The sequence below is a fragment of the Musa acuminata genome, chromosome BXJ1-11, assembly GCF_036884655.1.
Source record: "Musa acuminata AAA Group cultivar baxijiao chromosome BXJ1-11, Cavendish_Baxijiao_AAA, whole genome shotgun sequence".
NCBI classification, from domain to species: Eukaryota; Viridiplantae; Streptophyta; class Magnoliopsida; order Zingiberales; family Musaceae; genus Musa; species Musa acuminata.
Genome location: NC_088337.1, coordinates 2602409 through 2860909, shown reverse-complemented (window position 1 = coordinate 2860909; position 258501 = coordinate 2602409). Strand labels below are relative to the sequence as shown.

General features: G+C 39.7%; 25 protein-coding genes, 5 long non-coding RNA genes and 2 pseudogenes across 50 annotated transcripts; 15 read left to right on the top strand and 17 right to left on the bottom strand.

Moving 5' to 3' along the window:
- The first annotated feature begins 9998 nt into the window (after nucleotides 1-9998).
- LOC135596380 (endoglucanase 8-like) lies at nucleotides 9999-20939 on the top strand. Its single transcript, XM_065088438.1, has 8 exons — nucleotides 9999-10026; nucleotides 18123-18265; nucleotides 18551-18958; nucleotides 19047-19139; nucleotides 19223-19408; nucleotides 19883-19970; nucleotides 20289-20452; nucleotides 20613-20939. The coding sequence occupies exons 3-8, from the start codon at nucleotides 18608-18610 to the stop codon at nucleotides 20937-20939; spliced, it is 1209 nt and encodes a 402-aa protein (XP_064944510.1). The 5' UTR covers nucleotides 9999-10026; nucleotides 18123-18265; nucleotides 18551-18607.
- Nucleotides 20940-30315: 9376 nt separating this feature from the next.
- LOC135596379 (endoglucanase 8-like) lies at nucleotides 30316-33028 on the top strand. The gene is made up of 7 exons (XM_065088437.1): nucleotides 30316-30534; nucleotides 30663-31070; nucleotides 31167-31256; nucleotides 31336-31512; nucleotides 32038-32125; nucleotides 32410-32573; nucleotides 32705-33028. The coding sequence occupies exons 1-7, from the start codon at nucleotides 30316-30318 to the stop codon at nucleotides 33026-33028; spliced, it is 1470 nt and encodes a 489-aa protein (XP_064944509.1).
- A 1756-nt stretch (nucleotides 33029-34784) lies between these two features.
- On the top strand, nucleotides 34785-37985 carry LOC135596378 (endoglucanase 8-like). Its single transcript, XM_065088436.1, has 7 exons — nucleotides 34785-35100; nucleotides 35207-35614; nucleotides 35681-35773; nucleotides 35853-36041; nucleotides 36443-36530; nucleotides 36761-36924; nucleotides 37659-37985. The coding sequence occupies exons 1-7, from the start codon at nucleotides 34870-34872 to the stop codon at nucleotides 37983-37985; spliced, it is 1500 nt and encodes a 499-aa protein (XP_064944508.1). The 5' UTR covers nucleotides 34785-34869.
- A 4154-nt stretch (nucleotides 37986-42139) lies between these two features.
- On the bottom strand, nucleotides 42140-44818 carry LOC135596870 (uncharacterized). The gene is made up of 4 exons (XR_010481066.1): nucleotides 44421-44818; nucleotides 43732-43934; nucleotides 43440-43577; nucleotides 42140-42615 (listed from the first exon to the last, which is right to left on the bottom strand). It is a non-coding gene; the product is annotated as an uncharacterized LOC135596870 (long non-coding RNA).
- A 1984-nt stretch (nucleotides 44819-46802) lies between these two features.
- Nucleotides 46803-47989, top strand: LOC135596377 (endoglucanase 4-like). The gene is made up of 4 exons (XM_065088435.1): nucleotides 46803-46979; nucleotides 47086-47493; nucleotides 47560-47652; nucleotides 47732-47989. The coding sequence occupies exons 1-4, from the start codon at nucleotides 46803-46805 to the stop codon at nucleotides 47987-47989; spliced, it is 936 nt and encodes a 311-aa protein (XP_064944507.1).
- A 244-nt stretch (nucleotides 47990-48233) lies between these two features.
- On the bottom strand, nucleotides 48234-56729 carry LOC135596869 (uncharacterized). 5 transcript variants are annotated; one of them, XR_010481064.1, is made up of 5 exons: nucleotides 55612-56729; nucleotides 55320-55457; nucleotides 49432-49614; nucleotides 48567-48781; nucleotides 48234-48416 (listed from the first exon to the last, which is right to left on the bottom strand). It is a non-coding gene; the product is annotated as an uncharacterized LOC135596869 (long non-coding RNA). The 5 variants fall into 5 exon arrangements; XR_010481063.1 differs by lacking the exon at nucleotides 49432-49614 and having other exon boundaries at nucleotides 55612-55814; nucleotides 56317-56729; XR_010481062.1 differs by lacking the exon at nucleotides 49432-49614 and having other exon boundaries at nucleotides 55612-55807; nucleotides 56317-56729.
- An 880-nt stretch (nucleotides 56730-57609) lies between these two features.
- LOC135596867 (uncharacterized) lies at nucleotides 57610-60224 on the top strand. Of its 4 annotated transcripts, none has more exons than XM_065089093.1 (4): nucleotides 57610-57768; nucleotides 58394-59380; nucleotides 59470-59529; nucleotides 59720-60224. In XM_065089093.1, the coding sequence occupies exon 2, from the start codon at nucleotides 58446-58448 to the stop codon at nucleotides 58875-58877; it is 432 nt and encodes a 143-aa protein (XP_064945165.1). In that variant the 5' UTR covers nucleotides 57610-57768; nucleotides 58394-58445; the 3' UTR covers nucleotides 58878-59380; nucleotides 59470-59529; nucleotides 59720-60224. The 4 variants fall into 4 exon arrangements, with proteins under 4 accessions (XP_064945165.1, XP_064945164.1, XP_064945163.1 ...); XM_065089092.1 differs by having other exon boundaries at nucleotides 59610-60224; XM_065089091.1 differs by having other exon boundaries at nucleotides 58394-59529.
- A 10580-nt stretch (nucleotides 60225-70804) lies between these two features.
- On the bottom strand, nucleotides 70805-71477 carry LOC103970864 (vacuolar iron transporter homolog 2-like). The gene has a single exon (XM_009384786.3). The coding sequence runs from the start codon at nucleotides 71414-71416 to the stop codon at nucleotides 70805-70807; it is 612 nt and encodes a 203-aa protein (XP_009383061.2). The 5' UTR covers nucleotides 71417-71477.
- Nucleotides 71478-75390: 3913 nt separating this feature from the next.
- On the bottom strand, nucleotides 75391-76220 carry LOC135596544 (vacuolar iron transporter homolog 2-like). Its single transcript, XM_065088597.1, has one exon. It carries the CDS (start codon nucleotides 76133-76135, stop codon nucleotides 75437-75439), a length of 699 nt encoding a protein of 232 aa, XP_064944669.1. The 5' UTR covers nucleotides 76136-76220; the 3' UTR covers nucleotides 75391-75436.
- Nucleotides 76221-80284: 4064 nt separating this feature from the next.
- On the bottom strand, nucleotides 80285-82870 carry LOC135596866 (uncharacterized). Of its 2 annotated transcripts, none has more exons than XR_010481059.1 (2): nucleotides 82635-82870; nucleotides 80285-80802 (listed from the first exon to the last, which is right to left on the bottom strand). It is a non-coding gene; the product is annotated as an uncharacterized LOC135596866 (long non-coding RNA). The 2 variants fall into 2 exon arrangements; XR_010481060.1 differs by having other exon boundaries at nucleotides 82639-82870.
- A 434-nt stretch (nucleotides 82871-83304) lies between these two features.
- Nucleotides 83305-86660, top strand: LOC135596376 (protein mago nashi homolog; annotated as a pseudogene).
- Nucleotides 86661-89732: 3072 nt separating this feature from the next.
- Nucleotides 89733-90421, bottom strand: LOC135596865 (uncharacterized). The gene is made up of 2 exons (XR_010481058.1): nucleotides 90065-90421; nucleotides 89733-89999 (listed from the first exon to the last, which is right to left on the bottom strand). It is a non-coding gene; the product is annotated as an uncharacterized LOC135596865 (long non-coding RNA).
- A 304-nt stretch (nucleotides 90422-90725) lies between these two features.
- Nucleotides 90726-92175, top strand: LOC103970325 (B-box zinc finger protein 20). Its single transcript, XM_009384058.3, has 3 exons — nucleotides 90726-91070; nucleotides 91159-91515; nucleotides 91605-92175. The coding sequence occupies exons 1-3, from the start codon at nucleotides 90879-90881 to the stop codon at nucleotides 91779-91781; spliced, it is 726 nt and encodes a 241-aa protein (XP_009382333.2). The 5' UTR covers nucleotides 90726-90878; the 3' UTR covers nucleotides 91782-92175.
- Nucleotides 92039-121218, bottom strand: LOC135596864 (kinesin-like protein KIN-7K, chloroplastic). 3 transcript variants are annotated; one of them, XM_065089088.1, is made up of 25 exons: nucleotides 120658-121218; nucleotides 120354-120451; nucleotides 117921-118010; nucleotides 116367-116419; nucleotides 114093-114158; nucleotides 112593-112646; nucleotides 112221-112280; nucleotides 110936-111014; nucleotides 108868-108935; nucleotides 107900-107956; nucleotides 107712-107816; nucleotides 106737-106841; nucleotides 106412-106519; nucleotides 106193-106324; nucleotides 105848-106030; nucleotides 103284-103466; nucleotides 102345-102485; nucleotides 99889-100008; nucleotides 99757-99807; nucleotides 99550-99597; nucleotides 99098-99232; nucleotides 97036-97794; nucleotides 93644-93773; nucleotides 93444-93551; nucleotides 92039-92342 (listed from the first exon to the last, which is right to left on the bottom strand). In XM_065089088.1, exons 1-24 carry the CDS (start codon nucleotides 121002-121004, stop codon nucleotides 93466-93468), a joined length of 3258 nt encoding a protein of 1085 aa, XP_064945160.1. In that variant the 5' UTR covers nucleotides 121005-121218; the 3' UTR covers nucleotides 92039-92342; nucleotides 93444-93465. The 3 variants fall into 3 exon arrangements, with proteins under 3 accessions (XP_064945160.1, XP_064945158.1, XP_064945161.1); XM_065089086.1 differs by lacking the exon at nucleotides 92039-92342 and adding an exon at nucleotides 92913-93338; XM_065089089.1 differs by lacking the exon at nucleotides 92039-92342 and adding an exon at nucleotides 92913-93338 and having other exon boundaries at nucleotides 117921-118006; nucleotides 120658-120691.
- A 3621-nt stretch (nucleotides 121219-124839) lies between these two features.
- Nucleotides 124840-127488, top strand: LOC135596863 (monothiol glutaredoxin-S6-like). The gene is made up of 4 exons (XM_065089085.1): nucleotides 124840-125086; nucleotides 126743-126816; nucleotides 126947-127045; nucleotides 127143-127488. Exons 1-4 carry the CDS (start codon nucleotides 124920-124922, stop codon nucleotides 127202-127204), a joined length of 402 nt encoding a protein of 133 aa, XP_064945157.1. The 5' UTR covers nucleotides 124840-124919; the 3' UTR covers nucleotides 127205-127488.
- A 2407-nt stretch (nucleotides 127489-129895) lies between these two features.
- LOC135596862 (UPF0496 protein 4-like) lies at nucleotides 129896-134967 on the top strand. Of its 2 annotated transcripts, XR_010481057.1 has the most exons (4): nucleotides 129896-130329; nucleotides 131942-133065; nucleotides 133922-133966; nucleotides 134433-134967. XR_010481057.1 is itself a non-coding variant. In XM_065089084.1 (2 exons), the coding sequence occupies exon 2, from the start codon at nucleotides 131958-131960 to the stop codon at nucleotides 133053-133055; it is 1098 nt and encodes a 365-aa protein (XP_064945156.1). In that variant the 5' UTR covers nucleotides 129896-130329; nucleotides 131942-131957; the 3' UTR covers nucleotides 133056-133248. The 2 variants fall into 2 exon arrangements, 1 of the variants encoding a protein (XP_064945156.1); XM_065089084.1 differs by lacking the exons at nucleotides 133922-133966; nucleotides 134433-134967 and having other exon boundaries at nucleotides 131942-133248.
- Nucleotides 134968-136627: 1660 nt separating this feature from the next.
- On the top strand, nucleotides 136628-138356 carry LOC103970318 (cytochrome P450 89A2). Its single transcript, XM_009384050.3, has one exon. The coding sequence runs from the start codon at nucleotides 136691-136693 to the stop codon at nucleotides 138224-138226; it is 1536 nt and encodes a 511-aa protein (XP_009382325.3). The 5' UTR covers nucleotides 136628-136690; the 3' UTR covers nucleotides 138227-138356.
- Nucleotides 138357-144520: 6164 nt separating this feature from the next.
- Nucleotides 144521-146186, bottom strand: LOC135596543 (salt tolerance receptor-like cytoplasmic kinase 1). Its single transcript, XM_065088596.1, has 2 exons — nucleotides 145617-146186; nucleotides 144521-145519 (listed from the first exon to the last, which is right to left on the bottom strand). The coding sequence occupies exons 1-2, from the start codon at nucleotides 146047-146049 to the stop codon at nucleotides 144840-144842; spliced, it is 1113 nt and encodes a 370-aa protein (XP_064944668.1). The 5' UTR covers nucleotides 146050-146186; the 3' UTR covers nucleotides 144521-144839.
- Nucleotides 146187-148563: 2377 nt separating this feature from the next.
- Nucleotides 148564-150324, top strand: LOC103970321 (cytochrome P450 CYP94D108-like). Its single transcript, XM_009384052.3, has one exon. It carries the CDS (start codon nucleotides 148680-148682, stop codon nucleotides 150192-150194), a length of 1515 nt encoding a protein of 504 aa, XP_009382327.2. The 5' UTR covers nucleotides 148564-148679; the 3' UTR covers nucleotides 150195-150324.
- A 7432-nt stretch (nucleotides 150325-157756) lies between these two features.
- On the top strand, nucleotides 157757-164257 carry LOC135596861 (uncharacterized). Its single transcript, XR_010481056.1, has 3 exons — nucleotides 157757-157894; nucleotides 157990-161415; nucleotides 164026-164257. It is a non-coding gene; the product is annotated as an uncharacterized LOC135596861 (long non-coding RNA).
- On the bottom strand, nucleotides 158465-161623 carry LOC135596860 (trihelix transcription factor GTL1-like). 3 transcript variants are annotated; one of them, XM_065089080.1, is made up of 3 exons: nucleotides 161012-161621; nucleotides 158814-160308; nucleotides 158465-158731 (listed from the first exon to the last, which is right to left on the bottom strand). In XM_065089080.1, exons 1-3 carry the CDS (start codon nucleotides 161353-161355, stop codon nucleotides 158465-158467), a joined length of 2106 nt encoding a protein of 701 aa, XP_064945152.1. In that variant the 5' UTR covers nucleotides 161356-161621. The 3 variants fall into 3 exon arrangements, with proteins under 3 accessions (XP_064945152.1, XP_064945153.1, XP_064945155.1); XM_065089081.1 differs by having other exon boundaries at nucleotides 158591-158727; nucleotides 161012-161622; XM_065089083.1 differs by having other exon boundaries at nucleotides 158593-158724; nucleotides 161012-161623.
- A 2187-nt stretch (nucleotides 164258-166444) lies between the features above and the next one.
- LOC103970861 (uncharacterized) lies at nucleotides 166445-171453 on the bottom strand. 2 transcript variants are annotated; one of them, XM_009384784.3, is made up of 4 exons: nucleotides 170238-171453; nucleotides 169128-169679; nucleotides 168767-169035; nucleotides 166445-166883 (listed from the first exon to the last, which is right to left on the bottom strand). In XM_009384784.3, the coding sequence occupies exons 1-3, from the start codon at nucleotides 171171-171173 to the stop codon at nucleotides 168925-168927; spliced, it is 1599 nt and encodes a 532-aa protein (XP_009383059.2). In that variant the 5' UTR covers nucleotides 171174-171453; the 3' UTR covers nucleotides 166445-166883; nucleotides 168767-168924. The 2 variants fall into 2 exon arrangements, with proteins under 2 accessions (XP_009383059.2, XP_064945149.1); XM_065089077.1 differs by having other exon boundaries at nucleotides 169157-169679.
- Nucleotides 171454-171556: 103 nt separating this feature from the next.
- On the bottom strand, nucleotides 171557-173277 carry LOC135596857 (methionine gamma-lyase-like). Its single transcript, XM_065089078.1, has 2 exons — nucleotides 172485-173277; nucleotides 171557-172365 (listed from the first exon to the last, which is right to left on the bottom strand). Exons 1-2 carry the CDS (start codon nucleotides 173260-173262, stop codon nucleotides 171710-171712), a joined length of 1434 nt encoding a protein of 477 aa, XP_064945150.1. The 5' UTR covers nucleotides 173263-173277; the 3' UTR covers nucleotides 171557-171709.
- Nucleotides 173278-173630: 353 nt separating this feature from the next.
- Nucleotides 173631-175003, bottom strand: LOC135596859 (heat shock 70 kDa protein, mitochondrial-like; annotated as a pseudogene).
- A 4618-nt stretch (nucleotides 175004-179621) lies between these two features.
- LOC135596858 (rab GTPase-activating protein 22-like) lies at nucleotides 179622-181672 on the top strand. The gene is made up of 5 exons (XM_065089079.1): nucleotides 179622-179847; nucleotides 180065-180197; nucleotides 180270-180319; nucleotides 180469-180522; nucleotides 180590-181672. Exons 1-5 carry the CDS (start codon nucleotides 179690-179692, stop codon nucleotides 181506-181508), a joined length of 1314 nt encoding a protein of 437 aa, XP_064945151.1. The 5' UTR covers nucleotides 179622-179689; the 3' UTR covers nucleotides 181509-181672.
- Nucleotides 181673-181704: 32 nt separating this feature from the next.
- Nucleotides 181705-182496, bottom strand: LOC135596542 (cytochrome b5-like). The gene is made up of 3 exons (XM_065088594.1): nucleotides 182413-182496; nucleotides 182138-182204; nucleotides 181705-182059 (listed from the first exon to the last, which is right to left on the bottom strand). The coding sequence occupies exons 1-3, from the start codon at nucleotides 182494-182496 to the stop codon at nucleotides 181812-181814; spliced, it is 399 nt and encodes a 132-aa protein (XP_064944666.1). The 3' UTR covers nucleotides 181705-181811.
- A 7438-nt stretch (nucleotides 182497-189934) lies between these two features.
- LOC103970313 (serine/threonine-protein kinase BLUS1) lies at nucleotides 189935-213450 on the top strand. 2 transcript variants are annotated; one of them, XM_009384044.3, is made up of 22 exons: nucleotides 189935-190386; nucleotides 191592-191846; nucleotides 191932-192056; nucleotides 192181-192225; nucleotides 195570-195651; nucleotides 198294-198362; nucleotides 198487-198657; nucleotides 198753-198818; nucleotides 200850-200918; nucleotides 201052-201117; nucleotides 201438-201499; nucleotides 202582-202863; nucleotides 205023-205159; nucleotides 205353-205447; nucleotides 205522-205560; nucleotides 205661-205720; nucleotides 207030-207179; nucleotides 207310-207361; nucleotides 207455-207507; nucleotides 209880-209944; nucleotides 210879-210930; nucleotides 212881-213450. In XM_009384044.3, exons 1-22 carry the CDS (start codon nucleotides 190213-190215, stop codon nucleotides 212959-212961), a joined length of 2250 nt encoding a protein of 749 aa, XP_009382319.2. In that variant the 5' UTR covers nucleotides 189935-190212; the 3' UTR covers nucleotides 212962-213450. The 2 variants fall into 2 exon arrangements, with proteins under 2 accessions (XP_009382319.2, XP_064945147.1); XM_065089075.1 differs by lacking the exon at nucleotides 207310-207361 and having other exon boundaries at nucleotides 212881-212967.
- Nucleotides 213451-215884: 2434 nt separating this feature from the next.
- LOC103970312 (AAA-ATPase At2g46620) lies at nucleotides 215885-218044 on the bottom strand. Its single transcript, XM_009384042.3, has one exon. The coding sequence runs from the start codon at nucleotides 217647-217649 to the stop codon at nucleotides 216102-216104; it is 1548 nt and encodes a 515-aa protein (XP_009382317.2). The 5' UTR covers nucleotides 217650-218044; the 3' UTR covers nucleotides 215885-216101.
- A 2671-nt stretch (nucleotides 218045-220715) lies between these two features.
- LOC135596856 (F-box/LRR-repeat protein At3g48880-like) lies at nucleotides 220716-222020 on the bottom strand. Of its 2 annotated transcripts, none has more exons than XM_065089073.1 (2): nucleotides 221523-222020; nucleotides 220716-221449 (listed from the first exon to the last, which is right to left on the bottom strand). In XM_065089073.1, exons 1-2 carry the CDS (start codon nucleotides 221867-221869, stop codon nucleotides 220963-220965), a joined length of 834 nt encoding a protein of 277 aa, XP_064945145.1. In that variant the 5' UTR covers nucleotides 221870-222020; the 3' UTR covers nucleotides 220716-220962. The 2 variants fall into 2 exon arrangements, with proteins under 2 accessions (XP_064945145.1, XP_064945146.1); XM_065089074.1 differs by having other exon boundaries at nucleotides 220716-221446.
- A 77-nt stretch (nucleotides 222021-222097) lies between these two features.
- On the bottom strand, nucleotides 222098-229618 carry LOC135596855 (probable N6-adenosine-methyltransferase MT-A70-like). Of its 3 annotated transcripts, XM_065089072.1 has the most exons (10): nucleotides 228357-229618; nucleotides 227588-227686; nucleotides 225880-225963; nucleotides 225452-225798; nucleotides 223905-224121; nucleotides 223550-223629; nucleotides 222898-223048; nucleotides 222585-222711; nucleotides 222420-222512; nucleotides 222098-222235 (listed from the first exon to the last, which is right to left on the bottom strand). In XM_065089072.1, the coding sequence occupies exons 1-8, from the start codon at nucleotides 229509-229511 to the stop codon at nucleotides 222700-222702; spliced, it is 2145 nt and encodes a 714-aa protein (XP_064945144.1). In that variant the 5' UTR covers nucleotides 229512-229618; the 3' UTR covers nucleotides 222098-222235; nucleotides 222420-222512; nucleotides 222585-222699. The 3 variants fall into 3 exon arrangements, with proteins under 3 accessions (XP_064945144.1, XP_064945142.1, XP_064945143.1); XM_065089070.1 differs by lacking the exon at nucleotides 222098-222235 and having other exon boundaries at nucleotides 222242-222512; nucleotides 222798-223048; XM_065089071.1 differs by lacking the exon at nucleotides 222098-222235 and having other exon boundaries at nucleotides 222242-222512.
- Nucleotides 229619-236673: 7055 nt separating this feature from the next.
- LOC135581390 (bifunctional fucokinase/fucose pyrophosphorylase-like) lies at nucleotides 236674-245477 on the top strand. Of its 2 annotated transcripts, none has more exons than XM_065089066.1 (7): nucleotides 236674-237213; nucleotides 238407-238686; nucleotides 239684-240051; nucleotides 241489-241615; nucleotides 242509-243525; nucleotides 244117-244841; nucleotides 244918-245477. In XM_065089066.1, exons 1-7 carry the CDS (start codon nucleotides 236860-236862, stop codon nucleotides 245311-245313), a joined length of 3267 nt encoding a protein of 1088 aa, XP_064945138.1. In that variant the 5' UTR covers nucleotides 236674-236859; the 3' UTR covers nucleotides 245314-245477. The 2 variants fall into 2 exon arrangements, with proteins under 2 accessions (XP_064945138.1, XP_064945139.1); XM_065089067.1 differs by having other exon boundaries at nucleotides 244937-245092.
- Nucleotides 245478-245643: 166 nt separating this feature from the next.
- On the bottom strand, nucleotides 245644-252665 carry LOC135596854 (transcription factor LHW-like). Of its 2 annotated transcripts, none has more exons than XM_065089068.1 (10): nucleotides 252261-252665; nucleotides 251625-251717; nucleotides 251083-251191; nucleotides 249870-249911; nucleotides 249665-249724; nucleotides 246952-248766; nucleotides 246759-246860; nucleotides 246485-246637; nucleotides 246287-246412; nucleotides 245644-246204 (listed from the first exon to the last, which is right to left on the bottom strand). In XM_065089068.1, the coding sequence occupies exons 1-10, from the start codon at nucleotides 252353-252355 to the stop codon at nucleotides 246034-246036; spliced, it is 2766 nt and encodes a 921-aa protein (XP_064945140.1). In that variant the 5' UTR covers nucleotides 252356-252665; the 3' UTR covers nucleotides 245644-246033. The 2 variants fall into 2 exon arrangements, with proteins under 2 accessions (XP_064945140.1, XP_064945141.1); XM_065089069.1 differs by having other exon boundaries at nucleotides 251625-251714.
- Between the last annotated feature and the right edge of the window lie 5836 nt (nucleotides 252666-258501).

The following is a 258501-nucleotide window of genomic DNA, read 5'->3' as shown; positions in this document are numbered from 1 at the left end:
TTGTACAGCTCAAAAAGTAATATGCAGAAAGCAGATTTACGTCTAAACGCAGATTTACGTCTAAACGCAGATTTACGTCTGAACGCAGATTTACGTCTGAACTTTGAAACTCGTTTGTATACTCGCAGAAGGCAGTATGCAGTTGAAATCAAGACGTAAACGTAAACTGAAATCTGATGATTGTGCGAGGAAAGCCGATTTACGTCTAAGTGCAGTTTTACGTCTAAATGTTGAAACTCGTTCGTAAAATTACAGAAGACAGTTTGCAGTTGAAAATAGAATCAAAATGTAAATGTAAACTGCAAGGAAACTCGTTCGTAAAAGCGCAGAAGACAGTTCGCAATTATAAACAGATTCAAGACGTAAATGTAAGCTGCAATGTAAAGATCGTACGGAAACACCTATTGACGTCTGAATCCAGATTCGGAAAGATTAGAGCTTAGAAACTTGTTCGTAAAAGCACAGAGAGCAGTAGCTATGTAGGAGGTTTGCAGTAATGATAAAGTGCTCAAAATAAACGCAAACCAGAGATTTAGAGTGGTTCGGTCGGTCTTGACCTACTCCACTTTTGGCTTCCTCCACCGGCGAGGTCACCGACGTCAACTAGGGGCCTTCCTTCAATAGGCGAAGGCCAACTGCCCTTTTACAGTTTCACTCCTTTTGATGGGCTCAGGAGACAACCCTTACAGAACCTTTCTCTCCTCACTTTACAATTCAAAAGCTTAAAGAACAGAAGGAGGAGACTTAAAGGCTTTACAATAATTTTGAGCTCTTAGAATCACAGAAAGAATCAAGATTTCGGTGTAGGTCTCTTGCTCTTTCTGTGCTAAATGGGTGGGGTATTTATAGGCCCCAACCCAGTTCAAATTTGGAGCTCAAAACCATCAAATCCCGGAATTCCGGGATCAGGCGGTTGCACCTCTGACTGGAGAGGTTGCACCGCCTGGCAGAGCTCGAAGACTGAGCCTCTGGGCGGTGCCACCTCTGTCAGAGGCGGTTGCACGGTTGCACCGCCTGACTGGAGAGGTTGCACCGCCTGGCAGGGCTCGAAACTTGAGCTCTGGGCGGTTGCACCTCTTGGCTGGGGCGGTTGCACCGCCCAGTCTCGCTGGGAGACATAGCCTGGGCGGTGCTACCTCCCTGCCTGGGCGGTTGCACCTCTTTCACTATTTCAGCTCACTTGGTTTGGCTCCAAACTTGGTCCAAACCAGTCCGAACTTGGGCCTAATTGGCCCCTACTTGGGTTATAGGATTAACACTTAATCCTAACCCTAATTAACGTGCTAACTATGAATTTAAAGACATTTTCTAAGCTATTACAAAGTCCGCAAGTCAAGACTTCTTCTGGCGAGCTTCCGGCAAACTTCCGACGGTCTTCCGATGAACTCTCGGAAACCATTCTGCGGACTCCCGGCAAGCTCATAGACTTCACGATTTGATCTTAGCGAGTTCCAACGAGCTTCTTCGGCAAGCTCCGATCTTTCTCGGCGAGCTCCGCGAACTTCCAACTAACCTTCCGGCGAGCTTCCGAAAAACCCTTCGGCAAGCTCCCAACTCATTCTCGGCTAGTTCCGGTAGCATTCCCGACGAACCTTCGGACTTCCGTCGAACTCTCGAACTCGCAACAAATCCTTCGCGCTTGACTCCAACACTTTGTTTCGCTTTATGTCTTCATCGTTATCATAGTTAATCCTGCACAACAAAACAAAACTTCGATCGAGACAATTAATCCTAAGCAATTTACCCAAGTTGTCCGGCATGTCATTGGTCTCTCGACGCTTCGTCCGATTCTTCGGCGCATCGTCCTCTCCTGCAGCCTATTGCCCAATCGGCCAATTGACTCCGCAACTCCGATATCCTTGGCACAATACCCGCTCTTCTTGGTCCGATGCCCGAGTCCACGGCCCGAAGCCTTCTGTCGATACATCGACCGATCCACCGGCCCGACGTCCAATCTTCTGACATGTTCCTTCGGCACAACATGATTTTCCTGCTTTAATTGTCTCATCCTGATCGAAGCATCCTGCGTCACTCAAAACGCAGATTAAATCATAAACATATATCAAGTAGTTTTATCCTCAAAATACGAGATTTCAACAATCTCCCCCTTTTTGATGATGACAACCACTTGATGACGGAGTTAAACTTAACTCCCGGAGTTTAAACAAACTCCCCCTATCAATATGCCATATTGATAGAACCTTGAATTCAAACTGAATTCAAGTCATTGCAATATTCATCATGAATACTTGCAACACGTCAACATGAACATATGCATAAACTTATGCATCACATGTCATGTCATCGACATACTTTCATCAACATACTTCTCCCCCTTTGTCATCAACAAAAAGGAGAAGTATCACAATCAATCGTTTGTGTGTGATATTGGTTCAACTCATTGTATGAAAATCATAATATCAAGTTTTATCATCATGCAATCTTGGAGCTAGAAGATTTAGCAAGTGTTACATCATGCTTAGAACATTCATGCTATCAAGTTTTAGATATGCAAGTTTTATAGCATATAAGATAGCACTTTTGGTAATGTTCAAGATAGCAAGTTCTACATCATGCAAGCTAGCAAATTAGAGATGTTCAAGAAGGCAACTCTTGCTTCTTGAAAATTTTGCTCACTTTGCTAGATGCACAAGTTAGCATTTTTGCCTCTTGAGATAGGCAAGATAGCACATTTGCTTCTTTTGAGATAGCAACTTTTTGCTTCTCTTTAGACCAACAAGCTAGCAATTTTTACGATATACAAGTTTCACAATATATAAGCTAGCAAACATTTCGAAAGCAAATGCAAGATAGCTTTCTTGTGTAAGCTCATGATTCTTGCTTCCTATTGCAATGTGCAAATTGCAAGTTTTGCTTCTTGAGATATTCAAGATAGTGATGTTCAAGAAGACAATTTTTCTTCTTGAAATAAGCAAGTTAGTAATCTTTGCTTCTTAAAATAGGCAAGCTAGCAATCAAGTTTTTGCATCTTCTTGACTTGTACAAGCTAGCTATCTCCCCCTTTGTCACTGTAAAAAAGAAAGAGAGAATACAGTTTTGTAGTTCTCTTTTCCTTTTACAACGATTTCAAAATCATGACAAATGATGAATAATCAAGTTATGAATGTCGAAGACAATTTTTCATCATGAATATTTTATCATTGCATGCATCATTATCATAAATTGAAGTATTACATGCATGATATCATATCACCATTCATAATTACATTAATGTTTCAATATAACAATTTCTTCTCAAAATGTGTAACTCGGCACTCATAGCATTTTAAATCATGATTTACATCATATGCAATACATCACATCATAATTAGAAAGCACAAGTATTGCATGCATAATTGTACATCATAAATGTTTCATATCATGATGGTATCAATTTTGTCAAATTATATCCTACCATGCATTATCAAAACTTCTCCCCATTTTATCATTGAAAACAAGCATAAAAGTGTTAAATATTTTAATCATTTCAAGGCATTTACATCATAGATCAAGTCATGATTCGTGATTCATCATAAAGCAAGTTAGTTTTTATTCATCACATAAGGCTTTTAAGGAATTTTTTGAAACATAGGAGAATGATTAATTTAAGCATACAATGTTTCAATCCATGAATACCACAAGATATTATTTGTGACTTCAATTTTGCAAGATCAAGATTATGATTTAGATCAAACTTATTCAAATCAAATCATTAACTTGAAATTCATAGTCAAGTCATTAAAATTAATTTCGAGATTCACAAAATATCATGAAATCATTAATCTCGATCAGATGGGAAAAGCATTTTTTTTAAGAGATTCTTTTTCATCTAAGCATGCCTTAGTCTTTATATGCCAAATTAAGATAAGCAGGAAAGTTCAAGACATAAGGCAAAGAAATCTTGTATTATGAAATATATGATATCAAGGCTCATGATTCATTCGAAAAGATATAGTACAAAGAGCAACTTGAAACATTCTTATCAAGATCACATTTTAAAATATTCCAAGTTTCAAGATATCAATATGACACTTCATTGAATTGCATTTCATTTGAAGAACTCCTTTTTGATAAATGTAGGGAGCATAATGAACGATCTTGATTTATAAAGAGCTTCATGTTATAATTATCAAGATCATGATTATGATTATTTTCTTTAGCAAAGAGTCACAAAAGCACTTTATTTTTGCATAAGAAATCTCATTGTATTATGATTTATAAATTCTTTTTCTGCACATGAATCATAGGAGATATGAATGTGAAACAAATCTTTGCAAGCAAAAACACTATCATTCATATTTCAAGATGGAATTTATAAGCAGGAATCATTTCATCAAATCCATTTTAGAAAAATATTTTTCATAAGTGTATGAGAAAATATGATTGTTAGGATACCAATTGTTAAGTGAATCCGAAAATGAAATTAACACTTTCATGATTTTCGCTATAGATCTTGAAATTAAATCAAGAAGATCAAACAAGCTCATGATCATGGATAACTTAAAATCTCATGCATAAAATTGTTTATAACCATTTAATATTACATCTTTATGCATTACTTTAAATCAAACGTGATTTCATTCAACAATGTTAATCAAACATGATACACATTATTACTTCTTAACCATGATCAAAATCATTTTGTTTGTTTATTATGCAATATTATCATTTTCGAAATTATCGGCATGATCATAATTTTTGTATTTTTATTTTTAAACATGTAATTTTCAAGAAAATTAATTCTAAACTAAAAAAGAAAGTATATCATGAAAGCATCAAGTAATTTTAAAATAAACCAAAGGCATTTTAATTACCTCAATGTCGTAGGCTGGTAAGGCGTAGTTTGCCGCCTCGCTTTTGTTGACTTTCTCGTCTTCAGATGAGCTCGATTCATCCCAATTTTTGTTCTTCTTCTTGCGTTTAAAGCAAGTAGTTCCATTCTTTTTGCTTTTTAATTTTCGTTTCATTTGTAGTTTAAGTTCACCATCACTTGAGCTTATGCTCGAGTGGTCTTCAAATGTTCTATGTCCCAAATCCTTCCTGTTCTTTGGAAGGTTGGTTTGTTCATCATTGTCCTCATCACTTGAGTCATCGCTCAAGTGACATTCATTTGTCCAGAGTTCCAAATCCTTCCTGTTCTTTGGAAGGTGATTGTGTTCAACATGTTCATCATGTGCATTGTGCACCATTTCATATGTCATCAATGAACCAATTAGTTCTTCAAGTGGTAAGTTGTTTAGGTTTTTCGATTCTTGAATAGCAGTTACTTTTGAATCCCAAGTTTTAGAAAGTGAGCGCAAAACTTTGTTAACGAGTTCAAAATCCGAAAAGCTTTTACCAAGTGATTTTAAACCATTGACGACATCCGTAAAACGGGTGTACATGTCAACAATGGATTCGCTTGGTTTCATATGAAAAAGCTCGAAATCATGCAGTAAAATATTAACTTTCGAGTCTTTGACTCTACTAGTTCCCTCGTGCATGATTTCAAGAGTGCGCCAAATATCGAAAGCCGTTTCGCACAAAGAAACCCGATTGAACTCATTTTTGTCCAAAGCGCAAAATAAGGCATTCATAGCCTTTGCGTTTAAAGAAAAATACTTCTTCTCCAAGTCTGACCATTCGTTCATCGGTTTAGAGGGAAGTTGAAAACCGTTTTCAACGATATTCCATAAATCCAGATTTAGAGAAATCAAGAAAACTCTCATTCGAGTTTTCCAATAAGTGTAGTCCAATCCGTTAAAGAACGGTGGACGAAAGACCGAAAAGCCCTCTTGAAGAGCCATTTCTCTCGGGTGTAAATCCGAAATGAGAAATACCCCACTCTGATACCAATTGTGAGGATCGAGAGCACTAAGAGGGGGGGTGAATTAGTGCAGCGGAAATCTTTCAGCGATTAAAAACGAAAGCTGCGTTCGTTCGATAAACACTATGCAAAAGCCGATTCTAAGTTTACTTATTATTAAGTGCAGTTTACGTTTAAACACAGTTAGCGTCTAAACGTAGTTTGCGTCTAAATGCAGATTGCGTCTAAACTCAGATTGCGTCTAAGCGCAGTTTGCGTCTAAGCGCAGATTGTGTCTATGTGCAGTTTGCGTCTAAGCGTAGTTTGCGTCTAAGCGCAGATTGCGTCTAAGTGCAGTTTGCGTCTAAGCGCAGATTGTGTCTATGCGCAGTTTGCGTCTAAGCGCAGTTTGCGTCTAAGCGCAGATTGCGTCTAAGCGCAGTTTGCGTCTAAACACAGTTTGCGTCTAAGCGCAGTTTAAGTAGAAGTATAAAGACAATGTGCTGCTATTGTACAGCTCAAAAAGTAATATGCAGAAAGCAGATTTACGTCTAAACGCAGATTTACGTCTAAACGCAGATTTACGTCTGAACGCAGATTTACGTCTGAACTTTGAAACTCGTTTGTATACTCGCAGAAGGCAGTATACAGTTGAAATCAAGACGTAAACATAAACTGAAATCTGATGATTGTGCAAGGAAAGCCGATTTACGTCTAAATGCAGTTTTACGTCTAAATGTTGAAACTCGTTCGTAAAATTGCAGAAGACAGTTTGCAGTTGAAAATAGAATCAAAATGTAAATGTAAACTGCAAGGAAACTCGTTCGTAAAAGCGCAGAAGATAGTTCGCAGTTATAAACAGATTCAAGACGTAAATGTAAGCTGCAATGTAAAGATCATACGGAAACACCTATTGACGTCTGAATCCAGATTCGGAAAGATTAGAGCTTAGAAACTTGTTCGTAAAAGCGCAGAGAGCAGTAGCTATGTAGGAGGTTTGCAGTAATGATAAAGTGCTCAAAATAAACGCAAACCAGAGATTTAGAGTGGTTCGGTCGGTCTTGACCTACTCCACTTTTGGCTTCCTCCACCGGCGAGGTCACCGACGTCAACTAGGGGCCTTCCTTCAATAGGCGAAGGCCAACTGCCCTTTTACAGTTTCACTCCTTTTGATGGGCTCAGGAGACAACCCTTACAGAACCTTTCTCTCCTCACTTTACAATTCAAAAGCTTAAAGAACAGAAGGAGGAGACTTAAAGGCTTTACAACAATTTTGAGATCTTAGAATCACAGAAAGAATCAAGATTTCGGTGTAGGTCTCTTGCTCTTTCTGTGCTAAATGGGTGGGGTATTTATAGGCCCCAACCCAGTTCAAATTTGGAGCTCAAAACCATCAAATCCCGGAATTCCGGGATCAGGCGGTTGCACCTCTGACTGGAGAGGTTGCACCGCCTGGCAGAGCTCGAAGACTGAGCCTCTAGGCGGTGCCACCTCTGTCAGAGGCGGTTGCACCTCTCTGCCAGAGCTCGAAGACCGAGCTCAAGCGGTTGCACCGCCTGACTGGAGAGGTTGCACCGCCTGGCAGGGCTCGAAACTTGAGCTCTGGGCGGTTGCACCTCTTGGCTGGGGCTGTTGCACCACCCAGTCTCGCTGGGAGACATAGCCTGGGCGGTGCTACCTCCCTGCTTGGGCGGTTGCACCTCTTTCACTATTTCAGCTCACTTGGTTTGGCTCCAAACTTGGTCCAAACCAGTCCGAACTTGGGCCTAATTGGCCCCTACTTGGGTTATAGGATTAACACTTAATCCTAACCCTAATTAACGTGCTAACTATGAATTTAAAGACATTTTCTAAGCTATTACAAAGTCCGCAAGTCAAGACTTCTTCTGGCGAGCTTCCGGCAAACTTCCGACGGTCTTCCGATGAACTCTCGGAAACCATTCTGCGGACTCCCGGCAAGCTCCTAGACTTCACGATTTGTTCTTAGCGAGTTCCAACGAGCTTCTTCGGCAAGCTCCGATCTTTCTCGGCGAGCTCCGCGAACTTCCAACGAACCTTCCGGCGAGCTTCCGAAAAACCCTTCGGCAAGCTCCCAACTCATTCTCGGCTAGTTCCGGTAGCATTCCCGACGAACCTTCGGACTTCCGTCGAACTCTCGAACTCGCAACAAATCCTTCGCGCTTGACTCCAACACTTTGTTTCGCTTTATGTCTTCATCGTTATCATAGTTAATCCTGCACAACAAAATAAAACTTCGATCGAGACAATTAATCCTAAGCAATTTACCCAAGTTGTCCGGCATGTCATTGGTCCCTCGACGCTTCGTCCGATTCTTCGGCGCATCGTCCTCTCCTGCAGCCTATTGCCCAATCGGCTAGTTGACTCCGCAACTCCGATATCCTTGGCACAATACCCGCTCTTCTTGGCCCGATGCCCGAGTCCACGGCCCGAAGCCTTCTGTCGATACGTCGACCGATCCACCGGCCCGACGTCCAATCTTCTGACATGTTCCTTCGGCACAACATGATTTTCCTGCTTTAATTGTCTCATCCTGATCAAAGCATCCTGCGTCACTCAAAACGCAGATTAAATCATAAACATATATCAAGTAGTTTCATCATCAAAATACGAGATTTCAACACATTTGGCCCCAATTACGACTTAGACACGAGTATTGGTTTGACTAGAAAAATACATTCATTCATTACGTCAGTAGAAACCATAATAGAAAATATTCTTTGAATCATGAAATATTTGAAAAATATTTTTCCTAATTGACCCTTTAACTATAACAAGTAATCTACCCATGTTAATACTTACTAGATTCTTCCTCTCCTTACTCCTTAAAAACAAGGGAGGGCTCTCCTCAATCTTCTATTGCAAGGGCATGAAAACTTAGTTTGGCTTCTATCATCTTCACCACTAACCTAAGGCTTAACGTAGGAGTGAATCTTAAGTTATGCTAAGTTTTGGGATTTTGACTAATCTGATCGTCTTATTAATTTGACATAAACTATCGGGTCTCTAAGTAACATTCTCATTAATATGATATTTTATTTAACGAAATCATAAATTTTGTCGTGTGGTATATCCAACTCACTCGAGCAATCTTGTTAGAATCTCACTTAAGGTTGCATCACCTTGCTTGGGTGGCCTAATAAAAATTTTATCTTAATTCTAACATATAACGAAAATAAATACTAAAGTATTAAATGAGAATAAACTAACTTATCACGGAAAATTTTACTATGGTAATTGTGTAACTCAATTTCTCAATTTAATAACCTAGTTTGTGTTGATAATTTGGAGAAATATGTAAAAGAGAACAATAATTATTATTAAGATTTTAGATGGGGCCACATGTGAGAAAAATATGTAGTTGAATGTATATATAGTTCAAATTATGCAATTTCTTCTTATTAGTTGTTTGAGCTAGAATCAATTTTAGAGCCAATCAATTTTATGCGCTAAATTTGCATAACTAAATCGGAACATTCCTAACCCAAGCTGATTAAGTCAGTATTAAGATTGAAACACACCTAAGAAAACATATCTAGGGAGCCCTTTTTATAGTGGGTTTAGAGAGTTATTAATTTTGAGATCGTCAATAATTTTGAAGAATAGTTATGCATTATTTTCAGATCAAATCGAGATAGTAGTATCATTGTATGCTGAGATGTCCCTTGATTGGGGTATATCAAATTCAAGATGTGTCTTAATTAACTTAACTTAGTCTTAGTGCTATGGTGTCGATTGATAGTAGATAAGATTTTTTTAAAATAGTTGAGAAAACCTTAAAAAAATATTTGAGCAATTGAAAAAAATCCACTATTACATTACCATTGAAGAAAATCTACGATATCAAGAGCTTGCTAACTATCTAAATGAACTGTATAATTACATTTCATACATTTTATATTTTTTCTATGATTTTTATTTTTTTATCTTCTTTGTTTAATTCTTTATATTGACGTATAATTCATGTGATCTCAAACTAATCAACATGTCGACCATTTGTTGTTCATATGGTGTTACATTCCACGTAACCTCAACTATCGATGTGTCGGCCATATGCCTCAAGATGTCTAAGTAGGACATTAGCCCCCTTTCTCTCTCTCCTTCTTCTTTATTCTTCTCTTCTCTCACAGCCACAATCTTTTCTTCTCCTCTCTTCTCCTCCTCCCCTTTCTGCCTTCTCTTCCTGTCTTTCCTTATTCTATATTCTTCTCTTCTCCCCCACAGCCGCAGCCCACTTCTCTTCTCTTCTCCTCCTCCCTTTTCTCTCTTCTCTTCCTCTCATTCTTCTCTTCTCCTCCATAGCCACAGCCTTCTCTTCTTTTCTCTTCTCTTCCTCTCTTTCCTTCTTCTCTATTATCTTCCATAACCCCTTCTCTTCTCTTCTCCTCTTCCCCTTTCTCCCTCCGCTTCCTCTTCTTCTCTTCTCCTCCTCCACTTTCTCCTTTCTCATCCTCTCTTTCCTTCTCCACCACAGCCAAAGTGCCATTCTCTTCTCCTCCTCGCCTTTCTCCCTTCTCTTCCTCTCTTTCCTTCTCTATTCTTCTCTTCTCCCCGTAGCCGTTGCCTCCTTCTCTTCTATTCTCCTCCACTTTTTCCCTTCTCATCCACTTTTTCTTCTTATCTATTCTTCCCCTTTCCCCTATAGTTGCAATATTCTCTTCTCCTTCTCCCCTTTCTCCCTTCTCTTCCTCTCTTTCCTTCTTTAATCTTCTCTTCTCCTCCACAGCCGCAACCCCGTTCTCTTCTCTGCTCTTCTCTTCTCCTCCTCCCCTTTCTCCCTTCTCCTCTCTTTTCTTCTCTATTCTCCCATGCTTCCCCATAGCCGTGGCCTTCTCTTCTCTTCTCCTTCCTCTCCTTTCTTCCTTATCTTCTTTCTCTTTCATTCTTCCCTCTTCTAGCCTTCTCTCCCACAACAGTAGCCTCCTTTTCTTTTCTTCTTCTCCTTTCTCCCTTCTCTTCCACCGATGCAGCCTTCTTCCTTTCTCTCCTTCCTCTCTTCTCTTATTTTCTTTCCTTCTTCTCCTTTCTCCCTCCTCTTCTACCGATGCAGCCTCCCTTCTCTTCTCCTCCTCCCCTTTCCACAATCATAGCCTCTGTTTCTCTTTTCCTCCTCCCCTTTCAACCGTCGTAGCATCTTTCTTCTCTTCTTTTCCTCCCCGTTCCACTGTCATAGCCTCTCTTCTCTTCTCCTCTCCTTTCCACCATCGTAGCCTCTCCCTTCTCTTCTCCTCTCCTTTCCACCATTGTAGCCTCCTCTATTTTCCTCGTGTGGAAGGCAAAGGCTGTAAGAGGTGCGTGGGAGGTGAAACCCCTCCACCCCTCCCTTTTTTTTTTTATCATTTTATAATTTAATCTTTTTAATATCTATATTTATAAATAGATCTTCAAAAAGATAAAAATATTAAATGAAAAGTTTACTCCCATAAGCTTCACCTATCTAATCCGAAAAATAATTTAAATTGATATATCTTCGTGACATCAATCATATCATCACATTAAAAACTTAAGATATTATCTATCTCAAATCTTCCAACATAAATATTTCTATTCTATACTAAATATTAAGGTAACTTAACCTCGTATTGAAGCCCGCTAGTATACTCTCATTTGTTGTACTATACTTAATATAAATATTAATGTTTATGTATGTTTAACTAATATTTCATAAAATATTGAACATGGTATATTTTGAAAATCATGTATTTAAATCTTAAGAATTGAAAACCTAAATATATCATTTATCATATTTATGAAGCGTAAACATCATAAATCATATGAAATGAGGATAACATAAACATATTATTTATATTTATATTATCATACTAGTTGTAATTCAATGTGTGTGAGACTTAGATACTATACCAGGCAGTCGTGTGGGAACAAAAACAATAATCAACCTCCCTTGGAGAGTTGAGAAGTTACTCTTGCATCAACTAGTGGTCAAAAGTCAACATTACCCATTGAGATTCAACTTGGTAAGCATCATGTAGGGCCTCCACCCCCTCCCCCACTGTTGAGCCAACACTCAAGAGGTAGTAAAGCTTCTTCCTCCTCTAGATAAACAAAGATCGCTTGAGAAAGTGGGAGTCACGAGGGATATTATTGTTCACCAACGATGATCACGAATCAGCCTACCCCATCCTCCTTTCCATGCCCTGAAGGGTCGATCCTGATTAATACCTTTAATATCTACCCCATTGATTAACCGACCTTCTGCTACGAGATAGCAACCACCTAACCAAAATCGATTAGGCTACCAATTGAGCTTAGGAGTTTTAGACAGGCCATTAAATAGAATGAGGAGATCCTCCTCTCCGGAATAGCCAAGGGCTACTACATTAGGCCCACTAAGGACTTCATAACTAATGCCCAAAAGCACATTATTGTGGTGAATTCTGATCTCACCACTTAGTCAATTTTTTGACTTTTTGTTAGATATAACTTATTTCTTTTATGCTACAGAGCCATTACCTCATAATAATGGTGATTGATCAAGTCTAAGACTCCTTGACTGCCCAAACCTAAACCTTGTAGGAACAAGATGAGTTAGTAGGAAAGGCAACCATGAGAGACTATTTCTTTGACGAAGTGACTCAACTTCAAGACTAGAAGGAGTACATGGAGCAAGAGTTAGTGGCAGAGCAAAAGCAATTGGTTGATTTGAGGGCTCGACTTGAAATCATGTAGCAATCGACCGTTGAAGCCTAGGCTAACCGACATCATTTTAGTGATATGTCATTAATGGCCCAACCCAAGATCACTGACCTATACACCAAGAACACAAGTTTGTAGAAGGCAATGAAGGAGCTTATAAAATAACTTTAGATGGAAGAAGCTTAACAACCAAAGTGTAAGACTAGGCGGGTGGCGCAGTATAAGGCGTCATGAGGGTTAGAAGGGTTTAACCTATCTCTCCTTTAAGAATTGATGCTTTAGTTATAATCTTGCAATATCCTAAATATGCTTCGACCACTCCAATCTCATCTTCCCCAAAGGCCTAAATGACAAGTAGTTGATCGACGATAAAGTTAAGTTCATTGGAGCTAATGACATCGATGATCACAATGAGTCAACACCTCTTAAGGAAGAAAGTGAAGTTGAGTTCGGTAATAAGGTCGAAGGTGATCCGGTTAGAGAACTCGGGGAGCCTAAGGAGCAAATGCCCGAGGGCTATAGAGCCCTGCTATGCCACCTAAAGTTAAGCCTCCAACTGAAGCCCTTACCCCTATTGAGCCTAAGGCAAAAGTTGAGCCCGAGCACATGGCCAACTCTAAGTCACTTTTGATTCATCCTCTTACCCTCGTGCTTCTTTCTCCTGAGGCCATGGATGCCCAAATGTTAAATGTAGCATAAGGTCTGATGAGTGTACTACTATCAACTTTAGCTTAAGCATTTTAGCCAATGGTTTGGGCCAAGTGAAGTTGATAGGTCAATAGCTCATTAGACCTAGGTCGTGACATTTGATATCAGAGCCGACCTAATATTTGAGAATAATGAGGTGGCTCGAGTAGGAAAAGATCATCCGTAAATAGAGTTAGAGGACTCATCACAATCTGGAACTACCATTGGGTTATACTTCACATGCACTATGCTAATAAGGACGTCAAGCCCTTAAGTGGAAAAAATTATAATACCCCAATTAGTCTCACAACGGAAGTGGGAAAGATTAAGATTGATTTATAAGGGTCTAAAGTGTATTATTATTAATTTTAGCTTTAATATTTTGATCAATGATTTAAGCCAAATGAAGTTGATAAGCTAGTTAGTCCATCAAACTTGGATCATGACAATAGTGACGAAATCCCTAGTGAGGGTGGTAAGGTGGAGGAGACTGGTTTGTAGATCTTTTGTGATCAAGTTAATCTTCTAAAAGGTGCCATAGTATATGATATTGACAAAACTTCTTGTGTCAATTTGGATCTTTTTTACTAATGTATTGATGATCTTAAGGGAGAAGACATATGCGTTGTTATGTTCAATATTCAAGTGTCTTACTAATGTATTGGCTTGAGGCTCCCATATATAGGTTTTGTGGGTAGAAGTTCTAGTTCCTCCTAACATTGGTCCCCCAACTATCACATCAACATGTCACTCTGGATCCCCGAGGTCTTAGGGATGCTTCTCAAACATTATTGAGATAGTGATATAGGTGCCCTCTCTAAAAGAGCTCTTCAATCTATTACTTTATATTATACTAGTCCTCCATATCATGTCCATGGTACCGATAGAACTTTGATTGATTTCTTTTGGTTGGTGGGGCTCACAAAGGACAAGGTGTGTAAAGGAGGTCCTTCTCCCTTATCTGCATGAAAACTTTAGTGTGGAAGATATTTAATGATTGTAAACCCTTAACAAGGGAGGATCTAATCTCCCCTCGATCTTTCATCTCATGCTTGCTGGCTCACAAAGGACAAGGTGTGTAAAGGAGGAATCTCCCCTCGATCTTTCATCTCATGCTTGCTGGCTCACAAAGGACAAGGTGTGTAAAGGAGGTCCTTCTCCCTTATCTGCATAAAAACTTTAGTGTGGAAGATATTTAATGATTGTAAACCCTTAACAAGGGAAGATCCAATCTCCCCTCGATCTTTGATCTCATGCTTGTTGTCACGACCCGGGTCTGATGAGCTAACTGACCAATAACTCCATTCATATCCCAAATCGAACCCTAGCATAGTGCATGTGACTCCATCCACGGGTAGCCCTTTCCTACTGGGTCTGATGAGCTAACTGGCCAATAACTCCATTCTGATGAGCTAAACCCTTTAGTGTGGAAGATATTTAATGATTGTAAACCCTTAACAAGGGAAGATCCAATCTCCCCTCGATCTTTGATCTCATGCTTGTTGTCACGACCGATGAGCTAACTGACCAATAACTCCATTCATATCCCAAATCGAACCCTAGCATAGTGCATGTGACTCCATCCACGGGTAGCCCTTTCCTACTCGAGCCTTCTCACCCTGCCCAAATGCTAGGTCGGCTCTAATACCAAATATCACGACCCGGGTTTGATGAGCTAACTGGCCAATAACTCCATTTTGGTCCTCCATTCTGATTTCTTTTGGTTGGTGGGGCTCACAAAGGACAAGGTGTGTAAAGGAGGTCCTTCTCCCTTATCTGCATGAAAACTTTAGTGTGGAAGATATTTAATGATTGTAAACCCTTAACAAGGGAGGATCTAATCTCCCCTCGATCTTTCATCTCATGCTTGCTGGCTCACAAAGGACAAGGTGTGTAAAGGAGGAATCTCCCCTCGATCTTTCATCTCATGCTTGCTGGCTCACAAAGGACAAGGTGTGTAAAGGAGGTCCTTCTCCCTTATCTGCATAAAAACTTTAGTGTGGAAGATATTTAATGATTGTAAACCCTTAACAAGGGAAGATCCAATCTCCCCTCGATCTTTGATCTCATGCTTGTTGTCACGACCCGGGTCTGATGAGCTAACTGACCAATAACTCCATTCATATCCCAAATCGAACCCTAGCATAGTGCATGTGACTCCATCCACGGGTAGCCCTTTCCTACTGGGTCTGATGAGCTAACTGGCCAATAACTCCATTCTGATGAGCTAAACCCTTTAGTGTGGAAGATATTTAATGATTGTAAACCCTTAACAAGGGAAGATCCAATCTCCCCTCGATCTTTGATCTCATGCTTGTTGTCACGACCCGGGTATGATGAGCTAACTGACCAATAACTCCATTCATATCCCAAATCGAACCCTAGCATAGTGCATGTGACTCCATCCCTTTCCTACTGGGTCTGATGAGCTAACTGGCCAATAACTCCATTCTGATGAGCTAAACCCTTTAGTGTGGAAGATATTTAATGATTGTAAACCCTTAACAAGGGAAGATCCAATCTCCCCTCGATCTTTGATCTCATGCTTGTTGTCACGACCCGGGTATGATGAGCTAACTGACCAATAACTCCATTCATATCCCAAATCGAACCCTAGCATAGTGCATGTGACTCCATCCACGGGTAGCCCTTTCCTACTCGAGCCTTCTCACCCTGCCCAAATGCTAGGTCGGCTCTAATACCAAATATCACGACCCGGGTTTGATGAGCTAACTGGCCAATAACTCCATTTTGGTCCTCAACGACGGACCAAAATGCTTAAGCGGGAGGTAACGTAGTACACTCATCAGACTCTTATAAGCTAATCATACACATTCCTCATTTCCGATGTGGGACTAATGGGATGTTACACTTGCTCTAGTGAGTTGAATTGTGGAGCTCTTTCCTCCTTTCATGATTTTTGGGTTTTGAGCTCCTTTTCCTTGACAAGCTAGATTCGTGATTAGTTTCTTGCAATAGCTTTGAGAATATAGTTAGAAGTCAAGTGATAACTGAATAGAAAAACTTAGACCACCGAAGACCATCGATATATTTATTAATATGGACATATAGGCTCAGATTTACCACTAATCTCACTTTGTCATTGAACTATTTCATATAGCCGGTCATTGATTCCTTGTCTTGCTAGCGCACTACTAAGAGAGAAGTTATAGGCTTCCTTGACAGTTTATAACTAATGAAGCTTAGCTCAAATTGCTTGGTAAGTTATCAGAAAGAGGAAATTGACTCTGGGGATAATTTGAAGAATCACTCTCTCATCAAACCCCCAAAGTCATCGAGAAGGTACAACACATGAGAGAGTCTACCATTCCAAACAATGTTATTTGAGAGGTGAATGCAGTCACTAAGTTTTATGGAATTAGAATTTTCTTCGTATAACTCCAATGTTGGCATTTTGACTTCCCTGCTTGATTTTATTCTTTATGTTTTCCAACTATTAGTCCATTTCATAAAGTTAGACATAAACGTCTGGTGGGAGTTTGACAGATTGAGTGATCGACTCCCTTTGTCCCTCACATTCCTCAGAAAGGTTTTGGGAGCTGGTGGAGGCACTAGAGTAGGAAAAAGAAGAGTTAGTGGTGGTGAAATCAGAATAGTGGTGTTATGGTGCATTGTATCTCGGACGTGCCTTGATTGGCCTAACTTAGCATGGGTGCTGAGGTGTCGGCAATGTGTTGTCATGTAACCGCGGGCTATTCGTGTCGCCCATGTGGTGTTGTACTCACTATCAATCACAAGGTGTCAATCATGTGTCATCCACGTAACCACTCGATCATATGTTGTCCACATGGTCCAGAGGTATCGGTTGAGTCATTATCCACCTATCACTTTCCTTTTATTCTTATAATCATGACTATTGATGTGTCGACTATTTGTTGTCCAAGTGGCCCAGAGGTATCGGTCGGGTCATTATCCACCTATCACTTTCCTTTTATTCTCATAACCTATTTATTTTATTTTTATTTTGATATGTCTTAATAATATGATTATTATATGTTAATTAATTATTTATAGAAATATAAAAATACAAGAACCAATGTCAAGAGATGCCAGACTTTTTGTCAAAACACTAAAGCTTTATATTTTTCTTTTCGTATTCAATTTTTTTATTCTATTTGAAAAACACATTAATTTTTAGACGTTCAAATATGATCGTATTCACATATTGCACATTAGTAGCTGCAAATGATTGTATAGAGAAAGTAAATTGAGATCAAACAATAAAATGCTTTTGTCTGATTAGAAGTTGGAGCAACTCGATTCCTAGAACAGCTCTCCCACGCGGAGATTGTGCAATACCTACCAACAAAAGACGAAGTGACGAATGTATCTCGTGCAAATGTTATATAGTATGGTGTTTGTATCTGCGACTCTTCGGTACCGAAGACCATGATTCATTTTCTGAAGACCGATCCTCTCTCATCAAAAGGCAATTATATTCGGTGAGATATATCTAGAAGGCAAGTTCTAAAAGAAGAGTTGGTCGACTATGTAAATGCTATACCCTCCTTGACTTTGACAGAGAGTTTTACGTAATCACCACTTCCAAATTGGACCAAGAAAAATACATGCATCCACTGTAGATCAAAAAATGCATTGAAGAGACAGGTTCAAAGAACCAAAATTTAGCATGCCACTCTTGTATGGCATACGTTGAGTAATGAACCCACTGAATCTACTATTAAAACATTACGATTATAGTAATTTTACTGTGTTTTCCATTGCAAATCTATAAATGTGATCACCTGATTTCCAAGAATGCGCCATTGTTTCCCCCCCTCTTTGGCTGTGTTCTGTGTTTCCTCTCTCTCTCTCTTTATATAGAACAAGGTGCAGGAGAAACTCGTTGGAAACCTCGACTCGATCGTGATGGCAGCAAATAGGGTTATGTTTTCCTGTGTGTTCTCGATGTTGGTGGCACTGATGGCGGCGGCGACGATGCCATCTGCCGTTGCAGACGGAGAACCACCCCCGAACTACGCAGATGCTCTGAGCAAGTGCTTGCTGTTCTATGATGGTCAGAGATCCGGAAAGCTTCCACCCACGCAAAGGCTCACCTGGAGGAAGGATTCGGCCTTGAAAGATGGTCAAGATGCCGGTGTATGGATTCTCTCAGTCCTCTTGTTGCTCGTCTTTTGTTCCTAGCTAGTTTCGATGACCAAGTAGTGTTGAGATTAAATAGTGTTTGATTGGTGCATGGCCATATTTATCTGAGCCGATGGCCTAAGACAAGGTGGCCATTGCTGCCACTCCACTCTATGACAGCAAGCAACCATCAGAACGAGTTGCAGCCTTGCATAACACCACCAAATTTCTCGTGTTTGTTTCCTTCTCTTAGACTCCTCCTCCTTCGCAACGTAAAGAATGAATTTGCCTTGAAGACAGGTTGATCTGGTGGGCGGGTACTATGACGCTGGCGACAATGTGAAGTTTGGCTTCCCCATGGCCTACACCGGCACCGTGTTGGCGTGGAGCATCATCGAATTCTCGGAGGAGTTGGGTCCAGAGCTGGCACACGCTCATGAGGCCTTGCGATGGCTTACGGACTACTTGCTGAAAGCCACCGCCCAACCCAACAGGATCTTCGTCCAAGTCGGCGACCCCTACAGCGATCACAACTGCTGGGAGAGGCCCGAAGACATGGACACTCTTCGGACAACCTACCAAGTGAACGACACCCACCCCGGCTCGGAGGTCGCCGGCGAGACCGCCGCTGCACTGGCGGCTGCTTCCATAGCTTTCAGATCATCCGATCCTGCCTATGCCGACGAGCTGCTGTCAAGAGCAAAGACGGTGACACATCAATCTTGGTTTCAGAGCCGACACTGAAACAGGTGGATGGATGTTTAACTGCAGCTTTATATGATTGTTCTCGGTGCAGGTCTACAATTTCGGTCACACATACCAGGGTTCGTACGGCACCAGTCTTGGCAAATGGGTGTGCCCGTTCTACTGTGATTACAGCGGCTATCAGGTTCGCTATCTCCAAAATACTTGGTGGTAAATGCAGTAGGGTTTGGAGATCTGATACTGTCAACTCTACTACTGGGTTCTCAGGATGAACTGTTATGGGGAGCAGCATGGCTAAACAGAGCTACCAATAGCTCACAGTACGAGAACCATATCATCCATGGCATTCAGCAGGTGCAGATGAAGACGCAGCTTAATGAAACTGCCCGCGAGTGGTTCTTCGGATGGGATAATAAGGAAGCCGGAATCTACATCCTCCTACAGACGCAAAAGGTTTTCACAGTCTTTGAATCATTGCGTGTTTGGCATTTAGGAACCCAAGCATTCATTAAAAACAAAGAGAATATAATGCATGATCATGAAAGTCGAGAAACAATATCATCTGAAAACCCTTAAGAAGCTTTTGACAATTGTTTACTCTATTTGAGGTAACTGCAAGCATGAAAAATGGTCATAAACACTGATTAAGAAGGATAAGAGTTCAACTTGCAACTAATGCCTATTCATAATCACAAATAATGTGACATGGCTAACTATTTAGTTAGTTTACAGACCCATTGTAATGACTTGGACAATGGATCCAAGTGATGGGGTGATAGGAAAATAGCATGCACCCAAAAACAATTATGTAGATAAGATGAAATGGTTAAATTAGTGGTGAAGATGGATAATAATAAAACAAAGGATTAATTTTCTTGTTGGGACATTACGGTGAGTAAAATAGACTGATCGATTCTTTTGTTGCAGAATGATAGTGAGAACAATAGACTGGCGCAGGCGTTTGCATGTTCACTGCTGCCACAATCTAAATTCAAGTCTGTCAAATACACTCCAGGTTTGCACATCTCCTCTGGACAAAACGTTCATGATTTCATTGATTCATTAGCACCGAGAACGACCAGTTCAAATGATAAACATCCAAAATGCGAGTTCTTTTTGTTTGTCTATAACAAGATGAATCTTAACTTATAGAAAATTACTGATTTTATATTTGAAGAAGGAAATTAGATGATCTAAGACAAATAAATAAGCTAATATTTATAACAGGAGACCTCTGATTGATGTTTAAAGGAATACACGTACATAGGTAGTACTATAGCACGCTTGGTGTTTAGTGTATAGTAAGCAACACATGCAAGTATCATCGTGGCAGGCGGTCTCCTGTACAATACGCCAGGATGCAACATGCAAGACGTGACAGGTTTCTCTTTCCTTCTCCTCGTTTACGCTCGGCATCTCATCAATGTCGGGGAAACTATCACCTGTGACAACTCTCAGGTTCCCCCCTCAGCACTTATCGACGTCGCCAGAAGTCAGGTACCCAGTCATTCATGCTCTCTCTCTCTCTCTCTCTCTCTCTCTCTCTCTCTCTCTCTCTCTAGATATATAAAATAATAATAATAATAATAATAATCAAACTATCCATATGCTAAATTTCATCCTATTTATTCGTGAATAATTTATTATGTTGGTGCAGATGAAGTACCTCCTCGGACATAACCCAAATAAGATGTCGTACATGGTGGGGTACGGCACAAAGTTTCCTCAGATGATACACCACAGAGGATCTACGCTTCCGTCGATGGATGAGCACCCACAGCGCATGTATTGCAGGGACGGGGAGCCCTACTTCAATACCACAGCCCCCAACCTCAACTTGCTTATCGGAGCCGTCGTAGGAGGACCAAATGATGGAACCGATAACTTCCTGGACTCGAGATATTCTCCGAACCAAACCGAACCCACCACTTACGTCAATGCACCCTTGGTGGGTCTCTTGGCTTACTTCAACAAAAATGGATGATTCCTTCCTATGTAGACTTTATGTTCCAAGATAAACAATAATGTAATCCTCTTTCAATAATAAGCTGTCAATGTTAAATCCAATCAGAACATTTGTGTTGCGTTCAAATATCCCATTCAACGCTGTTGCTTGTTGAAAGAGTTACTGTGTCGCAGTGCATGCAACTGAAGCATGCATGCAAACACACGTATCTTGAACTCAGGATCGATATATTGCAAGTATATTAACAAGCTCAATAAGGTGTGACAAAATGGACAGCTAAAGAATGAGTGGAGTTGGGAAAACTGTAGTGAGGTGTGATAACACGTATCTTCAAGGATCTTCGTGCGCTCTCTCAATTGATTATAGACTACTTGATGTGTTTATATGTTTATAAGCATAAAAATTATAATTATATTACTATTATATGAAAACATTTAATATTAGAATCAAAATCATATAACGATAAATTAAGATCAATATTACATATTGTTAGGAGAATTTGTTGTCAACGTCTGAGTCGACCTAACGTTGTTTGAGCCTCAGAGCCTAGGAGCATTTGACATGACTCCAAGGTGGTTTTTGAGATGACTCCGAAGTAGTTCTTGAGTAGCTCCGAGGTGGGAAGCCAAGTTTCCGGAGCACTTCCTGCACTAAGACTGATATTGAGAGATACTTCCCAACCTAGTCCCTCTAACGTTCAAGTTAGTCCGAGATCCTTTTGGGATATCCATCCTTTTTTTTTTTGAAAAGAGAGCCCTTTGGTATGACGCTAGGCTTAGCTTTTATACTTGGATAAGGGAGGAGACAAGCCAGCAATTGCCCCAACTTTCTCCTTTCGCGTTTTGCCCATATGGGTGACAAAGATGAGCTAAGCCTAAACGGCTACCCAAATGACCTCTCTTGGATTGTTGTCCACGAGGACAAGTATGTGGAAGATGACGAGGACCCTTTCCATTCCTTCCATGCCAATCTCCATGTGGCGGCAGATGTTGGATGGTGATTGGCCACCGAGATATTCCCTATTATTTGTGTCCCCTCTCCCCAAAAGGCATGCTTCGAGGCTCATATCAAAGGGGTGCAGATCGCGACGCTCAATTCTCCTTATTAGCCTGTAATCAAATTGTTCCTCTATAGCGCAAAAGAGACACTCATTGGGTTTTCCAACTCACATGTCTTAGGCATGTTCGGTCTTATGTCTCCGTAATAGCAAATTTATCTTGGTGTGGGTGGGATTTCTCGACTCATATGCCTCGGACACATTGAGCCATACATCTCCGTCATAGCAAATTTATCTTGATGGCCTCGGACACGTTTGGCCCTGCACCTCCGTTGTAGTAGATTTATCTTGATGCAAGTTAGTTTTCCGACTCACACGCCTCAGGCACGTTTGGCCCTGCACCTCCATTATAGCGGAGTTATCTTGGTGCAGGTTGGGTTTCTAGACTCATACGCCATGGGCACACTGCACCTCTATTATAGCATATTTATCTTGGCATTGGTCAAATTTCTTGACTCACATGACTTATGCACATTTGGCCCTATGTCTTTGCTGTAGTAGATTTATCTTGGTACAGGTCGAGTTTCCTAACTCAGACTCCTTGAGCACATTTGGGCCTACGCCTTCGCCATAATGGATTTATCTTGATGTGCATCAAGTTTCCTAACTCACACATTGGGCACGTTTGGCTCGACGCTTCTACCGTAGCGAATTTATCTTAGTGCAAGTTGGGTTTCTCGACTCACATACTCGGACATGTTTGGCCTTGCACCTCCACTATAGTGGATTTATCTTGATGATGGTCGAGTTTTTTGATTCACATGCCTTGAGCATGTTCGAGTTTCCCGATTGACATGCCTCGAGTACGTTTGGCCTTATACCTCTACCATAGTAGATAATCTTGGCACAAGTTGGGATTCTCAACTCACATGCTTTGAGTACATTTGGCCCTGTGCCTTCACCGTAGTAGATTTATCTTGATGTAGAGCGAGTTTCGTAACTCACACACCTCGAGCACGTTTGGCCTTGTACCAACACCGTAACAGATTTATCTTTGCATGAGTTCAATTTCTCGACTCATATGTCGTGAGCACATTTGGTCCTATGCCTTTTTTGTTGTAATGAATTTATCTTGACATAGTTCAGATTTCTTAACTCACAGGCCTCTAGCACGTTTGGCCTTATGCCTCCGTTGTAGCATATTAATCTTAGCATGGTTCGAGTTTCTAGACTCATATGTCTCGGGCACGTTTAGCTCTACACCTATGCTATAGCATATTTATCTTGATACTGGTCAGGTTTTCAGACTCACACGCCTCGGGCATGTTTGGCCTTATACCTTTGTCATAATGGATTTATCTTAACGCAGGTCAGATTTCCCGACTCATGCCTAGAGCACGTTTGGCCTTGCACCTCTATACTGATTTTATCTTCTCTCCGTCATGGTGGATTTTTAGATCTTTCCACCGTAGTGAGCCTTGAGTTCTCGATCTGCCATGGTGAGTTTTGAGTTCTCGCTATGTCATTGTGGGTTTTGAGTATTCTCTCTATCGTGGCAGACTTTGGATTTGCCTCTAAAGAGACATTTGTCTTGATCGCATGAGGAAAGAGATCAACTTCCTCCTTATAAATCCTCTCCCCTCATAGGGTGATATTCATTTCTCCATCTAAGCCTCCAAAACTAAGAGTCTTCAAAGCCTTAAGAGTTCTCAGCCTCGCCCCAACTCCTAGCAAGAGGGGGTCTTGAAGTCCTTCATCTCGACGTCAGATCTACTCTTTTGTTTTTAGGTCAGGATGTCTCTCCCTTCTCATACAAGTTCTTCTCGATCCTCTAGTTATTAATCAGTCAAGATTTGTGCTTCACATTCGGGCAGTCCAAGGGCACAGGAAGTTGGGTCCTCCTCATCATAAAAACCCATGAACCTGAGGGTTCTTTGTGTAATCATCGAATGAGGATGAGGGAGAAGGGAATGATGACTTTGACCTTGACTCTAGCTTTGACTCGAACTCTAACTCCGTCTTGACCAACTCCGAGTCCAGATTAGGATTCCGAGCCTTTAGATGACTTTTGATCCGTCCGAACATGGAAGGATCGACAACTTGGGAAGACAAGCAATCTACTAAACTAGCAAAAGAAAGACACGACTCCACTTATTAAATGAACCTATCCACCCAAAGCATTAAACAAAAAAAAAAGAGGATTATAAATGAACCAAGAGATTCATTTTGAACGTTTAAATTTAAATGAGAAACAATAATCACTTTTAGACATTGATATGATCAATTTTGTTCATCAATTTGACATAGCAAAATCAACTTGACTCTTTTTCTCAAGTATTGTCATATGTGGAAGACTAAAAGATATTGAAGATTGCGAAGTCGCCTAAGGGATTTTTTTTCTTAGCAAAAATACTAGTATTTCATATCCCTTTTCTCCGAAATATTCATATCTTATATCTATTTTTTTAATAATAAAATAAATACTATATTGGGGTTTGTTTGGCAAAGCCCTTTAACAATAGTTAGTGCTCATTTGTTGTGGGCAAAACATACCCATAAACAGCTTAAGAGTTTCACATAACATTGCAAGTTCAGAATGCTAAAAGACGAAACATAGACATAGAGGCTACTTTATAGTGTTGAGCTTATAAATGTCATTTAATGAGAATATTCCATTTAGCTACCCTATTGATGTGGTCTATCCAATTAGCGTGTTGTCATTGTTGGGTTAATTGAACTCCATATTGTGGCCGAAGTGACAAAAAATTAATGATCATATTATTTATCCCTCCAGTATATTTCAAGGTATGAGCTTGTCCATCCCAAAGCATAATATCTATCTCGAGACTTTGATACTTGTTGTCTACACTAAAAGATGATTAAGTAGCACCTCATTGATTTTTTATATGGGGTGGTAGATGCATTGTACACAAAGGGATGTTAGGCACGTTGATGCATTGCATGCAAAGACACTTTGGTCAAGTTGTGTGGAAATACTTTAATTGCATTAGGTGTATGCTTTCTTAAGCAAATATATCATGAACAAAGAGAACACTTCGATCATGTTGTATTTTGTGTTTACCTTCTTGTCCTAAATGGAAGCATCACACACAAAAGTGATGCTTTGATTAGGTCAGTTGTTTCAAATACTATGTCATGGACAGACACAGCATACAAAGGAAATATTATGATCATGTTAAGTGTTTTGAATGTTTTTCTTTATCTCGGATGGATACATCACATCCTAAGAGGATACTTTTTTCTTACTAAACACGTAAAATGTTTATTGTGTTGGGTGAACACATCAAGCGTAGAGGAGACGCTGACCACATTGAACGCTTCTTTTCCTTGATGAATACATCACGTCTAAAGGAAACACTTTAGTCATATTGATTGTATTTCAAAGAGACACTAGCTTCTATTTTTTGAGTGGGAAAGGAGCACTGGGTTGGTTATGTTGAGACAACACTTCAATTTGGGGTTCTTGTTCAGGCATAATTAAAGGGAAGTCGGTAGTCGGGCATCATCTATTGTGGATCGAGTGCACCTGGCTGAGGTGTGGGTTGCACCAGATCTAGTACTTAGTCTTCTCCAAAGAGTTGGAAGCACCGTATTAATCGAAGCAAACATCTAATAATATAAGAGGTTTGTTTATGCATATGGTGTAAGTATAAAAATATAATCAAGAATTAAAATCTAATAACTATAGATCGAAGATTTTATATATATATATATATATATATATATATATATATATATATATATATATATATATATATATATATATATACCTTTGGATATTGATAAGACCATTTAGTCCCACATTAGTTGAGGGGTATAAAAACCAAGGGCTCGCCAAGTCTCCTTTATCCTGAAAGATGTTTTTTGGAGCTCATATATTTCGAAAAAGATAAAATCGTACAGGTATACCCATCGCCCAAAGCATATAATTCCTCGTGAGCCTATAGCAAATTCATCATATTGAGTCCTTTTTGTTAATTAATGTTCATAATCAAAATTTAATTATATTTATAATATATCATAGCTAATTAAATAGGACCATGCTTGACTGAGTAATTATCTTGATGATACAACCAACTAAAGAAGCAATCATCTTACCAAAAATACAGCCTTGATGGACACGACCAAACAACCAACTTAAGAAACGATCACAGTGAGGAAATGACCATCATGAAGGATGTAGCCAACTTGAGAAAGTTATGATTTTAATAGAGAAATGGAATCGGAGTGAGATCCATCCTTAGGTAGATATTTGACCCCTATTGAGATGACTCGGCTTCATGAGACGATGAAGATTGAAGTTAAAAAGGTTTCACCATTGCACCACTTCTTACTTCTTTCTTCTCAATATGAGTGTTTCCATATTATGTATTGGTTCATCTATTGGAGTAGGTTGGGAAACATTGTTGAGGAATTCTTTATTATCGACTAAAGGAATCAGGATAACCTTAACTGTCACATATAGTTCGAGGCACCAACGAGAAGCACTAACAACCTACAAGTCTCTCAGGATGAGGATAAGGCACTAATTGGATGGATGACATTTTATGATACAAAATAGATGGCACACTTCTGACCGATTGAGCTTCAGCAAGGCAAATTAGGTACCACCAAGTGTGGTACTACATAATAACTAATCGGCTATATGTAGATCCTTTAGTCAACCACTTTTCATATGCGTATCCCCTTAGGAAGATGAATGTGTCCTTCCCAATTTGCATAAAGGATGATCGGTGAACACAATAGAGGTCGAACACTTGCCTTTAAAGGCTTACAGCATGGATTCTATTAGTCAATGCTAAGGAGGGACATGGTTGCATATACTTAGAAATTTAAGAGGTGCTAAAGGTATGCGCGGATCTAACACCAACCATGGTACCCCATAGTTTGATCGACTATGGATGGCCTATCGCCCAATGAGGAATGGACCTTCTCGGGCCCTTCACATTAGCCTCAGGACAATACCAATTTATGATAGTTAGGGTAGACTATTTCACAAAGTGGATCAAGGTTAAACCCCTTGTGTCCATCACCAAGAGGTAATTCGAAAGGTTCGTGTGGAGAAATATCATCAGCCTATTCGATATCTCGAGAGCCATTATCACTAATAAGGACCTAGTTCAACAATAGCAAGTTCGAGGAATCTTGTCAATCTTTTGACATTCAGTTGAGGTTTAGCTCAGTGCCCACCTATTGTCATTCAACCTAGTGTTTGGCACGAAGGTCGTCTTGCCCCCCTGAGATGTTATTCCTGACCCCTCAAGTCAAAACATTGTTTGGGCCTTTGTGCGAGGTTGTACCTTATTAACATTGTTTGGGCCGAGGTGCATTTGAAGGTGCTCAATTATAGAAAGGTCATTGCCCAACCCTACGACTAGACTGTTCGGCTTTGAGGGATTGGTTTTGATGATATTATCCTTCAAAAGGTTGAGATCGGCTACCTAATGCACCTCTGAGGAAAGTTAGCTCCCAATTGGGAAAAACCCTATCGACTTTTTAAGGTAGTCCAAGATGGGACCTATTGGCTTAGGACGATGGAAGGAGTTGCTCCCACGAACATAATTTGATTTAGTTGGTACCACCCAACCGAATACGATTCAATCGTTTACTCATTCAATTACTCATTCAATGAGTCAATTTTCAAGTTCAGCCAATCCTTCTTTTTTTCAAAAGAAATATTAAGTACATGAAATCACGAGTAAGTCTCTTTCATTTCTCTATCATTATAGAAAAACCATCCGTATTAGATTCTATTATCTATAGAATTCGAACCCGAACTCCATTTATGATTCATTATTTCGATCTAATTGGCCATTGTTCTTTTTTTTTTTTTTGAATAGATATTGGATTTCCGCCTATCTATTCTTTATACCCTTTTAGGATGAATTATGCCTATTTTCACATCTAGGATTTACATATACAACATATATCACTGTCAAGAGTGAATTTTTCTTAGTATTTGGATTCAAAATAAGAAGGAGATCCATTTGATTTTATCGTAAACTTGCAAAACAAACATTGGGTTTGGGTTGCGCCATATATATCAAAGAGTATACAATAATGATGTATTTGATGAATCAAATACATGGTCTAATAATGAACCATTTCATTTTGTATCGTTAACTTATGAAATTTTTATTCTATATTTCTACAAACTTGTAAAAGGAAGTTTATTTCATGAAATAGAATTACATTATATGAGTCAAGTATTGCATTTGTATCAAAAATTACCCGACTCTATCAAAAAAAGTAAAAAAGTATATATTACTCAACCAGGTGCAAGACATTGTTCGAGGGGAAGCATTAGCTAAGAGGTGAATATCGATCAAGGAGGGATTGGGAGTAGGCACCTTGAGGATCTCACACTTAGAGGAGACTCTAGGTCATTGTTGAAGGGAACCTCTAATAGCATCGACACATCCTTATCCTTCAAGTGGTCTATAAAGGGGTTCTCCTTGGCCTTAGCCTTGAATGTCTCACCTTGAATCAGGCTAAGGCAAGGAGTCACTCATACTTGAAGGTTGCCTCTCGCAATCGAAGCATGCTCTCAACTATTTTAGCCTCTCTCTTTAGTAGTAGAGCTACCTCGAACACGAGTTGCTCGACCAACTTGATGACCGGAATATCTCGCTCCCAAACCTATCGATCCCAGTCCTTAAGCTACTCCTTTAGCTCCTTTATTACCACTTGGTGTTGGAGCAACTTGTCCTCCGTAGCATGGTACTGCCCCACACCATCTTCAGATCCATCGCCCATGAAGGGTCGGTTCAGTAGAGTTGCTTGACCTGTTCCTCTTTGGTGAGATTGCCGTCGAGCTCGACCACATACCTCTCTAATTAAGAGATGACCTATAGGTTGGTCATCTCCTTTTAACTTAGTATTCTCACTTAGAAGTCCATCAATCTCCTCGTTCTAATTGAAGATGTGGACATGGTCTACTAATCCTATAAAGTAATGACTATGATTTAATAGAGGATAGAAAATCATTTAAGATAGTATAGACATATGCTGAGGAGATCTCCAAATGCGGTAGTAGAAGATGTGAAATAATTAACATTAGTAGTAGGAGGAAAGATAGAAACAAATATAAAAGGACATTAATAAAAACTATACATAAATATATAAGTATTTTGAACATATGATTTTTTACATATTTCAATGGTAATAAAAAATCTATATAGCTAATCACAAATAGTTAAGACTTATGGCTTTATTATTACTATTATTATTATAAAATTAAAAGAAATTAGTATTATTATTATTATTAAAAAGATTGAGCAATATATATATATATATATATATATATATATATATATATATAGTTCCAAGAAAGCAATTCCTTCACTTTTATTCCCTATAACATAATATTTTGTATTTGCTTTGAAATTTCTTGATAATATGCCTATTGCATGTTAATCGAGCATTACTAGGAATATAAAAGTAAAAAAATATAAGAAGGAAAAAATAAAATAAAAAAGAGGAATAAAAAAAAGAATAAATGTACTGAGATGCCAAACTTTTTGGCAAACACACTAAAAAGCTTCGTATTTTTCTTTTTGACAATTGTTTCCCTTGGGCAAATTTATCATCAAACCTTAACTGTACTTTGAAGACACATTAATTTTTAGACATTCAAATATGATTATATTCACATTTTAGAAATTACACAAAATATCAGATCATATTCTTGCTGGAATTCTCAAAAATGAAAAAAAAAAAATGTATAGTTAGTAACTGTAAATGATTGCATAGACAAATAAAATGACATCAGATAATAAAATGCTTTATGAGGCATGCATTTGTCTGATTAAAAATTGGAACGATTAGATTCTTGGAACAACTCTTCTGCATGGAGATCTAAAGTAGCAGGTAGTCGTGCAGTCCCAATGTAACTTGTAGAAATGTTCCAGTAATGTGTTTGATATCTGCAATGGTACCGGTGATCATGACTCATTTTTCTACGAGACCGATCCTGTCTCATAAAGGGAATTATAGTTAGTGAGGTTTATGATGGGCAAGTTCTCTAATTGAGTTCGCTGGCCGCCATATTTAGATCCTCCTTGCCTCTGATAGTTCACCGCAGTCAACACTTCCAAATTGGACCAAGAAACATGCACGTATCCAGTATAAACGGAAAAATCTCACCGCAGTCAATACAAGAATCTTGCATTCTTGTCATGAATGGTAAAACGTGAATGTTGGAGAATCTACGAAACACATTCCAAATGTCGCAATGATACCGTTGTAATAATGTGTCTGTTTCTATATGTGATCACCTGATGCCCAATAATGTGTCATTTATCTGATTCCTCTCAATAAATATGCTAATTAAGTGGGAAGCCTACACAGTCGAGGAGGAATACGATCGCTCGTGAGATGGCAACGATGAGAGTAGGGTTTTGTTGTGTGTTCTTGATGTTGGTGGCGGTGAGGATGCCATCTGCCACCGCAGGCGGATGGCCACCCCCCAACTACGCAGACGCACTCACCAAGTGCTTGCTGTTCTACGAAGGGCAGCGATCCGGAAAGCTTCCACCCACGCAAAGGCTCACCTGGAGAAAGGACTCAGCTTTAACCGATGGTCACGAGGCTGGTGTATGGATTCATTGTCTCCTATGGTGTTTGTCTTCTGCGTTCTTTGTGGAAGAAGATCGTTGTTCGCAGCATTGAAGCGAGTCTTCGTTATGATCTGAACTCCATGAATGCATTTCCCTTGATGACAGGTTGATCTGGTGGGCGGGTACTACGACGCCGGCGACAACGTGAAGTTTGGCTTACCCATGGCGTTTACAGGCACCATGTTGGCGTGGAGCATCATCGAGTTCTCGGCGGAGTTGGGACCGGAGTTGGTACACGCTCATGAGGCCTTGCGATGGCTTACGGACTACTTGCTTAAAGCCACCGCCCAACCCAACAGGATCTTCGTCCAAGTAGGCGACCCTGACAGCGACCACAACTGCTGGGAGAGGCCCGATGACATGGACACCCCTCGGCCAGTCTACCAAGTTAACCAAACCCACCCGGGCTCCGAGGTCGCCGGCGAGACCGCCGCTGCACTGGCGGCCGCCTCCATCGTTTTCAGATCATCCGATCCTGCCTATGCCGCCACCCTTCTGTCAAGAGCACAGGCGGTAACACATCAATCTTGGTTCCTCCATCACAGAGATGATACTGAACCAGGTGGATGGATGCTTAACTGCAGATTTACGTGATCGTTCTTGGTGCAGGTCTACGATTTCGGTAACACATACCAGGGTTCGTACAATAGCCTTGGCAATGCGGTGTGTCCCTTCTACTGCGATTACAATGGCTATCAGGTTAGCTACTCCAAAAGACTCGGTGGTAAATGCATTAGGGTTTGGAGATCTGACAGTGTCAACTCTACTGGGTTCTCAGGATGAGCTGGTGTGGGGAGCAGCATGGCTGAACAGAGCTACCATTAGCACACTGTATCAGAGCCATATCATCCATGGCATTAAGCAGATGGAGCTCGAGGAAAATGTCTCCGACTTGGAATTCGGATGGGATGCTAAGAATGCCGGAAACTACCTGCTTCTCTTCCTTCAGCATAAGGTTTTCACTATCACGATCCTTGAACAATGAGAATACAATGCATGCTCATGCAAGTTGAGAAGCAATAGGATTATGTAGAAAATAACATTTAAAATGGAAATAAACACGGCGATTAAGGACAAGTGGTAGCTTAAATAGTAACTAATGTATCTTTCATAATCACAAATGATATGTGGCATTTTTAACCATGTGCGTTAGAGATATAAGTCTATGAGAATGTTCTCGGTGAGTGAATATTGGGTTATATTAGGCAGTCAAACTTAGCATATAAATGGATGATCTATATATCGCTATTTCCAATTTTGACTAACATGAACGCATAGATGCGGAGACTTGTAATCTATGTTCTGTGTCCTAAAATAACATGCGCAAAAGAAGATTATTCAGATAAGATGAAAAGGTTATGTGATTTTTAACATGAACGATTAGATATAACTCTCATAAATAAAAAGGAAGGAGGAAGAAGTGCATCTAAGAGTAGATTTATTGTTGATACATTACAGTGATTGATTCTTTTTGTTGCAGACTGATAGTGAGTACGGTAGACCGGTCGAGGAGTTTGCATGTGCAATGATGCCACAATCTCACTCCAACTACATCAAATACACTCCGGGTTTGCAATTCTCCTCTGGACAACTGTTCATGATCTCACTAATTCATTAGCACTGAGAAGGACCATTTCGTAGCATATACTTCCGGAGCTTTGAAGTGGAAATGCATCGTCCTTTCAGCATATATAACGAGAATTCTTTTTCTTTCTAGATAGCAAGATCAATCTTAATATTTGTAACAGGAGACTCCTCTACTCGATGTTTGAAGGAATACATACATGTACATGGTATTATTGCACACAAGTTTCGTGCGTAGTAAGTAACCCATGCAGTATGATCATGGCAGGGGGTCTCATCTACGCGACGCCAGGGTGCAACATGCAAGACGTGACGGGTTTCTCTTTTCTTCTCCTCCTGTATGCTCGGTATCTCACGAACGTCTCGCGAACTCTCACCTGTGGCGGCTCTCAGTATCCGCCCTCAGCTCTCATAGACGTCGCCAGAAGTCAGGTAGTCATTCGTATCCAAATCCCATCATATCTATTCTTGGATTTGTTTTATTGTTTGGGTTTTCATCGTGATCTATGGTTATTAATTATGGATCTAAGTTTGTGAAGTAATAATAGATTTTGTTGGTACAGGTGAACTATCTCCTCGGACAAAACCCATTCAACATGTCGTATATGGTGGGGTACGGCACAAAGTTTCCTCAAAAGATACACCACAGAGGATCGACTCTTCCCTCGATGGATCAGCACCCGCAGCATCTGTTGTGTGGAGACGGAACGCCCTACTTCGACAGCAACGAATCCAACCCCAACTTGCTTATCGGAGCGGTCGTCGGCGGGCCGAACGATGGAACCGATAACTTCGTGGACTCGAGATATTGGCCGAACCAAACCGAACCCACCACTTACGTCAATGCACCCTTGGTGGGTCTCTTGGCTTACTTCAGCAAAAATTGACGAGTATTCCTTCGTACATATACTTTATGTACCAAGTTAAACGATAATGTAAGCATCAGTCGATGATTAGATGCATGAAATAACAATGTAGCTTTGTTCCCTTACTATAGGTACTTGTTTATGATCATCAAAGTGGCCCGAAAACCTAATTCTTGGTTGATCGACACAAGTATGATGTTATCAAAGTAGCTTTGTTCCCTTGTGGGGACAACCCTGTCAGCTCTCTCATGAGGGTTCATTCCTTTAACTAAGCAATTGTAGATACTATTCATCGAAGTGCTTCTATATGGGCTGAATGTCCAAACTCAAGTGTCACCATTAAACTGCTGAGGAAGATGACTAACTCGCATTATGTCAACCAGAGAACAACAATGAAATAACAAATACAGAAAAGAGTCGCACCGAGAGCCGTTAAATATGATGTCGACCACCCGAGAGTGTTGTTGCATGATGTCAACGTTGATGATGGAGTGTCATTTGGAGAAGAAGACGTTGTCAAGCCAAGAGTCCTCTTAACAAGCAATTGATCAGTCGTCTAAAATTCCCTTTGAAGCAATGAGAAAGGTTGAAAATTGCACAAGCAATTTTAGATATTTTAGCAATGAGAAAGGTTGAAAATTGCACAATCAATAAAAATTTTGATCCAAAGTTTATACTCATTATTGATGATCGAAATTAGTCTTTGAGCACATATATCATATTTTTAATTATGACAAATTCTTTAATATCAAGCTCTCCATGATCTTTGGGTCTTGGTGGTGTGCCAATTAATAATAAGATGTTTGTTAGGAAATTTGTCATTCCAAACAAAGTTTCTGGTCAAATTAGATATTCTACTAAGGATTTTATTTTAGATTCGAGTTGGGTGGCCAACATTGATCATATTCAGATGAGATAAAAAGAGAAATTTTGTATATAAACAAATACAAGTAGGTCGTAAGGTATCGTGGAATTAAACAAAAATCATAATAAAATAGGACACCAAAATTTACATGGAAAACTCCTCTAACAAGAAGGGTAAAAATCATGGGGCAAACTAGAGAAAATCCACTATAAAAATAATAAATATATAAATCTCATAATCTCTTATCTAAAATCCAAGCAACAGTCACAGAAGAATAATTGGAATATAAGAATTATGTCACTATGCATAATATTCAAAATCTTTGCAAATGATCACAGTAAAAGTCCACTATAAATCTGATCTAAGAATATTGTCTGGATGATTGAGAACAATCTCTGTGTTGTCTTGTCTTTTTTCCTTTTCTTCTTTTATTTTTTAATCTTTTCCTCCTTTTTTGAACCATATTGCTGTAGTTTTTTCAACACTTTTCGTGGCCACCACACACCTCTGGGTTTAGGTTAAAAAGGAAAAAAAATTGCATGAGGTCCAAATGTTATAATAAGGAGTTTGATATCTACGATGATACCAGTGATCATGAATCGATTTTCTAAGAGACCGATCCCATCTCATCGAGAGGCAATTATATTTTTGTCAGGTTTACGGTGGGCAAGTGTGTTCAATGGCCGCCATATTATGTGCAATTACCGTAATCACCACTTGATTCCAAATTGGACCGACAAATATGCACGTATCCAATGAGAAGTCAAGAACCAAAATCTAGTATGCCTCTCTTTTTTGGCACACGTGGAGTATTGGTGAATCTAGTGAAGACTTTCCAAATGTAGTAATCTTACCGTTGCAGTAATGCGTCGGTTTGTATATTTGATGATCCGATGCCGAAGATTGCGCCATTATCTATCTCCCCTGGTTGTGTTCTTCGCTTCCTAATTAAGTCGGAAGCCTGCATAGTGCAGTAGAAACTCGATCGGTCGGTGAGATGGCGGGGACGAGAGTTAGGTTTTGTCTTGCGTTGTTGATGTTGGTGGCATCGATGGCGGCGTGGATGATGCCATCTGCGGTTGCAGGAAGCAGGCCGCCCCCGAACTACGCAGATGCACTGAGAAAGTGTTTGCTGTTCTATGAAGGTCAGAGATCCGGGAAGCTCCCACCCACGCAAAGAGTCACCTGGAGGAAGGACTCCGGCCTAAAAGATGGGCAAGATGCCGGTGTATGGATGCAGCGTTGCATGAACCACCACATCTCTTGTGCTTACGTCCTTTCTCTTCGACTCGTTCTCCTTCACAGTGTAAGGGATGCATTTGCCTTGATGACAGGTTGATCTGGTGGGCGGGTACTATGATGCCGGCGATAATGTGAAGTTTGGCTTCCCCTTGGCGTTCACCGGCACCGTGTTGGCGTGGAGCATCGTCGAGTTCTCGGCCGAGTTGGGTCCGGAGCTGTTCCACGCTCATGAGGCTTTGCGGTGGCTTACGGACTACTTGCTGAAAGCCACCACCAAACCCAACAGGATCTTCGTCCAATCAGGCGAACCCTACAGTGATCACAGCTGCTGGCAGAGGCCCGAGGACATGGACACTCCTCGCCCATCCTTCCAAGTGAACGATACCCACCCAGGCTCCGAGGTCGCCGGCGAGACCGCCGCTGCACTGGCGGCTGCCTCCATCGCTTTCAGATCCTCCGATCCTGCCTATGCCAACACGCTGCTGTCGAGAGCAAAACAGGTGACACAATCAATCTTGGTTTTAGAGATGTTTGACTGCAGATTTATACGAGTGTTCTTGGTGCAGGTCTACGATTTCGCTTACAGATACCAGGGTTCATATGCCAATAGCATAGGCCAATGGGTGTGCCCGTTCTACTGTGATTTCAGTGGCTATGAGGTTTGCTATCTCCAAAAGGCTTGGTAGTAATTGCGTTAGGGTTTGGAGATCTGACACTGTCAACTCTACTGGTTCTCAGGATGAGCTGGTGTGGGGAGCTGCATGGTTAAACAGAGCTACCAACAGCTCAGATTACACGAAGCATATCATCCATGGCATTCGCAAGATCCAGACGCAGGCGAAGCCTCGTGTTAATGGCTACGACTCGCAGTTCTCATGGGACAATAAGGATGCGGGAAACTACATCCTCCTCCTACTGATGCAGAAGGTTTAGCATTTAGGAATCCAACCAATTATTAGGAACACACAGAATATAATGCATGATCATGGAAGTTGAGAAGCAATAGGATCAGTAAAAATTTAGAGAGCTTTCGACGATTGTTTTACTCGATTTGAGATAATTGCAAGCGTGTAGTGATCGAGAATGACAAACACTCAACTGGTAATTATGACTATTTCATAATAAGAGAAAGGGTTTTGTGAGTATTGGGTTAAATTAGGGGTTATTTGATAGACAACTCCGAGAAAGTTTTTGGTGAATATTGGGGTTGCATTAGGACGTTTAACTTAACATAATGCATAGCTATGAAATGGTTAAATTAGTAATGAAGAGAGAATAATTATTTTATTTTTTTTGGGACACTACAATAATTAAATCTTTTGTTGCAGACTGATGATGACTACAGTAAATACGCCCAGAACTTTGCATGTTCACTGCTGCCACAGTCTCCCTACAAGTCCACCGAATATACTCCAGGTCTGCATCTCTCCCGCAAACCAAATCTTCATGATTCCATTTAATTCAACAGCATAAAGATGCACTTCTCGAGAAGATTATATATATATAAACACATTATAGTTAATAATTAAAGAAATCAAACAATCTAATATTAGTACAGGAGACGTCTAATTGATGAAGAAAATGCACATGTATTAGTGCAAAATCCCTGTTTAGAGCAGAAGTAATAACCCAAGCAAAGTGTGCAGGCGGTCTCATACACAGGGCGTCGATGGCCAACACGCAGGCCGTCACAGCTGTCTCATTTCTTCTCCTCGTTTATGGTCGGCATCTCAGTAATGTCAAAGGAACTGTTACGTGTGGTAACTCCCAATTTCCCCCCTCAGCGCTTATAGATCTCGCCAGAAGTCAGGTATATGCGTATCTCTGTTCTTTGTTCTTTGTTCTCTACAGGCAATGCATGCTAAATATCAATCCAGATTGTGTTGTTCTTCAATCTGGCTATCAATATCAATCCCAAATTTGATCAACAAATATCATAATGAATTAGAAAAAACTCATCAAGTGCCATCTAACGACGACAACAGACAGTCTATCTATATATTTCAACTGAACTCATTTAACCTTCTGGATTATATATCCATTCAAAACTAATTTTGAGTATCTATTTTTTTACTAAGATCTTGTTGGAAAGATTCAAGCGTGTGGCATTGCTATATCAATCCCAGATTTGATTACCAAATATCTTAATATAATATAAGTGTGTTGATTAAACAAAAGTACTAATTCATTGGTGTCATCTAAGAGGGACAACACATTAGACGATTTTTCTAAAAGAACTCTCTTTATGAGCTTTGTTCTGAAAACTATCCTTAGTTCTTAGTTTTTGAGTTCGGTTACTTTTTTTCCTTAGTATCCTAAATACCCCTTCCACCACCCGTCGTCTATTGCATCTGTCACCTTTGCCATGAGGTCACTTATAAACTGATATATACCTCGTTCTCCGATCGCAAAATAAGCAGTGGTCAAAACCAAGCACTCATATGCGTGGTCAGCTTTGGCATCACCAAAAGGCAACCTTTTTCTTAGATCTATAGCTGTTAACTATCGATCTAAATTAGTGGGCTAATGTATTTGTCATTGCAGGTGGACTACATCCTCGGAGATAACCCACTACATATGTCGTACATGGTGGGCTACGGCAACAAGTTTCCTCAGAGAATCCACCACAGAGCTGCCTCTGTTCCCTCTGTTGACCAACACCCACAGCACCTCTATTGCAAGGACGGGACACCGTACTACGTCACCAACGCCCCCAACCCCAACTTGCTTGTCGGAGCCATCGCCGGTGGACCAAATGATGGAACAGATAACTATTTGGACTACAGACCATGGTCGAACCAATCCGAACCTGCCACGTACGTCAATGCGCCCTTCGTGGGTCTATTGGCTTACTTCAGCAGATATAGATGATTCCTTTGTACATAACTTCCTTTGTCGAAAGCCACTATCATACGTTCCAAGTTAAAGAGAATATATTATAAGATGCATGTAAAGATCGAATGCATGACATAATAATGATGCCTTGTCCCCTTTATACATCTGTTTGTTGATAAAACATCCTTGTTTGATTGATATAAACCTAATCTAAGCATGCCTAAATATAATTGAGTCAAGATTTGATAACCTTGCACGAGATTAAGGTCTAGATTAACCCTTACGAACATGTATTGTTTGGGTGCTACACATATTAACCAATCCTAGCTAAGAATGTGATAAAATGGTATCAAAGCGGGTAATGTAAACATTGAATTATCATGTCACAATAGTGTGGCAAAACTAGCATTACTGTATAGTATGGGCAACAATAACGTGTGGTCATTCTAGAGAAATAAACAACTACTCTGCACAAAAACTAGCAAAGACGTTCAGGAGGTGCATGACATTTGCAACGGTGTTTCCACGGTGCAAAAGTTCTCTCATGCAGAAGTGGCAAAAGTTGGCAACGTGAATTACATAGAGGCACTAAAGAAAGAGTGGTCGGGTTGGAGCTGTGGCTCAACCTTGTCAATTGAAGTTGTTGGATCTCTACAAAAGTAGGGAGCTTCTTGAGATGATAGAATCCATGCAAACAGGATTGGAACCTTGATTAGATCAGTTGGAGATCAGAGTCGAAAGGTTGACAAACGACATAAGAGAGTCTATGCAATACATACAAGGGCAAATAAGGGACTTCACAGCTCAAGTGTTGGTACTCATGCGAGTTACGCATGCGAGTGGAGTTTCTCGCAACCATCTCTCATCGAGATTAAGGGCTCCTGAACTGCAAAGCTACAAGGGTGCTCGAGATAACAAGGAGTTAGAAAACTCTCTTCGAATTGGAATAATACTTCAAAGAGACCCAACCCAAATCAAAAACTTCCAAGGTGTCGTTAGTAATGATGTATCTCATCCGTCATGCAAAACTATGGTGGTGCACATGGTGGGAAGAAATATTGGGAAGCCTTGAAGAGGGAATTATAAACTCAATTCATGTTAGAGAATGCAATGTTCCTTGCATGGCGAAACTTGTGACAATTTCACCAAATCTTGACTCTTCGAAAACATGTGAAATAATTTTGTATATTGATACTAGACATCCAAGGTATGTCCAAGAAAGACAATTTTTTTTGCTTCCTCAATGGTATGAAACCATAGGCTCAACAGGAGTTGTATTGTTAAAATGTTCGTGAGCTAGCACATGCAATCACCAAGGCAAAATGATTCGCAGATTTGTCTGCAAAGATGATAGAGAAAAAACACTCATCGGAGAAGGGATCTTTGATAGCTTATAAATAGGAAGGATTTGAAGAATAAAGGTGCTCCGACTGCACATGGATCCAGAGGGACCATCGTAAAACAAATATTTTTTGTGTGGTGGAAAGCTTCTAAGAAGGTTCACTATAAGGATCTCACATTAGAGTGATGCAATTGTCGAATGCATTGTGAGGTCAAGTGGAGAAGCAGTCCAAGGCAACGTCGAAAGAGGCAAAGGCACATAACAACATACTAGTGTTCATAGACATCAAAGTGAACGGGAAGGCAACTCATGCATTGATGGACACGAGCCACGCATAACTTCAAACAGATCGAGATGCAAAGCAACTTGGATTGAAGTTGGTGCTCATCATAGGTGTCCTGCTAAACAATCACGTGAGTCATGACACGTGTGACACGACAGACACTTTTTACTTATTATTATTTATTGATATTTTATTATTTTATCTTGCATATTGCATATATTATAATGTTCATGGATCTATGAAATGAAAATCGAATCATGATGAGATTATGATAATAAAACTGATTCATCTTTAAACACAAACCATAAATAAACCCGATCATAAGTTACTCGAAAGAGACATCGAGATAACTAGATAGATTAGTATGTTGTATACTAGTTCATACGATGGAAACGACTGATCTCATAATTGCTTATGTGGGGACACTAGCGATACAGTGCAAGTGCTCATTGAAGAATGAGTTCACTGATTGATTCACTTACGGAATACTAGATGATTGATGATACCTCATTGTCAGATAAAAAATACTCATCAAGTGTCATCTAACAAATTCAACAGATAGTCTAACTACATATTTCACTAAACTCATTGAACCATCTGAATTATATATCCATTCAAATCTAATTTGAGTATATATTTTTTTACTAAGATCTTGTTGGAAAGATTCAAATGTGTCGTATTGCTGTATCAATCCCAAATTTAATCAACAAATATCTTAATATAATATAAGTGTGTTGATTAAACACAAGTACTACAAAAATTCATTTGGTGTCATCTAAGATCGACAACACATGGTATATCTATATATTTCACTCTGCTAATTTTCTACGTCCAATTAACCATTCAGAATATTGTAATCATATAAATCTAACTTGAGTATCTATTTTTTATGAAAATCTTAATATGGATTATAAGAATCCATAATATATAATGAGTTTTACCAAGACCTCATTGGCCTAAGCTTTTTGAATTGTGTTGTTTAGTCTTGAGTGATTCCCTAAAAACAAACTCTTCTTGAGCTTTCCCCGGAAGATACCCCAGGTTTTTAGATTTTCCATTTGGTGTCTTTTTTCCCTCTAATACCCTCAATATCTCTCTCAACACCCGTCACCTCTATCGTAAGGCCACATCGCCTCTACGTGATCACTTTCATCCCATTGTAAGGGCCTATTTCTCTTTCGTGAGCCCCTACCACTTTCACCTCTTCATGAGATCTCATCGTCTCTATATGACCAAGCACAAAGAGAAGAGACTTGAAGAATAGACAGAGTTTGAAGAAAAAAGAAGAGAAGAGAAAGCAGGGCAAAGATGGCCATATGGAGGTGATAGAGCCTCACGACAAGATAGAGGCGATCACGAAGGGCATTTAAGATATTAGAGAAAAAAATCAAAACTAAAAATAAAATATGGGAGGTATCTTAAGAGAAAAGCACACAAAGAGGGATTTGTAAGGAAAATCGTCCTTCAATCTTTATATTTTTTAGAACCTTTGTAACTTTTCTTATAAGCTACTATACACTTTATTCTCCTATCGCAAAGAAGCATTGGTCAAAACCAAAAACTCATGCTTGGTTAGCATAGACATCAAGAAAGGAAATCTTTTTCTTAGATCGATAGCTATTTTGGTCTAAATTGGAGTAATTTATTTGGTGCTATAGTTGGCCTACATCCTCGGAAATAACCCACTCAAAATGTCGGACATGGTGGGCTACGGCAAAAAGTTACCTCAGAGAATCCACCACAGAGGTGCCTCTCTTCTCTCTATGGACCAACACCCACAGCGCATCTTTGCAAGGACGGGACGCTGCACTACGTCACCATCGCTTACAACCCCAACTTGCTTGTCGGAGCCCTCGTCGGTGGGCCAAACGGTGGATCCGATTTTTTGGACTACAGACCTTGGTCGAACCAATCTAAACCCGCCACGTACGTCAATGCACCCTTGACAGGTCTATTGGCTTACTTAAGGAAAAAAGGATGATTCCTTTGTACATAGACTTCCTTTGTGAAAAGCCAGTATCAAACATTCTCAGTTCAATAGAATACTGTAAGATGCATGTAATGATGGAACGCATGATATAATAAATATGTTTTTTTTTTCCCCTTTAGACATTTGTTTGTCAATAAAACATCACATCTAGTTTGATCGATATAAATCATATAAGCATGCCGTCAGATTTGAAGTTCATTCATGCTTTGGAATGCGTACAATCGGACGATTAGTGCCATTAAGATATGTGCCTTAATCGTGCTGCAGCCCGACACCGAGGCTGTAGTTATAATGAAACAACAAGAGTCCAACTCAAGTTGGACTTAACTGACTTGACCCACTAGGACAAGAAAGTTCCTTCTCAACTAAGCCTTCGGCGCAGCCCCTTGTATCGATGATACAGCTACTGGTAATTGGTCCAAAAGAGATGTAATTATGACATGTGTCCACTAATTGTGCTCCCTATAGCATGATGATTACAAGCATAGACATCAATTTTTCATTGAATGACGAGATATGCCGATTGATGTGTTTTATGAAGTCAATGCTACATAAAAGACCTGCTACTGATGATGTTTCAAGAAACCTCAAGCAACTGCTGAAAATTGCATAAATACTTACTATCATTTTGCTATCAATTTCAGCATAAATGGCTAAAGATAGGTCTTGATGAGCCAGTTAAAGCTACACAGTGATAATTTCTAACTCCATTTTGTAGTCCCTCGGATGGAGAATTATGAAAGAAAATAATATAGACCCAAGTATGCTACACAAAAATCAGAAGAAAAAGGGAAGAAAATTTGACAGATGGGAAGGGCTCAGTTATATCTGAATATATTGCCTTGACTATCGAACACAGTGAAGGGAGAACTAGATAGGAAGGATCTGCAGCTGACCTTTTGTTAGCTCTCCAAGGCATTGATTTTGTCTATGCTTTCCTTCATAATATCAGTGATATCCTGTGGACAGTGATCTCCAGCAGCCACTATGTATTGTTCAAACTTCATTTCCTCACACTTCAAGGCTGCTGTTTTACAGGTTCTGATGCTTCCTAACAAGAAAAACAACTAACTAAAAATATTTTGAAGACTCTAAACCTATTACAGAATTGCACAAAATTATTACATCTGGTATATGCGTAAAACAACATGTTTCTTAGTAATTGGTCTTCAACTTTAAATAAATAAATAAAAATAAGAGTGGAAAAAAAAACAATACAGTAACGACCAGCTAAAAGGAAACTTCAAAAGACCAATTGGCCAATCCAAGTAATTAAGTTAACAAATACAATGTCATTATGTTTTCTTAGAAATGGAATGGTCACTTGTTACAAATTACAGAACACAGCTGACATATCACGTTGCAAAAAAGTACAGTGATCGTTCCACATATCTAAGTTTAGGTAATCTACAGCTTCTTGAAACGATAAAAGCATGTATTATAAAAAATATCCTTTAGCATACAGCCTTTGGTTGACTGTACAACCAGTCTTATTAAACAAAATCCTCTGATCTTTACAGGTATATTATGGGCATACACAACTAAGAAGTTCTACATATAATTCAATCAACATGAGTTACACAGAATAGATGACAGTAAGCTTAAAAAGTATTATGCTTCTTCCTAAATAGCCTCCTAAATTTATGGTAAAAAAAAAATCAAGGAAAGTCCAAAACAAAACCTTTCAGTTAAAGACACATGTAAACTTTAATTAATAAATAAGCACTTTTCATTTTTTTCAGTCAGAAATTTGGAAAAAGAAACTAAAGGCTACTATATGTGCCAATAAAAAAGGGAAAGAAGCAAAATGTACTTAGTTAAAGAAATAAATTTGAACCAAAAGCTGTAGATTCTGTTTAGGAAAACATCACTCACCGCTCAAATCAAGTAAATTAAACATAGCTGAGCAATTCCCAATGCTCCTTATCATTGTTATAGCAGACCAAACTTTTCGGTGATCCACATGAGATGTTCGGATGATGCATATCTTTGTCAAGGCATTAAGATATTTCACTATAAAATTTGGCAGATGCGTTAGGATTCAAGGAGAGCTTTAGAGAACGGGATGAAAGCAACTAACAACAATCAACATTGAAAAAGAATCTTCATTTCTATAATATGTGATATGATTCTATCTACTGGAGTAGATAGCAGATCCAATAGTTACCTTGAAATGATCCAAGTGATAGGGCAAGACCACATTCCCCAAAATTCAACTGAATGCTATCCTTAATTGCTCTGGAGACATTGTTTGAGCTAAGAATCTTTTTTGGGTCACCACCAACCAATTCTTTTTCTCCATCAATAAAAATTTCCATCACCATATATCTATTTTTAAATTGCACCATACTGCTTTACTTCGTCTACAACCTGCAGGTTCAGATACGTACAGTCAAAACATTTTCTCATTTAAGACGGAAAGCAGTGCAATTAATCAATTATCTAAATAAGTAATAAACATTCTGGAGACAATATGTTCAGAAGCACCGAAACCAATCCAATTGCACGAAACGAAAAAAATATGGCCTTCTAGTACATTTATCAAAATCCATATGCATCAAATTCATTGCTTTCTGCCAACATGGCAATGAACAAAGAAATAGAGAATTAAGATCAAAGTTTATTTAACATCAATTTCTGAGGCTAATATTAGTGACTATAGAACACAATTGATATCAATCAAGGAACATTAACAACAAAAAACTAACAACCATTTAACAATCGTGAAAAATCAAAAGAAGAAAACATACATTAACAAAAACAAGAATTAAAAGATGATTTTATGAGGGTGCCGTGGAAATAGGAATAGAGGAACATAAACGAAGCTCAACCATAGAGAGAGAGAGAGAGTAATACCACCCCTTCGCAGTTCTTTGACGGCTACGGTGTGCAACGAGGAAGAGGGAAGGCGGAGGCAGCAGTGGGCGACCGAGGGAAGAGAGTGGGAGCAGTGCAAACAAAACCCCTAATGCATATCCCAACGAAGAAAACGGATGGCGGAGGCAGCAGCGTGTGACCGAGGAAAGAGTTAGGGCATAGCAAGATCCCAAGCGAGTCCCTCAGCGTGTAATAGGAGAAACGAAGAGAGAAGATCACGAGAAAGGAGGGGAGACGAGAGGAGAAGAAAGGGGAGGAGGGCGACGAAACAGGAGAGGCAGGAGATGGAGGAGACCAGAGAGTTAGAGTCGTTGGAGACTCGGCGAATTCAGGGCCTCTCCAGCAACAGCACAGAGAGACGGCAATCCCGCCGTCCATATGTTATAAAGCGGATCTCAAAGACGGCAATCGACAACACGGATGGATCGCATATAGAGGGTAATCATCAAATACCCAGACCGGAACGGTAACACACTCGACCTGACCATGACGTAGACGAGGCTCTGCCTCTCGCGAGCACGTGACTTTCGAGTGATAACAAGTAAAGCGCGTGCAGTTCACGTGTCACGGAGGTAATACACACATCTTCCAACCTTCGGATTTCGATCCAACGGCTGCTCTCACTTCACGGAAGCATCGCGCTCGCCCACCATATAACGACAAAGCAAGTTGCGTCCCCCACCCCACTTAACACGCCACGTTGCTCTAATCATGACTCACCGTGCCCCATAGCCTTTCTCGGTCAAACACCATTCGCTTCACGACACGTGGTCCGCGCAACCACTCTCACCCTCCCCTGAAGCCAGAGGAGCGGCTCGGCTATAACGAACCACAAGAAAACCCGGCTCCGTAATCGTGAGTTGGTAATGTAAGCATTAGTTCAGTGGCATCCTCCGAAGCATATCATCGAAGAGCCTCTTCACAGAATCTACATCACAAAAACTGACGTGTTCAGAGATCATTCTGTTCACGGTCTTACGGTCTTTATAGTCATGCCATCAAAATCTATTGTGTGTCGATGATGAGGCAACACGATTTCATCTCAAGGAAAAGGTCGACAACGAGCTGGCGACTGAGGCGACGGCATCATGTCGGACCTTGATAACGTGGAGGTGAGATTTCTTACCGTAGCCGGAATTTGAAGGTGCGTGCAAGAATCTAAGACGTATAGGTAAAGTGAAAATATTAGGCTTCAGACCTATTTGAAGCATGTCTTCGAACAAGTGAAGGGAGCTCTCTTGGAAGGTCATTATGGTCGTAGCCGGACAATGCTACTGTAGAGAACGATGTGAGGAGAGGCGACGGAGGAGGGAGGAGAGTGTCAAAGATCGGAAGAGATAAAAGGCGATGACTTGGCCATGGATTTGGTCGAGATGACGGATGAAGAAGCATGGAGGAAACGCAAGCTACAAATCCATTAGGCGACGGGGGAAGAAAGAAGAATGCGAGAAGAAGGAAAGGATAAAAGGGGTTTAGTTTAAGAGGGAGAAGACTGGACCTCATAATAAGGAAGACCGAAAGATAGAAAGGATGAGAGCATATTTGTCCTTTCAAGTTCTCTGAATGCCCCAAGTAAATACCCAAAAAAACAAAAAAATAGTGATACCATGAATAATGATAGAAAGCTATGAGAAAGTATGGGGACAACCCAAAGCACTTTCAAATGAAAATGTTGACTTTGGGAGCCACTTTTAATTGTCAAACAACCTTCCAACCTTGTCAGCTCTCTCATGAGGGTTCATTCCTTTACCTAAGCAATTGTAGATACTATTCATCGAAGTGCCTCTAAATGGGCTGAATGTCCAAACTCAAGTGTCATCATTAAACTGCTGAGAAAGATGGATAACTCGCGTTATGTCAACCAGAGAACAATGAAATAACAAATACAGAAAAGAGTCTCAGCAAACCGCTTTTAATTATTTTTTGTCAGGTTTACGGTGGCAAGTTTTTGAAGTGTGTTCAAAGGCCGCCATATTATGTGCAATTATCGTAATCACCACTTTATTCCAAATTGGACCAACAAATATGCACTTATCCAATATAAACCAAAATAATAATAATAATAATGAAAAGTCAAGAACCAAAATCTAGTATGCTGCTCTTGTTTGGCACACGTGGAGTATTGGCGAATCTAGGTAAGACATTCCAAATGTAGTAATCTTACCGTTACAGTAATGCGTCGGTGTGTATATATGATGATCCGATGCGCAAGAATGCGCGATTATCTATCTCCCCTGGTTGTGTTCTTCGCTTCCTAATTAAGTCGGAAGCCTGCATAGTGCAGTAGAAACTCGATCGGTCGGTGAGATGGCGGCGACGAGAGTTAGGTTTTGTCTTGCTTTGTTGATGTTGGTGGCATCGATGGCGGCGTGGATGATGCCATCTGCAGTTGCAGGAAGCAGGCCGCCCCCGAACTACGCAGATGCACTGAGCAAGTGTTTGCTGTTCTATGAAGGTCAGAGATCCGGGAAGCTCCCACCCACGCAAAGAGTCACCTGGAGGAAGGACTCCGGCCTACAAGATGGGCAAGATGCCGGTGTATGGATGCAGCGTTGCATGAACCACCACATTTCTTGTGCTTACGTCCTTTCTCTTCGACTCGTTCTCCTTCACAGTGTAAGGGATGCATTTGCCTTGATGATAGGTTGATCTGGTGGGCGGGTACTATGATGCCGGCGATAATGTGAAGTTTGGCTTCCCCTTGGCGTTCACCGGCACCGTGTTGGCGTGGAGCATCGTCGAGTTCTCGGCGGAGATGGGTCCGGAGCTGGTCCACGCTCATGAGGCTTTGCGGTGGCTTACGGACTACTTGCTGAAAGCCACCACCCAACCCAACAGGGTCTTCGTCCAATCAGGCGAACCCTTCAGTGATCACAACTGCTGGCAGAGGCCCGAGGACATGGACACTCCTCGCCCATCCTTCCAAGTGAACGATACCCACCCAGGCTCCGAGGTCGCCGGCGAGACAGCCGCTGCACTGGCGGCTGCCTCCATCGCTTTCAGATCATCCGATCCTGCCTATGCCGACACACTGCTGTCGAGAGCAAAACAGGTGACACAATCAATCTTGGTTTTAGAGATGTTTGACTGCAGATTTATACGAGTGTTCTTGGTGCAGGTCTACGATTTCGCTTACAGATACCAGGGTTCATATTCCGACAGTTTAGGCCAATGGGTGTGCCCGTTCTACTGTGATATCAGTGGCTATGAGGTTTGCTATCTCCGAAAGACTTGGTAGTAATTGCGTTAGGGTTTGGAGATCTGACACTGTCAACTCTACTGGTTCTCAGGATGAGCTGGTGTGGGGAGCTGCATGGTTAAACAGAGCTACCAACAGCTCAGATTACACGAAGCATATCGTCCATGGCATTCAGCAGATCCAGACGCAGACGAAGCTTCGTGTTAATGGCTACGACTGGCAGTTCTCATGGGACGATAAGGGTGCGGGATGCTACATCCTCCTCCTACTGATGCAGAAGGTTTGGCATTTAGGAATCCAACCATTTATTAGGAACACACAAAATATCATGGAAGTTGAGAAACAATGAGATCAGCAAAAATTTAGAAAGCTTTTGACGATTGTTTGAATCGATTTGAGATAATTGCAATTTCAAAAAACACTCAACTGGTGATTTTGGCGATTTCATAATATGAGAAAGGGTTTTGTGACCATTGGGTTAAATTAGGGGTTATTTGACAGACAACTCCGAGAAAGTTTTTGGTGAATATTGGGGTTGCATTAGGACGTTTAACTTAACATAATGTATAGCTATGAAATGGTTAAATTAGTGATGAAGAGAGAATAATTATTTTATATTTTTTTGGGGACACTACAACAATTAAATCTTTTGTTGCAGACTGATGACGACTACAGTAGATACGCCCAGAACTTTGCATGTTCACTGCTGCCACAGTCTCCCTACATCTCCACCGAATACACTCCAGGTCTGCATGTCTCCCCCAAACCAAATGTTCCTGATTTCATTAATTCATTAGCATAAAGATGCACTTCTCGATAAAATTATATATATATATATATATATATATATATATATATATATATATATATATATATATATATATATAATTGCAAAATCCCTGTTTAGAGCAGATGTAATAACTAACCCATGCAAGTGTGTAGGCGGTCTCATACACAAGGCGTCGATGGCCAACTTGCAGGCCGTCACAGCTCTCTCTTTTCTTCTAGTCGTTTATGGTCGGCATCTCAGTAATGTCAATGGAATTGTTACGTGTGGCAACACCCAATTTCCCCCCTCAGCGCTTATAGATCTCGCCAAAAGTCAGGTATATGCGTATCTCTGTTCTTTGTTCTTTGTTCTCTACAGGCAATGCATGCTAAATATCAATCCAGATTGTGTTGTTCTTAAATCCGGCTATCAATATCAATCCCAAATTTGATCAACAAATATCATAATAAAATTAGAAAAAACTCATCAAGTGTCATTTAAAAAAGACAACAAATAGTCTATCTACATATTTCGCTGAACTCACTTAACCATCCGAAGTATATATCCTGTCAAATCTAATTTGAGTATCCATTTTTTTACTAAGATCTTGTTGGAAAGATTCAAGTGTGTCGTATTGCTATATCAATCCCAAATTTGATCAACAAATATCTTAATATAATATAAGTGTGTTGATTAAACATAAGTACTACAAAAATCCATTTGGTATAATCTAAGAACAACAACATGGTATATCTATATATTTTACTCTGCTAATTTTCTACATCCAATTAACCATTCAGAATATTATAACCATATAAATCTAACTTGAGTATCTTTTTTTTTTTTAATGAAAATCTTGATATGGATTACAAGAATCATAGATATATAATGAGTTTTGCCAAAACCTCATGGCCAAGTCTTTTGAATTGTTTTGATGTTGAATCTTGGACATTTTTCTAGAAAGGCTCTTTATGAGCTTTTTTCCAAAAACTATCCTTTTCTTCATTTTTTAATTTGGTTACCTTTTTTCCTTAGTATCCTAAATACGCCTTCCACCACCAATTGTCTGTTGCATCGGTCGCTTTTGCCATGAGGCTCCCATCATCTCTATCTTGTAGTCATTCATCCTATCACGAGGGCCTCATTCCTATTTATAAGGTCTCATCATTTTCATCCCATCGTCGGATCCTGTTATCTTTGTGTTCCTAAGTTTGAAGAGAAAAGAAAAAAATTTTGAGTATAAAGAGAGAAGAGAAGAAGACAACCACACAATGAAAATGATGAGACCTCAAGATAGGTGAAGGTGACGATGAGAGACATTTAAGATATTAAAAAAAATCAAATAAAAAAACTAAAAACTTTACATCTTTTAGGAAAATCTAAAGAAACACCAAATGATAATACTAAAAACTTGCAAGGCAACCTTTTTCTTAGATCTATAGCTGTTAACTATCGATCTAAATCAGTGGGCTAATATATTTGTCATTGCAGGTGGACTACATCCTTGGAGATAACCCACTGAATATGTCGTACATGGTGGGCTACGGCAACAAGTTTCCTCAGAGAATCCACCACAGAGCTGCCTCTGTTCCCTCTATTGACCAACACCCACAGCACCTCTGGTGCAAGGACGGGACACCGTATTACGAAACCGACGCCCCCAACCCCAACTTGCTTGTCGGAGCCCTCTCCGGTGGACCAAATGATGGATCCGATGACTATTTGGACTACCGACCATGGGCGAACCAATCCGAACCTGCCACGTACATGAACGCGCCCTTCGTGGGTCTATTGGCTTACTTCAGCAGATATGGATGATTCCTTTGTACATAAACTTCCTTTGTGGAAAGCCAGTATCATACATTCCAAGTTAAAGAGAATATTATAAGATGCATGCAATGATCGAATGCATGACATAATAATGATGCTTTTGCCCCTTTATACATTTGTTTATTGATAAAACATCACATCTCGGTTGATTAATATAAATCTAATCTAAGCATGCCTAAATATGATTTGAGTCAAGATTTGATAGAGGTTAAGGTGTAGATTAACCCTTATGAACATTTATCATTTGGGTGGTACACATATTAACCAATCCCAACTAAAGATATGATAGAATGGTATCAAAGCAAGTAAACATTGAATTATCATGTCAGGATAGTGTGGCAAAACTAGCACTACTATATAGTACGGGCAACAATAATATGTGGTCATTCTAGAGAAATAAGTACTCAGCACAAAAACTAGTAAAGACGCTCAAGTGGTGTATGGCATTTGCAATGATGTTTCCACAATGCAAAAGTTCTCTCATGCAGAAGAGGCAAAAGTTGGCAACATAGAGGCACTAAAAAAAGAGTGGCCGAGTTGGAGTTGTGGCTCGACCTTGTCAACTGAAAGTTGTTGAATCTCTACAAAAGTGGGGAGCTTCTTGAGATGGTATAGTCCATGCAAACAGGATTGGAACCCTAATTAGATTGCTAGACATTAGAGTCGAAAGGTTGACAAATGACATAAGAGAGTCTGTGCAATACATACAAGGCCAAATAAGGAACTTCACAGCTCAAGTGTTAGGTACTCATGCGAGTGGAGTGTCACGCAACCATCTCTCATTGAGATTAAGGGCTCCTAAAATGCAATGCTACAAGGGTGCTTAGGATAACAAGGAAACTTTCTCTTCGAATTGGAATAATACTTAAGAGAGACCCAACCTAAATCAAAAGCTTGCAAGGTGTTGTTAGCAATGATGTATCTCAACTGTCATGCAAAACTATGGTGGCGTACATGGTGGGAAGAAATGTTGGGAAGCCATGAAGAGGGAATTGTAAACTCAATTCATGCTAGAGAACGCAACGTCCATTGCATGGTGAAACTTGCAACAACTTCGCTAAATCTTGACTCTTCGAGATCATGTGAAATAATTTTATATATTGATACTAGACATCCAAGGTATGTCCAAGAAAGACATTTTTTTGCTTCCTCAATGGTCTAAAACTGTGGGCTTAGCAGGAGTTGTATTGTCGAAATGTTCGTGAGCTAGCACATGCAATCACTAAGGCGAAATGACTCATAGATTCATCCGCAAAGATGATAGAGAAATAACACTCATCGGAGAAGGGATCTTTGAAAGCTTATAAATAGGAAGAATTTGAAGAAGAAAGGTGCTCCAACTACACATGGATCCAGAGGGAACGTCCTAAAGTCTACCAAATATTTTTTGTGTGGTGGAAAGCTTCTAAGAAGGTTCACTATAAGGATCTCACATTACGGTGATGTAATTGTCGAATATATTACGAGGTCACTATAAGGATCTCACATCAGGGAGAACACTTTGTTTGTGAAAAGGGAGAAGTGCTACTTTGTTCAAATAGAGATTTTATTCTTGGGGCATCGAATCGATGATGACTCCATTCGGATGGATAAATCGAAGGCGCAAGCGGTTGCAGAATGGCGAACTCCAAAGAAGGTGTCAGAGTTGAGATCCTTCCTTGGTTTCATCAACTACTATCGACGCTTCATAACGGGGTATTTGAAGCGTGCAACTCCACTGACGGAGTTGTTGGAGAAGGAACAGCCTTGGAGGTGGTCGGATAAATGCAAAGTTGCATTCCAAGATCCGAATGGTGCTGTGTTGGAAGAACCGGTACTCAAATTTCCGAACTATGGAGAGCCCTTCGAAGTCTATACAGATGCTTCAGACTTCGCTATTGGGGGAGTACTCATGCAGGAGGGTCATCCGGTGGCTTACGAGAGCCGCAAACTCAACGAGACCGAGCGACGGTATCCGGTGCACGAGAATGAGATGACAGCGGTGGTCCACTGTCTACGAGTTTAGCGACACTACCTTCTTGGATCGTAATTTGTGCCGAGGATAGACAACATTGCTTTGAGCTATTTCCAAACTCAGAAGAAACTCTCCCCAAAGCAAGCACGATGGCAGGACTTCCTAGTTGAATTTGATATGACAATGGAGCACAAGCCCGGAAAGGCAAACATCGTGACCGATGCATTGAGTCGGAAAGTGGAGCGTGTGAATATCATACAATTAGAGGGTAAAGGCCAAGCAAGTCATTTGCACTCCAACTTCCTTTCCAGGATTAGGGATGGACTGTATAGTGATCCCCAGGTATTAACCCTGATGCAGCTCATTCAAGAAGACAAGGCACGACGATTTTAGGCCCAGGAGGGACTCGTTTACACAAAAGGGAATATGGTTTATGTCCCTCGAGTGGACAATTTGAGTCGTGAGCTCTTAAGAGCGTGTCACGATTCCTTTTGGATTAGACATCCGGGCATTCACAGAACCTTGGCTCTCGTGGAGAGGGCCTTCTACTGGCCGAAGATGGGGACTGATGTGGAGGAATATGTTTGAATGTGCCTCACTTTCCAATAAGACAAGGTGGAACAACAGAAGCCGATAGGACTTTTGGAGTCGTTGCCCATACCAGAAATGTCGTGGGAGAGCATTATCTTGTATTTCATATCAAGCTTGCCAACAATAGGGAGACTCGGATCGATACTCGTGGTGGTCGATCGGTTTTCAAAATATGCAACTTTCATTGTTGTTTCCCTACCTGTTCAGCAGATGAAGCGACCAAGCTGATAATGAAGGATGTGGTGAAGTATTGGGGAGTCCCACACAATATCATCAGTGATCGAGACGCTCAGTTTCTGGGACGATTCTGGACCGAGCTATTCAAATTGTTGGGGTCGAAGTTATACTTCTCCACAAGCCTCCACCCCCAAACGGATGGCCAGACCGAAAGGATAAACTCGCTCCTGGAGCAATATCTTCGACACTATATGAGTGCCAGCCAACGACATTGGGTGAAGTTGTTAGGCATTGCCCAATTCTCCTACAACTTGCAGCAGAACTCTATGTCCAACAAGAGCCCCTTCGAGATCATTACAGGGCAACAACCGTCAACTCCTCACACCATGGTAATCAGGTATATACTGGGAGTAGTCCGTTAGCCTACCACTTCATAAAGGAGTGGCATCGAAATGCAAATATTGCGCGGGCTTACTTGGAGAAGGTGGCAAAAAGAATGAAGTGGGCAGATTTGAGAAGGCAACCACAAGAGTTCAAGATCGGCGATTTGATATTGGTCAAGCTCTAACCAGCATCACTCTAATTTTTTAGGAACAAAGTACACAAAGGATTGGTGCGCAAGTATAAAGGGCCCTTCCCAATTATAAGTAGGGTGGGCAACGTCTCCTACAAGTTATAGCTGCCGACGTGGTTCAAAATTCACAATGTTCTTCATGCCAGCAACTTGAAAGCCTACCACTCGGATCCGCAAGATGCTTCTCAAAGTGTTCCAACTCAACTACCCCCCACTAGAGCCTCCTATGAGAAGCGAGTTGAAACAATCCTAGCGGATCGCAAGGTAAAGTTACCCACTATAGTTGAGCAGACCGAGTACTTGGTGAAGTGGCAAAAGCTTCCTCGAACTGAAGCCAGTTGGGAGCCCGAAGACGCCTTACGACATGAAGAGGCAATCATCAACAACTACTAGCAAGCGTCGACGAGGGCGTCTACAGTTTAAGTGGGAGAGAATGCCATTAACGATCGTCGCTCATCCGCAACAACTTCGTTCAACAAACCGTTCGTCGCTTTTGCTTACATGTACAGCTGCTTGGCAACATGTTTTGGCTTGGTTTTATGTTCGTTTGCTTGTAAAAATGTAAGTTCGAACAAGTTGCAGCACTACAATACAATCGCTCATCGAACCGAGCAAAACAACCAAAATGGCTCCGTTTACGCGTGCCACGGGCTGTTTTCTACAGCCCGTAGCAGCACGTGAAACGTCAGTCATCTCAGCCCTATGGAACCACCTAGGTGGCACCATGAGGGATGGGGCTTCGGTATAGTGTCGAGCATTGAACAATCTTTCACAAGTTCGCACGTTAGCTTGACGAGAATTTGTTGTCACACTCGACACTCGGTGAGCAGCTGTTTGTGGACTTGCAACTGTTCGTTCAACCTTCTAAAGTCCTTGTTTTCCTCCTCTCTCTCTTTTCTCTTGTGCATGCAAGGTGCTCGCTGAATTGCTTGTAAAGCTTCCCCTTTTCGCGAGACTTCGAGACTTATCCGTTGTTCGTTCTTCGAACTAATCAACTTTCTCTTTTACAGGTCCTTCGGGACCTACGAGAGGTTGTAAGTGGGTTGATCTTTGCGGACGCATATCCCAAGTGCGTAGCGCGACTTAGGCAACGTAAGTTAAGTTCGCGTCTTGACCACAAGGGTACATCACGACTTAGGCAATTCCAGCTAAGTCAGTGACAAATTGGTCAATCCAAGTAATTAAGTTAACAAATACAATGTTATTATGTTTTCTTAAAAATGGAAAGATCACTTGTTACAAATTACAGAACACAGCTGACATATCACATTGCAAACAAGTACGGTGACCGTTCCATATATCTAAGTTTAGGTAATCTACAGCTTCTTGAAACGATAAAAACATGTATTATAAAAAATATCCTTAAGCAGACAGCCTTTGGTTGACTGTAGAACCAGTATAATTAAACAAAATCCTCTGATCTTTACAGGTATCTTATGGGCATACACAACTAAGAAGTTCTACATATAATTCAATCAAGTAACACGAGTTACACAGAATAGATGACAGTAAGCTTAAAAAGTATTATGCTTCTTCCTAAATAGCCTCCTAAATTTATGGTAAAAAAATCAAGAAAAGTCCAAAATAAAACCTTTCAGTTAAAGATACATGTAAATTTTAATTAATAAATAAGCATTTTCATTTTTTTCAGTCAGAAATTTGGAAAAAGAAACAAAAGGCTTCTATATGTACCAATAAAAAAGGGAAACATGCAAAATGTACTTAGTTAAAGAAATAAATTTGAACTAAAAGCTGTAGATTCTGTTTAGGAAAACTTCACTCACCGCTCAAGTCAAGTAAATTAAACATAGCTGGGCAATTCCCAATGCTCCTTATCATTGTTATAGCAGACCAAACTTTTTGGTGATCCACATGAGATGTTCGGATGATGCATATCTTTGTCATGGCATTGAGATGTTTCACTACAAAATTTGGCAGATGCGTTAGGATTCAAGTGACAGCTTTAGAGAATGGGAAGAAAGCAACTAACAACAATCAACATTGAAAAAGAATCTTCATTTCTATAATATGTGATATGATTCTATCTACTGAGTAGATAGCAGATCCAATAGTTACCTTGAAATGATCCAAGTGATAGGGCGAGACCACACTCCCCAAAATTCAACCGAATGCTATCCTGAATTGCTCTGGAGACATTGTTTGAGCTAAGAATCTTTTTTGGGTCACCACCAACCAATTCTCTTTCTCCATCAATAAAAATTTCCATCACCATATATCTATTTTTAAATTGCACCATGCTGCTTTACTTCGTCTACAACCTCCAGGTTCAGATACAGTCAAAGCATTGTCTCATTTAAGACGGAAAGTAGTGCAATTAATCAATTATAAACATTCTGGAGACAATATGTTCAGAAGCACTGAAACCAATCCAATTGCAGGAAACGAAAAAAAATATGGCTTTCTAGTACATTCATCAAAATCCATATGCATCAAATTCATTGATTTCTCCCAACATGGCACTGAACAGAGAAATAGAGAATTAAGATCAAAGTTTCTTTAACATCAATTTATTAGTGACTATTGAACACAATTGATATCAATCAAGGATCATCAACAACAAAAAACTAACAACCATTTGACAATCGTGAAAAATCAAAAGTAGAAAACATACATTAACAAAAAAAAAGAATTAAAAGATGATTTTATGAGGGTGCCGTGGAAATAGGAATAGAGAAACAGAAACGAAGCTCGATCATGGAGAGAGAGAGAGAGAGAGAGAGAGAGAGAGAGAGAGAGAGAGAGAGAGAGAGAGAGTAATACCACCCCTTCGCAGTTCTTTGACGGCTACGGTGTACAACGAGGAAGAGGGAAGGCGGAGGCAGCAGCGGGCGACCGAGGGAAGAGAGTGGGAGTAGTGCAAGCAAAACCCCTAATGCATATCCCAACGAAGAAAAGGGAGGGCGGAGGCAGCAGCGTGTGACCGAGGAAAGAGTTAGGGCATAGCAAGATCCCAAGCGAGTCCCTCAGCGTGTAATAGGAGAAACGAAGAGAGAAGATTACGAGAAAGGAGGGGAGACGAGAGGAGAAGAAAGGGGAGGAGGGCGACGAAACAGGAGAGGCAGGAGATGGAGGAGACCAGAGAGTTAGAGTCGTTGGAGACTCGGCGAATTCAGGGCCTCTCCAGCACGGCACAGAGAGACGGCAATCACGCCGTCCATATGTAATAAAGCGGATCTCAAAGACGGCAATCGACAACACGGATGGATCGCAAATAGAGGGTAATCATCAAATACCCAGACTGGAACGGTAACAGACTCGACCTGACCATGACGTAGACGAGGCTCTGCCTCTTGCGAGCACGTGACTTTCGAGTGATCGCAAGTAAAGCGTCTGCAGTGCACGTGACAGAGAGGTAATACACATCTCCAACCTTCGGATTTCGATCCAACGGTAGCTTAAGCTTCACGGAAGCATCGCGCTCGCCCACCATATAACGACAAAGCAAATTGCGAGTGGGACGCGGTCCCCCACCGCACTTAACACGCCACGTTGCTCTAATCATGACTCACGTGCCCCTTAGCCTTTCTCGGTCAAACACCATTCGCTTCACGACACGTGGTCCGCGCAACTACTCTCAACTCCCCCCCCCCCCCTGAAGCCAGAGGAGCGGCTCGGCTACAACGAACCGCAAGAAAACCCGGCTCCGCTGCGCTATCTCGTACACGAAACACAGGTTTTGCAGCTCGCATAAGTAGTCAAAGAAATCAAATTAAATTAATAAAAACATATTAATTTACTAAATTTTTTGTTCTTGTTGATAGTTAGTCCTGCAATTATGGTTGAAGCAAGTTAAACTATGGAACCAAATCATTATAGTCGAAAATATTAATTAGTCCAATTAATACAATTTATGCACTAAAAAAAGAAAATAAATTTGTTGGTGTTGATGAGAATATTTATTAATTTAATTAAATTCCTTTAGCATGGGACTGTCACTACTCTTTCGTTAGTTGGGAAGCCGTTGGCTCACCCGCACGGCGTCGTTGGCCGAGCCGCCGTTACAGAGAATATAGCTGGCTTTGATTTGGGGGTCTCTATAAATTGATCCCCTGCGTTCTCCCATTCCGCGAAGCGCAGGGGAATCGCACGCGGTGAGGAGGGTTGACGAAGGCGGCGAGGCAATCCGCGAAGATATTCCTCTGTTCCTTGTGTTCCACACCTGGGGTTTCTCTTCTTTTCGTGATCGCTTCCCGGATTTCGGTTTCCGTTACTGTGAGTCATTTCGATCTTTACGTTCTTGGCTATTAGCTCAAAAAATTAGGGCTAGGATTTTGTTGGTAGTTTAGGACGCTGAGATGCTAATCTTGAGCGCTTTGCTGCTCCAGATCTAAGATGTTTGCAGATGAATTGGTCGTAGAACATGATTAATTTTTATTTATTTTGTCTTTTTGTCTTTTGTTCAGATTCGAGATGTTTCGATTTATTTTACCTTTTGTTTGCCAAAAAAGTACTTTTGTCTATTTTGTTTTCTTCAAAGACCAAATTTTATCATCTCGAGCGAGTGGATGCCGCGCTTAATTTGCTATGGACGTACGTCGAGTGTATTCTATCAAGAAAAATCGTAATTTTTTAGAGGAAAATTACCACGTATCTTGAACATAGATTTACTTTTACGATTTTTAGATTTTGATTTGTGTTTATTAGATTTGACGTAAAAACATGATGTGTTTAGAAATGTCTAGGCATTGATTAGATTACTATTTCTGTTATTTTCTGTTATTCATTCGTTCATCAATGGTTAAAGTAAAGGGTAAATCTGTTGACCTTCAGTGGAGATGCACACGAATTTGTGAAAATTGACAACGTTGGTAAAATCATTGTCATTTCTGGGTTGCAGTGACCTTGATCCAAGGAAGCAGACGTGAACCGAAGCATCAATTAGCTGAGCAATGGAGGTATATGGCAAATCCATGATTGCCGAGACGAGCAATGTGATTTATTTGTCCAGTATTCTTAACAAGGAAGGGTTGATTCCTAGTCACAAATGTGACAAGAGGTGCCAAAACGAACAAGTGTTTGGAAATATGTACCGCTGCAAACTAACAGGACTGACACACATCTGTGATAAAAATTGTGACCAGAGAATTTTGTATGATAACCATAGTTCTCTTTGCAGAGTGAGTGGACAGGTTTTTCCTCTTTCGCTAGCAGAAGAGCAGGCGGTGAGAGGTTTGCGGAGGAAGCTTGAAGTGACCAACACTGATGGCTGTGCTTTTAAGCGCAGGCGAGATGCCCAGCTGCATCCTTCTCCTTTTGAGAGGGCTTTTTCTGCAGTCTCTCCAATATGCAATCCAATTGGAGATGGCATGGATATGAGTTAGAGCTTATTAGTTCCGACCATTTCGTTTCTCCCTTTGTTTCTTCTCTTGCCAACTTTCATTTGGATAGAGTCCAGAACTTCTGTTCTATTATGGGACCTGGAGAAATTCTGTTTATGTTATGGGTATGTAGGGAGTCTGTAGTAACTTCTAATTGGTACTGTTCTGCTGTAACTGTTTAATTTGAACTTTGTCTTGGAAACCAACTATGGAGGTCTACTTCTGAGAGGGATATCATATTTGCTAATTCCAGACTTCTTCATAGATGCATCACAGACCAAGTCCTTTTAGATTCACTGCACTCTTAATTTTTTTAACTAATCCTCTCCTATTAATTGGTTTAGAATGTCATTTGTGGTTTATTTAAATGCTTTCTCACTTGCTAATTAAGGTATTATTATATGATGAGTTTAACATTTCTATATTGTTTTATGAAATCTGATCGATTAATTCTGTTTTGCTTGTAGGTCAGTATGACAACTTAAAGAGGGCCATGTTAATTTCTTGTAATAATTAATAGTACATTTATCTTTGATTTGTTGGTACTTGTACTTTTCTTATTCATTAACTTAATTCTTTGTTAACTTGACTGCAGGTTTTGTGCTATTATTGCTTTATCTGTTAATAAATTGACTTATCTTCTAACCATTTGCAGGTGGCAGTTTAGTTCTATACTTTTGAATTGTTATTTTGATTTTCATGTATGCATGTCTGAACATCTATGTTGTTTTGCAGGTCATTCAGGCACTGAGAGATCAGTATATGAAAATTGTTTTTCGCTGAATTGATTTTGATTTTAGTGCATGAAGATTCTTGAACCCTAATCTTGTATCTCCAATTTGCAGGTGCAAAATGATGGCTGCAGTCCAACAGTTTTAATCATAAGATGTGAGAAGTTGATGATTACTTATCAAAGGCTGGCAGTGAGGTGCACTGGCTCCTGATATCCTGTCAGTAGTGAGGGGATGTCCTTTGAAGATACTGCTGATCTAGCCAGTTAACCTTGCAGCTACTGTATTTGATATCCTATCAGTAGTGAGGAGATGCCGTTTAAAGGTATCTTGCTATTTCAACATCAACCTGGCTCTCCAATTCATCTGGATACCCAAATGTCTTAAATCATGGGGCATTGATATTGAAACTTTCTTGAAAGAATTGAAAAGCATAAAGCTTGTTTCTACAAGCTAAGTCGGTCATTTTCATGATCTCAAGGCGCAGTCTGCCATATGATAGAATATAGTTTGTATATTCCTTTTGTATACGTCAGTGATATTCCTCATTTTTGTAGGCAAACATATCCAACGTTTTTTTCATGATATTATTTTATAATTGATTGGAGCAGTTTGTTTCTGCTTTTCTGTTTTTGTGGTATGTTTCTTCAATGAATTTTCTCTTTTGTTTAGTAACTGCATTAAGTTGGTATTTGTTGTTCCTAGCATCTAATGACTCTTTTAAGTTGTTCGGTCATGCAAAATACTTGAGTTTGTGAATGCGTTAAGCCCTCGGCGTGTGAACAAGGTATTTAGGTGCTTCTACTCTCTAGACAATAAGAATAATTTTTGGTTCATTGCTTGCTATCATTTATATTACAAGAATTTATCAGAATATTGTTGAGATTATTAAATATTTCAAGAAAGAATGGTCACTCACAGATCTAGCAAAGAGTGCGTGCATATCATCAAGAAAATCAAATATATGTATCTTCAAATGGTACACTTCACATGACTAGAGCTTGCTAAGCACCACCAAATCTTTTCTCGTAGTCTCAATTTTACTGGTTTGTTCATGTCCTCATGTTTTTGTTTCCTAAAATCTGTTTGGGAGAGCATTCACGTCTTGTTGTTTCTTATGATGATGTTTGATTCAAGGACTTGCTCTATAATTTCTAGAATTCTGTCCATGTGATTACTGTCAACTTCATAGTCACAAATATCAGCTGCATTTCTGACCTGCTCATCTGCATGTTCAAGTTGTGGCCTGAATTTGTTTTATGTTGCGGAAGATCTTACATTGTTTTATTCCCAATTAATGTTTGTCACATGAGCCTAAATCTCTAGTGAGTTGGTGTATGTTGAACATGTATCTTAGAGTTCATGCCTGTCAGAAAGCCAGTCATTGATTTTTCTGTTTCCCCTAAAATTGGGGTATTTCTTGGGATACTGATGCATGATGATCCAAAGGATTCCAAACAGCTTGAAGAGATCTCCCAGACACTCCTCTTGGTGCAGTAATCAGGTAATCGTCAGCTTTCAACCAAACATGGAAATAGGAAACCAGTGTCCAGTGAAGTGAGAAATATGGATTGCATTCACCTTAACATTATTATATTGTTAGATCTTTCTTAGTGTATTTCTGAGATATTTGCTAGATTATCTGATAAAGATCTTCGTCCTAATAGTGTGATCATGAGTATTGGCTTATACCAAAACCACTGATCATAAATGTGATCATGCCCAAATCCCAACTCTACAAGAGCATAAACGGCTCAATTGCGTTAAGGAAATCAAGAAAAGAAAGCATGACTTCATATTAAGAGCACATAAAATCCAAACAAAGCAAGTGGTAAGAAAGCCCGAGAAACATTTCAGTGCTGAACTCGTGCCATTACACAGCAATATCTCGCCCGTTTGCAAGGGGAACAAAGAACTTGGACTGCATCGACTCCAGGTCGGCGTCTACTCGGCTGTAGTTGGCGGAGGCAGCGGCGGCGGAGGTGGCGGTGGGAATGGGCGAGGTCGGAATGGTGGCAACGAGGGTGAGACGTGGTAGTGACCCGTAGGTGGTGGAGGTGCTAATGGCTTACGCTTTGTACTCGCAGCTACCGGCAGATCTGGCGGTGCGAGCAGCTGACGGTGGTAGTCCTTCACCGGAAGAAAAGTGCCTGCTCGAGCACAATAAACAGGGCTTGCACACGCTCCCAAGATGCAGATTACACAGAGGAGCAGCAAACCAACAGATTCCGCCATCCGAGCCTCAACCCTTGGCATGCTCATGTTGTTGTGGCCTCTGCGAGATCTGTGGACACTGGTTATAATCAAGCAAAGGTCTCTTGGAGTCAAGAGCAGGAGACGCCCAAGTAGTCAAAAACCGTCGGCTGGTTTTGGTCTCATATCTGCCACGCAATTCTTGTATGCCTGAGATCCAATTGTTATATCAATGCTTCATACTTCCACGAATCGCATGTAAAGCTGTTGAGGTGTTTTGTTCGTTTCCTTACGTCTTCTCATGTTTTACTCTGCCTTCATTTGCAGGGTAGCGTATTTAACCCTTTTCTCTTTTTTTTTTGTAAGCATTCGGGATGGTAAAGCCCACAAAGTAATAATCTTTGTTGGCTTTGAACAAAGGGAAAAAGGTAATACAGGGAATAAAAAGTAAGTATTTATATTAATCAATATTTTTTTTTAAAAAAAAAAATCTAATCATCCTATCAATCAATCACTCATCTGTTAATCTTAATCTAAATCATTATCCTTTATAATATCTAATCATTACTATTTGATTAATTTTATCATGCCTCCTTAATTCAAAATAGTTATAAATTTAAGTTTTTTAGAAAAATAAAATTATTCTTTTGTCAAATCTTTTTATAAAGATGTCGATAAGATGATCTTTGGTACTACAGTCATCCATTTGATTTTTTCTTTTATCAAATAGTTCATAAATAAAATGATATCAAATTTTAATATATTTTGTGTGTTTATTCTTTGTCATTACAATAGTAAATTTGTTATCGTAATAGATTTTAGTTAGTCTATCTTATTTTTCTTGAAAATTTATTAAAATTTATCGAAGTCAAATTGTTTGACATGTTATAGCTTGTGGTCGTAACATACCTCGTCTTAAAGCTCGATAGAGCAACACATTATTATTTTTTTGTTATATATGAAATCACTCCTAAACTAAAGCCAAGCACAAATCCTGAAATGTTTAATCTATCATCTATACAATCAGTCAAATCACTATCAGTATAAGAATATAACTTAAATTCTTTTGCCTATTAATAACGGTTATCATAATTGAGAGTTTGTTTGATGTATCAAAGAATTCTTTTAGCTACTATAAAGTGATGTTTGCTAGTACTGAATTTGGATAATAAATTAATAGCAAACATAATATGATAAATGAATCCTTCAATTAAACTTTTATATTATTTTTTATTTATTTTTTCAACTTCATCATCTAGCATAAGCTGTTTTCATTGGAGTATTCACTAGTTTATAAGTTGTCATATAAAACCTTTTTAACAATACCTCCTTCGGCTTGCCAATATAAAACCTTTTTAACAATGCTTCATTAGAACATTAAATAATAATAAATTAAAGTGATAATATATATTTTTTATGTCATTTAGAAAGAATTTTATCAAATCTATAAGAGCATCATCATCTTGAGTGTGAAAAACAACAGTGATTTCGATCTATAAGGAGAAATAGATTCTCATCCTTCTTTTTTTTCTTAAGACCGCTTAGATTGATGAATTAGAGACAAAGAATGATAAAAGAGGATATATTAGAGATAAGGATGAGATAAGAACCCTAATCTCTCAATGACTATCACGTATTTACATCTTGTTTCTATCGTCTCGTGATATCATCACACAGTTTAGTCCATAATAGATTATGTCTATATATAGATGAGAGTAGAATATTTATGATAAATAAGTATGAGAGTTTCTCTTATTAAGATCATCTTCATAGGAATTCTATCATAATTTAACTTTTTATTCTATTGACTATAACTTTTAACAGAATTAAATTAAATCTATAACATATTTTATCAATTAAATAAGATCATATAATTTACTCAGAAGGTGAAAGCAGTCATGCTCTTTGATCTGCATGTTAGCAGGCAGTCATGCATGCACTGAAGGAATCCGAAAGAAACCAAGTTATATTTCTGCCGTGTTTGAAAGCAGAAGTTTATGATCCATGCCAATGAGAATCATGTTCTGAGCTGTGATTCATCGACTCTTTATCTCCACGAACATCCACTATTGGAAGAACCTTTAATCAAGAGGGGAATTGAGAGGGTGGGAGAGGGGATACTTTTCATTTTGATCATTGCAGTTCTCGTAGCAAGTTTATAGTGTTACCACTAATGAATGTACCATAATGCGAAATGGATACAGTGTTACTACAACAGAATCACAAAGCTTATTTCTCAACGTTCTAAAATGGTCTCCAAGAAAAGGAAAATGAAAACTCTAATCGATCTTCACAAAAGTTCATCACTCAATGCCATTAGATATCTTACGTACTCATCGACATAATCGAGCTCCACAAGCATCCTCAGTGTTTCTCTCAGATGTTCTCCTCTCTGCTTCACATGAACCATCTCCTCCTTCACCTTCATCCATTCTTTTCTCACCTTGACAAGGTTCTGATAAGTAGATGAGATTTCCCTAACTGTTGAGGAAATCTCTCTACTCTGTTGAGGGAAATCCTCTAACCCGTTGAGGAAACTTCTCCTTCTAACCTGTATATAAAGACGGAGGATATGTCAATAAAATTCAACTTCTTCTTCTACAACTCATTTATCTCTTTATTTTAACATGGTATCAGAGCAGCTCCTCTTGGCGACAGCAACATCGCCATGTGTTAGCCAAGCGGCCACAGTAGCACGCTGCCTCAAGCGGAGTCATTGAAGAAACACGCTGCCTCAAGCGGAGTCATTGAAGAAGCACCAAGACACGGATTCAGAGCCAGTGCTAACCGGTCTTGCCTTTCTTCGCCGGCCTTGCTCCCTCTCCTATTTGCTGCACCTTCCTCTTCCTTCTTCTTCGCCAGAAGGACAACGTGGTCCTTCAGCCCCACGTTGAGCAGCACCAGAGAAGACATCAGCCGCCTCCTGCACTTCTCCGGCCAGTAGCAGTCGCAACTGCTGCATCTTCCTCTATCGCAGCAGCCGCCTCCTGCACTTCTCCGGCCAGTAGCTGTCGCAACTGCTGCATCTTCCTCTACCACAGCAGCTTTCGTTGCCGTTTCCCTCTACACAACGGCGCCTCCTCAACGGCGGTGTCTTCCTCCTCCATAGCGACAACGGCGAACGACGGTGTCTTTCTCGCGTCTTCCTCCTTGCCGCAACCGCTGCATCTTCCTTCCTCTATCGCAGCAGCTTTCATTGCCGCTTTTCTCTATACACCTAATTGCTACAGATTTCTCTCACTGCAGTTTCTTTGAGTACTGCTGCAGATTTTTGCGGTCATTTTCCGGCGAACTGCAGCCTCTACAATCTGCTGCAGCAAGCAGCAATCCACAGCAAGCAATCTATAGCAGCAGCCCCCTCCCTCATTCTCCACCTTGTGTGACCTGAGTATCACACAAGGTTCGCTGCCTTCTTCTACAAAAAAAAAAAAAAAAAAAAGAAGGAAAATGTCTTCGTTCACTTCTTCTGATGTTTCAGTTCCTGTAGGGACTCCCACTTCTTGTTCTTCTACAGGGCTTATCTCCATCAATGCCGCCACGCTAATCCCCTTTAAGTTATCAAAGGGTGGCAACTATGCGTCCTGGCGAGCTCAATTCTCTAATCTTTTATTTGGATATGATTTGTTAGGTTACGTTGATGGTTCTTTCAGTTGTCCTCCGGCCATGCTCAACATCTCCGGTGATCCTAATCCAGTACCCAATCCAGCTCACAAACTATGGCTACGTCAAGATCGTCTCATTCTCCAAGCCATTCAAGCTTCAGTTGCTGGATCCGTTGCTCCCTTGATATCTTCATGTGTGACAGCTGCCGATGCATGGTCTAAACTGCAAACCACCCTGGCAAATCATTCGCGTACTCGCAAGCTCAGTCTTCTATCCAAGCTTATGGAGACAAAACAAGAGGGAAGTACTATCTCTGATTATTTACAACTTATCAAGGTTATCATCGATGACTTGGCCTTGATAGGTCATTCCCTATGTGATGAAGAGGTTGTCATTCATACCCTCAATGGTCTCGACACCGACTACAAAGAATTGGCTGCTGCAATTCGGGCACGCGACTCGCCAATCTCTTTTGAAGATCTCTATGATAAGTTGACTGACTACGAGATGTCTTTGAAGCGTGCGGACAAACTGCCTGGATCAACTGTCACAGCTCAAGTCAGTCACAAGTCTAAACGGAAGAACGCTCGGTACTCACCGAACATCACCCAAGGTTTGGCTACTACGCCTCTTGATTCTGTGAGTTCCATGCAACACCCCTCCTATCCTCCTAGTCATCCCTTCTCGCAAAGTGGCGACTCCAGCCATCATCCGTCTTGGCGTCCTGCCCTACCGAGCCATCAGAGACGGGTCGTTTGCCAACTGTGTGACAAAGTCGGCCATTCCGCTAAAGTTTGCCGGTCTCGTCTCCGCCTCCCTACTCCGTCACACTGGCCACAGGCAAATCTCCTAACTACTCCGACACCTAGCCATTCCAATTGGATTGTCGACTCTGGTGCCTCTCATCACATCACCGCTGATCTTCAGAATTTGTCTCTTCACAATCCCTATGGCGGCAATGAAGATATCATCATCGGTGATGGTAAAGGACTTTCTATAACTCATACTGGTTCCACAACGCTTAATTCTGACTCTAATACATTTACTCTCGATGATGTTTTATGCGCCCCTCATATTACACGCAACCTCATTTCTGTTTATCAATTTTGCAAACATAACAATACTTCCATTGAATTCTTTCCTGATTCATTTCTTGTTAAGGATTTGAGCACGGGGGCATCATTGGTCCAAGGCCCGAATAAAGACAACATTTATGAATGGCCGTCAGCCTCTCGAATGACCCAGCCCACTGTTCATTCTTCTGTTGCGGCTCCAGTTGATGTGTGGCATCGTCGGCTTGGCCATCCCTCACCCTTTATTCAGCAGAAATTATTATCTTGTCACTCTCTTCCTTTTTTTAAGTCCCCTAATTCTATGATGCATTGTGATGCTTGTCTTAGTAATAAGAGTCATCGGCAGCCTTTTGGTTCATCTTCAATTTCCTCCTCTAAACCTTTTGAAATTATATATACTGATGTTTGGGGTCCTGCTCCAATCTTATCTTTTGATAAGTTTCGATTTTATGTTATTTTTGTAGATCACTTCTCCAAGTACACATGGATATATCCTCTTTCTCATAAATCTGATGTTTCTCGCGTTTTTTCCACTTTCCAGAAGTTGGTCGAAAACTATTTTCAGTCTACCATTAAAACAGTCTACTCTGATGGTGGCGGTGAATATCAAGCCCTGGCGTCTCATCTCTCAGCTTGTGGCATTCAACACCTCAAGTCTCCTCCACATACTCCTCAACTAGTTGGTTCTGCCGAACGCAAACATCGGCATATAGTAGAAACTGGACTCACACTTTTACATCAGGCTTCCATGCCTTCAACTTTCTGGACAGCAGCCTTTCAAACTGCTGTCTACCTAATTAATCGGATGCCTACACCAGTTCTACAACACCAGTCCCCCTTTGACACACTGTTCCACAAACCCCCTAACCTTCGTAAACTCCGCGTGTTCGGTTGTTTATGTTATCCTTGGTTACGTCCCTATGCCTCTCATAAGTTAACATCCCGATCTTCTCCTTGCGTCTTTATTGGTTACTCACTTGACCATAATGCTTTCCGCTGCTATAATCTCCACACTCACAAAATCTTTGTATCACGTCACGTTATCTTTGTTGAGTCTAACTTTCCTTTCCAAACCCTTCCATATCCTGCCATACGGACCACTTCACTATCTCACTGGAGTATACCTTCGGATCAATCGGACGAGCCTCCCATGTCTTCGTCTACTTCCTCCCCTCCTGATCCGCACTATATCACTCCAGTTCAACACTTGCCCGTTTCCTCTGTTCCTACTCCACTCCACTCTTCTCCAATTGATGGGGCAATATGTTCCGAAACACAACCATCCTCTTTACCTCCTTCTCGCCCAAGTGCCCCTGACGTGTCTCCACTTGACCCGGCTTGTGCCACTGATCCTCACCCAACATTACCTCCTAATCCTGTCATCTCCAATCATCCTATGACCACTCGCTCTAAGCATGGTATTTTTAAACCTCGTCAAGTACTTAACCTACAAGCTGTCATGAATTCCTCATCCCCCAACATTGAACCCACCACCTTCACTCAAGCCCAAAAATCTCTGCATTGGCGTATTGCCATGAGCGAGGAATATAATGCCCTCCTCCATAATTCAACATGGGATCTAATTCCTTTTCATCCTTCACAAAACATCATCGGGTGTAAGTGGGTCTTTAGAATTAAGCGGAACCCAGATGGCTCAGTTGCTCGATATAAGGCACGCCTGGTCGCCAAAGGGTTCCATCAACGACCTGGAGTTGATTTCACTGAGACGTTTAGTCCTGTTGTTAAACCCACTACAATCCGGCTTATCTTGAGTCTGGCTACCACTAAAGGCTGGCAATTACGACAATTGGATGTTAATAATGTCTTTCTACATGGATCTCTATCTAAAGATGTTTTTATGCAACAACCCCCCGGTTTTACTCATCCTCAGTATCCACAGCATGTTTGCAAACTTCGAAAAGCCATTTATGGACTTCGTCAGGCTCCGAGAGCTTGGTACACTCAACTTAGCTCATTTTTGACTTCTGTCGGCTTTCTTAACTCCAAATCTGACACTTCGTTGTTTCTGCGACATCATCATGGAAACACAGTGTATATTCTGGTATATGTGGATGATATTATTGTCACAGGCAACAATCCCGCCAGCATCCAAGCGTTCGTCAAACAGCTGGCAGCTCGATTCTCGCTTAAGGATCTCGGACCCTTGAGCTACTTTTTGGGCGTCGAAGCTACCTTCACATCTTCCGGTCTCCTTTTATCACAACGCAAGTACATTCAAGATTTGTTATTAAAGACAAACATGCAGGATGCAAATGCAGTTACAACCCCCATCTCTACTAGCGGTTCTCTCAAATTATCAGATGGAAGTCCTGCTACGGAACCCACTCAATACCGCCAAGTTGTTGGCTCTTTACAATACTTAGCTCTCACGCGTCCAGACATCTCATTTGCTGTGAACAAATTATCACAGTTTATGCAGCAACCATCTACTCTACACTGGTCTGCGGTTAAGAGACTTCTACGATATCTTAAAGGGACTCTAAATCATGGACTCTTTTTTCGTAAACACTCTCCACTTCGTCTTCATGCATTTGCCGATGCTGATTGGGCGGGCAACCTTGATGATAGAACATCCACATCGGGGTATATTATCTTCCTTGGTGCTCATCCAATCAGTTGGAGTTCTAAGAAGCAAAAGACAGTCGCCCGGTCTACAACTGAAGCTGAATACCGTGCCATTGCCGCTACCACTGCAGAACTCAATTGGATCACGAATCTTCTCCAGGAACTCAACATCGATTCCACTCCTACAATATATTGTGATAATATTGGAGCTACCTATCTATGCGCTAATCCGGTATTCCACTCCCGCATGAAACATATTGCTATTGACTTCCACTTTGTACGTGATCAAGTTGTCCGCCGTCAACTCCGTGTTTCTCATGTTCATACAGCTGATCAATTGGCCGACTCACTTACGAAGCCTATAGCTCGTAAGCTGTTTGCATTACATCAGTCCAAGATTGGCCTCACCATCTTGCGGGGGCATGATAAGTAGATGAGATTTCCCTAACTGTTGAGGAAATCTCTCTACTCTGTTGAGAGAAATCCTCTAACCCGTTGAGGAAACTTCTCCTTCTAACCTGTATATAAAGACGGAGGATATGTCAATAAAATTCAACTTCTTCTTCTACAACTCATTTATCTCTTTATTTTAACAGGTTCCTCTCCAGCACCCTCTTCTCTTCCATCATGTTCTTCCTCTCTACTCTCATTTGGTTGGAGGACCTCCCCGTGTCTCCTTTTGACGAACTGCCCCGTATGCTTCAAACTATGCTCCTTCACGTTGAACATGCATGCTCTTATGACTCATCTAACTATATCACAAAAGCTTCGACTGAGACAAACCTAACCATTGAATACATGAAACCAAAGTGTCTGATTACTTACCTCGGATTAGCATTGGTCTCCAATGCACTTCACCAAACTAAGAAGAAGGGAGTGAGCGTCTACATCTCTCCATCTGTTTAGGTAGAGGATTTAGCTTGGAGATGAAAACTAGAGGACAAATGGTAAGCACAGCAAATGGGTTAGAAAATGAGGACATAAGCCGCCCACAGATACGAATACAAAGATTGACGCGTTGCGTAGGAGTATCGTTGACTTTCCCTAAAAGTATGTTGATGTCTATTATACATAAACTGGATTATAACTTGTGCATTAGGTGGCACTTAATGAAACATTTGAGGCAGTACTTATCTTAGCTTGTTAATTCATAATCTAGCATGCATGAAATCTTCTTGTTTAAATGGTTTGATGATACTGCTAAGCTTTCTTGTCTTCCTGGCTGACTGGGTTAGCTGTTGACCAAAAGTTGGATCTTGGAGATGGGTGGGCAATGCCTCCTTCCACTTGCCAATATAATATTTAAGATCAGAAAAGAATACAGTCATTATTGCAAGAAGAACACTTAACTTGAAGCAATCTAATTAAAATATTTCTATGTTAAATAAAAATGTAACACAAATCAAAGTCTGCTTTATTGACATAATAATATATAGTTCTTTTACTTTGTAGATAGTTGCAGAGGTTTTGTTGTTGGCACAACAATGTGGTACAGTACAAATTAGCTTTGACAAAAGAAATGCGACAAATCTTATTACTAAAAGGGATTTAGATACACATTCATCAGATTAATTGATTGGGTATTATGACTCATATATTACTTCCATTAAAGAAGGTTTTACTTGAATTTAGGATGCCAAAAAAACCCTGTCATACAATTATGGATTTAGAGCAAAGCAATCACAAACATTAATAGCATATATAGAAAAGAATCATGTCTTTTACTCCTTGTTTTCTTGCCACCCTAAGCTGAGGAGACGTGCATGCCAAATACAAGCCCAGAGACTCTCAGCACACCATAAGTGACCAACATGGCCAACCAGCCTCCGATCAACAGTCTGAGTACAGAATTGGGCACATTAGCACCACCCAACACAGCTCCTGCCGCACCAAATCCAGCCAAGCCCAGGCTGCTCACCGCACACACCACCCCAACTCTGACCTCCCCTGACATGATGAACGCTCCTGCCAACAGAGGCAGCACCGCCCCCAGCGAGAACGCCAGCGCCGAGGCAGCCGCCGCCAGCAGTGGGTTTGGCAGGCTCCCCTCCTCCTCCTCCTCCTCCTCCTCCTTGACGCCCTCCTTCTCGCTCCCGCAGTCTCGGCGTCGCCTCTCCCGCTCCGCCACCTCGATGTCGTACTGCGCGTAGACGGAGACGAACTCGCCGATGGCCATGCTGCAGGCGCCCGCTACGAGGCCGGCCAGGCCGGACACCAGCATGGCCTTGGAGCTTTGGCCCACCGCGCCCACCCCCACCATCAAGGAGGCGACGGAAACGAGGCCGTCGTTGGCGCCGAGCACCACGGCCCGGAGCCACTGCGCTCGTGCCATGTAATCCACCGGATCGGCTTGCATCGATTCTAGCTCTTGAGGTCGGGGCGGGATGGCGATCTGGACGCACCCATCTCGCTTTAGATCTTTGGTAAGATCCCGCGGCTGGTTTTCATGAACGTGACAGCTGAGACGGGACGACATTAGTAGTGTCTGGGAAGGGACAGTGGAGATTGGAGGCGTGTGTTGGCCACGTTAGGAAGAGAACAGTGGAGATTGGAATGGATTGGGGGAGTGTGTTGGCCACGTTAGGAAGAGAACAGTGGCGATTTGAATGAGATTGGGGGAGTGTGTTGGCCATGTTAGGAAGAGAATAGCGGAAATTGGAATGGGATTGGGGGAGTGTGTTTGGCTATGTTAGGATAGTAATGATAATAAGAGGGGAGACGAATTAGCGTTATAGTAATTTTATATAATTTTAAGATTAGATCGATAAATTCATATCGAAAATATGTTTAATGAAAAGTGTGAGTAATGGTAGCGAGTGAAATAAATCAATAAGTAATAATAAAATAAAAACAAAAGAAGAGATGCAAATCGGTTTATAGTGATTCCGTCTTTCTGATCTATGTCTACTCTCAATTCCTCTTCCCTCGAGGTCATCGGTTTTTACTATCGATCTTCTTTCCAACGAACAAAGATCAACTATTCTTATTATAGCTTTTCTCCTTGAAAGAATCTTAACTCTTTTTTTTTTTTTTTAAGATCTCTCATCTCTTACAACTTAGTATTACTTCTAAACTCAAGAGAGAGGAAGAGACTCAAACACTTCTTAAAAAGAGAGTTTATAACATTTTTGTATTCAAGAATTCATGCTTCATCAAGCAAGCATGAGTAAGATATTTATAGACCCAAAAAGGCTTCAAGAATAGAATCAAAATTTTAAATCCCTAAATTTTAGGGTACTGACAATTCTATCGCCAGCAACGGACGGTACTACTATCGTAATGGACCATGAATCAAGGCTCTAGTAGTACTATCGTCGGCCTAGGCGATACTACTACCGAAATCATTGAAAAAGCATAAATAGTATTTTTTTTTTGTTGACTCAAGTGATACTACTGCTTAGGCCTAACGGTACTACCACCCAAGCCCACTTTAGGCCATCGATTTGACCTTCTAATAGGCCTAATTCGATTATGGTTCTAGCCCAATGGGTTCCTTATTAAGTTGATATAGTTTCGATCTAATACTAACTCAATTTGACCTAAAAAGATCTCAATCAAGACTTTAACAATCCAACCATAAATCTAGCACAATTATGAAGCTTTCACTATATTGTACGTCATTCCGGCATGTCATCCGATCTTTTGGTACTTCGTCCAAACCTTTGGCACATTATCCGATCTATCGGTATGTCGACTTTCTAACATCATCCAATCTTTTGACGCAATACTCAATCCTTCTAGTACGATACCCGAACTTATAGCACGTCGTCCAATCTTTAGCACGTCAACTAATCCTCTAACTCAACATCTAATTTCTGACATAATATTTTTCCCGACATAATGTTTGATTCTCTTGCTTCGACAATTTACCCTTTTGATGGTTCGAATCCGTGATTGAAGTATTTCCTATGTCACTTATCTCAAAATATATTAGTCCATAAATATATCAATCAAAGTATTTCCTTATAGCATGATGCCCGAACTTATAGCATGAAGTCCAATCTTCGGCACATCAACTAATCATCTGACTCAACGTCCAATTTTCGACATAATACTTTTCCCGGCATAATGTTTGATTCTCTTACTTCTACAATTTATCATTTTGATGGTTCGAATCCGTGATCGAAGTATTTCCTATGTCACTTATCTCAAAATATATTAGTCCATAAACGTATCAATTGATTTCATCATCATAATTTGGGATTCAATAATCTTTCCCTTTTTTATGATGACAACTAATTGATGATGAAGTTTTAACCAAGCTCTACCTGTTTATATGTCATTTTGAAAGATTATGATAAACTTAAATTTAAATAATTATATGTCATTTTAAACTCATATTCTGAATTCAAGTCGAAAGAAATTTGATCTTATTGATATTATGAATTAATCATTCAAATCCAAAAATTAATATTTAATCAAATTTTAAATTTCATAATCATAATCATTTCAAGTTAAATTTTAACAATTATCAATATGTAATATCAATCAAAATATAACTTTAAGTTAACAATTATATAATAAAAGAAAATTATAAGACATCATGATTCTTCCTTTCATGCATGGGTCATCACTTCTCCCCTTGGTTGACAATAAAAATATCTTCTCTCCCTTTATTAATAAAAAGAAGAGAGTGGTATCATGTTATTATAGTACTATTTCTCCTCCTTTATATCAATATTTTAATTATATAAAAATAAAAATTACTTTGATATTATAACATGAAGGATCTTAATATTTAATATAAGTTTAAGTTATGGACTCAAAGGTCAATTGATGATGGGTCTTAACAAGACTTCCCCTATCTATATATCATTTTAAAAATGTGAAGAACTTGAATTCAAAATAAAACTTTTTCAATGTTACCGTTGAGTTTAAATTGAGACAAATTCAATCTTGATATGCCTAAATATTCAATCAAAGTTTTAAATTTTAAAAAATAATTAATAAAATTTAGGCATAAGTTGCATAAGTCTCCTTGTTCAATACATAAGTATCATTGTTTAACACATAAGTTATTCACGGTTTCACGATAGATTTAATAATCCTTGGTTGATAATAATAGAATCCAATAGTTTTTATTTTTTAGAAAAAGCTCTATTTTATTATAATTTTCTTATGTTGAATTTATTTTTTCAGATTAGTCTAATTATTTATTCTCATTTTAAGATCATATTAAAATATCCAGATTGGTTAATGCACTGCACGAGTGATATGTCTCGTATTCGAATCAATGTATAAACATCATGTACTTTATTTGATATAATAAATTTTTAAAAGAAAAATTTCTCATTATAGGATCAAACTAAATAACTAAATTTAATAATAATATATTTTCTTTTTTTTTTAAATGAACACTTTTTTAGACTAAAAGTTATCTTTGGAATCTTAAAATTAATCTAGCTAAATCCAATGTTGAATGGTTTTCGTTTGATATATAAAAAAAAGGCACTTACCTTTTTTTTTAAGGTCGACTTCACGATAAGTTTCAATAATGGTTTTCATTTGAAAAACAAAAAAGCTCTATTTTATTAAAATTTTCACATGTTGATTTTATTTTGTGTGGATTAGTTAATGCATCGATGCACAAGTCTTTCATATTCCAATCAATGTGTAAACATCATACAATTTATTTGATATAATAAATTTTTAAAGGAAAAATTCCCATTATAAGATCGAACTAAAATTTAATAATAATGATATATATATATATATATATATATATATATATATATATGAAAGCAAAAAAATAATTTTTTTTCTAATCATAAACTGAAGGTATAATCATGAATATCATTGCACAAATTTTGATTTGCTTCTTTAAAAGAAAACAATTGGAATCTTGATGTGACTTCGATGCATCGTATTTCGACTGAAATGGTAGATGACATAAAGTACAAATGGATGACAATAACACTTATAAGATATTCCCAAATGTATACACTCTCTATATAACTCTTTAAAAACAAGATATTGACAAAGCAAAAGGATTGACAAAAACACTTACAAGATATTCCCAAGTGCATACACTCTTTATATACCATACTTCATAAAGTCCTATTTATAGAACTAACTACCTTGCTCCTCGTGTCGCCCATGATTAAGGTAGTTATTGAAACTACCTTGTAACTACTAGATTATGAGATAGTTATTGAAACTCGCCCATGATTAAGGTAGTTATTGAAACTACCTTGTAACTACTAGATTATGAGATAGTTATTGAAACTATCTTATAACTGTTAGATCATGATAACTACGTAGATAATTATGAATCAAATCTTAAAATAACATTATAGATTTCGAGCAAAACAATCACAAACATCCATAGCCTACAAAGAAAAGAACCATGTTTTTTCCTCCTTGTTTTCTTGCCACCCTAAGCTGAGGAGACATGCATGCCAAATATAATCCCAAAGACTCTCAACACACCATAAGTGACCAACATAGCCATCCAGCCTCCGAACAACAGCCTGAGTACAGAATTGGGCACATTAGCACCACCCAACACAGCTCCGGCTGCACCAAATCCAGCCAAGCCCAAGCTGCTCACCGCACACACCGCCCCAACTCTGACCCCCCATGACCTGATGAACCCTCCTGCCAACAGAGGCAGCACTGCCCCCAGTGAGAACGCCAGCGCCGAGGCCACCGCCGCGAGCAGTGGGTTTGGCAGGCTCCCCTCCTCCTCGCTCCCGCAGTCTTGGCGTCGCCTCTCCCGCTCCGCCACCTCGATGTCGTACTGCGCGTAGACGGAGACGAACTCGCCGATGGCCATGCTGCAGGCGCCCGCTACGAGGCCGGCCAGGCCGGACACCAGCATGGCCTTGGCGCTTTGGCCCACCGCGCCCACCCCCACCATCAAGGAGGCGACGGAGACGAGGCCGTCGTTGGCGCCGAGCACCACGGCGCGGAGCCACTGCGCTCGTGCCATGTAATCCACCGGATCGGCTTGCATCGATTCTGGCTCATTAGGTCGGGGCGGGATGGCGATCTGGACGCACCCATCTTGCTTTAGATCTTTGGTAAGATCCGGCGATTGGTTTTCATGAACGTGAGAGCTGAGACGAGACGACATTAGTGGTGTCTGGGAAGGGCCTGAAGCCGAGAAATGGTGGGAGAAGAGCAGAAGAGAACAGTGGAGATTGGAATGGGATTGGGGGAGTGTGTTGGCCACACGCCCCTCTTGTCTCAATTTATAAAGGAGAGAGAGAGAGAGAAAGTGAAAGGGAATCGCCGAAAACATTCGTTAGTTTTGAGAAAAAGGATGGTAATGTAGATGGCATTCGAAGATTTCATAAGAATTTTATAGGATTTTGATTAGTTATCATATCATATATATTATTTTTATTTTCATCTAATAATAATATATATAATATCAAGGTTTAGGTTTTGTGGATCAAATTTGTTTAATATTAGTTTTTTTAATATTTAAAAAAAATATTACAAGGATCCATCATATTTTGATAGAAATAAAAAATTAAAAATATAAAAAAAAAACACATATATATATATATATTTTCTATTTTAGATATTTTTATTTTTTTTGGGGTCATTCAACAACTATAATACATTTATATTTTTTGGGACATTTATAATACATTTATATTTAAAATAATATTTTGATTTTTTTGGGTTATTTACTGTATGAACAATCTATCTTTTTTTTTATTTTCTCAATTAAAAGGTGGAGACAGAAGATACAACTTTTAAGGAAAAAAGATTAAAATTGTTATAAGGCTATTTTTATCATTTTAAAAAAATTAGGACTTTTCGATAATCTTTTAAAGTTGGTATACTTTATGAAAATTTCTTTAAATTATGAGTTGAGAATTTGCTCGACGCTAATTATAATTTCTTTTGACTCATTAGCTCTAAGTTTGTTCCAAATCTTATCTAATCACTTAAAAGGGCGGAATTGTAGGATGCAAGTAGTTGGATAAACAATATCTGATATCTCATAGGTAAAAAGAAAATCTAATATTTAAATACAGTCAACAACAAGATCAAATTTACAATGACTGGAATAGTTTTAAGAATCTATACGAAACTTCTAGATGTCATTATTCTAGTTTTTCTTATGCTTTCGCATGCTGTACACCCATTAATAGGCACGAACTACGAAGAACTCGTATCACTGATCGATATATTTTTTTGTCTGGATCGGTGTGAAGTAGCAGAGATGCTGAGGATTAAAGAGGTGACAACCGAGCACTAGAGAAATGGCGCGTGCATTTGCGTGTGGCAGCCACGCGAAGGGGTGACTTTTTGGGACTGGAAAATGACAGATACGGTGAAGTGGGCACCGCAATTTGCAGATATCTCATTCTTTTTGTATTGCAATGGATCTGTTCTGAGGCATCGTTGTTTAATATATCAGAAGAGAGAGAGAGAGAGAGAGAGAGAGAGAGAGATTCTTAGCTTCATACGTGAAGATAACTCCTCAAATTTCTTCCTTGAGGTTGCGACATCCATGAATCACATTCCAACATCTCACATCAGACCTTAAGATGCCTCATCATGACGAGAAGGCCTTTATTCCCATCCAACTTAGCCAAAGAAAGTTCCTTTCTTGGTCTGCAAGGTAAGGATGAAAGAAGAAGGTGTGAGCCAACTACAATGGCCATTCCTCAAACCTGTATCAGGAGCTATTCAATTGCTAAAAGGTTAGCAGGTGAAGGATTAACATATTGCATTGCTACAAGAATCTTAAGAGAAGAAAGAACAGTCATAGGCATGGGGCAGCACTCCACAAAGAGACATACTACAACTTAATTTTGTGTAATGTCACATTGTACTTCTTTCTTGTTTTTCGCATATTTATCTTTAGAAAACACAAATTGACTTTTTTGAAGGATGTGTCAGTTCTGTCTTCTCTGTGAAGTTCTACACTCCAAGGATCTGAGTGAACTAAAATGAACCATGATCTGATTGATGACCATGGGATTTTTAAGTGTTTTTGCTGTTCTCCCTCTTAACATCCTAAGCTTTGCTTTCAGCTTAGCCTCATTCTCGGTTCCACCAACGAGTTTGTGTGACCACAGGTTTATGGCTACTTCCAAGAAATCAGTAACAATATGAGGTGGTGAGGTAATAAAATTCTTGCAGCATATTTATCCACCAATGCAAGAGCTCTAAGAACAGAAAATATATATTCATTATGTCAAGCATTCTTGAGCAATCTGTAAGTTCAAATCTAGAGAGCTAAAGAACACTTGCATAACTTGATATCAATAAATTCATCTTCCATGGGCACTAGTTTGGACAAATTTGAATTCCTTCTGTATTAATGATCCATGTAAAATGTGAGGATCTCTTCAATCTGATCATTGCAGATAAGTATAATTATAAGAATTGAAAGGTTAAAAAACAGCAAAAACCTACACTGATCTTACTACAAAAGCAATGAGTCAATAACATACAGTAAAATTAGGCTACACAAATGATGAACAGTATATCTACAAATTGCTTTATGATGGTGAGATCAAGAACAACATGAATGCCAGGGTCCTCGGCTTCAATCCGGGATAGTCCCATGTTAAATTCAGCAGCAGCCAAATCAAGAATGTACTAATGGAAGGTGTACACAATCATAAAGTATCATGATTGTTATGGGGCAAACACAATGCACTTCAAACTAGTGACAAGCACCAAAAGTATCATGACATGAAAAATTTTCAGATAAAACATATGCCTGTCTATGTGCAGATACCTAAGGTTTATGATTCACAAAACTTAGCCTCACAATGATGCAGCCCTAATATCTAAACTAAATGAAATATAAATGAAAACTACTATTTATTTCTAGAATATTTCAATCTAGTGTGGAAACATTGCCTCACATCATTAGATGCTGCAGTCACACAGCCCAAGGATGCAATTGCCCATGGAGCATGGGCGTACCAGCATAACCAAAACATCTTACATGTTTGCTGATAATGTTACAAGCTCTCACAACTATATAAAACAAGTAGTGGTGTTCCTGAGCTTGCCACAAAATATGAATCAAGAAAATTCAGTAATTCTGAGTAACAACACTCGATCAACAAGATAGCACCTGTAGCTTATATGCTCTCTAGTTGTTTTTTTCTTTTAAGGAATGCACAAACTAAGAAAAAATAAAGAAGTAAAAGGACATTTTGATGAGCAAACATGCAGTGTCCTGTAATCCTGTAAGGTAGACATGATGGGAAAAGCAATGTACTATTACAACATAATCTTCTACAAGCTAGATTATCATTTCTCAGCTTTCAGTAATGTATCAACAAGAATGTCGACAACAGTGCATGCCCATCAATTAGTCAAAACTTAAAACATCCACTGATAACTTCCAATTTTGTCATACTTTATGTTATTCTGTATTTAGAGCTTTTTCTCAATACTTATGTAAGATTTCTTGCATTGTATTACCAAGTTGGGTCACAAGGAAGAGACCATGAATGTGCAGTAAATTCAGGTACTGCTTGAATGCTGCATTAATCTGCATAGTATAGTGAAAGTGCTAGATTCAAACTCATTTAACAAATTTGATCATAAGATATAGCATAGTACAGTGATTCATGGAAGTATCTACTTGTATCTTCCATGAAGACATCTCAACATAAAGGTGATACCTGCCCTCAGCTTTCTGCTAACCAGCTGGATATGCTTCAAGGAATTTATCAAGGACATCCAAGGCTAGCAACCAGTTGGTACAAGACTAATACGGATCTAATGAAATAACTATGGATTACAAAATAGTTAAAATAAGGACCTAATAAGCAAAATTAAGATCTAAACCTTCCAAATAAATGTAAGCACATTCTGTCAGTAGTTGATTAATAATAATATACAGAATTAGCAACAAGTTTAATATGTGTGTGACATAAATTACCAGTCCATTCCAGTACAGACAAGTTCCATACAACAAAAAAAAGGGAAGGGTGTTTAAGTAGTTACTATCATGATTAATGATAGTAAATCCAATGAATAATCACCACACAACATTCATACAACGGGGTGCAAATTAATTGTAACCTTTAGATCAATCACATAAAAGAGATTAAAAGGACAATAGCACTTGAATTATGCATAAGAACTGATTCAATTATATAGGTCAATATCTCCAACTATGTTATCAGAAGAAAGCCTGAAAGAACTGTTAATTTGGAGAATGTGATTATTAAAGGTGCTGTGAACTTCAGAAGATTGCCACATTCATAATCCATTCAAAGCGCAAGCTCTCGCATAACGTAAAATAGCTTTTGATAGCATATTCCTACTGGTGCAGGTGTTCTCAGCAACATATTTTCTACTATCTTCAGACAATTTATTGTCCATGAAGTATGAACCATATTAGAAAAAAAAATATATATGTTCGGACAAACGAAAATGGAACTATAAAGTCAATGTTGTCTGTGAACTTGATTTATGCAAAAATGGGCAATAGATGAAAACACAAAGGAATAGAACATGCCCAGAAATAAGAAGTGTGGCTGTTTCAACTAGTTTTGATCTTGTAACAGTTTGACCTTCCAGACGATGCACCATACCCCTTTGGAAGTGCTGGATGAAAATGATCAAGAGGCTTTTACAAGATAAGGGGAGAACAGACAACGGATGGGAGGACAAAGTGGAAAGGGCTTTCAACCTTGCCAGCAGGTTGATCTATGAAGCTTTTCTAACTTGTGAACCTGCTTATGTTCTGCTGCATCTTCAGTTTGTCAGAACTTCCATATCCACCACTTCAAATTGCTGGAAAACAGCCTGTAGAAGCAACCACTGGAATTTATATGTACTATCTGTTATTGTGATATGGTAGTTTCTGCAAGCAGATATTTTTGGTGAACATGGAAAAAGGTAACTCATAATAAGGATTCAAATTTCGAATCATACCACCAATACCAGCCCTGTTACCAAATCATACCACCTGCTACCGGGCGATACACTTGATTTAGGCCTGTATCGAACGATACGGGGCTGTATCAGGTGGTAACGGTTGATTTCAATCATTACTACCCAATACAATTAATAATGGTCAAAATTTCGACCGTTACCGATACAAGTTAGTAACGGTCGAAATCGACTGTTACTGACATATATCAATGTTTCAATAGTCAATTTGATCATTGGAGCCATTTCTCATAAGTTTTTAAATACATCATCCCCTATATTTCACTTCATTTCACTCTCACACTCTCTTAAACTATCTCAAATTCATTTTCTCTTATATTCTCTTTCTTATTCTCACATTTGCACTCTCCTAAACTCTACAAAGTAATGATTTATGAATTGAATTGAGGATAATTTGGGAGGATGAAGAGGAAGAACTTTTAATCAAATATATGTATTCTCTTTCTTTAATTAGAGATTAATTAAGATCTTTAATATTATTATTAATATATTTAATATTAATTTATTCAAAATTAGACATGTGTCAAATGTTTAATATTAAACATTGAAAGATATTTATGATGATAAAATATGTTTAATTAGGTTTTATTAAAATTATTTAATATTATGATTAGTGATTTTAATGATGATTTAATCAAAATTTGATCGATTTTGGGTTAATTCAGTGTCTTTAATATCTATTATTTAACTGAAAGAGAAGTAACTAATGAGTAAATATAACATGTTTATACTATTGAAATTAATATATATCTATTATAACATGTGATTAAAGTTGCAGTGTACCAAGCTAAACCTATACTAAATGTATATTTATTTCTAACTTAAAAATTATTTCCTAATTTTTTTTATTTTTCAGATATTTTCGAAGGATTTTACGCCTAAATTAGGCGAAATTTCAAACCTCGACTCATATACTTAGTTTAGTTCCTCCAAAATAAGAAAATTCTGAAAATTAATTCCAATTTGGGTAAATTTGTGATATTACATAAAAATATCAAGCTAAGAACCAAATGACAATACGCATTAAGGGGAATAATTATTAATAATATTGTAGATCGTTAAATTTTGTTCCTTCAGTGGTTGCAAGAAACTGGAGATCAGAAAGCAGAACAACTTAAAGTTTTCAAGATATTTGTCTTAACAATAAATCTATAACAAAGAGCTGGCGGTGGGAACACGGTTTTGGTCTTGGAAGATGAGTGTCAAAAAACAAAAGATCTTTGGTTGCACAAAAAGATAACACCACAAAACTAAACTAAAAGAACTTTGTCATGGAAGGAGCCGCTTAGTCTCTCAGAGTTCCACTGACAGAGTACCAAAGTATCAATCCGAAAATTGTGTACAAGCCAGCATGGCCCCTGCCACCAACAGGCTAACGTGCTTTGTGATTTATGCAAGCACAGCTACCAGCTTGTGGATCCTCGGAATCAATGTTGAGGACCAAACCATCATTTGGACACACCACACACCCAGGGTTTTAAGAAATACGGCAATAGATTTCAACAATCTATAGAAGAGTAAATCAACCGAGAATACGAAAGCCTTTTGATATCCAATAACTCAATCATTGCCCTGCATACCCTGAATCCTCTTCGAATCGAAACGAGATCGACATGAATCGAAGCAACAACTAGTAGTAATAATGACGGGAGGGCGACGCGAAGAGCCAAACGCCGCCCTGTTACCTGCCGTGGAAGTTGGTTGGTTGTTTTGAGCCGCCGCCGGCCAATGCTGGCACCGATCAGTTTTGGGGTCGAGGTGGGAAGAACGGCCAAGATCGAAGGTGGATGCTGCATCGCTCGCCTTGACCAACCACTCGATCGCGCAACGGAGGATGGAGGCCGGTGGATCGCGATGGTTGACGATTGTCCACCCTTTTCTCCCTCTCCCTCTCCCTCTCCCTCTCCGTCTCCTGTAGACGTTCGAGTCCAACTAACGAGTTCAGAAAGAATTAAATAGGTGTATATATATATATATATATATATATATATATATATATTGTTATTTTTTATTTAAAATCATACAAATATTATTATGTTGTGTCTGTTAACATTTAGTATTTTTATTTTTATTTGGGAAATATTTTCATAAATTAGATATATATTAATAAAAATGAATGGATTCAACAGATTTAATTGAAAAAGGGTTTAACTAAAAAAATAATCTCCACTTTAAGTTGAGAACACTTTAGTATTACATTGAGAAAGTAATGGGCAAAAATAAAATAAAATGTGAGATTTTTTAAAAGAATTCATCTAAAATATTTTTTCTTTGGATTTAAAAACCATTTAAAATCTCTTTTTAAAAGCTTGAGGTAACATAAATATTTTTTTTAGAAAAAGCATATTGTGGATAATGAGTAGCATCAAATCAAGTTATAATTCACGATTAAACGAATTGTAATTACTTATATTATTACCTTATAATCTATTAATAGCAATTTAAATTAACTATAATATATTTATATTCAAATGAAACGCAGACACACCGTCGTGTTCCTCCTATAAATAGAGAGATGTAACTGCATTTGTCCCAAAGAGAGGGAGAGGGAGATGGAGAGAGGTGGGGGAGCAGAATCGGCGGTGGGGATGGCGATGGCGAGCAGGATGAGTTCTACCTGCGTTACTACGTGGAGCACAAGGGCAAGTTTGGGCACGAGATCCTGGAGTTTGAGTTCCGCCCCGACGGCAATCTCCGTACGCCAATAATTCCTACTACAAGAACGACACCATGATCCACAAGGAGGTGTTCGTGTCCCTGACGTCCTCCGCGAGTGCCGCCGCATCATTGCCGACAGCGAGGTCCCTCTTCCCCCCACCTACGGTTCCGATCGATTTCTAGGGTTTCGTTTCGTTGACGTTTGTCACTTGTTCCTTTTGATCGATTATAAGGTTTCGATATAGATCCATTGTGGGGTTGGGTTTGATTTCGACGTTTGCGTGTGGGGGTTGGTTGCAGATTATGAAGGAGGATGACAACAACTGGCCACCTCCGGACCGCGTTGGCAGGCAGGAGATGGAGATCGTGATGAACAATGAGCACATCTCCTGCACCACTTCGAAGACTGGGTCCCTTGTGGACGTCCAAGGTAGCCAGGATCCGAAGGGGCTTCGTGTCTTCTATTACCTAGTTCAGGTTTGAACCGTGACTATTCGATTATCCGAATCTTGTTCATATTTTCCGTTCATGTTCCTCATTTAAATTGCAAATGATTGTATGGTGGACAATGACCGATACTTTTCTTAATATTTAGCTAATCTTTGAAAATTTAATTCGTTTACTAGTTTAGTGTTCCTGTGGTGGAGGTCCAGAGTGACCAGAGATCTTTTTGGCATGTTTGTTATTTATGGACTAGCCATTCGTGAAATGGTGATCATTATGTGAGTTATTTTGTTCTGGATCCAGGCAAAGTACCGTTAGCTGTAGTGTACTAAATGTTAGCACTGGACTGTTCCTTCTCTTTTCATTTTAAAAGCATGAGGATGAACTCCACTGTTTGTATATTCTGCTTAAAACCATTTTGTTTTTGGTAGTTATCGCTTAAGTCAGATCATTATTCTATTACCTTCTCTAGGTAATATTTTGTTAATTTGAATCAGTAGATAATGATTTTGTGGTGCTGCTTATTATACTGACTCTGATGCAGAGTTATTCTGTAGACAAGTAATCCCGTTTGTATCATTTTATTTTCCATTTCATCAGTTCTAATTTCCTACTTCATTTTCAATTGGCCTATCTCTTAAAATTAATTACCATATGAGTTTTCCATTTCCACTTTTTCTTGTTTTATTTTGCCTGATTTTCTCTCACAAATGTGTTAGAATGGTCTCCAATTTTCTTATCCATCTCTCTTGGCCTAAATTTGCATATCTAATTTCAGCACCACCTGCCTTACATTTTGTGAGGTTTGAGGCCAGCTTAACTCATTTTTCTTACACTTCTCATCCTTTATGCAATTCTTTTGATGTCAATTAGACACATATTTTGTTAAGTGTGGTATATGGTTTTTGGTCACACATCACCATTCAGTTTTCTTTCTTTTATTCTTTTTTCTCAAAACACTATTTATTTAATGCTCTCAATTGTCCAAGTTTTACAGAAACATCAAACCAATTGACAAGTTTAGTTTTAATGAACTAGTTTTAGTTCAATAGACTTGTTAAATATTTTCTGTTTACCATATTTTATTTTTTTCCTTTTAATCTACCTTACCTTATAAGATCACAATGCTTCGTGATAACATCTCATAGAAAATGTCATCAGTTTCTCTAAGGCAAGAATTTATTGTTGACCTTCATAGTACCCTTTTTTGACCATTTTCAGGTTCTTCTCATGCTTTCTTGAAGCTATGAACTACGAACGGATTTTTGTTTTTTTTGGAGGAAATTTAGAACTAGATCCTTGTTGTGAATATGGTGTATGAGCAGCATTATAGTGTCTCTTCTTTTTTCCTCACATGTCATATTTATCACAAAGTACTTGTGACAATAGGTTTGTATAATTTTTTCGAGCAATTATATCTGTACTTCTGGTTTCTGGCCTCTCTGTTATCCATATTGGTTGTTTTAATGATTAAATGAAGGTCTGGTAGCAAAGATGGGAGTGTCATATTATATGAATAGCTAACTAAAAAACTTTTAGTGATGACATGCTTCTTTTGTTGCATTCTTGATATGTTTTCAGAGGGATTTCTTATCAACCTAATAGCTAGGAGAATAAGTGGTGTCAAAGCACTCAATACATCTGATTTTGGATTATCTCAGTGCATATATGTTCATGATGGTAATTGGTTGTCATTTAGTAGCATTAGAATTTTATGCATGCACATAAAGGCATCACTCATTTGGACTAAATGAAAGCCAGTGGAAAACTTTGTTGAATGTATATGTAAGATCATCTAGGTTATTCTCATATGATTTTTAGTGCATGTCCACTTAAGTTTAGCACGTGGATTCATTAGTTGATTTTGTGATGATAAATTTTTATGCTCATTATTCTACAGGTACTAGAATAAATTGTTGAGCAGTCGACTGTATCGTTTTTTCTTAGTAGGTCCCATCATGCTTATTTGGACCTTTTTGCTTCTTGCAGGATCTCAAGTGCATTGTCGTCTCTCTGATTTCACTGCAGTTCAAGATCAAGCCTATTGAATCATAATCCAGCTTTATGTTTTTGCTTGTTTCGACTTGAACTTCCTCTGGCTGTTATAAGCAGGTAAGATTGACCTTTTGAGGTACTCAAACAGTGAATGAAATTGGGAATGCTCGACTGATCCTATCATGCTTCACATTGACTACAGTGACTTGTTAATTGTGTTGGTTATATGTTTCATATATGTTGTACATTGTTTAGCAGGAATTGCACAAGTTTATCACGTCTTATTTGCTTCTTTCATTAAGGAAGTTGCAAAATTTTACTTTCAAAACTTGGTTGAACTTTGTGAATTGTGGATGATTCCCTTTTTATAAATTTATCTGCCATTTGTGTTCTCGTGTGCAAGTCAATAAATGATCAGCCTAGTTGCAATGTTCAGATAGCACTTCCTTTGTTTTGGCTGTTCGGTTTTCACTTTTTCTGCAAAATTCTGTGCATAGTTCTATGCTAGCTTAGGAAAAAGAGGATCAAAGATACTTCAACGTTCTCTTTCTATGGGTATGATTACTGTTGGAGGCATTTGTTAAACCCATAATGATTATAGGTTTGTCTTTAGGGAGGAGCCTATCATCAGCTTGCCCTACCATTTAGAGGGGAATAATTGTCATTTGAAAACTTTAGGAATAAACTCATAATCATTAAGTTTGTCATCGGTGTGTGGAATTTTATGCCTCTCCAGTCCATCCTGTTTGGATACTGCTTTAGTACAAGATGTATTTCTTCCAGGTTGGTTTTTTTTGGCCTGTGTTTGTCTCACTTGATCAATGCAACCTTGGCAGGTCGATGTAAGATATTTTACTGATTTTTTTTCTAAAACATTTTATCTAGTTCTGCATTTAAAATTTTCAGCTTGAGTTTTACTCTCTAATCATGTTAACTGACTGGCAAAGCTTCAGAATGCTTTATTTTAATGAGCTCTCACAAAAGTCAGCAATAGATTTTGAGTCGTAATTTCTATGGTTAAGTTCTTAAACAGACTGCTTCCGGACTTTAAGCTAATTCTTCGAGTGAGCAATCTTCCGTCATTAGCATATTCATTCTAAACAATATTTTTTGGATTTGATTTTAACGGTTTGAAATAGAGTTTTGAATATCGGTCCATATCGACGTATGTTCGGTACGGTATGTATTGGTATATACTGTCGGTACGCTAGGGCATACCGATGGTACATCTTAAAATTTTAAAAATACCATCACCTATTATGTCAGGACGTACCGATCGGTATGCCACGATCACGGTCGAAGTACATCTCGATATCGGTCAAAACATTGATATTGTTCGGTAAAGAACGGTTTGTATACCGATATTCTCTCGAATCGATATGTACTGTGGCGGTACGTATCGAAAATCCTGATTTGAAGAATCATTTCTTTTTTTTGGATTATGGAAGTTAATGAACATTGCTGCCTTCAGAAACCACTCAGTCATCCATAACCAAAACATCTGTCCTTTTTTTTGGATTTTGGAGAAAACTTAGTAATTGGTGGAAAGCTTTTCTTATTCATAACTGAAAACCTTGTTTATGTCAGCTGGGAATGTAGCTGTTCAACTAGGAATAAGAGTTTGTGTCTGTAAACCTGCATCTGTCAAAGTCTCCGGTGGTGGCTGTCATGATACCCTTGGGATACTCTTAACGGCATATTAACTGATATTAGTTAGGCCAATAACTACCGTGGTCCAACCCCCACCCGCTTGATCGTTAAAGTTTCACATAGGTGCATCCAAAGTTTCCTTCTTTAAATTTCACCTTTGTTCTAAAATGTGAAGGCCGATCAATTGTTCTTCGCCAATCCCCAATCTAAAAACTCAGGAGGTCCTCAAGCTTCTTTTAACAGCCCAACCAAAACGTGGTCTTCGTTCTTCTCAGCTTCCCGACAAGAGTGCATGCTTTAGTGCACGGTGCTTCATCATGTTCTTTCGGCCCTACATGTGAAATGCCAGCTTGGGATGACTTCGTTGCTCCGGCCACCGACGACCAAAAGGTACGGTTCCTAATTGGCCAGGAAGAAAACGACAAACGTGCCCTTTTCCACTCTTATGGAGAATGGGGCACTCACATCGGCCTTTCTTTAATGCTGCAGGATCAACCCAGCTACTTACTATTTCGAGGCCAGATGATCTGTTTGAACATCGTCAACCACAAAGGGAATCAAACCACAGGCCACAGGTACTATTATTTTGATGTTAAACGTGGTGCATTTTTTTCCCCTAAAAAATAAAAAAATTAAGTAGTGAAGAAAAGTTTTAAACTCGGAATCTTATGGTATCTTTAAATTTATCAAATGTGGTCTCAAACTTTCAACATATAAATGGACTTGGTTATATTATCATCAAATTAAAACATCAATGTTTTAGGTGGATTAGATAGTTTTGATTAATATTGTCTATGAGTTCGGCTAGGAGAGGCGTCTTTAATTCATGAAACCCTAATTCTGACAGTTTAATCGAAGAAGAGTGATTAAGGGACTACTTCAAATCCATATTTTATGTTTTAGGTAAATAAAGTATATTAATTTTTTTAATGAGCTATGATACCAAATGATAAAACTCAAAAGTCTTATCGTAAAAAAAATTGAAAGAAATGAAAGAAAAGGGAATGATCGCTTCGAGGGGATCGACCTCCTTGATCACTTCGAGAGGATCGATCTCCTTGATCGCTTCGAAGGGATCGACCTCCTAGGGTTTGTCATAATAAACTGGAATAATATTTCATTGATTGATTCCCCAAGAGAAACGATTACATCATTATTTATAGAGTTCCATCCAGAATCTACTAGGACTTAGACTCTAATAATAAATAAATATTAAATAAATTTTATTCAATTAATTAAATATATTTAATAAATATTATTCAAAAGCTTAGAAAATAAAGAGATCCTAACATAAAGTAACATAAAGACATCCATTTATGCATAGTCTAAGTTTCAAGTTGGAATGAAAATATTTTATGTATAGTTTATAGCTTACAAGTGCAATATTAGGATACTTACTTTCAAATTGAACTATTAGCTTGAGCAAATTCGAAAGCTGATCTAAGCTTTGGGTTGAAGTGGATGTTAGGTTAAGTTACCAATGCCCCTGAAATGTGAGGAGGAAAAGAGCATTTTGAGTATTGCATTTGACATCATGATCTGAATCGACGACACCCACAAAAGCAATGGGGAAAGCATCATATGGTTGCCGAGGTGGTCCGAGAAATTAAGGATGACAACAGCCGAATACTGCCAAGTCTCGCCTTTTGATCTCGTCACGAAACAAATCCCTTCTTCTTCTTCTTCTTCTTCTTCTTCTTCTTCTAGTACTAGTACTACTACTGCTACCAGGCTAAGAAAGAAGGTGCCTCAAGCAAGGTGGACAGAAATGAGAGGCTGGCGTTCCTCTCTTGCCATGAGATAAGATTGCTGGGGCTTTCTTTCTATGGAACCGTTCCACCAAATCAAATCCTTGGAGGACCTCAAAGCCAATTAGGTGTAGAATAAATGCTGCCGCTGTGGTGCTGTGTTGGACCCCCGCTGTACTCACTTTATTTGGTGGTCCATTTTAGGTTTACGATGCACAGAAGCAAGTGCTTGGCTTGCTTGCACCACTCTGTCAGGAATTTGGAACTCTTGATACACTAGATTTACTCTTCAAAGAAGTGACCCTTGGCATGGTCTATATGTTAATGATAATAATGACATTACGAGTTACAGAATTATGAAGGTAAAATCGTGTACATCACCTTAAATACAAATTGTGAGAACGACATATCGTGGGACTGCCGTAGGAGGAAGATTACAGGGACAAGATCAAGTCGCGACCGGCTTTATTTTAGTGCCATATGCCCATGTTCCCTTGTCTGATGATACCTGACCCTATCCCCAACTCTTTTGCTGCCCATCCTACCAATAATTGTCTGAAAAGAACAAGCAGAGAGGTCAGAGAGGAAGGAAAAATGTGAAAGGAAATAGAGAAACTTACTTGTATGGGCAACCCTAATATCTATCTAGTCACTGCTGCTTCAAAGAATGCTGGTTTGTTTGTATGCAAGAGAAAGAGTAATGTCAAGGTGAAGGGAGTGAGCTCTCTCAAAGTGCAACTAACATGAGATAGCCAGAGAGGTAAATAATAATGCCTGCAACCAGCACAAGTTGCAGCCGAGATGAGTGACCGCCGCATGGTCCCTTCCTGCCTTGCTTCTTCGTCTTACCAAGCACCGAGGGGGCCATAAAAAATGCCGTCATTTATTGCAGAAATCTTTCGCTTTCCTTTCTCCAAATGGTGGTAAATTGCAGATGGATGGATGATGGCTTCGACCCTCCTCCATCTTCATCGACGAAAAGGTGAAGAAAAGAGGAGCGAAGTGGAGTGGATCGACTCACAGCAAGATGTGCATCCCGTGTTGACACAGTCAACGCAGTTGACTTCACGAAGCTTCACTGTGTCGACTCGGTCAACAGCATGGAACAGCTGAAGATGGGTTGCCGACCGCATGTATCACGCACGCGGCCATGGACTCGTTTGCTTCTCTTAGCCAGCAGGTTGCTGAACGACCGTGACATGATGCCTTTCTGCAGCTGCAACCTCTTTTCCTTCTCACTTCGCTTTCACGAGACGATAACAGCCGCAATGGTAGGGGGTTTAATTTATTCCAACGCTCTCCTCTCCTCAATAAAGGAAGCGACAAAGTCGTCTCTCCTTCCCCCACTCCCGTCACTTCCCCTCCAATTGACAGGCTTCGCCTCCATTGACCCACAACTCCTCTCCGCCTCCGCAGGCAACAGCAGCAGAAGGCATGAAGGTACAGTGCGACGTCTGCGCGGCAGAGGCCGCCGAGGTGTACTGCTGCGCCGACGAAGCCGCGCTCTGCGACCGCTGCGACCGTCACGTCCACCGCGCTAACCGGCTCGCCGGCAAGCACCACCGCTTCTCGCTCCTCCACCCTTCCTCTTCCGCCCAATCCCCGCCGCTTTGCGATGTTTGTAAGGTAGGTCTGTGGCCTCTCACGACTCGCTCTCTCTGGTCTCTGTCTTGGGGAGATACAGGAGCTAAACCACCTCCCCTGCTTTTTAAAGGAGAAGAGGGGGCTGCTCTTCTGCCAGGAGGACCGCGCGATCTTGTGCAGGGACTGCGACGTCCCGATCCACAGCGCCACCGCGCTCACCATGAAGCACAACAGGTTCCTCCTTACCGGCCTCAGCGTCTCGGCCGCTCCGCTCCCGCCGTCGCTGTCCGCGGAGGCCGAGGCGGTGGACTGTCTGCGCGGCAGCGGCGTGAGGGCCAAGAGCAGCAGCAGCAGCAGCTCAGCCACCACGGCGGCGACCACGAACAGCAACAGCAGCAGCATCTCAGAGTACCTGATCAAGATGCTGCCGGGGTGGCACGTCGAGGACTTCCTGACCGACGACGATGCCGTGCATGCCTTGTGCAAGGTGAGTCAGCGACGCTTCCTCCTCTCGTTTCCTGTATTATTATGATGCGCTTCGTTTCTGAAGATGCTGGCGGTTTGTGATGATGACAGACGGAGGAAGAGGAGGAGGTCGAGCCGCTGTGTGGATCGAACGCCATTGGTGGGGCTCTTCCAGTTCCTCGAGTCCCGCATTGGTTCTCAGGCGGCGAGGGAATCGGGCTGGAGCAGGTGGAGTTGAAGGCAAGCAGCCGCAACAAGAGGCCGAGGATATCAGTAAGGTACCTGTAGCAAACGTGTAATCACACAAAACAATGGTCAGATTTCACCGAGAGGATGAACACAATCAACAATCCCAGCTGTGAGACGCATTCTTTTTGAGCTTTCGGGGTGCCCAGCGCTGTTAAGCTGTCTGCCCCTCTCCGAATGAGAAAGCTTTCATGACGCCGAAACTAGTAGAGTTACCTGTGTGGTTGGACATGCTTAGTACCATGTACCTTTTTTCTTCTCCTTCTCCTTTTCCAGCCTTTTGGCCATTTTTATCCTGATTTTTTTTCTTCTCTTTCTTCTTTCTTTACTATGAGAAGGAACGATAGAGAGAGGGTAGTCCATCTCAGGATGCATCTGTTGTGGCCAACTCCATCAGTTGTTAATTAAATTGATCTGATGCGTGTCATTTGTATTAGACCACTTTCTTCTTTATCAAATGGATGATGACAGTATTTATGGTACATGTAGCTCAGTGGATGGAAGCATTTAAAGGTCAAGTTTGGAATGGTAACACTCACAAATGAAGTCTTGTGAACACATCCTTCACCAAGCAATTCTAGCATCCCCCTTGCTGCAAAAACACTGTCAATGAAACACAATGTAAAATTGTCACAAATTTGTTTTATGAAGAAAATTTATTTATAATGTGGGGAATATTGAAACAAGGCAGAACTGAACTTAAAAAATGCATGAACAAAAAAGCCACTTGATCATGTCTTGCTGCTACTGAGCAAGATAAGCCGGTGCAGGATGTTCATTTCCAAAAGAAAACCAGTCAGAGAATGGAATAGACCTCAGCTATGAACTCATGAGAGGATAGCAACATGGCAAGGTGACAAACCAAGGGGAGATATTGCACATTTCTCATATAAAATTGCCCCTTGTTAAAATGTAGTGTGACCTTTGCAAAGATCCACAAAAGTAAGATACTAGTGAATACTCCTCTATCAATGTCAAGATTGTAACTTGTCCTTCTAATACATTGACTGACAAATGACAATACAATACTATTCAAGTTACATATGCATGTTAAGATAACCATCTAGAGACCTTGAAATATTATAGAAAATAGCTGCACATTCAATGGTATCAACAAAATTTTGGTACCATGACCTCTCAAAAAAGTAGGTTACTTCAGATTGAGATAATAATGTTACAACACTGTGGCAAGAACCACTAATGTCATTTCCATTTAAAATCATTTACACTGTTCATTGAATTCCCAACTATACTCTGATGATTTAAGAAATTACAAATAGGGACAGGAAACAAGCAGGTGCTAAAATCATATGGGAACAAGCAGTTTCCCATGCATGTTTTCTTTGTATACTTCATCTAGATGATTTCGTTGACTTCCAGGGGGCTCACCTCGTACTTGTTTGTTGAACATTAAGCTCCTTGCACTTTAAACGAGATGGAGAGAGATATGGAGAGATACAAGGCATATGGCCTTGAGAGAAATGAAAAGAATTACAGTTCTCACAAGGTAGCCACAAATAACGGAGCATGTACCTTCTAAAAACTGATAAAGAATAGGACGAAAAGTTTTTATACAGACAACGCTACATGGTAGTTGACCTGACACAAGAAAAGAGAGAGTTTGACAATTTTCTAAGAATAAAAAGAAAAGCTAAGAGATCATAATATGATGAAAAGAAAATGTGAAGGATACATATGATGTACCTGTAAATAGGAGGGCCACTACTCACGTTGTGAAGGTAATGATGCGATCACCAATCTTAGTGTGGCAAAGGGGGCACTCTGAGCAGGCAAGCGAGCAAGGTTTACACACTGGTTCAAAGTTTTAAAAAAAAAGTCATTAATCCCAAAACAAAACAAGGCACTTGTTGAGATGATTGGCAAGCATGAATTAAAGTGCTTACAGCAGAAGTGTCGACAAGGAAGAAGTACTGCAGCAGTTGGAGCTTCGAAGCATACTTTACAAACATGAGAATTTTTGTCCCCATTCCCCGAAGAATCAATTTCTCTTTCCTTCATCTCCTGAATCTTGGCCTGAACACATGGAAGATTAGTTAGGTCTGTATCTACCTATGCATGATTATGTGTCATCAGTTATTTGTCAGTCACATGACCCTAAAGTTCGCATTCCTGATAAAGCTGCAAGTAGATGATATGCTAGATATTTTGGCAAACAACAGGAGTAACAAGCTAGTAGGGTAAATGTACAGGCAACTGAAGCATCATGAAAATCATACATTGTGACAAAACATAACAGACATATAAATAGAAAAATGGTCCACTTTAGAGAAAGGTCAAACACATCAAAAATGAAATAAAGTTTTATAAGCTGACACCAATTGTTGGACAATAAGAATATTAATGAGATTGCACAGAATGACCAAGGAGACCAACAGGGTCTGAATCTTACAAACAGCATACTTTGATCCTGAGACCCCCCACATTGGCGGGAGCACCCCCCCATTGGCGAGAGCCTCGTGTAAAGGGTTTGCCCTTATTTAGCATAGGAAGATCATTACTGCACAATAGATGAACTAATCCTTTTTCAATTTCTTTCGAGGTATAATTTTCAAGTAGTTAAGGGCTATAGCATTATGCATGTAAATGACCATCAACAGAATTATTTATTCACCATTTTCTTGTCTAACATAACTTGAATAATAATTAAAGTTCTGAATTTGTCAGCAGATAAGCATATTCAAATTCAAATACTGAAAGTAAGTTCTGGCATATAACTAGGAAAGATTTCTTTCAGACAAAGTTTATTACTAACTCAAATTGGTGTACCAAATAATTTACAACAAAATGTGCAAGCCAGAAGGTATTAGAAATCATCAAAGTCAACAGCAAATATCAGAATAAGACATCCAAATCCACAAAAAAAACATAAAACCAGGGTTCGCCGTACCAACACATACCACCTGGTACGTACCAATCCGACAAGGGACCGGCATACCACCTGGTACGTACCAATCCGACAAAGGACCGGTATACGGACTGTCCCTTACTAAGCGATACTATAACCCGACCCTGTATCGGGCAATATAGGGTCTGTACCATATGGTAATGGTCGAAATCCGAGTGTTACCAGATTTCGATCGTTAACGATCAAGGGCTGAGATCACCCTATTTCAAATGATCAAATTGATCGTTTGAACCATAAGAAAGGATTTCTAAACCTTTTTCTCCTCCTTTCTTTCAACTCATATTACTCTCTCAATCTCTTCAACTCTCACAAACTCATTCTCACTCACATATCTCTCTCGTTCTCACATTTTCTCTCCTAAACTCAGCAAAGCTACAATTTGTGAGTTTGATCAAATTTGAAAAGATTAAGAGATAGAACCCCCTCAGTCATAATGTGGCGGAAGGAGACAGACAACATCGAGTCAGATTGCTCTTGCTCGAGGAACTAGAGACACCAAACCATCATAATCATCCGCTCAACGTGCAAAGGCAAAGGGGAAGGCAGTAGCATCAGCCGCACCATTTGAAAGAATCAAGTTGGGCGACGAAATACCTTCTCAATCATATTCAACAACCCGCTTAATCCAAAGACATGGCAACGATATGAACAGCAATGCCTCAATCGATGATGGCAGCGATGCTAGGGAATCAATTGTCCCATTTACACAATTTAAGGGTGGTGCATAAACTGAGTAATATTTTACACATGCTACCCAAGATTTAGATCATGGAACTCAACGAGATACCGGTCAAGTTTATACATGAAAGGAACAGGAGAAGACAATGGATGATTTTGAGCAAATGCAATAGAACCTACATGACGTAGACACAAAGCGAAGCTCATCATATTCACAGCCATCGTATCATGGAGAATCTTATGACCAACAAGAGTACAGTGATAATTGGTCATACTTCTCCGAGCAACAGAATGATGATTGATCTTATGATACAAAATAACATATCAATGGTGAAAGTAGAAGTTCTGACATTTTCTATGCTCCACACCAATACATATCATAATCGTACTAGCCTCAAGAGCAGTCTCGAACATGTGTGATTCATGACGATCAGACATACGGTGTATCAGTAATTTTAGGATTGGATCCAACAAACATATCAAATTTATATATAGATACATAGGATCGAGGACCTCGATTCACTGCCCATGGAGTCTCGTCGCTCTTTTTGGTGATAAAACCAAGTATATTCATCGATCGATTACTTGATTCATTTGAATCTTAAAGTTTAAATTATTAAAAAAAATCTAACAATTCAAATCATTTCTTTATAGATAATTCAATATTGATAGAAGGACGATCCGAAACATACCACAAAGCTACTAAAAGCTCGAAAAAGATGTGTCACTATTCTTTCCTAATTTAGATTATTTTCGCAAAAATTTTATAATTTATATTTATTTTCAACATTAAAAACCTAATCTAACTTTTTTTTTTATTTTTTAGATATTTTTGGAGCTATTTTCAATGTTTTTTTGGCACACCATCGACACACCCTAGCATATCGTTGGTACACTTTGGTACATACCGTACCGACCATTGGTCGATATACCGGTATAGACTGAAATTGCAAACCTTACAATAAAACAACTCCGAAAAATACATAATTCTCATAAACTTACCAGCCTATTAGTTCGCTATCTATGTGCCATTGAATAACCTAAAAGGGCATACTAGATCCAAAAGCCCATCCAACTTACCTATAGTAACTCTATATTTTCACTAAATAGAATTTCCATTATTGAACCATCAAAGCAATTATGCCAATTAAGTACAAAATAACACTTGGTACCAAAATGGTACCAACTTGAACAATTACTGTCGGATTGACTAGTGGTGATTATATTTTGTTGCAATGATTCATCAAACTAAATATTGAGGTATGCTCTATCCTTGACCTGTACTGATTGGACAAACCTTGGAGATGATAATGACACTAACAATGATGTGACTGAATGTAAAATGTACTGCTTTCGAACCAAATATGATAAAATCTAACCCAACCTTGTAAATTTGAATGCTTGCTCTACCATAGGAAATGAAAACAAGGCAAATTATTTCTTGAAGCATATGTAAGCACTACTAAGATTGGATAAGTACATTAGGCAAGCTGATATAGTTGCATTACCACTAAATAAAAGCAAAACATTATCAAAATATGCAGTCCAGAGAAACCATACAGAACAACAAATATTAATATCCAACATGTAGCAGTAGCATCATGCACCTGAGGATGTCGGTCCTTAACGGTAAGGTACAAATAGAAGAACAATTTTACATCTAGAAATAAATATGTGAGCTCTGAAACATACCTTCAAACGAACAAGCAAGGGTTCCAATTCTTGATTTTGATTCGATTGGTCATTATTTGGCTTTACAAAACTATCCGTTGTTTGTCTTCTTTGATGAAGAGAACAATTGTGTTTATCATTGCTCAATTTGAGGTCATCCATAAGATCAACAGGATTGGTAGATCTTTGATCAGAATTCAACCCCAAGGATCCAAAAGCACCTTTTTTCAACTTGGCAACAAGCACCCACATGCCAGCCAAGTCATTTTCCAATGACATTTCTCGCTTCTTTGCATCTTCAAGTTTTCTCTTGTATTCTACTTCCAGATGCTCTTTTTCAGCTAAAGCAGTTTCTAAAGCAGCTTCCTTTTGTTTCCTGGCCTGCAATTCCATCCTTATGCCATCTAGATCAAGATTCCAGTTTTCCACATCATTAAATACTGTGTTTCCAAAATCACCACTTCTACTAGGAGGCCGACTTCTTCTTCCTAGTTTGATCCCATCTATCTTGTTTTCAGGAAACCTACGTATGGTACCATTAGCAGTTTTTGAATGGGCAGATAAATCTTGAGCAGCCAATAACTCTTTAGCTTGTCTTGCATTTTGTAATGAAAGTTTTGTCACTTCCTCGGCCAAATTCTTGAGTTCAACAGCAGCAGCAGATGCCAACTCTTTTGCATAAGATGCTTCTTCAGCTAATTTTTTATTCTGGGAAAGCAAGCTATGGTTCTCCTCAATCATTCGAAGATGTTCAAGATTTAGTTTCTCATTCTCAGCCTCCTGTCAAAATAACAAATTCATGTAATTTACCTCAAAACCATTAAACTAATGCAGACTGAATATGATGATTGAAAGTGAAAAAGAAAAGGCACAAGAAAGATTGGTATTATCACACAATGACAAAGAAAAGTATTCCACGTTTCAGCATCTCGCATAACATGCTTAAAATTGAGAAGAGCATATCAATGTTGTTTCTGCGCTTCAGTATCTCACATAACATGCTTAGAATTGAAAAGACCCGATCAATGTGCAGGCATAAACGCATGAGCAAAACTTCACACAGTTTCAGCAATATTATCACAGGAATGTACATACTTTTGGTCAGATCAAAGACCACTGAGCACAATGACAGCCATTTATAGTTTAGGTTTAAAAAAAAGCAAAGCAATCAAGACATTTAGTTTATAGTGAATCATAATAAGCGACACCAAAAAACACAATGTTTAAAACAAGAATAGACGTTTATCTGCTCCATATGGTCCAAGTGCCTGCAGCTAATTCCGTACTACAGTCAAAAATAACGTAAGCTAGTCCATCCTTCTGACCAAGGACTTCAATTTCGCCCAGAACGATTCATTACAAACGGTATTTACTGGTCCATGTGTCAACATGGACACGAACCACCCATTTTGGGCGGTCAAGTGCATTTTTTTAAGCAAAAAGTGTCTTTCTTTTTTGTTTTTTCTTTAAAGGCTGCAGCAGGGCTTTTAGGGCTCGTGAGCGGCCCCCACCCCACCATCAATTCGCCACCCTCGCTGCTCCACTCTCCATCACCTGCCCATCATTGCTTGCCATGTTGGTCCATCTATCTCCAGTACTCCTCTCCTCCCCCTTCTCTTGGTACCATGGTACATACTAGCATACTATGTGCTGGCAAGTCACCATTTATCAGAACCATATGGGTCCAATCATGAACTAGTATAGGTCCAGGACCCAAGATGACATTCCTTGCTCCTGGCATATTAAGTTTGCAAGATGAATAACCTATCTTGGATACAAAAACCATCTAACAAAGTTATTTTAAGCTTATGAAGCAGGTAAGTCATTGGGACAAGAAAAACAGCAGACAAAATGACACAACTAAGCAGCCCATAAAGCATCTGATTGTTGTTAATAATAAGCCTCCCTACCCCAACCTCACACTTATATCGTAATGCACATGACTATTGTTGGTAATAGAAGAAAGTCATTCATATTTCAAATTAACTAAAAGAACTCAAAACAAGAAATAAAAGGTGGCATCATAAGCATATAAATCCAGTTCAACGTAGAATAATAAAAGTTCTAGCAGATGAAAGATTACCCGAGATTGAAGTTTACTCTTCATATCACTGATTTCTTCTGTGACGAATTCTTCATGCAGTTGTTCAGACTTGAATGAATTCAGCTGTTGTTGTAGAAGAAGCACTTTATCTTCCAGATCCTTGATCTCAGAGCACTAAGAGAAATGAAAGTTCAATGAGGTTTTAGAATAAATATACAAATTAGGTACAGTGTCAAGTTAGGCCAGTTCAAAGTAATCTGATGAACTTTCTGAAGGAAAAGCAATATATATATTAGATGTCAATGGATGCACTGTATGTGAATCTAAGTTCCGTTTAAATTAAACTGTGACAGATACAATTTCTTGTCTGCCATGCCCCAAATTAAAAAAAAAAAAAAAAGAGAGAAAAAAAGATGCCTGGAGTCATGAACTAGCACTTATATGTCATCTGAAAAATATGCATACCAATCACACAAAAACTCAATACCAACCTTCTGTTGAAGCTGGTCTTGGAGGATACGGTTATCAGCTGATTTTAACTGCATTGATTATAACATAGTAGAATTATAGCAACAACAAATATATAAATATATGGCTACAGCTCAGCAGATTGAAATCATTATAAATTTGATTCTAATTAAAAATCATCTCTAAGTAAAATTGTCAAATGAACAGAAGTAAACAAGGAAAAAAGTCACCTCTAGCTCAAAACCCTTCTCGTTGCACTGAGTCATTAATCTCATTACAGTCTGTGAGTGAAAAAAATTGAAAGAGTCAATAGTAACAAGAGAAATAATTAGAAATAATGCTGCATATCAAAGATGTCATACCTGCTGCATATCAACCATTGAGGAATTTCCCTTGGAAGCTTCACTGTTCTCGATAATGCGTTGTTCCAACAACCTCATTCGTTTTTGTTTCTCATGGATTTCATGCTCCAATTTCTCAATCTACAGTAAATAGAGATGCCAAATCAAAAGTTTAGTGAATCCTTGAAGACACAGAGTAAAAGTAACTTTAGATCATCTGACGAATTTATAATTAATTAGGCCAAGGCTGAAACTATTGACAAAATGAAAAACAAAAATAGTCATTATAGAAGGGAAGATGAGGTTGTAGGAGACAAAAGATGAGGAAACAGAGTAAATTATCAGATCAGAGTAAATTATCAGATCAGATGATTACATAGGAAGAACTGCTACTTCCAGTGAAGGAAAAAACAAACAAACAAAAAAAAAAACAAAATGATTGTTCTGATGTGAAAAGAGTGTAAAATGAAACCCAAGAGACAGGAGTAGACAACATTAGCCAAGTAAGGGAGATCATAATTTTTTAATATTCTTAGCAAAGAAAACTGAATGGAAGGAGATGAAAAATTAGAACCTAATAATTGGGAGACTTAGCAAAATGTCAAGATACCTAAACAAAACCTATGGCCCCCAAAATTGAAATTCATGAGGATCAATTATCATTTTGCAAGTTTCTTAAACAACAACACACACACACATATGAAGATGGTAGTTCTGTAAGACCCATGACTTGATTGTTGAAGCACTAAGTCCAAGTCCATGATATTTGCTTCTTTATAACACAGCTAGAACCATGTGATGAATGGAAGTCAAAATAAATTGTTACAATAGTAACTAAAAGCATGTGCTGGACAAAACTCACAATAAATTGCTTCAGTAATAACCAAGAAGCATATCCAAATGCACAGATGGCGTTAGCATAAAGCAATGAACCATCAACTATTTTTCAGGCAAGCCCGACCCTTAATTAATTAAGGAACCAAAAGATTACAAATTTCTTCCATCTCCAGTTACATTAATGGTCAACTTCAACATGATACGCTTGACTCATAAAAGTGAGAAAAGCTATTATCATGACCATGAAACAGAGATGCTTCTACTACTTTGTTGTTTATTCATTGCTGCTGTCATATTTTAACATTCTATCACATATAAAATAGAGAGAAAAGGATATAACAAGAATAAAGATGACAAAAATAAAATAAAAGCCTTAACCTCTTGAGGAAATAAATATGCCATAAAAGTGAGAAAAGCTATTATCAAGACCATGAAACAGAGATGTGTCTACTACTTTGTAACGAGAATAAAGAAGATGACAAAAATAAAATAAAAGCCTTAACCTCTTGAGGAAATAAATATGCCATAAAAGTGAGAAAAGCTATTATCATGACCATGAAACAGAGATGTGTCTACTACTTTGTTTTCTATTTGTTGCAGCTGTCATCTCTTAACATTCTATCACATATAAAATAGAGAGAAAAGGATATAACAAGAATAAAGAGGATGACAAGAATATAATAAAAACCTTAACCTCTTGAGGAAACAAATATGTCATAACTGAGAAGGAAGATGTCAAACGATCACAATTATCTTAAATTCCAGACACCATATCCAAATAATTTTTTCTTCATTTATTTTTGTATTACCCAACACTATAGTCACATACTGACTAAAGAAGCATCAGAGCAGCAAACAGGATCCATTGCTATCTTCAAGATTCCAGGATAAATTTTAGAGTCCATTCTCCATAAAACATATATAATAGTTCAATTTTCCATGGTTTTAAATACTGGGCTTTCCATCCGGTACAATATTGCTATCTTCAAGATTGCAGGATAATTTTTTTAGACCATAGAACATATATAATAGTTCAATTTTCCAAGATTTTAAATACTGGGCATACCATCCAGTGCGATACAGTATTTACCAGTCCACTTACACTCAAACCAGATCAATTTTATCCAGTCTGGTTCAAACAGGAAAAGGATATTGATTTTTAACATTAATTTAAGTTTGAATGACTGAAACAGTTGCTACAAAGTTATTGTCTGACGATTAAAAGCTGTTTCCCTCATTTCCTCAGCCCTTTCCTCCTTTCCTCGGCATTGGCCAAAGCTCCAACTCTGCATCCTCCTCCTCCCTCTCCCCTCTTCTCTCCCTCTTTCTCTTGGTCAAGGGAGTACCAAACCATAATGAGTGTCACAATGGTCAACATCAGTACCAGACCAAGATTTTAAACCTTGCAATCTTCATAGATCTACTTGAAAGTGCATTCAACAACGTTTCAACATTTTCTTCAAATGCTACCACTAAACCTCAAACCAATTTTTTGCAACAGGTTCAAATAAATAAATAAGGACATTAGATCTTCATGTCCCAATGGCACACACAAGCACAACCAGTTTTTATGAAGTTTCAACAGTACAGCTTAATATTTTCTAGCCAAAATGACGAGCATTAAGGATGGTTAACATTACTTGAATCTTTGTGCCATCTGGATCATTTGCGGAGTGCTCCATCAATCGCTTTAGTGTACTTGTACCAAATGCAATTTCACCAGCAAGCATCTTTACTTGTTCGGCCAGGAGATCCATTTCATCCGACATCATGATCCTTGTCTGTAAATGTGAATGAGAGAAGTTGATCACAATCGAGAAATACAAAATTAAAAAGCAGTAAGGAATATTGTGCTTTTGAACATGCACAATTGTCTTTGGAGTAGGATGTTACATCCTAGCAACATTAATGGGGATAGAGACCTAGATATGAAAGGCATCTAATCATATCTCACAAAAGAAAAGAAAGCAGAAAGACTAACTTGCTTTTATTTTGTCATAACAACTTTTGTCATAACAACCCTGGCTACACTAGATAAATTGTCATAGTTGAGGAAACTAATCAAGAGTCCGGTTGTTTAGTTTCCGTTGAGTATTATAAAATTATCTGCAGAATACTTGCAAAATACAGAAATCTAGTCACTTTGTTGGCCATTTAGCTGATTACATCAGTGAATTTATAGAAGTAACCATCTGATATCAAAACCAAAAATATTTGTTAACTTTGCCAGTTCAATGGAAAAAGAAATTGTCTCCTACACAGAAGAAGAGTTGTCATTAACTCCAATATAATATAAGGGTCAAGCAAAAACGAAAACATAACACACCAACTAGCATAAATGATAAAACCACTAAGCAGAAACAAGATCATAAAATTATAGAAAACAAACAGATATACTAATTTAGTGCATAATATTCCTAGAATGGTGTGAGACTTTAAATTTCATTTGCTCAAAAAAAAAGGAAAGAGCCTACACAAAGATAGAGTTAAATTCCCAGGTAACTGCCAACAGAAACTCAAGGACCAATCAGTTGAGACCAGCAACAACTGACAACAACAACAACAGCAAATTTAATTACCTGCATTGGATCTGTGACTGAACTATTGACTGGTGAATGTTCTTCACTCAACTTGCTGGAATGTCTTCGACTTTTAACATCAGATAATGTATCAAATGAATCTGACAGAGAAGAAGTCATTGCATCATTCAGGGTGCTTTCACTTTCAAAATGTGGAGAACTCTGATGGAGTATATCCAGTTTCTGTGGAGAAAAAAATATGACCGATGTTATTACATTACATGTACAGAGAAATTTAAGTCACAAAGAAACACATAGCACTTCAAGTTATAAAGTTTTAGCTGCACGGAAAAGGACATCCTATATCCCCACATCAAATGCAGGAGATTAGAGGATAAGCACTAAATCAACTAAAACACTACTTACTAGTTACTAAAGCCACTAAAAAACTTGGGTAACTGAGGTGAAAAAATGTAGCAGATATAAAAGGATAAAAGATGATATATGGTATCCAGCATTTAAAACCCTTACAATGTAAATTGATAATACAAAATAATGTGAAGATATTACTGTATCTACAAATTTAGAAGACCAAACCAATATGTGCATGTAGCAAAAAGCCCAAAACTATTATTCAGAATCAGATGTCTGATATTTAACAGCTATACTAACAGCCATTAGGAAAATAACATAGATGGATCAGAAAACATGTTGTATAGTAAGCTATTGATGGGACATAAGGTTCCATACTGAAACACTCAACTAATTACACTACAAGACAAAATCAACCATAGATCACCTCGATGAACTTTGAGCTAAGTACATGGCTGGACAATTTCAATCTATCAAAATATTGTCAAATGCAGCTGTAGCTGCTTCATACATGATTTTCTGCTATTTTGATAGTATACATTTATTAGGCAAAGCATGAGGTATGTAATCTGCGAATCAAAGACTCAGTTTTGAGGATTAAAACACAAATATGGTGTATCAAGGTCCAAGATATTAAAATTCATTATGCACCATGGTTTTCTTGCTTATTTTCAGAAACATTCTACTTTTATTGATCAAGCAAATACAGTTCTGCCACAGTAGAACATTGCACACAAACAGAGATTTAATCCAACTCAGCTAAGCAACCTCATCCCTTACACAAGTTGCAGAATTTAGAAAATTATAGCGCCAACAAAGATTTAATCCAACTCAGCTAAGCAACCTCATCCCTTGCACAAGTTGCAGAATTTCAAAACCAACCACCTGCATTATTTGTCCAGATCCATTTCATAAATCTCTGGAACAGAACTAACATAAACTCCAAAACTGATACAGTGATACTAACAAAGATGTTCTTCTGCCAGTTTTTAGACTACCACAATAAATCTCAGTTTATAAAATTTTTAGTGTTATAACACAGCAAAAGCTTAACATGATAAAACCACAAACTCAACCAATTGAAGCAAAAATAGCATATTGAAAAGAAATATAATGGAAATTTATTACTGCAAGGCTTAATGTACCAACAAGTTGGGATCAACTAAATGGATCTTCTTCTGCCACTGACTTTTGTTTAGGGAAATAAATGAAAACTAGTAAAACTAAAAATAGCTAGTATTGGTGGAGAAGTCCAGAATTTTTTGTTTCATTATAACTGCATATTAAACTACAATAGAATTTTTCTGAATTATGTCTTTAACCAAATAGAGTCATGACGATCACTGTGTTGAGCTAGAACAATTTAGAAGAAATAAGTGGACATAATTTTTCAAAATGCTGTTGCCAAGTTAGAGATTTGGAGAAAGTAAACTGCAAAAAAAATTTAAACATGTTTATCTTTTAGTGCCATGGAAAGAATTGAATTGGATTACAATGCCCAAGAAACATAACAATTTGGAGAAAAAAATAAGTTTTGTGTTCTCCTTAACACCTTCAGACACAAACATTACTCATCTAAAATTTAACTTCAGAGCATGAAGAACAGAGGGAAGAGAACTGAGAGAAAAGATGAGGAAAGATGAGGAAAGGTACGACCTTACAAGCATAGACCCCATATTTGTTAATAAGTTCCGTACTAATTCTTTTGATGACTGCATTGATATCATATTATCAGTACATTTCACAACAGTCATAGTTTTAATGTCTTTTTCACATCACATGATACCAAAATGTTGGCTTTCAACCATATGGTCATCTTTGAGAAAAGCAACATAAGTTTTCCTTTTACAAATGCCATTAGTATGCTTCAATTTCTCGTCCAACATGCCATGTGACATCAGTAAAATTCTTAGTTTTACCAAGATCCACTGAAATCCTAAGAATGTTACGGATCATCGTACGCTAGCATCTCCAGGTTATTCTATGACAGATATTGATTTTCTTAAAAGAGCAAGTACAGATCATCCTACGCTAGCATCTCCAAAGGTTGGCATATTTATCAATGCGCTGGTCAAAAAAATAAAATCTTGGAATGGCAAGTATCACATTCAGTAATAAATTATTTTCAGCAATTAAAAGAGATTATGCATATCACGTCAATGCTAATTTCTTGAAGTATGGAGAATATTCAGAAACAAAAACAATAAGAGAATTAGAACAATTGTATATTCAAATTCGAGCTAAGAACTTACATCATCCTCCCCTAAGGAAAGATGGCGCTGATGCCGAGGTAAATCAGTTAAACAACCAGGGATAGTGTTCTTGGTAGAAACAAGTATCAGCTTGGTCAGCCTCTGTATTCTACTCATCAAAGCAGCTTTGGCTTCCTCTTCCTCCTCTAAACGGGATTGCATCTTCACTTGACCTTCCTCAAGCTGCTTGCACAAAACGAGAACATGATTCCTTCTCATTAGTATTATTACCAAATTTGAGGTTCTGACGAGATCATTTTCATTCTACATGCCATTAAAAATCTGTTTCATGAATGATCTTAATGTACTTTTCAAGGCACCTGTAGCACATTTTCACATGTTTACCTGCTGGCGCAAGATCAGGATTTCCTCCTGGCTAGCTCCACTTAGCATTCCTTTCTTTAGCTGCTCAAGTTCTTGCTTTAAGCTAGATATTTCTTTCTGATACTTTTTAATTAATGACTTTTCATCAATAATCTGGAACAACAGATTCAAATTGCTAATAAGCATCCCGATTTAAGAGTATCAGCATTTCCAACCAAAGAAAAAATAATTCATATCTACCCTGTTACGAGAAGCATAAATTTCAACTCGTTTTGCCCTACTTGCGAACTTTATTGTGTTATGAGTTTCCTCCATGCTACTAGATGCAGGTGTAACTGTACAAATGAGCTGCACAACACACAAAACTAATTAGATTTTTCGTCAGTTTGGTAAAGAACTACGCTTACATACAAAAATCAGAAATCCAACCACATAATTGCATGTAGGAAAGTGAAATATATAATAATAGTATATGTACAACAGATGATGGAAAACCAAGTCAAACATCTCAAAGCATAGCAGCATACTGAAAGATTATCATAAGGCATGGCTAGTCAAAACTCACCGATATAAGCCCATGGCCACTCAATGAAGACTGAAGAAGTCGAGTCAATTTGGAATCACGATAAGGAATATGAGAAGCTCTCCGCTCACTAAGCTTTCCAATAACCTTTTAAAAAGTAAGTGACAAGGTTAGCATTATAACTGGAGAATCAAATACTCACAAATAGATACAAACTACTAATGATACACCATTACCAGATGCCCATATAACACATATAATGGAACCATATATCAAATACAATTTGCTGATAAATTTTAAACAATCTAAGGCAAAAGTTGGTTCTACTTCCAAAATTAAAATAATTTTCATGAGACCTGCATTTACAATGTGTATGCTAATATTGAGTTACAATTCGCAGGAAGGTGAAGTGGGGAGAAGAGTATAATAAAATCAACAAAAAAGCTACATTAAACTAATTTACTTCTCTCAGTACTCATCCTAAAGCAACTACAATCAACCTCAAACACAGAAACAACACTAGTTCTAAAACTTTATTTGTAAGATCATAATTTTCAAGTTATATTGCTTCTTGAAAATATTATGTCATATTTTCTGATTTATTTGTAGTTAATGTACGAGAGTCCAGCACCATAGAAACTTTAGACCTAGAAACTTCAGAGCTATGTTCATGATTTCTGACAGGAGAATCTATCAAGTGCAAGTTATTAGAGATCAGCTCACTAGAAAAAAGGAAAAGAATAGTTAATGTAGTTAATGAAAATTTTAATACATATCATACAATTATTAGAGAATAGTTATGTCATATTTTATGATTTATTTGTAGTGAATGTACGAGAGTCCAGCACCATAGAAACTTTAGACCTAGAAACTTCAGAGCTACGTTCATGATTTCCGACAGGAGAATCTATCAAGTGCAAGTTATTAGAGATCAGCTCACTAGAAAAAAGGAAAAGAATAGTTAATGTAGTTAATGAAAATTTTAATACATATCATTCAATAATATTAAGGACCTACTGTTCCAAGAGTTAAAAGGCTTTTGTTGATGTAAGATCCTTCCTTCCTTCTCAGACCAGTTGTCTCGGTTTTTGAACTCTCAGATCCGGCTAGATCAATAAGATTCTGAAGAAGAAGATCATGGGTGAAGCAAAGCAATAAAGTCAACCAAACATGATACAAGTTTAAAGCTTAGAACCGGAGCATACAAGTTGAGAATACATCACGCCATCATATTCATCACCATGAGCGCTGCTTTCAATCATCTGTGTAAGTGAACCATTTCCTCAAAGTAAATGAGAGATGACAAAGAACACAACTTTAGAAGAAGCAACATGGTAAAGAAGAGTCGAAAGCAAAATCTCATCATTGTGTAGCCAACATGATAAAGCTAATATTATGAACCTAAAAGAAAGGTTAAAACAATGATGCCTGTAAAAAAATAATAAATCACTTTCATAAAGCCAATCAGACAATGTGGCACTTTTTCCATCAAAAAATACAGAAATATTGAGCATTTTTACATACATGACAGGGCAAAGTTCTATAATAGAAGTAGAATAATTATTGACTTATTTGCAAACTGATTTGTACAAAATTATTGAAGAATCAAATAAAATTAGTTTTTTTTCATGTCCAGACTCCAGAGAATTGTATTTTCATCAAATGCAGTGGTATAAATGACAAACTTATATCTAGCAGTATACTTTTCAAGATAGCAGAGTTAAGGAAAAGATTAAGTCAATTGCAAGCCTGGATTATTGCAGATCCATCCACATGAACGTGAAATGCAGGTTAGTTGTATTTAAGTAGAGAGATGAGAAAATTTAACTTGGTAATATTGGCATTGCTTGGTGCTTAGAGACAGAATTTAAAGATGTTCAAACAAATAATAGCTAGTTATGATGGCATAATCAAGATTTTTTACGATGGCATAATAGCTAGTTAAATCAAGATTGTCGTTTTGTCCACCCACTAAAATCACGACTTAATTTTTGAGCAAAGACAAATTTACTTGGCAAGCAAGTTATATCATTAAGAATGATAGCAGGAAAGATCTGTGCAACCTGATGAGCAAACATAAGCTAATAGAAATAGGATAATGGAAGTAATATTTGGACTATAGCAAAACTAAAAAAATGGATATAGTACAATACTGACAGTTGTACCAACATACCAAGGTAAAAATTGTGTGACTTCTACTACTGAACAGGTTAAAATTGTTAGAACCAACATGACGATGTTCTGCGATTTAAACAAAATAATTACAAGAATCAGTGATGACTATACAAACATTCAGAAACTAAATTCTTACAATTATTTTAACGTAGCTGATAACAAATGCAACTGGTGAATATCTAAAAGCAAATATCCTGGAGAAAACAGTAATGTAGTGTATCACTGTACTGTGCAGCTATAAATCCTAATACGAAGGAACCGACATTAATAAGCATTTCTAACTTGATCTGACCCTTGAAATACTTTCATAATCTTTCTTTCTTCTTGATAAAGTATCCCATGAGCAACCACTAATAATTTTCTTCCAAAAGAAAAAATCTTGACTGTGGATGCAACTTTTGGACGGCATAAGTCTTGGACAAAATCCACAGATCAGGAAACTTTATATCCATCAACATTATATCATGGTCCAAACTCTGAAGAATACAGAACAGAAAATACTTGGGAAGGCTTGTACTTATAAGTTCAAAACACAAGACAGAGAACCCTAGAAACCCAATATTTATCAAGTTTATAATGCTTCAGTCACCGATGAAACCTCTGTGTTTGTTTCTATTGGATGTAATACAATAGCACCACGAGAACTTCTAATAAAGAAATAACATATAAAATAAATGGCTATAAGATAACCACAAAAACACTAAAACTGGCTATAGATCTATCCAGAGTTCCAGACACCCTTAGTGATCCAAGTATTCCAGAAAGTCCTAATGGCAACCGTAATGGTGCAAATGCACCAAAGCATCCTGGAGATGGGCAAAATCGCTGGATATATATCTGTAAGCTCGGGATGCAATGTTCACAACAATTATAGTACAGCCATAACAAATTTGTGCCTTCACTAGCAATGTGATAAAGAAGACACACATTCACATTTAGTATGGTTGAAAATTAAAAAAGGAAGTAATAGTATGCGAGTAACTGAAGCTTTAGACATCCACTGAGATAAGAAACCAAAAGGCAGTTCTATATCCAAAATTACTAGCACAATAGCAGATGTTTAAAAGCAACCAGTAAGATTGAAGTGCTGCACAAGATATTCACTTGATATTGATAAAAAAGTTGATTCACCATCATAGTCAGATCTCTCTTCAGCCCATTTAAAATGTAAAACCAGTTTTGTGGAAATAGAATACTGAAAAATGGAAAGACATTGAGATATTTCTAATAACTAACAATTAACAGGGATACAAGTTTCCTTGAAAGGAACAATTATTATACCCTATGATATTGATGGTTCTTTTTGCTTATTCAACTTAAAAGTCAATTGATAATCCTAGTTTTGTTATACATCTGATATATTACTTCAAACAAAATCTTTGGTTTCTCCACATAGTTCTATATCATAAAATAAGATATACTGAAGAAAATGATAATTGGGACATGATAATTGGCACTGGAAGGAACTGAAGGGTTCAAAAAATATATTAATATATAGATTGGGACATGATAATTGGCATATAACACCAACATTTTTTGGACAACAGCTCCAAAATGCAGCTAAGGATACTGTCTATGAATGATTAATAAAAAAGGCCAACAGAATCTGAAGCATAGAAATGCACTTACAGACAAAAAAAGTTCTAAGAAAAATATATAGAATTATAATTTATAAGAACAAAGATCAAGATCAATAAAGCCAGAAAACAGTGCGCTCAACACCATGCCAAGCAATCAAAAACAATCTGCAGAAAGTAACTGAAAACTGCAACGTAGTTATCTGCTTTTTGAGTCTACCTAGAATAATAAGATGTATTATCTGCATCAAAAGTCGATGTCGAGGATTACCCAACCATATAGAACATTAAAGACACTATCTACAAAGAAATCTGCCACTTAATATATTACAGTTGACACATTTTTGAACGGGACATAACCACAAAACATATATCAATTAATAATTTTCCCATGTTTTCATTAAGTGAACTTTCACCAACATGCTAGGTTTCTGTTTCTGCATACTAAATATTCATATGGGCAAAAAAAAAGCATCAATGAAAACCCACCTTCACCAGCGGCAATAAAAGAAAGTGCATGTCCTGGAGATAAAACAACTTCATCCTTTATACCCTCAACATAAGTGCCCTACAAAAAGGTTTCAACTGTGATTAGAAAAGGAAAGAAAAAGCTTTCTCCACAACATACTGATTTAGAAAGGTTTCAACTTATTGAGAAACTGTCTTATTAAGCCAACAGCAGAATAGCCAAATCACATAAATAGAAACAATTGAAGTGATATATTTACCTCAATTATTAAGCTCCAGAAGTTTCATAGACAACCAAAAAAAAAGGGCCACTAACAAATGGCAAAACATAAATACATAGTTCAAAAAAAAACAAAGCTCTCCAACAACAAATATTTTGAGGAAAAAAATCACATGTTGATCTACAAAAGGAAATTCCTCTCCTATTACAAACATTAATGTTGGCCTTACAATATCTGAGACACTAGATGTCTGATTTTTCTGTTCTTAGCCATCTTGAAATGATTAAAACAAGCCTCAAGCCAAATCATTCATTGAGATAAAATGCTAAAGCCAAGGCAAGTAAAAATTTAGATAAAATCTTGTTCATATCCAAAAATACAAAATTCCATCTCAATATGGTCACTGGCTGATATCCCGCAAAATGTATATAACCTTCTCCTCGATCAAATATACTTGCTCACTTCTTGGTTCATGCAAGAATGTAACATTTTTTTTAGTATGCATGCTATTTGAACATTTCAGGAATAAGTAAGCAATTCCAAACCATGCATGCCAAAATGACAATTGAAATAGCTCATGGTCCATTGTATCATACTAAATCTGATTTTTTGACATGTGACATGAGACCTTCAAGATAATTTATTTTGTTCACATGTTTACCATCTGGACTCAAGACCCCACCAATAATATATCCATTATGAAATAAGAACAAACATAACAACTAAAAATGCATAATTCAACCTAAAGAGTTTACAGAACTGCATGGCTTCAACAAACCATTAACTGTTTGAGTAAATCTGGCCTGCTAAGGTTCGGTGTAGAAGCTTAGGAAGCAAGCATACACATAAGAGAAAAATAACAACCTATTCTTTACAACCAGTTGGAATTAGCTGCATGAATACTTCTCCACCTTTGAGCACCATTAACAATGATGTCAGGAAGGGCCATAGAATTGTTTTTTGACATTATAAACAAGTCATGTTCTACTTCTCCAAGCATCATCATTGTTAGGCAAGATAATTATTTTACGAAGGGCCAGAAAACAATATGCACATTGTCATTAATTAGACAAATGTCTTCATACCTGAGCATCTTCTCTTACACGCAGATTTTGTCCAGTGGGATCAAGCAAGTCATTAATAACCTTAATAACAAGTCAATAGGTTAGCAAAAACCTAGGAAATTATATATGCTTTGAAGAGTATCATAGATTACATGCAACAAAGCTCAAAATTGTTAAATTATTTACAATGGAATTTTTGTGATCAAATTTAAGTACATTTGATCGGGCAACTTCTAGCAAGACAACAGTAATCCAGTTATCGAATTACAAGTATACATTAAATATTCAATTGGATTAGCACCCAATGAAACATATAAATGACTCACATGTAAGCTATAGAATAAAGTTAACAATTATATTTCAACTACAATAAATCATGATGTAGACCCTTACCTCATTGTAAATTTCAAGGTATGATACACGGAGTAAAAACTCTCTTCCTGGGGTCTGCCAATAAAAACTCAAGTTTCAGAATCACAATTTTAATTGACTAAACAAGGAATTAGTATTGCAAGAAGGATCCGGTACAAAAGGTATGTTTAAATTACAATTTCCAAAGAAAAATTCAGCTACAATGTCACGTGCAATTTCAAACATTACATTGTCCCCACAATGTGCCTACTTAATATGTAAAGACCACAAAAGTATGATGTTTTTTATTTTTTTTCAACCTTTCTGGTCAAGTTTCAATATATCAATGCAACAATGTGTCTTCACATGAAAGGTCAATGAATCATATCAGGCAATAGCTTCATGGAACTCTGTAAATGGATTAAATCAAGATCAGATTTACTCCAATCATGTTATTCCACATATGGACCACAGTTTTTCCCTTAAAACTCAGTTTGAGAATTGATATACTAATCTGGTTATTAACTGGTTCATGTAAGGATCAACCAAGATCTAATTTGTACACAACCCAATCAGATTTAGTACTACCTACTATTGGTTATCTGAAAATCAACTTCTACTAGTATATATCAAACAATTACTTTTGTAATGTTTCTACCAGTAGATCTGATATAATGGGAAGTGGAGTAGTTATGCAAGAAGAAAGACATTAATTAAACACTGATAATCTGTAGCTCTCCCATTCCTCTCCTACTCTCCTATTGCTCTTCTCTCATCCTAACTATGGAAACCCAATACGAATGGCCTTTTAAAGAACAATTAAAGTAGTTCTTCCAAAAATACCATGAAACAGGTAATTTAGCTGACCTCAGACTAAGACTACAATACAATTCCTCTCTTATGCCACCAAATCCATTAAGCTCTTTAGTATCAACTAATCTTCAACTTGCAATGATGATTGGGAAAGTGGAAAGACATAGTGGCTTTTAGCTATCCTAGTACTCATAGTATGATGCAATTGAAAAGAAAATTGTAACTAACCTTAAGTATGCTACTAATTTATTCACATTGACATATAATTTATTATTCCTTATCTTCTATCTAATTTCCTTTTGGTTTAAGGTTCATTATTCACGAGACAAGATAATCATATGAACATATAATAAACTGTCAGTCGACAAGACTAGAATATGTAATATAACAACCACATTTAATGGTTTGATCCAAGAGATAAGATTAAACAAGTTTCTATATTCATTTGATTTTAGAGATTTCTTAACACTAAGTCATCTTGAACACTGCAAACACATAGATTTAACCATTTTCCTATTTAGCAATGCTGACTATAATAATAATGAATAAAATTCAAATAATCAACTCAAACATGGTTACGAATGCAACTTGTAACCATGTATTGTCCCATAGAGAAATACTCAATGTTCTCAGTTCCACAAAGAAATTGCAGTAGATATTGGGTTACAGCCAATCTGAATAAAAGAGATAACCGGTTAAATATAATAATAGAGACACTTAATAGCATACATCTTGAATTATGCTGAAGACATCCTTGATGGCCAGTGGTATAATACCAGGAGTCTTGGGATCCCCCTATAAATGAAAGAATCAGCACAAAAGATATGAGTTTAAACAAGGATTGATGAAGCTGCATGGAAAACTTTGTATATACCTCACAAAGATTCAAAGATTCACGCTCATATTTATAGGTTCAATGTGGAAGTTCATGGTTCACACAGGTAGAAAGCAAAAAAAAATTCATGCATTAACAAAGTGATATTGTAGCTAATACTGAGAAAACAGAGAAAAAAGATAATAGCAGTAAATTTCTGATCCTACCAAAGAATATATTACAAGTATACAATGAGACATTAAGAAGTAAATGCTTGATGCAATAGTCTTCAAGAGAAGTAGATATAAATTGAAACATCACGTCAAGTAAGAATTTGAGCTTAGCTTCAGCAGCTGCTTGCCAAATACCTAATATGCTGTGCGTGATCTGAAATCTCTTAGTACTCGAGTTCACAACAATCTCCACATTATCTTCATCATTAGAAGCCTCCTTGTAGATGCCTTATTTTCTTTTTCTTGATGCCGCATTAGCCCATCAACGGAGTTGATTTGTAGTAATTGTACTATTCCTAATATAGCCTAATTAAAAACAGCTATTCTTTTAAGGAAAGTATAGGGATAAGAGAGAGAGAGAGAGAGAGAGAGAAGGACCTTGGTGACTGACCACTATGTGCTGGCACGTTGATAATTTTGCCCTGGTTGATGGTCAATATCAAGAATACATTCCAAAGTATGAAATACCATAGACTGATCTGGCATTGCATCATCATTCTCTTCATTTTTCCCCCCTTTTTGTCTCCTTTTGCTACATCTCATCAACTTTTATTTCTTCTTTGATTTTAATATCACACATGCTTTGTCAAGCAATCCAATGTTAATCTGTTCTCAACCCACCATATGATTAGTCAAGTGTTTCTTAGTGTTTGTACTGTAACTTGTCCAAAGATGGAGACAGGAATCAGTCATATGAGAAATCTAAAGCTGATATTCTTAACCAAGGTCTACTGTACCGGATCGTACCGCCCGATACGGGCGGTACATACCGGTCCGTACTGAGTGTACCGAGCGATATACCGTACCATACCGGTACCAAGCCCGGGTCAAAACGCCGGTACGGTATGGTACGGCAGACCTTGTTCTTAACACTAATCAGATCAATGAAAAGGCATTTAGGTAACAACTAATAAAGTGACCATAGCAAGAATGTTTTATAGAAGAGGATGAAAGTGATCTTCAGTTGGCCATTGTCAGAGGGTACTCTGCAAAAGTAAACAACCAAAAAGCATCTACAGAAGTTGATTATTGTCAAATGTTGCAGTTCAAGCTTCCAATAGAGTAACTAGATCTAATATGCAAACTTCAATTATCCCACAGTATTTTGCATGTATATGGTCGAACAGTAAAATTTACTTTGCTAAGGAGAAGGTGCAGGTTGAATTCCTGTTATCCACTCATGGTGGAGTAATCATCAGAGAAAACTATATTTGGAAATTAGTTTTTGGACATGAAGTCCATGAGAAATAAACAAGAATTTCTACTACTCCCAAATGATATGGTGACATATTCCCTTTATTATATCTTCTTCCATGAAAATTGACCCACCAGTTTTGCAAGGATAAGAACATTGAACAGCAGAATCAAGTGGAAATGATCCACCAATTGTGCAATGTAGTCAAATTAAAGAGCAGTAGAATCAAGGGCCTATTATTATTCAATTAAATCTTGAGCACAAATGGGCCTCTTTGCTTTCTCTCATAACACACTAGTAGCACTCCCTGAATGCATATTTCCTTCACTTGCATCAGAGATGAAGGTTCATTGGATGGAGCATCAAGATGAACATCATTCAACGCTATAGTTTCTTCTCTCCCCTTTTTTATTGAAGGTACCAGCATCAATGCAATAAATAAATAGAAAGTATATCAACTTGAAATACTAATCGAACACGACTTAAGCAAGTTTAACAGAACCAATCACAAAGAAAGTGAACCAACATTAATATATGACAAAAATTGTGCACCAATGATTAAAACTCAAGCAAACTAGATGGGTTCATTTGGGAGCAGGAAACTTCAAAATTGAGTCACTGAAAACGTGATACGGTGATAGCATGTCTCTTTATGTGAGTTGGAAATAAGAGAAAATACCGAAAGAAATACTATAATCAACTAAAAGAATTGTGAAAAATAAAGATCATTAGGATAGTCTATCACATGACTGTCAACTTACATGCATTGTGTGGGTCTTGCCACTACTAGTCACACCATAGGCAAAAACCGTACCTACAAATCAATGTGGAGTTGAGGTTAGTAAGCAGCTAACTAATGCTTAGATATGAAAGATCTAGATTGAACACGGTATTATAGAAACAAGCCAATGTAAATTTTAATTAGTTCCAATTAGTAGAAAGAGCCTCTTTCAAATAGAAGAGCACAAATAATTTTTTTTTGGCTAAGAAATGCCATATATGAAAATACAAGCAATTTTTTGGTTAAGTTCATTGACAATGATACTTGGCAACTTTCTTACACTCAACTGTTGCCTGATCGAAATCCAAAACTCAAATAAAGCTTTTAAAAATATATCAGTTAATATAGTAAAGAACCAGGCATGCTCAAAAACATCAGAGCCATCAAAGAGTTGAAAAAAAAAGGTGCAGAAATTATAAGAATCAAAGGAATTTAATATTATCTTTGTAACACCCCAACTTAGTCCTACATCAAAAGTCAGCAAGGACTTAAATTGACTCTGATGAGTGAACAAATGCTTCAGCTCAATAAAATTAATGGGTTAGTTATCCCATCAAGTCATATCATGACAAATGATGTGAGTTGATCGAGCATTGGACATGATGAGGGATTTTAGTAGAAAAGATCATTCGTAGACCGGACCACAAGGTATGTCACAGCATAGAGCCACCATTATGCAAACCTCACATATGTCATGCTAAGGTTTGGTCTAGCCTATGTTGGACCTTGATGAGAACATCAAGCCACCAATTTAGTCTCACATCCGAAGTGAGTAAGAACCTATATCGACTCATAAGAGTCTAACGGTTGATCTATAAGGGTCTGATGTCTGATTTATAAGGGTCTGATAGTTGCTGTTAACTCAAGGTTAGGTATTTTTTACTACTGGTTCAATATTTTTGACTAATGGTTCATGCTCAACAAAATTAATGGATCACTTTCATACAATCTTCCTCAACTACTACGACTTTCAGAATCACAAGCCCATAAATGCATTGCAACATCCAAAGATTAATGAGCCACAAGTTAAGGAAAAGGCATTCAAGTAGCTTGATTCCTTACATCTTTCTATTTTACATCAAACTCACACAGTTTGCCCCTTTCTTGCCCAAAGTAACATTCACCAAGAATAATAAACCTTGTCAAGGACTAATATATCTGATTGGCATACAATCCATGATTCCACTAGTCACGAACCAACAAAAGGTTTGTTACAATTTAATAACATCAAGCAAATATAGTATAAATATCTCCCATTGCATATCCCTTTTATTTTGTAATTAGTCAATTAGTCTAAGTGCTAAATATTATAAAAAGTTGGATAACGTTTCCTACCAATTATTTTGAAGTTTATTTCTTTAAATTTTATAACAGTAAAGAAGTAGAATTTTTATCTACAAGACCAACCTTGTCCTTGCCAAGCCAAAGAAACGGCATAATTGAAGAACACAAAGCACATTTGTACTCAACATATGCAAATAAAATTTCGAGAACTTGCAGCTAAACAATGAAAAAGAAGACCAAGTTAATAAACCATTGATGCCCTCCATCGCAGCTTTGACTATAGGCCGAGCAGAAACATCATAAACTACTTGAGTAGTTGTGGAAGGACCAAAAACTCTGTCTACAAAATAAACAAATATTAGATAATGACAAATTAATAAGGGTAGAATAAGAAAGAATTAAGGTTTGAAACAGGTATTATTTAAAGATGTATCATCCAATAGTTTCTTCCATTTCAGAGAAGAGGAAAACAGTATACGCATATCAAAACTTCATAGCAAGCAAGACTTGGCAATTGGACAGTAGGAGACAGTATTCTGTTGTTCAACGCATTGTGCGATTACAAAATTGAAAGAGATGACAGTGGAATAGAATTTTTGCACACACAAAAAACTGCAAGATAGAGCAAAAATCAGAATTTTAAAAGAACACTTTGCATATAGTTGCAATGCCTTCAAAAAAAATACCCTTGACAAAGCTTAGCTGCAAAAGAAAATATAGATTTGATTCTTCTTAAGGAAAAAATTCCAACCTCATCATATGCGAGCTATAGCCTTGGTAGAGCTACATGGTAGGAAGAATGTACATAAAGTTACAACTGTAGACTCCAAAAAAAAGTTCAAATACACATACAGCACCCTTAAACCAAGTCCTGAAATATCATGAGAATTTTATATTAACATCACTTGAGATGTAATTGTGGCAAATTACACTGTTCATTCATCTACTGCAACAATAAACTAAATACGGATCATTGTGAGGGAGAAGAGTAACTAATACCTATGAATCATTTAGGTGTCCTGCCAGCTTCATGAAAAAGGTTCTAGTTCATGGCCCTATAAAAATGTCAATCAAGACTCATTTTCACAGGGTTATGAAGAAACTGTAACTTGAATCTAATTGCCTAATAAGCTGAAATATAATGTATTAGGGGTGGCATTAAGATGGACTAAAGGTTACTAAGTGGTCTGGATCCCAAATAATTCACAGTGCAACTCCTATATAGACAGTGAGCCTATGACAGATCTCTAGCATAGATGGGGTTGGGACAGATGAACCTATCCACCTTTTGTCGCAAGGATCTCCACTCCAAGGTTTAAGATCTCAATTGGGTGTCAATACCTATCAGTATGGTTCCTGTACAAACCAATGCATCAAACTTCAGTACAGGCCATTACCATCCAAACAGGAGAGAAGAGGAGGACGAGATATGGTGGAGGAAACGGTGACCCCGGGACAAGGAGGAAGGGGAGACACCAACAGGAATGCAGTGATGGAGGACACAACTGCCATGCAATGAGGAAGAGGAGGAGGGGGGGGGGGGGGGGAGGGAAGGGGAAAGAGAGAGAGAGAAGTAAGGATTGAGGACAATGAAATTGGAAAAATATAAATGTCAAAAATTAAAGAAAACGATTATATATAGCGAACAATAATCTTATCACCAAGTACTTGTATTGGGTTATTTACTGCTTGGTATGATGAGCAAATCAGCCAGTCCAACCCATATAACCCTAACCATGCAAAATCATCCAATCTAAATCTCCATCAGTTGTCAGACTGGTAAATAACAGCCCATGCTGACCAGTCCGTATAGTATTTGATGCTTTGCACAAGTCTCCAATGAAGAAGGCTAGAACAACTACAATGTAGTATCAACCGTGGTACTTTACTGCCTAGAGCATGACAAGATGAGCAGTGATGCTGATCAGGAAAAACAATATACACGTGAACCAAATCCACCAAGCTTTTGACTATTACAAAAGGCTAAGACGTGCTGTGTTATCTGGTTGAAATAATAGCACTAGAAATAAGGCTAATCTTGCAATTCTATTCTTGGCATTAACAGTATAACATCAGAAAGATAACAGAAACATGAAGCTCTGTCAAATGAAAATGGAATGGGACAAGAGGCATTGATATCATGCTTAGGATATTTAAATGAATGTCTTAGCAGGGAACAGAAGAAACCATATAGGAGCACAGCAAAAGGCCAGGTAATGCACAGAACAACATAATGTGATTCACAACCACTTCTGTCCATGCATGAACCAATCTACGATGACAAAAGACTGTAATTGCCCACTCCTAGTATCCTAATGCCGAGTAAAGCAATGTACAAAACAAGTAATGTCACATTGACATGTGAAGTGGATAACTTTGCAGTGGTCCTATTTCCATTCCAGAACAATGAAGATGAAAGTCCATCCCACTGTGCTTGGGACACGTTCAGAAGATATGACAGAGTAGGAGCTATGTGCAACAACTCCTCAGTGGACAATTAGTACATCACAATGAGATCAATTGCAAGTTTCAATAGCTGCAGTTAGTTTGTCCAGCATGACAGGTTACTAAAAAGAACAGCAACAACAAAAATATTCCAAAAGATAATTCATTGCTTCTTTTTTTTTGCACAAAAGATATCAGTATCACGAAAATCAGAAAACAATTAGCAATAAAATCTTACCAAATGCATAAAATGTGGATGGACTGTACTCGTTACGGACTATCTTATCCCCATCAGCATACCAAGCCATCTCATCTCCTTGCTTAAACTCACGGTCACTGCAATGCGCAGCCAAATTCATCTGATAAACTCATTTCGACATCCTAAAATAACAACAAAAAATAACCTCCAAGAACACCTTATTCACCACCAAAACCCACTTCAAAATGCAAGAAAAAATAAATACATCCATAAACAAAATAAATAGATCCCCGAGCCCAACCTACTCAGATCTGCGCCACACCCTCAGATCCATCCCCCTTACCTCATAGGCCGAAACCTGACGGTCACGGAGATGCTATCCCCAGATCCCCCGGAGTCCGCAGGCTCGACCACCAGCTCCTCGGCCGAGAACCCGGCCGGTGCCACCCGCGCCTTAGTGTACTCCGCGCGGCCGCGAGTCGGGGTCACGGATCTGGAAAATCCTCCATTGGAGGAGGACCCATAGAAGTGGGATGACACCGACGACGGGGAGGACCGGGGGATCAGGCGGCCGTTCGCGAAGGAGGAGGTGGACGAGGAGGAGGAGTAGGAGGTGGAGGGCGGCTTCCGGTGACCGAAGGGGGAGCTGCTCCGCCCCCTCGACGAGGAGGAGGAGTACGGACCCACCATCAATGGCGGCGATCAAGAACTATCCCCCACTCCTTCGGCCCGCTGGCACGCGCTAAAGGAGAGAAAGAGAAGAGAAGGTGGAGAGAGGGTAAGAAGTGGCGAGGAGGAAGCAAACAACGGTCGGACGATATCACATGACTAGATTCGAAACATAAAAGAGGAAGAGGCAAGCAGGGGTTCGGTCTCCCCTTTGCTGCGGAAGAGTTCAGTCGGTGGCCAGGGCACGAGTTAAAGAGGAGAAGCAAATGGGTAGGTTTCTCCCGTATGTAAACGAGGGCGTGGGTGACGTGGAAAACGTGACCCGACGTGGAGTGTCTTAATTAGATGGAACTTAAACGACATATCCACGATACCTAATTTTCTATTGGTCCATAACTCGGTCCCACTGAATTGTCCAATCACAATGGAAAGGGTTACTCGTTTACGGGCGGGAGAAAGCGACGCGACGACCGATGGAACGGGTGGGGTAAGCCGTAACCGAGCTGGAAAGGAAGGGTTGATCCTACCCAATTTTCCTTTCATTTGTAAACATGTTATTCCAGATCAAAGCCGTCCATTGATTTGGGGCTGCTGATTCAAGGTTGGCTTGGAGACTCGAACGGTCACCGTGATTGCAGGGGATCCCGACCAAGGGGAAAACTTTGAAATAAAGTGAATGAGCGGGAATAACCGCTGGTTGCAGCTTATTGATGGATGATTTGGTCCGACTCGACAAAAAAGCGTCGTTGGTGATGGGAACGGTCGTTTCTGGTGCCGCAGGCTGAACCGGGCACGGATTTCATGATGGCAACAACGACGGTGAACCTTCCATGACTCGGACCGGTTATGGTGTAGACACTCTTGGTGGACCAAAACAGCAAATCTGGGAATTGATTGAACAGGATGTTGCTGGGTTGAGTTTAATTGGGTTGCGATCGGTTTAATTTGGTTGAGTCAGATTGATGATATTAGCATAAACTAAGATTATATTTCATGTGATTAGAACGATGTGATCGTTTTGATGATCATCAATGCTGTAATAGATGTATGATCTTTTGAACATGAATCGAAAAAGATGCGGATGCACAGCATGCGCCTCACGTGACAGGGACGCTCATACCAATGTCCATCTACTGTGCTGCGGACCTTTGATGGCAACGGAATCATACCTTGTTGTCGATGAGAAGATGTACCTTGTTGTTGTGCCTTGTATCAAATGGATCGTCTCATCTACGGACACTGCTTTGGTTATTGCGGCGTTAACTAGGAGTCATCATGGCGTCCCATTGGATGCCTTCTCTCGTCTCCCCTTCTAACGAGCACTGCAGGCGTAGTAACTCCGAGGAGCAAAAGTTCCATTGGAGTTGACAGTTAGCACCTCTCTCTCTCTCTCTCTCTCTCTCTCTCTCTCTCTCTCTCATTGATCGGTTGGAACCGCACTAATTATTTTGGCTTGGTTAGTCTAAGCAGCAATCATTGGGTAATAAACAAGTAATAAATGTCCGGGTCTTGGTGATTGATGGAATCATTATGAGAATTATGCCAATATGAATGGTGTCTCCTTTGAATTGTTTGGTCTACACATAAAATAATAGTTCTTAGAGTATATAAAATAAAAAATAATATTCATTTCATATCACTAATTGATATGATATATTTCAACACCATCCATATGGCAGCGGTAAGTGACCATGACAGTGCCAACAAAGGAGCTCCAGGTTGGTACAATGCGACACTTCAAACTCGAACAGGACGATCACTTGCTCTCGTACTATTCGACGTCGTATAAGTTGACATCGTATACTGCTGAGTCATTCCGAAAATCTCGGAACAACGCTACACAATGCAGGTCTGTATAAGTCGGTCAATGCTCATCCGCGAGGTACAAGTCAACCACCCGATGAGTCGACAACTATTAATGAATCATGTACGATCGACCTTGTATAAAAGTCAACCACCTAACCAATGTCAGGGAGAGGATTTCAAGTATTCAACTCCCTCTTACTTCACTCAATACTAACTTAAACTTCGGAGGAGTCGAGTTGAAATATATTTCTTCCGACTTTAGCCTATGTGCAGGAGCTTAGTGATGAAGAAGCAAGCAACCTGCCAAGGGAGAAGGTGAGCCCGGGAGACGAACCTCAAACCAAATTTAATCGAACACTCACTTCTACCATCTGAGCATTCATATGGGCAACCTTGAGCATCTTAGATTGGACCAAGCCGTACTGACACTTCGGCCATGGCATAAAGGTTTCTCAATATTTTAGTACTAAAAGAAGAGCCCTCCTTCAGTCATTGCTTGGTTCAATCATTATCCAAGTAGTTGCTTGACCAAACATGGGCCCGAGTAGTGTTGCTTGGCCAAGCCAGTGCCCGAGCTACGTTGCTTGACTAGGCCATTCCACAGTGCTTGAGCGACGTTGCTCAACCAGTCATGTATAGTCAGTCGTTGCTCGGTTCAATCATTATCCGAGCAGTTACTCAACCAAACACGAGCTTAAGTAGTATTGCTCGACCAACCCAGTGCCCGAGCTACGTTGCTAAGCTAGGCTAGTCCCCAGTGCTCGAACAGCGTTGCTCGGCCAGTCCTGTATAATCTTAGTTCAATCATTGTCCGAGCAGCTACTCGACCAAACATAGGCTTGAGTAGTGTTGCTCAGCCAAGCCAATGCCCGAGCTACGTTGCTCGGCTAGGCTAGTCCCTAGTGCCTGAGCAGTTTTGCTCAATCAATCATATGCAATTAAATCATTGCCTGGTTTAATCATTGTTTAAGCAAATGCTCGACCAAACTAGTCCCCAATGCCCAAGAAGTGTTGCTCAACTAGTCATATATGGTCACTCGTTGCTTGGTCCAATCACTATCCAAGTAGTTGCTCGGTCAAACATGGGCCCAAGTAATGCGGCAGGTGCCCGAGCAATCCCCTTCAGCCACCTGAGTGTTCGTACAGTATCGTTCGACCAATCTTATATTCGAGTTATGTTGATCAACCAACCCAATCCCCGAGTGATGTTCCGCAACCTATTCAACCCCGAGTGGAAGCCGCCGACTAACCAACAACCGAACCACTAATCCCAGCATGACGGTCAACCTAGCCAACAAGCGGTACTAAGCCATGCCCCGAGCCCCTCCTAGAGGATCTTGGTGCATGCCCCTAAGGGGGGAGGGGGAGGGAGAATGATATGACATATTTCAGTACCATTCACGTGACAGTTGTTGACGACCATGACAATGCCAACAAAGGAGTTCCAGGTTAGCACGACGTGATACTTCAGACTCGAACATGGCGACCACTTGCCCTTGTACTGTTGGGTACTGCATACCGTAGAGCAGTTTCAGAAAGCTCGGAACGGTGCCACACGACGCGGGTTCGTATAAGTCGGTTGGTGCTCATCCGCAAGGTACAAGCCCGCCGCCCAAGGAGTTGACAACCATTAAAGAATCATGTACGATTGACTCTCATTCATAAGTATAAAAGTCACCCCTTTGACCAACGTCATGGAGAGGATTTTTAGTATTCAACTTCTTCTTACTTCTCTCAATATTAACTGAAACTTTGGAGGGATCGAGTGGAGAAATCCTATTCCGATTTCGGCTTATGTGCAGGAGCTTGATGACGAAGAAGCAGGCAACCTACCAAGAGAGAAGGTGAGCCCAAGGAGACAAGGCTCAAATCCAACCTGACTCGACACTCACTTCTACCATTCGAGCATTCACATGGGCAATCTTATGCATTTGGGTCGAGCGGCACACTCAATAATTGCATGTACATGTATCTCTATTTTGCACTAAACCAGGGAAATGAAGGCTATAAGCCACATATGTTATGGGCCAAGTCAGGCTCGGCCCACGGACAAGCGTACGGTTGCTTCAAAGTAAGACGGACGCAGCGACACGGCAGAGGTGGTCTTCTGAGCCCCTTCACGCGCCGACGATGCATCGTGGTCGCCGTTTGGGCATCACCGGCCTTGTGGTCGCGGTGGGGCTGCTGCTCTTGGGATCCGCGACGGAGGCCGACCGCGGGAGCAACTCCGCCGCCGCCTTCGTCCAAAACGTCGTCTACTCCAACAGGATCGCCATCTTTTCTAAATCCTATTGCCCGTAACTCTCCTTTCCTTTTCTCTGGTTTCTTGGTTTAGTTTCTTCATTCTTGCATGGTGATCGATGTGGATTTATATGATCTCGATCTCGTTGGTTTGGTATCGGCAATTATATGTTGTTCTTATGATTCAGTGATGACCTATATGAATTGATGTCTTGCTTATCGAGACTTGGTCTACCAAAAAACGAGATTTTGGTCATCGTCGTCGTTTAATGTACCGGGGAGGCAATAGATGAGCTCAAGCAAAATTTCCCGTTTTCTCTTCCAATAAAAAGTTCTACTTGACCATAATATTATCTTAATTTTGTTAATAGTTCATTTAAAATTATAATAGAACATATATTGATCGCCTAAATGGCATTAAAATTATAATAGGCAAAAAATAAGGTTTAAAGGTTTTACAATATTCACTTTGAAAAAGGAATTTTGGTAGAATAGGCACTTGCAAAAGATTTTACAATAGGAACAAAAAGATTTTAAAAAGGATTTCCTCGAAGTAGGTCCTTTTGTTGGTTGCAATAGGCAATTTGGTAATCGAACAATTATGCACTGATTTAGGTTGGATAGGGTCGAAGAAATTTTTTGTCACTTCTTGAATTTGGATGTGTTTCTGTAGTAACTCTGTTCTGCTCATTCTTTCCTAAAGCTTTTCACTATGAGGAATAAACTGGATTATCAATGGTGTTATGGAGGTTAACTTTAAAAAATTGTGGATCATGATAAGTCAGATTTCATTCAACATCTCTAGTAGGAACCTATGCTTGATATAGTCATCAACTTAGGTGATATATTGAATGCTAAACTAACAGGTTATTTAACTTACCCTGAATCTTTCTGGTTGTCCTTCCATAATGCTAGCCACTGACAAACTGAGATTCCTCTCTCTCTCTCTCTCTCTCTCTCTCTCTCTCTCTCTCCCTCTCTCCCTCTCTCTCTCTTTTTGGCAAAAATCTTCAATCTGTCAAGTCATTGATCTATATTCTGTGCATGATGGCCTAGTAATCTTGTTGTTATTGTTTACAAAGAAGTGAAAATGGATAAATATGTTGGAAACACATGCATGGTTTGTTGCTCAAATGTAACTTTGGTTAATCAAGCATTTGTGCAATTTTTATGCGATGATGACAGCAATAATTCTGAAAGGAAATTATAATATCATAATTATTGATGGTATATCTGCAACAGACCCCATTGATATCAAGTCATTCTAAGCATACTTGCTCCTTACTTCCAAACAAAATCTCAAGATGTTAAAAAATAATAATATATTAGCAGTAAAATAGATTACAAGGTCCAGTAAACTCATTCACAATTGATAATTTGTAATAATAGTGCATTAAAACTGGATGCTGAGAATTTGTTTTGAAGGTTCCTTTTTATGTTGATATTCTTAGTATTTAATGGATAATAGGTAGTTTAATGAACTATTAGATTCCTCTCATGACCTTTTTGTGCGTGCGTGTGTGTGTGTGTGGGTGGGTGTTTTTTTTCGCCCGGGGGGGGAGGAAGGTATTTAAGGTTGCTGGCAAGGACTTTGGAATTTTCGAGTCTTTCAGGATGCAACTAGAGTCATTATTTGTTATGTTATTCTGGTTATCATCATTTTTCATTTGATAAAAATACAAGTATGGTTTGATACTGCATTTCTGCTGTAGGTACTCTTTACGCGCTAAGCGAGTTTTCAGTGAGCTACAGGAGAAGCCATTTGTAATAGAGCTTGATCTTCGGGGTAATGACATTGCGTTTTATTTGCATACAACTTTCAGCAGAATGGAAAAGAATTGCCTAAAAAGTTAAAATGTTCCAACTTTTAAATGGTTCTTTTTGCCATTTTTCTCGCTTGGTATCTGATTATGCAGATGATGGCCGAGAAATTCAAAATGTTCTGCTAGATTTAGTTGGCCGCTACACTGTACCTCAAGTATTTATCAATGGTCAACATGTTGGTGGCTCAGATGGTTGGCATCCCCCACTCGATAAGTTCTTTGTGTTATAAATTTGAGTCAACTTTTGGTTCATTTCCAGTGTGATTCTCACTTTTCTCCATGTCACCAGAAACTTTGGATGCACTTGCTAATGGTCAGCTTCAGAAACTTCTTGGGAAGAGTTCCATATAGTTATTACTGGTGATGCTAATAACTGTAGCAAAGGTGGAAACAACATACAAGTTCATCTTCAGATCAAAAAGCAACCTTTTCTCCTGGAATGTTTTGATGTTTATGCTCTAAGTTTAGAGTGGATGGAATTATAAAATATGCAGGAATATTGATGATCATTTTGTGACTATTGCTAATGTTACTGTCCCGGAAGCTCCTCAACAGATACTTGTCATGGCTATGTGCAATGTCTTATTGTGGTAAAACAAGATGACTTCTACAAGAATTATTCTCGAGGTTGCTTATTTGTTTCCTCTGCTCACCTTTCCTTCTCTTGCACCGGTTATTTTCGCTCTTCTAGAAGCAAGCTAGCCAAGAAGTGTTTGCATCTTAATGGCAGGTATTAACAATCTGTAATTAGAAATAAAAAGATTATGATGGTTTTTCTTAATATGATCTGAGCTTTTTCCCATTGTCTCTGATATGAGACAGGATTTTCAGTCAAATACTGAGACGTGATCATCCAAGTCTTTGGATGGTTAGTATTAGAAAATGGAATAGTTGTGATAATTTTAACGTATTGAGCAGTATATATATATATATATATATATATATATATATATATATATATATATATCACAGGTTGCATTTCTCTAATAATATTTGCTAGAAATTTTGAATTTTTGGTTTATTATATAGGGGTTGAATTGATGTTTATTATTGTGAACAGTATTACTATCACTATTGTGAGCATTCTTTATAAAAATAAAATATTTGTCCAACAAAGTGAATTATTTTTCACTTGTTTATTTCATTTCTAACAAATTATAATTCATCCATGCAATGTTTTTTCACATTTGAGCTTCTAAAGAGGTTCACAATATATGTAAAAAATTTAGTTCAGAGAAAAAAATTTCTAATAGGTGATGCACTATTATTATAAAAAAAATTCAAAAACAATATATTGCGTAGATGTATTGTTCAAAATGATCTTAAATTTTTATGAAAATTTTAAATAAGATACCTATGAATATATGTCTTCGGTTTTCTATTTTAGTCTAGAAAAAAAATTCCTAATAGGTGATGCACTATTTTTGAGAAAATAAGAAAAATTTAATGCATTGCACAAATGCATTATTAAAAATGATATTAAATTATTATTTTTTTAATAGGACACTTATGGACATATGTAACTAGTTTTCTATTTTAGAGAGCTTTTTTATATTTTTATTTTTTTTAGTATCTAAAATGTGTGTCATTTTTTATTTTCACTTTCTTTTTATATTTCTAACAAACTATAATGTAATAATATAATATTTTTTCACTTTTAAGTTTCTAAATATGTCCTCAACATATATAGAAAATTTGGTCTAGCAAAAAAAAAAAAATCAAATAAGTGATGCATTATTTTTGAGAAAAAATAAAAAACAATGCATCAAATATATGCACTATTCAAAACGATTTAAAATTTTGAAGTAAGCTTTGGATATGATACTTATAGACATATGTCATGGTTTTTAATTAAAAAAAATATTGATATTTTACTATATTTTTTAGTATTTGAACAGTGTGTCATATTTTTTTCTCCTTGTTTTTTTTTATATTTCTAAGAAATTATAGTGGAGCCCATATAATGTTTTTTCATATTTGAACTTCTAAATAGGACAACAATATATGTATAAAATTTGGTTTATGACACATTATTTTTGGAAAAAATTCAAAAATGGTGCATTTCATATATGCACAATTACCACTTTACATGATGTCCAATGTTCATGCTTCACATTATTTTTTATTTTCTTGATTAAAAATATAAAAAAGATAAAGAATAAGGAGATGGACAATAAGAACAGTAGCAAATCACGCATGCAAAGAAAAAAACAAAAGAAAAATGATAAAAGAGAAGCTTTTTACTTCATCAACATCAACACACATACTATGAAATAGTTTACTGTACATTATATCGATAAGACCCTAAAGGTCTTATCGTAAAAAAAGAAGAAGAGAATGGGGATGATCACTTCGAGGGGATCGGTCTCCTTTCTCTTTTTTCTCTTTTTTCTTTTTTATGATAAGACTTTAGGGTCTTATCATTTGGTATCAGAGTGACAATAAGACATTTGGGTCTAATCATTTGGTATTAGAGCGACGATAAGACTTTAAGCTCTTATCATTTGGTATCAGAGCGACAATAAGACCTTTAGGGTCTTATAGATCAGTAAAACCTTACTGAACTAACGATCCAAAAGTCACTGTTTTAGGCTAAAAAATAATAACTAAATAGACAAAATAGCTCACAAAATAACAACTAAAAAAAATTAAATTAAATTATCTTTTCAGAAATCTCATTCAATATTGTTCTTTAATTTTATCGAATGTCTCAGAAGAGATAAAAATTACATAAACTTTAATATACTATTATTATCATTAGTATAAATTATTAAAAAAATCATGAATTAGCAGTTAATTTACTATATACAGTGACATCAAGTTTTTAGGTTTGAGAGGATATATATATATATATATATATATATATATATATATATATATATATATATATGTAATTACAATTACAAATAAATATGAAAACCACTTGCTTATGAGGGATATATATTAAAAAAATCAATAAAAAAACACCACCGTCAGATGATGATGATGATGATGAGCCTCATGTTTAACAGCTCATTACATCATAAGGCGATAGGCGTTTACTTGGTCTGCTCGGGCTTTCCTCGCACTTCACGCTTTGCTTTCCTCCTCTTTCCCTTCTTTCCCTCCTCGGGACTCTCTCTCTCTCTCTCTCTCTCTCTCGTGTTGCTTCGTCTCCTCGATCTCATCTCTTTGAAGGCTCGTCGTCGTTTACTTTCCTCGTTGAATCTTTCTTGCACGCGGGGTTCTGGATTTTGATTCGTTCAAAGTCGTCTTCTTCTGAGGACCTATGGTTCCTGTGTACCTGAACGGAAACGCGCGATCGGCCTCTATAAAGATCGAGATGCCAGTGCTTGGTGTCGTCGGCTTCCCGATCTCTGTCTCCACGCCTTTTTTCAGGAGTTCCCTGCTGAACTGCGGGGTTGATTTTTACCCCCTTGACCATAATTTCCCCTGATATTACTACATACCTCGTGATCTAGATAGATAGAGAGAAGGTACCGCAAGTTTCTAGTGTTATGCTTGTCTCCCCATGATTGATTTGTCACTTCCTGATTTCGTGCCCCTTTTTTTATTAGTGTCATGCTCCATTCTTGGTGATTAAATCGTTCGATGTTGTCTCGTTTCGTATCTTCGTCTTTGCAGCAATCCGTGTTGTAGAACGCGGGTATAACAGTAGTTTGCCACTAACTTGTTCTTAACACTTGCCTCTTGTTGACATCCTGGTCGTGCTTAATGCTATTAGTAAAATTGCAATTGGATTATGCTGGTAATAGCTGCATTTTTTGTGAAGAGAGCAGGAGAAGTAAATGGAGGGATGAGTCACCTATCACAGGAGAGAATCGTGGATATCTATCACACTCAACACTAGGGTTTATGATGATTGACTTCCTGTTTTATGATAATTGGCATAAACTTGTGTTACGCAATAATGAAAACCAATGGGCACTGACTTGTCTGTTATACGAGTCTTTCAATCTAAATGAATGATTCATCAAAACCATCTGCACAACATGAATATGTATTGGGTTGTTTGTGTTCCTCAATTGCCTTCCACTTCTGTCATGCAAATTACAATTTGGTCAAATTTTATCGAAATGATGGAAGTAGGAAAGGAGCCTATATAGTAGAAGAAGAAAGCTTGTTATTGTGGAATTTTACCTTCTTTCTCAAATCTTGTCTATCATGCATGAAGATTGTGAAGCATATGCAGTGTCTCTAATTTTACCAAGATGTGTTCTGTACTGGTTCATTTCTTGGTTTGGTTATATGTTAGATACTAGATTAATGAATGGTTGCTATTGGACTGTGAGACTAAGGCTGAAGTCTGGACCAGTTTAGACCTGCAAGATGACCACAAGATTAGGTTTAGTTTGATGATTAGCGTGAGTGTACAAGCCCTGTTTGATAGCTTAACCAGGTTTCCCCTTCGAGCCTGTTTTATATGACAAGATCTTGCAGCAGTTGTCAAAGTCATGGGTTATCATTATTGTTGCAGTAGCTTGCATACGAATCTTAGACCCTCAAAACAAGTTTGCAGAACATTTAGTATTGAACGAAACTTAACCCTCTACAGTCTATAGTGGTGTGGCCAGTTCCTGTTTAAACAACACCGGGGAATTCCTGGCCTGTAGAGAGGTTATGTATTTACTCATCAGTCTATACCATGACTCTTTTTGTTTCATGTATGCATATTCTGCCAGTTGACTTATTGTAAAATAGTACTTTTTTACTGATTATGTTAGGAAGAAGAATTTTTGGAGGTTTCCACTTTGTATGCTTGCATTCAAGTATTATCAACTAAGCTTGACAAGTTTCTTTGTTTCTTTTACGCATCATAAATTAATGCAACTTGTGAGAAATAACAAGCCAAACCAGGTTGTGCTAAAATTGATGTAGATTAGTTCTAGGAAACTTCAAGACATATGAGTGATAATATTTATGTTGCTTTCTTCTCGACCTTTCAGCTTACTGGTCATTTGCTTAGATATCTTAGCTGTTAAAATTGTTTATTGAAAGAAAGTCAAAGAAGTATTTCTATACTTTGTGCTTTCTTTATAATTTTAACTTATTGCATTTGTTTTAAAATTAGTTTCTTTCTTTTGGCAGTTCAATAATTAAAAATATGAGCCGACCACATGATGGACTGTGCATCTTATTTCACTTTGGAAATCATTCTCGGGTTACTGGTCACAAAGGCTCATCGAAGCTTCTTGCTTTACTGAGTCATTTCGAGCGAAACCTTGCAGAAAAAATGAGAAAACTCCACGCAGAAGTAATCTCAGATGTCTTTTCTTTATCTTGGATAAAACATGCTGTTAAATCATTATCGGATGTCCACGCCGACATTAAAACATTAATAATGGAACTTCAATTCCCTGTTTCTGACTGGGATGAGAGATGGATTCAAGAATACTTTGAGAACAGTTTGAAGATGCTTGACATTTGCAATGCATTAAGTGCTGAGCTTACCCGATTAGATCAAGGCCAGCTTTTGCTTCGATATGTGCTGCGCATCCTGGATATCTCATCTAGTTTTCCTTCATCTGAACAATTGAGAAGAGCTCATGTATCTCTTGATGATTGGCTGAAGCAGGCTAACTCTTCGAGTCCTAAACTAGAAAAGTGTCATGCTATCTTGCAGATCGTTCATGACACCCTTTGTTTGCCAAAGATAAAATATTCTGCCAAAGGGAGGGTGCTAATGAGAGCCTTTTATGGAGTTGAGGTCATGACTCTATTCACTTGCAATATCATCATAACAGCACTGACAGGCTGCTCAAAGCCCTTGATGGACTTGCATATTGTTGATGAGTTCTTATGGCTCGAGGCATTCAACAATTTGCAAGCTTTCTTGAATGAGGAAATCAGAGGACAGTTGCTGAGTGGAAAAGTAATGACGCTAAAAGAAATAAAAGCACTCAAAATGAGTGCTCTGATGTTCCGTTCCTTAACTAACAGAATTGATTATGGGGAAGAACCAGCACAGCTAAGCATGGATGTTAAGAAGGATGAGTCGAACTCACCAAAGGAGTATGCTGACCCTGAAAAGAGACGAAGGCTGCAAGAATGCATGACACATTTGACCGATGGAGGAGAGGTGTTTGGCCGTGAGCTAGATTCTCTGTCAAAACAAGTAAATGACTTTTTTCACATTTTACTAACTGGACGTGATGCCTTACTTTGTAATCTTAGGGCATCCGGTATATCCAAAGAGCAGTAGCATTGAAGAGGTGAGGCTGCGAGGTGGTTGACTGCTCTTATGAATTTTATTGTGATGCTTGTGTTTTCCAGCTCCTGAAAATTTCACTGGATAATATTATGTACATGGATAAGCTTCAAAGTCTATTTCTCAGCTGTGTATGTATCCGAAATTGTATTATAGAAAGTTATAAAGCTGCAATCTGTTGTATGCATATCTGCCAGAACCTTCAAGATGTTGTCTCCAAATGTGTGATTTTTTGAAAATATTTGATGCTATAAGTGCAACAGAATCACAAATGTATTTGTGTTTGCTTACTCAGATGATCTATCATACCAATATCTTAGTTGTCTTTCTTGATCTTTAACTTAACTGATTAGATGGTATCGATCATCTTCATACCAGTGACATCACCAAACCTATCTATGCATCCATCATTCTTCATGCCTTTCTGGCATTAAATCATGGTCAAGCAGAACTGTGTTACTGATAATTGAGGGCTGATGATCCATGAGATCCTTGCTGAAATTTGATCATTGATGGAACTGCTTGTGGCATGGACATCTGTTTTTTCTTTTCCAGTTTGAACTTAAAAGTTCAAGGTTCCTAATGTTGGATGTCTTATTTGTTTGATACATGTGTTGTAACTGAGTTTCTTGCTTAATCAAATAGTATTGGCAAAAGATTGCCTTCAAACTCAATCTTGAGTAATGTTTTTTGACATACTAAGACAGCAGTTAGTGAAGAAGCCTGCAGTTTGCTTGAATCATTTTTTAGTAGGATATCATGAATATGTTGTGATAGAATGTAGGTTATTAAGATTATTCCTGAGACCTCTTGGTTGTTTTTAGTTAACCACCTACTGATGAAACTGAATGCATTTGCAGATGCTCATGAAGGCAGCCTTGTATGATTTGTTGGTCAGGACACAGGTATGGTAATTCATATAAATCTCACTTGATGTTAATCATTTTTTGCTTCCTTGTTCCTCGTATCGTCGTTGTGCTGGAATCGTTTTCAGATAATAAGGTCTAGATGACATCTAGCTGACTTATGAGTACCGTTTATGGGTTATATCTTAGGAATTTTGGTCCTTATGACATTAATTTTCTGTCATTGGCTGCTTCATCCTAAATGCGGAACTACGGTAAACAGTAACATTTAACGCAGCAGATTCTCCTAATGATTTCTACCTAAATGTTTTACCATCCGTCTAATTCTTGTTTCCTTGGTATTATTCTGCCCATTACCTTCTTTATTATACTTCATTTTCTGACAAGCAAATGCTTACTTTCTTGCATCATATCATTGTTTTAGTTACAATGATTGCGTTAAGCTATGAATGATTGACTATACATCTCTCTTGATGTCGTTTCTCTTTTTCCTTCTTGGTTCCAGTCAAACCATATGAAGCTTGCCTTGGTTGTTCCTGTGAAGCCTGTTGGGTTTGCATTGATCTCATGCCTCTTCATCGAGGAACCGATGCATGAATCAGGAGCCTCTCATGCAGTACAACGTCAAGACTTCTCATGAAAGGTATATGTCAACCTTATGAAGCTATCGACTTGTTTGGCTTGGGTGACATTCTTCATTTCAGTCAAAGTCTAGATGGAGCCCTCGAGCATTACATGGTCTAAAAACCATTATTTTCACGAGGACTAATAATGGATCTTATCCCCTGTTCTCCAGAAGAGCTTCTGCTGTTCTTTGGTCAGAGATGGTGGGTTTCACATTGTGGAAATGTGGCTTAGAATATGACTTGAAAGATTCTGTAGGCCCTACAAACACTAGTTAGTCTGGCCATTTCTGTTGGTTGTCTGGTTTGTGCTATGCAATCCGGATTAATTGTTTGTACGGTGGATGAGTTCAGTTCAGATTGGATTTTAGGTGATATATAAAGAGTTTAAGATAGCATTGTCAAAATAACTAAGAACTTGTTCGATCAATCATATAAGTATGATAGACATGTTTGTGATTTGTGAAATGAAATTATTTAAACATTAAAAAAATAAAAATACATTATTTTTAAAATGACAATAAGAAATTTGGAACATTTTAAGCACATATGTATGCCGTTAGAAAATCTTGGATGGATATTGAATATAGATATATTTACTATGTTTTACATCCCCATTGACATCCTCCTTCAATGATCAAGTTAAATTATGTGGTTTGTGTTATCGTTCGAATAAATCGAAACAATAGATGAAAATTATATTTTAAGTATGTATTGACGTAAGTATTTGTTTGGTAAAATTATATTTTAAAAATTATCAAAAAAAATTATATTTCACATGACAAATTTATCATTCTAATATTTTTAATATTTATTCAAAAATAAATGCATATTTTTTATTTAAATTAATAAGTAAATAAATAAAAATTTTCATATGACCCAAATATATAATGAATAACAATATAATCATGCAAATAAATATAAAGTAATAATATTTAAAAATAAAATAAATAAATTTTTACTGGATAGAAAATATAAATCATGTTGGTTTCTCACTAAATCATTTTGATAGTTTTATAATTTTAAATATTATCATAAGATATTTTAAAATTTTAAAAATTTGTGTTAAATGTTGATGATATCATAAGGTAGAATTAATATTTGAGCATTTGAATGCATCATTTAGGTGAAATGTGATTGAAACAAATTGAGCTATCTTGAATGCACCATTTAAGGTCCCAAGTAGTGTTCTTCGACCTGCTGAGCTGAGTTATCTTGGATTACGGATTTCGTCGATTATATCTGTGTTGCATTATAGTAAGTGTTGGTGTAAACAACTTTAAGCCGTTGCCTCGGGGTCGACATGGCTTGGTTCGGACCCGGATGATTGGGGATCTTCCCGGGGCGACCCTTGAGACCGTTGAGGTGGCCGATTACGATGGTCCGATCGAGACGGGGTCGCTGCTTCCTCCGGGAGGGAACTCCTCGCTTGAGCGTTTAGTGGGAGGCCTCCGTCTTCGCACCTGCACATAGGTCGGGTCGGGAGAGCTCGGCCCGACCCCTCTGACGATCAAGTTAGTGAATAGTCGCAGGGGTTTTTTTATCTATGGTGTTCTCCTCCATCTTTTTCTCGGAACGCGAGAGTTTTTATAGTGAGGGTTACCATTGCCTGATGCGCCTGCCCGTAGGGAGCAGAATCGTACTTCTGGTAGCATCTGACATCGATGTTGGCGTGACGTGAGGAATCGAGCCTGAGCAGAATATTAATGTGTCTTGGTCGACGTTCCGATCTGCGTTAACCGGGTGTTGACAAGTCAACAAAGACGTGAGGCTGGGTAGCTAATGTCACCAAGTCTTATCGCCATTATTAAAGTGCCAACCTTTAACGTTCCATTACGTCGATTAGATCCCACGTTCACATTCCTCTCGCCTTTCTTCCCTCGTTAATCATGGAAGCTTCGAATGCGAAGCTTTCCTCGAGATGATGGTCTGAACGTGAAGCATGACGGGTTCTGCTTCCACTTCCATAAAAGACAAGCCCGTGGACGTCAACCGTGACGACTCACCCCACCGGAGGAGAGTTCCATTCGACCCGTAAACTCCTCCGCAAGAAACCTCCCGTATATACATGCGTCACCTCCTCTCAATCACCCACACCACAAGAATTCAAGCTATTAGCCGTGAGAACACAACATTAATCATGGAGACTACTTGGGTCCTCCTCTCCCTCTCCCTTTCCCTATGCGTCGCCCTCGCCTTCCTCCTCAAGCCAAACAAATGCAAGCGGCGCCTCCCGCCTGGCCCCCCCGCCGTCCCCCTCCTCGGCAACCTGCTGTGGCTCAACCACTCGCTCACCGACATTGAGGTCGTCCTTCGCGACCTCCGCCCCCGATACGGCCCCATCGTCACCCTCCGCATCGCCTCCCGCACCTCCATCTTCGTGTCGGACCCTCACCTCGCCCACAAGGCCCTTGTCGAGCACGGCGCCGCCTTCGCCGACCGGCCCACCCCGCTCCCGGCATCCCGGTTCCTCAGCAACGACCGGCACAACATCACAACCGCCTCCTACGGCCCCGTCTGGCGCCTCCTCCGCCGCAACCTCGTCTCCGAGACGCTCCACCCCTCCCGCATGAAGCTGTTCGCGGGTGCGCGCGCGTGGGTCCTCGGCGTGCTGACCTCCAAGCTCCGAGCTGAGGCTGACCGCGAGGCAACCGGCGTCGTGGTCATGGAGACCTTCCAGTTCTCCATGTTTTGCTTGCTCGTCCTGATGTGTTTCGGCGAGAAGCTGGACGAGGAAGCGGTCACGGCGATTGAGGTGGCCACTCGTGACCTTCTCCTCTTTAGCCGTCAGCTCAACGCCTTCGCTTTCCTGCCGCGGATAGGCAAGTACTTATTGCGCCGCAAGTGGAACACCGTCCTCGAGCTGCGACAGAGGCAAAAGGATAGGTTTCTCCCATTGATACGCGCTCGCAGAGAGCATAAGATGACGAAGCAAGACGGCAACGAGAGGTTCGTCCACTCCTACGTGGACTCGCTCCTGGATGTCGAGATCGCGGAGGAAGGAGGGAGGAAGCTCACCGACGACGAGCTGGTCGACTTGTGCTCGGAGTTCATGAACGCGGGCACGGACACGACCTCGACCGCACTGCAATGGATCATGGCGGAGCTGGTGAGGCACCCGGAGGTGCAAGAGAGGCTGTGGCAGGAGGTCGTGGCCGTCGCGGGGAGCGAATCCGAGGAGGTCAGGGAGGATGATCTCCACAGGATGCCGTATCTGAAGGCGGTGGTGATGGAGGGGCTCCGGCGGCACCCGCCGGCGCACTTCGTGCTGCCGCACGCGGTGTCGGAGGACGTGACGCTCGCGGGGTACGACATACCGAAGGGCGCGACGGTGAACTTCATGGTGGCGGAGATGGGATGGGATGAGGGGGTGTGGGAGGAGCCACTGGAGTTCAAGCCGGATCGGTTCTTGGAGGGCGGCCCCGGGCATGGGGTGGACGTGACGGGGATCAGGGAGATCAAGTTGATGCCGTTCGGGGTGGGGAGGAGGGTCTGCGCGGGGCTGGGGCTGGCGATGCTGCACCTCGAGTACTTCGTGGCCAACTTGGTGAAGGTGTTCGAGTGGAAAGCGGTGGCGGGGGAAGACGTGGATTTGAGCGAGAAGACGGAGTTCACCGTGGTCATGAAGCATCCACTGCGCGCTCGGTTGCTTCCTAGGAAGAAGAACAACTACTGATCGCCACTGCGTTGCCATTCCCACTGCATATTGTGGGGGCTTTCTCTTGCTGTTGTCAGTCGCTTCGTGTTGGACGTCAATGCTGTTTTTGAATTTTCTTTTTCAAAATAAAAAAATAAATTTATTGCCACATCAGCCTAATACAAGTAGTTCTTAATTATGAGGGCTGACAAAACAGAAGAGCTATGATAAAATAGCATTATTCTAATTAACAATGGTCCTATTGGATCTAACAAAACTTATCAATCAATTAGCTATCTTATTGCCCTCGTGATAAATGTGCTTAATAGTAAAATACTCCAAAGAGTGAGTTATATATAAAATGCTACTAATGATGTTTGAGATGCTTCATTTTCACCGGAGGTTCATTCATAAGTAGACCCACAAAGACTTAAGAATCAACTTCTATAATGAATCGTTTAATTTCCTTATGCTTAGTTGCTTTTAAGTTATTCTAAAATTATAGCAGCTTCATAACATAGAATGTTTCTATTCTTTAGAAATCAATATCTAAAATATAAAAATTATAGGTGCAATTACATATTATCTCTATAGTTAACTATGATTAGTATCCGGATCCTTATACTAAAAAAAGTAATATTAGATTTCTACACTTACGAAATTAAAATATTTAATCCTAATTTTTTTATATCATTAACTTTGTCGATGAAAAGATCATTCTTGTTATCATGTGCAAAAATAACACAAATGAAAGGTGTTGCAGTAAAGAACCGGGGAGCCGTGGCCTCGGGGTCGACGCGGCTCGGTTCGGGTCCGGACGACGGGATCTCTCCGGGGCGTCCCTCGAGCCCGCGGGGTCGGTCCGGTGCGGCGGTCCGATTCGGGACGGGGTCGCCGTTTCCTCCGGGCAGGGACTCCTTGTCCGCGCATCCGGCGGGGACCCTCGGCTTCGCACCTGCACAAAGGTCGGGTCGGGAAGCTCGACCCGACTCCTTCGACGATCAAGTTAGAGGATGTGGAGAGGGTTTAAGAAGAAGAAGTGTTTTGTGTCCCTCCCCCCTCTCGTGATGAACGAGAGGGTATTTATAGATAAGCTTACTATTGTTTGATGTGCTCGCCTGTAGGAGGCAAGCTGGTAGCGTCTGACATGGGCGTTTGCGTGGCGTGAAGAACCGAGCTTGAGTAGGCGTTAATGCGCCTCGGCCGGTGTTCCGGTTCGTTTGACCGGATGCAGTTGCGTCGATCGAGGCGTGAGGTGTCGGCTGACATCATCCGAGTCTTATCATAATTACTATCCTCATCATATTCCCCCCCCCCCGGGAAAGAAGCTATGCGTCGGTCGTTGTAACGGGAGTCCGAGGCATGGCTTTAGCTTTCAGACGGGCTGGCCGCGAGGGCGCGGTCTGGGGGAGCATGGAGCCGAGGAGCACGACGCAGGCGGGCAGGCTGCGCAGGTGTGGTCTCGGGGCATGGAGTCGAGGAGCACGACGTAGGCGGGCTAGCCGCACAGGTGTGGTCTCAGGCATCATGCGGTCGAGGAGCACGACGCAGGCGGGCAGGCCGCGCAGGTGTGGTCTCGGGGAGCATGGTGTCGAGGAGCACGACGCAGGCGGGCTGGCCGCGCAAGCGTGGTCTCGGGCAGCAGGCCGCCCTAAGGGGGGCTCAGTAGTCTACGGCCGAAGGAAGTGGCTCGGGCTGAGGGACACAACTCAGGCGGGCAGGCCATGCTGAGGTGGACTCGGGCAGGGACACTGCTCAAGCCGAGGGACACGGCTCAGGCGGGCAAGCCGCGCTGAGGTAGACTCAGGTAGTCTATGTCCGAGGGACGTGACTCAGGCTGCGCTGAGGTGGACTCGGCAAGAACACTGCTCAAGCCGAGGGACACGGCTCAGGCGGGCAAGCCGCGCTGAGGTAGACTCAGGTAGTCTACGGCCGAGTCGTGTAGAGTCAGAAGGGTTTAAGCCGGGGCCAATCGCGAGCCGAGAGGGGGTCAGGTAGATACTGAACCTTCGCTCAGAAGAGACTGAGGCAGGGCTTAGATTTCTTTTCATGAGGACTACATCGGGTAGCCACCGCAGGTGCTTGGCCTCTCTTATGGAGCCCGTCCCTTCTCCTCACGGCCGCCCAGGCCTCGGCTGCGATGTACCGGTTAGCCCGCTGGAGCATCTTTAGCACCATAGTGGGAGGTCGCTCCGCGAGGGACCAGAGGAATCTGGAAGGTCGCAGGCCTATCACAAACGCTTGCACTAATAGAGAGGGGTGAGTGTCCGACAAGCCCCGGACTTGCGTGGCAAAGCGATCCACAAAATGCGAGAGGGGCTCATCCTCCATTTGTTCGAGTCCGAGGAGCAGTGCCGCGGAGGGCTTTGGCCGTGCACAGGCTACGAAGTGTAGCTCGAAGTCATGGGCGAGCTGGCCGAAGGAAGCAATCGTTCCGGTCTCCAAGCCGCCAAACCACGCGTGGGCCGGCCCTCTTAGAGTGGTAGGAAACACTCTGCACATCAGGGCATCAGAGGTTCCGTATAGCGCCATTTGGGCGCGAAAAGCAGCTACATGGTCCGCTGGGTCAGTGGAGCCATGGTAAGCGTCTAGAGAGGGAAGCTGGAAGTCCGGGGGGACTGTCAGGTCCCGTATCTCGGGCGTGAAGGGAGACCCTTGGTGTGCGTCCTCCCCGAGCTCTCCCTTGGACCTGCGAACCTCTTTCTGCACCTCGTCGAGTTGCTGGCTGACGAAGCACAACTGGGCCCGCAGGGAGTCCGAAGAGAATACCTCGGGTTCCGGGGCGATCGCTCGGGTTTGTCATCACTGGATCCCCGAGTGGGGCCGGTCGGACCCGAGGCGAAGTGGGGGGCTCCGGTAGTGTCAAGTGGGCCCGAACGGGCGCCTTGCGTAGTGGTTCGATCGCGGGTGGGTGCGCCGGATGCGAAATGAGCGGGATAATGGTTTGCACCATTTCCATCAGAGCTCGCACTTGACGAGCGAGGTCTTGAAAGGCCTCAGGTGATACGGGCGTTGAGTTGGCTGGGGCGTCGTCGGGCGGCGACAAGTCCAGGTCGTTGAATATTTGCCAGTATCGTTCGGAGGTCGTGGCGAGGTATTCGTCACGATGATCTCCGTGCGGGGGATGTTCCCCGGAGGCTTCGGTCGGGTGTGACCTCTCAATCGTGGGCTCATCTGAGCCGCTGGGGTGATCACCCGACATTCCGGGCCCTTCCTCTAGCGCCAAAATGTTGCAGTAAACAACCTGGGAGCTGTGGCCTCGGGGCCGACGCGGCTCGGTTCGGGTCCGGACGACGGGGATCTCTCCGGGGCGTCCCTCGAGCCCACGGGGTCGGTCCGGTGCGACGGTCCGATTCGGGACGGGGTCGTCGTTTCCTCCGGGCAGGGACTCCTCGTTCGCGCGTCCGGCGGGGACCCTCGGCTTTGCACCTGCATAAAGGTCGGGTCGGGAAGCTCGACCCGACCCCTCCGACGATCAAGTTAGAGGATGTGGAGGGGGTTTAAGAAGAAGTGTTTTGTGTCCCTCCCCCCTCTCCTGATGAACGAGAGGGTATTTATAGGTAAGCTTATTGTTGTTTGATGTGCCCGCCTGTAGCAGGCAGGTTGGTAGCGTCTGACATGGGCGTTAGCGTGGCGTGAAGAGCCGAGCCTAAGTAGGCGTTAATGCGCCTTGGTTGGTGTTCCGATTCGTTTGATCGGGTGCAGTTGCGCCGATCAAGGCGTGAGGTGTCGGCTGACATCAACCGAGTCTTATCGTAATTACTATCCTCATCAAAAGGGATAAAAAAAATAATTTTATTATTTTTAAAATTATTAAATATATATTCACTTTTTATTTTAATTGATTTCTCTTCTTCTACCCACTTTCTGCCACTAACCTACTACACCCGCTCGACCACCACTCGCCGTCGCCGCTCCTGCACTGCTCGATCGTCGCATCTTCTGCACCACTCAACCGTGGATCGCTTGTCGTTGTCGCACTGGACCCAACTTGCCCATCGCCTTGTCATCCTCACCCTGGAGAACGATGGTCTTATCATTGTGAGAGAAGCTTACTGCCTATGTGTCTCCACTTCATAATCGACTCGACAAGAATTTTGTGTTCCAATTATGCGCCAACACCAAGGTCAAGCGGTACAACGACTTCACCTTCGAGATTGCATTCTCTAGTCGTGACTCGTTCCTCCTCAATTAGAGCCTACAGCTATCCCCTTGCAATAGTCGCCTCTCCTTGTCCTCCCGCGACTCTTAGCTCGCCATCTTCCACCCGAAAGTCAACGAGATCTCCCTCTCATCATCAATACCACTATCAACTAGACTACTATTTCTTTGCTTTCCATATCAATAATGGAGGATTTATAGTGGCATTTGCCGGCAAAAAGCATCAAGGAAGGTCCTCTCCTGTGTATGTTGCCAAAAGTTCATATGCTCCGACACTACAGCAAACACACCCAATTGTGTGGCGTGCGAGCAATGGACAAGCAAGTGCAGCATGCTGAGTTGGGTCCGGTGTGGTGATGACGAGAGGTGCAAGAGAGACGATGGTCGTGTAGTGTAGGAGCGAGGCGATTTTTTTCGTTAATAAAGTTAACAACGTAAGAAGAATAAAGATTAAATATTTTAACTTCGTAAGCGTAGGAACTCGAATGCTATAAGTACATAGATTCAAATACTATTTTTTAAAGTATAAAGATCGGAATGTTAATCATACTTAACTATACGAGGAAACATATAATTATCTTAAAATTATTAGATCTTCTAATAACATAACCAGAGCTTCCATCCTCAAGATGGTTTTAAGAACCATCACAATCGAGTTTGAACCAATCGGTGTTAGGATTTTTTTCGATATAATTAGAAGTTAGATGTATCGCCGTATAATCCTCAGCAATGATAGATGCAGTATTCATGATAGTTATAGCCAAGACTATATTACAGAGAGAGAGAGATAATGAAGGAGTTGAAGTAATGTTATTACGAACTGCTTACCATAGAAGCCGAAAGGATATAACAGTTGAAGGTCTCGATGAAAACAGGAATACTCAAACAACTTTTCTCATTCTTAAATAATCAATCACTATCTGACCAAGAAGCATTGCAGTTAAATGGATCGTAAAGAATTCCAAAATGCTAAAGCATACTCATAGTGAAAAAATAAGTAAGTGAAGCAAAGTTTTAGGCAAACTGAAAGAGGGTCAATACCAAGAACTTGGAGCTTGTCTGTGGTAAGATTAGCAAAAAAATGAAACTGGAGACAAGGCTAAAAGTTATTATTATTATTAGATTATTATTATTATTATTTTCAAAAATAAGAAAAATATGGCTTTGTAATAAAATAAAGGTAAATAATGTTTATAATGATAATCAAGTAAACTGTTTGCTTCTTTTAACCCTTGAACTACTAAAGAAAAATGAACCTCAGTAGATCTACATGAGCATTTTGATTAAAGAGGATGGAACCGATTTGATTTTATTTTTCAAGTGTTAATATTGTAAGACTAATTTAAACTTCACTCGATACTAATTTAAACATAAAAGCTAACCCTGACTAATGTTAAAAGAGAGATCTCAAGCACTTAAGTCCCCTACAACTTCACTCGATACTAATTTAAACATAAAAGCTAACCCTGACTAATGTTAAAAGAGAGATCTTAAGCACTTAAGTCCCCTACAACTTCACTCGATACTAATTTAAATTTTAGAGGGGTTGAGTCAGAAAATCTCTCTCCAAATTTCAAACTGTGTAAAAACTAGATGATGAAAAAGCAAGCAACTAGCCAAGAGGAGAAGATCAGTCTCGATGAGGCTCGAACCCAACTCGACCCGACACTTCTACGGTCCAAGTGTTTGCGTGGATGATCTTATTGATTCGAGATCCGACCAAACTATGCTGAAACCTCTACGATGAGAGATAAAAGTTTTCTAAGACCTTGCAACACTGATCTTATCTTACAAGAGAAAAAGAAATAATTAGTTTTCTCTTCAGTTTGTGACTTTTCCTTTGTATTAAAAAGAAATTTACTTCTTTTTTTTATAGTGAATATTTTCCTCGACAAATTATTACTGCTCACACGGCGTGGCTGCGCAGGTCTAAAAGCTGCGTCCGCACGTGTAACCTACCTGCAGTGGCTCTTCTTCCCATGCTCAGGTGCACGTCCATGTGCGCGTCGAATGTTAAGGTATCAGCCAAATGGTCCGCTCGAGCGCCAAAATTTGAATTCAAATGAATTGCTTCCGCCATGTGCGTGCCATTCCCTGCCATCAAGTCCCACTCCTGATAATAATAATAATAATAATAATAATAATAATAATAATAATAATAATAATATTTCCTTACCACTCATATAATAATACTATTGATCGATTCGGCACACACACCTTTCCTCCATCCTTGCAAAAGCACAGCTGTCCCTATGTCGCCCATTGAGCGAGCAGTCGCGATCTCAAGTGTTACTAAACATTATACTACGGTCTTCCACGCCCAATTACTACTCCTTACGCCACCCACGAGCCACATTTATGGCGACGCAATTGGAGTCGTGACTTGACCCGTCACCGAATTCACGCCGATATAGAAGGTCATCTTGCCCGCCAATCACAGGTCTGGTGGATGAAGCGGGTAGGATTTTATTGGTTGGAAAAGTACTTGGGATTATACATCCGCCTTGCCGTCCGATGCCAAACTGACGGCGGAGATCGAGGATGACGCCCCCTGGGCCAGGAGCCTCACCACCTCCGCCATGGACGGCCGAAGGCTGGGGTTGTCCCCGACGCACGCCGCTGCCATCGACGCCGCCGCGGCAACCTCAGCCGCGTCGTACGCCCTGGCCAGCCTGCGGTCCACGAGCTCCCCCGCCCTGGCACACGGGTCCCGCAGCGCCGGGCCCACCGCGGCCGTCAGCATCCGCTCCGCCGCCGAGTCGAACGCCTCCGAGCCGGTGATCAGCTCCAGGAGCAGCACGCCGAAGCTGTAGATGTCGTTCTTCTTGGAGACCGTGCCGGACCGGAGGTAGTGCGGGTCGACGTAGCCGGGCGAGCCTAGCATCGGGTGAGCGGCCCGCGGCAGGACCGCCGCGGAGAAGCCCACCCGGGTGGATCCGAAGTCGCACAGCTTGGGCTCGAGCCGCTCGTCCAGGAGCACATTCGACGCCTTGACGTCTCCGTGCACGATCTGGAGATCGCATCCGTCGTGCAGATAGTCGAGGGCCTGGGCGAGCTGGTAGGCAATGGCCATACGCCGCGCCCACGGCAGCACTGCGCCGCCACCATCGCCATGAAGCTTCTCGTGGAGACTCCCGTTCGGTACGTACTCGAACACCAGGACTCCTCCTTCTGCGTTTTAGTCGGCGGGGAAGCAAAAACACAAACAGTTAAGGACCACCGAGAGATTGGGCGGTGACGGAGGAATCAAGGTGGGACGGGGACGTACCGCGGTCGTCGCAGTAGCCAAGAAGCCGGACGATGTAGGGGTGACGGAGACGGATGAGAACGTCGAGCTCCTGTCGGAAGGCGCGGTGGAGGCGCTCGCTGGGGCGTTGGAGCTTGAAGGCAGCCGGGGACGCGTCGGGGGCGAGACAAGCGAGGTAGACGGTGCTGAAGCCGCCCTCGCCGATCACGGCGGCGGGAGCGAAGTTGCCAGTGAGCGACTCGACCTCCGCCCACCGGAACCGGCGAAGGGCGACGTCGCCATCGCCCTTGGCCGCCTCAGGCTCCTTGCCCAGCTCCGGGTCGGTCGGGCTCTCGCGGCCGCCGCGAGAGGGTGCGTTGCGCCTGCAGATCAACCTGATGTAGGCGAAGGAAACGAGAGCTAAAGGGAAGAGTAAGGCGGCAGAGAGAAGGCCTATAATTAAGGGGAGATCCATTACTGGAAGGTGTCGTGTGGCTCTTTAGGGGGACTGTCAAAGAGAGTGTGATGGACAGCGGCGGGATTTTATAGCGCCGGCATGGAGAGCTCAATGGAATTTGGCGCTTTGGAGTTGGGTTCAGCGGGAAAAGAGAAGGAGCATTTATTTACCCTTTACATTAATACCTACTGATCTGTGTCTGGATGAGGAGAGAGGGTTTTGCTTGGCGGGTAGTTATTGCGGTATAATGTGCGAGTACTCGTAGGACGCCACGGTTGGTGGCGACCAGCAGACGGACTTAATGTGCTTCGTGTTGCAAGCGTTGTGCACAGAGCTCCCACCAACGAATCTGGAAAAGATGGATTGTTTTGTATGGAAATAGATAACGACGATGATGGAAGGATATATCTATATATGAGTATAGCAGGCGTTGTCAGCTTCTAACACACACACACACACAAACTCTCTCTCTCTCTCTCTCTCTCTCTCTCTCTCATTTTACAATGACTTAAACTTTTGATGATTTTGGTCAGAGTGAATCGTATAGCTCGTATTGAGGCGGACATGGGTGCCAAAATTGGGTTTGTAATTGACATTGTGTCTAGATCGAGTCCAATATAGTTGTGTAATACAGTTATGAGTGCATGCGAACGAAAGGTTGACGTAAGTTGCGTAAGCTTCTTCTCACATATGCATGCATCTCAACACACACAACCACACCTTCGCATATATGTCTTACAAATGCACGCTTTCTTTAGATGAGGATCAAAAGGACGTCTTAACCTTGCCATTGCTGCCCACTGTGAGTGCATGTTGCAGTGGTAGAGCCATGCTTGTCAGTCACCGATCCAGGTTGATGAAAGGTGAACTTTTTTTAGGTGCAGAACACAACTTTGGCAACTGCTGAAGCCGTTCATGAGAAGCTCTCTCTCTCTCTCTCTCTCTCTCTCTCTCTCTCTCTCTCTCTCTCGCGTCAAGTTTCTTGCAAGTGAATCGACCCAACAAGTCTTTTGGCCAAAGCAAAGATGAAGTAAACAAGGACCTCCCATCTTTCTCTCTCTCTCTCTCTCTCTCTCTGCCGTTTAGCTGGTGCCCTGGAACAAGAGGAGACATACCAGACAAACAAGGACCTCCCATCTCTCTCTCTCTCTGCTGTTGTCTAGCTGGTGCCCTGCAACAAGAGGAGACATACCAGATAGAACAAATGTGTTGATAGCTTCAGTCTAATATCAGTAAGCGTTAAACAAGATGCATGACAACCAACCTAATTTAGTGTTCGTGTTAATGGAGATTAACACGAAGATTCTTATTATCGGATTCGGGAGTCGATTCAGAGTCAATCAACCTCTTATCTTACACTGTCTCTGATTGGTGTCGGAAAATGTCGAATCCCAAACACTTGAGGTTTTGAATCTTGCAATATATGCAGGTTGGGCCCGGTGGCATGCAGCAATCGCTCCAGGTGCTAAAGTTGGGCTGGCAGCCTACAGTTTCAGCTCATAGTGGGTTATGGGCGGCAAAAAAGATAGAAATCCAAGGAGAAAGAAATGGAAGAAAATAAAGACAATCTCAGGTTAGATCATATCTATAGTAAATTTTTATTGTGATTACTTGGAAAGAATTATAAAGGATTTTAATATTGTGTACAGTGATGTGATCCTTATATCTCAGTTATTCTCTTGTGATTGTTGCTAGGGTTTTAGGTAAGAGATTAAGAGTTATATATTCATTATTGTGGCTAGTGGATTATCTCTAGTTTACTCCATGATTTTTACCCTTCTAATCGAAGAAAATTTTCACGTATATTTTAGTGTTCTATTTTATTATGATTTCATTTAATTTCATTACGTCGTATGTTAGTATTAATTTTTATATAAAATTTTATATCTCTTTATATCCCATCACTAACACCGACGCTTGAGGAAAGAAAGATAATACACGTGTCTCCATCACAGGTCGCCTCACACGTGGTTGCGACCAACGAGGAGGAGGGGGAACACCGAGGAGTGAAGACCGGCGGTAGTAGTTTTTCCATGAAATATTTGTTTATAGTAGTTTTAGTGGAACGACATAATTTTGTCATGACCTCCAGCATCTTCCACCGTGAAAGGTGTGCTCTTTTAATAATTGAATATTCGTTTCGTGTCAGTAAATAAAAAATGATATCAGATCTCATCACATACAGTTCACGAATGTAGATCAACAGGTAAAATCTCCTATCGAGTTCATGAATTCCTGGTAAATCAATTGGTTCGACGATTACCTTCATGTCATATATGAGTAAAGGAATACAATGTTTTTAATTAAAGAAGAAATACTTAAAAAGGTGTTATGTAATAATATTATCTAAGAAATCAATAATAGTTATAGAATCTGATTCTACTATCAACAGTGTTACAAAGCCTTCTTCATCCCCTCTTGAATAGCTAGCAAGCTTGTACCCATGTTTTACTCCCTGCTCCAAAGCCTTTCTTCAGTAGCTTCTACCTACCAATCCATTTTTTACTCCCCTTGTCCAGAGCCTTTTCCATCCCCTCTTGAATAGCTCGTACCCCGACAAACCTTTTCCATCGGAGCTATTAGAATTGCGCACCCATAAACTTACACCCGAGGGAGAAGGAGAGGAAGAAGAAGAGAGATTTGACACCATGGATCTGCTGTCTTCCTTCCCTATGCTTGCATCCTTACCATTCCTCTTGTTCCTCATCTGGTGCGCCCATCTCGTCTTCTTCAAGGCGCGGTCGACTCCCCGTGAGCCCCCAAGCGCCGGCTTCGCTGCCCCCAAGTGCTACCCCCTCGTCGGCAACCTCCCCCACTTCATCAACAACTGCGACCGGTTCCTGGAGTGGACGACCGAGCTCCTCGTTGCCTCCCCCACCGGCACCGTCACCGTCGCGCCGTTCGTGTTCACCGCCAACCCATCCAACGTCGAGCACATGCTCAAGGCGAACTTCGACAACTACCCCAAGGGCGGCGACGTCGTCTCCGCCCTCCACGACTTCCTCGGCCGCGGCATCTTTATCTCCAACGGGGAGCAGTGGAAGGCGCAGCGCCGGGCCGCCAGCTTCGAGTTCAACACCAAGTCCCTCCGCGCCTTCGTCTTCGACAGGGTGCGCCATGAGGCCGCCGACCGGCTCGTGCCCTTGCTCCGGCAGGCCAGCCGGGACGGCCAGGTGCTCGACCTCCAGGAGCTCTTCGATCGCTTCGCCTTCGACAACATCATCAGCCTGGTGTTCGACCAGGACGCGGACTGCCTCCGGCGGGGGAACAAGGAGGGCGAGCGGTTCTTTCGGGCCTTCCACAAAGCCGCGCACCTCAGCGTTGACCGGTTGAAGCTGCCGCATCCGCTTGTCTGGAAACTCAAGCGGTGGCTCGACACCGAAGACGAGAGGCGGCTACGGGAATCCACGGCCGTCGTCCACGAATTCGTCGACAAGTACGTGCGGCTGAAAAGGTCAGGCGGCTGCACCAGCAGCGGGGGCGACCTCCTGTCGCGCTTCGCGGAGGACGGCACCCGAACGGACGAGTTCCTGCGCGATTTCCTATTGAGCGTCGTGCTCGCGGGCAGCGACACGACGCCAGCCGCCATCACCTGGTTCTTCTATGTTCTCTCCTCCAAACCCGACGTCGTGGATCACATCCGAGAGGAGCTCCGCCTCGTACGGGCTCGACGCTGCGAGCCCGGCGGGGAGGCGTTCACGCTGGAGGAGCTCAGGGAGATGAACTACCTCCACGCTGCGATCGCGGAGTCGCTGCGGTTGCATCCGGCGGTGCCGCTGCTGCCGAGGGTATGCGCGGCGGACGACGAGATGCCGGACGGAACGAGGGTGCGGCGGGGGTGGACGGTGATGTACAACTCCTACGCGATGGGAAGAGCGGAGGTCATATGGGGTAAGGACTGCGGCGAGTACAGACCGGAGAGGTGGCTGGAGGTGGGGGTGTTCCAGGCGAGGAGCGCGTTCCAGTACCCGGTGTTCCATGCGGGGCCGAGAATGTGCCTGGGAAAGGAGATGGCGGTGATACAGATGAAGGCGATCACGGCGAGTATATTGGAGGGGTTCGACATGGAGTTGGCCGAGCAGAGGGGAAAGCACGATCTCTCCATATCCATGAGGATGGATGGAGGGCTTCCGATGAGGTTCCGAGAACGCAGAGCTCGCTGATGGAAACTAGGACGCCGAACGTGATAGGGTTGTGGGTTTCGTTGTTGTAGTCGGTCATCGTGCTTGTTTGACTTGAGTATCTACTTCTTGTGCTGCTCTTTATTCGCAAATAATAATTAATTAGATCGGAGATGCGAGTTTCCAAAGTAGGGGATGACCATGAAATCGAATCTGTTTCAGGGGTGACTCTGAACCCATTAAATATATTTATGTTGCATGGTGTATGGGTTGCTATCTTAAATTTAATGCCCAGTGATATATTAATCAAAATCGTTAGATAGAATTGAATCCAAAATTGATGATCGTCACTTTGGAACTTAAATCGACGATTCTCGAATTGTTACTCATATAAAGGGGATGATTTTGGTGTAACCTATAGATTTTCAATGCTGTAGATCCTCAAAAACTAAGTGCTCGTACAACGTTTTATAAACCTGTTGTTGAAGAAGAAGAAGAAGAAGGCATTTGACATTGCACTGTGTTCAAAATGGGTGATGCCAAACCCTACAAGTTTTAAGTGCTGTAGGTGTAAGAGGGACATCCCGATGAGGGTAATAATAATGATGGGACACGAACTAACGTCACTTGCTCCCGGGTGACGTCTCCTAGGTCACGTAGATCGAGGAGTTGCGGGGGGTTGCTTGCCTCGGTCTGACCTGACAGCGTCTGGCCGAAGCAAACCAAAACGCCGACCGAGGCACGTCGCCATCCTGTAGGAGCTAGGTCCTTCATGTAACGCCAAAGTCGGTGTCAGACATTATCTAAGGTACGACCCTGCTCCCTGCAAGCGGGCACATCAGGAAACGGTGACCTTCCCTATAAAAATCCTCGCGTTCGGAACGAAGAGGGAGGGAGAGAAAATAATAAAAACCCCCTAAGACTATCGACTGGCTTGATCGTCGGAGGGGTCGGGCCGAGCTCTCTTGACCCAACCTGTGTGCAGGGACGAAGACGGAGTACCTCCTACCGAAGGCCCAAGCAAGGGGTCTCCTCCCGGAGAAAACAGTGACCCCATCATAATCGGACCATCGCGGTCGACTACCTCAGTAGTCTCGAGGGTCGCTCAAAAAGAGCTCCAATCATTCGGTTTCGAACCAATCGTACTGGTCCAAAACCTCGGCGTAAAGATGTTGACAGCAACACATAGGGTGATAATTGAAAGAGACGAAAAGAGACAAACTCGGAGCAGCATGCCAGTGCAGAGCTTCCAGTCTGTCTTGTTTGTCTGACAGTATCTCAGAACTGGGCCTGGACCAGCGAGTAAAAAATGGATCAGTAGGTAGAAGCTACTGAAGAGGGGATAAAGAAAAGGCTTTGTAGCAGGGAGTAAAACATGTTGGGCTGATGGCCCATATTCAGCCCATGTGGGCTTTATCAGCCCACAGCTCACACCCCCTCTTAACCTAACCCTAATTAAGATTAGGGGGGTGTGGTGGCTGCGTTTTAGAGGCAGATTAAAGCTATAAAAAGGCAGCAACGAGGCAGATCTTTGTAGCGACGAGATTCCAAAGAGAAGAAGGAGAACAAGGCAGAAGAGGAAGAGAAAGAAAGGGAAAAAGACAAGGACAACGCAGAGAGACGGTTCACAATCATCTAGCAGTGTTCTCATCTCAGGTTAGATCAAATCTACAGTAGGCTCTTGCTGTGATTACTTAGGAGGTTTTAGATATTGTGGGCAGTAACGTGATCCTTGTATCCCAGTTATTCTCTTGTGGTTGTTGCTTGGGTTTTGGGCAAGAGATTGAGATTTGTATATTCATTATTCTCATAGTGGATTATCTCTAGTTTGCCCCGTGGTTTTTACCCTTCACATTGAAGGGGTTTTCCACGTATATCTTGGTGTTCTGTTTGATTGTGTTTCCATTTTATTCCGTTGCGTATTTTGGTCTTCTAGTATTTGTTCCTATACAAAGGTTATTCCTGTTTATATCCCCGTCAAAACATGGGTACAAGCTAGCTAGCTATTCAAGAGGGGAGGAGGGGATTACCATGTACAAGCTAGCTAGCTATTCAAGAGGGGAGGGGATGAAGAAGGCTTTGTGACACTGTTGATAGCAGAATCAGATTCTATAACTATTATTGATTTCTTATATAATAACATAACACCTTTTTGAAGTATTTCTTCTTTAATTAAAAACATTGTATTCCTTTACTCATATATAATTGATAGAAGATTTTACCTGTTGATCCACATTTGTTGCTTCATATGTGAACGGTAATGTTGTATGCGATGATGTTTTGGATTTTGATTTTTCGTTTTTCTCCAAAGTGGTAGGTCATTACATGTGATGCCATCTGATATCATTAATTTATTTGCTGACACGATATGAATAATTGGTCGACAATCAACGAGAAAAAGAGCCAACCTATCTAGTTGGAGGTAAATAATTGTGAATGACCAATCTAAGAAATCATCGAGGCCAATCAATCTGTTTATATAATCTATATATCAAGATAGACAACAACATTCTATTCTTTTTACTAAAACTGTATGAATATTTTGATCATTTTATCTTTGGGACTATCTTCCTTCACCTCATCGTTTGCGACCACACATGGCGGCGATCAGTGATGGGGATCTCACCCTCTGACCCAGCAATTACCTCTCTTTCGTTTTCACGCACATGTTGGCCTCACCGATCACCCCCTCTACCCCGAATAAGCATTGTCCTCATGCCTATATACATAGGTTGGCCTCGTCGATCGTCTCCCTCCACTTGAGATGCCCTTAGGGTCTGATAAGAGTGTATGAACAAAAACAAATGTGGTGTAAGGAGGAGAAAGCAGGATCGTAGGGCAAGAGACGAGGGTGGATTCAAGAAAAGGGTGCTATTTAGGAAATTCTCAAAGTTAAAGAATTTTTTTCGAGGATTTGCCAAAGAAATAATAACTAAATTTTACTTAAAAATATCTAAAATCTTTTATCTTAATAAATAAAAGATCTTAAGTTATATTCTTATATTAATAGTGACTGAGCTAGTTGTGATAGAAAAAAGTACTTTAGGATTTATGTTTAGCCTTGGTTCAAGTGTGATTTTATGGATAACAAAAATGTAAGAATGTGTTGCTTATGTTGTGCCTACAAGTATAACATGTCAAACAATTTGGTTTTAAAGAATTCTAGTAAATCTCAAAGAAAAAAAAAATGTATCAACTAAAATTTACTATGATAACAAGTCTATTAATACAATAATAAAGAATCTCATCTTCTATGGGCACACCAAACACTGATAAAAATAATAGAAGATAAGAATAATAATTGAAGAAGCTTTATTATAGAAATGAAATAGCTTTAGCTTAAATCTATTAACATGTTCCCTCTCCTATTTATACAGATTAGGGGGAAGGATTTCCCTCAACAGAATAAACAGAATAGAGAGATTTCCTCATATAATTGAGGAAATCTTATCCTCTATCAAGTTGGGGAAATCTTATCTTCTATCAAACAGTTCGACATCATTTCATTCATAAACTAGTTAATAAATTAGAAATTCAAATGTACTACTATAGTATCAAAGATTAGTTTGTCGATATCTTTACAAAAGTTTTATGAATTTTTTTTTTCAAAGATAACTTCAAGTTATAACTATTTTGAATTAAAGAGGTGTGATAAGATTAATTCAAATAGTTATAATTAGAAAAAATGAAAGATAAAATTTTAAATTAAAATAAATAAATGAAGATGAGAAGATTTATTGGGATACGATAGTTTTTTTCATTATTTTAAAAAATATATACTCTATCTCTTGACTAATATAAATATGTATTTTTGGATGAATCCAAAACACTGTATATTAAAAGTGCTTCTCGTTTATTTTACTATCTTCTTCCTCTTCTCTCTCTAAGTTTTGCACAAAGTCGAAATTAATTAGAACTAAATTGACCATAACAAGTTGTGTTTTATTGATACTTGGCACGATGTTACATTTTGTACCTCTAAAGCTTATTTGCTTGGCAGACAAGATCACATGAAGTAACTGTTGATGTTGGTAATGTCTCTATTTGAGGTAACTGTTGATGGATTTCTACATATGGAAGGCAATGTCGCCGGTGCATTCTTCACTACTATTGCCTCGCAAAACAACTTCAACAAGTAAATTACTTGCACCGTTGGAGAAGTAGTCTACAGCCTTGGATCAATGACCTACCGACAAACCCGAGCTTCGCCTCGTACGGGCTCGACACTGTGATGGCTCTTGCATCTTTCTATATACTATTATTCATTTGATCTTAAATAATATTAGGATCATAAAGATTATACTCAACAAAATTATTTTTCTATCAAATTTCATAATCCTTGTGAAACAAATAGAGTTCTTATTTTAATTATCCAAAATTGATAATTTTCAACTTTCGAGATAGGAAGAGATTGATTACAAACACTTATTCGAATGTCTATCATCTTTTTTTTTTTTTTAATTTACTAGTCTTCCCATCTTTTTGAATTGATGTACTCTTGTTGATTTTCTTAGAATCAAACTTTATTACCATACTTGTTGGTTTTCTGTATAATTTCAAAAATAAGAAAAACGAATAGTATAAGGAACAAGGAGTACCTTCAATCTGCAATGCTTTTGATTCATCTAAGAACACTTATTTATATTAGTTAAAAGATAGAGTACAAGTTTTTAAAACCATAGATTTTAATACCATTTCATATTACCTGGTACGTACTAATCCGCTAATTAATCAACACGTAGACCTCTCGCTATCAAGCAATATTAATATGACTATGACGAGGTGAGGGAGGAAGAAGAGGGCATTCGAAGAATAAAGAAAAGCATTGAAGAAGATGGAGAAGAATCGAGAAAGAATACCATGAAGTCATCGATGCGCCGTCACTAGTGTCTCGATAAACTTGAGCCTGTTGAACCTCAACGTGAACTTTTCTTTGACTCTCTTTCTCGATCCCAATCTGGTGCCACCCTCCCTCGACGATCTTGATTTAAGAGGTAAGGGGAAGGAGAGTCATACCTCTTTGGAGGGGGAGCTGGAGGCACAGGAATCAGGGGAGGCGATGATGAGACTAACAGAAGAGGTGGCCGCGAGGAAGGCAGTGAAGACCTCAGCCTTCTTTATCTCCGAATGGTCTCCTTTGTCCACTGCCGTCATACGGAGAACCTTTCGATGTCCATGTCGCTCTCTTCTCCCCGCCTCCTTGATGTTGAAGGTTGTAGATGAGGCGACTGCTCGGTACGTCGTATCTTTTTATATCTTTATATATTGATTTTTTTTATTTTTTATATTTTTATATAAAAAATATTTTTATATCTTTTTAATATATTAATTATATATATTTTATATATTTAGTATCGTTTGATATTAAAATTAATTTTTATATTTTTTAGGCATACCGTTAAGTACACCTTGGCATATCGCTCAGTACGCCATGGTACCGTACCGAACAAAGCTCTCAGTATATCGGTACGATACGAAATTGCAATCATTGCTTAAAACAATTAAGAAATATATTATATCCTAATAAATCTTTTCACCATCAATTATTTATCTTAATCTAAATGTTTTTATCTTTTATTTTTATCTAATTTTAATTATTTAAATTAATTTCATCATAAAGAAGCTAATTGTCGCCTGAAATATTTATGAATCTGCCATGTGTCGAAGCCTAATTCTTAGAGAAAGTCTCGAACCAGCCCAAGACCAGCTATCAATTGGTTGCTCTCAAGCCCACGAAGGGAGCCAACTCGTGCTCTCCTTGTGTACATCAAAAGAAAACACGACCTTCTAACACATACACACACACACACACAGTTTTCTCTTCGGATCACCATGATTGAGTGCAAACAGATGGAATGCACTCCGGAGTTCCTAGTCCACCGCATCATGTTAGTCTCCATGCAAAGGTCATGCATGCCCTTCTCTATCCTATCTTCTTGCACCCCAGCATAATGCTAGTTGTCTGCTATGATAATTCTGACGTCTTTTCTAAGCTTAATAATCTTACCTGGTGCTTTGTTCTTCAGAATCTCTTTACCAGCAGCTGCATCACAGCCATGCATCTATCCCACCACAAGCAAACAAGAAGTTGAACTTTCATCGACAGCATCCATTGTCGCGTGTAAGAATGAACTAGGAGATGTCTATTCACTAACACCGAGAACGACGCATTGCTATCATAAACTGTGTGGAATTTGCCAAAAAAGCAATGCTCGAAAAGATTGATAGCTACGTTTAATTGCATGGCAGCAACTTAACACACTTGCACTGGTGAAATCTCCTCCACTGCTTTCCTTAATTATTGTCCTCCTCGAACAAAAAACTCGGACGACTCCATTACTTCCTCAGTTTTACTCTATTTCTTTTTTTACTTTGAATGAGAATAACAACATGTATAGACACATTTTAAGTTTCTTTTGTCTTTCTGACCCCATTTTTAATTTGATTTCAGAAAAAAATCTGACTCCCGTAATTTCGTTTTATATTAGAATTATAAAAAGAAACTTAATTTGGTTTGTGAGGATTTGATGAGATTATTAGTATTGTCTTGAATTTTGATTTAATAGATTACTGGATCAATTATCTTATCAAATAACATTGTGAAAATTTGCATGATCAATTAATATTAGTAATCCATCTAATATTTTAAGTTACATATATAAGATTTATTTATTTAAATCTTATTTTGAAAATATTACTACTAAGAGATAAAGATGAGATGGAAAACAATCCTATAATTTTAAGTGATAATCCATAATCGAATAAGTATTATGACATATAAAATATAATTTTCTCGTCTCATCATCTTTTTCTTTTTTATATATATACATATCATTGTCTTGATATAATCATGAATACTTGCAGTCTTGGACATTTAGGGACGTATACTAATTCGATCATTAGAGAAGATTTATCGAATAAATCACCAATGTAAATTTTTTTTTAATATAAAATAGGCTATGAGCATCTTTTATTTTCAAATTAAAATGAAAAAAGAGACATGAAATGCATACATTTCTCATTTCTAGAAAATTCCTCAGCTAAGTCGAATGTGACGGTACTCAAAACATCAACAAGTCGAGTCTATTTCAGTAAATCAAATCGGTGACATGTAATCGTACCCTAAAGAGTTGACAAATTATTTTTTTATTCCATCTAAATTATATTATTTTTATGGAGGAATTGAGTCAAGAGTGTGATCGAAGGGTTCGATTCCACGTTCCCAATCCGATCACAACGACACGTGGCTCGTCAATGATCTCTCTGGCGATCGACGACGGTGCGGTGAACATGCGGAATGATGCAGATTAGGGCCCCTCCCCCCCCGAGTGGGACCCGCCGGCGGTCCCAGCCGCGACCACACTGTCGCCGCGGGGGCGTGCATGCACATGCTCGCCACATCACGTCGTACGTCTTTGATGCGCACGAAGCCGTCGCGTACACTGAACCCAGATGATTCCTAAGAGGCGTCGCCGTCTCATCCAGGAGGGCGGTTCGGTCATTCCACACGCCGCGGAGGGTGGCAACGAAGGACATTTTTGGACGTCCAGCAACCTGAGCTCACCGAAACCATGGCGGTGTCTCTGTCCTCTTCTTTTACCTCTGCTGCTGCTGCTGCTGCTGCTGCTGCTGCTGCTGCTGCTGCTGCCGCCACAGGGCAGCATCGAGAGCTGAGAACGAAAACAGGTCCTCCACAAACAAAAGTCAGAAGGGGAGGAGGTTGGGCATCACAAACGGCATAGGTAGTCCCCTTGCAGCCTCCACGTTTTCCCATAGAAAAAGCACTCTGTATCCTCTTCATTACTGCCTGCAGTAACCTTTGGTGATTTGAGTACAGTGTCGCCGAGATGGGACTCCACCTTACTTCACCTTCCTCTCTCTCTTCCTTCTTGGTCTTTTCCAGTCTGGAATCTCACCAATATGTAGTGCTACCAAGAAAGAGAACAACGGCAAAAGCATACAGCAGCAGAGATCGAGAAGTAGAGAGAGAAGCTGTTTCTTCATCGTGATCCAGAAGCAGAGATGGAGCTGTGTGCGCGACCTTATTCGACCCATGTCCATTCTTATTCCGCGACAGATCAATAAATATGACGACACCGTGAGCATCATCGCCCATATATGTCTGTTATGTTGTGTTACACCTATGATGCCACTCAGGTAACGATGAAGGTGTAGGAGGAGGTAAATGTATGTGACGTGAGAGACGAAGATGCACGCATGGGACAAGGTAGGATTTGGACGTGGATGTTGCGTTGGTGACAGAATGTATGCACCGAGAGGAAGGAGGAATTGAGAGGGCTAAGATACCAAATCTACTGAACCACGGCCAAGAAGGAACCTGCTGCAGTAGTCGCTGCTGCCGATGCCGTCGTCGATGCGTTCCCGCCGCCGCCGCTCACGCTCTGCCTCTGGAACTGTATCTCGTACTGCATCTTGCTGTCCTCGTCGTCCTCATTGTCGTCGTCGTCCTCCTCATCTTCGTGCAAGTTATTGCTGTCGGGCTCGTCCACCTTATCAGGGTCATCCATCACCGGTTGACGTTGCCTTCGCTCCATCGGCTCCTTCACGATGTCTTCTGGCTTCGAATGCCGCAATGAAGTGATTGGATCACGAGAGTGTATGGGAAATAGCTGGTGAGAGCAAGTGAGCCTTGCTACTAACCTTCTTCATCGCTTCTTCAAAGAAGGTGGGCCGATGTCCTCCTTCGCTCGTTTGAACTTGTGCACCATCGCGACCTTCACCGCCCTCAGCATTCCCACCATTACTGTTTCCGTTATCGTTGCCACTGTCGTCCGGGGTCTTCGTTGCAGGCCGCTGTTGGTGCTGTTCTTGTGAGATTGGCTCCTGTTGTGGTTTGACTCCCACACTGCTACTGCTAGTGCCGCCGCCGCTACTGCCGAGCAGTTTCTTGCGATAGAGTGCGTCCAATTGGTGGAAGTAAGGACAGGTCTTGGAGTCCTCCGGCCGTTTCCTGTTGCCCTCCTTCACCTTCTTGAAGTACTTGTTGATGTTCTCCCACTTCTCCTTGCATCTCTTGGCACTCCGGTTGTACCCGAGCCGCTGCATTCCCGTGGAGATCTCCTCCCAGAGGGGACCCTTAGGGCCGGAGTCCTGGTAACTCGACTCGAGGCTGCTCCGTAGATCGATGAGCGCATGGACCTCCGCCTTTGGCCACCTCGAGGACGACGTCGGCTCGAAGCTCCCGCTGCCTTGACCCTCCTGAGCCTCTGAACTGATCGGCGCCATCTGTGTCGCTGATGACTGCTGAGCATCACGTTGCTGCTGAGGTGGCTGAGCTTGTTGTGGCAGGGTTGGTGGCGGCAGAGTGTGCGACGGCTGTGGAGGACGGGGTGCGATGGAGGAGGCGGCGGCCGGCGTGGCGGCCAATGGGATGGATTGACCGCTGACCTTTTGAAGATAGGAGACGACTGCGCTGTCTCGGGACGCCGCCATGGCGCGCTCTTGGACCAGCAGCTCCTGCTCCAGGCTGAGCCGCGACATCTCCTGCAGCCGCCACGCCTCCTCTCGTTTCATCCGGTCCTGCTCTCTTTTGTCGATCGCGTCCAAGAAACGCTGCTGCATGGCCTCCTGCCGCTCCATCACCTGCTTCATCAGCCCTTCGAAGAAGGCCATCATCTGCCGCCTATAACGAGCGCTCCCTCGATGCTTTCTCTTGCGTCCTTTCCCGACCCCACCAGCCTCTTCGGTGTCCGCGTCGTCCGACTCCGACGACGAAGAGGATGAAGAATTCGACGAGAAGCCGAGCCCGGCTGCAGCTGCGGCGGCAGCAGAGCTCGAGACTCCTTGTGCGCCGTGCTCGGGGACGACACTGGTCGGCATGGTCACGGGCGGTGGAGCTCCGCCGGAGATGGGCGAGACTTGAATTCTAGTACCCGAGGGGCCCGCCATTCCGGTGGTGAAGCTAAAGGGGGACGACGTGGCAGCAGCTAGGGGACGTGCGGCGATCGCAGCCGGCGTGGTGGCGCCTCCCCCGCCGGTGCGATGGAGGGCCTCGAGCTCGCTGTAGAAGCGGTAGGTCTTGCCGTCCTGGCGGCCAGCCCGGCCATCCTTCTTGCGCTTGTAGTACTTGTGCACGTTCTCGAACTTCTCCTTGCACTTCTTGGCGCTCCTCTCGTAGCCCAACTCCGCTAGCTTCCTGCCCACCACCACCACCAACCAAACACGCTCACCAACCTATCAAAAACGACTCCCAATACCATGAAGAAGGAGAATTCCACGGACTAAACAGACCGAGAACAAGAAGGAGGTAGGAGGAGGAGAAGAAAGAGATGAAAACAAGACCATCATGCCGGCATACACCCACACAAACGGCATCTACACCGAATCACCCGCCGATTGTGACCTGAACTAATAATATAAATTAGCTAAAGGAGAAAAGGGTTGCGAGAAGGAAACTGAAATTAAAAACGAATGCGCCTCGATGGTTGCATTAGGGGAGTGCGTACTTTTTGTATGTTGGTTAGGTTGGGATTGGCGTAGCGGAGGCATCTTTCATGGAACTCAGGGAAGAAATAGTTGTAAACAGGAGGAGGATAAGGTAGTGGGAAAAGAGAGAGAACAAGGCATGAATAGGGCACGGGAGAAGGAAATAACCGACCCTCCCTCTCGAAGTTATTGGTTCTTCTTCTTGCCAGAGCTACTTGAAGCTCTACATCACCGCTACGGATCCAAACGTAGATCGGTACACAACTATTTATGGGAAATTCTCGGAGTGGTGAAGTAGCACATCACAAAGCATAGTACCAAAAGCAGGTGATCTGTGTATCCGTGGACGAGAGCAGCAGAGCTTTAGGCTCCACATTTCGGAGGGAATTCCGAAGAATTTAGGATCGTTTTACCTGGAGACTTCTTCCCACAGAGGGCCCTTAATGGTGGCATCGCGGAATGCGGCGTCCATCTCGGAGCGGATCTTCAGCAGCGCCAGCGTCTCCTGCCGCGGCCAGCGGTTACCGGGCGCGCCGCCGCGCTCGGCATCCTCGTCCGGGAAGCCGCCGCCGGCCACCGCGGGACCCATCTCGTCGAAATCGGCGGCAGCGTCCTCCGGCGGCGGGCGACGACTGCTGATGGGGGAAGCGGCCTCCGCCAACAGCGGCGGCGGCTGGAGGAAGGCGCCAGCTCTGTGTCCGGCCGTCTCCGAGGAAGGCCCCCCGAATTGTGACCCTCCTTCCTGCTGCTGCTGCATGGTTCTGCAGTAACTACAGTGTTAGGCAGCTACAGCCTGTCGTTCTCTTGCCAGTAACAGGTATGGAATTCTCTCTCTCTCTCTCTCTGTGGGGTGGGAGGAGAGGAAGAGAGGATGGTGTGTAGGGGATTGGAGGAATCAAAAATTGGAAAAAAGGAAATCAGTACATGGAGTGAAAAAAAGAATAAAAAAGATGGGAGCAGGTACAACTGGAAAGAGAGAAAGATAGGTAGAGAGAGAAAGTATGCTGTCAAAGATATATATAATACCATACACAAAATGCACATACTTACACATACTACAAAAAAATAAAGATGGAAGAGAAGGCAAGGAAAAGAAAAAGAGAATGGTAGAGAGAGGATTAGCAGTACATGTAGGAAGCTAACATATTGTTGTAGTAAATTATATACCTTACTCTTCTGCCACTCACATTAATTAAGTGATTAAAGGTTGGCACACAGGTAAACAAGAATCTAACACAACCTCATCGAGTACAACTCCAGCTAACACAGTTTGAAATGGTGGGAGAGTTGGGTCCCTGTTCCTCCAAAGGGGAATTTTAGTGTAGATTTGGGAGATCTTTTGCCTTTAGAATAAGGCATCTCTTCATACTTGCAAGCGTTTGTTTGATGTGCAGACAAAATAATCTAACACAAAATTCTCATTATTTTAGATTAGGTAAGAGAAGGAGAGGAGGATGTGAAGGGAAGGGAGACAAGAGCACATTGTCACCGCTGGAAGTAAATTGGGTCTCACATGAGAGGAGGAGAACGTGACGGGAAGAACCTACACCCATGCAGTCCCCACAAAATATAACCCTATACACATCTTGTCACCCTACGATTCTCTCTCTAATTAATTATTTATTTATTTATAAATATATTAAAATTCATATAAGCCTAATACAATCACTGTCGTTCTGATCATTACTGATCAACATCTCTACATTCTTCCATGATTTACAAGTCAATTTACTACTGATAGATAGATAGATAGATAGATAGATAGATATGAATAATCTTTCATTCCAAAAATTAAGTATATAGAAAACAAATATATTCTTAATTGTATTCAAATCTTCCCTCAATTATTCCTTGTTACCAACCACCTATATCCACATATTAAACCTCTAATTTACCCAGCTAATTCCAGAGAGGGAGAGAGAGAGAGAGAGAGAGGAAACAAGGACGAAGCTTCGTAACCTACTATTTGTTTGCCTTTGCTGTGCACACAAGATTGAAACTTACCGTGGGGATATGAACAGGGAAACAGTTCAATCCAGTTACGGCAAGGAATCTCTTGTTCTTGTGCCTTTGGATTCTCTCCACTGATTAGAGGAAGAAGGATAAAAAAAGTTAAGCTTACACTATTTCCCTCCTCATCGGACAAGCAAGTTTGCCTCGTTTGTCCACCTCCTCCTTGTTTACTAGAATGAGTTTATTGAGGATTTGAAATCTTATTTTATGATGGTCATTATGCCTTCACCACATATTCTTTCCCTATCGTATCCTGACCTCCTTAGTTCTTTCATAAATTGATTATTTTATGATCATAATTATGAACATAATAAAGAGGATATCATTTGTTGTCATCGTTACGATAGAAAATGATGACTTATCGAATGGGATGTGATGAGGGCAATAATGGCGACATGACGCGCTACGATGTCAGCCTTGATTGGACGACACTCTGCCCGAAGAGGGCAATAATGTCGACACGATGGGCGCTGACGTCACCCGCTCTCAGACGAAGACTTCATTGTTGTTTGACCAATGCGCTCGACCGAGACAGAGGAGAACGACCACCAAGGCACGCCCATACCCTGCGGTAGTTCGGTTCTCCACACAACATCAATGGCAATGTCAGACGCCATCAGAGGTACGATCCCGCCTCCCGCAGGCTGGCACGTCATGTAACACTAAATCGCCCTATAAATACCCCCGAGTTCTAAACGAAGGGGGAGGACACTTCTTGACTAAGAAAAACTCCTTCCACATCATCTAACTTGATCGTCGGAAGGGTCGGGCCGAGCTTCCGACCCGACCTGTGTGCAGGAACAAGGGCGATGTTGCACCTTCCTAGCGCCGCGGTGAGGCTTCACTCCCCCACGCTACATCCAGCCCGGACCATCGTAACCGACCACCCCAACTGTCCCGAGGAATGTCGCGCAAGATCCCCGCGCATTCGGACCCAAACCAAGCCGCGTCGGCCCCGAGGCCACGGCATAAAGTTGTTTACACTAACAGGATATCTCATAATGATTGGTCTATGACGCCTAAAATTATTTGGTGTACATATGGATTAATACGACTATGGGATGATCTTGATGGGAGAAACTCTCGATGATGCATCAAATTATATTACTGTCTCGTACAGTCTCGAGGGGACCAAATTGAATCTTGGGATGATGGGTGATGATGGGCCCATCATGTGGCCACTGGGCCGGGCTGTAGCTATTAGTGATGCAGATGGGTGCCACTGAGTTCTTAGGACCACAAACTAGAAGCCAGAAGGAGAGCGGTGGGGATGTGGGACTCATTGGCAAATAAATATGAACTACTGATCCAAAATAAATAAATACTTGTAGATGTTAGATCGATTGTGATATTATTATTTATCACGATAAAATAATTGATGCAAATTGATGTGAGTCTGACTGCCTATTAGCAGACATGTTGGAGGCATTTCCTGGTGTTGCAGCAGGACTCATCTCAATCATGTTGAGGCATTTCCTGGTGGAAAGGAGCTTGCAGTAACTGGTTAAAGGACAGGAGGAGGATGTGGTAAAAGGTGTGATGGATTTAAAGCTTGATGATGGCACATCACCCCAAGTGTCGAAGTGGCTGACACCTCCATGGGACAAACAAATATACCTTTGCCTGGTGGAATTGCTGTCGTGCATGGCCGGAGTAAACCCATGTTAGATCTTTTGCTCTCTCTCTCTAGATTGATTGGTCCAGGGTTTCCCTCCTCTCGGAGAACACTGTGTCTCCGGTTGAAGTCAATCCTGAGGTAGATGACGTTAGTACTAACTACAAATACCATCTCTTCGGATCAGACATTTCTTGATGTTTCACTTGTTTAAACAATATAATGACAACCGAGTATGAAGTGTTCTGTTAATTATTTGAGATCGATTTGATGAATCTTACTATATTTAAATCTGAATTCAGCCAACTACTTGGCTATCACAATATGATTTAAGCAGATTAGAAAATTTGGAATACATCATGAAATGATCTCTAGATAAAAGAAATTAATATTTTTTTTAATTATTAATATTTTTATTTAACAAAAAAAATATATTTTAATTTATTACAGTAAGATATCATTGATGTTTTGGTTAGTCCAACGTGGTCCGTCCGAACCTGTATGAATAGGATTGTCTAATGTTTAGTCGAGATGGAAACATCGAATCCCCCCATTTGTATAAAAATCGAGATCGAAAAGGGTTTTTTAATTCAATCCCTCTGATGCCCAAGTTAGTAATATAATATAGGTGAGTATGATCATGAGTGATGAAAAAAAGTGATCCTCTTTACTATGTTGAAAGTTAGCTCTTATACCTAATAGTAAAGGGATGATGTTTCGTGGAATATTCTTAAGGGGTAGTATTTAACCATCACCTATAACAATCTCAGTTTAGTCTTTTGTCTATATATACGATAAGAGTGGAGACAACTTATAATTGTTTTGCTTTAGACCTATGTTCACATGGGCAAACTGATGAGGGGTAACTTTTATATTTTCCTTTCAACCAGGATGTCACACGGAGGACACATACCAGATGATGAATGGTTGATGATATCTTCTCTATCATTTGTCCCCCCCGTTGGATAACCTGAAAGGGTCCTTTTCAATTTGATGCTGGCTTACCCTAAGATCTAGTTGGGTCATTGACTTCATCTTTTCGAAACACCAAGTCTCCCAATTCGACTCCTTGAGGGTGAACACCTCGATTGTAAAACTTGATTATTGCTTTATTGTATTTTAGTACCTAAAGGTGTACTTATGCTCTAACCTTATTGATATGGTCGAGTACGGTCGAAAGTCTTTTGAAGGTTTTTCATCAAATTTCTCAACCCAAGGTGTTGGAAATACTATCTCGAGTGATAAGACAATCTTAGTGTCGAAGGCCAAGTTGAATGATGACTTCACCCAACCTAGTGTCGTTCGGGAGGCTCATAAGGTACTTGATAGTTCACCCACCTATGTCTTTTGCTCCAATGGCTCGGTTGGTGACCTCGATGGGACCATTGCTCTAAGGATGAACTAACGAGTTGAACTTTAGTTGAACTTCATTGACAAAACTTTTTGAACTTTGCATTGTTGAATTGAGTTTCATTGTCAGTGACTATAACTCGAATTATGAAGCAAGTGATAATATTCTTCCATATGGATCTATCGATCTATTTCGCAATGATTGACACTAGCGACTCAGTTTTCACCCAATTTGTAAAATAGTCAACTCCAACGATAAGAAACCTTCGCTAGCTCGAGACTAGTAGAAAGAGTTTGAGAATGTCCTACTCCACTACGCGAAGGGCTATCCGTAGCAAGGCGAAAGAGCACATGGACATGACTTCATGTGAGCATACTATTCACATGTTGGGTCTCTTGACATTACTGAGATGGTATGACATATTAATGCATCTGGTGTGGCATATAATGACATTTAGGTATGAAAAGCTACGATGTACTCCATTAATCGATATTACTATCGAATGCTTCCAATACGAGTCATAGTTGTCCAAGGTGCAATCGAGGTGAAAACATCGAGCCCCCGATATGCCACGTATACGAAGACTAAGATTGAAAAAAATTTCCTAATCCGATTACTCTGCCGCTCAAGTTAGTAATCTTGTGAGTGTAATCATAAATGGTGAAAAAAATAATATTTTTTGCTATGTTGAAAGTTAACTCTTAGAACCGAAGGAATCAAATATTTCTTAAAATATTCTTTGAGAGAACAATATTTGACTTTCTATCCACGTATGTAATAGGAGTGAAAACAACTTAAAACTATTTGTTTTAGATAACTTGTATCTTTTTCTTTCCGCTGGGATGTCATACTGAATCGAATGATAAATGATTAACGATATTCTCTCCATCATAACTCATAAATCATACATACCAAAGGTCTGATATGCGAGGAAATTGAAGTGGACAGCTAAAGCGAGCCAACAGGCAGTAATGGAGATGAGTTGCTCCAACGAGATCTGCAACTCCTGCGGTCCACAACACCCACTCCGACTTTAAAGGTGGCCGCGAAATGACGCATGCGGCGGGTTAATGCGAGCCCGCCGGCCTTCATTCGAGAACCATGTGGGAAAGCCATTAAACGCGAGGCACATCCCATTGAATTGGAGGAAGGTTTAGGTGGTGGTGGTCGAAACACACCTAACCTCGGCTCTGGTACTTACTTTTGAGCTTGCAGGTTGGGAGAGCTGCCCCTTTGTGTGGCTCATCAGATGAAGAAGACTCGAGAGGTTTGCAGATGGGCCTTCACATGCTCTGCTGCCATATCCCTGCAAGGAAGAAGAAGTACAATGGCCTGAGATGTTTCCGGACACAACTCTATCACAACAGGAGTTCACTTTAAGATGTTAGCCAACCAAAAAAGATGTGTAAAGGGGTAGATGACACTGAAAAGAATGCATTTTTAAGAGTAAAGGACCATGAAGAAATTGGTACTCTTAATTTTGATATGGATCATTGAATACAGTGACAAACATATGAACAATTAGTACAGTAATTAGCAACTTGAACAATATGAACTAAGTGAAAAGTGTATCTGGCTATGAACACAAGCACATGATAGAGATGCAGAAGCCAAATCAAGCCATAAAACAATTTCACAATAACCTAACCGGTTGTCATCTCCAGAGTTCTGTCTTTGTGAGTCTTGATTTCTTCAGGCTTTAGCATAAGATTGTACCCAAACTTCATATATCTGTTTACATCATCTAATATGATTTGTAACAAATATCAAACTGTAACAGACTTAACACTACAGCTAATTAAATAGTTTAGTAACAAAGGCAGAAGTATCAAGACAAATACACTTACATCCTAAAGGAGAAACCATAATTTCATTGTTCTAGGTTCCACCCTGTTGCTTCTTGCATCAAACTCAAAACTCAAGCCCCCGTCTCTCTTGCCATGTTTTTTCATTCTTAATCCTTGATAAGTGATCGAGTCCCATAAAAAATGAGTGGCCAAAGCCCTATGCTTTCTCACTGTTATTCTTCTCACATATAAATTACACTTACTCACGTAGAGTTACTAGTAGGCCACATCAGAAATTTACTTGTTTTCATCGACTCAACAAGAAAGATGAATTCTCTATTTCTGGTCATTAGCGATTCTTGTTTTAGAATTATGAAGTAAATTCGTTGCTTTATAATGAAGAATCCAAATGCAAAAATATTAAATGTGAATATGCACTTGCAGAAGGGTGTTCAAATACGCAGCTCATGCCCTTTGAGATTCATGAACTTACAGATCTGCTGATGCAAATGAAACTGAAGTCAGACACATGTAAGTCAAAGCCAAATGATGTTTACAGAAGGTGTAATGTCAGGAATAGTTCAGAACATAATGATACAATTGTCTTGAACACTTTTCCCAATCCTCAAAACATTTAAAAATTCAAGCACCAGTTTGACATATTTGTTCGAGGAATGAGATCTACTTATTTAACCATGATATTACATACTTGGCAAAATCATCAGTTCATGGATTCAGCATATTTCCAAGGGAACTCGTTCAAAAGTAAGATTGTACCTGCTTCAACAAACTTGTGTACTCATTGGGCATGTTGTCTCCTTAATGTACATGATAATTTATACATGCAGAAATGCAAGAATACAGGTCCAATTAGTATTTAGAACATAGTCTAGCATACTTGACATGGGGAATTATGTAATTCCTTAGGGAACACGAGTGTTGTGTGGTTGACTTATATCTCTATTGTTACATTGATTGAACTATAAAAAATGAGAGATGGCACAGTGTCTATCATCCAACGTTATGTGCACAGATAAGTAAAAAATAAACTTAAAGTTACATGAGGAGACAGTTTCTACGATTTTGTTGCAGTTTGACTACTACAATATTCGAGGTCCAATCTATCACAATATCATTTATAAAAGTCATGAGAGTATAAGAATCAGTTTAAGACTGAGCATTCTCGTCATTACATTTAAGAAATAAAGCATTTAGCCATAAATCGCACAAGAAGAGAACATCTATGTACAGGTATCTAAGAATTAAGTTCAAAATCAGACTGATGAAATTCTTTTTGACATAATTTGAAGGCTAAGAATATCTCCATATTGCTTTTCTTCGTTTGACTAGATACTAAAAATAATAAACTACCAAAAAAAATTATCATCCCTGTAAGGCCTACCTTTCGAAATGTTAATGCTCCATTTTCCAAAGAACAACTCCAAGCATGAGATAATAAACTTGAAGCCTGGAACCAATAGAAACTTTTGCTTATGACGATCACCATGTATCAGGCATTCTATCTGGTCAGATGGTATACAAGTTAATGCTCCTTAATGGTCACAGGGAATCAGCAGCAGATCCAGAAGCTCCACGCTCACACTGTCCAACTGCAATTCCCAGAGTCCCATTATGTCTTTGACTTAGCTTACAGCACAACCTTCTAGGTACCTGTTATGAAAATGGAAAAGATTTAATGATTTCAAGAACTGGTACAAAATATTAGTCAAGACCTAAAAGGACATTCAAAATAGAGAACAAACCAAATGCCAATTTTTTCTCATTGGAGTACCAAAGACTTGAATTTCATTCACGTCAGGCAGCGGAAGGGATCGAGGAAAACATAATAATTTGTTCTTGAGATCATCCCTCCCCTTAGCTCTTCTATATGAACTTAGAGTTGTATTTCCAACTCTTTCAACATCTCTCAAGAAAAATAGAATAGGCTTCTTGCACACAGACCTGTATGCATCCCTTGTGTCAATATCAAATTCATTCCTGGAATTAAGCTTGTTCCAAGCGGCATAAGTCCGTTCAGAGCGTTCTAGCTCTCGTGGAAGGACAATGGACGGGAACACTTGGATGACGTAACCCAGCGAGATTGAGAATGTAAGCTTCTTCCTCTTATCATAACAAATTGATCTTTGCAAGAAACTTAGAGGATCAGACTCCATAGCCTTGGTGAAAAGCTTCAGGCTTCGAAGAGAGCTCAAGCCAGGGTAGAGGGGGTCAACAGCTTCAACATGGTGTATTGAGATGAAAGGAGCAATAGGGTGGGCAGCCAACAGACCATGGGCACTTCCCCTAATATCCCACTGAGACAAAAACAAGAAAGTGTCATCTTTAAAATAAGTGACAACAATTTGGTGGAATTATATGAGGTATTTGGTTGATTATGTAAAGAAGATTGGTTTCAAATTAATTTCAGAAGATGCTGATCTCTAGAAATTGCAAGAGTTGGGCAATGTGTCTAGAAATTCCATTTAGGAAGCTGGAAAATAACACAGCAACAGCTTTTTTTAGCATGGAAAAACTAGCAATTTATTTACAAAAGTTTTAGTGAAATCATGCCATATATTTCATTATCTATGTCTTCTATTAACATCAGATATAGGTTCTGAAAGAGGCTGAATGCACAATCAAGAAAAGAAATGTGAAATGCAATACAGCAAATCCTCACATCAAGAATCAAAAGACATATGTTTTACTTGCACAATCAAGAAAAGAAATGTGAAATGCAATACAATAAATCCTCACATCAAGAATCCAAAGACATCTGTTTTACTTGCTATCATCAGAAGCATCAATTGCAAAAGAGAGATACTAAATGAGCAAAAGATTTGATTCAGGATTGAGATTTATCAAGCACACACCTGGTGGAAACCATACTCGCGAGTTAGAGGGACTCCGAGCTCAGAGACGCAGGCGTGCAACCGGTCGTCGCTGCCGTACAGCTTCGGGTACCTCTCGATGCACTCGTCCATCATCCCGGCGAGAGCCTCAGCCAGAGGATTGCTGATGGCGATCCCACCGCCCCCGAACGCCATCGAATGGCTGAAGTACGTGTTGGCCGAGTGACTCTCCGATGGCCCCCCGACGTACACCATCTCGGTCCAATCGTACTTGGCGAGCACCGCGACGAGGTTTTCCGGGCAGATGATGGTGTCGTCGTCGACGAGCACGAACCACCGGGCGCCACGGTGGCCGATCCGGACGGTCTCGGCGAGGATGCGGGCGATGCGGAGGCCGGAAGGGTTGCCGGTGGGGTTGGTGTAGCGGAACCGGGAGATGTCCTCGGAGACGCGGACCGGGGGGAGGGATCGGGCGAGGGAGGAGTTGCGGGGTGCGCGGGGCACGCGGTCGTCGAGCCAGACGTAGCCACGCATGGCGCCGGGACGCCACCAGAGGCGGACGAACTCGCGGCGGCGCTGCCAGAGGTGAGCGGAGCCGCCGATGCCGAAGACAATGTGGCGGAGGTGGAGCGGCGCGAGGCGGTCATCGCCCTCGTTGTCTCGGTGGTGGTGGTGGGAGGGAGGGGCATCTGTGGAAGGGAGGCGGGGGGAGGGGCCCGACAGAGGGGGAAACGAGGAATAGGAAAGGAGGGGGGAGGCGGAGAAGCGGATGTGGGACCAGTAGTGGAGGCGGAGGGAGGGGGGGTTGAAGACGAGGGAGAGCCATGCGGAGGTGGCGATGAGAAGGGCGACGATGGCGGCGGCAGATGCGGCGGCGCGGCCGTGGCGGTGGGGGTGGGGGCGGGTGAGGTAGTGACGGTTGGCGCAGGCGGCTGGGAGGGTCGCGTTAGTCGTCATCTTCTTCGCCGTTAGCGGTGGTGGCAACGGTCATTTCCTCGACGAAGAGACAGGGTTAAGAGGGAGGGAGGGGGCGGTTCGTATTCGACGGCGTTCGGGTTGAATCACCGCGGTGGAGCAGCGTCGCGTCGACGCCTGTCGCTCGTTGCTTGCGTGAGAGGATGGTGCTTCCGAAACATGGTGGCGGTGGGACGTCAAGATGATCCCATTTGCCAATCGAAATTGAATCCCATATTCAGAACTCTTAAGGTTCCCTAATTGAAGTCGCTGTGGTCGGACTGAGTCATGCGCCACATTTGCGTGACTTGAACCCAATCTGATCCGTCCACAGATCAAAATTATTTGGGAGGATACTCTTCTTCGATTCAATTGATCAGTTCGAATCAAATCAAATTAATTTTGATTTTAATTTTAAAAATATTAATTTGATTTCCAGGGCAGACAATACTTTGGCGAGTTACAGTTCTTTTATGACACTCCTATAAATCCCCTAACTCGATTACCTCCATTAGGCGACATCTTATTTTATTTCGTCGTCAAATAGCATCGGAGCGGAAATGGGCAGCTGACGAAGCAACATTCTTCTGCTCTGCGACACTTGAGAGAAGAAGATATGGTTGCTGCTTCTGCGGAGGAGGAGGGTGCAGAAGCGCGAGAGCCCTCTCGAACTGGCTCCACCGCTGCTCCAACGTGCCGCTGTAGCCCACGGACAAGCGGATGAGGCCGGGGGAGATGCCGGCTTGTGCCCTCTCCCCGGGGCTCATCTCGCTGCTGGTGCTGCTGCCGGAGCAGGACATGAGGGTCTCGTAGTAACCCAGGCTGACAGCCATGAGGCCGAACTGGGTGGTGTTCTGGAGGTGGTGCATCAGCTCGTTGGCGCGCTCCTCCGTGCCCATGTCGAGGCAGAGCATGCCGCCGAAGCCGTAGCCGGGGTTGGCGATGGAGGCGAGCAGGGCGTGGTGGGGGTGGTCGTCCAGGCCCGGGTAGATGACCTTGAGCCCCAGCTTGCGCATGCGGGTGGCGTAGACGAGGGCGCGGTGGCAGTGCTCCTTCATCCTCAGGGACAGGTGGGGGAGTCGCCCCGAGAGCTCGAAGGCTACCTTGGCGTTCATCGTCGGCCCCAGCAGCATCAGCGTTCCGTTATGCAAGTCCATCATCGAGTTCAGCAGGCTCTCCGGGCCGCAGATTACACCTGCACATGGCATCAGACCCAGTTCAAACACTTGATACTGACACATGATGAGTATCTATTCCGACCGCTGGGAAAGCAGAGGAACGGGAAAGGGAGGGAGGGTGGCGTGTTAGGCGTACCTGCGATGACGTCGGCGCCGCCGCTGATGTACTTGGAGACGCTGTGCACCACGATGTCGGCCCCAAGCCTCGCGGGAGACACCACCATCGGCGCGAAGGTGTTATCTACCACCAGCTTCACCCCTTTCTCCCTCGCCACCTCGCTCAGCCGCGGAACGTCGGCCGCCACCAGCGTCGGGTTCGCCAGAGTCTCCGCGTACAGGACCTTGGTCTTCCCCTCCCTCACCGCCGCTCTCACTGCCTCCACGTCATGGAGGTCGACGAAGGTCGTGTGGATGCCGCAGGCCCGGGGGAGGAAGTGCGAGAGGAGGGCGTGGGTGCCGCCGTAGAGGCAGCGGGAGGCGACCACGTGACCGCCGGCACCGCAGAGCTGGATGAGGACGGAGGAGATAGCGGACATGCCGCTGGCGGTGCAGTAGGCGGCCTCGGTGCCCTCGAGGGCGGCCATCTGGCGGCTGAGGTTGAGGACGGTGGGGTTGAAATGCCGGCTGTAGATGTAGTGGTCGCGGTCGGGCCCGAGCTCGCCCTTGAACATCCGTTGCATCGTGTCTGCCTCCATCACCGTGAACGTCGCCGACGCCTCGATCGACATGTTCACCCCACCGTGCTCCCCGAACTCGTGGCGCGCGCTGGCCAGCGCCGCCGTCGGATCCCCTCCCCTTTCGCTGCGGTCCCTCTTGGAGGCCAGCGGCCCCGCCCACCCCTCGTCGACCCTGCCGTCCTCTTCCTCCTTCGGGCCACGTTTCTTGGAATACGAAATGTCCTTCGTCTCCGCCATTATCTCCCTCGCTGTCTCCTCTCCTAATCCTTTGGGGACTTTGGTCGACGAGGGGCAAAGATGCGTTTATAGAGGAGGAGATGAATCGGGTACGTGGAACCGTCAACTGTATCGGGTGACGATTTGTGGGTGCACAGGTGCAACGGGACAAGAAAGCGGCTGCCGTGGGCGGATGGACGTGCCAACCTGTATAGTTAATCTCGTACGACGTTGGAGAGGATCGGACGTCTCATATTTGTTCATGTATTTGTTTTACGCACTGCCTCTTTTTACTCATAAATCTGTAAATAAAATAACGATAAAAATATAGAAAAATCAATATATTTGAATTTTCTGGATGCTAATTATTTGGGGCGGACGTCATTCAGTCTCGCTACATCTACTACGCCAAACTTCAATATGAATCGTTCGAGTGAATGAAGCCGTAAAATGGCATACATACGTGATCCACAAGGTTATCCGTGCGTGTCATCAGCTTTCTCTTCTTTGTATCTGCACGTGCCAGACTGAGAAGAGTGCTTGTTGAGTCTTCCCCGTCATCGCATTCCCCATCGCAGCTTCTCTCTCAGGAATTGAGATTTGGGTTCCCAAGCCAGAAAGCAAAGCACACGCCACGTCTTCGGCAAACTCTATCCACAGGAATAACAATGGGTGAGAACTCCGTATGAACAAGAAGACGTTTGCAGCACTCAGCAATCCAACTCTTAATACATCAAGAAACACAAGAACAGTGAACAACGTACAGTACAAGCCGGTTTACCCGTCGACGCTTTCACTTCTTTACTTCCTCGTACTCTGCTTCCGGCGTCTGATCACCACCACCCTGCGACCCAGCGGAGCCTCCAGCCATGTGTTGCCCTATCCTCGACACAGCCTTGTTTGCTGCGTCAAGCTTGGACTTTATCCTCTCTATGTCGTCCCCCGCCATCTCTTTCCGCAGGTCCGCTAGCGCTGACTCTATCTCCGACGCAACTGCAGCTGGAATCTTACTTCTGTACTCGTCCAAGCTCTTCTCGATGCTGTATATTGTTGTATCGGCAGCGTTCCTGACGTCGATCAGAGCTTTCCTCTCCTGGTCTCTCTGTGCGTGCAATTCAGCTTCTTTAATCATTTTCTCAATCTCCTCCTCCGACAGCCCACCTGAAGACCGAATAGTGATTTGCTGCTCCTTTCCGGTTGCCTTGTCTTTGGCAGAGACTGTCACTATTACATTGGCATCGATATCGAACGTAACCTCAATCTGCGGCATGCCTCTGGGTGCCGGTGGAATTCCCACAAGGTCAAACTCGCCTTGCAGCACGCGGATGCGAACTTGAGTTTGATTGTCAGCAGCAGTAGAAAACACCTACAAAAGTTAGAATTAAAATGAAAGCATATCAGAATCTAGGAAGACTATGAATGCATAGGGGCAGGAGCTTAAGGTTTCACTAGGTTGCCACTAGAACTACATAGGGAAGGACAGTATTTGCAAGACGTAGATCAAACAATGTTATACTTGACTTTTCTTTGTAGGAATTTTTGTGTTCCTATTGATCAATCTGCTGAAGATGCCACCAAGGGTTTCGATACCAAGTGACAGAGGAATGACATCTTAAAGGAGCAGCTCCTTGACATCTCCTCGTCAAATACCACCATGAATGGCAGTACCCAGTGCAACAGCTTCATCCGGGTTTACTCACTTGCTTGGGTTCTTACCAAAAATCTCAGCAACCACCTCTTGAATTTTTGGAACTCTGGTCATTCCACCTACTAGGAGAACCTCTTCAACATCTTTGGTGGATATTCCAGCATTCTTCAGACACATCTTGCATGGGTCTCGAGTCCTCTCAACCAGGTGATTCACCAAAAACTCAAACTTTGATCATGTCATCGTTATGTTCATATGCTTCGCTCCAGATGCATCAGCTGTTATGAAAAGTAGATTGACATCAGTCTGGGATGTCGAGGACAGCTCAATCTTACCCTTTTCAGCTGCCTCTCGCAGCGTCTGCAAAGCCAGCGGTCCGACGACAAATATATCCCCTCGGTTCTTCTAAATTCATTCAGCAAATACTCCACAAGAGCATTGTCAAAGTGTCATCATTTGTTGATTTTACCTTTAAACAAAGCAAAAACATCATTCTCAGTTGGAAGTCATGGATCACATAAATCAAATGTTAAGAATTAAGTAAAATAAGTAAACAACAAGTGAAATATCAGTATTTTGCTAGTCATACATGTAAATGATAATATGATATGTATTCTTTTTATTTATTATTATTATGATATTTTATTATTTTATATTGCTTGATATATAAGTATATTATGATATTCATGGATCTGTGTAATAGGAATGATGAGATCATAATAATGAGATCGATTCACCTTTAAACATAAACCCTAAATAATCCTAGTTATATGTTATGTGAGATGGACATTGAGATAACCAAATAGACTTGTGTATTATATACCCATCCATATGATAAATATGGTTGGTCTCATAGCTGCTCGTGTGAGGACACTATAGCTACAATGTATATGCTCATTGGAGAATGAGTTCACTGATTGATTTGCTCACTGTTGGATGGTTGATGATATCTTATTATCAAAAAGTGATTCTGTTATTCCCGTGGTGTACATAGTCCTTAGACTTGAGATACCAATGCTGTCCTATATGAGTACTCCACTCTTTGATACCAGACTTATAAGTTTGAAAGTTCCAATTCTAGATCATCGAGAGTGACAACCAATCTTACGATGGCTATTGAGTGTCGATAGAGGATCATCCACTCTCGATATCATGAGAGAAATATCCTATGTGTTCTTGCTTAAACAAATCCTTGACCAAAGTTATTTGGATTGAGAAAGAAGTGAGTACTTCAACAGAATCCAATTAGAGCGAGACTCGAGGAGAAACCGTATGAGCTTGATAGCACCATATTCGGTATACGGTCTCTATGATATTAGATGGATGAGGGACTATAAGTACACAGTAACTAAGGATAAATAGGTCCAAAGAATTGGATTCTCCTGTATTGTCTAGGGACTACAACGTAATGGCATAGTACGTCCGCAATCGATGAGTCGAGTGAATTATTATGAAAATAATAGTCTATTGAGCCAGATGGAGTTATGGTAGATATGACTCATGGCTAATTCGATATTAGACCTAGAGGGTCACACACATATGATAGGCATTACGACGAGCAAATGTTCGAATATTAGATATTCGTTGGAGCCATTATCTTATTGGATATTCAATAAGCCCATGAATTATTAGATCCTATGGACGAGATCCAATAAGAGCCAATGAGAGATTATTAGATAGAGATCCATTAATCTAAGAGACTTTGATAGTTGGATAGAGATCTAATATCCAATAGGGCAAGATCCATTTGGGTTAAGTTGATAGGGAGACTTTATAAATATAAAAGAACCAAAGGGTCTCCTTTCCTCTCTAAATAGAGGAGACGCAATAAAGGATAGGAGGTGACAACCAAGAAACCTAGCCTATGACCCTTTATCAATCTTAACTCTAATGGATCATATCCTATTGGGTATTGGATCTTCATCCAACTATCCAAGCCTCTTAAATTAGTAGATCTCTATCCAATAATCTCTTATTGGCTCTTATTGGATATCCAATAATTCAAAGGCTTATTAGATATCCAATAAGATAGGAGCTACAGCAGATATCTTATATCTGAACCTCTACTCATCGCAACATCTACTATATATGTGTGACCCTTTAGGCCCAATATCGAGTTGGTCATGAGTCATATCTATCAGAGCTCCTTTTGGTTTAGTAAATTATTATCTTCATAATAATTCACTTGACTCATCGACTACGGACATACTATGCCACTATGCCACAATCCTCAAACGATACAGGGGAATCCAATCTATTTGACCTATCTATTCTCAATCCAATCTAATATCTTAGATATCATATATTGGGCATGGTACTATCAGACCCAAACTGTTTATACTCAAGTCTCGCTCTAATCGGATTCTCTCATAAAACTCTTTATCTCTCAATCCGAATAACCCTAACAAGGGATTTGCCTAAGCAAAAATACATAAGATATTTCTCTCATGACACTGAGAGCAGATGATCCTCTATTTATACTCAACTGCCCTTATAAGATTGACAACCACTTTTAATGACCGACTATGCTAGATCTAGAACTTCCAAACATATAAATCTGGTATCAAATAGTGGAATACTCATATAAGATATCCTTGGTGTCTCAAGTCTAAGGACTAGATACACCGTTAGGACGATGAAATCGTTGTTTGACAATGAGATATTATCAACCATCCAACATTCTATGAGCGGATCAATCAGTAAACTAATTCTCCAATGAGCACCTACATCGTATCTCTAGTATCTCCACACTAGCAACTATGAGATCAATCATCTCCATCATATCAACGAATATATAATACAATAGTCTGTCCGATTATCTCGATGTCCCTATAAGTAACCTATAATTGAGATTATTTAGGATATGTGTTTAAGGATAAATCAGTCTCATTATCGTGATCTTGTCATGATCCGACTCTCATTGTAGAGATATATGAACATCACAATATATGCAATAATATAAGTGAGAAAAATATCAAATAAATAATAAGTAAAAATAGTATGTATCGTGTCACACGTGTCATCACTCATGTGATTGGTTTATAGGGCACCAATGAGTAGAAAATACAAGGCGATCTAATTCATTAAACTTGTTTACCCTTAATTATCATGTGTTTAAACTCTCTCATCTATCTAATACCCTAGAGATCATATGCTGGGCATGACGCTATTTGGCCCATATAAAATTTATCAAACTCTCACTTTAATCGAATTCTCCTAAAGAACTTATTCTCTCTCAATCCGAATCTCATGATATCATATTCATCATGATCTAATTGACCATGGTTATGAATTTACTTAAGTGAGAATATATGAGATATTCCTCTTATAATACTTATAATACTGAGAGTAGATGACCCTCTATTGACACACAATTACCCTTGTAATGTTGATTATGACTCTCGATGACCGGTTGTACTAAATCTGGAACTCATAGACCTATATGTTTAGTATCAAAAAGTGGAGTACTCATATATTGCATCCTTGATATATAAGTCTAAGAATCAAACACAACTCGGACTACCAAATCACTATCTAATTGTGAGACATTATTAACCAACTAGCATTCCACAAGTAGATCATTCAATGAATTCATTCGCTAATTAACACATGTACTATATCCCTAGTGTCTCACACAAACAGTTGTGAGACTAGCTACCTTCATTATATGCTAGGTATATAGTAAGCACACTGGTTTATCTAGTTATTTTGATGTCTTTCTCGAGTAACTTATGATTAGGAATATTTATGGTATGTGTTTATAGATGAATTGGTCTTATTATCATGATCTTATTATGATCCAATTCTCATTGCGTAAGATCCAAGAACAATAATATATATATATATATATATATATATATATATATATATATATATATATATATATATATATATATATATATATATATATATATATATATATATATATATATATATATATAAGTGTAGCGATGAAGATGCTAAGAGTAACTAATTAATACATAGTTAACTCGATTTGAGATGGAACAAGGGATTGTTGATGGTTTGATACCTCCATCTAAAAATGCCAATAGTAGGTAAGATCATCCACCTTGAAGCAAAGGAGAGGATGCCAGGTGAGAGGAAGGAGGTGACCATGGAGGGGAAGGATTAGGAGGCTCCAGTCAAGCTTCATTTCATTTAATTTTTTGATAATACATTTTTTTATTGATTTAAATAAATTATTTTTAATTATATCTCTCTATTTTACTGTATCATAAAGTGTAAAAGGAAAACTTAGGAGATAAGAAGAGCATATTAGATAAAGGTAAAATCTCATGTGAAGTAACCTATGAAAGAAAAAGAATATATGATGAAATATCATTTATACCCTATTCAAGACGAATATACTAAAGATCTAAAATATCATGAAAATTATATAAAATTTATTTTAATTTAAGAATTATTTGCAGTGATGTTAACTTCTCCCCGGCCTGATATTAGACGTATGTACGCAGATTAATTCCTCAATATCACCCCCCAAAAACAATTCAAAAATAATTTGATCTTAGCTAAGTAGCGTTTTGGGAATATAGATATATTTTTTGAGAGGTATCTACTTTGCAAGGGTGAAGTTGTCATTTTAAGAAAGATTGAAAGCTCTTATGCTCTCCTTGCTGTGGACTCAAAGCCACCAATCTACGCTTTATTACTGTGGCGTGAGACGCTTTTAAGGTGCCCTTCTCCCGCCCCTTTCTGAGTGTGTGTGTGTGAGAGAGAGAGAGAGAGAGAGAGAGTTGGGACTGGTGGTCGGAGCCTTGCAAGGCGACGGCGGGCGACTCGATGTTGAATTGGAGCTGGGTGGAGCGCGGGATTGAAAGCTTCGTCATGGTGGCGGCGGGCGGCAGCAGCAACGAGCGGTGGCGTCCCTGCGTAGCGCTGGCGGTGACGGCCTTGACCGGACTCGCATTGGCCGTCGCCCTGGTTGTCTCCTCTCGTAGGTGAGACAGAGAGCCGGAAAGGTGCTCTGCTTCTTTGCTTCCCCTCCACCCTCATCCCATTCGAGAAACACGAGAACACAATCGCAGAAAAATCGAGTTTTGTACATTTAACTTGCAATTAATTCTCCATTTGTCTCCAATATACTGTTGTTATTTGGATGTGATTTCGCTGTCATTGTCAGTCTCTCAACCCTTTCCCTTCCCCTGTTTGTTTCAGTGGTTGTCTTACACTACCATGGTGTCGGGAGAAGCGAAGACATCCTCTGACTCGGAAGGAATGGAACAACTTCTCACGCGACGGAAAGCTTCGCGGTGGAGGGATAAAGTTCTTGGAGAAAGTTCGCAGTGGAGTAAGCACCAACTTACGATTCCTCTCTGTTGAGGAAGCTCCAATGATCTAATAGCTTTTCCTGCGAATTCAGGGAGTCGATCCAAGCATCAGGGCTGAAGTCTGGCCTTTCCTTCTCGGAGTGTAAGATCCGTCAACCATCTTGCCAAGCTTGTAATGTGTTTAGGAGAGATGAAGAACATTGCTCATACAACGATGTTCTGTAACTTGTACTCTGCTTCCATTAGATATGTGCAGATCACTGCCTATGACCATCTTACTGTTTGGTGCAGCTATGACATGAACAGTTCGAGAGCTGAAAGGAATGCCATTCGAGAGCAAAGGAGGTACTTGGATCTACCATCTTTTTCTCCCTTGTTTCAAATCTTGTCTGCTATTGCACTGTTTGAACAGGAAAGAGTACGAGAAACTAAGGAGGCGGTGTCACCAATCTGCGGATGAAGACGATAAGAGTAGCTCTACCGACGAGACGGAATCATCTGACAGCCAATCTTCCACTGGAGAACCAACCATGGCGAATCCAGCAGCTGAGGACTTCGCGACATGGCAACGCATCATCCGCTTGGACGCCATACGATCCGATGCAGAGTGGATTCCCTATTCCCCACGTCAAGCTGCGGTCCCCGAGGCCGAAGCTCTCCGGTTAGCTTCCGCCGTTGGCTTGACGGATTACGGTGACATGGAGCCATGCAGAATCTACCACGCTGCTCGCCTTGTCGCCGTTCTCGAGGCGTACGCGCTTCACGACCCTGAGATCGGCTACTGCCAAGGAATGAGCGATCTCCTGTCTCCCATCCTTGCTGTCATGGAGGTGGACGATGAGGCGTTTTGGTGCTTCGTGGGGTTCATGAAGAGGGCTCGGCACAACTTTAGGCTTGATCAGGCGGGCATCCAAAGGCAACTGCAAGTCGTGTCCAAGCTCATCAAGTTGCGTGACGCAGACCTGTACCAGCACCTGGAGAAGCTCCAAGCCGAAGACTGCGCGTTCGCGTACAGGATGGTGCTGGTCGCTCTCCGACGAGAGCTCACCTTCGAGCAGACGCTGTGCCTGTGGGAGGTCATGTGGGCGGATCAGGCAGCGGTTCGGGCAGGTTACCGGAGGAGAACGCGGTCGGCGCCGCCCACCGACGACTTGCTGCTGTATGCCATTGCAGCCTGTGTGCTGCAGAGGAGGAAGGCGATCATGGAGAGGTTCAATAGCGTGGTTGAGATCCAAAGGGAGTTAAACAACATCGCGGGGCAGCTGGATATCTGGAAGCTTTTGGATGATGCACAGGACATGGTGGCCGCCCTCCATGACAAGATCGAATAAAGCTACCTTGGTTTCTTAGAGGCATCGATGCCATGTTTGTGATGCAATTACATTTCATGCAAGTGCAGTCAAAGTTGTTTGATGAAATATCTACTTGAAGCTTGTCTAAGGTGGTAGAACTAAAACCTGGTTTGCAGTGTATTCTACACAGATTACAAGTTTAATGTTGATATGGTCAATTTTGATCATCAATTCATAGCATTTCTACACAGATTTCTACTTTCAAACACAAGAATATTACATCGGAAACAGAGAAATAGTGCTTGCAAGGCTATATCTTCCGGATTCTTAGATCTTCGTAATCTACTTGGTAAAATGTCGGACGACAAAGGCGAAGCCAAGAATCATCACGGGCGCAATGAACTGTAATATTCTCATCGCAAACTCCGGAGTCCTATCTGCACTGCCTTCGGGTGCTTGCTGAGGCTTCACACGGTCACCATCCTTTGGAAGAGTCGAGGAATCGATCGTCCCGACGCAGTAGTTGTCCATCAGCTCCCTGCCGGACGAACTGTGACCGACATTATCAAATTCAACCGTTGCATCCTTTCCTGCAAACCATCGAATCGATGAAGCACTCTTAAATTCCGCTGTTCAACAGCAGGCTTCAAAGCGTGGTAAAGGCGTACCGGTCGCCGACAGCAACACGTCGCGACCACCGGGATGCTCGGCCATGTACGAGGAGACATCGTAGACCTGAAGCATAGAGAAGAAGGAACCATGAAGCGTGCACTTCTTCACCATGTTCATGAATGCAAAAACTATTGCTCGTCATGGAGATGCAAATGCATAAAATCGAGCTCAAAGTTGCCCTTTCTCATGGATCAGAAGCTTCGCCTGCCTCGGATCTTCTCAAACAGATGCAACGGAACAAACCATGATCTCCGAAAGCAAGATTAGGAACCTTTCCGGAGACGATGAGCCAGCAATCCTCGGCATCATCGTGCTTGGCCACCTCATCGAAACGGTAGATTTTGGAGCCGGCCATCGTCTCCTCGCTCCAATGACGGATTTTGGCGACTACTTATAGCGGAGAGGAGGACAAATAAGAACAAGCTTTAACTGATCATGGCAATCATAGTGATTTAGAACCTCACGTCATCTGCATCGGAGAATTGAGAGTTGCATGGAGATTAGGTTGGTGTAGTAAACGCAGGCATGGACGAATCGAACTGATGGGCTGCATTAACTTCAACCCATCCCCTTAACGCCAACCATCGCATGGCCCTTTTATTTGGATGGAGAAGTACCTGCGCCGAATCTTTGAATTCGGATCGGATCTTTCTGTATCCAGATTTATCCGACCCGTTTAAACCGGAACTGATTACCTTTGCGTTGGATTCGAATATAGTACATAAATAGTCAAATTCGATCCGAATAAATCGGGTTGAAGTAAGTATTCGGGTCGGATTCGGATTTAAGGACCCAATGGGTGTCCATGGCTGGGGTTGCAATTGAATTCATGGAAGACCTTATAAGGAGCCTTAAATGCTCAACATGTCAACCATTTGCCCATATGTACCCCTTTAATGAGGCCTGCTGAGGCTGTCCTGTCTTGGCTGAGACAAAACATTGAATGTTAGATTTTATATTATTTAGAAATTATTTCTTAGTGATATTAAAATAATTGACAATAATTGTGAATGAATTTTAAGTTTGTGTTGGATTTTACTATTCTAAGTTAATAATTAGTGAAGATTGAATTGACTCAATTTGAATCATCAAGTAATGATAAATTACTATATATATATATATTATAAATTTGAATAATCAAGTTTTTTTGGCTAATATATATATATATATATATATATTATTGATTTTATATTTTTGTTTATTTATGAGTAATAGAATCATCAAAAAAAAAAATTGTAGCTCAATATACAAGTTTCTTTTAGGATTGAGATTTGATTGAACTTTTTTGTATTGAGTTTAAGAAGATAAACTAAATTATGATTCATATGCTAACTTAAGTTTTTAGTTATAATAATATTAATAAAAAAGTATATGATATGAAAATGAAATGTTCTTATTGTTCAAAACTCATATAGGCCGATCTTAGATGATCGATTAATTTTAGTTCCACTTTTTAATTCGGATCATCCATCACCCGTATGCACGGATGAGTGATGATTTGAACATATATCGTCCTGATTAAAATATTTAATCTTATATTGATCGAAAAGTTGATCCAACTCAATTGAGCAAAATTGTCTGAGGAAGATGATTCCTTATGGATCCTATTAGATGCCATACATGATGTGGCTCAACGAGACCTTTGCTCCCTAACTAGCGTGGCTAATAAGGTCGAGTTCTTATTAAGTCACAATAGCAACACTAGGACTTATACTCAAGTTATACTCCCATTAAGTGATCAGATATTGTTGATCAAAAAAAATATATCATATATCTACTAACTTAAGCTTTTAAGCTTTTAGATGCAATGATATTAATGAAAAATCATGTACGATGACATAGCAAAAAGGTCTTTAAAACTTAACTATCCCACCCAACTTAGGTTAGATAATTTTGCACGACCAACTTAGTCAAGCTTAAATTGACCCGATCAACTTAGTCAAGCTTACATAGACTCAATGCTTGGCCACACAAAGTAAGTCGTAGTCGGTCAGACCATCCTAATACTTACAAGATTAAGTTTTTTCCCATCACATCACTTTATTATTTGTGTTTAAAGCTATAATATACATGTAAATGAGACCTAGTTGTGCTCATGCCGTTTGTTGTATCCCAAAAATATCTCATTTGTGTGAGATATATTCATCTATAATAATAATAATAATAATAATAATAATAATAATAATAATAATAATAATAAAAAATATATGAATCATCCAATGTATTCTAAAATATTTTATTTATGTATGACATGCTTATCTAAGGCACAAAAGTATTTGAAATATTTGATATATCCTAAAATATTTTCTTTGTGTATGATACATCCAATAAGGATAAAAAAAAGCATCCAAAATCTTCCATTTGCATGCGATATATTTATTTAGGACAAAAAGATCGAAAGTGTTTTAACACATTTTGAAATATCATGTTTGCCTACGATATACTTGCTTACGACAAAAACTAAAGTGCTTAGAAACATTCAATACATTCCAAAGTGCCTTGTTTTCAATACATCATTCGAGATAAAGAAATATCTAATGTACTTGATGTATTCCATTTGTTGGATTAGAGCGAGAGTGATGAACAAAACGATAATTTCAATATTCTTTCTATTTTCAGTACACGAGATATTAAAATTACTTTTTTTACTGATAAAGTAGTTGGAAATCAAAAGAATATTAAAATTATCTTTTTGTTCGTCACTTTCGTACCGATCCAATATGTCATATAATATTTTTAAAATAATAAAATTTTTAATATAAAATTTTGAAGTACAATGATCGATTTAATCGTCTGACATACCGTCGAATAGGATTCTGCTATAAATCCAACTTATAGGAGATTCATCTGCCAATGAACCCTTGAAACAGAGTCAGTGCTTTCCATTTTAGATCGAAGGCTTGCCTTCATCTAAGAACACCAGCATGCTTTAACGAAGCAATCCTCGACATGCATAAGTCCGGTGCACAACATCAAGCGAAGAAAAATTAATATCTTAGGAAAGAGTGTTGGAGACAAAGTGGGACTCAATCAAATTATATGAATACAAACTATAACTCCGTTAGTAACTAAGCTATCCCATTCAGAAAGTGCTCGTTTAATACATCCAACTATGTTGTGTGTTCTTTTAGATTGCTAAGGATCAAAATATTATGATGTCCTTTTAAGTTGACAAGGAAATGCTCCATTTTTTTGTTGTTGTATGGTTGCGTCGTATTCGTGATGTTAGCCTGCATGCTTTTGATAGAGAGAAGCCATTTAATTGGCGACTTGGCTTACACAATAAGGACGTCTTGTACTTTGATAGATATGCATGTCATCGTTGCTGATAAATATATATATATATATATATATATATATATATATATATATAGTCATATTTTTCACTTTGTAATGGGAATGATATGCTTTGACATATAAGGTTTTTGTTTGCTAAAACAATAAAAAATTGATGTGGGTATATTTTGATTGTTACGTTTGATTTGAGTAATATAATAATCAAAACAAGAGAAGTCAAATCTTCTTTATTTTAGGTCTAATAAAAATTTTCATAACTCTCCTCTTGTTTCTTCTTATCTCAACAATAATTTGAGGTAATTTTCTTTGTGTAACCTTTATAGATTTTCCTTGTACATATTCATATTAAATCAACACTTTTTTTTTTCCTTTATATTGACAAAATTGATTTTATGACATACTTTAAAATACGAAGCCGACCTAAATTCATATAGTATCGAGTTTTATTTATTTTTTCTTTTCATGGTGTTCTTTTTTAGATGAAAGCTTTCTAAAATTTTAATATATATATATATATATAACAAAATAGGAAAATATAATATTAATGACAATAAATTACCTCAAAAAGAAATTTAAAAAAGATAAAAAAAAATTATTAAGCATCCATTAGGGGAGTGCAAAAAAAAAAATGTATACAATAAAGAGGAATATCTAAATATTCGTTACAAAATATTTAAGATACCAAATTATAGAAATATTATAATTTAACATCATAATAATTTCTTTGACATTTGTGAATACACTGATATGGTTAAAGGGCTACAGGGTAATAAGACAATGCTGCCTTATGCTTCGCTTCGGTTTGTTGTTACTGTTTTACACGATAAAAAATGATCATTTTTTTGTATGTTATGATCGTGATATTCTTGTATGAAACATCAATCATATCATTTTTTGCATGTTATGATCGTGATATTCTTGTATGAAACATCAATAATCTTAATTATCCTGAAACTCTCGATGGGACTATCAGATAGCAATATGATGTTACCATATGTTTTGCTTAACGTTGATCACTTATCACTCGCATGATAAAAAAAAATGATCCCCAACGATATTGCCCTATGCTTCGCTCACTGTTCACCACTGACGTGGACAAAAATGATATGTTTTAGATAGTTTTTGTATGCTATGGGAAGGATATAATGCTCCATCATAATATAATACTACTTCTTTCATACTTACCATATGTTCCTACTTAATGAATCATTGTGTGTAAAGGATTGTGACATAAGAAATTAATCCTATTTAACCAAATAAATCAAAGGGAATTGGCAATTGAACTTTTAATTTCAAAACATCATACTATGAAGGTTATGTGTGTTTGAAATATTTTTATATTTTTAATATGTATTTTGAGAAAACAATCTTGTAGTTGTGGAATATTATGAATGTTTTATAAATAATAAATAAAATTCATAGTTTAAATGTGCATTCATGTAAGTGTTGCATGGGAAAATTATGTTTTAAAAGTCCATTGAATATCATATCACAAATTTATCCTTCTAACATTTTCAATAAATATATACTTTTATTTAAATTAATAAGTAAATAAATAAATAAAATTAATTAATATATGTAATCTTATAATCATATAAATAAAAAAATATAGAATAATCTTTAAAAATAAATAAATAAAATCGTAAAAGAGAGAAAATAAGATTAAATTTTTTTTATTAATATCTTATAAATACCGAAACGCTTATGTTATCGTAAGACAACATCAACATATGAACATTTATAATGCATCACCCAAGTGAAATGTGATTTAAAAGAAAATTATCAAATATTAATTTACATTTAACCATCAATACACATTTCAAATATGTTTCCAAATGCACCCTTATCTTCTTCCTCAAATCATTATCCTTTCATCCAAGTATCCAAGATATAAAAAGAAAAACTAATTTTTGTTGGACCAATTCCTCAACAGTTTCAAGTAAAAGAAGATATGTCTACAAGAATTAGAAGAAAATTGACATACATGACAAAGGGATGTTTGAGAATGATTCAATCTAAAATACCATTTTGAAACAAGTAACCTTTTATAAAGCATTTTTCATAAGAACATTTTTACTTTAAGTGGGGCAGCAAAGATTTCATATCCATTTCCAAATAGGTCACATCCTCTTTTTCTTAATCATCTATTAGAAGTAGCTAATGTAAAGGGTGTAAGGATCCAAATCCAATTATCATTAACATTAAGATTAGAGGAAATATAAATCCTTAAAATCTTGAAAACTAAACAATGTTAAAATATTTGATAAAAATGATTCAAATTCCACAAAATGGGCTTATCACTAAATGACAAATTAGAAACCTTCATTAAAAAGATGGGCTAAGCACCAAATGATAAATTAGAAACCAAAGGACATTATAGCATGTCACAAATGTCTCTTAGCATGTCACAAATGTTTGAAACAATCATACTTAGTATTAATGAATTTTCACTCATAAATGAATTAAATATTAATAAATTTAATTATTTTATGTGTTTGTGCAAGCTTAGTGTGCAAAGTTCAAATTAGTATGTACACACACATACATATACATATCCAAAAAATAATTTAATGTACAATGCAAGATTTATAAAATATTATATATAATTATGATGAGAATAAATATTTATAAAAAAAATAATTTCTAATCTTTTCGAACTTCTATTTTCTTACAACTTGTAGGTTAGTTTTCTGCCTCCACCTAAATTCTCTCTCTTCTGTTTATTATTATGTTTTGATGTTTCTGTGGGTGTGAAATTGTTTCACCTTGAACAACATTAATATGCTTTCACACGATTCTTGTTTATGGTTTAAAGAATATAAATTTTATCTTAACAATGGATTAATGTGAAATAATTCTAACATGTTGTGTCAAATTATCCTCCATGTAATTTAGTTTAATTGAAAATTGTAGATCCTTAAGAGATTGAGATATTAGTCAACTTTTGGGAACACTATTTATTTCTTTCAAATTGAAGTATATGAATCTTCTTGTTGTAGAATATTTCAAATTTATACGACCCTAAGTTGCATGTAAGTTTACTTAAAAGTCACATACATTAGAGGAAGATTTATAAAAAAAACATATATAATGTATGAAATATGTATGGTTTATGTTCAAAAATATAATTAGGTGATCATAAGAAATGACCAAACATATGTTTTAACATATGTTTTAACATATCTTCTTACAAAAAAAAATCATTAATATTAGAAAAACATAGTATATGCTTTTATAATATAAAAATATCTCACTCCAAACAAAATATTTTTTTATTCGGAGCCTATGTCCCTAAAGAATAAGGTATCCTAGAATGGAAATAACCTTTTATAAATAAGGAAAATTTTAGAAATTAATGTTTATATAAATGGTTTCGATTTGAGAGAAGATACGAAGAAATAATTTAAACACACGTGAGTTTCATGTAAACGACCAAAAGAGGGTGACGAAATAGATGTAAAAATGTACGTAAAAAAATTATATCTAAATTGAGATTAACTTAAGAAGATTTATGATTTTATCACGAAGAATTTGATAACGAATTACATTATCTTACGTATGAATCTTCCCTCACTCAAATGCTACATCAAACCAATGTGCAAGACAAATAAAACATTATTTTCGATGAAATAGAGTCTCGTATATGTGATCACATAACCATTCTCTTCGTTTAAATTTGAAGTATTATATTTATTGACAAACTAAATTAAAATTACATCTATATCACCTTAATTCGATTGAACGAAACATAAAGTATAAAAATAATAATTTAATCAATCAGGTTTCTAGGGTCCGAAGGATAAATGTATCTCAATAATTAATTATATATTATTATCTATAATTAATTATCTTCAGTATTTTACTTTTATTACATTAATATTTCTATATTTACGAAAATAAAATATTTAATTTATTATTCTAATATTTTTTTTATTTTTAATCTTATAGAATTATCTTCTACAATCGAATCTGAATGGTTCATTTTCGTAAGTATAAGAATCGTAATATAATTTTTAAAAAATATAAAATAAAAATATTAAAGAAGATTAATTTATAAAAATAAAATATATAATCAGTATTCTCCCAATTTATAGGATACGTATACGCGTCAACATCGTCGTCCATTACTATAGTCGCGAGTACGTCGTCAAGTTCCCAACAAGAGATCCGACTTTGGAAACGACGGGCTTGCAATAATGCGAGGCCAGTGTCGCGGTTGATGTCGTGTCTCCAGACTTCGCACACCGGTGGATCTTCGTACGTCGCCGTACCGCAGCTTCGATGCTTCCCGCACCCCGCACGTAGTCCACCCATGCCAGCTTCGGCATGCGGGTCCCGCAAGCTCTCGACCGTACCAGGAATCATCCGGAAGGTGTTCGGCGACGGGTAAAATTGGTCGGTGCGAGAAAGGAAAGCTTTTACTGTTTTATGTGTCCGACACGGCCCGATATTTATTCCGATAAATGGAAAGCACGGAGGAGATTTAATGATAAAAACCGATCCGTTGGCTCGACGCGAAACGCCTCCGTCTCTCTCTCTGCCCGCTTCTCCTACCTTTTAGCTTCGCTTTGGGCCGCCGTCCCACGGCTCGTACGGACCACAAACTCCGCCCACCGCCACGTCAGCGCTCCATTTCCCACCGCTTCCGCCCCTTCGGCTCGTCGTTTACCTCACTTGCCTTCCGCTGTGCCTTGCCCGCACTCGTTTATGTTCTTGCGGCGGCGGAGGTCAACGGGTACAGAGCAGCGGGCGATCGGGGAAGAGGAGAAAGGGGATGGGGAGGAACGGGAGCGTGAGGCGGAGCTACTCGGCGTCGTCGGACGACTACGGGCTGCTGGAGGAAGTCGGGTACGGGGCCAGCGCGACGGTCTTCCGGGCGATCTACCTCCCCACCAAGGAGATCGTCGCCGTCAAGCGCCTGGATCTCGATCGCTGCAACAGTAACTTCGTGAGTCCTTCTCTCCCTGTCTCTCTCGTCTCTGGTGATAGTTCTCGATGTTGCGGGTGGGGTGGGGGGGGGTTTGTGAAGAGCCGATTGGATCGGGAGTTGGGAAGTGGGTTTCGTGGAAATTGGGATCTTGCTGGGATTCATACGCCGTATCTCCTGTCTCTGGATTGAATCTTGCTGCTTGCCCTTCTGTGGTGATGGTTCTTGAATTTGCGGGGTGGGTTTGGATGGAATGGGGTTGTGAAAGCTAGATTGGATCGAGTGAGTTGGCAAGTGGGTTTTGTGGAATTTGAGATCTTCTAGGGATTTTGTAATGGTCTTGTCATCAAGATTTGCTTTCGATCCCAAGTGATTCTAAGAAGTGCGACTTCACCTCTTAGGCTGTCGGAAATGAGTCCGTGGCCTGTTTGGTGGGAGGCGGTTGAATCTAGTTAACTTGTGCTCTTGAATTGATCCAACCTGTTGTTCTTGTTCAAGATTTAAAATTGATTTGCTTTTTTTTTGTTCAAAATGTAAGACTAATGATGTTTTTTGTTTCAAGATTCATATTGGTGATTGACTCGATCTTTATCATTCAGACCAATCTGCGTCCTTGACCTTTCTAGTGTCATTGGTTTTCTAGTAACTAGTATCATGTTTAAGATGCATATTTATGATCAGGCTTAACAAAATATGTTTAGTCGCTCTTCTTTCCTAGTGCATCATGAAGTTCTTGTTGTTCCAGTGTTTTGGTTGATATTTGCTACATCCCGATTAATACCGTATTGTAGTGAGATTTTACAATTAACATTAAGCAGAATGCATTGATCATGTTGTTCTAATAGTAATCTGGATGTATGGTCAATCTATGACGACATCTTCCAGGTCATTATTTCTCATCATCAAAGTGGTGCAGAGAATTAGAAAAGGCAATCAGATGTGTTATGTCTCTGCTAGATGGTTGCAATATTTATGTCAAGCTAGACAGCATGGATGCCACATGCATTGATATCCATAATCTGTTTATCATCGTCAAACTTTGACATTTTAGAGTAACTTGCTAAGGTGCAAATTCTAAAGAAGCTATTTTTCATCTGAAATGCTTATTATTAGCTACTCACTAATGTGAGGGAGGCACAAAATGTCCTATAATTTGGGCTTGTGCTTCATGTCAACTCTATTATGTTTTCTTTATTCACTTGTGATGACCAAGTCACTTTATATAGGATGATATACGACGGGAAGCCCAAACAATGAGCTTGATAGACCACCCAAATTTAATTAGGGCTTACTGCTCATTCGTTGTTGAACGATTCCTCTGGGTAGTCATGCCATTTATGGATGAAGGCTCATGCTTGCACCTGATGAAGATTGCATATCCAGATGGATTTGAAGAACCCATTATACGTTCAATTCTTAAAGAAACACTAAAAGCCTTAGAGTACCTTCACAGGCATGGTCATATACATCGTGACGTCAAGGTTAGTCTTTTATGTTGTATTTCCTTCTATATAAGTAAATTGTACATATCAGATTTTATTTTCTTATAAAGGTTTCTGACTGCAGGCTGGGAATATCCTCCTTGATAATTCTGGCGTGGTGAAGCTTGGAGACTTTGGTGTTTCAGCGTGCATGTTTGATAAAGGTGATAGACAACGCGCAAGGAATACTTTTGTAGGAACCCCCTGCTGGTAAGATACCAAACACCTGCTGTCTGCTCTACTCTTTCAGTTCCTTTTTTCGTGTAAGTTAGTAAATCGTTTCTGTATAATTTATAGAAACTACAAAAAAAATTAATTAGGGTCTCCTATGTAGGATGGCTCCAGAGGTGTTGCAACCAGGAAGTGGATATGATTTTAAGTAAGTACTATCTTCAGCTTAAAAGTATCAATATACTACAAAAAGTTCAAAGTTAGGAAACTTGTCTGTCAAATAGCAAATATTTTTTATTTTATTATGGACAATCATGTTATTTTAGTGGTTCATGTTGAATAGCTTTATGGACAGTTAAGCATTCCATCTTCCATTATGCAAGTCATGTAAACAAAATAAAGCATATTCAGGAGATGTACTTGTATGATTATAATTCCAATGATAAGCACTTCAGACCTAGAAATACATAAATGGAGGAAAGTAAGCAAAAAGTTAGTAACTTTAGATTTTATTAGGCAGGATTCACAACAAGCATACTCTTACTGAAGAAGAGGAGGATGAGAGGTACTGAGTGTTAAATTTATATTTGTTACTTTAGTGTTACTTTCTTTTGAGGGCAAGCTGTGGCACTAGAATTGGATGTTCCTATGTGACCTAGGTGCTAAGACTCCAGGTATGGAAATAGCATATGCATCAAGTTTCTCCAGACTCTGCATTGACGAGAGCCACATTCTCTAGACTGCTCTTTCCTTCATTCTGTGATTTCTTTTGTGGAACCTTGCCTAATCCAAGAATAAGGAGATTAAAGTTTCTCAAGTTCTTTGTCATAGATCACCATGGTGATATAAGAAAAAGTTCTCAAGTATTATCAGAGTAATGGAAACAATCCTCACTATCTCCACGAAGCACATTCCTACTGGAAATTCACTTTTCCTATTTTACCCTTGCCTTTCTTAAAAGCTCAACTTGACTGTTTGGCTTGAAATGTTTGCCTTATAGATGACTATAAGCAGATGAAGTTATTTAACTAGGTTTAATTTGTTTCCTCTTTCTCTTTAGACTTCTTTAGTAAATATAACTTTAATAGTTTTATGTGGTTATCATGTAGTAAAATAAATTTCTTTTTCAAGACAGAACGGCAGCTTATTAGTTGTTACCCATGTTCACCGGCTATTTCCTGACAGATCCGTCTTTTGGATTAACATGATATTTAGAGGTTTTGGGTTCCTTACTCTGTTGTGTATGCATTTTCATTTTACATCTTCCCGTATTCTGGGTTGGTTTTGTCTTAGACCTGTTTGTCTCCATGTGCACCCTTAGGTTCCCTCCTAACCTTCATTTGCAAAAGTAGGAAGTTAACATGTTTCCCAATCCTTTGTATAAGATGAGCTGTCATCAAATTCTTTTCCAAGCAAGAATGGAAGCCTTTATATTCAGCATGAATTTCTAAAAGATCAATATGTTCAGTTCAGTCGATGTGATTCTTGATGATTCTTTGAAGTTTTTCCATTTTGCTCCAAAATGAGTTGTACTTCGCTAGAAGAGTTATCAATAATATTGGTGATACTTGTAGGAGTATGCCTGCTAAAATTTACTGATATTGTGGCTTTACTTTGTAATCTTTCTTCTCTTCTATCCAAATTTTGATGTAGTTTTTGACGAGAAGTGTCTCCTGCACTTCTTGGTCTGGCGATACGTTAATATGTCTCCTTCACATTAACGGTCCGTATCGGTGCATCGATTAGCTATCGGTACGGTACATACCGAGCTGTACCGAGCATATCGACATATGGTACAATAGGGTGTACCAATATTCTGCCCATATCGATCCTCTATTGGACCGGTATGTACCATCCATACTAAGCGGTATGCTTTGGTACGTCAAACTTTGGTGTACAATCACAGATACTTTGTTTGAATTGTCCGTGGATCAATTGGGTAAAATACGCAATTCTTTGGAAATGAATTCCACCATAGTTATGCCTAAAGGAACAATGAGGCTCCTTAATTGTGGATCTCAAACGCCTGCTATATTGCCGGTGCATGAATCACTAACCGCACACCTGCTGAGGATACTTTGTGGACTTTTGTGGCTTTTAATATTAAGTTGTGCAATATAGCTCACGTTGTAGGGATTTTGAAGATTAAGAAAATAACAAGAGACCATGATTCGATTCTTTTGTCAGATAGTTCTGATACTAGGAGACACTGGATTAGAAGTGGCTTAGCTATCATTAGGTTCACTCTTAGATGTTCTGTATTGACTATAAATGGCAAAAGCTATTACCATGTGAAGCAAGGATTTTAATTTCGAATAATACTACCCATACCGGGCGGTACGTATTGATCCGCCAGCAGATCGGTGCGCGGACCTCCCGCAACCGGGCAATATCATCGATTGGGGCTGCTTCCGCCCTGTTACGACCTTAAATTAGTCGATGACGATCGATTTCGACCATCGCCGCTCGCTATCGGGTGGTATTAGCCGAGGGAGAGCTGAGGGAGAAGAAAGAAGAAGGAGAAGAAGAGGAAGAACCTAGAGATCAGGCGTCGCTCTCCCTTGACGATCCCGATCCGTCGCCACCCTCCCTCACCAGACGCCACAAATGAGATGTTGCCTCCTCGTCTGAGGCGACGAGGCCTCGGCGTCGTTGACGACTTCTCCTCATCCACATGGGTAGAAGAAACAAGACGATGTCGCCTTGTCGCCCTTTTTTGCGTGGGAGAAGGAAACCTCGATTTCTTCTCCCCACCCGGGCGGAAAAAGGAGGCGACATTGCATTGCCTTTTTTTAAACATATATATATATATATATATATATATATATATGTATATATGTATATATGTATATATATGTATATATTTATATGTATATATATACATACATATATGCATATACATATATATATATATATACCGAGTGGTACACCCTAGTGTATTGCTCGATACTCTGTATCGTACCGTACCGAGCTACGCTCAAAACTCTAGTACGGTACGAAATTACAATCCTTAATGTGAAGTATATATTGAGTCATTGATAATACATATATGATCCATGTACCAGTACCACACAGGTACACAACGTATGTATTTCCAACAGTTTGATACGACTTTGAGCTGATTTGTGGCGTTTCAACACTTGCCTTGATCAAATATTTGAAGATCTACAAAGTAATCATTTTTTTCTGGCTGCGAAATTATCAAGATCTTTGTGGACCCTAATCATTTTCTTTAATTATCCTTTTGATATGTGTCCCAATCCAGTTGTGAGGTCTCTGTCAATGTAACACAGACTACATTCTTTATCAAATGCATCTGTAGCTAGTTCTTTATTTGCCATGTATTTCCTGTTTAGATTTTGATAAATTAAAGCCTAGGATTCTAACTTACTAAGCTATACCTGAGGTAGTTTCTTTCCGTATGCATTTTTAACAATGCTGCCAGTCTTGCTTTCACTAGTGGGTACCATGAAAAATTATTTGCATGGGTAATAAAATTGGTTATTTTTTTGGTTTTCAGATCTTGATGACTGATATATTTTCTGCCTGCAGAGCTGACATCTGGTCATTTGGAATAACTGCACTAGAATTGGCACATGGCCATGCTCCATTTTCCAAATATCCTCCAATGAAGGTCTGATTAGTTTCTGATTGATGCTGACTGTATTCTTCTTCTGTTCGTTGTTGTGTTGGTTACATGTTATGAATGGTATAATATATTTAATTTTTAAGGCTTTTGCATGGCCTCCATATGAATGTAGAAACTGTCTTTTTTTTGGCCCACATGAAGGATTTTTACATGTGCCTCTATTGCTGTTCACTAAATTGTTTAGCCCTTATGTCTGCTCATTAAATTGTTATGTGGAAAGTCTTTATGGACTTTATTAGTAGTTCATTTGGATGGCATTATATAGCAGGACATATGCTTTTCTATGGCTGTTCATTAAATTGTCATGTGGAAAGTCTTTATGGACTTTATTAGTAGTTTATTTGGATGAAATTATATAGTGGGGCATACTCTTTTCTTGTTAAAAGGCCATATCCAGTGCACGACATGCCCACCAATATGGAGTTTGAGGAGGGTTACACAGCTTTACTGCTTTACCTTTAAATATAGAGAGGTTGTGTCCATGGCTTAAACTTCCAGGTTACAAAAGAACAACCTTACCGTTAATACTCTTTTCTTGTTATTAGGTTTTAATATGACCTTCCATGTATCTATCATTCATGCTATATGTATCTTTAAGTTCAGGGATTTAAAAACAAATCCATCCATATACTTGGTGGCATGGTATCTCTGTTTGAACTGAATTCATACCAGTCTGCCCAACTAGTATCAGTCCAGTTCAAACTGAACCCATGCCGGTCTGGCCAACAAATAGTCTGGGTCTGGTACCCAAGATTTTAGACCATGCTTGGTGGTGTGTTGGTACAGCTCATTGTATCACAACACACTGCTGGAGAAAATAAAAAAGTAAAGTGTCAAGTTCACATGGTCATATTCCAAGTTGATATAGAGTCATAGACAATATATTGCACGGTCTAATGGTTTGGAGCACTGCAAACCATTATCTAATTTCCATACACTAGTTGAAATTTATTTTATAATTATTTTTTTCAATTGCAATTACTATGTATCAGTGTTTGATTTTTCTTAACTTGAGCTGCTTTTGTTTAGCGAAATTAATTACTTTAAAGGACCTATTTGAATCATATTGCATACTGGTACAATATATTGCTCTATTTTTGGAAATATATGGACCTATTTGGTTTTTGCATTTTTTGACTTCTTCGTTGTTGGTTTTACGAATGAAAGTTGATGACTACTACTTGAAGTTGTTTATTCGCAACTATCATATACGCATTAGAGGATTTCAACCAAAAAGAGATTGCTAAAGTGGGTTCATTTTAGCACAGTACTACTCGGTCAAGTTAAAAAGATTAAGATATTATTAGAATATCCAAGTCATTAATGTTGAATAATTTTTTTAGCTTGAACAATATTATGCTTTTGACATCCTGATGCTCCTCTTTAGTGAGGTTGTCATGCAAGTGTTCCTGAACTCGATGACAATCTGAGACACCCTTCACATGAAGCTCCTTAACATATTATCTTTCATTTTGCCTTGAGATTTCCACAACTTTAGGTGCCCTGTAGATGATTTTGTGTGTACTAAATTTGACAAGATAATCTTACAAATAAATCCAGGGATTTGGTAACAGATAAGTAATATGAGATGCACAAGTCCTCTTGGATAATCTTAGAGGCACTAGGAGCAGGGGAACCCTTGTCATGAGATGCTTAGATATTCTTACTAAATAGTTCTAACAAACTAAGTATTGATGTAATTTTGGTGATTTAAGAGGATGTTTCAGTGCAAGTGGAGAATGGTCCATAAAAAAAGTTGATTAAAATTTCTTGAAAAAGAACACCCTCAATTGATGTTTTTTTCATTTCAAATCATCAAATTTTTGTCCATTTCAGTGGACTGAATATTCCAATATAAAATGGTGACAATGGTTTGCACAGTGACTAATTTACTATTCATGATGAGTAGCCTCTCTTCATTTTACTATAATACCAATTTGTTTACAAACTATTAGTGCATGGATACATCAATCTTTCCACTGTTTGGCCAGAAGCTGATATTTTTCTCATGTGTTTTCAAGTTTTGCTGTCTGAATCTTGCTTGTGTTCCCTCTTTGTAGTGTCACTTCTTGAATTTTCGAAGGCATCATGGGTCGTGCACTCCATGACCATCTTTCAACATATTTAAACATCCTTAAACAATCTCACTTTCTTTTACTTAAATGGTGTAGATATAATGAACCAAATATCCCTTCTTTGCACAACCATCCAATTTAATTTATGCTTCTTTCCTTTTCTGTGTTTTGTTACTTAAGCTGCATTTCTTACCCTTGAGCCTTGACTTCAGTATTTGATTCTTTTGATGCATGATCATTTGTTAATGTGCAAAGGAAATATTGCCTTTCTAGGTGGTTCCAATTATGCACTAAGACAATGTAATATTCTGCCAAGCAGGAGCATGCACTTTTTGTTCGTGCTCTATTTTTTGTTTGTGTGGTTTGAAATCATTGTTTTACATTTTGGAATGAACATGGTAGAAAGTTTTGGTAAATCAAGCACAGCGTAACAAAATTTGACATCAGTTAATATGTGCAATGATTAATCACCTGAACTATAATTTGTTCTAGCTATAGTCATAGAAGAAGAAAAACACTTCAGAGCTGATGATGCTCACCAGCCTATTGTAGGTTCTTCTGATGACTCTCCAAAGTGCACCCCCTGGACTTGATTATGATCGTGATAAGAAGTTCTCAAAGGTAATAAAACTCCCTTTTGCTAATGCATGCTTGTCAATTTGTGAACCTCATGCATTTTGATATGAAATGCTTTTGCAACTTATATCGGTTAGTCTTCTAATAAACGGCATTCAGCTGTAATCAGTCCTTCAAAGAAATGATTGCGATGTGCTTGGTTAAAGATCAAACAAAAAGGCCAACAGCAGAGAAGTTGTTGAAACATTCTTTTTTCAAGCATGCAAAACCTCATGATCTATCACTGAAAACCATTTTAATTGGCTTGCCACCACTTTGGGAACGTGTGATGGAACTTCAGGTTTGCCTTTAATGTTATTTCATACTTCTATTATACTTGTTGTCCCTTCTTGATGCTGTGGAACAGTCAAAGAATAAATTTTTTTGCTTATTAAGGTTAAGGATGCTGCACAACTAGCTCTTAAGAAAATGCCGTCATCTGAACAAGAAGCCATATCGCAGGTTGGTGTTAGTTTTGATGCTATAAGAAGTTTGCTTATGGTGAAGTTAAAAATTTTCCTTCTTTTAACTAAGTTTTTTGTTTCATTACAATTCTCTTCTATTTTTCAAGTTTTACCATTGCCATCATGCTAGTATTCATTAGGCATATATGTAATTAAAGGTGATAGATGTGACCAAAAAGTTTAGCATCTGCTACTTATTGTTAATCATTTTATTTGCATGTGGTGGATAATACAACATTACAACTAAAACAAAACATGTTTCTATTGGTTCTCTGTCATTGTTTATGTATAATCCTAATTCATAGGGTATATTCAGGACATGTGTCATAACTTTGTCTACTTTATTTGCTAACCATTAACAGCCTCCAAATTTATTTGCTAATCATCAACAACCTTCAAAGATTTAGATTACTTTGCATATTGTCATGTTGTCTGACAAATCTTATAAATAATTTATCAATAATGTTAGTACATTTGTTGTCTTTTCTTGCACTAAATTGTAATTAAGCTATTTCTATATGATCCTTTCAGAGCAACATCTATCGTGAGGCACAAACTATGATCTTGATAGACCATCCTAATGTTCTCAAGGCACATTGCTCCTTTGTGAATGATCACACCTTATGGGTTGTCATGCCTTACATGGACAGATATCCAGAGGGAGAATTGGATATGCTGGGGTCAAATTTTTGCAAACTGTCCAGTATTGATCTGCTTATAGGCCTTGGATAATGAGCTTACCAATCAGGATACAGTTCATACTGGACTAAACCGGTTGAAATTAGCTGGTCCACATCACGGTTGACTGTTGGACTGTTAGGTTGGTATGGGCCAGCCGCCAGAATAATAAACCTTTCCATATGTATCAGAATGGAAATTATTATAGGGATTTGAAATCCCAGTATTTCTTTAAAAGATCCAAGTAGGGATCTAAATTCTAGCTGTCATTTCTCCGAATTTCAAATGAGAATCAACTTTTGTGTTTGGTGAGAAGATTTCGAACTTTGAAAAAATAGGTGAGAAATTCTAAGCCTAGGATTTAAAAAATTGATGGTTGTGCTTTGAATTTAACATTGGGATCTGGAGGGTGGGATTTCAAAGGAGGCAATTTGAAGGTTTTTGGCTTAAACACCTATAAAATCTTCATAGTTCATACCAAATGAGATTTTTAAATTTGAATTTCTGATGAGATTTGAATAGTGAGATTTGGTTAATGGGGTTTTACAAGGATGGGATTTGAGTTTGAAATTCTTGGGTGAAATTTTGATGTAGTTTGTTAAAAACTAGATTTCATAGGAAATATTTATAACAAGTGGGATTGTAGGATAGCATCATAGTAAATAAATATAGACAACATAGTTTTGCAAAACTTGAGGGTTAAGAAGATGATAGGAGAAGTACGAAAGAGATATTTCAGAAGTTCAAAAAAGAAGATAAAGCAACAATTTGTTGGCCACAAAAGAAGCATTTTATCAATCAAAATTCACTATACATTCTGACAAGTGACAAGTGTACCGATAATCTTTTGTTTCTTATGGTATTGTTAACCTACAAAGCAAGCCTTTTGTAGAAAATTTATAAGAGGAAAATCTAGCCTAGATTCAAGGGAGACTTAGCATAGTATCTCATATATCCAAACCCAAAAATTAGGATTTGCTGACAGTAAAAACTTAAAAATAAATGGTGGTCACATCGTATTGCTTCTTCAGATATCATAACGCCATTAATCACCAGCTGAAATGACAAAAAAGGCTGAATTATTAAAAAAATTAAATTTCTTAAGATGTTTTCAGTAGTATCATGTAGATTTATTGCTGAATCGCAATATATACAAGTTGGATGATCAGAGTACTACGTTTTTGCACTTAAGATATAATGTATCATGGATGCATAAGGATGGATCTGTGGAAATATTAATTGTTAGAAGAACTTAGTGATATTTTTCTTTTTCTTTAAAGTTCCTAAATATGGTGATTCAGGCATTTATCAAAGTAGTCATCTTTGGCTTTATTCTATGCTCTTCCTACAGAGTGAGTATCAAAGAGGCGTTAGTGCATGGAATTTTGACATCAATGATCTGAAGGCTCAGGCATCACTGGTATTTCCAGTACTTAATTTTTTCCATTACTAAGAAAGTTTCTTGTCCTTGTAGTTGCTGACAGATCATCAAATTTATGGCTATTTTGAAGTCTTTCTCACACACTCTGTTCTTTTTTTTTTTTAAATCACAGATTCAAGATGATGATGACCTTTCTGAAATGAAGGAAGATGAAGAATTGAGAGATGTTGTCGGCAAGGTTTCCCTAGTTCCTTCGCTCCTTTTTCTAAGCTTTAGTATCCCAGTCTAATTGTGTGAATCATGGTTTACTAGTCCAACGATATATTCTCGTTTGACTAAGTACCATTAATTGACCATACCATTCATTTTCTTTCTTAATCATTTTTTTGAGTGATAGTTGGCAGTATAGATCAACATACCTCTCCGTATCTTGGTATTGTACTGGTCTGACAGGTTGTCATAGCTGGCATTGGACCGATATTTGAATCCTTGGAGTGAATTACATGCTTTTTCATTTGTTTCTGGGGAGAAATAACTGGAAGTTTCATTGTTTTTCAGGATATGGATACTTCGAGATCTAATGGTGAGAAGTCAACATCTAATGACAAAACTAACTCTATGTGAGTTGCGTTAGACCTGAACTAATGTAAAGTTTGATCTTTTTTATTTGTATCTTTACCATTTGTATACATCCATTTCAAATTTCTTTGTGTCAATGCCGTTGTTAGTCTAGATAGCTTATACACATGAAATATGCTAATATGCCAGCCACACTACCCTTCTGTCAATTAAGGCTGACTGGTTTGTCACACGGCTTTTGCATGATGATAAAGGAGCACCATGCTGGTATGGCGGATGTTAACAGGCATAGTTCTGTAGGCATACTTGCTCATAAGAGTAGGCAAAATGAGTTCAAGAATGTGTGCATGTATATGTGTGGAAAGGAAGTTCTCAAATGGCACTGTATATGCATGTTTGTGCTTATATACCCTAGAGGATCGCCATACCTTCAGGGTAATGGATATATACAGGTTATCAAAACAAAGGAGAAACCGTTTTTTGTGGGCATATCAATTTTTGTTATGGAGGTCATTATGCTACATGTTTTCAGTTAGATCTTTAAAGTTGCATTCTTTTGCCTGTGTGCACATGCCTGGCATAGTGATTTGCAGTTTGCATGAAATGCAATTTTAACACACCTCAGGACCATGTTGATTTATTTGGGCATAGATATCCAATCATATGCGTCAAAATAAGAAATAGGATTTCTCGGAAAGGAGTTTAGTTGGGATGAAAAAACTCTCTTAGCAAGTTTAATAAAATACGTCATTTTATTTAGTCAACCTGATGATTGAAGAGAATTTTAGAATAAGATATGGTTTTGATGCAATTATATTATCTTAAATTCATTCCATAGGTGCTCATTTTGTTGTTTAAATGTGCCAGATATTTGAGGTACGTGACATTAGACCACAAATATTTCCTGTTTGGCTCTCTTTTCTTGCTTGTCAATCCCAAACTTTTTTCTTTTACTTTGGTCTTGCTGCTTGTTGTTATAAGTTGTCTTGGATAAGTTGGAAAGAAAATTTAATATTATAAAAGATGAAAGTGATCAATAATCTTGTCACTATTAAAAAAAAAATTTATGAAAAAAATTATCTCCTGATATTTAATAATTCATTTTATTGTTTTTATTTTGCAGGGAAAGTACCTATAGTGCAAATTTCTCAGGAGCAAAGTGTTTAAATACAAGAGACGAGATTTTGCCAATAGATTTAGTGGATTCCCATAGTCAAGAAAGGATTGAGGGGTGTGATAGCTGCAGAATGAAAAATGACTTAACACCATCGACATCAAAACATGATATACAGCCTAACCAATGGAAAGTTGATGTTGGAAAGAAAGGACAAACTCATAGTGGTCCACTTGTATCTTCTGGCATGTCTACAACCTTGTTGCCAGAAAGAGGGCACACCTCAGAAAGGTTAATGTTCTATTCCTTTTCATCACAAACAGTAACTATTATCTATGAGTGACAGTTCTTTAGAAATTCTCTTGTAGCATATGCCATATGATTGTAGATGCATTGCCAGGACTTCTTTCATTCTTGTTTACTTCTGAAACTTGAAGGACATGTATCCTTTTGCTAGTTAAATTAGCTGTTTCTTGCTGTTGTGAGAATAATGGTAATATGCATATTGGATACCAATAACTTGAAACATACTGTGCTGAGTCGGTGTGAGTGACAGCATGGCACCTAACAATATGGTAATATGTTGTGTCCATTTGCACAATCATGTGGCTGTCATACAAATAGATGTAGTCCATTATTTAGGTCAGAGCAGTGTATTTATACAATGAATTGACATTAATAATAAGAGATATTTACCTATGTATCACGCCCTATTTTCACTAGCATATGTCTTGTGTAAATGTGTAAAGTTCGTGTTTCTAGTTTCTTGGAGCCTACTTGATTTATAAATACTTTATCTTACAACAATATTGATCACTTAGATTTTTACCATGAGAACTTAGTTGTTTATAATTATATGATTGAATTTGATGGTCCTTATACACAAAAGATTGCATGTGCTGACTAGCAACAGGTGCTGGTATGGTAAAGACTGGCAAAAACGCATACTGAGGACAATTTGAGAAAGCACTAGTTTTGCAGTGGGCCCATGCCAATCATCATGTCTCCATACATTAGTGTTACAAAACTCTAAATTGGTTTAAACAATTTAGTTTAATGGATCTCTTCTTCATCTAGCTCTATTAGAAGTGTATGTCCTCCAATAATCCCTAGACCATTCTGCCCTTTGTCACAAATCCTTGTTAGTTGATATATGATGCTTTGGCCACCTTTTATCTAATTTTGGTTTTTCTCCCCTATATCTTGGTATTCCTAGATGATCCCATACTATTAACTGTTTTAAAAAGCTCTATTTCATTTTATCCTCAAGCACCTACTAGCTACATCTTGGTCTTGTATGTATACTAGTTGACAACCAGATCAATGTGGTACCAGTGTTGGTCCATAGTGTATGGAGTGCCAGTATAGTCTAGTACCAGTTGATATCAATCACAATTGGTTGGTACAAGTTCCAGGCCTATTAAATCAAATTAAATCATTTTTTCTATTATTTTGCTTAAAAAGGAATTGAAATTTTTTTTAGCACCTAACTTAAACTTTGTCCAGAAAACATGTCATAGGAGCTTCTGAAAGTATTGGTACATGTTACGTATATACTGAATATATAACTGAAATACTTGTAAATACATGGACTTAAAAATTTAAACAGCCTACATTTGTTAAGCTTGAAGTTTAATTTGCTTGAAATTGATGTTGGATTTGAGAAATAAGTTTGAAGTGTAAGATTGAGAAAGTGTGATGAAGAAAGGGGGAAAATGGGATTGCCCAATTTGTCTACTGGTTCCCCGTGGACTGGTAAATATCTGGTGGGAACTGGTAGATATCAGGCAGTGTACACTGGTCTGAGCTGTAATTATTACTATCTCAACATCCTCATGTATAGTATGCTGAACTGAAAATGTTATTTAAATTGCCAAACATTCTGAAAATCTGTTTTCATATTATTTCTAAAATGTGCCTTTTGATATGGACACTGCACTGTCACGGATGCATGACATTCACCTTCCACTTTGAACATCCTCCTCCTTTTCCTTTTCTTTCCTTCTGGATAAGTGGAGATCATATATCCTTGTTGTTATAATAATTTCACTACACTGTAAAGGAAACATGCTATCTCTGTATATAGTACATCAGTTTGATTCTGGTATAGATAGTCTTCAGATTTGGTGATTTTTTTATGGTAAGATGCATTAGCTTTTGTTTCTTGTAGTGGTTTGTTTCACATTCAATACTCTTATGGGTGTCACTCCTATTTAGGTAAAATTACTGTAATAGAATATCTGATCTCACAGAACACAGGGAGATAGCCTATATCTGACAACTTTCCTACAACTTATTGAACTTTCTTCTTAGTTACATAGAACTTATGGCCATGGCTGTCATGTTGATGGCATTTGATATTAATAATGAAACAAGGATATGTGAGCTTGTTAATTCTATAGTTATGCACAAATTTGTTTAATAGATCTGTGCTTCTTCTCTGTTGCTAGGATTGAAAGTGACAATCAGAAAGGAACTGCAAGATATAAACATGATGCACGCAAAGTCACAAATTTCAGTGGTCCGCTAATGCTGCCAAACCGTGCTTTGGCTAACAACTTATCAACTCCTATGTGGTCTTCAGCAGGTATACAAGATATCTCATCTAAAATTCCACTGTACATGCCTCATGTGTGGTCCAGCTTCATTATTTGCACTTAAGAGCATGAATGACTATATACAGAAGCTGATCCCTAACAGTATCATGTTAGCTTTGTCGAATATGTTGATTTTTTTTCCAGAAGAGAAGACCATTCATCTCTTTGTTTTCACTTTTACAGGTTGTGGAGACTTGCTGGAGGACAAGACCAAACCTAATGTGGTTCAGATAAAAGGGCGTTTTTCAGTTACATCAGAAAATGTGGATCTCGTAAAAGTAAGTTTGCATGAAACTACTCATCTTAACTTGTGTGGTTATATGCCTATACTAAAACATATCATAACTTTTAGGACTTGCCACTATGTAACATTTCAAGAAGGTCATCCCAGGTACATATCCATTTGAGATTCATACTCCATTAATTTCTTTATTGCTGCAGTTATCCACATCTCACCTTGATGTAACATTTAGATACTCTTCCTCTTTCAGGGATATCCCATGAAAAAATCAGCCAGTGTTGGTGATTGGTTAGTTCAAGCTAAAACAATGGTATATTGATTCATTACATCATGAAATTTACCATTATGTTTCTTATTATATTTTCATGGCATCTCTTATTGCTGCTAATTGTCAAATGCTTGGAGATGCTGTTCTTTCCAGAAGTTCTTAGATTTCTATTTGCCTTTTGTGCCATACGAAAGCATGAGTGGATGTACAAGAGAAGAAAGGCGTTATTATCAACAATGTCACATAAAAATGATAAAATACAGGGTAGCTAGCAACGGCCACAACAGCCACAATAGTGTATCAGGCTGTTTGATACTAGAGTTAAGATTAACTTTCACATCAATTGTTGTCTTTATCAACATTTTTACTGATGCCTTCTATAGCATGGTTGTGAAAGCGAGTATGCTGTTTTAGTCCATTGAGACCCTTGCAAACCTATATGGAATGCTTAAGCAGAAGATAACCTTTTATGAAATAGTTAGTGTTTGTGAATTCAAATATTACACATGTTCTTTGAAAAACATCAAAGACCGTCATGATAAAGTTGTGCAATAAAAAGGTATGATCAATTATCATGTTCAAAATATCTTTCGGACACTAGTTTCTGTTTGATTGAATGATAAACTCTCAACAATGTGATTTAATATGAGGTTATTAAAGCCTTAACAAATGTTAGAGCACAAGGAGCATCAAAAGCAAATCAAGTTGAGTGCATACGAAGCAAAAGTGTAAAGAAATTGAATGTTTTTTGGTTAAAGATATTGATAATTGATCTATGTTATATTTTAAAGTTTACTTCTTTCTCTATATAAATAAATATTATAAATTGGAACATATATTGAGAGCCATTTGATAACTATTAGTAAAATTTAATTTCCTAAGTAAAAGGAGATCCTTTGCCGTCTAGGTGGTTCTTGTCTAGGCAATCAGCAGCCATCTAGCTTAATTTCTTAAAAAGTATAGGCATCTAGGTCCTTAGTTCAGACTATAGGCACGATTTATGCATGATTTACTAGTTGCAAATGTTACCTCCTCTCTGTGCAGTAGACAGCTACTGGCTTAATTCCTTGAAAACAAGATTTGTGATACCATCCGGAATGGTTTGGTATGGGTGGTATTTACCGGTCCGGTAGCCTATCGCTACGCGATCTATGTAACAGTTGGTAGGCCTGGCATAGGGCCTGTTCCATTTGTATAGGACTATTAGGGTATTCAAATGGTTTCCCTTGGTATATCTGCCTGTACCATTCGTATAGGCTTATAGAGTATTCAAAAGGTTTCCCTTGGTATATCTGTCTATTGAATTTCTTTCTTACTATAGTTCTTACTTGCTTATTTCTAATCTTGGCAGCCACCTGGTCAACATTCAAAGGAAGTTGGAAACAATAATTCCAAGGAAGTTGGCAACAGTAGTCCAAAGGAAGGTGGAAACAGTACCATACCTGCATCCATTCTGATGTCTCACCTTCAGAATCTTTTCCAGCAGACATCTTTTCAACAAGTATGGTGATCCTGCTATTTCTTTTTCCATAATTACTTCCCAAATTCATGAATACTTGTAGTGGAATCTAAAAAACTTTTTGAGTTGCTGAGAATGCTTACCTATCAAAATATTGTGCTTTAACTATCAGGAACTCATTACGAATCTCTTGAATAGTTTGCAACAAAAAGAAATTATTGATGGTGAGTTTAGATGTTTCTGATTGGGATTTGGAATCCTGATGCAATTAAAATAGTCATGGAAAATTTGTTCAGATTTTTTTTTTCTTTTTGCAGCATTTCAAAATGGAGTGCCTTCCCAAGTCCAAAAATCAAGGAACAGGAAGTTGGTCAGTGTGTCATTCCATTTATACTCATTCCATCTGCAGGATTTTGCTCTACTGGCCTTACAATCCCATATATGTGGGGCTAGTGCTTTCTATATTTTAGTCCAATTCACTTGATTTGTTTTCATATTCGAAGAGAGATTTGGATTATGTCCTGATTTAATTATATTAGTCCTGCTTAATCACATGGCTGTTAAAGTTAAAATAAATAGCAACCAGAAATTACTAGAGTTTAATGTTACTAATGCCTTTGTGAATTCTCTAGTCAAAACTCTAATTGTAACTTGGGCATTGCAGTTAACGTGGACAATTCTGTAGACCCCATATCTCCAATGTATCATAATCTGAGAAAAACTTTTCCTACCCATTTAGCAATAGCTTTGTGAATGTCTTCCCTCAAAAAAGAAACGGGAAAAATTCCTCAATATCATGAAGTATTTCACTGTCCTTTACTTCATCAAGCTTGAAATTATCTCGTCTTGATGCCATGAGGAGCTTACAGTTCGTTCCCACATGGGAACTAATGTTGTTATAATACTCTTCAATGAAAACAGGCAGTGGAGAAAAAATGAGTAGAATTGTGGTAGTTTTATGTCTAATTCTTTTAAAGCCCAAGCTTTTGGTTTTCCAATATAATAATAGAGGGTTTTGCAAAAAATATATTAATTGTGCAACATTTATGTCCTTAAGATTAATTGCAGGTGTGAAAAATTAAGATTTTTTTTTCTACAATCAACTTTCTCAAATTAGCTTTATTTTTAATAGATGAAGTGAGAGATTGTCACCTCGTGAGTTCTCAAATTCTTGAGTATAAACATAAAAGAAGTTAATGTACTGGCTATATAATTCATAATTTTCAGAAAATTGTAGGCAATGGATGGGTGACTAAGGTGCTGCACATTCTTTAGGCATTAGGTGGCTTCCTAGCAGTCAAAATACCTTATTAAGGCTGAGAAAGGTAACAAGAACTTCTGAAATCTAAAATAATGTATATAACAAGTCAGAACAATGATTACCTCACATTTGATCCAAAAGTCAAATTTATCCTGACATATTTTTTTGAAGATAAAAAAGGAGATTTGGACTACCTTAGCAGCCTGGACTACCTTTTTCCAATGAGAATGAGGGAAAAGGAAAGAATATAAGTGGAAAGAAACAGAAATTAGCATAGCTTTCTATTGGTAGTCATCTCTTGGTTGCCACAGATCTAATGCATGCCTCTTCTTCTCTCCTATCCTGGATGAACTCAGTTGGTCAGAATGGAGAGTAAGAGACATTATCATTATAAGTGAAAAGGAAAGAATATAAGTTACAATAGCTTTCTATTGGTGGTCATCTCTTGGTTGCCACATATCTAATGCATGCCTCTTCTTCTCTCCTATCCTGGATGAACTCAGTTGCTTAGAATGGAGAGTAAGAGACATTAGCATTATAACATGACCTATGATTGTAGGTTGGTTATCGTGTTATGGGACAAAATGTTTCACACTCAACTCCTGACCAGAAAAAGTACAAACTTAATACAGGAAGCACTAGCCACCGAAAGGCTTGGAGAGGGTCAATGTATGAAATCTTTCCCCTGCATTTAAACATTTCCATGATTCAAAACTTGGTCCCCCAAGTCAAAGTAATAATCTTACTGGTGTAGCAAGGTTTGCCTTCTAACTCTGGTCAAATTAAACAGGCTATCCAGGTGTCACCCTGCTGACTAGGTGCCAGCACCAGATAGCTACTCCACAAAGTCAGTCATATGATCCATCTAGGTCACTGTTTGTTAAAATAATTATGATTCATGAATGATATTGGAAAATATTATTTACTTTTTGACTAAATAGTCAGATTAAACTGGCTGTCTGGTTGTTCCCTGTTATTTAGGTGCCTGCGTAGGTGTTGATCTCTAGATGACAATCCCACTTAAGGCAGTGATTTCTGATTCATGCATGATATCAGTGTAATCTCTTTAATTCAGTGACCTAACGTCATACTTATGAATCAATTTCCTGCTTCATATTTCTTTTTCTTTTGTTATCCGCATCATATCTGTGATAAAGCAAGTCTATGTGCTGGCATATCAGGTTTTGGTCTAAATTATTTGCATGTCTTTTAATTCATAGAACTTATTCCACAACTTGTATAGGGTTCAACTGGTTGGATCCTTCAAATGACACTGAAAGATCTACGGTTCATTACACTTGCAAGACATAAATATTAATATCTGCTGATTTATACTCTTATGTGTGCCTTACTTCTTAATTACAAGTCAACATAATATGAACCAAATAAGTTGTTGTTTTATCCCATTTATAATATATGAGATTGAAGTAGCAATTGCTGAAAAATACTCTTCATTTCTTATTGAGCTTTATTTTTAACAGTTGGATACTGAAAATGCTGAAAGAGAGCGGCTGTTGCTTACTAAAATCTCAGAGCTACAAGCCAGGTAAAGTTAGCTTATCTGTACAGGCTATTCCTGTACCAATCCCCTTTTTTTTGGTAGATTGTTTTTCTTTCCCACTACCTTGTCAAAGTAAAATATTTCTATTCTGAAAATCAGGTTCTTACATAGCAGAGGTTGTAGTCATGTCAAAATGCCAAAATCTGATTCTCGTATTTGGATTATTATTGTGAATCTTTTCTCTAACTATACAATGTTCAACAGCCCGCACAAATTAAAGATAGAGTCGAGTATGGACAGTTGTGATACATGTGAAATGATTTTTTTGGGCTTTTTCCTTGTCATACATTTTTCACTGATCTTTATTTAAATGTTGTGGGTTGCTCCTTAGACCTTGTCATTTTTACCCATTGCAACAGTAGCAGAGGCCATTGTTTGGCCAAACTCATGTCCTTACCATGTCTTTGGTTTTTTTGTTATTACAAAAGCTATAACCCGTAAAATGAAAACCAAAGGGAAAGTTTGTTGTTATTGACTGAATCATTGTGAAGAAGCAGTTTTCTCAAATGATTGTTTTAAGTTCAATAAAGCAGCTTACAGGTGAAGTTAGACCATTGTAAACCATTTCCTTATAGGAAACAGCTAACTGATTCATTTACATGCAACAAACAAGATCACCTCTAGCTAAATTCATATTTGACGATGGCAAAAACCTTAAGTGTAAACCATATCATGCTGCATCATGCTGTAGTAAATGCTGTACCATGCAATAATATACCACTACTTCCTATTAACTGTTAGCAATTGTGAATATGCATTCCTATTAACTGTTAATTTGTGAATATATATATATATATATATATATATATATCCTGTGAGGGCTTTATTGCATATCCTTCTGATTTAGGTTTCTTAACTGTAGTATGAACATAATACTTATGGAACCATATTTCAGTTTACAATTCTGTTTCTGCTGCAGGATGAGTACTCTAACCGACGAGCTTACTGCAGCAAAGTTGAAGCATATTCAGGCAAGTACTGCTGTTTATTGCTACATATAAGGCATAACCAATGCACCAACCATTTTAACTGCAGATGTTATGATTTGGTAATGCTGCCCTATACATTTTCAATTCTCCTTAGCATGGTTCGTCTTACCGGTCTGTACTGGTGTACCAACCAGCTATCGGTATGGTACGTGCTGAGCTGTACTGAGTCACACTAAGCACACCGACACATGTTGCATGTAGACATACTAATATACTGCCCATACCAGTCCCTTATCGAACCGATATGTGCTGCCTGTACCAAGCGGTATGCTATGATATGGCGAATCTTGCTCCTCAGTATAGTCAATACATCTTGGCTATTTTAGTTCATCACAATCATAAATGACAGAACAAAATAATCGTGGACTGTCATTGTGTAAAATGGACCTTCTTTCTACTCTTATCCTCTTTTATTTGTTTGATTTTAGCAAGTAGATAATTGGACGCATAGAAACAGAAATATGAGAAACTATGTTCTGGTTTGGTCACTTAAGGAAAAGGAAGATCTATAATGGAAATTGTCAATATTACCTTTAGTTCTTCAACCAAGCAAGCCAATTCAAGTAAGCGGTTATTAAACTGAGTGATGGTAGTAAGTTTACACCGCAAGGTAGTGGAAATATTCTAGTGATTTTGTTACATTGCAAAAGAATCACATGTCTAGGTTTCAGCAAAATGTCAAGATTTGCCCATTTAGAACACCTTTATTGGCTGTACTATTAAAGTTTGCAGTTATACTAACTATATTATGGCTGATAATGCAGTTCCAGAACCAATTATATTTGTTGCATATGGATGGCGTACTTTGTGAAGCCAAACATAAACCACAAAGAGAAGCATACAGAGTCGCAATAGGATGACTACATACAAATTTCTTTTTATTTTCACATAATAAGCTGATAAATATGCCACAATTTTGCATTAATATTATGTTCTATGACTGTTTATTTTATGATCAAGAGTGTATATTAAAGAAGACCCATTTCCTAAGGGAGCCACCGTATACAGTCTGGAGAAACACAAAAAGAGTAAATGTTCTTTCAACTCCTTCCATCACTCTCCTTGGCGAGATTCCTAGCACCAAATTACTACTAATAAAATGGCTAGAGAGATGTTCTAATGTTGATTTCCTATTACTATTTTCATATTAATGATTAAAGGCCTTTACAAAATCGATTAATCTATTAGAATCCATTGTATTATTGGTTAACATTTTAGCGTTGACCAATAGAAAAGAAATTTTCCATGTTTTAGAGCTGATGCTATATGGACAAAAAGAAATTGTTTATGGGTTTTGACCATTTTGGTCCATGTTGGTCATGTTATGCTCAGCCAGCACAAACTTGACTCGGGAAATGTAGCACGCATAGTACTCAACATAAGCCAGGGCATCCTTTTGCATATTCTGTCTTGTGTCAGCTAGTGTGTTCTTGTGTTCTATCATGCCAGTGCTTTATCAGCATAACTAGTTTTATTAATAAAAACTAAATCCTTTATTGAAGTTGAGTACACATATTTTCTTCTGATTTCCTAAGTGTTACAGTATGAATACTCAAGTGAAGGAAATTCCATGTAATAATATAATTTTTTTGTCTTCTTAAGTTTTGGTAGACTTTGAGTTATTGAGGTTGTGATCCATGTTTCCTGTAGTTGATGTGTGCAGAAACAAAAGAGATGACCAGCTAGATATCTGTTCCATCTAATTTGGTTTCTAGACTGTTTTTTTTTTTTTAATTTTGTTCTACTTTGTCAAACTGTTGATACTCCAACTTCAGTACTCTGCAAATGTTCTTTCTATATATATATATATATATATATATATATATATATATATATATATATATATGTATGTATGTATGTATGCATGTATGTGTGTATGTATATGTATAGTTTGGCTATAACCATGAAGTTGTGTTCCTATTCCTATTTCAGTTACAACAAGAGTTAAATGCATTGTATTCTCAACAAGAAGAAGAAGAAGCTACGAGGAATCAAGAAATAGAGGAAACCTGATACATTTCTAAGAGATTATTATTTTTCATGCCAGTTATAAAGTTATTCCTGGGTGAGATCGTCCTTGATACTTTGTTTGGTCTCCTGATCTCTCTTAAGAAGAATTAAGAGAAATAATCAATGAAGAAAGCAATTTCTTGGCCATTTCTCAAGACAGGCAATCGGTCACTAATGTGGTCCAGATATACTTTTTTTTTTTTTGGTTCCACACGAGGCCACCCGATCCACTTGTAAATGATCGAGGTCATGAATGTACCATGTCAGCTGTTATCTTCCAGTGATCTCATTTTTGTGTATTCCATTTGTTTGTATTTGGTAATTATCACTTTGTGGAGAATCCACTGCGAGCCTGCTTCTTTATTATTATTCTTACTATGATGCAAGGCTCTCTCCCATTTTCTTTCCAGGCTCTTCTTTGCTGCTTTGGCTGTATGTACATTATCTGAAGTTGAACATTTAAAGATCAACAAGCAGATGACTGCTTTCACAGTCCTGTGATACTGGATCGAGTTTTAGACTTTTGTTTGTCTTTGTTTGTGTGATGTGATCAATTGTAAACTGAGATGAATGCAAATCACATCCTGAAAGATGTGCTTGATTTCTTCCTGCTGTCGAAGATTTAGCATGATGAACATACGCAAAATGATTTACAAAGCAAGGAATTTGTTCTTTGCAATTCTACTCTTTAAAAGGTAAGGAATTTGCTCTTTGATGAACATATGTAAAGTGAGGTACCCTGTCACTGACCAAGTCTGTGGTCTGTCAAGTTATGTTGTTCTGGTTTTGTCATTTCGGTCATAATTAAGGTCGTCAATGTATGTCGATGATATTTTCTTAGTTGATAAAGATTTTGATGGATAATTTATTTTAATAGTTTGGATTTTAACCTCGTCTTCATTATTTATTCTTTGTAAAAATGAAAAAAATGCTTCGCCTTGATCATTTGCTCTTGGAGAGGTTGATGTTACTTTCTTAGTTGATAAAGATTTTGATGAATAATTTATTTTAATATTTTGGATTTTAATCTCATCCTCATTATTCATTCTTTATAAAAATGAAAAAACATGTGCTCTCGGGGAGGAGGCATGCAAGATGAGAAGATGAGGGAAAAAAAAAAGAAAAAAGGATAAACAGATTGATTGATTATTGTATGATAGGAGAGTGAGTTGCATGAACTCATAGAAGTATGAAACAAAGAAGGATGTTGTAGAATACAAGATGAAGAGGAGAGGTCTTTTCTGTTCATTGTGAATGGGAGTGTTGAGAAAGTCTCATGTGGTGGTAATATGGACTCCTTGTAAGGAGGAGGTAGACGTAGCAAGCGTGGAGGTAGTAGAATCAAGTTTGTACGATGTTGGGGGCTACCCCTTCGTGGTTGGCACCGCTCGACGCAAGCTTGTCAGGGGAAGATTCACACACTCGGGTTGAGGTTGTGATTCAAACATAAAAAAGGATAATTTAGATCAGCTCGGGACTCCTCCTCCTCTTCTTCTCGGCCGTCCGTTGTTGCCCGGCGCAGCCTCTTCCATGTCCGCCACGAACGTGTTCGGCGCCAACAGCCACCACTAACGCAACTCTTGGTGGAAGACGAGTCCCGACAGTGAAACACATCACTGCAAGACACCACGAGACCATCCATCTGCGCCGCCGCAATTGCCCCCTTCTCACAACACACAAGAAGACACACGCCGACTGCCATCTGATGGGAACCAAACGTCAGGCTGTCGAGTGGCCATGGCGAGAAGAAGCCACAAGCACGAAGATTGAAAAGAAGCTTCTGAAAGAATCAGGTTCAAGGCCTCATAATATTCATCAGCGACGAATATGTCCGTGGCCACTAACTTTGCCAGATATCCACCGCCAAATACTCGTCCATCAAATCCTTTGCCGAGAAAAGAGAAGAGAATACAGAGAGAGAGAGAGAGAGGAAGCATCTTTTCTTGTGCCCAGCTTTCTTCATGGTCACCTTTGATTGCGTAGTCTAAAGACACAGCCTTTCGGCTGAGCATTATACAGCCTATGGCAGAGAATCTCTCCTTTAGCGGACAACACTAATTACATTCTCTGTTCTCTTCCTTTATGACGAGCATCCAAAACAAAAGACTCGTTAGCTAACTAAGCATGAGTTCCATGTCAAGATCATTCGAGTAAGCTTGTTGACAAGTGGATCTTGTGTCCTTGTGGTATTGGTCATTCTCTGTCCTCGCACACTATGCTTTGTGGTTGTGACATTAATGTCTATCGTCCCCATTCCCTGGAAGTGGAACGACAATTACCGTCTTGAGTTGATCTCTACGAGAATGATGATGCATAGAGAACCTGGAGATCAAGCTCTGCACTCACTGCTACCCAATCAAAATGTTCAAGAGAGAGAGATTGGTGTGACGATCGACCTCTGACCTGTCAAATTCGAAGAGGACATCGGTTTCAGGTCCGCCTGAGACAACCAAGAAACGAAAAGCTAAGGAGCCCTGTAACTGTGAGAGGTAAAGCAGTTGATAGCGAGCAACAGGAAGACAGCTGCTTCAGAGCTAAAGCTACAGTGGTAATTGCTGAGAGCATAAGAAGGCTTTACGCGCAGACGAAAGGTCAGCGAGTCTGTTCTCGTTGTCGGCTCCCTCTCCTTTCGATCTCATGAGATCATATGAAACCAGTTGAAAAGATCAAACAATTAGGAGTAGAACTAACAAAAAGTCAAAAGGCAAGTGAGCTAAAAGTCGTAAGCAAATCACAATACGGCGTCTACTCAATGCGAATCTACTCCGAAAAAGGTACGAACGAATAAAGCTGGAAGAAGCAGATGGTTCAGCTCCACCTGCTTCAGCCTCTCACCGGCCTTTGACCAAAGCAGCAGCCAAATGGGAGGAGGCAAGGAGGCGGAACACCAGCTGCCTTCGTACGCCATGTTCATGGGAACGAGGAGGAAGAATGAAGCTTGCAGTAGAATTACTTGGAATGCGGAAGGATCGCAGAGTGTGTCATTTACAGTATACACATCCATTTGACCTTCATCTTTTCTACACCTTCAGTGGTCTCGTTTCGACCCATTTTCTTTGAATTAAAAGAGAGATTAAAGAGGGGCAGAAGCCACAAAAGAATGAGTTTTGCATGCAGAAAACCCAATAGATTGTTCAGTCACTTCAGTGGGAGGAGTTATCTTTGTCTAGCTTGTCCAACGGAGCGCCTGCGGCGGCCGCGGCGGCCGCCACCTCCACCGGCATCACGCCTTCCTTCTTGCTCCCGCTCCTCATCTTTATCAACCCGTACAGCTTCTTGAACTCCTTGATTGACTCCTTCCCGAACCCCAGCCCGCCGCTGCCGCCGCCGTTGCCGCAGTCGCTGCCAGCCGCTGCGTCGTCCCACCGCCGCCCCGAGCCGCTCTCGCTCAGCCTCCGCCCCGCGGCCGATGACGACTGGTGCAACGCGCTGATGACCGACTTCAGCGCCCGGCTCGGGGAGGCACGGTTGGCGATCATGATCTCGCCCACCTCCGCCGGGCTGATCCTGGCGCCGCCCTGGAACACCTCCTCCACCTGCGGGTACAGCTTATGGTCCTTGAGGCCGAGGTAGCTGCTCGCGAGGGTCTTGAAGGCGGTGAAGTCGCAGAGGGGGAAGTGGATGTGCACGTCGAGCCGCCCCGGCCGCAGCACCGCCGGCTCAACCCCCTCCATTCCGCCGCCGTCGGAGGTCATCGTGAACACCATCACCCGCTCCTCGCCGCAGCACGAGAAAATTCCGTCCATGAAGTTTAGGATCCGGGTGAGCTGCGACTCGCCCTCCTCACCGACGCCTTTGCCCTTGAGGTGCCGGTCGAGGTCCTCGACCAGGATCACCGACCTGGGGGTGGTGCTGAGGAGGAGGGCCTTCAGGTCGGCGCCGACGCCGTCCCCGCCCGCGGAGACGCGGGAGAGGTCGACGTCGTAGATATCGTAGCAGAGGAACTTGGCCATCGCGGCGACGAAAGTGGACTTGCCGGTACCGGGGGGCCCGTAGAGGAGGTAGCTCCGCCGCCAGACGCGACCGACCCGGTGGTAGTAGGCGCGGCCCTTGAGGAACGACTCAAGGTCGGCGCGGACCCGCGCCTTGAGGTCCAGGTCCATCGCGACCGTGTCGAGCGTCGCCGGGTGGGTGAACGGCGCCGACCGCCACCGCGGTCCCCCGCCATCGCCGACGCCCGCGTAGCTGGTGAACAGCCTGACCTCCTTACGCCGGAGCTCGAGGTCGTCTGCGACGGACTCAACGTGCTGGAGGTAGGGACGAAGGACGCGGGTGCGGTCCTGGCGGCGGAGGCGGAGGACGAGGCGGGGGCCGCCGGCTCCACCGGCGGGGGCGTTGGTCCACGAGACGCGGTCGCCGAGGAAGGAATCAGCGGCGGACTGGCCGGGGCCGAGGAGGAGGAAGAAGTCGTTGGGCTTGCGGCCGGAGGAGAAGAGGGTGGCGGCAGCGGCGTCCTCGAGGGAGGGGAGGGCCGCGACATAGGCGGCGGCGCGGCGGTACAGCGGGTTCTCCTGCCCGCTCTCGCTATACCGCGGGATCTCGAAGCTCTGGTACGCCTGCGTCCGCTCGTCCACCCACCGCCACCACCGCCCCCAGCAGTACACCAGCGACTTCAACGACAAAACGATCCGCAGGAGCACCACACCGCCCACCACCGCACAAACCACCGACGCAGCACCGTTCGCGATCATATCTCTCCCCTCTCCCACACAAACAAAACCCAATCAATACAAAGAAGTGAACGACCGCCGGCCGGCTCAACGGAGTTATTAGAGTCAAAGGAGGAGGGAGGGAGGGAGGGAAGGAGGGACGGAGGAGGAAGAGATATGCGTAAAAAAGGCAATAAAGGAAAAGGTTGGGTATTCGATCGGGCGTGGGGATTAAAATATGGTGGGCGATTTGGAATTCCACGGTGACAGATGGGACTTTCCAGTTCAAACCTCGATGGAGATTTGTGTGAGATCAAGCTGCGGTTCGCCGGCAAGCGGGCGAGTTTGATTTCCTTCGATGACCGAGGATGGGGAAAGGCGGACGCCTCCTCCACCTACCTGTTAATGACGACATGGTCTTTCTCGACCATTTGACTCGTGAACAAGCCCCGATCCTTCTTGAGTAGGAGTCGTTTGCACGCATCTCAACGGACGACGTGGCACGTTTCCCAATACTTGGTCGAAAAGATCCCAAGATTCCGAACGTGGTAAATGTGGTCCGTCGAACCCAAGTCATGGATCGAACCGGACGCTTTTATGGACCGGGCGGATTAAACGCAGACCGGCTTGTACAACGAAAACTCCCCCCACACACACATATATATGATTAATCAGCATAAAATAATTAATAATTGCAGCTTTAATTTATATTAAATATAGTGTGATACCACAATTATTAGGTATATCTTCGATATTTTGTATTATACTTCTCTCATTATTCAAAGAAATTAAATATTAATACCGGTGGGATACGCGGATGATCCTCATAATTGAATAGATATGTATGATATATTAGAATTTATATGTAATTAGTATCTGTGCACGAATTGGGTGGTAAACACGCGATGTAACGTTAATGTTTCTTTGGATTAGATTGGATCTCGATCTCCAATGTGGATTTATGTTGGACATGTGTCGCACTTTGACATCATGGCGTCGGTAGGAATGGCAGGTGGACGCGCACCAGACGCGGTGGGATGTTGAGTTGATCGCCTAATTAATGGAATTGGAGTTTCAACTGCGCAGGTAAACGCGATTGACCGAAACATGTTGACTTATTCAGGGTCAAAGAAAGCCGCGTCCGACAACATCTAATCCTTCAATTTGACTGTTGGGTGGTGGAGACATGCTAAGGTTGGATTCAATTGCCGAGAAAGAGAGCAGCTATTGATCGACGCAAAGATTCTCGTTCCTGATCCAATACAAACGGTCCAATTCTGTGAACGACAGCTCCATTATTGGAGATCTTACAGAGATCCCGGCATTAAAGGCTCCCACAGCAGCTAGCAATGGAGACAGTCTGCTGCTCATCTTCTTTCTTGTGTCGACTGCTGCACGGTTCGCAGGTCGCGGCAGCTCAAGACCACAGTCACGGGCGGGAAGTGCTGCGTCGAATTTAGCTGTGGAGGGTGAGAGTTGGAAGTTCTCGTCACCAGAGCGTCATTGTCCGGGACCAGCACCACCACAAAGTCCATCATGGACCTCCTCATCTTCTCATGAAACCCTAGAAGACGACAGCAAGGTGAGCATCGTTTTACCATTCCAAACAACCCAACCCATTCAAACACCGGAGAAGGGAGCGGAAAGGAATTCCAGGGAATAGTACGCAGTGCAGCATGAAACTAGGTCAAGGATTCATGGTGTGTTGCCCACGGCGCTCCAGTCCAACTGCCACCATTACTGCGTGTAAGAGAACAGTCCAATCTTAGCATCACAAGCGCGTTTATGACGACGACGCAGGTCTGCAGCTCGCTGGTTATCTGACAGTGTAAACTTCATGGTGGAGAGAGAGAAGCTTGATGTCTGCAAACGGCATCAAGCTGACATGAGAATAGCAGTATTCTACACTTGTATTCGACATCAACACAACCTTTAAATGCTTACTTCTATTTCTTTGACAATGAACCGACTGTTTCAGATCATTCATGATGAACAGGAGTTACTGCGAATCTGTTCACAGATATATATAGACAATGGTAGATTGCTGCTTCAACTATCAATGGATAAAGCATCCGACTTGCCCGGATGGAGATGTCTCCATCCAGCTATGTTTCAGCTGGGAATTGGATGCATTGCTGTACTTCACTGGGAATACATGCAGCAACACCAAACGCATCCCTCAATATATATATATATATATATATATATATATATATATATATATAATAGGTGATCTCACACTTTTGGGGGCCAATGGAAAGACGAATGAACGGCTGGGTTGGCCTCTGACAGAGGAACCATATGATAGAGCGAAAGATCGGGCATCAGTTAATGTAGCAAACAGAAGCACTAAAGAAAGAAGCAAGTGGACAAAAGGGAGAAGTCAAGATGGGAGGAACCATCACGTCAGCCCAACTCATTCCAGTATAAGATAGTTCAATATATAAAGGGTAATTAAAAAGATTTAGTCTTTTAAAAAGACCATTCCAAAAATTGTTTCTTCATTGAATAAATTTGTTCCAATAATTATGCATTTAAAATGTTAAAACTTAGAATACATTATGTCATTTTATAAATTTTATCATCACTAATCAATCTTGATTTCAAGATCTAAATCATGTATTTAGCATGATGCATGTGAGACATATTCTGATCTTATTTAGCAAAGTCAACCCTCCTTCTCCTTTTCTAGGATGTAGACGAGGCTTTCAACCATCAGCAGGTGGATTTCAGAATGGATTATTAACACAAATGCAGGCACTACCATCGTAAAGAAGTCCCAGAGCTCGAAGCTGCTAAAGGCACTTTGGTGCGCATAAAGCAGAGAACAAAAGGTCTCAATTCTATCCTATCCTGTCAAGAAGATAGATAGAAAGATCAAAAAGATAGATAGATATCCATGACCTTACAAGCCATGTTCGCCGCAGAACCCGAGGAAGTCCTCGAACCACCCTGTTTCCAACTTAGTCAAAGACAAGTCAACTCCAAACCGCCAATGAATAGAGTTTCTTTGTTGATGGTCTCGCATCTCAGACAAATGGGACTTGATCTACCGAGTAGCTCTTCCCCGATTACAGAACAAGTCAACAAGTTTCGGGAGGACGAGAATAGAGCAAATAAATGAGATTGGCTGACCCAATTGTGATGTGCTTCAGCCCGACCCGTCAATTATAATGGTAGGTTTTCATGCAAAGCATACAACTTCCAAACCTCGCCAGAAAAGTCAACGATCACAAATTGCGATGGCATGCGTTCCCTGTACATGAGTGACCAACACGATAGCCAGGAAGGAAGGAGGAGGAAGCAAGAAAGAGGGGAAAGGGTCAAACACCACATCAATGCGTGGAAGGTGCAATCACCAGCAGAAAATTCCGGTCTGGTGCTCCGGCTCGTCCGTCTCGTATCCGTAGTCATCAAGCAGCTTCGATCCCTGGTGATCGAACACCTTGAGATTGGACGCCATGGACACCACCTCCTCATCGGCTTCGAAACCAAGACAATCCTTCACGGCCAGCCTCTCCAAGCTTTTGCACCCGTTGACTATCACCCCCAGCTCTGTCTTGGTTAAGTAGGACTTGCTCAGGTCCAAGCACTTGAGCTCCGGAAGGCAGTTGACCATGACGCACGCGTCCTCCGGCGTGATCAATCCCGACACCCGCAGCCGCGTGAACCGCCTGCAGTCGTTGCCTATTCTGGCGACTAACGCCAGGAAGGAAGAAGGCTTCGATTCCAGCTCGAGCTCATCGAGGTTTCTCCACCCGCCGACGAGTTCAGGGATCCGGAGTTCGTCTTCGAGCGTCAGGCGATCCGGCAAGGCCAGCCTCTTCAGTCCGGGGCACCTGCTACTTGACGCCATTAGAGTCTAGGGTTCGGCAGAAACCCGCCACGGAGAAGATCGCATGCAGCACTACTCACTTCACGGAAGCGGACACCAAGTCTCGCCACGACACACTGGATGACGACGGGAATACGAGCTCCGTCACGGATCCACGAGCGCGGTCGACGACGAACTCCATGAGAGGGGAGAAGGAGAAGCTGCGAAGGGAGTAGCGGGAGACGAACCCCTTGCAGAACCTGCTCCACGGCATGAGGTCCAGCGTCCGGAAGTCGACGACTCGCCAGCATCCGGGGTCGAGGGAAGCCTGCGCCCAGGACTTGCAGACGAAGGGAACGGAGATGGTGAGGTCGTCGAGGCCCAGCCGCAGGAAGATGGAAACCAAACAGTCCGTCGGCATCTCCTCCCATCTCCTTCCTTCCTCCATGGCGAGGCGTCGTCCTTTGGGGTCGATGGACACGGTGGTTATTATGATTGACCTGAAATCAAGACCGTGCAGTAGGAAAAGTATTACTCTGGAATTCTATCGTGACACGAAAGGTGGAAGTTGTTTGCGGTACAACTCTGGGCCGCCATGTGTCCGACACGACTAAGGAAGTCCTTCGAGCACGTGGCGAACCGGATGAAGTCTTATTTCTCGACCTGGCGCCACCAACCGAGACCAGCTTTACTTGGGCTGTTGGTGTAGCGAGTCGGATACGCTATCGAGACCTTTCACCTTAAGTTGAAGCCGTCAAGGACTACAAACTTGCATTCTTCGTCAAGCACAGCTTCACCAATTAACGAAGGAACACTGATCTAGCACAAAAGAAATAGATTTACGGTAGCAGCCAAAACAAAAGGCAATTACAATATAAAAAATGAATGAAGAATACAAGAATTGGATCTACTTTTTATAATAAAATCCAGGAGTGTAGCTTAATCCCAGAGAACAAATTTGAGAAGAAGATTTATTAGAAGGGAAATTAATATACTACAGCAAAGTGGGGCATGGATGCTGCGCTTGTGTTGTTGTTGAAGAGCCTTCCATCGACAAGATAAGTTAGGTTGCGAAAGTTACAGTGATTAACCTGAATAAGAAGCATATGTGAGAATACAGCACTTCAACCTAAATTATCCAAAAGAGTAGAGATAAAACATACTTTTTAAGAGATTGGAAACTCTGCTCTCAAAGCATCGAAGATGTTAATAGTTCAAAAAGCTTCTACTCTGTATGCGATCAACCATGATTCCAAGGCAGTAACCGGTGAGGCCAGGCTAGGGTTGGTGCTGAAAAGCAATGGAAGATGCACACATGTAAAGAACCCACAAGCTCGGTGTTAAGCTTAATCTAAGATGCAGATTCAGAATCTAACATCGCTGATTTTGTACGGTGGAATGGAAGCAGATGCAGCTGGTTTCATAAATTGGTCAGATGATTGTTTTTGAGTCCACTTCTACAACGGGTGTCCTCACCTGAGAGGTATTCGAGTCCGTGTCCATGGCAGAAGTTCTGGTTGGCGATGCTGGCTGCACCTCCACATCGGGATAAGCAGCCTTGAATCTAGCCCTAAGGCCTTCATCCACTAGCTGCACCCCGTTCAATTGATTGCCAAGTGATAGCCACCTGGTTATATAGCAAACCAACGATTATAACAAGCCCACCAAATAGAACAAACTACTTTACCTAAAGCAGGATGACTTAGAAATAGAAATACAGACAATAAGGATGATTTCTGAACTCCAATAATAAGATAGTGTGCAAGGAATGTATAATGACTAATAACAAGACGAAGGAAAATGTGAATGGAATGCAACTCATAAACGGAAATAATACATTAGAATGAACATCATAGTACTCCATAAGTTTTACAAGGAAATCCGAGAAAATGGCATCCAGAAATTACTAGATCTTCACATGCATTTACATGATATGACTGTCACGATCACGATCAAACCTGTTTTCGCAGGTGCAGTTTAAGCACAAACATAGAAGCAAACACCAACAGATATGCAAACAAAGAAGAAAAAACAGATACAATGCAAACAAAGTGAAAAAATGTACACATGTATAAAAGATGCAGTGAGTAAAAGCCAAGTAAATATGATCAACACCAGATGGGAATACCCTGCATGTGTATTGTGTATACGAGCAAACAGTTCCAACTTTCTCGTCCTCGGGCTGATTCTCTCCAGCATTGGGTACATCTGCAGTCAAGTATGTACATTAGAAATATAGCAAGGAATATGCATTCTCGAAAGAAGTTCAGATTCAAGACAGTAAATTTTCAAATTAAATCCATTCATATTTACAAAATTCTGTAATAAAGTAATGCTGGTGAGAATCAACAAGAGTGATAATGGAGTATTCTCCAATTATGTCCTCACACCTACTATGCACGATAATAAAAATTGTATAGTGATACACATTGTCTATATTCATTTTTTTATAGAAAGCAGATGCAAAATATAAAATCTATTACCTCATCAGGTTTTCGGCTTGTTTCCCGAACTTCAGCGACAATAACATCAGTATCAATGTTCCTGTTTACCTCAGGATTCCCCTTTATTCCAACAAGGCAATGCTCTTTACTATGATTGAGCCAGTGACCTGTGCGTCCTGTTCTTATAATCCGTTGAAGCTGATTGGTCTTTACCCAAATGATTTCCTCAACACGCTGGTATCCCCAAAGCTCTAAACTGGTAATAACATTAAAACCATACATTGTGCTAACTTAAGATCCTCCTACCATCAGGACAAGTTTTCAGAATACACACTTCGTGTTTTGCTCTCATTTGCAGCACAGCCGAAACAAACTTATACTGTGCTTATACATTCTTTAATTGCATTTTTAGCAAAACTCTTATCACAGAAGAAAAGCAATAACAAGGAAGGATCATACAAAACAAATAAGTTGATATTAATAAAGCTGACTTCAATATTGTTCAATCTAAAAGAAAAATCACAAGAGCAAAAACAACTAACTATTTTCCCATTGATCCCATGGCTAATGGAAAAGTACTAAAAGCAAAAATCCACAAAGTGCTAAAGACTAAAACACTTAAACCTTATTACGAGATATGAAGTAGCCTCTTTTTGGATAAGCAGATATGATCAATGAGTATTTAACACGAAGCTCCTACTGGGCACTAAGATTTCTTTAGATCAAAAACAAGGGTCAAGGGAGGTAATCCAGTAGTCAAGCTCAATAACCTTTACCTCTATTATGTTACTTGTTTGGTTTGATAATAGAAAATATCTTCAACTAGAAAACTAGTAGTATAAACAAAGGGAATATGTTAATCAACCATCTTGTTCAAATAGGTATTCCACTGGTTGCATTCTTTCCCTAATAAGCGCATCCTTTTGACCAGTCAGTATAAACCCTATGAGATAAGGTTGTTCAATGGGAAAACTCTATCATCCAACTTGATCTGAAATGGTCCCTCAGTTTTCTTGTAATAGTATATCAAGTTTGGTTCAGGTTCTCAAATGTATATAGCCTTGAGTCATCTATTAATCATAACTTATGTCGGTTTCCATAACTATATATAATTACAGACCATGTCATGCAGCGAAACTTTAAGTTGCTAATTGTAATGTAGAGTTTTAGACACCAACTTGAAAATCCTCGGCCATCATGGCCAGAACCAAGCATAGAGGAAAAAAATGATGAGTAACAAGAATACCCAAAAATTGGTTCATTTAATCACATTTGTAGATAATTTTCCAAATATAAGCAACAGATTAGACCGACTCAGACAAAACCATAAGAAAATTCGATTATATCACAAAAGCAGCAACGAAAAGCAGATCAACCTAGTGGGTAGTTAAGTAACCAAGTATATAAACTGAGCAGAGCAAAAGTGAAAAAGAAAAATAATCACTTCGGACCGAGGCTTATGCATGGCAATCAAGTATGCTTTTCTGTCTAGAAATTCATCAGTTGTGTATGTATTCAACCATCACTTTATTAAATCATACTAACAGCAATTTCTAAGAAAAAGAAAAAAACAAAATATAGCTCACCATTCACGACCAAGTTCCATTGCACGCCCAGTGACCCAAAGGAAAATCAGACCATCAGTTTGCAATGTTGGTACATTAAGATTTTTCATTTCCTCATCAGCCATTGTACCATATGGCAATTCCATATGAATATCCCATGGAGGGTCTGCCATAATAACCCCAAATTGTCCCAAGATATCCATTCTAAAGGTTCGAATATCACAGTTTATCCACTGGGATTGACCAAGCTCAACTTCTGAACAATATTCAGCCCTTTGGTACTTTATTGGTCTTTGAGGTGGATTAGCCAATCCCAGAATTGGAGCATCCAGTGTTTGGTCAAGTTCATAATGAACATATTTGCAAGTCTGCAATGAAAACATTGAACAATATAAACCAGAGAATAAGAATGGGAACCAGCAAAGACAGATAGAAAGCCAAAATTTAACCTTTGTATGACGGCATGTATCCAGAAAGGAGCAGTCACCCAAATTTGTATCAGTATGTGGAGCAATAATACGGCGGAAATGAACCTGCTTGCAAATAAGTGAGATTCAAACCTTAAACAAAAAAGCTACTAAATTCAAGGGAGCAAAAAAAGAACCTCAATCTTATGAAAGATATATCAAGAAACTGAAGTCACCATTGAAATAATAAGTGAAAACATAAGGGTCATTACTTCAACAAACAAATCCTAAAGGCTCTAGATGGTTCCCAAGTAGTGTTGAATCATCAAGTCTAATAACATGTACCATAAACAATTTATTTAAAGCATCAACTTCATAAGGAGATGAAGAATCAGTACCCCACAATCAGTAATTATGGTCCTGGAGACTCTAGATGGCTTGCCAGGAATGCCGATTTGTCAACTTTTAGTGTATATACCATGAGCCAAATCAAGCTACTTATTTGAACTTTCCCCTCATAGCAACAGTCATTATCTACTAGATTCAAGGAGATGAAGACCAAAGAAAAATTGAAAGAGCAAACAAAGGGCATAAACCACTTAGAAACAAAGGAAGAAGTTTCCCTCAATGCAAATAAGTTGCAGAAAGGTAACATATATTCAACCCCAAGTACTCATGGCCGGCTGGTGCAGGCTCCTCTAAACTTTTCACTTCAAAATTCCATCTTGTTTCATAATAACATTTTGTTCATTTTTTAACTTAATTTATCCACTGCAATAGTCTACATTCATGTGACACTCGATGGGTTCCTATGGTTGCAACTTGAGCCCTCACTATGTCAACATAGCAAATATTTTACCTTCTTTGCTACCAAATGTTCTGACATGCAAAAAACATGGTTTCTTATAATTCTTTTTTCTGTTCAGAATTGTCTGGACAAATCATCCATTTGAGTATTCCATCAAGGTTCTACTATAATACACTAATAGTTCATCGAAAAGGCTAACAAGGAACATTTTCCTTTTAATTTCCCTAAAAAAAAATAAAAAGAACATACCGACTCCGTGTTGACCTCTAAACAAAAGAAATAAGCCTTCACAGAATTTGCAAACTAGTATGAGTTCGGGAAGATGTATAAAGGTCCATACAATCCAACAGAGAGCATACCGACTCTGATACTAGAAAAGTAACAAACAGCAAAAGAATAGCACATCAAGGAACATGCTTGCTTGCTGACTTCTAAGGTAACAGACCTTGAAAGAACTCACAACCTAAAAGTAGAATGGAAAGATGCATAAAGGTGAGTAGTATCTAGGACAGTGCATATGTCTTGCTATTTGCTTTGTTGTTTATTGGGGTTAAAGGATGCAAAGAGAGCATTATTATAAAATGGGGCTTCAGCTATCATGAAATTAGCACAGGGCCTTGTAATTGCACTTGAATTGGACAAAAGAAATCATGATTTTTATTCAGTTCTGTCATATACAAGTTGGCATTGGGTTTACTGTTTAAATCAATAACACAACTAGAAGGAAACAAAAGTAAACTTGCGAACTGGACTCTGTTCATTTGTCCACACAACAAGAAAAATAGTGAACAAGTAAATAATATGATTATACGTTACATCAAGTAAATCTGTAAGAAAAGTTCTCAAAATTTGATGAAAGAATAGAGCTCATGGCATTTCAACAACATAACAAAAGTCAAGGATTAGCACCTTACACTAGTAAGATATTGACATAAAACTAACCTTATCACAAGCAACAAATGAACCAGAATGACGCCGGCAGTCTTCTTTAGTTAAATGAGTACAGTATTCCTTGAGTTGAGAGCCGCCTTTCGTCTTAAACTGAGAAAAAATTGTCAAGTTTAGACAGGCAGATGAGAGGAACACCAATCGATTCTTGAACAGAATATATTCGTCATATTAACATTTAACTTAACTAATATTGGATTAAGAGGTACATGCATCATGATGTATTGGAAGTACGTTAAAATAAAAGGTGGGTTATGTTTCAGGTGACAGGTTGTACGAGTAGTTGACTAACCAAGAGAACATGGGAACCACATCAAACAAGTAACAGAAGGAAGCAGCATAAGCTTGTCCCATCTTATACTAGAAGACTTCGATTGGATTCATGAACAAAAAGAAAAGAAAAATGAAATTGACCCCATCCTTCTACTTCTGATTCTAGTCCTTCATTCTAAAAGTTGATTTGGAAGCAGCAGCTTATTATGCAGACATGAATGTTAAAAGCAGAGAACAGTTGCCGATAGCAGCAAACAACTACCATCTATGAAAACCATATTTAAGCAAGCATTTGTCCATTAGAATTCCAGTTTCACAAACCCTGAATGCATAAATCTATTCATGATTCAAAATCCACTTCATTCGATAGCTATAATGACCCTATGATTTATAATCATATTATCTTTCTTCTATTAGGCGAGTTGATGTTTCATGGAGAATCAATAGTGATGCAAGGAGCAGGAATAAGTTTTAAGTGAATTATCCGAGCCTTTGCAGCAGCTGCGGCCTCCTTTGCTGTAGGGCGGTGAATGAGCTCCAAAAGCTCCTCTCCTGCCTTGGACAGCTGCATCTCTTTGAATGTCTTCTTATTCAACAATGCATCTAGATCAATTAGATCATCTTCCTCTGTCCCTTGCTTTAACATCGCTGGATTAGGCCCACCCGGAGTGTTGCCAGGTCCGATGAGAGGCCTCTGAAGGGGAGCAAGTCCTATCAATCCCATTGCTCTAGGTCCACCACCAGCCAGAGATGGCGGACCGCCAGACCCCGGAAAGAGATGGGGCATGCCGGCGAGATGAGCATCAGGAGGCCCCATCCACATATCCAGCGACGGACTTGCCATCATCATGGAAGTGTTATCAACTCCGGCCATATTTGGCCCCTGAGCCTGATAGTTCCCCTTGCTCGAGTTGCGTTCCGTCGAGATATGACGTAGTGGTGGCTGCTGACCCTGAGAAGAGCTCTCTGGAAGTTCTTTCAGGAGCTTGTTCCGATTGATGCTCCAAATCATCAGCACTGACTTCCCGTTCACCGTGAACTCCTCCAACTGCACTCCACCGCTCTCTTCCGCTATGCGACGCAGCGCCATCTCGATGGCAGAAATTGGCCCGAGATCCCCGCCGAGATCGGAGAGTGCAGCCTTCTCAGACGGGGTAGCGGAAGACTGATCGTTCACCAGCCGCCGAAGCAACGCGGCGGAGTCGATCTCGGTGAAGGGAACGAACTCCAACAGGCAGACGGCGACCATGGTGCGGACGACGGAGAGAAGGTCGCCGCCAGAGGAGGCGCCGCCGTCGGCCCCGGAGGAGGGCGGAGAGGGCTTGCGGCGGGTGCGAGGGAGGGTGCAGGTATCGGGGAGGTGACGGCGGCGGGGATTGACGGAGTGGTGATCGGAGGAGGGCTCAGTACTCGGGCTGGGGATGAGTGTGGGGGAGAAAGGGCGGCGGTTGAAGGCGGAGATAACGCGGAGGGACACGTCGAGGGAAGAGGCGAGGTCGGGGACGAGGGAGTGGAGGGAGGCCAGAAGGTCTTGCTGCGACTGGCGGCGAGCAGCGATGGCACCCTCCATTTGGTGGCGCATCTCCGTAACGGCGGCGACGTCGTCAACTTCGCCATCGCCATCGCCATCGGTTGGCGGTTCCATGCCTGGCTTGCGAGACCGAAACGGACGAGTCGAGGCAGCGGCGGGCGTCGGCCCTCTCTCTCTCTCTCTCTCTCTGCCCCGATACGAATGATGAGTTCCGACTCGGTTACCTTAAAGCACGTGAGATGCGCGCGCTTTAAGCATGCATTTGGGTTCACAATAGGTGCAGCCTAACCGAAACCCTTAACATCACCTGCCGTTCGTCACCCCTCGTCGGCGATCCAACGGTGGAGATAAATTCCCAAAACGTGGGGTAAATATAGTTTGACTTTTATTTTCTGCCTCTATGTTTAAAAATGAATACATTATTCCTTCTAAATATTTTCTGCCCTCTTTTCATTGTCGATTCTTTTTTGGTATAGTGAATTAGAGGCATTTTATTTCGGTTTGGTGCATTATATATAAGCTATTGTTATTAGTATTTTCCCAAAGAATATGCCTCATTTTCTGTTTTTAGCTTTTTCAAATTTTTAATATTATCCCATCCTTTATTTTCTTTTTTTGTGTCATCGTTTTTTTGGTCTGATTCAATGCATCGGACCGGTGAATTAATTAAATCGAACCAAATTAATAATAAAAAGTTTATATTATTAAAAATAAAGGATGAATTTCCAAAAGAAAAAATCATTGGTTTTATGACAAAGTAAATCGAACCGATCGATAAATAAAATAAAATCTGTTAATAATAAATTTATGATCCAAGTTCTTATTTTAAAAAATAATATTTAAGTGTATAAATATTTAAAATTAGAAAAATAGAAAATTATTATCGAAGATATAAAAATGTATAATCCATATCTTTATTTTTAAATAATATTTAAACATAACCAAAAAATAATTATGAGTACTGTTTGGTTCAGAAACTTAAGATTTAGTCAATATTTCTTAAAATCAGTGTAATTTTGTCCATATTAAGTTTGATTTGCCCAAAAAGACACTTGGAAAGTCTCAAATCATGTACATAATTCTTGAGTTTTTTCTCAAAATATATTCCAAGTACCTTCTTGTTGTAATAAATACTCTCATTATTGAATATTAACAAATTTTAGAATAAAAAACACTAAATATTTGAATTACTTACAATGCTTAAAAAAAATAAATTAATAATAGAGTTTGTTATTAATATTTTTGAAAAAAAATAAAAATAAGATTTGATCATTAACTCGAGTTAATGTGACAAAGTTGATATCTTGTTTTTCCGAATTATATGAAATCGAGACGAAGTGTTGTAATATAAGAGTCAAAGCATAAATGGTTACATGACTTGATCTGCAAAGAAAAAGAAAGAAAATCTATTTGAGTCGAATGTCTAAACATCTTTGTTCCTTCTCTGAATTGGATCATGCAACATATACATTGGGTGCATCAAATAAAGAAATAAAGAGTTAAATTAGCGTTTGTTCATCTCTAGTGAATTGATGAGGAGTTTAAAAGCTGAGTATTAGTTTATAGGATTGGATAGAATAATATCAGAAGAGTTGGTGAACAAATGTACTGATAAGTCAGCACGACTTGATCCACGGGTCGATGTCGAGAGCCTTTTGTTGACTGAGCTAGATGACGAGGTGGTTGTGCCCTCGGGAAGGGGTGCTTATCGACGTTTGTCGGTCTCCAAGCCAGTTGACAGCTCACCCTTGCACGCTGGATGGCGAACCCTTGGTTGAGATGCTCGCGGCTCGCGGGTGGTCGTTCGCCTACAAAAATAACCCTCATCGGGTGATCCCCGATTTTGGCTCCTCCGACGAGCAAGTCAGCAGTGGGTTGAATTGCTTTTTTGCCTCTCCTCTAGCCGGATGTCGACCATGGGCTTTTATACTATTATACAAGGGTCGATTGCACGCGGGTTCGGCATGGCCGCTGACCCTCGAGGGATGGGACGACACTTCTAACTGACTGTCATCTTGGGATGTGTGGAGCGACGTCAGACAGCACCACCCCGAGCTCTCGGGACGAGACATTGAACAGCGTCTTGGTACGGATTCTGACTTGGCGTGTGGCGTCGACTGTGACGTGTCTTGGGCCCAAAATACGTCTTATCAAGAGGGTTTAGAATCGCTTAGATAATTCGAAAGGAAATCATATTATATTATATAGTGTTTGTTAGTTTGTTTGTTTTATAACATAAGTGATGATCGAGTTTAGACGTCATTTGTGATCTTTCAACCACGTGGAAAGATAACAAATGTTCATATGATGTTGTTTTAGTTATTGAGCTATTATTTTGCCTGTTTTGAGTTTAGCTTTTTGCAACAGTTGGATGAGGATTTAATGGTCATGACATTGGTTTACTAGAATAATTTTATTTACATCTTAAGCTTGATGTATTGACTTTGTAGATAATGAAAAGGTCAGTTATATACATGTTATTTTTACACCATGGTTGCCAACTCTATATATATATATATATATATATATATATATATATATATATATATATATATATATATATATATATCATTTTATAGCTAAGTTCTTAACCAAATGTTTTTATTTTTGTTTTCTCAGTTTGGAGTCCTTTTGTTTTTTTTCGAGTTTGTCATTGAATATTTTGATGGGATAAAAAAATTTATATACGAATAAATGTGAGCATGCTATAACATGTAGTGAAAAATTAAACAAAAATCACAACACTAAGATTTGTTTTCTTGATGTTTCTTGATTTTCAAAAATTAACTAATCTTTGTCTATTGTGAAGTATGACAATTTAAATCTAATAAGAAGAATGGAAAAGCATTTCGAGTAACCTCATCTTTCTAGAACAGAGGCTGTGCAAATGCTTGTCGATGAGCAAAACTTCATCATGAAGAGATAGTCCATTTGTGACATCATTGTCATATGCTTCTAGTAAAACTTATGCAGTATGATAAAATCTTAAGGTTTTATCTAAGAAAAAATAAAAAAAAATTATTATTTTATGATAATACTTATGATCAAATGTTTTGAGTTATATTTTATTACTTAAAAAATAAAAAATATTACATATATAGATTTATTAATTCTTAATCAATTAGGATTAAGATTTTTAATAAAATAAATAATAATAATAATAATAATAATCCCTAATTTACTATATGAAAAGACTTCTACCATAATTAGAAAACTCCTATATAATTAGAAAAAACTAAATAAAAAAATAAAGATTAATATCAAATCCCAAAAATTAAGGACCCTTGAGATTAATAAATTATAATATTTCTTAACAATTTAAAATAGTCTTATCCTCAAGACTAAGAAACAATGAATTCTACAAACTTCTCATTCGATGCTTTATAAAACTTTGAAGTAACATCTTCAAGTTGGCCATTTAAATAAACAAATCAATGATAGAATATCTTTGACGTAGAAAAATTATTTAAATAAACACATCGATCAAGTATGGCTTGAGATAGGATTTGAACCTCACAAGTAGAAAATTACTTGACAAATGGTGTTGCACCACATCATCTTCACCTAACTTCTTTTTAATGCAAGAAACATGAAAAATTAAATGTATCTTAGAGCTTGTTGATAAATCTAAGCGATAAGCGGGCCAATACGTTTCAAAACCTTATAAGGCCTAAAGAATCGAGAAGATAGCTTCCTAGAAGATTGAATCTTTACATAAGTTTGCTTGCGAGGCTGAAGTAAAAGGAAATCTCAATCACCTACTACAAACTCTCGCTCACTACGATGCTTATCAACTTGCTGCTTCATTCTAGTTTGTGAGATTATGAGATTATCTCTCAGAAGTTAAATAATCTTATCCCTATCAAGCAAATTTTTTATCAATCTTAGCAGAACCATACATATATTTATAATCATAGGAGGAGATCGATCATAAACTGCTTCAAAATGAGTTATTTTAGTAGAAGAGTGATAAATAGTATGACACTACTATTTTGCCCGAGGAAATCATTTCATCCACTCTTATCATTGGTAAAGCACATGAGATAATTTTTCAGACATCTGTTCATCACTTCAGTTTACCATCTGTTTGCATGTGATAAACAGTACTTATATTTAATTGGGTACCTTGTAAAAGAAATAGCTCCTTTTAGAAGGTGATAGTAAACACTTTATCTCGATCACTAATAATGAAATACAAAATTCTATGTAATTTTATTATATTCTTAATAAAAGTATGAGTAACACTTACCGATCACTAATAATGGAATATAAAATTCTATGCAATTTTACTATATTCTTAATAAAAGTATGAATAACAGTTACAATAGTATAAGAATATCAATAGTACAAAAATAAGCATATTTTGTAAAGTAATCTACATTACAAATATGATAGTTTTACATTGAGATGGTGAAAGTCCATTGATAAAATCCATAGATATGTTAGTCTAAGTATTATCAAGAATAAGAAAAGGCTGAAGCAAACGAGGGATAGCGCATATCTTACCTTAATGATGTTGGAAAACATTACATTCTATAACAAACTTCTTAATGGGTTTTTTCGTATCCTTTCAATAAAAAATAATTTTTTTCATACCCTTTCAATAAAAAATTTGACAAATGCTTTTATATGTATGAAGAAATCCAGAATGACACAATTAGTGATGATTGAAACTCATTCAAAATTATGTTCTAACAAAAAGATTCTGATTCTAAGATAATTGTACCCTTATAGTGCAAATCTATTAGATCTTAACTATAATTGGGAATAGAAGTTGAATCTTCTTCTAGCTTTTTAATAACATTTTGAATTTCAGGATCATCCAACCATTCACTGCTAAAAATAGCCATTAGTTTAACTTATTTTAGACGGTAAGAAAATATATCTACAACTAAATTCTCACTCCTCTTCTTATAAATAATCTCATAGTCAAAACTCATAGCTTAATGACCCTTTTTTGGTGCTCTAAGGAAGAAACTCGTTGCTCAAGAAAATATTTTAGGCTTTTGTGATCAGTGCATATTTGAAACTATTAACCAATTAAGTAAGACCTCCATTAGTGATTGCTGAACAATAGTTAATATTTTCTTATCATAAACAAATAAACTTAAATGAGATAGAAAAAATATCTTACTAGTGTAAGCAATTGAACAACCTTCTTACATTAATATAGCTTCAAAACAAGTCCTTTCTTAAATTACTCATATGAGAAAACTCCATGACAAGTTTCAAACCAATCATACCATCAGATAGTATCTTCATCTAATTGGATTGAAGTTATTTTCACTTTAAAATCTTCTTGAGTTTTATGAAAGCAAAAAAATTTCTTGACTCTAAAAATCCAACCGATCATATCTCCATCTTCCTATCTAAGAAAATCTATTTTCATGTGAGGATAGTTATTATCATGCTCTTGGTAATCACTTCTTGTGACTTCATATCGATCTAGTTGTTTGTTGGCAAAAGTTGAACTTCTATCTTATTGATTTTTGCTAAAACTCTTAAGTAAATTATTTTTGAAATCATTGAGATTTACTTCTAAAACTTCAAATTGAGATTTCATAGAATTATCAGTAGTCATTGCATATGATTGTAGATATATAATTTCTAAGGTTTATTTTTTATTTCGGGTCAAGGGTACGAGCACCGTTTGCTAGATATTGAAAGTGAAGTAGTCGTTAACTGCATGACCGTCAGGGCCTGTGATGATGTCTGAGAGGAGACTAAGAGAATGTTAAGAAAATGTTACAAGAATTTTGGGAATATCGTTCTAATAGAATACCAGATGATAAAATCTTAGGATTTTATCTAAGAAAAAAAAAGATTTAAATGTTTCGAGAGGATCAACTTTCAAATTAGTCGACGGCTTTATTTGAGTTGTATTTCATTATTACTTAAAAGGATTCAAATTGGCCAACGGCTTTGTTTGAGGATTTAAAATGATTTAAATCCTCGAGAAAAATACCCAAAAGCATCACACACGCGTGAACACACACACACACATATATATATATATATATATATATATATATATATATATATATATATATATATATATATATATATATATATATATATATATATATATATATATATAGTTATTTAATCTTTAATCAATTAAGATTAAATATTCTAAAAAATAAATAAATAAAAATAATAATTCCTAATTTATTATATGAAAGCACTCCTACCATAATTATTAAAAAATCAAAAACTTCTAACATAATTAGAAAAAAAAATAAAGACTAATATTAAACCTTTAAAACTAAGAACTTCCAGAATTAGGAAATCTGAGCTAAAAATTTATTTTCAGGTCTTAGATAAAGTGGGTTGGCACAAAGTCACATCCACTGAAGAAGATGAATGGACATGGATTTCGTTGGTGAACTTATTATACATATGACTCTTGATTCATAGGTTACACAGGGATCGAATTGGAATTAGAATCTGTCACGCACGCTACTAAACATTTCTTTTTAATGACAGTGCCACATCTTGCCATACTGTAGTTATGGAAAGAGGGAGGTGAAATAAATTAATATAAACGACCAAACAAAGAGGTGAAATAAATTTATTATTGCTTTACATTTTTATAATAAATCTTTATATTTATATTTAAAATATAAATTAATATTAAATATTAAAACGGTAGGGTGTCAAAAAAACCAAACATCGGGTTTAGTTTGGTAAGGTTGGTAATTAGTAAGGTACGTAATATCGTACCATATCAGTATTTCGAGATTAGTTCGGTATGATATGGTACCGTGTATTGAGCGGTATACCAGGACGTATCAAGCGATATACTTAATTTTAAATATTTCTTTCTCTTTACTGTAATACGATAGGATATAGTGGTCCACGTATCGATATACCATCAGACCGATACGTACCGAAAGATATTATTTGAAATTAGTATACATATTTAGTAAAAGATAACCAGAGAGAGGAGGGGGGATTGGGTTTTTATATGGAATAAAATTGGAGCGGATCCTACGCATTCGGTTTCATCTTCTTCGCCAATCGTAGCGTATCGATGTTTCGAGATTGGCTCAGTACAATATGGTACCGTGTACCGAGCGATACACCTAATTTTAAATATTTTTTTCTATTTACTATAATACGATAGGACGTTACTGATCCACGTATCGATATACCATCAGACCGATACGTACCGAAAGATATTATTTGAAATTACATACCATGATAATTAATATACATATTTAGTAAAAGATATATATAGAGAGAGAGAGAGAGAGAGAGAGAGAGAGGAGGGGGGATTGGGTTTTTATATGGAACAAAATTGGAGCGGATCCTACGCATTCGGCTTCGCCTTCTTCGCCAATTGCGGGTGGGGTTATCGTTTCTTGGTCAGGACAGCGACGATCTATGCGTTCCTGCTTCCATTTGGATCTCTCCACTCAGCTCAGCAGCAATCGTGGTCTCAGGGGAAGGGAGGGAGTCGATGGAGAACAATAAGGGCGATCGGAGGAGGGGACGCGGGAGGAGCTCCCGCGCAGCCGACGACATTACCGCCGTGCTCCGCAAGTGCTGGTACCGCCTCCGCCTGTCGGTGCGGGACCCGTCGCGCGTCCCCACCTGGGACGCCGTCGTCCTCACCGCCGCCAGCCCCGAGCAGGCCGCGCTCTACGAGTGGCAGCTTCGCCGGGCCAAGCGATTCGGCCGCATCGCCCCCTCCACCGTCACCCTCGCCGTCCCCGACCCCGATGCTGCACGCATCGGATCCGGCGCCGCCACCCTCCACGCCATCTATGCCCTTGCCCGTCACCTTCTCCGCATCGGCCACGCGTCCCTCGAGGTAACGCCCGCCACCCTCTGTTTCTGTCTCCTCTTTTACATGATCGTGGATGCATTTGAACGACAACATACCCGTGATTAGTGCCTACAACTTTCTTTTTTTCCTTTGAACTTGTCAAGTCACAGAGAGGGCATGCATAATAGTAGAAACTGATTACTATCCTAATCTTAGGCTATCATGAGATTTTTGGAGTTTAGGTTCATTGGGAAATGGAAATTTTTTGTCATTAAGGCTTACTTTTTGGTGCTCGGCTGCAAATCAGGATGACTTTGTTAGAAACCTCCCAAGTCACTAGCAGGAGGGTACTTCTCCTTCCTTGATTGGCTGCCATTACCTCTCTATCAACGCCTTTGGAGTTCCAATAGGAAGTATAAACTTCATCATCATGTTCATTGTGACAAGAGTAACATTGTTAATGGCGACAGTATTCACTGTCCATCAATACTTCACTGTACCAACTTGCTTTGTGCTAACATTTTGGTTTACACCATCATTACGTCAAATCTTAAAGGTACAAAACGGAGAATAAGTTGTTATATGAAGATGACCTATTCTTGGTTTAGACAGAACTGAACTAATCGATCATGATCTTAACATTTGTGAATTTAACCTTGTGACAAGCCTAAGGGGAAATTTGTAGCTAGATCTGAAAAGTGCTTTTGTCAGGTTTAATGATGTCTAGTTAGGAATAGTCTGTTAATTTTCCAGATCATGTAAAAATTTAAATCTTTAAGGTATTAAGTTGAAAATGGACTTGAACCTGTGCATTACTAGGTATTAAGTTGTACACAATCTTACCCCTGTGCAAGCAGAGAAGCTAAACTTTTGTGACTTGAACCCTAGTCACCAAGGTTGAAAATGAGCAACCTCATTGTAATGCCAAGGGTCACCTTCACATAGATGTTTCTACTATGTCGGAAAATTCTGTTAGTAAAAAATGTGGTTGGCAATGGTTTTAGTCTCAGTTTAATGTCTTGCTATCCTGCTGTTTAATCTTGTGAAATATTCTTACTTCCCACCATAAATCAAACTAAATTTGTTGATTTGTTGCATGCTTTCATAATTATTGTTGAACACTGAACAAGAATTGACATTTCTTTATTCTGTAATTAGATTAAATTACATAGATAATTTCATTTGGTTGTCATACGTTGCTACTCTCCCTCAGATGCATGTTTTGTGGCATTTTACAGGTAAGCGATGACAAGGAAGATAGTTTACTGTCTTCATCAAATGGATGGTCCAATGATGATACTTCCTTCTCATCAATTGTAAACTATATGGCCACAAGGCACATACTATTGCTTCATGCTGGAGGTGATTCTAAGAGGGTCCCATGGGCAAACCCAATGGGAAAAGTGTTCCTACCACTACCATATTTGGCTGCAGACAATCCTGATGGCCCTGTTCCATTGCTTTTTGATCATATACTTGCAATTTCCTCTAGTGCAAGGCAAGCTTTTAAGAATAAAGGTCATTATTCTTTTTTATCCAAAATAAAACAATAAATGTCACTATTCTGGTTATCCTTTTGCATTAAACTGAAAATGGACTATGATAGCAGTCAACAAAATTCAGGTGCTACTGATACTTTTCAGTTGTATCTTATCAGAATTTGCCAAAAATGTGATTTATTTGTAACTTTGAGATGTCTAGATGGATCAGTGCTCTTAATCCTCTTATAAATTGTGTGCTGTTGTATGAGAGTTGCATTTTGGATTGACACCTTAAGAGTGTTCATGTTAATATATTTAGGATTTACATATATCTTTTATATCATAGCATCAAAGCATGATGACAGACACATATACTTATCTGTGAAGAACTACTCATTTGGACCCATTACAATCTTGAGAACCATAGAAGGATGCTAAACTGCTTGTCAGTACAAAATGGATACCAGGTGCCACTTTTTAGGTGCAGATCAATTGATAAACATTTTGTTGTTCTTTGGGATGCAGGATGACATAGGAAGAAGACGTTAAATCTGTTTCAACATAGAGTGTTACTTTACCCAGTACCCTTTATTTATCTGAATGCACATCTATGCCAAGAAATAGCATAGTTCCCATGAACAACCAAAAGACTGAATTGCTAGCAATGCATTTAGAGATTAGTTTTCATACTATTTGTGAATATTCTTCTATTTTGGTGATTGACTACTTTTCTATCAAGTCCTACTTTTTTCTGATTTTGCTCATTTTGGAATTTCAACATTCTAGTATTTGCTTCTTTATACTCATAGTTCCAGTATCTCATGCCCCTTGGCAAGTGAGAAGCCAAGTCATCTGCTCTAGGCAACTTTGCTACAATGTGAGTGGTAGGCTTCTTTTGGGACAGTTCATTGAGAGTTGTAATTGCCTTACATGAACAAGATGTTATAATTTGTGCTATCTTAAAGTTGCTTAGTGGGACTCGAGAGCATTTCTTAGCCTCTAATTTAATTTGGAGCATACAATTTTCTCGACAGGTGGGATTCTTATAATGACTGGAGATGTTCTCCCTTGTTTTGATGCCTCAACCATGATTCTGCCTGATGATTCAGGCTGCATCATTACAGTCCCAATAACCCTGGATATTGCTGCTAATCATGGTGTTGTTGTGGCTTCAAGTGATGGCATTACGAATGATGATTACTCCATCTGCTTGGTTGAAAATCTTTTGCAGAAGCCAACCTTGACAGAGCTCACTGAGGGCCATGCCATACTACATGATGGTAGGACACTACTAGATACTGGAATAATAGCAGTGAGAGGGAAGGCATGGGCTGAACTTGTTAAGCTTGCCTGCTCTTCAAGCCAAACCATGATATCCGAGCTTGTGGATTCCAGAAAAGAGGCAAGCAACAAAAGTTCAATTGGGTTTCTATCTTTTGTTTAGTAACTAACAAGTTGATATTTCATTACTGCAATTTTTAGTATGATTTACCGCTTTTTTAAAGTGAATGTATGTGATAAATAAGATTAGTGTTTTGGTTCTTAACAAGTTAATCTGGTAAATTTCTTTACTGTTATGCATTTAATAAAATCTTTCTTCCAAACTAATTGTTCTATATGCTTATAGCACTAAAGTGAGCATGACATAGAAAGCACAAGTGGAGCCTTATAATTGATTTTTTGTATGACTGTCTATAGCTAAAAAAAGATGGAAGAAGACCAGGTTATTTGCAATTCCAATTTCCAAGTTTGATGTGCATATGGACTTACCAAAAGAAAAAGCTTCATAAATTGTCACAATTTGTACAGCTGCGGAATTTATTTAATGATACTATCCTATCCAGCTTAAGTGCCTCTCGGGTATTTGATGCATGCCAGTTCATATCATGGAATTTAGTTTTAGTCCTGGGAAGTACGTGTCCTGAGTCTTGATTATAGTTAGATATTAGTGACACTAGATTTTTTTTTTCCAGCTTGTTTTGTTTGTCAATATTTTTGTTCCATTTAAAGAGGGCCAGAACTATGTAGCCAGACTTTTTTTAGTCAATATTAATCTCTATTGTAATTGGCCTCATTTAGTTAAGCTTGAAATTGGCTAGGACTGTTAATTAGAAAATTGAAGTGAGCTGGGTCTCTACCTTGGAGTCCTTAAAGGGCTTAAATTTGCGGACTTACTTTACATGGAAGAGGTTGTCTTTTGTCTTTGGGAGGGAAATAAGTGAGGGACTGACAACTGTCGCATTCCGTTCAAAGCGTTCTAATCAGAATTTTCTGATAGAAAATAATTGTAGTTGAAACTAATCAGGAAAGACATGCTGAATGGTCTGTCATTTTTCTCCTTTCTCTCATAGGGTCCAAGGTTGTTTAGAAAGAATGCACCTTTGGCGTACTTACAAGCACAGAAATTTGTGTACAAGAGAAATCTATGATATGAGATGGTTTTTTGGGTAGCTAGGCACTTTATGTATCTCACTCCTTGTTTTTTTTCTTCCTATTTCTTTCTTTAATATTGTTTTGTACTTTCTTTAACCTCTTTTCTTTCATGCTTTATCTGTTACTTGGTCTTGGTTGCTATCTCCCTTCTTTTAATGATATGCTGTATATTCCGGCCTCATTAATGTATAACCACTATCATGATGCTGCACTACATGCGTAGGACCTGACATTATTAACTAGGGTAGTCAGTTACCGACCATATTATCCTGTCTTTGCCGCAATGATTTTTTTTTTCCTCAAAGATGAATTTAAAGCATCATATCGTGATTAGTTTTGTGGCTTCTACACAGTTCTGTAAGCTTTCCAAATTCCAATGAGCTAATTCATTTCATAACTAGTGCAGATGAGTTTATATGAAGATCTGGTATCAGCATGGGTACCAGCAAAACATGAATGGTTGCGGTCACGTCCTTTAGGTGAAGAACTTATCAATGCGTTGGGAAATCAGAAGATGTTCAGCTTTTGTGCTTGTATGTCTTTCTAGTCATTTTGTCAGATTCATATAGTTAGTTTCAGATACCTTTCTGTTGAGTTTAACAATATTTCTTTCTCTTTTTTTTCTGTGATTGTTCATATTACTAATGATATATTGAAATCAGTATATGTTTCTTAACTGTTCCTTTTGTAATTTGAAAAGTATGTCTTAACTGCACTATTTTACATACATTAGCCCACAATAACTGCATTACTGTCTTTCCAAATGATCAATTTGTTGCATTTGATAACATTGCTTCTAAACCAATTCTATTATTTTTCACTGCTTCACATAACTCAGACAGTAGGTATCCCTCTAAAAGATGAATCTGTAGCGTTTGACATTGTCGGAGAATGTGGAGCAGACTTGTGTAATTTGGACAAGTAGAAATAGTCACTGGAAATTATGGAAATGATGGACCTTGATTCAAAATTGGAGCCCAAAAATCATCCTTTTCTTTAAATATCATGGACTTATAGGTTACTTCAGTTCTTTCCCATTTTAATATCCTAAAATACTCACTCTATTCATGTATTATAGTAGCTGCATGGAAAAAAATCGTTCATAGTTTTTCAGCTCTCTGGTTAAATCATCTCTTCCATTGTATCTTTCATATCTAAATATATAAAATCATTGAGATGCCTAAATTGCTATACTTCTGAAAGTAATGTTATCTAGGTGTACTTATATATCTAGCATGTGTAGCTCCTGCCTGCATTTCATGTAACATTCATTCCTTGTATCATGCACATCTTTCTGATTTTGTCGCCTGTTTTTGCTCTTAACTTTTGTTTTTTGTTTATTGTTTCTAAACTGGAATCAACTGCAGCATGTATTTCTGTCAGATGTCTTATTTATGCATTTGTAGTATTATGGTCCTATTTGCAGTTGGATTGTCCTTCTTGCACTTTGGTACATCAATTGAGGTTCTCGATCACTTAGGTGGTTCAAATTCAGCACTAGTAGGCCGAAGGCACTTGTGTTCTATGCCAGAAACTACTTCTTGTGACATTGCTGCATCTGCTGTTATTCTTTCCAGCAAAATTGCACCTGGTGTCTCAGTTGGAGAGGATTGTTTGGTTTATAACTCATCACTTTCTGGTCGAATACAGATCGGTTCACAATCCATTGTAGTTGGAGTGAGTATAGCGAGCTTAAACAAATATGAACAAATTGACAATTCATCTCGATTCGTTTTGCCTGATCGTCACTGTCTGTGGGAAGTTCCCTTGGCAGAATCTTTAGGAAGAATCATTGTCTATTGTGGGCTTCATGATAACCCAAAAAATTCTGTTGAAAACGGTGGAACTTTTTGTGGAAAACCATGGAAAAAGATCTTGCATTACCTACAAATTCAAGAAAGTGACTTGTGGAGTTCCTTGGCTGGCCAAGAGAAATGCTTGTGGACTGCAAAACTATTTCCCATAGTTTCTTCATCTGAAATGCTTAAGTTAAGCATGTGGCTTACTGGCTCAACTATTTACAACTGTCAAGAAATGCTTTTTCTATGGAGAAATTCACATCGCATCAGTTTGGAGGACTTGCATCGGTCTATAGATTTTCCACAGCTTTGCATGGAGTCCAATAAGCATCAAGCAGATCTTGCAGCTGGAATTGCTAAAGCTTGCCTTACTTGTGGTTTGCTTGGGCGCAACTTGTCTCAGTTATGTGAAGAAATTTTACAAAAAGGTACCATGGGAGTGGAGATATGTAAGGATTTTCTTACACTCTGTCCTATTCTTCAAGATCAGAACCATGGTGTTCTTCCTCAAAGCAGAGCATACCAGGTGCAAGTTGATCTTCTTAGGGCTTGTGAAGATGAATCAAATGCTCGTATATTGGAGCAAAAAGTTTGGACTGCAGTTGCTAGTGAAACTGCATCAGCAGTAAAATATGGATTTGAAGGTGCAAATGTCAATTGTTTTATTCTATAATTCCTACTTAACATGTGTTTCTACTGAAGTTCTTATTACCTAGACTGTGGCATTTTAATAAAGTATGATCTTGATAGTAAGCATGATCGTGTCCTTTGTCCTTCCTATATCTGTTACTTATATTGAAAATTTCCAACTTGGCCTGTGACTCGAAAGACATTTTATGATGAGTTGCTTTTTCTGTCTTCATTTGGTTTTAGACATTTTTGTTTATAATATTTGCATATGATTTCTTTGAATAAGAATGAGTTTGTATTTTTTATTTTGCATATGATGTCACAGTTAGGATATTTTTACATACACTTGGTGATTGCAATCATATGTAATGTTTTTGTATTTTCACTTATAATAAAAGTATCTTCCCATATGCCTTTTATGTTATGCTTTTGCCTTTTAATTCTTTCCATATACACCCTCATAATCCTGGCACTAGCATGTGTTTGAGTTATTGTCTGAGACTGAATTGCTAATTGTTTTGTCTATAAGACGGTGATACCTATGTTTATTTTATATTCCTCTTATTGTTGAGGTTATGTCAACTTACCCCAATATATGCTCTTAGGTGATTCTTTTGACTCCAAATGTGGAACTAATACTACATCAAAACTAACAAAGGATCTTGAAGATATTAGTTTCTGCCCCAAAAGAGCAAGTGTACAATTGCCAGTTCGTGTTGACTTTGTGGGTGGATGGAGTGATACACCACCTTGGAGCTTGGAACGCCAAGGTTGTGTTCTGAATATGGCAATAAATCTGGAGGGATCCCTTCCGATTGGAGCTGTTATAGAAACAACAAAAAGTTCTGGGGTCTTGATTGTTGATGATGCTGAAAATCATGTCTATATTGAAGATCCTGCCTCCATTTCTACGCCTTTTGATAAAGATGATCCATTTCGACTTGTAAAATCTGCACTCCTCGTGACTGGAATTTTTCGTCACAAAGTATTGGTCAATTCAGGCCTACAGATTGAGACATGGGCAAAAGTTCCCCGTGGAAGCGGCCTGGGAACTTCTAGCATACTGGCTGCAGCTGTTGTTAAGGGGTTGCTTCGTCTCATGGAAGAAGATGAAAGTAATGAAAGTGTTGCTAGAACTGTTTTGGTGCTGGAACAAGTTATGGGTACAGGCGGTGGGTGGCAGGATCAAATTGGAGGCTTGTATCCTGGGATTAAGTGCACCTACAGCTTTCCAGGACAGCCATTACTGTTGCAAGTTATTCCTCTAGTAGCCTCGCCTCAGTTGGTGTCGGAGTTAGAACAGCGTCTGCTGGTGGTGTTTACTGGTCAAGTATGTCCGGTGTGATTTCTATTTTAGCATCTCTCTTGATTTCTTATGTCTTTATTGATATCTAACAAATGCGCAGGTGCGACTCGCTAATCAAGTCCTACAGAAGGTAGTAACAAGATATCTGCGCCGAGATAACCTCCTAATAGAAAGTATCAAGCGCCTTGCTGCATTGGCAAAGCACGGGAGGGAAGCTCTGATGAATGGTGATATCGATGAGCTGGGCTACATAATGCTGGAGGCTTGGCGACTACACCAGGAATTGGATCCTTTCTGCAGTAACGAATTTGTGGATAAGCTTTTTGCTTTTGCTGAGGCCTACTGCTGCGGCTATAAGTTGGTCGGCGCCGGAGGTGGCGGCTTTGCCTTGCTTCTCGCCAAGGATGCGTCACGTGCCCAGCAGCTTAAGCAAGCACTCGGGGAGTCTTCCGAGCTAGATGTTAAGGTGTACAATTGGAACATTTGTTTGTCCTAATCCGACTATTCAACTTTGTGCTTATTTATCCAACCTCCACAGATGAATGTATGCATTGAAAACGTAACTTTATTGATCCTACTCAGCATATTTGCAAAATGAGGGAAGTGATGTCATGAATAGATCTGACAAGAGGAATGGAATAAGATCAGATTGGCATTTCATTTTGATTCTTTTTTGTGGGGTATCAGATCAGTCTGTGCTTGTAAGACTGCAGTGGAGGTTGTCCCGGCAAACTTGTGTAATGTTGTCCAATCCACCATGGCCGGTTGGCTAAATGTATGATCGACCAACTTAAGATAGGTCGAGAATAGTTACACTAAAAATTAATTAGATCTACAGCATCAAATTCCATGTTACACAGGTTAACTAAAAGCCACAATGTCAAAGGCTATACATGGTACAAAGGAATTTATATCGACGACGACGATCGTAAACATCCTTCTAGTGAGCAGCTGAATACATGAACCAAGTTCACTTCCTTGGCTTACCTACTACTATCCATCCTCTTCGAGGAAATAACAGCTACATGAACTTAGGAATCTCACCAGTCTAATGCATTGACAGATTTCTTCACATATATGCTGCAAGACATACTCGAGCTTCCTCATCGAGGTTGACCATATTTAAATGTAAAGATAGATAATGTGCAATCCTGTCGATAAGTTTTTGATCTTGGCATTTGGAGCTCAAGTCCATGTGTTAAGCCACTGCAATCTGTCAGATTTCGCTACTCGGAACAGAGATTGGACATTGCCGACAATTTTTAAGCATTGGAGCTACGTTCTCAATAACCTCGGTTGCCTGTTCACTATATTGAATACTGCTAGTGTGTTGCAGAAGTTGAACAAGTGACAAAAATATGTCCAGTCTGGTCACATCCCTGTTTGCCTGCAGTCGAACGATAAAATTTAAGAAAAAGAAAACATTGATTTCGCAAGAAACATTAGTAAGTTATTTGTGTACTTCCTACCTCGACCAAGAATCGTGCCCAAACTTTACGCTCGTGAATTTCCATCACACCCTTCAAGATCGTCAAACCCAATCCACGTATAATGTCTGCTATCTCAAGAAAGATTCCACGTTCTTCACAAAGCATCTGATACATAAACATATTTCAGATTCCTCAATACTGAAAACAGAAATAAACTGACTGTGGGTGGCAATTTACCTCAACTAGCATCTGGCCAGGGGGTGTGAGGTCCTCAACCATTATAGGACAGAACATGGTCTGCCCTGCAACTTCATATGCCCAGGTTGCACCATCACAACTGCCACTGCTAGTGTTGTCCTTTAAAACAACACCACTCTCCTCGACAATCATCTGTAGGTGCAAATAAAAAGAGAGACTATTGGATGACAAAGCACCATTTGTTTATGATGACTTGGCTAAGCAATTCTGCAACTAAAAAAACTTAGCCATAAAAAAAAGAAAACCTTTGTACCTTTGGCGCTTCAGCTTGTTTGAGTTTATCGGCATACTTTGTCACGCTTTGAAGAAAGAGCATGTGTTTAATCGTGCGATCCAGTAAAGCATCGATGCTACACTGTTAGCGTTGATGAAAAATAAGAATCACCAAACAGATCACAGCAATTATATCCTGAGAAGAATTCCAGAACAAAACTTGAGAGGCATACCTTAGCACCATTAGGCACAATCTCCCTTAATTCTTTAACACGATCTTGTATCTGCTGACGATCTTTTGGTCTCGGTCGGGCACTTTCACCAGGCCTTGCCCTTTTCTTAACTACTTTTGCAGCTTCCTCAGGCTGATTGGGAAAAGAACTCTCATTATTCATACTGCAACAATCATCGATCAACAAACTGAAGTTGGACTTTGGCAGTGCTTCTTTCACAGATCCATGAATTATGTCCGATATACAATGAGGCAATAACACATTGGGAGTTTGACTTATGGATGGAAGGCACACAGAAGGAACCTGACTGTTGTATACTGAAGGACTACCAACATTTGTCACCATGGAAAATTGATTCTCCGTATCAGGATTAGCAATAGGATTGACACTTTTTGCAAGACAACCTTGTCTGGGACCTTCACTGATAGTTTGACCATTTATGGTATTCAACAATTGGTCAAGAGCAGCCTCCGACTGCAGGCCATTTCTAGGACCTGCAGTCGAGCCCATCTGCATTTCTGAGAGGCAATCTGAAACACTGACACTAAAATTTGAGTAATTGTAATTGCCACCACCTGTTGGCATTACGATGTCATCCCAACATTGATGCGGGAAGTTGTTTGTACTCAGATCTAAGTCCATTGCATCAAAAAGGTCATAATCCATAAGTAATTTACCAGGTTCAATTAAAGAATTCTCCTGATTATGACTTCCTATAACTGCACCCGATGAGCTCTCAACTCGTATCCTAGAAATTTTACTAGTCGTATTGCAGATAATGGAATCACTTCCACCCAAATCAGGTGATGCAGAACTGGCAGCTAGCTGTTTTTCATTCATCTGTACAGTGAAATCATATCCAACGTGCTCTGGTCTTTGATCAGTTAGATGAACCAAATAATCGTCTTTAGTATGAAGCAAGGAAGAACTGTCAGGTGTGGAGTCTCGAAAATTAGCAACAGAAGCACCCAAAAGTTCTGGAGCAAATGATGGAACATTGCACATGATTTTGGCACCACGAAGATTGTGTGGCAGCAAAGGCAGCTTCTCTGACTCAGAAAGGCAAGCATTGCTGACCACTGAAAACCCTCCTTCAGTCATGGAATCTTGCAATCCATAGTGTTCAGATGATGAAGAGGAGTCCGCACATAGTTGATGGAATGCAGTCTTGCAAGGAGCAGAAAAAAATGAATTAGTATGAGGTGAGCTGGAACATCCCAATACACCTGTCCCAGAAAGCAGTCCTTGCTCCATGATTGGCAGATTAGGAATCTTAGCACAAGAATTTGGGTTAACACACGTAGCAACTGTATTTTCATGAGAGTCCAAACTGGACACAGACTTTGTGCTTGGTGAAAGCAGGCCATGAGCTTCATCACTCACAGCATCATCTTGTATTGTTGGATTGGATATCGAAGTCCTGCTGCAGGAAGGTGATTTCTGCAATTGGTCGTATAAATATATAGATGCACCAGCAAAACTTGAAGTTATTGGCTTCGAAAATGCATAAGGATTCATGCTGTAGTGAGGTCTGAAATGATGAGAGAATCTTCTTGGGAAAATAGCAGGGGACTGAGAAGGTCCTTCTAAAGATTCCATGTCAGTCATCTGATTTCTATATTTTCCATAAAAGGATTGGGTGTTCTCAAAACCACAATAAGCATCTCCAGCAGAAACTGCAGAGGCAAATGCTTCATGCTGATCACGAATTTTAGTTTCCTTAAGAGGATCAACATGAGAAAAGGGCTCTGACATGCTTCCTATCAGCTGAAATAAATCTTTAGCTTTATCAATGAACTCTGAACTTTCTGGAATCTGTTAGGTAACAGATCAAAATCTATATCAGACTCAAGGAACACTAAGAAATGTTTTATCATATAGATTGACTCTAATTTAATTGGTTGCATATGCAAGGAAAAAAACACATTTTGTACAAGACAAAACGAGCAACTTATCAACTATTTTGAGAATGATATCATAAGATGAACCATTTATCAACTAATAGCAACAAAAAAATTGCAGAGGGAAAAATTCTAGACTGAATTCAAATAAACTATACATATCTTAATGGTTCGCACTAAAAATTCCATTATCAAATTATCAAATTAATATAGTATGCATATATACGTACATATATATACAAGATTAGCAAAATTAGTTGATCGAAAAGTTTAGTCAGTACTCATAGAATATAGATAGATAGCAAAATCAAACATAGTATTTGGTGGATGCTTGAGTTTGGTGTTCTTGAGTTGAAGACTCAGGTATCTTGGTTAACTTATATATCAGAGCTCTAGCATCATAATCAGACATTGATCTTATTGTTCAAATTTTCCAGTGTTAATTCTGGAGTCATGCAAAGTCAAAATCACTTCAGGGCAATTATATTCATAGAAGAACAGTGTAGCAACACATGTAGCATTGGATATAGATTAATAAGACTCAAACACATTTGTTCTTCTCTATGACTTGGACCATGTCTCCTTTCATCTATAAAAGAAAATTATACAGACACATTTGTTAATATAAATTATAGTGATATATATCCTAATTTCCTTCAGCTCAAAGTTCAACCCTTATTTTTGTCATACTTATTTCTGAAAAAAACTGACCTTCCTTCATTGACATTCTATAGTCTCTATACCATACTTACTTTCATGAAGCTTACTTTGTTCAATGGCATTGTTCCTAAATAGGAACTCCAAATACTAACCTTCTTGGTGGAACCAAACTGCACTACACCAGAAAATTGTAGAGATGTAATCACAATTGTCTGCAGAATCGAACACAATCATCAGTACAATGTCTTGTGCAGCAGCAAACAGATGATCTCATGAATATACCAAAAAGAAAACGAAAATGTAGTTGTGTTGACCATTGTTAACGAGCAAGCATATAATATGTAAATTACCACATACCTTGATTCCAGCCAAAAATTGATGCATCAAATCAACAATAACCTGACAATTGAGAAAGTAATCAAGAAAAATATTCAACACCATATACCAATAGGAAGCAAACAATCACCAGTTATAAAGGGAAAAAAATTATAAGAAAATGTATGTCCTTTTGTTCATTTCCCATATCATCATTTGATGGTTTTAAAACAAGTAGTTTCTCTCCCTTCCTCTCTCCATATACCCTTTTCTTCATTTGGCAGTTACTCCATAAAAGCATAGGGTCATAATGAATGCAGATTCCATTGTAATCTTTTCTTGCTAGAAAGCACTTAAATAGTGCACTATTTTCCAGTGTAATATTTTCTTGCTAGCAAATATTTAAATCTTGCTCTACATATGTAGCGTTATGCCTTTTTTCAAAGATTAGATAATTTTGCCAAATTTTCCACCTTTAACTCTCTAATCGATTACAACAAGAGATTCTGAATGGAACTATCAATTCTTTTTATACCAACTAAAACTATGTAAAATGTTCCTTTAAGATTTTCCACACAGGCTCTCCATGTTACTTTAAAAATATATAAAAACAAAAGCCTAATATATTTATAAGTACAACCCAACACACTTCACTTACTTAATCTACAGGAGGCCCCTGTCACTACCTACAGTAAATTCTCTACTAACAGTGTTGCCAATGGTAGAAGTGGCAATGTGGAGGTGAAGGTTTGCAGTGGCAGTGGTAGAGTTAGACGCAGAGCTTGTGGTAAATGTGACTATGATGCTGGTGGTGCTAGCATGATTATCCGGTGATGGTGATGGAAAAAATAGCAGAGGTGATAGCGGAACAATGGTGGTGACGGTTATGGTAGTGATGATTTGACAAGGAGATGAAGAACAGGATGATGACTACTCTACACTCTGTAACCACACTATAAGTTTCACAAATGTAAATATAGTGGTTGATGTTAGTATTAAGCGAGAGTGGGGACCAATTCATGGATTCTGTCATTCTGTGGACAATATGTACTGCATTGAGGCTATGAATTATGTAAGGGGTATGCATGATTTCAAGATCTTGTGTACCTTCTTATTTAAAGTTTGGATATTTACATGTGTTACAGAAACAAAAGATTCTCCAATGAAACCACCATTCTCTTCTCAAAAGTACAACAATTATAACTAAGACAGGACAAAAAAATTTGTGTCTAGGAAGAAAGAAATAAACATGTACCAGGGGAGCTTCTGGATTGTTGACAGAGACGATTGGGTCGGAATTTGAGTCATACGCATCATGGTAGATCCATTCATCTTTCCCACTTATAATACTTCCTCCGATACTCCTACAAAACAGATGCAGATTATGATATTGATTAAAAACAAAGCAACATCTGCAACTGTTAAGTACAGTTCTTCGTTCTTCAAAGTAAAATCAGTGGGTAATATTCACCCACTCTGGATGATTTAGAGAATTATTCTAACTATTGTACGCAAACAAACTCACTTCCAACAAATAATGAGGTGTAAAGAAGCATGCTTAGACAGAGGCATTCGGGTGAGTATTAAAGACCTTATTAGCAAAAAGCTTAAAAGTGGGGGAAATTATGTTGTTTCAAAAGTCTTAATAGGAATTGAACCTGACCATTAAAGTCATGTGGGTGACGATGAACAGTTCATGCAATTGTGCTAAAACTACACACTACACAAACATTATCATAAAAACTGGGGAAAATGTAATCCAGTTAACAGATCAGCATATCGGTTCATCATTCATACCCTTCTCCAACCACGTGGACCCGATTAAGCATGTCCTCGACGACTATGCTGACCTGCTCCTCCCAGTAGTTATCTTCCACTACCAGTAATCTGCTAATGAGTTTGGCATCAGTGACAGAAGTAGCAAGATGTTACACTGCACACTAAACATCCCATAAAAATCCAAAGGTAGTCCAATTGCCGGAACCCATGTCATGGAGTAGCAGAAATCAATAGCGAAGAAGTGACACAATATTATTTCCGTTGGCAACCCAAAAAGGACATGCTTATGCAAAGAAGGGAAAGTACAAACAAAGCTATGATCTTTCGAGTACTGTAAAAAGAGAAAAGAGAAAAGAAAAGGCATTTGGGGATAAAGAATGTCCTCTTATCACATTCAATCACTAAATCAACACTCATATATGCCAAGAAAACTTACGATCGACAAGAGAACACAAAAGTTGGATACACTCAAAGCAACAAAACAGCAACTTTTAGCTCTTAATAGATTTGCAACATAGTGATGCCATGCGCCACAGAGCAACTCGCAGCCAAAACAAGTCAGTTCAAGAGACTCCAAACAGCAACAAAAGAAGCACAAAATTATCCCGAATTCAACACTCCACCGAACGAGGCCAAAGCGACGTAGAAAGTTACCGTGGGTCGCGGTGGTCGACGCGCCAGACCACACCGTAGGACCACCCGTGGCGGCGGCAGAGCCCAGCGAGCGCCGCCCTCAGCTGGGGCGCCATCACCGGCCGATCACGCCCGCCGAGGCCCTTAGGCTCCCGCCTTCACCTCCTTCGCGTAGCGGGTCGGGTCAAGACACCGGCAACCCGTCGCGACAAAACCCGATCGTTGGTAGTTACGTAACAACTGGCGATAACGGCCGAGGGTTAAGATCGGCGATGATTTGGCGAGGCATGGGGACGACGCTCTTCACCGGAGAAAGAAAAGAGTTCCTTGAATTAGGCGGGGCGCATTATTTTGGGGTGGGAGGAATAAATGAGAACGAATGGGAGGAGTAATGGAGGTGAGAAGACATGCGGAAAGGAGGCGACTGAGATCTTCTCTTTTAAGAAGGAGAGGAGAGGAGAGGAGAGGACTGAGCCGGTAAATAGACATGATCACCTGCAGCTGCCGGTTCCATGACCTGCTATAGCCGGTGCCCATGTATATCACTGTCACTAAATTTGATATTACCGTATCAGATTTATACTGCTTTCATTTTTTTTTCCTCTCATTATGTCAAAAATAATCATTTAAAGATCCATTTAATTTTGCTCAAAGACGATATCACAAACAAATATGGAGAAAAAGCTTTTACAAAGATACAATAATATTCACTTCAAAGGAAAACAGAGACATTCTACGTCTTATCAACAACATATGATACGACAAAGCCCAATTCCCAAAAGCTTTATACTCTGAGAGCTTGACCGTGTTTGAATGTGCGGACTGCAGTCTATCTCTCTCTCTCTCTCTCTCTCTGTGTCCTGCATCCTTTTCTTTTTCTTCTTGAACTCCCCAAAGACCTCTCAGTAGTTTCTGTTCATCTTAAACTTCGCTTTGACACCAAAGAACACCGAACGAGTCTCTTCCCACTGTACAACCCTAAGAAAGCTTATGGTTGCTCATCGCTGTTGATGCTTGGGAGTTTGCAAGCAGGCTTTTTACCTTGCTACACTTTACCCAGTGACGTGAGAAAGGACATGATCTGAAAACTTCCGTAGCATGTTCCAGGATTCTTTTGGAATTCAATTTCTCTACAGTGGTCGGACAGGTCAATCTTTTTACTGCATGAGGCAGGCAATGTAGGCCGACCAAGTTGCATGTAACTCTTCCCAGCAACCAATTCCGAAGCCTCGATATGAAACACAAGGGTGCATGAGGCAGGTAATTAACCATATCTATCTACGTATTACAATATAGTTTGTGAGCTTTGAGTAGCTAACCTACTCTCTCTCTCTCTCTCTCTCTCTCTCTCTGTGAATTGGACAGAGACTGAGGTGTCTGAGGTCCACAAACAGATAGCGGAGGGATCATCCATCATAGCACATAATGTGTGTCAATGGCAATGGCCTGAGCACTATCGTTAAGACCGGAGAAGATATCTCCGCCTCTCCAGTAATTGGAGCCCCACATTGTGCAGGAATCTTGACTAAAACGTTCATTCATACCTTGACAGCGCCACTTCCCTCCTCTTCCTTTGTTTTCCCTTGTCTTGAGGAAAAAGAAGAGAAAGGGATCGAGGAAATATCCAACAACACAGAACGTTGCGTACCAAAGGGATACATATATAGATACCAAGATATGTCGTCATAGGCTTATCTGGCAATTGATAGTCCTCAACTTACACCTACAGCCCCACAAGAGGAACTTATTGGCTTTTGACCTCATCAGAGACTCTCAGGGGGGACAGCCGCAAGTGATTACTGTGTTCTTGGTGATCCAATCATCTCGGTTCACATATGATTGAGAGCCTATATACTAAGGGAATTTTCTAGGTTTTCTTTCTTGGTTTGGATGCCAGCTTTGGCAATTATTTCATGGATATTTGCACCTGCGAGATCAACCCTAACCTGCCCACCACCACCATCATCATCATCATCATCTTAGGGGTCGATAAAGCTGGATATGTAGCGCGAGAGAGAGAGAGAGAGCACTCCATTGCTGTACCAACACCAGCTGCTGCAAACATAAAGCTGTTCCCATTATTCTTGGCATCAAGCCCTATAATTTTGTCTGCTCAAGCTCTGCAAATGTTCCCCCTCATCATGGTCGTTCACAGCAAGGTCAATGACTTCGAAAGTGCTGCCCTTTTTCGTTTTGGTTTCATTATATTTGCAGATAGGTTTTGCTAGGGATGAATGGTCCTATCGTAGAAGACAATGATGCGAGTCCATTAGAATCAACTACGGCCATCGATGGACGTGATGCATCGTTAGAGATCTCTAACTAGCAGAGTACATTAGGGTTTAGCAGAATGACACTGTTCTTTGTGTCACAATGGAGGCATTTAAAGGTCCTTTTCGCGAAGCAATCATGTTCACCATGCCATAATTAAGGTCTCATACTTGCATATGGTAATCAAAACCATGTAAGAGATTTAATGTGTAATACGATCATCACATTCTCAGTAGATTCCGGTGACCCCACCACATATATTTTCTGTGCTATGAATTATAGTCTACTTTCTCGTATGATGATGATTGAATTCTTAGTAGCAAGCGTTTAATTGTTATTCTAATAGGTAATGGCATTCCTACTTTGCACCCGTGCAGGAATTCATGTTGTATGGTCAAGATAGGAGTGGATTAGCCAAGATTAGGAGGTTGAAAGCTTTCTCTTCCTAATATGGAACAAGGATCCACTAAACCACTGTGAGTGGGAGGAAAACTTTGATTTAAGACAAGAAACAATTTGAAGTCGATTTAAATGGTGGATAAGATGTGGCATTGCCTCTCCTGTGGAATGTGAAGGAAGATTTGGCTCCTTCCATGGCTCCTTCCATAAAGATGACAAGCGTGGTTGCCTCAAAAAGCGTGTTGGTGGTCGCATTAATTGCACAAGCTTGCACTCCTTCTGAGAAGTCAAACACGGTTGTTTGATTCTGCTTGGAGGAACGCAGGTGGATGGTCACGTCGTGTAGCCATTTCCTCGAGCGGCAGCCAGTGATCACTGTGAACTACAGTTCATGCCTTTGTAGCGATCTCCATGCACGTATGCTGGAGTTCTTAATTGGGAGGAGGAAGCTGATGTCCAGAACGTGAGAAGTGTGCGGTTGAGAGTGCCGTGGAGATCACGAACTCCTCCTCTCTGAGGAAGAGTTCCGATCCAAGATAAGAGAGGATGCCGAGATGCAAGTATGGAAGCATAGACTGGGAGGGCGTGGGCGTGGACCCCACGCCCACGCCCACGCGCCCGCCGGTGCATATGGACTGTAGGTGGTAGATGACGACGATGGTGATGGGTTTGGGGCGGTGCTGCGTCCGTGGACCACCCTGAACGAGTAATACAGACACATGCATCGGCAACACCGCCGCGGGATCGGCTCTTTAGACCGGTCGGCATCGATTGGGGGATTTGAGGACCACCAACTCGCGATGTGGATGTTTGGATGCGACTGCAGATGGCAAAAGGAATGTGGTGACGATGACAAATCCTCAGGTCATTCATCATTTCTGGATGACGGATTAGATCCACCAAGCCGAGAAAATGTCAGACTTGATTCATGTTTACACACCAAGTTCCTCATTCGATGATGAATGGGTATATGAGAGTTTGGTACGACGCGTGAGCCGCACCTCGGAGGGATTGGCCGTGCGAGACCGTTCAGAGCAGACCAAAATTAGACACGATTAAGAAGGGGGATTAGAATACGTCATCTCAGAAGGGACGCCGGAAAAAAGCACCGCCGCCTAGACGCAAGCGCCGTGGGCCCACCACGAGCCTTGTCGGCGAGGGTGACGTGATCCCTCCCCGTCGGCCTGCTTCAATCTCGAGTCCGCGAGCTGCGCCAGCGCAGCAGCGCTTTGGCCGCCGGGGTTGTGGGGGGAGGAAGGCAAAGGACACGCGCTATAATTACGTGTTGCGTAGATGATGATGGTGATGATGAGGCCATGGTAGCGTAAGCAGTAAGCAGGTCGAGTAGTTAACGCGGTGATGAGACACGATGAGACTCCCTTCATCTTCCTTTAATCTTCGCTTGCAGCTTTTTTAGCTTTGCACTGTTCCATCTTTTTGTTCTCTTTCTATCGCACTCACTTCATTGTTTGATATTTCTAATTTAAAATACTCAAATCAAGATAATAATAATAAATCTATTAGACTCAATTTCTCAGGAGAACCAGAGAAAGAGCTGGCAAACTCAGTAATCATTGCAAGTATACGAAACTAAGAGATTATTAGAATAGTTAGTTTAAATTAGATTCAAAGTTCTTAGATTCGTCCAACACAACTTCTCTTAATGTACAAACTGCTGCTGCTGTTCTACCAAAAGGCACGGTAGTTCTATCCCATGCATACTGTACAAGGCTATGAACGGGGTGGAGAAAGAACAGACAGAGGAAGAAGTGGTGAATGATGAAGCTGGAGACAAGATTAGGATTTGCCATGAAAGTGAATGATGAGGAACTACAAAGCAGTCCATGAAATGCTATATCAAATGCTTTCCTCATTATTTTGCTGGACGTCAGTATATACAGGTATTGTCATCTTTTAGAACTATATATAGATAGATAGATAGATAGATAGATAGATAATCTCCATCCTGTTGATGGATTATCATATATAATCTAATGCCTGGGTATGGAATCAATGCAAAGACTATAGTTGGATGAGGCAAACAATTAATCCTCCAAAACCATATAACACAACTTATTCCTTGGTTTGCATAAAAGTTTACTTGACCTATTCAATAATTTAATAAGATCCATGCTCAATCAACTAGTCTGGTGATGTGTATCTGAATTATTTTATATAGGCCAAGGGTTTGAATCCTCACACTCAATCCATCAATTATTTGATGAATTTAAATTCAAAAATTTATCATTTCTTTACATTCATGAACAAGTTGAGAAATGTTCATGGGCTTCTTTTAGGGGAAAATATATAAAAGGCCCGGCCCGTTATCAGAAAACAATGTTCTCTCATGAATTAATCTTTTTTTTTTTGGCTGTCAATAGTGTGTTGGTAGAACATATTATATTAAGTTGGATGGAAAGATCTCTCAGATATCGATGCTTCGATGCGTACAAGAGAAGATCATCATCAGGTTTCCTGACCTGACCTCTCCGAAGTTCATATTAATATAGTTTCAAAATGAAGAATATAAAGATCCGAGAGAGAGAGAAAGGAGAACAAAAAAAACTTATTATTTGTAGTGCAAACTTCCTATTTATAAGTGATTTGTCATTATCTATAATATTGCTGTCTTCATGTTAAGTTCTTTACTCAGATAATATCTCTGGTCGGCTTATAATTCAACAAGCTTCACAATTCGAATTGAATTGATGTCCAAATCTCATTCAACAAAAAGGAATATATATATATATATATATATATATATATATATATATATATATATATATATATATATAATACTTTTTCGATCGATTCAGATTGCATGCACCAGTCGGAACTTATGTCCTCCTACTTCAGGTGGCTAATAAATGAAATGAGACACTAATGCAGTGCTACTCAGTGAAGGAATCGCATGCTGAGTCACCGTCCAGTGAAGGGGACTCCCATGGGAAAAAGAAGAGTGCCAAAAGAGAGAGATCATTCTACCAGGTACGTTGTTTTTGGTGCATGAAGACAAATGAAGCCTCGGAACTCGGTGAGTGATTTGATCGAAGTTGATCACGTACTGCTCGCGATCTGTCACTCTTATTGCATTAAGTCCTTTATACGTTCCGAGCGAAGTGAAGGGAGATCGAGAGAACACAGCACCGGAATAAGAGGCCTGACAAGTTGACGTGTTGATCCTTGGTGACCCGTACATCAGAACTGAAACATGGAAACCTGCATTCGGAAGTGGTGCTACCAAACATTCAATGCAGTTGCTGTAGATTTCCTGTCATGGCCCATCCTTCGACTCCGTCGGCTGCATCACTGGATGGATTTCCTGTCAGATGACATTAATGCATCTATGTAAAGGCACATTTGACTTCGATCACACGTTGTATCCTTGATGTCTTCTTCTCCGGTGACCTTCTTTTCGAAGGTGAGGAAGAAGTAGAGAAGGCAAAATATCCATGGCTTTTTCTGTGGTTGAGAGAAGAAGGGATGGTGACAGAGGCGTACTGAGACCAGAGAGTGGAGCTCAGAGAGCCTTCTTCTTCCTCCTTGGCTTGAGACTGCTTGGGAGGTCCACCATTTCATTTCCTGGCGCAAT

Coding starts and splice junctions, on each gene's coding strand:
- LOC135596380 (XM_065088438.1), top strand. CDS start 18,608: ATGGCCTACACCGGCACCGTGTTGGCGTGGAGCATCATCGAATTCTCG. Junction 18,959..19,046: donor TGCTGTCAAGAGCAAAGACG/GTGACACATCAA, acceptor TTCTCGGTGCAG/GTCTACAATTTCGGTCACAC. Junction 19,971..20,288: donor GTCTGTCAAATACACTCCAG/GTTTGCACATCT, acceptor TCATCGTGGCAG/GCGGTCTCCTGTACAATACG.
- LOC135596379 (XM_065088437.1), top strand. CDS start 30,316: ATGGCAACGATGAGAGTAGGGTTTTGTTGTGTGTTCTTGATGTTGGTG. Junction 31,071..31,166: donor TTCTGTCAAGAGCACAGGCG/GTAACACATCAA, acceptor TTCTTGGTGCAG/GTCTACGATTTCGGTAACAC. Junction 32,574..32,704: donor TAGACGTCGCCAGAAGTCAG/GTAGTCATTCGT, acceptor TTGTTGGTACAG/GTGAACTATCTCCTCGGACA.
- LOC135596378 (XM_065088436.1), top strand. CDS start 34,870: ATGGCGGGGACGAGAGTTAGGTTTTGTCTTGCGTTGTTGATGTTGGTG. Junction 35,774..35,852: donor GTGATTTCAGTGGCTATGAG/GTTTGCTATCTC, acceptor ACTGGTTCTCAG/GATGAGCTGGTGTGGGGAGC. Junction 36,925..37,658: donor TAGATCTCGCCAGAAGTCAG/GTATATGCGTAT, acceptor TTGTCATTGCAG/GTGGACTACATCCTCGGAGA.
- LOC135596377 (XM_065088435.1), top strand. CDS start 46,803: ATGGCGGCGTGGATGATGCCATCTGCAGTTGCAGGAAGCAGGCCGCCC. Junction 46,980..47,085: donor AAGATGGGCAAGATGCCGGT/GTATGGATGCAG, acceptor CCTTGATGATAG/GTTGATCTGGTGGGCGGGTA. Junction 47,653..47,731: donor GTGATATCAGTGGCTATGAG/GTTTGCTATCTC, acceptor ACTGGTTCTCAG/GATGAGCTGGTGTGGGGAGC.
- LOC135596867 (XM_065089093.1), top strand. CDS start 58,446: ATGGAGGTATATGGCAAATCCATGATTGCCGAGACGAGCAATGTGATT.
- LOC103970864 (XM_009384786.3), bottom strand. CDS start 71,416: ATGCAAGCCGATCCGGTGGATTACATGGCACGAGCGCAGTGGCTCCGG.
- LOC135596544 (XM_065088597.1), bottom strand. CDS start 76,135: ATGTCGTCTCGTCTCAGCTCTCACGTTCATGAAAACCAATCGCCGGAT.
- LOC103970325 (XM_009384058.3), top strand. CDS start 90,879: ATGAAGGTACAGTGCGACGTCTGCGCGGCAGAGGCCGCCGAGGTGTAC. Junction 91,071..91,158: donor CGCTTTGCGATGTTTGTAAG/GTAGGTCTGTGG, acceptor TGCTTTTTAAAG/GAGAAGAGGGGGCTGCTCTT. Junction 91,516..91,604: donor CCGTGCATGCCTTGTGCAAG/GTGAGTCAGCGA, acceptor TGATGATGACAG/ACGGAGGAAGAGGAGGAGGT.
- LOC135596864 (XM_065089088.1), bottom strand. CDS start 121,004: ATGGTGGGTCCGTACTCCTCCTCCTCGTCGAGGGGGCGGAGCAGCTCC. Junction 116,420..117,920: donor TGCGATGGAGGGCATCAATG/GTTTATTAACTT, acceptor ATTGATTTGTAG/GTACGGTTTTTGCCTATGGT. Junction 112,281..112,592: donor ACCTTGAAATTTACAATGAG/GTAAGGGTCTAC, acceptor CTTGTTATTAAG/GTTATTAATGACTTGCTTGA.
- LOC135596863 (XM_065089085.1), top strand. CDS start 124,920: ATGCATCGTGGTCGCCGTTTGGGCATCACCGGCCTTGTGGTCGCGGTG. Junction 125,087..126,742: donor TTTTCTAAATCCTATTGCCC/GTAACTCTCCTT, acceptor TTTCTGCTGTAG/GTACTCTTTACGCGCTAAGC. Junction 126,817..126,946: donor AATAGAGCTTGATCTTCGGG/GTAATGACATTG, acceptor CTGATTATGCAG/ATGATGGCCGAGAAATTCAA.
- LOC135596862 (XM_065089084.1), top strand. CDS start 131,958: ATGAGCCGACCACATGATGGACTGTGCATCTTATTTCACTTTGGAAAT.
- LOC103970318 (XM_009384050.3), top strand. CDS start 136,691: ATGGAGACTACTTGGGTCCTCCTCTCCCTCTCCCTTTCCCTATGCGTC.
- LOC135596543 (XM_065088596.1), bottom strand. CDS start 146,049: ATGGATCTCCCCTTAATTATAGGCCTTCTCTCTGCCGCCTTACTCTTC. Junction 145,520..145,616: donor TGGCTACTGCGACGACCGCG/GTACGTCCCCGT, acceptor ACTAAAACGCAG/AAGGAGGAGTCCTGGTGTTC.
- LOC103970321 (XM_009384052.3), top strand. CDS start 148,680: ATGGATCTGCTGTCTTCCTTCCCTATGCTTGCATCCTTACCATTCCTC.
- LOC135596860 (XM_065089080.1), bottom strand. CDS start 161,355: ATGCAGCAGCAGCAGGAAGGAGGGTCACAATTCGGGGGGCCTTCCTCG. Junction 160,309..161,011: donor CTGTGGGAAGAAGTCTCCAG/GTAAAACGATCC, acceptor GGTGGTGGGCAG/GAAGCTAGCGGAGTTGGGCT. Junction 158,732..158,813: donor TTGAAGAAGCGATGAAGAAG/GTTAGTAGCAAG, acceptor CGGCATTCGAAG/CCAGAAGACATCGTGAAGGA.
- LOC103970861 (XM_009384784.3), bottom strand. CDS start 171,173: ATGACGACTAACGCGACCCTCCCAGCCGCCTGCGCCAACCGTCACTAC. Junction 169,680..170,237: donor GCGAGTATGGTTTCCACCAG/GTGTGTGCTTGA, acceptor TTTTTGTCTCAG/TGGGATATTAGGGGAAGTGC. Junction 169,036..169,127: donor TGAGAAAAAATTGGCATTTG/GTTTGTTCTCTA, acceptor TTTTCATAACAG/GTACCTAGAAGGTTGTGCTG.
- LOC135596857 (XM_065089078.1), bottom strand. CDS start 173,262: ATGGCGGAGACGAAGGACATTTCGTATTCCAAGAAACGTGGCCCGAAG. Junction 172,366..172,484: donor CGGCGCCGACGTCATCGCAG/GTACGCCTAACA, acceptor TGCCATGTGCAG/GTGTAATCTGCGGCCCGGAG.
- LOC135596858 (XM_065089079.1), top strand. CDS start 179,690: ATGTTGAATTGGAGCTGGGTGGAGCGCGGGATTGAAAGCTTCGTCATG. Junction 179,848..180,064: donor CTGGTTGTCTCCTCTCGTAG/GTGAGACAGAGA, acceptor TGTTTGTTTCAG/TGGTTGTCTTACACTACCAT. Junction 180,523..180,589: donor GCCATTCGAGAGCAAAGGAG/GTACTTGGATCT, acceptor CTGTTTGAACAG/GAAAGAGTACGAGAAACTAA.
- LOC135596542 (XM_065088594.1), bottom strand. CDS start 182,496: ATGGCCGGCTCCAAAATCTACCGTTTCGATGAGGTGGCCAAGCACGAT. Junction 182,205..182,412: donor GGCTCATCGTCTCCGGAAAG/GTTCCTAATCTT, acceptor TCTATGCTTCAG/GTCTACGATGTCTCCTCGTA. Junction 182,060..182,137: donor CGTGTTGCTGTCGGCGACCG/GTACGCCTTTAC, acceptor GATGGTTTGCAG/GAAAGGATGCAACGGTTGAA.
- LOC103970313 (XM_009384044.3), top strand. CDS start 190,213: ATGGGGAGGAACGGGAGCGTGAGGCGGAGCTACTCGGCGTCGTCGGAC. Junction 192,226..195,569: donor GGAAGTGGATATGATTTTAA/GTAAGTACTATC, acceptor TTCTGCCTGCAG/AGCTGACATCTGGTCATTTG. Junction 209,945..210,878: donor ATCTCAGAGCTACAAGCCAG/GTAAAGTTAGCT, acceptor TTTCTGCTGCAG/GATGAGTACTCTAACCGACG.
- LOC103970312 (XM_009384042.3), bottom strand. CDS start 217,649: ATGATCGCGAACGGTGCTGCGTCGGTGGTTTGTGCGGTGGTGGGCGGT.
- LOC135596856 (XM_065089073.1), bottom strand. CDS start 221,869: ATGGAGGAAGGAAGGAGATGGGAGGAGATGCCGACGGACTGTTTGGTT. Junction 221,450..221,522: donor TTGGTGTCCGCTTCCGTGAA/GTGAGTAGTGCT, acceptor GGCGTCAAGTAG/CAGGTGCCCCGGACTGAAGA.
- LOC135596855 (XM_065089070.1), bottom strand. CDS start 229,511: ATGGAACCGCCAACCGATGGCGATGGCGATGGCGAAGTTGACGACGTC. Junction 225,964..227,587: donor CATTTGTTGCTTGTGATAAG/GTTAGTTTTATG, acceptor ATTTGCAAGCAG/GTTCATTTCCGCCGTATTAT. Junction 223,630..223,904: donor CAAGCCGAAAACCTGATGAG/GTAATAGATTTT, acceptor ACTTGACTGCAG/ATGTACCCAATGCTGGAGAG.
- LOC135581390 (XM_065089066.1), top strand. CDS start 236,860: ATGGAGAACAATAAGGGCGATCGGAGGAGGGGACGCGGGAGGAGCTCC. Junction 243,526..244,116: donor AGTAAAATATGGATTTGAAG/GTGCAAATGTCA, acceptor ATATGCTCTTAG/GTGATTCTTTTGACTCCAAA. Junction 244,842..244,917: donor TGGTGGTGTTTACTGGTCAA/GTATGTCCGGTG, acceptor ACAAATGCGCAG/GTGCGACTCGCTAATCAAGT.
- LOC135596854 (XM_065089068.1), bottom strand. CDS start 252,355: ATGGCGCCCCAGCTGAGGGCGGCGCTCGCTGGGCTCTGCCGCCGCCAC. Junction 251,718..252,260: donor GTCGACCACCGCGACCCACG/GTAACTTTCTAC, acceptor CAAACTCATTAG/CAGATTACTGGTAGTGGAAG. Junction 249,725..249,869: donor AATTTTTGGCTGGAATCAAG/GTATGTGGTAAT, acceptor TCGATTCTGCAG/ACAATTGTGATTACATCTCT.